The sequence below is a fragment of the Caretta caretta genome, chromosome 4, assembly GCF_965140235.1.
Source record: "Caretta caretta isolate rCarCar2 chromosome 4, rCarCar1.hap1, whole genome shotgun sequence".
Classification (NCBI taxonomy): domain Eukaryota; kingdom Metazoa; phylum Chordata; order Testudines; family Cheloniidae; genus Caretta; species Caretta caretta.
This window is the reverse complement of record NC_134209.1, coordinates 23,465,306-23,751,170: the sequence shown is the minus strand read 5'-3', so window position 1 is coordinate 23,751,170 and position 285,865 is coordinate 23,465,306. Positions and strand designations below refer to the sequence as shown.

The following is a 285,865-nucleotide window of genomic DNA, read 5'->3' as shown; positions in this document are numbered from 1 at the left end:
TTTTCCTGAAACTTTGATTTTCACCAAAGCTGCAGATGGCCGAGACATTACAGAAAGCATCATATGCCTTTATTGGTACTGGAAATGCACAAACTGAACAGATGTCAATAGCTCGATGATAGAATTTTTTTTAATGTTTATAGGTTTGCAAAACAAACATTGAAAATATCAGAGAATAACAACCTATTGACATGAAGGGCCTGATTCTCCACTGTCCTCCTTGTGGAATTATCTACACCTGTGCAAAGTGGGTGTAAAACGCCATCAAATCAGCATGGTATCATTTTGCCCAATTTGCCCTTAGCTTGCACAGCTGTAAATGGCTACACATGGTGCAAAACAAAGGCAAATTGGGCCTTATGTCTCACTGGGGTTTTTTCCAGCTCTCATTGACTTTAACTAGAGCTGTGGGTATGCAGCATTTCTGGAACGCAGACCCTATGAACATAATCCAAGCCTCGATCCTCCAACCACACTCATCCTTAACTTGACTCACACAAGTATAGGGCCTCATGGGCCTGCTTCTGTGCTTAAACTTAAGGACATGGATACGGATGCGTGTGCAGGATCAGAGCCTGAGTTTACACTAGTGTCTGTGCTTGGATCAGGGAAGGAAGGTTGAATGTGGCTATGCCTTAACTTTTTTCCTTCTGACTGCTACCAGCTAAAGAAAGGGTGAGACTTCGGGGGCAGGCGGAAGGTGCAAGGCTGAGTGAGGGGGATGCTGTGTGTTCCCTTTTTTGCCACCTCAAGTATCCACTGAAATGCAATATTGAATAACATCCCTTCCTAGTATCTGAGACTTATCATGACAACGGGTTAGCAAAATGGGATGATCTGAGACTGCAAATGCAGAGAGCAGGCATGATTTACAAGAAATAAAAATGCTTTTATATCATAATCTAAACCAGCTCAGGAATTTTCCTAGGGACTGTGGCGTATTGTAAAATATAGTCCATGGCATTTTGTGACTCTGGACGTGGCTTTGAAAGTCAACAGACGTGATTTCTGGGAAGTAACTCTCTGCTTGCTGGAATTTATCCAAAGCTACAACAATCCAGCCTTCAAATCTCTTAATGACATTCCTGCAAGACAAGTCCATTGGCACTCCCGTGCCCTTTATGAACAGTAACAATTATTCCAATAGTCATCCTATTTTGAATAGAGTCACAGAAAACTAGTGTGTTTCCCACAGCAATGAGTTTAATTGTCAATATGTGTAAAAACACACTTCCAAGGAGAAATTTTAATATCAGCATAATTTAGGGCAAAATTGTGTACCTCTTACTTGAATTGGTGAGCAGTTACTTGCACAAACAATCCCAGTCAAGTCAATGGGACTACTCACGTAATTGCTCACCAATGTGAGTAAAGGGTCTGTCTCAACAATAACGGCTTATACTTAGGGACAGCTTTTGATACCCATACTCCCACTGAGTAGTTATTCTGTAATCAGTGTTGCCAACTCTCATTATTTTTACGGTGAGACTTGTGATATTTGTTGTCTTAAAGTCTTAGCTTCTGGAGTCCTGTGAAAATTCGATGAAAATCTCAGCCTTTGTTGAAAATATGTCTGGCCCTCGTGGTTGAAGAGGAAAACCTGAAAATATGACCTGAATGTACCCTGAAGACTCAGAAACCAGAATGAAAATAAAAACCTGGTGGCTCTTAGATCTCGTGATTTGCAGGCCAATCTTGCGCTGTTTTTTGAGGCCTGACTTGCAATTTCTGAACACTTGAGGATAGCAATGCTGAAATGGTAGCCGTTGCTTTCTCCCCAACCAAAAAATGAAAAAATCTGTCCACTCCTGAGGGAAAGAGGAGAGCTCTACTTGCCTTCTGCCACACTGAAAGCATGGGTCAGTGCTGCTCTTCTCTATCAGCATCAGCAGGCCTGAGCCAGAGGGGGCATGTGAACAGCTCTGGGAAGGGCCACAACTTGGGAGGGGAATGTGAAGAATCTCCACAGCTGCAGAAGGAGCAGAGGTGTACTGGGGACAAGGGGCAGATGAACACTGGGGCTATGCATATAAAGTGAACGTGAGTTTGGGGGCAGGGACAGATACGAGGGCTGGGCACACAAAACTAATTGATTTGGGTCTGGGTGGGCAATGGTCTAGAAAGGAACCAAAGACAAACGCAAGGGCGCCAGGAGGCTGTAACACACCCCTATTAAAATGTAAAAAAAGGGCAAATTAACAACTCTAAAAATAAAACAGGCATCTATCAATGGAAACAAAATAGCTGTAATCAAAACCAGCATAAAAGAACTCCCTAAAAAAACTTAATAAAAAAACAAAATAAAAAAATAAATTTTTTTTAAAAACAAGCATTCATCAAACAATGAATTACAGCATAACGGTGCAAAACTCATTGGTCCCAATAAAAAAAAATCACTATATAAACAGGGTTCTTGCCATAAATCTTTGGGTTCGTCCTGCCAAGACTTCCCCAGAGCATCCTGTCACGACCGACAGAACCCGGCTCCTCCTTACCAGTGATCAATCTAGCTGGCCACTAGGTTGATCCGGACTCTAAACTGGTAACTATAACATCGACTGGCGGGACAGTGTGTGTGTGTGTGGTGTAATTAAATGCATATGCTAATTGTTAAGCATCAGAGGGGTAGCCATGTTAGTCTGGATCTGTAAAAGCGGCAAAGAGTCCTGTGGCACCTTATAGACTAACAGACCTATTAGAGCATGAGCTTTCATGAGTGAATACCCACTTCGTTCATCCTCCCTGACTGAACTAACTTCGTTATCCCTAGCCTGATTCTTGTTTGCATATTTATACCTGCCTCTGGAAATTTCCACTACATGCATCCGACGAAGTGGGTATTCACCCACAAAAGCTCATGCTAATTGTTGTATCTTCAATAAACATGGCGTTTTGCCTTTTCCCCTGAAAAAAATCCCGTGCGCTTCTTATAAGCATAACACTTGGTTGATGCAGGAACATGGGACCCAAAAATGAAAGTTACTTAGCAATACCAGGAGTTCTTGGCGATGAGTCCAGCAGGTGGAGCTGAGGGGCACAGAATTAACTGCCATTTTGGGGTCTGAGGAGAATCCGAGAGCACCCTGAGGCAGCACTTCATACAAATTTGCGACACTTGATACAAATCTGTGTAATTTTATTGACATTAAAGATCTACTGGCTTTGTGTCAGGTCATGTTAGGTCTGGGTTCTGGAGAAACAAAATGAGCTAGAATCCATATGACAAGGACTTAGCTCACTCACGGCTTGCTCAACATCACTCCCCCTTTGGTTGATGGAGTTCAAAAATCAGAAGACAGACCAAACATGACTAATCTTTTTGGCCAAGCTTGTGAGGCCCTACACTCACCACAAGGGCATTGCTCTATCTACAGTGCAATCACTTTTGAAATCTACATCCAACCAATTCCTAAATTTCTGAGAATGTTCTCAGCATCAAAGGGGAGAAAACTGCTTTTGGTGAAAACTGGAAGGGGAAAATGGGGGACATGTGGAACCCCTGATATCTGGTTAGTAGTCTCATCAGCTTCAAACACCTCAAATTGTCTATATATCCCTTAATGGCAGCAATTAACACCTTCCAGCATAATATCCCCATCTCACTTTAGAATGTTGACATTTTGAATGGCCTATTACAGAGACTATGGACATTTCTGTGATAATTTTATGAAGCGATGCATGACTCAGTTTCCCCCTCTCACTTTGTATTGCTACCCACTGGTTGTGAAGGAGTTAATTTTCCCATGTGGCAGGGAAATAAGGGTGTTGGTGTTACTTAGACATGGGTGGGTTGGTGTGAATTAACTGTCAAAGTATCAAAGGAGTTGCCTCAGAGGTATAATGGAATACAAACAACCAGATAACACCTGGAGCCAAGGAAAGCAGAACATGTGAACACAACATGCATGCAACTTGAAAGAAAAGCCTACATGTGGACATACTATAAAGGCCTACAAGGGAATATATGGTTGCTGCTGCTGCTACCTAGGGCAGAGAGACAGATGAAATCCAGGAGGCTTTGGAAGAGAGGGTGGGTAATTTTGCAAACATGGGCTCTCAGTTAAATTTTGCTTTTCCATGGTAACCTGAGGACCCTTAAATATTGTGTTCCAGTTGACTGATAAATGCTGGCTTGTTTTGAAGGGCTGTCCTGCTGGCTGTGTCACTCCTCAAAGCGGTGAAGTCTCTCCCAGGGGTCTAAACTCGCTTGGACTGGCGGAAGAGCCATGCTGAGAAGCCAGAGGTCCCAGTGTTGGGGTAGCGGAGGTGCAGAACTCACCAGTGCGAAAAGTGAAGGTCTAGGGCCTAGAACAAAGGTGATGCTCCCAGAAAGACTGTATGAAAGCTTTCAGAGTAGCAGCCGTGTTAGTCTGTATTCGCAAAAAGAAAAGGAGGACTTGTGGCACCTTAGAGACTAAGGTGCCACAAGTACTCCTTTTCTCTTTCTATGAAAGCTGGAGACACAGAGCACACACCCTGTAAATTGTGACACCTGTCTGATAGAAATAAGAGACTAGGGTACACAGACCCCAGTAGGTGGCCACCCAGAACCTGCAGCATGGGGAGGAATCAGGGAGGGGGCACACAGAACTACTGGTATGTACGAGGAATAGGGAGCAACAGTGTCTGGGGAGGGGGTGGGGCTGTGATAGGACTGAACCCCCATCATCTGCAAGAGTAGCACAGGTACCCAATTAGTCCTGCTCTGCAGCTGGGGAGGTGAGTCACTACCTGACTCCTGGCCAGAGGGAGCAGAGCTAAGCCATAATAAGTAGACTGAAGGTGGTTGGTTTGTAGAGGAGACTGGCTTTTTCAGCTGAGGGGAGTTCAGGGTTAGGATACAGAGACAACAGGGAATATGGGGGTGGTATAGGCTCCTGCAAGGGAAGTCCTGAGGTACAGTTTGTAAGGATTTTGGTAGCCCAGAAGGGTAGGAGAACTATTCAGTTCTGTTTGGACTTGTTTATGATACCTTGGAAGGGGTCTGAACTTAAGTGATATGGCCAAAGGGCTGAGCTGCAGAAGACCTGGGCCTGGAGGCAGGCAGCTGGCAGGAGGTGCTGGAGCCAAAGGTGGCAGCAACATCCTGCACGGATGCAAGGGGTGCTCTGAGGGTGTGTGAGCCCTGCTACAGGGGCAAATGGAGTCCCTGGCATGGGGTGGGGGCTGGTTATAGAGAGTCCTTGAAGTACAGGAGGATGGTACACATGGTGATTGTGGGTGAGAATAGAGGGATAAGGAGCCAGTGGTGTGCACAATGAGTTCAGTTTACTGAAGTAACAAAATGTTATTAGCTTAACTCCCCTAGCTTTATATATATACAAAACCTATTTCTTGTGTGTGGGGGATCCTAACTCATGATTTTTAAACTTTGGGGTTGATAATATTGCTCCCATGAGAACTGTGAGCCCCTGAAGTGCAGGGGTAAGTTGCAGCATGCTCCTGTAGGCGTTCTTTGGGAAGGGCAGGGCTTTGTTATACAGGACGAGTCCCTCAGCCCATGCAAACACGACTGTGTTGAAATCAGTGGTGCTAAGTTGACTTACATCAGCTGAGGGTCTGTGCCAAAATGGGTCCAGTAATATTATTCATAGTGTGTTTGGGGGAGATATGTATTTTTTCCTTAGAAGAAAAAAAAGCAATACTTGTATCCAACAAATCTATTTATTTACAAAACACTTGTACAAATTCAAGATATTATTTCAATGTTTAAAAAAAAAATCTAGTCAGACAAAAAACAAAATGTGCCTTTATGTATTTCAAAGTATGTCTTTTGAAATGATTGTACATCGATACTTACTATTCATGACAAATTATGTCTCAATGTTACAATCAGTATGATACAAACTGATAGAGGATAAAAATCTGAAAATGGAGGGTGACAATCCCTCTTAAACTCCCTTGTGAAACAAACAAACCAGCACTTTGAGTTAAAGCTAGGGTTAAAACTCTGATCTGGAGTTTCCTGGCTTTTGTTAGTTTGTATCAAGCATATTTTTATCTAAATGTGGGTTTCCCTTGCATACTTTTTAAAAAGCAGAATGCTCTTCCTGAATATTCATAGAATATGAATGATTTACCCAAAAGACTCAGCTGGTTTCTTTGGGATAGGGTTCTACAGCATCTCTAAAGTAAATGCATATTTAAGCATATCAGAGAGGACCAACTTTTTTTTCATGTCCTAGCAAATCCTCTTTGGCTGAGGTCAAGTCCCTGATACCAAAAGGCCTGACAAGGCTAACAACAGCAGTTGAAATAACCCAGTGTGAAGAATGCTGACAGATGTTGACACACAGAAAAACAGATGCAGATATTTTATCTTCTGTGGGGCTGATCACACATCATGATGTTCTTGCATGGCTAGAAGCTATGAAATAGCACTCCAGTGAACAGTCAGGCTTGCTGGGTGCTCGCTTCAGATGTGAGCAGGTAAATGGCATGAGCAGTCATGTCCACTAGTAGTTTTGCACAGTCTTCCTTTCTGGTTTCTGCTGTTAGTTATTTCTCTTCAAGAATTTCTGGAAAGGGGAAAAATACTGTCAGTTCTCTGGTCTGGCCTCCTTCAAGTGCAGTGGAAACTATGTTCCATTATTGCATCGCCATGATAGCAAAGTGCATTACAAAGGTAGCAAAGTATCCATGCCCCCACTTTACAGGTGGGGAAACTGAGTCATAGAGGTTGAGCACCTTATACTATGCCACACAGGACCAGATTCTGGTACCCTTACTTATGCTGAATAGCACCTTATTCTATTGAAGTCAATGGGACTACTTCTGGATTAGTGTAATACTTGCTGGGTGTAAATGTGTCAGAATATGGTTTACAGTCACTAGGTAGCAGCACTGGGAATAGAACCCAACAGTCTTGATTCTCAGGACCCCACTGTAACCAACAGAAGACACTGCTTCACTTGAAAACTTTGCGTCAGTGAACTGGAAGCATGATGCACCACAAAACCCACAAATGCTCACAAGAGCAAGCAGCAGGCAGGCAGACAATGCCAAACCAGAAACACACACAACTACACGTGGGCCACATTCATGATCAGATTTCCCTTCCCAGTCAGAAAACTTTCAAGCGCCCAGGACTGAAAGCCTCATATCTGCTATTCGGACTCCATTACAGGAGTCTGTTAAATGGTTAACCTAGTAACCATGTATGTTTCCACAGGCCTGGCTCTTCTATAAAGTTAAATTAGAGTTGAGCTATGCACAGTCCATCTATTCATTTAACAATTCTCGGCTATCAGGTCAACTTCCTATTGGAATTAACTTCAGTGCACCTGACAGTTTGTTTCTGAACAGCTGTTTGGTAAGGTGACCTTTGGAAAGAGCCATCACTGTGTTTCTGCATGTGCTCTAGTTTAGGGCATGCAATTATTATTTAAACAAGCTTATTCCACTACCCCATACTGTATTCCTATACTTGGGCTTCACCATCTCCCAAAGGATTAGTTTCCTACTGGAGTCACTTATCCATCAATATTTTTTCTTCTTCTATGCTTCTGAGCATAATGGAAATCATTTCAGTGCATTTTGTAAAGGGTTACATTGTGCATTTGTTCTACACCAATATTATGGGTCTCTACTAAGGGGTGACAAATTAAACTCTAGGCCCTGATCTTGCTGCCTCTCATGTCAATGATAATACTTCATGTAGGCAGAGAATCCACTTCCTCATTGCGTCTAATATGTAAATACAATGCATGTAAGCTAGGCTTTTTTAAAATTAAGGGCTCATAAGATCTTGACCAGGCATGTACCACAATTCCCCTTCAGAATGAGCATCTTGATATATTTGATTTAAAGACCCAGAAACAAAGCCACACAATGATGACTCCGTGATTTAAGAAAAAGGGGTTTAAACCCAGTGTTTTCAGGACTCCTGTACACTGTGCTGAAAGGGGATCCTCTCATCCAACGGTATCTCCCAATATCAGAATGTCAGTGCTGTCAATCCAAGGGTTTTGAGATCCAGGAAACGCAGCTGCTAAAGATATGTAGTAGACTGATAACAGGTTCTGAGACTTGTCTTTCAAATGTCTAATGTTGGAGTTATAAAGAGTTTAGTACAGACTAAAGTAAAATATTTCCTCAAATCCCAAAGTTGCATTCCCTACAACTTGCATCGAAAAACCTCAAAGTGGAGCATTCTAGAAAAAGCCAGGGCAGAGGAGGCATCCTTATGACTTACCTGTATCATGCGTGATGCTAGCTTGGATGTGCTGTTCAGACATTTTCTTTGCCCGCTCCCTTTCAGTGTGATGCTGTCAGGAGAAAAGATGACTTAGCATGAAATGGGACATGACCGAATAAATACTAAAATACCGTGCGCTGCACAGTATTAATTGTGCACTTACATCACTTCGACTTGCTGACAGCTGCTGCTTTGCCCATATATTTCAACCTTTGCAATATGTTTTGGGTGGATTGCAGGTGCACCAGCTGTCACACAAAGACAGCGTCCTCTGCTGGAGGTTGGCATTCCTACGATGACATAAAGAATACGGACATATAAATACATTTGAGCACAGCATTGTTTATTATGATAAAACTACTGGGCCAAATTCTCCTTTCTCTTACGCTGGTGTAACTCCACCAAAGTCAGTGTAAGTTTAGCAGATGTGAGAGGTGAAATAAAATAATAGATTTTCGGGGAAGGGGGGCTTATTGCCTGTGTCTGAATTGTCTTCTGACAGATCAGGGCGGAGAGAGCCGGTTCTTCAAATGTATTCAGGAAATCAAATAATTGAAATCAGTGGAAGTTAGGAACCTAAATACCTTTGAGAAGCTGAGCCAGAATCACTTGTTAAGCAGTATTTAACCCTTTCATTTCCAGCAGAGGTGGTTCCAAATAACATTTCAACCACTGCCTCAATAAATGAAAGTTCGGCATGATCGTGGCGGCGTCGGAGACATTTGCACAACAGCACCTGCATGGAGCTGGTGGTGTTAATCCTATACTTTCCCTTTCCGTGATCATGGATAATAAAATTATATCTCTGTAGTGAAGAGCATCTATATTACCATAAGCTGAGCATTAATTTACACTTTGCTTGACAAATCAGACCTTTTCTGCTGGGAGAGACCAGTTTCCAGAAGGGGAGGGGAGAAACCACTTTAAGTAACAAAATAAGATTGTACAAAACGAGTGAATTTTTTCCTGTTTGTAGCTTGTTTTGCATTGCCAATTACAAAAAGCCAACAGCTGCCTCTTATTTACTGCCTTAAGTATTTCCTGATACTGTGTCTGAGCAGCTGTTAGCAGGTTTGATCTCTAACATAACACTTGTAAGAGACTGCAAAGCGTTTAACAAGGGGTTTTGTGCTAAGGGTTTGAGATAGTTGATAGTTTTAAGACATTACAGGAAAGAGGAGTGAAGAGCAATGAAAGTTTGCAGGAATAATATAAAGATCAAGCTGTGCCAAGGGAAATGCTACTGTACCTTGCACCAGAACTGCAGCCAGAAGAAGCAGGAGTGAGAGACGAATAAGAGACTTCATGTTCAGCTGCTGCTGCTCCTCTTCCACTTGCTGCTCACTTGGAGGCAAGTAGATGTGGTGTGGGGTTCAGAGGGAGCTTCTGGACTGCTATTTGTAGGGCATTTTCACTTAGTCTATAAGTCTGTAGGTGGGAATTCCCACATCAGAAAACCCCATCTATCTTTCAACAGCCTGGTTTTCTTCCCCGTAGATAAGCAAGTCTGTGCTAGTTTCATTTTCCCAGTTAGAAGAAATCCTTACCTATTCCTCTCAATCCAAGGATCTGATCATTTATGATTTTATTATTTAGTTAGTTTTATATTGGCAGGCCCTGGCTCTATGTGCCGGCTGACTTAGGCATGCTAGTTTCCATCCAAAAACTCTTCCCTCCCCCTGCCCTAGATTTACCATTTTATATGTGGTAAGAATTGCACCTCAGTATTAGAAATTAAAGTATATCATCACCGGGGCTAAATGGGTGCAGATGATCATAGGAATTGCAAGACTGGCTCAGATCCAAGGTCCATCTAGGCCAGTATCTTGTCTCTGGCAGTGGCTGGCCCCAGATGCTTCAGAGGACAAGAAGGTGTAAGAGGCCCCCAGTATGCAGGCGTGAAACAATCATCTCCTCTCCTCCTCCCTCCCCGTCCCCCACACCCCATATTAGGTCTCATCCTGGGATCTAATATTTGGAGAAGGGCTTAAACTCTCAAACACAAGTTTAATATTGCTTCAGCAACATTTTTGTTCGCATTGATTATAACTCTGGATATTCTTGATATCGATATAAATGGCTAATCCCTTTCTGAACCTCGTTATGTTCTTGGCCTCAGTGAAGTCCACAGTCTAATTACATGTGTGAAGAAGTATTTCCTCTTCTAGACTTTTAATTTCCTACGTTTTAACTTCAACTGAACCCTTGCTCTTGTGTTATGAGACAGGGAGGATTTTTGTGTATATGTGGTTCCCTCAAACCTCCTATTCTCTTTCCATTTACCTTCATATCTCCACCACTTCCATTAATTGCTGGAACCCCTCATTGGCAGAGGATAGCTGGATGTGGCTACTGCCAGAATTACAATACTGTTAGCCAGGAGGAGTTGCCCAGTGCCCTATGTTTCCTTTTATGGAACTATTAGTCACTTGGAACCCACATTAAACAAAGTATTAAAATTTTGACTAGTGTTATCAAAAGGCTGATTACTTCCAACAGGACAAAGTCCAAACGAATTAACATTCAGTAAAGCTTAAGACTGAGGACTCAGGTTTCCACCCATGTAATAAACTAAATTATACTTTTTTGCTAGCTGTTAAAAGCAGGTCACAACAGAACACCCTGCAATTCTGTAGTTCATATTAGGTTGTACTGAAAGGCAGATGACAGGTCTCCTTTTCCATTCAGTTAGCAGTGTTCATTGTCAGCTGCAGACACAAAAAGGGTCAACCTAGACAAATGTTTCAATGCCTTATTTAAGTAAGATGTTAAACTTTTAAGTTACTGAACTGTTTGTTCTTCTTTTCTCTTGTAGGCTACAGGAGCTTTCAGATTAGTTTTTGTATTTTAAAGGCTTCTTAGATGGATATGATGATAGAAAGTCCTAGCTATTACTTCACCTAGGCTTTTAATATTAAGTCTCTAGTTCCAGGTACAAGGCAAGACAGCTGGTTGGACGTACAGAACAGGAGCCTCCACTTAAGTCTGGCTTGGTTTGGTTCATCTTCTACTGATTTGGGTTCTCAAAAGATGGCTTTCCTCCTCATGATTTGGTCCTTGATTCTGCAGGAACAGAAGTACCCTTAAATGTCCTAAATAATTCTCTTAAAGTATGGAGATGCCTTTCTCTGACCTTAGTGAGAAACAAAGTTACCCTTAATTACTGAGTTGTCATTCTTCAGGTTCTGCTGAACAAAATCTTAAGAACCTTTAACTTCTAGTCTAGGTTTTAATTCTGAATATGCTTTTGCATCTGCTGCCTAGTACTCTTGGCACTTACTTACGCCTCTGACTTTCAGCTTCAAACTCTGGGCTAGTCTACAGTAGGGCCTTGTCTATAGCACGTCTGAGGAAAATGCTCTATGCCATGGGAAAGAGCTCTCCCGTCGGCATCATAACTCCACCTCTGTGAGAGGTAGTAACTACATTGGCAGGAGAAGCTCTCCTGCCAACATAGGGCTGTCCACACCAATGATTATTCACACCCCCGAGTGACATAAGTTATACTGAAGTAAGTGGTAGTGTAGACAAGGGCTCACTTGCACTCTGCTTCTCTCTCTTTCTCCCCCGCTGCCCGGCCCCAGAAATCCCCTGCCTTCATCCTCTTGGTACTAGTTCATTTCCACTTCCCACAAGACAATTTGTATTCAGAAGTGAATAGGGTCTTTGAACAAGACTTCTTTGTGTGGGTGGGTGAGTGGGTGGGTGGGCTTCTCTTTTTCTGGGTAGGAAAAGGGCAAATTGAGATGGTTTTTATTTATAATTGCCTAGAATGCTCTTACTCCCCCCCCCCCCACCCCCATTGCAGCACAATCTCGTACTCTTTGCCTTTTGTTAAAATTAGTTCAAACTAAACTTTGGGTCGCACCAGTTTCAGCTAACACAGCTAAAAATCACAGAACACGTAAAATCAGATAGCTTCTTGCCAAGACTGGGGAGCATAGAATGGAAAATGCCCAGCCAAGCTCTATTGTGCTGTCTTCTTTTAAAAGAAATATTACTGTCACTTGATGGAAGAAGCACAACATGTGAATAAAATTAAAGGTGATTCCTCAGTGAGTGTTCAGCTAATACAGCAGTATTATAGCTACAGGGATTTGAAAGGCCGAAATCTGCCTTCAGAAATGTGCCCAGGACTTCCTTTGAAGTTAATGGAAACTACACAAATTAATCCAAGGGCAGAATTTGGCTTGTAAGTATGTCACCGTCATCTTCTTTATTTCCATGACGTGTTTATTCCGGATCAACTTTCAAAATGCACCTTGGAAAGTTGCTTAAAGTGTGATTTTTCAGAGGTGCTGAGTACCCAAAACTTCCACCTGAAGTCAGTGGGAGCTGCAGGTGCTGAGTAATTAGGCCCTCATGTCCCTTTTTGAATCTCACCATCTGTGAAACAAGAGTACATAATTAGGCCATGATCAATATCCCACTGAAGTCACCGTGAGCCTTTCCACTGCCTTTGGATCAGGTCCGCAGCTACGTCATGATGGTGTTTGTTCAAACATTGATTGATGAGCGTGAAGCATTTCTAAAGTATGCCACCTGGGAACTTAATAACTGAGGCCCACGTGATAAAAACATGACTCATGTTCTAAAATGGGTCTTGCATCACTGCAACTATTTCAATACTGATTCCTTCAAAAGGTTTGTTTCTTAGATCCGCATTAAAATAACAGATCAAAGGGCTGTTCTTAGAAGATGGCCCCTTCACTCCTGATGCAAGTTTGCCTTTTGAAGCTCATGTCCTCCACCTGCTCTGAATGACTAAGAACTGCTCCGGTGTTAGGGGACCAGACTGAAAGGGAGAGTCTGGCAAAGATATGCCAAAGTTTGTAGGTAGAACTAGGCATCATTTAGCCATAATCTATCCCTATCCAAGGTAAATTCACTACTTTCATTTAGCATCTTCTTCATGAGCATGGACTTAGAACTCATGAACTGCACAGCAAAAACACATGGAAGGGCCTTTTATGGCCCATCAGTTTAGCATTCTGAACTGCACAGGTCTGTAAGGTAGTCTGGGGTAGATCCTCAACTGCTGTAAATTGTTGGAGATGTATTGTTGTCAATGGAGCAAGGACAATCCATATCCACTAAGGGTCTGCCCCTCTGTCTGGAAGAGAACACAGCTCTGGTGGCAGAGACCATCCCAGAGGTGGAAGCAGTATCGTGGAAGTGAGTGAGGTCTGTTTTCTGGTCATCTGCCATAGATTAACAACTGCACTGAGGTTAAGAAATCTGTATATTTACATTCTGAATAATGACTTTCTCAGTACATCAGGTGACAACGTGGTTCCATTAACAACCTGTGTAAATAACAAGGTGCATCCACTTTATCTATAACAGTGTGATTTTCATTATTACCACGTGTTCCAGTGGACAACTGGTGCTCCAAAGGCATTCTCTTGTTTTACCACTGTGCAGAAACTGGAGTCATTCGAAGGGCAACCAAATGGCAAACATTGTCTTTACTAAAAAAGAAAAGGAGTACTTGTGGCACCTTAGAGACTAACCAATTTATTTGAGCATGAGCTTTCGTGAGCTACAGCTCACTTCATCAGATGCATACCGTGGAAACTGCAGCAGACTTTATATACACACAGAGAATATGAAACAATACCTCCTCCCACCCCACTGTCCTGCTGGTAATAGCTTATCTAAAGTGATCAACAGGTGGGCCATTTCCAGCACAAATCCAGGTTTTCTCACCCTCCACCCCCACACACAAATTCACTCTCCTGCTGGTGCTAGCCCATCCAAAGTGACAACTCTTTACATAATCAAGTCGGGCTATTTCCTGCATAGATCCAGGTTTTCTCACATCCCCCCCACCCCCATACACACACAAACTCACTCTCCTGCTGGTAATAGCTCATCTAAACTGACCACTCTCCAAGTTTAAATCCAAGTTAAACCAGAACATCTGGGGAGGGGGGTAGGAAAAAACAAGAGGAAACAGGCTACCTTGCATAATGACGTAGCCACTCCCAGTCTCTATTTAAGCCTAAATTAATAGTATCCAATTTGCAAATGAATTCCAATTCAGCAGTTTCTCGCTGGAGTCTGGATTTGAAGTTTTTTTGTTTTAAGATAGCGACCTTCATGTCTGTGATTGCGTGACCAGAGAGATTGAAGTGTTCTCCGACTGGTTTATGAATGTTATAATTCTTGACATCTGAATTGTGTCCATTTATTCTTTTACGTAGAGACTGTCCAGTTTGACCAATGTACATGGCAGAGGGGCATTGCTGGCACATGATGGCATATATCACATTGGTGGATGTGCAGGTGAACGAGCCTCTGATAGTGTGGCTGATGTTATTAGGCCCTGTGATGGTGTCCCCTGAATAGATATGTGGGCACAATTGGCAACGGGCTTTGTTGCAAGGATAAGTTCCTGGGTTACAGAGGAACAGCCGTGTTAGTCTGTATTCGCAAAAAGAAAAGGAGTACTTGTGGCACCTTAGAGACTAACCAATTTATTTGAGCATGAGCTTTCGTGAGCTACAGCTCACTTCATCAGATGTTTACCGTGGAAACTGCAGCAGACTTTATATACACACAGAGAATATGAAACAATACCTCCTCCCACCCCACTGTCCTGCTGGTAATAGCTTATCTAAAGTGATCAACAGGTGGGCCATTTCCAGCACAAATCCAGGTTTTCTCACCCTCCACCCCCCCACACAAATTCACTCTCCTACGTAAAAGAATAAATGGACACAAATCAGATGTCAAGAATTATAACATTCATAAACCAGTCGGAGAACACTTCAATCTCTCTGGTCACGCAATCACAGACATGAAGGTCGCTATCTTAAAACAAAAAAACTTCAAATCCAGACTCCAGCAAGAAACTGCTGAATTGGAATTCATTTGCAAATTGGATACTATTAATTTAGGCTTAAATAGAGACTGGGAGTGGCTACGTCATTATGCAAGGTAGCCTGTTTCCTCTTGTTTTTTCCTACCCCCCCCCCCCCGATGTTCTGGTTTAACTTGGATTTAAACTTGGAGAGTGGTCAGTTTAGATGAGCTATTACCAGCAGGAGAGTGAGTTTGTGTGTGTATGGGGGTGGGGGGGATGTGAGAAAACCTGGATCTATGCAGGAAATAGCCCGACTTGATTATGTAAAGAGTTATCACTTCGGATGGGCTAGTGGTTCTGTTGTGTGGTATGTGGTTGTTGGTGAGTATTTGCTTCAGGTTGCGGGGCTGTCTGTAGGCAAGGACTGGCCTGTCTCCCAAGACTTGTGAGAGTGTTGGGTCAACCTACTGACCGCTATTCCTACCTGCATGCCTCCAGCTTTCACCCTGACCACACCACACGATCCATCGTCTACAGCCAAGCTCTGCGATACAACCGCATTTGCTCCAACCCCTCAGACAGAGACAAACACCTACAAGATCTCTGTCAAGCTTTCTTACAACTACAATACCCACCTGCAGAAGTAAAGAAACAGATTGATAGAGCCAGAAGAGTTCCCAGAAGTTACCTACTACAGGACAGGCCTAACAAAGAAAATAACAGAACGCCACTAGCGGTCACCTTCAGCCCCCAACTAAAACCCCTCCAACGCATTATTAAGGATCTACAACCTATCCTAAAGGATGACCCAACACTCTCACAAGTCTTGGGAGACAGGCCAGTCCTTGCCTACAGACAGCCCCGCAACCTGAAGCAAATACTCACCAACAACCACATACCACACAACAGAACCACTAACCCAGGAACTTATCCTTGCAACAAAGCCCGTTGCCAATTGTGCCCACATATCTATTCAGGGGACACCATCACAGGGCCTAATAACATCAGCCACACTATCAGAGGCTCGTTCACCTGCACATCCACCAATGTGATATATGCCATCATGTGCCAGCAAGGTGTCACGGAGTCCCTGGGCGATGCTCTGGAACTGCTCCCCATGAAGCCAGTCAGGACTCTGGGGTAGTCGCCTTTCTGTGAGCAGCCTGTCTTCAGGACACACAGCTCACACAGCTTCCACCTTCCTGGGTCTGACCTCGGAGCATTCAGCATCCTCTGCCTCTCCGTGCGCTTCCCACAGCGAGTCCGCTCAGGCGGCGCTCCTGGGGAAGCCAGAGGGTCCTGCACCCCAACTTCGCAGTCAGACGTGACTCTCAGCCAGCCAGTAAAACAGAAGGTTTATTAGACGACAGGAACATGGTCTAAAACAGAGCTTGCAGGTGCAGAGAACGGGACCCCTCAGCTGGGTCCATTCTGGGGGGCAGTGAGCCAGACAACCACGTCTGCACTTCACTCCATGTCCCAGCCAGCCCCAAACTGAAAACCCCCTCCAGCCCCTCCTCCTCAGGGCTTTGTTCCTTTCCCGGGCCAGGTGGTCACCTGATTCCTTTGTTCTCCAACCCTTCAGCTCTCACCTTGCAGGGGGGGAAGGGCCCAGGCCATCAGTTGCCAGGAAACAGGGTGTCAGCCATTCTCTGTGTCCAGGCCCCTGCACACACCTGCCCTCTAGGGCTCTGCAATGATCATACACCCTTACTCCACCCCCTAGATACTTAAGAACTGCCTGGGGGAAACTGAGGCACCCCCACACTATTCAGAGGAAACATTAAGAACAGTCCCACTTCGTCACATCTCTCCCCCCTTCGAGATCGAACTGAGCGGGGTCACTTTAGCCGGTGACCTGGGGAAGTTCGAAGCCACCAACATTCCCATGGATGCCCCAGCATCTCTCCCATTCCTTGGTAGGAGTTACACCAGGCCCTTCCAGTTTCACGCCCTCCCTTAGGTCAGGGGTGGTCGATAGCACTCGCAGGCCGCATGTGGGAAGGTTTATGCAGCCCATGCCCTTTGGCCACCCCAAGAATGTCTCCCCATTGACCATCACCTTCTGCTCCCACTGGAGGTCCGGGGGGCCTGGCCCCAGGAAACTCCACACAGACATATAGGTTGGGGTCAGGAGTGGGAGCCTGTCCACATCCCCAACCACCTGGCTGACGGAGTCTATGGCCTTGGGACCCAGCAAGGGAGCTAGACACCGGGGCTTTTCCGCAGGGTCGCCTTGGTTCAAATCGCCAGCCTGCTCAAAGGCAGTGAGGTGGGCATCCACAGCCCCCCCTCCTTAACCAGGGGCAGCAATTTAGTCTCGAGGTTCCCTGCGGAACTGGCCCCCCGGGGTCTATCCCCACTCACCCCTGAGGGGTCCCCTATGCCTCTCCGCTCCCCCACCGCCAGTTCATGCTGCTGCTGCTTCTGCAGCTCTTTCTCGGGCTCTCGCTGTCTCCCAGGGTCCTCTTGCTCTCTCGGACTCAGCTCCAATCCCGTCCGTCTCCGATCCCCCGAGGGGGAACCCGATCGTGAATACCCCCGTCTGGTCGGGGACAGGAGTCTTGGCGATGCCTGGCTCCCGCTCCAGCTGCTCCCAGATCCTGCTATAGCCCCAGTTGGGGTCAGGAATCTGTTCCTTAGAGCGGTCATCCTCCTCCAGCTGCACGATTAACTCTGCTTTGGTGAACTTTCCAACGCTCAACCCTCTCTGTTTGCACAGGGTTACAATGTCCTTCTTAAGGAGACAGTGACAGGCCGTCACTCCGCTCCTCCCAAGTTGTCGTGGACTCACAGGCCCGTGTGTTCTCAGCTCCCCACGGTTTCCAGGGAGAACCCCTAGTGTGCCAGCCCTTCTCGAGGTCACCACCTCTTTGCCAGGGTCGAGCTGCAGACTCCTCCGCCCCTTGGACTGCTCGCTGCAATCCCCAGGGGAACCCTGCTACTGCACAGTCCTTCTCGCTGGTCACACACTCCCAGGGGTTAACCGCCCCCCGAAACCGCTCCTCTCTGAGCCTTCAGCAGGCCTAGTCCTCAGCAATCCCCCTTCGTGTTACTGCTCCCCAGTCACTTACTGCAGGAAGCACCATCCACGGGGTGCAGTACATCCCACCGCTGCCACCAGTTGTCACGGAGTCCCTGGGCGATGCTCTGGAACTGCTCCCCATGAAGCCAGTCAGGACTCTGGGGTAGTCGCCTTTCTGTGAGCAGCCTGTCTTCAGGACACACAGCTCACACAGCTTCCACCTTCCTGGGTCTGACCTCGGAGCATTCAGCATCCTCTGCCTCTCCGTGCGCTTCCCACAGCGAGTCCGCTCAGGCGGCGCTCCTGGGGAAGCCAGAGGGTCCTGCACCCCAACTTCGCAGTCAGACGTGACTCTCAGCCAGCCAGTAAAACAGAAGGTTTATTAGACGACAGGAACATGGTCTAAAACAGAGCTTGCAGGTGCAGAGAACGGGACCCCTCAGCTGGGTCCATTCTGGGGGGCAGTGAGCCAGACAACCACGTCTGCACTTCACTCCATGTCCCAGCCAGCCCCAAACTGAAAACCCCCTCCAGCCCCTCCTCCTCAGGGCTTTGTTCCTTTCCCGGGCCAGGTGGTCACCTGATTCCTTTGTTCTCCAACCCTTCAGCTCTCACCTTGCAGGGGGGGAAGGGCCCAGGCCATCAGTTGCCAGGAAACAGGGTGTCGGCCATTCTCTGTGTCCAGGCCCCTGCACACACCTGCCCTCTAGGGCTCTGCAATGATCATACACCCTTACTCCACCCCCTAGATACTTAAGAACTGCCTGGGGGAAACTGAGGCACCCCCACACTATTCAGAGGAAACATTAAGAACAGTCCCACTTCGTCACATATGCCATCATGTGCCAGCAATGCCCCTCTGCCATGTACATTGGTCAAACTGGACAGTCTCTACGTAAAAGAATAAATGGACACAAATCAGATGTCAAGAATTCTAACATTTATAAACCAGTCAGAGAACACTTCAATCTCTCTGGTCACGCAATCACAGACATGAAGGTCGCTATCTTAAAACAAAAAAACTTCAAATCCAGACTCCAGCGAGAAACTGCTGAATTGGAATTCATTTGCAAATTGGATACTATTAATTTAGGCTTAAATAGAGACTGGGAGTGGCTACGTCATTATGCAAGGTAGCCTGTTTCCTCTTGTTTTTTCCTACCCCCCCCCCAGATGTTCTGGTTTAACTTGGATTTAAACTTGGAGAGTGGTCAGTTTAGATGAGCTATTACCAGCAGGAGAGTGAGTTTGTGTGTGTATGGGGGTGGGGGGGATGTTAGAAAACCTGGATCTATGCAGGAAATAGCCCGACTTGATTATGTAAAGAGTTGTCACTTTGGATGGGCTAGCACCAGCAGGAGAGTGAATTTGTGTGTGGGGGTGGAGGGTGAGAAAACCTGGATTTGTGCTGGAAATGGCCCACCTGTTGATCACTTTAGATAAGCTATTACCAGCAGGACAGTGGGGTGGGAGGAGGTATTGTTTCATATTCTCTGTGTGTATATAAAGTCTGCTGCAGTTTCCACGGTAAACATCTGATGAAGTGAGCTGTAGCTCACGAAAGCTCATGCTCAAATAAATTGGTTAGTCTCTAAGGTGCCACAAGTACTCCTTTTCTTTTTGCGAATACAGACTAACACGGCTGTTCCTCTGAAACCTGTCATTGTCTTTACTGTAATTAGTTAGCTAATTTAATACATTTGGATGTCTTGTTTTGGTGCACAGATTCTCCCTTCCTCTTACAGGTTTCAAAATGACAAACAGCTCCTGCAAAAATGTATTATACAGCAGAGCAGGAAGCTAAAATGATGAAGAAGCATTAACCACAGCAGGGGGTGGCAGCCTTGGCACATGGCTCATCAGGGTAATCTGCTGGCGGGCCACGAGACATTTTGTTTACGTTGACCGTCTGCAGGCACACTCTCTTCCCCCACCCCACCCCGTAGCTCCCAGTGGTCAGGAATGGGGAGCTGCAGCCACTGGGAGCTGCGGGAGGCCGTGGCTGCGGACAGTCAACATAAACTAAATGTCTCCCGGCCCGCCAGCTGATTACCCTGCTGGGCCACTTGCCAAAGGTTGTAGACCCCAAACTACAGTATATACATGCTTCTACAAAACTAGCATTGTAATTCTGAGCTCTAGATTAGAAACCTGAGCCAAAAAACAATCTCGCTGTATGTGAGGAAATTCTCCAGTCATTTGTCTGTAGGACATAAGCAGCCTCAAGATACAGCTGTGTGACCTGTACCCTTTATTGTCAGACATGACCCTGGTGGCCTCCAGTCTCAAGGAGACACAGAATTGTCTCAGCAATCCTTGAGTCTCTGTGGGGAAATCCCAGTTTTCTTAGCGATTTCAGAGGGATTTCCACAGCCGCTTTCGCTTTCCTTTGTGGCCACGACCTCCCCCCACCCACAGCTACGCTGCATGGAAAATGGACATCTTACGCTCGTCAGTAAAACTTGTGTGCAGGAGACAGAGCTGTTGTGCAGAGGCTTGCTCTCTCAGTTGCCCCAAGTAACAAAAGTTCAACCCAGCCTGTTACAAAAAATTGCTTCTAAAAGTCAGCAAACAGTTAGACGGACTGAATTTGTCCAGATGAAAAGGTCTACTGACGCCACCCAACGACTGTGTTAAGATCATAAGTAGTGAGCAAAGGCGAATGGAATCAGAAATCAGTGGACCAAAATCAGGGTGTCAGAAGTTAGGTGTAAGTGGTCAACAAAATAATGAGGGGATGGACTATTCCATCCATCACCCTCTTCTTTGGAGTCCTTACGAGACTTTGGGGGGAATCATGAAGCTGGGGTAGAGATGGGTGGACTGGAAGGAGCGAGTGTTACCATCATGGTTGCCACCCCCACTTCTCCTGGGTCCCTAAAATCTACCATGATACCATTGGTTCTTTATTGTCCTGATCCTGAAAGGCATCCTGACCAGTTTGGGCCAGAGAGCGAAAACCAATGACAGCGCTACTTCCACTGGCTTTGGCTAAATCCTGAACAACACCTGAAATGTGAGCTGTGGAATCGTGCTGTCGCTCCCTCTCTTCTTTCATTTTTTTTTCTTCTTTTTTTTCCTTACGTTTAATAAGTGCCCAGCTTAGCTGGCCCAGACTGCATCTTTTGCAACACTGCTATAAGCCTGGAACCAGCAAGGCTGCTAAAATCAATGCCTTAAACACCCTAATGCTAGCACAAGTTTGCCAGGTTTCATAGATGCTGGTCAGACCGAGCGTGGAGCCTGTGTTTCTCTAGTAGTGAGGTAGCAAGGAAGAGTTTGCACCAGACATCAGCTTCATTGTTTATGTCTGATTTTGGAAGCAAGTAGTTTTTAAGTAAGGTGAAACTTGGGGGTACAGTAGTCTGGAAAAGTTGAGAGCCACTGATCTAAATGAATGACAAGTCTGTGATTCCTTATTTAAAAACTCTCGACAGCTAAAGCGAATGGACTTTTAAGGGGTATTGTTAAACTAAAACCTCACTTAAAGCAATTAAAAATGTAAAGCATTAACTGTTCTCTTTCTCTCTAACAAAAGGTTATAAAGTTTTAGTTTTGTAATGGTAGCTGTTGCCATTGAACTGAGCAGGCTGAGATCTTTGTACCCAAAACCTCAAACCATGTTTGACTGTTTAGTGTTCTACAGTGACAGGGTCATGTTAACTAACATCTGGCTTTCTGGGCCCACTTATTCCATCATGGCACATGGCCCACAGCTGTGAAACTAGTACCAGAATTGATCAGGATGAGCACAAAGCACAGCACGTGCAGATCAAACTGCATAAGCCTCTCCTTCACTCTAGCTGTGCCTCCTTAGCACCAACAAACCCCAGAACTAACCCCGCTCCTGAGAAGAGTCACTCTGTCAAGATGGTCCCTCAACCTGGCTCTTTGCATTTTGTGGCTGGTGCCTGTCCTGAGGGTGGGGGAAGGTACCTGGAGCAGACACTTTGGGTGGCCTGAATGAGTTGAGAGGGAGGAACTGGAGGCTGTAGCACTAAAGCAAAAGCTTATATTTTTAACAGCTTTTTTTCTTGTCTGCTTTATTTTCTTGTTATATGGCAGCTTCGTTACTGGAAGTTTGCAACCATGGTGGCCCTTCGGTATGATCCTCTGCTAATCTTTGGATGAACAGTCCTTTTGATCCACCCAGAATACCACATCATCCATGTGAGATCTTCTTTTTCTGCTATCAACTTTCCCTTCCACTGCCCGTAAGCATGCATTGCCCGCTGAACTGAGCATGTCCATGGGTTGCAGATAGTGGAACGACCTTCAGATATGGAGGTTCTCTACGATATCAGCAGAGAAACCTCTCAAATAAAGCAGTCTGGACAACATGACGGCATTACTAGCAGGGTGTGGTGGAGCAGCACAAGCCAATGCTGCCCCTATAAAATACCATAAATGTCCAAAGACAGTACTGTGACATGGCGAATGCAGGCCACCATGCGATCAGCTTGCAGCCAAAATTCCTGCTGCTTTTTGGCTAAACGTGAGGTTCCAAACTGAAAAGGTGGCTGCAGTTGATTCTTGGGGCCTTTGTCCAGTGTTAACCCCAAATTTACACAATAATAACCCATTATACCATGCTTTGTTGTTTTCCAACAGATTATCTATGACTATGTAGTCCTGTGGCCTGAAGATCATAGGGAACCAGTCGGAGAACACTTCAATCTCTCTAGTCACTCGATTTCTGATCTCAAAGTGACTATCCTTCAACAAAAAAACTTTGAAAACAGACTCCAACGAGAGACTGCTGAATTGGAATTAATTTGCAAATTGGATACAATTAACTTAGGCTTTAATAGAGACTGGGAGTGGTTGAGTCATTATACTAAGTGAAACTATTTCCCCTTGTTTATTCCCCCCCACCGCACCCCCCAACACCCCCGTTCCTCAGACGTTCTTGTTAACTCCTGGAAATGTGCTGGAAATGGCCCACCTTGATTATCACTTCAAACGGTTTTCTCTCCCCCTACCCCACTCTCCTGCTGGTAATAGCTCATCTTAAGTGATCACTCTCCTTACAATGTATATTTTTTCATGGTCTGTGTGTATATAAAATCTCCTCACTGTACTTTCCACTTTATGCATCCAATGAAGTGAGCTGTAGCTCACGAAAGCTTATGCTCAAATAAATTGGTTAGTCTCTAAGGTGCCACTAGTACTCCTTTTCTTTTTGAGAATACAGACTAACACGGCTGCTACTCCGAAACCTATCATAGGGAAAGGCATTCTCTGCTGCCATCTACCAGTAGTCTAAAGGAAGAGACCGGATGAGCCAGACCTTAGTTGCAGGGTTGACAGCAGAGCTGGGCAGAAAATGGTTTTCATGTCCCAAGTGAGGTCCTTGGCCTAAGAACACAATAATTCAACAGAGATTTGTATGGCACAGTATCCAGGAGTGTAGATGTGGGAGAGGGAGGAAAGCAGGGTATATCTCATGAGCTCCAGTTACTGGTTTGTAGCCTGTTATATTTTCCCGATTCCTCTGCATTTCATGGGCTCCAGGAAAACCTGTGGAAGTTGCCTGAGAGCTGCTTGGTGGGACATCATCATTACCCATATGGAGTAGGCTTCAGTGTCTTCTCTCGGTAACTTTTTGGAAACCGCTAGCTGTTCAGTGTAGTACAATTTTGGTGACGTTTGAGAGGAGATTTAAGTGCGGGCTAGTTAGTCCCTGGACTTTCCCAAACCATTCCTGCTGGGCACCTTCATTCCCAATTAGAAATTGTTTTTAATCCATGGAAGTCACACCTTGTTCTGACACAGGGCACTGCGGGTGTCTCAGAAGACTCTGAATTTGAGCAGTTAGGAAGCTGCACTTTGCTTTGTCTTTTTCTGAAAGAAACCCCCTGTGCAGAGAGTGAGATGTCACTGGAGTCCTAAATCCTAATGTCAAGACACTTTCCCACACTTTTCCATGTTGGCACTGGTATTAGTCTAGATAACTTCTGCTCCATTATTTTCCTCCCACTGGAAAATACAATTGGAGACGACAGATGTGTACTTCTCTAGTGTCCTAAAGATTCCTCCCTTCGACCCCTTTTGAAGGGAGAGAAACATCTGAAGTTGCTATCCTTGTCCAAAGCTATTATGGCATCTTATGCTCTGGCTCCGATTATGCTCTTGCAAAACATGTTGTTATAATGTGCTGGTGCACTGCTAGAGCAGATGAAGAACTGCTTCTTGCTGTAAAACCCCTGATGACTTACCCATGGACTAGTAAAAACAATTCCTCTGGACTGCGGTAATAGTTTGAGTCAGTGAAAACCCCATTTTGAATCAAGCTTGGTAGAAACAGTTGCTACATGACATGGAGCATTTCTTCAGTTGTGGGAATCGGTTCTTGCTTCCAAATTGCAGCTTCATGCACCCGGTGCACGTCAACACAAAAATTGACCTCTGAATTTTAAGGAACTACTAGTCAGTAGTCACCATATGCTCACCCACTGCATTTGAAACCCATCTTTGAATATGAATAGTCTTCCATTTGTAAATGTAAGTAAAGAGAAAATTCTTTCAGTATAAGATCTAGAAACAATTGGTCCTAGGTTATACATAGGGTTGCCAATCCTCCTTGGTTTGCCGGGAGTCTCCCAGAATCAGGCCATATCTCTTGGAGGCTCCTGAAGCCAATATGGGAGATTTTAGTCTAGCAGCACAGTGGTGCTAAAGCAGGCTCTCTGCCTGCCCTAGCCCCACACTGCTCCCGGAAGCAGCTGGCACGTCCCTCGCTGCAGCCCCTGGGGGAGAAAGGGGTCTCTGCATGCTGCCCACGCCACAAGCACCTACTCCACAGCTCCCATTGGCTGGGAACTGCAGCCAAGGGAAGCTGCAGGGACAGTGCTTGCAAGCGCGGGCAGCCCCCTGCTCCCCGCCAGGGGCCGGACATGGCAGCCGGGAGTGGTGCGGGGCCAGGGCAGGCAGGGAGCCTGCCTTAGCCTGCTGCACCGCTAACCTGGAGCCACCCAAGGTAAGCACCTCCCAGCCAGAGACTACATCCTGCACCCCCTCGTGCATGCCAACCCCCTGCCCCAGCTCAGAGCCCCCTCTTGCACCTAAATTCCCTCCCAGAGCCCACACCTCCTCCTGTACCCCAAGCCCCTGACCAAGGCTCAGCCCGGAGCCCCCTCCCACACTCCAAACCCCAGCACCGTGCCCCAGCCTGGTGAAAGTGAGTAAGGGTGGGGGAGAGCGAGTGATGGAGGTAGGGGGGGATGGAGCGGGTGGGCCTTTGAGGAGGGGCCGGGCCTCAGGGCAGGGGTCGGGGCAAGGATTTGGGGTTTGTGTGATTAGCCAACCTAGTGACAGAGGATGTGGAAAAAGCTAATGTACTCAATGCTTTTTTTGCCTCTGTCTTCACTAACAAGGTCAGCTCCCAGACTGCTGCACTGGGCATCACAGCATGGGGAGTAGATGGCCAGCCCTCTGTGGAGAAAGAGGTGGTTAGGACTATTTAGAAAAGCTGGACGTGCACGAGTCCATGGGGCCGGACGAGTTGCATCCAAGAGTGCTAAAGGAATTGGCAGCTGTGATTGCAGAGCCATTGGCTATTATCTTTGAAAACTCGTGGCAAACGGGGGAAGTCCCGGATGACTGGAAAAAGGCTAATGTAGTGCCAATCTTTAAAAAAGGAAAGAAGGAGGATCCTGGGAACTACAGGCCAGTAAGCCACACCTCAGTCCCCGGAAAAATCATGGAGCAGGTCCTCAAAGAATCAATCCTGAAGCACTTACATGAGAGGAAAGTGATCAGGAACAGTCAGCATGGATTCACCAAGGGAAGGTCATGCCTGACTAATCTAATCACCTTCTATGATGAGATTACTGGTTCTGTGGATGAAGGGAAAGTAGTGGATGTATTGTTTCTTGACTTTAGCAAAGGTTTTGACATGGTCTCCCACAGTATTCTTGTCAGCAAGTTAAAGAAGTATGGGCTGGATGAATGCACTATAAGGTGGGTAGAAAGTTGGCTAGACTGTCGGGCTCAACGGGTAGTGATCAATGGCTCCATGTCTAGTTGGCAGCTGGTGTCAAGTGGAGTGCCCCAGGGGTCGGTCCTGGGGCCGGTTTTGTTCAATATCTTCATAAATGATCTGGAGGATGGTGTGGATTGCACTCTCAGCAAATTTGCGGATGATACTAAACTGGGAGGAGTGGTAGATACGCTGGAGGGCAGGGATAGGATACAGAGGGACCTAGACAAATTGGAGGATTGGGCCAAAAGAAATCTGATGAGGTTCAGTAAGGGTGCTGCACTTAGGACGGAAGAACCCAATGCACAGCTACAGACTAGGGACCGAATGGCTAGGCAGCAGTTCTGCGGAAAAGGACCTAGGGGTGACAGTGGACGAGAAGCTGGACATGAGTCAGCAGTGTGCCCTTGTTGCCAAGAAGGCCAATGGCATTTTGGGATGTATAAGTAGGGGCATAGCGAGCAGATCGAGGGACGTGATCGTTCCCCTCTATTCGACATTGGTGAGGCCTCATCTGGAGTACTGTGTCCAGTTTTGGGCCCCACACTACAAGAAGGATGTGGATAAATTGGAGAGAGTCCAGCGAAGGGCAACAAAAATGATTAGAGGTCTGGAACACATCACTTATGAGGAGAGGCTGAGAGAACCGGGATTGTTTAGTCTGCAGAAGAGAAGAATGAGGGGGGATTTGATAGCTGCTTTCAACTACCTGAGAGGTGGTTCCAAAGAGGATGGTTCTAGACTATTCTCAGTGGTAGAAGAGGACAGAACGAGGACTAATGGTCTCAAGTTGCAGTGGGGGAGGTTTAGGTTGGATATTAGGAAAAAAATTTTCACTAAGAGGGTGGTGAAACACTGGAATGCGTTACCTAGGGAGGTGGTAGAATCTCCTTCCTTAGAAGTTTTTAAGGTCAGGCTTGACAAAGCCCTGGCTGGGATGATTTAATTGGGGATTGGTCCTGCTTTGAGCAGGGGGTTGGACTAGATGACCTCCTGAGGTCCCTTCCAACCTTGATATTCTATGATTCTATGATTCTGTGACAGTTGGCAACCCTAGTTATACAGGAAGCATCTTCTTGCAACTTGATACTCTGCCAAAAAGAAAAACTTTGAATAATCTTTCTCCGAAAGAAAACATGGTGTTCATTCTGTAATAGTAATGCAACTCTTGTATGGCAACGGTTGGTGAAACTGCATGACCTTCTAAATAAACAGCTATTTAAAAATGTAGTTCCCTATTTACTGAATATTTGAAATGTAGTGTGTAGTGAGCCACCATGAACAATAGGCCATTGCATTCTTTTAAAAAATATATACAGATATTCCTCCCCCTACAAAGCGTTTTCCTTCCCTTGTCTCTGAAATTGCCTCCCCTTGGTGTATTCAGAAAACGCACTTACTGGCCCTTTTCCCCCAGCAGTGACTTCAGCTCTCTCCTTGCTCTGAAGGCAGGGAGTGCCTCATATACCTAGCCCCTGAGACAACAACTCCAGCCTGCCCTGCTGCCTTGGTCTGGTGAAAGGCTAGGCTAGCTGACAGCACAGTAGCTGTCTGGGAGTAGGGAGAGATGAGAGTTCCTGCTCTCTCAGAAAGCTAGTGTGAGGCCCAAATCCGAGTTACCAGTTTCTGCCACAAAACTCAAAACTACCTACCTGAGACCACTTCCTCTCCAGCAGTGACTGTCCAGCTGCTGTGGCTGCAGAGGTATAACCCGCTCCCTACGATTTACCTTGAGCTGTTTGTCTCCAAGGGCTGATGCCGTTATATATTGGTACTATATTACCATTGGGGATGCAGCAGTAGCATGCAGGTAAGTGACAGCATGGGAAGCAGCTATATGCAGTGGTACACAAATGCAAAATCCCCCCTGCATACGTGTGCAAAACATCTGGCAACACCTTTCATCTGTGTGTTTGTAGTATGCACAGCATTGGATTCCAAAGCTCTGCTGTATACATGTGCACAACAGCTATATAACACCTTTAATCTGTGTATTTGTAATATGCACATAATTATTTTTAATTATTATAGGTCAGATGATTGTCTAATTTCTATATACAAGGGGAGTTGCAGTGGTCAGGAACTAGCTGGATGTGGCCTACTGCCAACTTAATACTCCCTTTGGTCTTGATTCTGACACATTTGCTCACAACATCAGTCCTTACTTACACAAGTAGTTCCATTTAAGTCCATGAGTCAGTGATTGCATTTTCCCTTTAAGTCCTGACCAGATCAGAAATTGTTTGTTTTATTCTTTAAATGAACATTCCCCCACTTGTGCAGAGCAACACTGAAGACAATTTAGCATAATCGTGTGAAGAAAAACATCACTGAAGGAGAACATTATTTCATTTTATAAACATTAGGGACAAATGTCTAGTCAAGTTTTTAATGATAGCGCTTCATGCATGCAAACTCTACTGGTGTGGTGAAATCAAATTTAGCTTTTAATTCTTAAATTGCATTTCACAACAAACTGTTCAAGAATTCTGAGTGTGTGCCAGAGAGAGAGTGAGAGGACTTGTGAGTCTATGGGATTTGGTTTCCACAACAACCAGCTCCAAACATGCCAGCAGTATGCAGGATACACTAGGAGTTTATCACTTGAGCCTGCCTGTCCTGAAGCAACACTGTAAGAGTTTGTATTTTTAAAAACGTAGCTACACACTTATTTGCTCTGTCACAGAATGGGGAGCATTTTATAAATCCAGTCCATGCATCAGTGACCGAGCTAGATGCCACCTTGCATGTGAGAGTTTTACCCTGAGTTGTGCAACACGTAAGGTATGTATTTTGATTTTTGCAGTTTCAGCTCACAATCAGATTGCAAATACCATGGTATCCTAACTAATTATTGTAATATATCTCTGGAATTAAACTGTCTGATGCTCAGAGTAAATTGCATGTTTCCTGGAATCTTTTTTTAAAATTTAGATTATATGCAATCTGTTTGATAGATCATCTGGGCTTTGGCAGACCAGGATCATGCTGTAGAGCTGGTAGTATCTGCTGGAAATAAGAATCCTACTCATTCATGCAGGAAGTCCTCCTGAAGTCAATGACTAGGACTTTCCGTGTAAGTAAGGTGAGCAGCATTTGGGCCACTGCTACCCATGGATAGTTTTGAACTATTTAAAAATTAGAAGAAAAGATCATTCAGGGGCCATAGAAGAGATAAGTGGTGGTAATTCCGAATCAGTGAACATTTTAAGTTCAAGGCACTGGAAGTTTTCAGTGTGACTTTAGTCACATTTCCTCCTTTTCTGAATGTAGCAAAACTAAGATGTGGTGGGCAAACTAAGTGATGGGCAAGTATATCTAGATGCAGGATTTAGTTGTTGGTTACTGATTATAATGTTTGGTCCTGTAAGTCTCTCAAAGTATTTATAGGGCCTCCATAGCATTTGAACACCTCACAATCTTTAATGCTTTTGTCCTCACAACAGCCTGTGAGGTAGGGCAGTGCCATTATCCCCATGGAAGGCCAAGTGACTTGCCTAAGGCCACACCCACAGTCTGTGGTATAGCAGGGAATTGGTCCCAGGTTAACCCCCTAACCACCAGACCATCTTTCATCTCAGTGACATTCCGTACTAAAGCCCTTTAAATGGTGACGCAGGAAAAAGAAGATGTCTGTCTATTTTTTTTTTTAAAGCGGCATCTGTTTTTAAGAATACAATTCTCTTTCTCTCTGTATCCACACATACGGCTCAGCTTGGAAACCCAGTTCTGCACATTTCATTTAAAACAAAAATAAAATGAAAACCGTAGGGTTAGTATTGTAATTCCATAGTAGGGTGACCAGATGTCCCAATTTTATAGGGACAGTCCTGCTTTTTGGGTCTTTTTCTTATATAGGCTCCTATTCCATCTCCCCACCCCCCCAAGTCCCGATTTTTCACATTTCCTGTCTGGTCACCCTATTCCATAGTGTTCAGCAAGTCAGAAAGTTTGCAATATAATTAGACATCGATTTATGATCAAAACAAAATTGAGTACTGGGTTGAACAGGGAAAATGAATCTGCCAGTGCAAATGTGTAGTATAATTATACACAATTCTTTAGCTTGTTTGGTTTTATCAGTCTAACAATACTGTTAGTCCAGTCAATTCCATGTCTGAATTTGCTGAATAAAATTTAACTTTACCATCCAGCCAAATTCAGCTTTTACTTTCTCTCTCTGCACTAATAGGATTTTACATGGTGCATGTATTCTGGGTATTTTAGGAGCTAGATAATGTAATATATTCTATCCTTAATGCTCCCCGTCTATTAAGCCTCAGATTCTCTTAGAATAATTTTTTGTACTCTGTTCACTAGACAAGTTACACAGTGATTTGAAGAGATGCACTTGTACACAGTTCTTCAACCAAATGAACATAGGACTTCCCCTTTCCACAGTTTCAAACAGAGTGGTATTCCTATAAAAAGATATGCCAGTGTGACTTTGGCACAAGGGCTCATTATGCTCACTATATGAAGCAGGATTAGATTTCAGTTGGCACTTCCCTGTCATTAATCCTTTGGTATGTGCTTGCTGTGATTACGTTACATTGCACGCAGCGCCATTATCTGTTTCGAAATTCACTTTTTGTTTCACACATAACAAAATGATGTCTAAAACCTTGCTTTGTAAGTGTATTAAGAGACTGAACAAAGAATAGTTTCTGCATCGTCTTCAGAGTCTTGTCCTCCACCTGTATGTTATGCATGTACAGTATTTCACTTTTGCATTTCTCTAATTTATCCAAGTACCACTCATTTACAAACTGGCTTTTATTGTGTGGATACTATTCCCCTCTCATGTCTCATGGACACCTTTATCTTGTGTTATGATGGCCTCCACAATTATTCCAAACAAATCTGGTCTCTGCTGTTGGCAGTGTTGCCAACTCTCCTGATTTTAGTGTGAGTGTCACACTGCTTGGTATTTCTTAAATCCCCAGCTCTTAGAGTCATGTGACTGCCTTAAAGCCTCAGCTTTCATTACAAAACATCACGTGTTTATCGCCCTCCCAGTTGCAGAGAAAAGCTTAAAAACTTGATGCCAATGGTTCAAAAAACAAAAGGACCCTCAAAGTATTAATTTTAAATGTAACTTTAAGATCTAACATCTGTATATGTTTGTTTCGGAAGAGGGTGGGGTGTAAACAAGATGGTTTGTCCGCCCTTGCATTTGTGCCTCCCTGTTGCACTCTCTAAGGCTGTGTCTCTACACTGCCACTTTCAGCACTAAAACTTTAGTCATTCAGGGGTGCCAAAAAACACCCCCCTGAGCGACAAAAGTTTTAGCGCTGAAAAGCACCAGTATAGACGGCCCTTTATTGCCGGGAGCTGCTCTCCGGGCGATAAAGCTACCACTGCTTGTTTGGGTGTTTTGGCTAGAACCTGACCTGTAATAGCGTCTCGCTGGCGGCAAACCGCGTACGCTATCTCTGCTCCAGAAAACCACTCCACCACCGCATATGTCCAAAGTGAAAGTCAATTAGTTTAGGATCAAGGCAATTCGCAAGAGGAAAACAGAAACCAACCCCGTAGTCCACACCCTTCAGTTGGGTTTTACTTTCCTATTTCTCCCTGGGACTTGGTAAAACATAGTAAAACCCTTTCACTCCATCCCTGCTCCCTGAGATCTTGACACATAGAGGCAGCCATCCCCAGGCCTTCCTCTTGCCTTCTCCCCCAGAACCACACTTTAAACCTGCCCCTAGCTCCACCAAGGGAATGGGAGATGCCCTGCCTTACTGGACCCTGTAGTTTTTATACTTTGAGGCCTTGTGACAGGAAGTTGGGGTGAAACACTGCACATACCCGTAGACTCGACCACTCGACCAGTCAGTGTTCGAGCATAGTAAGTGAGAGAACCCAAGACATTGTAACATTCAGGCTTTATTTCTTCCTCCATATGCTGCCCTCTCATCAAGAGTTCTCCAAGTTCCTAGACATTATCCTCTCTATGAGCACGCTGGCCTACTATAACACCCCCTACTGGGAAGCTATCTGTGATAATATCCATTTGTCAGCTTTGCGAGAGCAAAATTTACATATCACCCTATATACGTTCCTTGCAGAAAGTCTCTGTGTGGGCCTTACTGTCACGCCTCCTGCTCTCACTGACAAACAGCTGTTTTTAACCATTGCCCTGCAATGGGACAGTTAACACTTCCCTAAGTGTATCTGTTGCAGGTAGTGGGATGTGCAGGCCTCACTTCCCTAAGTGCTGTCAACAGCTTTGTAGGCCGTAGGGAAGGGCATGGTCATGTATGATGTAACAATAGCAGCCAGCGAGTAAAAGAAATCCCTTGGCTCACGAACCCTCTTCTAATAGACCAAAGAGAATCTAATCAACTTGTCCCACTTTGCATAAGTGGTAACTGTACTCTGTGGAATTGATAGTATCCAGTGGGTCTCAAACTTCATTGCACCGCGACCCCCTTCTGACAACAAAAATTATTACATGACCCCAGGAGGTGAGACTGAAGCCTGAACCCACCCAAGCCCCACTGCCGTGGGTGGGGGGGCCAAAGCCTGAGGCCCACCACTCCAGGCAGGGGGGCCAAGCTGAAGCTCAAGGGCTTTAGCCCCAGGCAGGGGGCCTGTAACCTGAGTCCTGCCACCCAGGGTGGAAGCCCTTGGGCTTTGGCTTCGGCCCTGGGCAGTGGGGCTCGGGCTTCAGCAAACAATCCATTTCCTTGCAAAGGTTTGTTAGCAATGAAGAGACACACAGTAGCAGGGAGCATCTCCAGACAGGCTGGCCTGTAATAAAACAATATTACACTGGAAGTGGAGAAAGAGCAGAAGAAAGTTCCACTCTAAACCATAGGATTTATTGTATACTGGAAATATCACTGATCTGAAAATGTTCCTGATCTGGTGAACTGGTGTGATCCTCCAACTGCCCTTTCCTTTAAGCAGATTGCCATCAATTTTTCCCCCTTTCCTTCTCTAGCCTTAGGTGACTGGAATATATTTGGTCTTCTGTTTAATAACTTGGTAAAATAACTTTTGCAAACAAAAAGCAACCAAACACACTGACACCTAGCACATAAATAGTGATTTTCTGTGTCTTATAACTTAGCCAAATCTGGTAACACTTCATACCGCAGGACCATCTCCCTGCCAAATTGCAAGTTCTGTTCCAAACCATTGAGGCATTATGGGCAGAAACTGTAAAAGCACTTAAACCTCATTGAAAGTCAATGGCACTTAGATTCCCCATTTTCTAAGTCTGCTTTGAAAATGGGACTTTGGTGCTTTTGAAAAAAATTGCCCTAGAGCTATTAAAAAAAAACAACAACCACATAAATTCTAAATTGGTAAAACTACTGTTGTCCCTGATCTTGTTCTTAGAAATGACTAAATCATTTTCAGTGAAACTTAAAAAAAAATAATTTCAGTTTGAGGCACAGACCATGAGTGACTGATTTCAGCCTGAGTAGTGAAAATTTGCCAACGTCCCGGGCATTGAAGTCACATAGCAATGAGGTGTAATGACAACCTGAATAGCAGCACTGGTCAAATATTTTCCAACCAACAGTTTTCCCATTAAAAAAACATAAATGCACATTTGACAAAATCTAAAAGTGTCATGGGAATGTATCAATTTCCACAAAGCTTTTGCTAGAATTATCACATTTCATTTTGACTTTATCTTTTTGGTTTGACGATCACTTCAATTTTGATAGTACAGTAGACCCTCAGAGTTATGAACATGATGGGAATGGAGGTTATTCGTAACTCTCAAATGTCCATAATTCTGAACAAAATGTTCTGGAGGTTCTTTCAGAAGTTTACAACTGCACATTGACTTCATGCAGCTTTGAAACTTTACTATGAATAAGAAAAATGCTGCTTTCCCTTTATTAGTTTTAGTCGTTTACATTGAGCAGAGTACTACACTGTATTTGCCTCTTTTTTTTTTTTTTTTTTTGGTCTCTGCTGCTGCCTTGCATACTTCCGGTTCCAAATGAGGTGTTTGGTTGACCGGTCAGGTCGTAACTCTGGTGTTTGTAACTCTGAGGTTCTATAGCATATAATATACTATGCATTAAATAAACTGTAACATATAAACCATAATATATCAGTAGAAATGATAAAGTAGAAACAAAATGTTTCAAACTTATCTAAATCAAGGCTTTTGATAAAAATGAAATATGTCAGAATATTTCATTTTGCAAAAAATTCCCAGAATTTGACATTTTTGTCCCAATTTTGGACAAAACCAAATGTCAACATTTCCCCAGGATGGCAATTATGTCATTTGGCCAGCTCTACTTTATAGGGTCAACTACCAGCTTCCCCTAGAGCAGTTCTTCTGGCCAAGCTTTTCTCTGAGGTTGAGTGATGGAAGAGGCTTTCCCCTGGACAATATGTGCCAACATGGTGGAGTTGCATAGCCCTTTGGAATTTGAATGTTTAACAGCACTGCAAATAAGAACACCAGAGAGACTCCAGTGATGTTCATGTGCTTAATTAAAAGCCCCATTACTTTCAGCACCGACCAGAAGTGTTTGCTTTCAGGTACCAGGGGAAAATGCCATCTAAGTACTTTCAGGAACACAACAAACGGAAGTTCTCGGATTCCCTTAACAGCCAGCGCTGGAGATTCTTGAAAAGTGACCTGGATGATTTCAGAAGCGGCTTCCCTCCTCCATCTGACAACATCTTCATCTGTGGCACAAAGGGGCCTGTACCGATTGTTCTGCGTAATCCCGCATCTGATGCTTCACGCATGGCCCAGCAGAAGGGAAGGAGAAAGTGCACCAAAACCCAAGTCAGCCCTTCCAAGCTCAGTCCATTGCAGAAATCTAGGCGGGATCACATTGCACAGACAGAATACTGCCTGATCCAGCACCCCCTAGCACTCTACCCTCATCTGGAAGAAAGCGTCCCTCCAGAGGTAAAGGCCCTGTGATTGCTGCTGTTCTTCTTTCAGACAAGTGTCCTTCTGGCAAGTTTTAAACACAAAAATAACCCAGTTGTCAGCTGTTCCTTATATAGAAAATCTGCAGAATATATGACTCATCATGGCAAGGTGAATGATCTTAATAATAGCGAGAGATCTGAACTGGCAACAGTTTTGAGTTTTGTTACATTATTTGCAGTCAGTGACCCTGTCCCCATTCCTTTGTCAAAATGTAACATGAGAAAGCATTATTTTAAAAGGGCTGCTTTAGAAGTCAAGCACACGGAGCTGTATTTAGGCTGTATTTAGGTAGCCAAAATTAAGTTATTACCAGACATCAGATATCACTGGACATTCCATGACAGTAAGTGTCTCTGCTCAAAATGAAAGAGCTAAGAGTTTGACCAAGACACCAGAGCGAGTCCTGACCTGATCCAACTCCCGTTCTTCCCCAGCTTGTCTCTTGAAGAGCCCCATCTTCCTCCAGCCTCTGTCCCTGCCCATTCCCTGCCTCATGCAAAGAAGCAGCAGAGAGTAGTCAGCACACAGTTCTACCTCGGGTTTGGGGCAGGGAGCTTCTGGTACAGAGCTCAGAGGGACTCTGTACAGGCAAGCTGGGGGAAGACAGTGAAGGTGAGTGGGAGAGTTAACATGGCCATTTGGAGAGGAAGGGACCAGGCAAAGGGCCAGGGTTAGTCTCGTGTTGGGAGAGGGGCATGGGAGAGAGGAGTTCATGGCAAGCATACTCCTCGTCAGGGCAGAATGTTATGGAGGAACGTACTGGGGTAAGGTTAAGAAGCAGTAAGATCATCAGGAGAGTGTATTTAGTGTGTCAGGTGAACTCTTCAAAATTTGAGGGGTAAATGAGGAATCTTGGGTCTGATCAGTGAGACCCCAGGTCACAGCGTAGACTCAACTTCTGTCCTTGGGTTATGAAAAAAAGGGACTTTTGATGAGATTAAAGGCAGTAAATGCAAAACCAATGAAAGAAAAATCTTTCACCCAATATATGAGTAGACTGTGGAACTCACTGCCACAGTATACTGTTCAGGCCAAGAGCTTAGCATGAATCAAAGAAGGACTGGACATTTATATGGATAACTATCCAGAGATACAGTAGTTAATGCTAAACAAGGTTTTGGAAGGGATGTAAAAGCTTATGCTTCAGGTATGACACCAATCTCTAACTAGTGGGGGATTGGATGAGTCCTTCATGGGGGCAGATTATCCCACATCTGCCAACTGAGGGGTTTCTTGCACCTTCCTCTGAGGCATCTGGTGTCTGGGACAGGTGAGTGTACTAAATGGACAATAGGACTGATTCCATGTGGTCATTGCTATGCTGTCCAGGGGCTCTGTTTGTAATGTGCCCCCTTACGCAGTCTCCATAGGAACTGTGCTGGTGTGAATACCATGCTCTGTTCTTGTTTGGCTCTCAGCTTTTCGAAGAGGTTGTGGGCATCCTGGATCCTGAGATGCGCTTGAATAGGGAAGGTGGATATGAGGATTGTGATCAGGAGAGCCGCGCTCCTCAGCAAGTGCTGTATCAGCTGGAGGATGGGAAAAGTAAAGAAGCGTGTCCCAGGCCATCAGCACTGTGAGTACTGGATGGGACAGTGCGTGCAGCACCAGGGCCAACTGAATCCACCTTCTGCTGCTGGGCCTGGGTTCAGTTCAGTCCAATCTCTCTCCTCTGAATGTAGCTGTATTGAAAGAGAGGAGTTGCCTGTTTCTAAGGCTGGGGGTACTCCATACTCTGTGCCAATTCACCTTCAGAGAGTCTTGCCTGTCAGAAAGCATGTTTCACAGCCATGCAGAAGAACTGGGTCAGGGAGTGACTGTGGAAACCCATGTTCCCCAGATAGGTGGAGAACAAACATGGCCGATGCATGACTTTTAAAGTGTCTATTTACACATGTGATATGGTAACGGTGCCAACTAGGGCCAGACACAGGTGAATTCTCTGCTGATGTGCACCCCACGTAACCCTGACAAAGTCAGTGGTGTTTCATGGGACAAAAGTCAGCACAGAGCTTGGCACATAGCGCAAAACAAGTTTCCCCACATTACTCTCTTCTGCAAATACATCTTAATCCTGACACATAGCCCCCAGCTATGTCAATCCTGGTACTTTCCTGTGCAGAGATGGACAGTTGTCACATATCCTTTCCATATTTGTAACCTTTGTACAGTATTTTTTACTGGTGTGTCCAAAAGGAGTTTGGGAGTCATCTAGACGCACATAATATAGCTTGAGGTGGTCAGTGTTCTGAGAAACACCTTGTGTCTTTTCCTGAAAAATATTTCTTGGGTCAACCTTTTTAACAAAATCCGATACCAAAGGGATGGTATTTTTAGTTGAAGTTGGTCCTGCTTTGAGCAGGGGATTGGACTAGATGATCTCCTGAGGTCTCTTCCAGCCCTAATATTCTATGGTTCTATGATCACAAAATACCCTTACTTGCATTCTTCAGATTATACTGGGTATAAACAGATGTCCTAGAATGCATGAGTTAGTCTTGCCCGGAGGCCGATATCAGCAATGTGGTCACATTGTGCCGCGTGCTGCACAAAACCACAAGGAGACAGTCCAACTCCAGAAGAGTTCACAGTCTAAATCAAGACAAGACATTAAGTAGTGATACAACAAGCAGGTAAGGGAGGATGAAGATTACAGTGACAGAATGGGGTAGTAACAGACATATGTCATTTGCCAATTTGAAGGGTTGTTTGTTTTTAGCCAGATTACTTTTTTCCCTCACAAAAATGCAGATCTGAATGCAGGCCTGGCCTTCAAAACATGGGACTTTCTCACTAGGTGTACGATAGGTGGCTTCCCTATGTTTGTGAGACCAATTTGAACCAAGTCCTCCAGAAGTGAAAATTTAATGCATGAAATCACTGTGCTATTTTATTCCCAACTGTGCAAGTCATTTGGACCATCTGTGATCCAAGATAAACACAAGTTTTTTGTGATCCTCTGCAGTAGTTACTGTGTTGTGCCAGTTATTACTGTGTCTTGTTTGTGCTAATCAAAGACATTTAGATGATATTTTATGACATTAATATCTTAAGTAGCAAAGAGTCCAAAGACAAGAATCCACAGTGCACCTACCTGTCCAAGAAAGAAGTAGCAGCAAGGGAAAAGGAGGCCAATCTGAGCTACATTCCTCCCCTGGATGAGAACGTAAGGCGAGTGACTAAGGAGTTTTGTGACTGGGTGGCTTCTTTGGTAAGTAAAAGAACCTGTAAAACCCCACACTCTCATTCCAGAAATGCAGTGATCACGATTGAGGACAATGTTCTCCAGACTTGGGAACCTAAATAGGACTTTGGATGCTTAGCTTCAGGCACCCAAGTCTGGAAATGTTCGTCCTAATGTACAGGAACATTTGGGGCATAACTGAGCTCAACCAGCTGGAAAGCAAGCAAACAACAAATGGCTTATTCTGGAATACTGTCATGTCAATTTGTTTACTCAGAGCATTTTCCTGCAGAGGGGGACGTAGTGTACTTGTCTGATTTCATATAGCTGCGCCATTCTGTAGTCACATCCATTTATTTGATCAACATTAGTTCACCAATTCGTGTATGGTTATTAAATCAACTTTAAATGTGCCTACAGATTACTATGAAGGGCACATTTTAAACATGTAAAAATCAATAGAATCAGCAGAAATCAGTTGTGGCTTGAGAGATTTACCTTGGCTATCCTAAGGAAGATGAGGTCTGGGGATATAAGTGCTGGGCTAACCAAACCAGAATGACAGGGAGAGAAGCCACTTTCTCCCACTCTTACGCTGTGCACTTGGGTTATTACTGCAGGGAGGAGAAAAATACAAAGTGGATGAAGCCACCATTCTGAGCTTGTTTGACACTGGATATGAAAGCAAGCTGGTGCTGTCTGTGCCCATCCATGTTGTGGAACTAAACAATGTGCCAGCAGAGCTGAGAAAGTATGTGAGTGTTTCACCTCCACTGACTGCTGTCAAGAGTCCTCTTCGTACCAGGTGCCATCCATGCCTTGCCAAGGTAAATAGGCCTGGACCTACATTTTCAGATGTTTCTAGTTATTTTAGGAGCCTTAATTTTTGGGTGCCCAGCTTGATATGTTAAAGGGGCCTGGTTTTCCAGAAGTGCTGAGTACCTGCCTTCTGAAAAACAGGTTCCTCTAAGGTGTTTGAAGCTGGGCACCAAAAATTGAGGCACTTAAAAGCGCTGTCTGTTTTGAACATTTGTGGACGCTTATTTTTGCATGGGGCAATACACTAGAAAAAGGGCAGGATGGGAACTGGGAACATCATTTAGGGCCTAACCGTACAGTCCCTTTACCAGCCAAACTGCCACTGATTCTCAGAAGTTTTGCTTGTATAAAGTACCTGATCCATGCCCGCTGATGTTAATTGAAAGACTGTAGTTGAACTCAGTAAGCTTTGGATCAGGTCCAGAATTGCAGGCTCCCAGCCAATGGGCCAAATTCAGCAGTGGTGTGAGATGGTATATTTAGACCTTCTGAAACCTATGCTGGGGTAACTTGCAGACTGAGGACTGGGGAGCAAGTTCAAGTAAAAAGTACAGGATGACCACCTTTTAACTTACAAATTCTAACCCCTCCTGTTCATGGCTTTTCTTGCTACACGCTTTCATCTTAATCACCTAAAACTTGGGCAAAACGTTATCTACTAGCCACAGACCACTTGTGTCAAATCTGAAGAGGAAGTGACATTTCTGACAATTTTAGGGGAGAGGGCAAAGTTGGGGTAGATCTAGGCTTATAACAGAAAGCAAATCACAAATGGAGCTATGGAGAGACTACTGCTTCTCCAAAATTGTAGCTAGTTTTGCTTTAGAGACCATGAGGGAAAGACATTCACTAGGTCAGTGACTCCAGAGCTGTGATTCTCTGAGACATCCCTGATCATCCACAAAATTAACAAGTCTGAGATGAGAACCACGCGGTGGTTGCCTGCCTGGGATGAAGGGAGGGGTTCTGTGAGTGGATTGCTGTCTTGTGTGGATCCTTGCCTGATGCTGTTGCAATACAAAGAAAAATCAATGAGAGCTGGTAATTATTAGAGATAACCAATGAAACATTCACACTTCTAGCAGGGCTAGGACTTATACCTGCTGTAGATACCAATGGAGACATAATCAGCTGTACTGGATCCATCTCACATTCAATGAGTGCCGGATCCCATCCGTTCATGAGGTCTGACATTCCATCCAGACAAAAGCAGTGGTTCACATACACGTGGTAGGAGGAGAGGCAAACACAAACATGACTAGAGAGTATTACCAATTATCTTTTTACAGAATCCATCCCAACCAAAATGGGAGAAGATCAGGTATGGAGCCTGGTACCTTGAACCAAAAACATGGAGAAAACAGAGAGCAAACGAACCTTTAGAGGATCCAAACACAGCAGTTGATGCCTTTCAGAATTTAAGGAACCAGTTTGGTGAAAAGGTACTGCAAGCACCCCTGGAATCTCTGTGGTATAGTTCTCAACCAAGTTAATGGACTTACATTGTTACTGGAATACGCCTGCACATCATATATTGTCTGACACACTCACAGTTGTGGTCCAGACATGGCAGTTAATTTAGCCCACACTAAATGGTGGCACAGCAGTGCCTGTATGTGGGCTGAGATTGTAAAAGACAGGTACACACAAACCAGCATTTATTCTGAAGGATTTTGTTTTAATTCAAGTGATTCTTTAATGCGGGTGAGAGTGATTTGCTTGAGTAAATAAGCAGATTAACCAGATCCTTTCCAATGTGGGAAAAATTCATTTCCTGGGAGGGATCAGGCATGTGACATGTCAGCTCAGAAAGCATTGGGTTTTGGCTGCAATAGCCACCCATATAAACAAGGGCTCAAATTCATCATGGATGTAAACAGACAACTCCCCCCTTACCTACCTTAGGGGATGTGATGAGTCATAAAAAATGCTATGATGAAGTGCTACACAGAAGGTCGAGCATTATTATCAGACTGACGGTGAACAGCAGAGGGACTCATTCTGTGATCACGGCTTTTACGTTTTGTTCTAGCAAACAAGTGTCCAAGTGGTGCTAACCTCCCCCAGACTCCCTAGATTTATGTTTAAGGAACAGTAAAGATAGCCCTAGCCCACTAGAGGGCAGTGCTTCTGAAGTTAAAGTCAAGAGTTTAGCAATTGCTCACTTTGAAAGAGGGGATCAGATTTTTAAAACAATGATTGTCATTCAATCTTGGTTTGTTGAATTACAATGAATAAGTAGCAGTCTCAGTGTTTTCTACTTTAAAGCTGTCAGACAGCATCAGATTCTAGGATCCTTCGTAAAGATGCAAAGGGCTTCTTTTGACTCACTCTGATATCAGACCAGATAGGTTCTGTTAGCTCCAAACCAGGAGTACAAGAAGGTTTGAATGTCTCTGAGAATGAAGGTTAGAGACAGAGGAATCCTGCAAGGAAAAATTGATGGAGACAACCAAGGTCAAGAGAATGCTTAGGCGGAGAATAAGATTTGGGTTTGTTAGTTCTGTTTAAGATAACAATAAAGGCAAAGCCCAGGGAGGTAATTTTGAAACAGATCCTGTGTTAGGAGCAGGATGGGAGGTCTGCTTCATCTGAAAACTTTACAAAATCTGTTGATCCTTGATTTGATAAGGCATTTCTTGAAAAACAAGGTACAGTTCAACCGCAACTTATTGGGCTCGATAGTGTTCACTTACATAGTAAGGAAGAATAATTTCCTCCTCTGCAAGAATTCCTGGGTGAGTTCTATGGCCTGTGTTATACAGGAGGTCAAGCTAGGTGACCATAAATTTGATTCTGATCTATTTTTAAAAAATCACACTTCAGGATTGTGAAGTAACCAGATCTCTATAAAAACAGCAAATCAGAAATCAGTTAAGCTAATTAAAATGCCTAATGGTTAATTGGTGTTTGTTGTAGTGATGAGAATGTCACAGAAATCCCCTTTGTGGTTGACTCAATGAGGGTGTAAATAAAAATAAGTTTCACGGGCTTATTTTAAATTTTCCCTTCATAAGAAGCTGTTCAAGTCTATTTTGGAAATTCCCCTAGGAGGCAGAGCTCATGCAGCTCCATGGAACACACGCTTTTAAGGAATTCCTCGAAAGGAAGGGCTACCGGAAGCCTGAGGTGAGTCAGTGAGAGTGTAACAGCTGGTCGATATGATCACAACGGTATGGGCCGTGGTGCCCTAGGTCTGTGTGTTCAGGAATCAGCTGTAGCTCTGTTCAGGCTCCATTGTTTCTCGCCCACGTGGACAGGGATCTTTAGTCTCAGACCCATATGAGAAGCTGGTCATACAGCCATGCTATGCATGAGCAATGGGTGTAATTTATGGGCCCCATCCACACAACAAGGTGTAACATATCCGGGTACCATGCTATAATGTGGTTTGGTTCTGCTCAAGCAAGCCAGAAACAGTGCTCTTAGCTCGGGGGCCAGATTCAAAACCCTGATGCAAGTTTATGCCACTCCATATAGCCAGACTGCTAATACCAAGCCTGCATTTGTCCCCAGGGCAGTTAACACAGCTTGGATAAATCAGTTCTCCCTAAGAAAACTAAGAAAAAATACGCACTGCTTAGGGAAATAGCTTAAACCCTGCTGTTAATAGCTGTGTTGGAACAGTGCTGCTGCCATTTGGACAGGATTTTTATAAAGGTGTAAGCATAAGGGAAGCTTGCACTTCTGTTGTTACCTGTATGATAACTGTGAGTATACAGAAAATTTCATTATTGTGGGCTATCAGGCACCATTCCATCAGGTCTAAACTGCTTTCATTAAAAAAAAAAATCTATATGTAAACACAAATCACACTGGTTTCTTGATCCCCTGCAATTTCTTTAAAATATTTTTGTATTAAACAATCAGCCATTTAAGTGCATTGCTGGTAATTGTGTGTGTGTGTATATGTGTGTGTGTGTGTGAGTATGTATGTATGTTTTGTTTTAGTTCCTTCTGCGGATGCTGGCTGCCGGGGATGCTAATGGAGCACAAGAGCGGACTTCAAAGGGCTACAAGAAAGAGTCTCTGAAGAGACCCGAGAGGATCAGAGAAGGATCTTCCTCCACAATTGTTAATTAACATAGAGTTCGGACTTTATTCACAAGAAACAGAAGAACTCGTGAAGCTGCTCCTGGAAGCTCCCGTAATAGTCATCTCGAAGATAGGTTGATTGTTTCCTTCTTTAGAAGTTGCTAGTCAAATATAGTTTAAAGAGAACTACTTGGATTAATGAATTCCAGACACATTCCAGCTGTCCTTGCTGCTCAGCCACGGTAAAAGCTGGCTGGGACACCCGGTTACATTCGAGAGATTTCAGCTCGATTCTGCTGCCCTAATTTGGTTAAGAATCATGGTCTGGTTTGTTACTTGCTAAGTACTCATTGCTGTACAGAGCAGAAGGAAGTTGAAGTTGTCCTCTCCTGTAAGGAGCTTGCAATCCAGCAACTAGATTATTTCTTTAGGTGCATAAATGTTACCAATCTAGGTACCCCCAAGAGGCATAGTGTCTCAAACCAAGTCTACGCTAGACAAGCTTTGCCTTCAGAGGAAACCCGCCCAGTGCTCTGGGCAGTGTAGCGTATGACCGTTCCCCAAGTGAAATAAGTTGTACGGCAAAAACACTTTTAGGACACTGTCTATGCTATGGCTTCTACTGGTATAGAAATTCATTTTAAAAGAAAAATCGCTCCCTTTAACCAATGTTGTTGTATCAGCAAGAGTTCTAGTGAAGACCGGGCCTCAGAGGCAGAATTTCTGCCTTGCTTACTGTTTGCACCAGGCATAGGTGTGGGTAATAAGGGTGCGGGGGGTGCTGCAGCACCCCCAGGTTTTGTGCCCGGCCACTGGCCCTGCACCTCTGCTGCCTATCATCCCGGCCGCCGTCCCCTCTGCTGCTCGGGGGCTCCACTGCCAGCCCCGGGTCCCGCTCAGCCACTTGCCCCAGGTCCCGCTCAGCCACTGGCCCCATGCCCAGGGGCTCCACTGCTGGCCCCAAGGTCCCACCTGGCCACCAGCCCTGGATGCAGGGTCCCGGCCGCTGGCCCCAAGGTCCTGTCCCCCGACCCCTGGATCCCGGCCACTGGTCCCTGGGTCCTGGCCGTCAGCCTTGGGATCCTGGCCACTGGCCTTGCATGAGAGGTCCTGGCTGCCGGCCCCATGCCTGGGGCTCCACACCCGCCTCTAGCTGGGGCCTCAGCCTCTGCCGCCTTATCCCTGTCTGCGTCCCCTCTTCCCAGAGCCACAGCCCTGCTCCCGGCCCCAGCTCTATGCGGCAGTGAGGGGCATGGACAGGGGTAAGAGGGGCTCAGCACCCCGACTCCAAAAACTGTTCCGGAGCCACTGGCACCAGAAGGAGGGGGAGGTAGAAATTTGTTGCTGGCCTATATGTCTGCAGCTCCCAGTGGGGTAGTGCAGCTCTGAACTGCCTCCTGTGTTTTACAGGCACCTTAGAGGGAGGCAGAGGAGGGAAAATGAAGGAGGAAGGAATAATTTTGTGAGGGGACAAAAGCTGGAAGAGCAGTGTAACTGGCTGAAGGGAGCTCTGGGGACAGAGCTGAATGCAGAATGTGCATTACATTATAGCCCCTTAATGTGCTTTTTCCTTGCAGATTTTTACTGCCATCTGGCCTGGCCAGCCTTGGTTGATCTCTGTTGTCCACACTTAGTTCGCTGCAGTCTGGCAGCATTTTTGAGGAGCAGGGCCCTGTTCCGTTCATCTGGATGTACATTTCAGTCTTTACCGCAGATTGTCCAGCCAGCCAACCCTGCTTCCAGCTTTGGAATAAACGTAGACTTCCCTTTACTAAAAGGGTCTCTAAAAAGCTAGCAAAAATCTCTTTTTTCATCTCAAACTAGTGGGAGCAGCCCCACGCAGTTACAAATTAAAATGAGGACAACAAACTCACCTCCCTCCCAGTGTCTAGGGACAAAAATAGTTCTTGTCAATACATCCCAATGGGTCCTGACACAGAAATTATTGCAAATGGGAGATGCCCTGGAAAAGAATCATGTCTGATCTGATAGGCCAACGGCAGAGACGTCAGGAGGGGGCACCACCTACCACAGTGGTGGCAGCAGCAGCAGGAAGCCCTGCCTCACCGAAGTGGTTAGATAAAGAACAGAGATGGAATATTTTTTTAATGACAGTTATGTCTATTGCATCAGACACGATTACTCACATATCCCAGTCCTGCAAGCTACATAATGATCTAAAGTCTTTGCCAATTAACGTATCCCTCATCCGTGTTCCAAGATTCGCTAGGCAGCACCTAAGCGCTCTCCTCCTCTGACACGAACAGAGACCTAGGAGAGCCTGTGTTATAAACGGCCTCTTCCCAGCATGTTGTGCTAAGAGGAGATGAACTGTTTCCTCACTCCATCAGTAGAGCGAGCCTGCTCTGTATTACTTCCCTGGGTGAATTCTTCAGCCAGGGAAGGACCAATCTCTCAGCCGGTTTTCTGTTTGGCTGGTTTGTTTGCTTGGTTGGGGCTTTTTGCCTAAACCCAGGCCACCCCGTCTGATAACAGGTAGGGGGAATCTGAGGTCTAGTTACCCCTTCTTCAGTCTCAGGGTCCTGAATAAACAATTTGGAGGGACTCAGTCCTGCTTTCTTAAAAATGTGGCGTGAAATCCTGGTGCTACTGAAGTCAATGGAGCCAGGATTTCACCCATGGTGTTTCCTACCTCCCAGGGATGGCTTGCTCTGTTACAAATGGTTATTAGATGAGGTGGGTTTTAGCCCACGAAAGCTTATGGTCAAATAAATTTGTTGGTCTCTAAGGAGCCACAAGTCCTCCTCGTTCTTTTTGCTAAAACAGAAGAGAGGGTCTGAGCATGTAAACCTGCTAGGAAAAGCCTCCTGTTCCTCTTTGCTTTGCTTTTCCCCCCAGACTAGATTCCTCTGTTGGTGTTACTGCGCGCCCCCAACTGCGCTTCAGTAGGGATTTGGGGACCTAGGCTCCAGTTCTGCTCCCTTGGAAATAAAAGGGAAAACTCCCATGGACTTCACAGAAGCAGTACAGGGCTTCTAGTGAGTGATGTGGAGGTAACCTCATGAGTGTGGGCTTATTGCATGTCTTCTGGGACTGTCTTGTTTATTGAAACCAAATTTGTGCCTTCTTCTAACCCCACTTTATTGGGCATAGTATTCTGGGTGGGTTTTTTACACCCTCTGAGAGCACGCGCCCCGCTCTGGTTGTGTAGAACCAGCTATAGGCACAGTTATTCCTACATTTTCAAAGCACTACCCCAGCTTTTGCCCATGAGACTTCCAGTAAAGTCCACTTGAATCCCCCTGGGCAGGGGGGACCACTCCCTGAGCCCAGGTGGGCAGAGTCAGGCTGTGCCCACCCCTCCCACCGGAAGTTAAGAGGCGGAACCAGAACTATAAAGGGCAGGTGCTGGACCTCAGTTGGGCGGCAGCTGCCAGAGGAGACAGACACCTTCTGCCCATTCCTTAGGCTGGTGACCGAAGAGGAGCCCTGCCGAGCTGAGGGCTGGCCAGAGCTGCCAGTCAACCGAGAAGTCACTGGGACTGCTGCTGGCCATCTACCTCCACGGTCAACACCCACAGATCCAGGTACACCCCGAGGGGAGGAAGTGGCCTAGTGACAGCCAAATCCAATGCTGCCTGAAACCTGGTCGGTGTGTTGCGGCTAGGATCCCTGCTGACCCAGTGCCCTCTGCCACTGTTAGGGCCCTTGTCTGGGACCCAGTGGAACAGGGTGGGCCTGGGTCTCTCTTCTCCCCCACCCCACCCCGCCACTCCACCCCTGGGATGGCAGCCTCCCCCCTTTAGGCAAAGAGGCCTGCATTTATCGACCATCCCACCAGAGCCAGGACACCCGATTATTTGGTGCTCTGCACCTGAGCCCCTGAACCTTTACTGCTCTGCCCTGCCTGAGGGCTGGAGCACACAGACTGCTTACAGCCTAAAAGCCAGAGCCCCTTCAAACTGTGAGTCTGCTCCCCCCGGAGCCTCACACCAGACTTCGCTAATTCCCTGACCGTGAGCAGTGCCCACTGGCTTCCCACTGACACAGAGGAGGTGACCACTGCTAATCCACTACACTCTGGAAGTCTGTGGCAGAGCAGGGAATTGAACTCAAGTGTCTCAAGTCCTAGGCTAGTGCCCTAACCACTGGACTGTCCATCCTCAGTCTCATTCAAGTGTGACTCCCAGGCACACCCAAAACTCCCACTGTCTTAAAGGCCTTACTCTGATATTTTACCACTAGGAATTTGTTGACAGTCAGAAAGGACCACAAGCCCTGCCCTGAGACAAGGAATGTTGAACTTTTGTAACCCTGACCCAACAGGTGACTGAAGTCCGGAAATAAAATTCAGTCTCTTCCCAGTACTCTTGTGTGTCACAAAGCTCCTACATGCTTAATACACTGACATTAGCAAAAGCCCAGAATCTCACAACAAGATGCTCCCACTTCCTGTGTCCACATTTTAGCCCCCAAATAAGTGGTCTGGCTTTCAGAAGTACTGCATACCCAGAAAGTCACTGATGTCAAGAGTGCTTTCTCCTTAACCATGTCAGTACACTATAGAAATATTTTATCTTGAAGGCTTTCTTCCTCCTTTGTGTTTTTATTTCTTAATTAATCTGATGAACTATCTTATTTCATAAGCTGGAAAAAATAAAATTTGACATGTATGCCATTTAATGCCAGGCTCTGATATAAATTGTCTCTAAAGGATATTTTAATCTTCTGTGGCCTCTTATTTTGTTGACCAAATGTGGGTGCTATAAAGATTGTCATCTTGTCGGTAGGGAAGGTGTTTTGGATTTGAATGGACAGCCCTGATGACAAGCACTGTTTGGGTTTCTATTTGAAGGCAATCATGCTGTACAGACCTACTATGCCAGCCACACAGTAAGATCCTGCAATTTACAACATGCGGGTGCACCTCTGTGCCATACATGAACTGCAGGATTAGGGTCTAAACTGGCTCACAGTGGCCCTTTCATACAATGTGTTGAGCACTTTGAACATTCACACTGATGTAGGATGGATCTTGATATGATAAAGCAATGGAGCTTCATTGCATCTTTGAAATTCCTTGATAAAAGTATAAGCATCTAATCAATACATTACGATGAGTTTGCCTGTAACTATAATTAAGGCTACAATTTAGTCATGGGTATTTTTAGTAAAAGTCATGGACAGGTCATGGGCAATAAACAAAAATTCACAGTCAGTGACCTGTCCATGACTTATACTAAAAATACCCCTGACTAAACCCCATGTGGCTGTCCCTGGGGCCACTTGAGCAGCTGGCCCCAGAGCCAGCTGCTTGGGGCGGCCCTGGGATCAGCCTCACTGGCCGCTGCAGAAATCATGGAGGTCATGGAAAGTCAGGGAATCTGTGACTTCTACGACCTCCGTGACAGACATGGAGCCATAACTATAGTCAGTTATTTAGTGCAAATTCTTCTTCTTCACCTTGAAGATTGGAGGAAAACCAGTAGAGACCAGATTCTTCCTTTTAATACCATTTACAATTCACACACAGATAGTTGCAGAAAAATCTATTTAATTATTTCAATCTTGCTAACAAAGCTGAAATCATGGGTACATAGCTCTTGCTCTATTTTGTTACAACACGAAATATGCCAGGGTTTCTCAGAATAGTCTAGGGATGTGCAACCAATTTTTATAATGGGGAGGAATGTATGAGCCTTCTCAGGGGTAATGCTGCACACAGTTTATGGACTTTCATACATGACTGCCTAGTGAAAACACAAGGTATGACGCACTCAAATGTGATGAATGGTGCGACGTAATATCAGCCTCTTTGATAGGTGAGAATTCCTTCTACAAACAAGAGAAAGGAATCTGGTGTAGAGGACTGGAAGGAAGCCCTAACTAGGGCCCCATTCTTGCAATCAGATCGTGTAAGCCCAAAGGCCGCCGGTGCACCTCTGAATGCAGAATCAGGACCTAGACCATTTATTTATTTCTTTAAACTGAAAGAAATAAGTGGTTCTCCACAGTGTTAGATGAATTGGAGACAGCATTAATAATTGTCAGCATGGAAACACAGAGCAGTGAAATATCACTGGGCAGTAGCTCAATCTCAAATATATAGTGAAAGAATAATGTACCATTCCTGTAACACATGATATTTTGGCATCATTTAAAAATACTCAAGAGCAGCATCATCTTCAGTCTTCTCTAAATATGCTGAGATACACTGAGAATGTGATTTTCAAAGCCACATAAGGGATTAATAGAAAGTGGGTTTCCAAATCCCATAGGCATCTTTGAAAGCCCCGTCCTGAATGGCCTCCTTCTCAATAATGGCACTGATTTCTATTATGCTCGCAGGTGGAAGTGTAACAATATGGTCTTGTGTTACTTAAAGTTTGTGCAAAGGATTATTTTAGATAATTTAAGTGGGGGGTTTCCAAAAGAACACAAACAAGGGGCCATCTCAAATTGCACACTGATATTTTATGTGCGGTGGCGTTATCTCTCGGGGCTAAAAGGTATTGTATTAACCAAAAAGACCATGACATTGGAGAAATTGCTTTGGAAAACATAATTGTGGAAATCTGAATCCAAACACTGGCATGGCATTTGGATTTCACTGTTTCTATGTACAGAGAGAAGAACAAATCCTGCCTTTGTTACTAGGGCAAAACTCCCACTGACTGTAATGAAAGTCTTGTCTGAAGGAGGACTGAATGAAAACTGTCCAAGCCAGATCCCCCACTGGGGTAAGTTAGTGTAGCTCCCATGATTTCAAGGCAGTTACATTGATTTATACCAGCTGAGGATCTGCCCCACAATATAGGATTTTTCCCACCAGGCATAATTGGCTTAACTATTCCGTTATATTTATAACCACCATGTGCTATAGAAGGAAGGCATTACTTTTCATGTAGCTAACACATTAACTGTGAGGAGCTGATATTTCAGACACTGTCTTTCTTACCATGCTAACATAAATGTGTTTTGGTCTGTGGGGGCAGATTACAGAATAACCAGGCACTCTAACAGCAGTGGTTTAATCTAATTAGCGTAGCAGGATTCTGGAGTCAGGGCTGCTTGGAGGGTGTTGGTCTCCCCGCCGTAGAAAAACGGGAAGGTCGTGGTGTAGCACTTGTTCCTGTCATAGGTGTAGCAGGTATCAGAAATGCTGCAGTTGTTGCTCTGCTCAGCAGTAACTACCTGGTCACCTACCTCCACTTCTGTGGGATCACATTTTTTGCAGCTGGAAGACAGATAGGATGGAATGCATGTTAGGCAGTGGTCACTGAAAGAGGCCACCGCACAGGAGAGGGCTCAAGTCCTCATTGCTACTTTGGCAGTCACACGTCAGTCGGGCTTTGCTGGAGCAGCCAGGCCCTATCCTGATTTAGGAGCAAATGGCCCAATTGTCTGGCACCAGGGCCAGCCCCCAAACCTTCAAAAATGATGAGTCAGGTCCCCAAAATGATGAGGTTGGTTAACAATAAACGTGGGTTTCTTTTTATTTGCTTTTCAGTTTTTGAGCCTTCAGCGTGCAGTTGGGTCACTTTTTCAAGCTTTTCTCTGCAACCATGAGGGCTAGAAACTCACTTTCATCTTCAATGAAAACTGTGATTCTCCTCTGATCACAGGACTCCAGGAGCTGGAACTTTACTTAAAACACCAAATATTTCAAGACTCAGGATAAAATCCTGAGTTAGAGCAGCAGAGAATTTGACCCAACATCTTACATTTACACTGAATCTCACACACATTGGAGTCAGCCTTAGCCTGAGCAGGCTCTGTGCAGAGGTGAGATCCCTGTCAGCTTCATCACTGTCTATGCTAGAAGTCAAGGTCTTGCTTTTGCCCCATGATCTCACACAGGAATTGGGTTTTAATGTATTGGTGTTCTGTGCATCATGGCACTATTTTAAAAAATGACCTTTTATGAAGGGATTTGTTTAGTTTCTACACCTAAATTCACCATGGTAAATCCTGAATTTCCACTCCATAGGAAGGACAGGCTTATGGTTAAGTCACTGGAGTGGAGGTTGGGGATTCTGTTCCCAAGCTCTGTAGCAGAATTCCCGTGACTTTGGACAAGCCACAAAACTTCTCCCTCAATTCCCATATCTGTCTAATGGGATGTGGTGAGGATTAATTCATTGATGTTTGGACAGAGTGATGGAAGGGCAAAGTGTTCTGAAATTAATGCAGTAAAGACAATTACTCACAGCTCAGATAGCCGGTAGACAAAGGTGGTTCTCACTGGTGAGGTGGGATCAGTGATATTCTGTCTGCTCATCAGGGGGACTCTAAGGGGAAAAAAAAAAAGAACAGGACTATCAAGTGACCACAAATTAATGAATTCTGCAAGCTCCACAATGTGTCGTGATTATTCTGATTCACAGAATCCAAGTTCTTATCTTGTTCTGTGTTCAGATATTTTCATCTCTTCCCCTTCCACTCCCCATGAAGTTTCAGATACTTGATCTGTAGAACAGATATGTGTTATACCTGACTGAGCCTTCAAATACCCTCAAGAGCAACAGGGTCTTTCTTGCATCATTGCCAGACACCACCATGGAAAGACTGGAGAGTGTCAAAGCATTGCACCGTGTTAGGCCACTAGTGAGTAATGGAACAATTTCCACAAGTGCCACTTGCCACAGATTATGCTTTCAGTAATGACATCATGGCACTGATGTTCCTCTTGCCCTCTCTTGAGCTGGTGGAAACTGGGACACAACACATATGAGACTAGCTCACTTTCAGGTGGCTGGGTGGGTGGGTGACTGACTCGCTCCCTTTCTTAAAGTGAGCCCTTCCTGAACTCCCATGGCTCCAGTGCTGCCCTCCTTACTCAGACAAAACGTCCCTTACTCAGTGGGAGTAAAGAGTGCAGAATTAGGCCCTGTGAGCAGACAATTAATTAGCTGATTGCAGCATGGGAGTTTGGCATTCCCTGAGAAATCCGGCATTGGCCTCTCCCAGGGACAAACTCTCAGATTTTTTGGACCAGGAGTCCACTCTGGAATGGCAATCCTATGTTCTGTGCCAGCCAGTGTCCCTCATTATCAGGACAGGAGAAAGGCTACTCTTGTCTCCTTCCGTGTATCTTACAAAGCTACTGTCAACCCTTCAGAAACATTTCTGAGCTGTGTTTTGGACTGATGGAAAAAGCACCATGCAGCTGGAATTCAGCAACATGTACTGTGACTTGGACCATTTTCCACTAGTCTACGGTACTATACACTACAGCCCATTAGAGCACTAGGTGGGTGTCAATGAAATCCTAATTACTTACACTATAACATGAAAACCAGGACATAATGAAACACGATCATGTCCCATAACTAATATGCTGAAGTGAGACAAAGAAAAGGAACCTGGTGGGCCGTGTCACCTCATCTTTACCTACTTCAAATCAAGCATTGTTTGCCACTTACATGACTCGTATGTTTCTCACCAGGACTTCTTCCTCGGGGTTGTCTTTAGAAGGGACAAACCTTGAGGTCACCCTTGCACATTTACACTTGTTATCAACTAGGACGTGCTCTTTCGCCTCCTCATCCTCATAACCTGGGAACACAGGATGGGTTTTAAAAGGAGAGAAAAACAAGAGAAAAGAAAATTCTTGCCAGTTCCTGGAATTGATTTACTGTATTGTTCGGACATCTTATCAACCGCTCAGTAATGTCCAAGGTGGTTCTCATCTAACATCTGTTCAGTCATTTCAGGCCCTCCTGCAAAACTGAATCCCTCACTGCTCAGCCCCAAAGTCAGCGTGGTCTCCTTTCACCACTTACTCGAACAGCTGGGTCTGAAATGGGGAGGCAGTAGGGAAGGAAGCCAGAAATGATGCATAGCTGGAGAGGGTCTGAGAGACGAAAGGTGCAGGTTTCCTGTTAAACAGGAGTGAAGAACCTGTGCCAATACCCCAGCGTTAGCCAAGGAAGATGTTCTGCTGCATGCCTAGCAGCTCAAGGGTTGTCTTTTGCTTCTTACGCAGAATATGAGGGAACCACAATGGATCGAGTATGGTCCAAATACCTGTGTATCCTAAACATAAATAACATGGAAAGCCTAGCCTCATATACACACTGGCTTCTGAAACAGAAGACCACGAGGGCCAATAGAGAGTTCACAAGCTATTTAAAGGGAAACCACTACCCCACTTCTGTACGTTAGGACCAACACAGAGCTCTGCCATCCCAAAGCTGGCTGGAGCATGAGCAGTAACAATCCCACCAGCATTCCAGCCTCTCCTCAGGGTGGTGGGGTCCACCCTACACTGGGCAGCTTCAGCAGCACTGTCAGAATCAGTCCTAACTTCATAGTTACTCCTCCAAAGCAGAGGGAGAACACAATGGTCAGCTGGGAGTTCCCACTGGCAATTCTGAAACCCTTCAGCTAAAGTTTGGGCATTTTTATAGCTCCTAAGTAGTGACTTTGTCTTTACAAGGCCAAATTCACCCATAGCAGAAACAGATCCATAGACTTTGCTCGCGATGTACCTGGTGACGATAGCAGGGTTTGACCCGCCAACACTCAGGGCCAGTTCTCCAAAGGTAGAAACCAACTTCAGTGCAATATAACCCCTTGGGTGCCTGATTGTACATGTGCCACCAGAACTGCAAACCTGTGTGCAGACTGGCGAAATACAGCTGCAAATATCTAACCAGGTCCCAGACGGTATGTGGGGCACCGCTGGAGCATTCACCGGGTTTGAAAGAGGACTCTGGCCGTTGGGGCTGGAGCCACTTGGTAAGAGTCAGCCTCAGGATCCCTTCCCACTCCTAGTTTGTTGGGGATCAGGCAGGAAAAAGAAAAGATTGAGACTGGCTGTGGGGGGAGGGAAAGCCACTCCAAAAACAAGGACCCAGCATTAACTATGGACCAGCTGGGAGGGTTTGAGCCAATGAACAGAGGTGGGTGGCAGAGGGAATAAGAGTCAGACTGAGATGGGGCGAGAGAAAAGAAAGAGCTGAGCAGGAGCAGCAGTACCCTGAGCTGGGGAGAGACTGAACCTGACCTAGGAGCTGCTTGGAGGAGAGCTGCCAGCTGCTGCCGCCGGCCAAAGGGGATCTTACTGACCCGCAGCATGCAGAGCTGAGACCACAGGGCAAGATACTAGACACACCAGTTTGAGCTCACAATCCGTGGCAGCCTCAGAGTGCACAGCAGACAGGCTTGACTAACCCCAGAGGAGAGGTGCAGGGCGGGGGTGGGGCGCCGCTGTGTAACTCCTACCAGAGAACCTGACCTGGGTCTGCTCCTGGGTTAGATACACGTGTTGTTGTGTTGTTAACCTGGTGCTTGCGCCAGGGGTTGACTCCCAGCCTCCTAGGAGGGAGGTTTGTGGCTGTCTGCTGAGGCACATGGCTGGGCCTAGGGACCCCCGCCCCCAACTCTGGGAATCCCCCATCTCACAGAGTGTGCTTCCTAGCTGAAGCAGACAGACATCAGATGTGCTTCCTCAGCTTGCGCTCGCGGGTTAAAAATAGCAGAGTAGTGGCCACAGCAGCACTGCTGGCAGCTTGGGCCAGCCACCCAACTATGTATCCGGGGGGCTGGGCAGGTTTGTACTCAGCTGGCTAGCCCGGGCTACTCCTGGCCACCCTGCTGCTTTGTAGTGTACGAGCTTGAGCAGAACTAGGACACGTCTGTCTGTCTGCTTGAGCTGGGACGTACCCCTTAGGCCCCACTTAAGTTAAGCCCCTACTTTTTCATGGGACTCAAAAGTTTCATAGTCCTGAAGTGGCCCCGTGAAGGCCGGAGAATGGCGTTCTTTGAGTCACCACAGAGCTGGCTTTCTGCGGGGTCTTTTGCACACACCGTTGAACGCTTGAGTGCACCTGCTGCGTGAACATTTTTTTGTGCCCTGTCACGGGCTCCCACAAGTGAAGAATTCTATGGGTGGCACGTGCAGGGGATTGTACTCAGTGTGTGAGTGCAAACTTAGAGGCAGCATCTCATTTCAGATGCTAAGTGTTGCCCAGGATTCAGAGCGTCCCATTCCTGCACATTCCAAAGACTTTCCCTTCTTAACTGCCCTCTGGTGCTATTTTAATTCTGACTGAAGCCTCTGCAAGCCCATTCCTCACGAGAAATAAAGGCACTGTTATCGAGTGGCTAGAGCAGTTCCCTGGGACTCAGGAGTCCTGCGGTTCTGTTCTTGGGTCTGCCACTGACCTGCTGTGTAACCTTGAGAAAGTCACTTCACCTCTATATGCCTCATTTCCCATCCCCACCCCTGTGCAGTCTATTTAAGCAGGAAGCTCTTTGGGGCAGGTATTGTAGAGACACACAGTGAGAGACAGCACCTAGTCCAATGGAGCCCCACCTACTTAGAGACCTGTAGGCACTAATGTAATGCAAAGAATGTAGCTAGAGTATAATTCTGTTTACACTGTACTCTTCTGATGCCATAGTACTTTCATATCCCCTTACTACAGGCCCAAAATACAGAACTCCATAATCGTATTTGACATATAACTATGAGTCAGGTTTCATGGCCCTTATCCTTCTCTGCTCTCTGCCCCCTCCACAATCTAGGTAACTGATGAAACAAGAGTCCTTTCCTCTGAAAGAATCGAGCCTTCCTGTGTCTCTGCCTCAGTGATTCTTGATCTCTTTTCAGATTTCACCTCTATAGCCTTTTCTTCTTCCTCTCCATCTCCCTCTGCCGTTTTGTAACTGTATTATGTATTGCGTCTGTTACTGTTCTCCCCAAGGGTTTGATCTAAAGGCCACTGAAGTCAGTAGACTCCCACTAGCTTAGCCAGGCTTTGGATCAGGCCCTAATTCTGTAACTGTATTATTCAGAGCAAATCATTAGTGAACATTTAGGAAGACATGCTCTAAAGACTGTTACGGTACGCTAAAAATAATGGGCCAGATTCATCCCTGTGGTGTAACTCCATTGACTTCACTTATAATAATAATAATTAATAATTAATAATAAATGTAATTATATGTAATAATAATTGCTCTATAATTTTTGTAAAATTTAATACATCTTATAAATCACAAAAGTGAAAATACACCATCATCCCTGGCACTTCAGCTATATAATAACGTCTGCATGTCCCAGTGGAGCAACAAAGACTCCTTAGGAAAAGCAAAGTTTAGCAAAAAGAAAAGGAGTACTTGTGGCACCTTAGAGACTAACCAATTTATTTGAGCATAAGCTGTAGCGAAAGCTTATGCTCAAATAAATTGGTTAGTCTCTAAAGTGCCACAAGTACTCCTTTGCTTTTTGCGACTACAGACTAACATGGCTGCTACTCTGAAACCTGTCAAAGTTTAGCAGTGGTTAAACAGGGCATCGGGAGAGCTGCTTATGAATGACTGGAGGTTGGATAAATCTATTCTGCATGTGGCTGAGTGTAAAATGGATTTGAGAAATGTCTCTCTTAACATTGGGTTGTCAAGTAAAATGCCATGATATATGGATATGGCATTCAATAAAATCCATAAACAATCATCTGCAGCATATTAAAGAAGCAAAGAAATTGCAAAATGGCTGCTCACGCACTGCTGAATTTTAAACCGTTTCCATTATTAAAGCAAGAATAAATCCAATTAGACCCAAAATGGATTCATTTAAAAACAAATGGGCCAAATTATGCTCCCAGAGAGGCACTTAGCTCACATAGACTTCACTGTGACTTGCACACACATTAGAGGCTGTAATAATTCCAATGAGAAGAAGCAAGTTCAACTCTCGGTTGACCTGGTGCATATTTGACAATCGACCACTGTCACCGATTACTGTACACTCCTGCAGCCAAATTCTGTACTCAGCTACATCTCTATGAAATCAATACTTTTAAAGAAATTATAAATTAATGCAAAATGTAGCCCTTAATGTTATCAAGATTAGAGAAAATGCAGGATGTAATGGACCCTGGGGGTGTACTGTTCCAATTAACAGCGGAATAGAATACAGAGAAGAATTTGACCTAAGTTACACCATTGTGTAAAAAAGTCACATCAAAATAGTCAGTATATACTACCTGTCAACCATTTTTTCTATTCTGTATGGACAAGATTCTTATCTCACTTAGACAAGTGTAACCCAGGAATATCTCCATTTAAATCAGCAGAGTTACGTGCTGTAAAACTACAGTGAGGTCAGAATCCAGCCCCATTGTAACAGGCAGATACACTCAGAAAGAAGTATTTAGAAGCCTTTAATTCTAGTTAGGCAAAGTCAGCCTTGTGAGCTTCCCAAGTGGGAGGAAGAGAAAACACCTGCACTTTCAGCTCATTGATGCAGAACCTCTGATTAAAACAGGGGTTCTCAAACTGGGGGTTCTGACCCCTCAGGGGGTCGTAAGGTTATTACACGGGGGGGGGGGGGTTGTGGGCTGTCAGCCTCCACCCCAATCTCCGCTTCACCGCCAGCATTTATAATAGTGTTAAATATATTTAAAAAGTTTTTAATTTATAAGGGGAATTGCACTCAGAGGCTTGCTGTGTGAAAGGGGTCACCAGTACAAAGGTCTGAGAACCACACAGCTAATACTAAGGCATTACTGAGTAGCTAGCGATCACTCCCTTAGCACTGCAACAGGGATTTTTCAAAACATCACTCTTTGGGTGCAGAGACAGACCAAGGCCCCAAGTCAAGTCCAGTGCAGATTGATTTCAGTGGTGTTGGGTCCGGACCTAGCAGAAAGAGGCTTGTCTTGCCTGCCTATTAAGATCACTGATGACAGGTGACTGTTCAGCACAGCTACCCAAATGCAAGTTTATAGTTAAGCATCATTTATAATGGTCTTCATTTCATTTCACACCTACCTGCCACAAGAGCAGCCCCCAAGAAAACTGCCAGGACTCCCCACAGTAACAAAGAGGTCTTCATCCTGCCTTCCCTTCTTTTGAAGAACTTGAGTTTAGAGGAGTGTCATCTGCCTATAAGGGTGTGTGCAAATGATAGAGCTATTTGTTTCCTAAAATAACAGCCCAGGGTGCTAGCTCTCAAACACCGCTGTAAGATGTGGTTGGGGGTGTTGAAACCAGACACTGCAATTGGTTTAATGCTCAAGGGAAGATTTGGTTCTTTCAAAGATCTACTGATGGGTAGAATTATTGCAGCACTTTTAACTTGGTGTGCTGCCAAGCAAGCAGTAGGACAGCAAAGGATCCCAAAGGGGCACCAAATTATGCTGGCACGAGGGCCAGGATGGATCATGTTCATTCCTAGACCAGTGACATGTTTACAGGCAGTTACGCAGAGGGCTACAAGTGGGGGGTTGGGGAGGAGAGTGATTTCCAGATTGACAGTGGAGCACCACTCTTGCCCCAGAGAGTTTATAATCTAAATAAAGGATGAAGGATAAACAGAAGTGAAGTGACAGAACTGGAAATAGAACTCAGGTTTCCTGAATCCCACCCTGGTGCTTTATCTGCTACAGAGCACTGCCTCTCTGCTTAGGCAAGCTAAGAGATGATTAGGCAGTAGTCATTGTACCTTTCCTTGCCTGTTAATGTCTGCATAGGCAGATTGGGGAACCCTCTTCCCTTCTGACGCCCCCACAGGATACCAATGCACTTCGGTTACGGGGTGTAGATCCCATGATCAACTCAGTGACAGGGGTGTCATTTCAATGGGTGACTTTATCATGACAGTGTCCATCTCCTCTCCAGCACCCCCTTTCCACAGAGAACAGAGGCACAAGGAGACTAAGTGACTTGTCCAACTTCATTTCACCCATAGGTCTCAGAGCATCTTACAAAAGAGGTGGTAAAAATTATTCCCCCACCTCCACTTTACAGAGGGTAAAAATGAGGCACAGCAAAGCAAATTAATAATAGAGCCATGAACAGAACACCATCAAATCTCTTCACTCCCATTTGAGGCTGTACCCACTAGACCTTGCTGCCAGGGAGATCTAGATTTAAAGTGATTGTGCGTGGAATGTGTCTTGGACACATAGTGCCCTTGGTAGGATAACTACTCACATGCTGTCTTCCCTCACTCCACATCTTACTAACTGTGATCCAGATCCTGCACCTATTAGAGTCAATGGGAGTTTTGTCATCGACTGTAAGAGGGGCAGGATTGAACACAGATGCATCTTGGGACATTGGCACAATGCAAAGAGCATTTGTACTGGATTAACAAGTATCTTAATGCAAGGCTTCCCCACCGGGGGGGGACGGGCAGGTGTCAGTCACAACTTCCATCATCATTTCGTTTTGTCGCAATTCTTTTGGCTTAATCCCGCTGTGTCTCAGATCTGTGCAGCCCCCAGTCCAGTCAGTGGGGCTGCCTATCTGTAAAAGCAGAAGTTGCTCTTCTGTCTCTTCTTCCGTATACCAAGATATCTAGACAGCATTTCCAGCTAGATGTTATATGGCGCTTTCTTCTGCTATTGCTGTTGGATTCCTGCTGGGCTCCACCTTTAGCACAGGTTTAAAAATAGGCTTGAGTTAACCATGAGGGAGTTTCTGTTCTCCAACTGCGATTTGTTTCGGTCAGCTGTTCGATAAACCAAAGATAGGTTTAAAGAAAAAAACCCGAAAGCAGCAGAAAGCAGAATATGCAAAGGAGGCTGATTCTGGCCAGTTCTGCCTATGCAGGAGGGTTTAATTAAAAAAAAAAATAAAAAATCAAAGGTCAACATCCATGAATATTTTAGAACTATGTAGTCCCCAAGGGCAAAATTAGGTGCTGATTTACATCCTGGGTGATCCTGCTGAGTTCAGTCGGCAGCACCCCTGGAAATCAGGCCACTTATTTTTAGAAGCCGAAAGATGGATTTAGGACACTAACTTTAGGCACCCTAGCAAATTACGTTCTTGAGAGCCTAATCTTGACTGTGCACATACCCCCTACCCTCCTCCCCTGCACACTCAGATTGGACCCTTATTTTGGGATTAGACTGCTTCAGCTGCATGCCAGGCACTTTACTTTTTATGTATTTACTGGTATCCAAACAGCTTTGCTTCTGAAGTGAGGCATGTGATTATAGGAGATTCTCAGCTTTAATTTTTTTAAAAATTAAAGTTTCCAGCCTTCAGGATTGCAGCAAAAATCTTTAAAATGTGAGCCCTAAAGGATCATGAAGCAAAAAGGCAAAGAAAATGAACCCAAACTTTATTGATTTATTTTTTTAAAAAACCCTCAAGATTTTGGAAGCCTGACTCACGATTTTTGAGTTCCTGGGATTCGCAGCATTGCAGTGTGGACCATATAGCGCCTGATCTTGCTCCCACTAAAGTTAGAGTGTGAAATCCAGGCCCCTGCCCATTGACCCATCCTGATCATGGAAGTCAATAAGAGTTTTGCCATTGACGTCACTGGAGCCAGACTTCACCCCCTGGTTTGCCTCTGACTTCAGTGACAGAAGGCTCACGCTCTCAACTTTTTTTGACTGAAAGCCTATAGGGCCTTGGTTCTATGCAGGCTGTAAGAGGAAGTCCCCAGGTCCACGCACAGCTGCACGGGACCCACACTGATCGTGGCACTGGCATGGGCATGGTGAAAGCAGGGGCTGAGCAGGGGCTGTTCCTCCACCCCACCCTGTGTGTAAGTGGGCAGGAGGGGGTGGGTTGGAGAGAGGTCAGAGCCATGGCTCCATGCCCCTCGATGTGCCAGCCAGTAAGCTGGCCTGGCGCAAGAGAGGAAATAAGCAGTACCTCAGTTCATGGTGCTCTCACCTCCTCCTCACTCCAAGCAAAAGGACTCCGTTACAACTGCATCCCTGGGACGCTTGCCAGCCCTTGCTCGGGAAGGTGAGCATGTGCAAAAAGGACGACAACAGAAACTGTTTTGCAACCTTAACTACTAGCATCCACTATCGTTATTAGATGTAAGATGATGATGGGAACATTTAGCTTGTGGTAAAGTGGGGTGTAAATCTACCCCACTTTAGCCTGCCACGCATTAACTGTCTGTGTGGACCCCGCTGTCACGCACTGCAGCTCCTTAGTGCACGTTGATCTACCTCACTTTGAAGCAGGGCTACATCAAAACCCACTCAGGAAGTGTTCGCGCATGTCAGCCGGGTCCACACAGACAGACAGTCAGTGGCAGCTAGCGTGGGTTAAATTTACACCCCTGTTTACAGTCCATTAAATGTGTGTGTAGACAAGTGCTGAGTGAAGGCTGGAGTGTCAACCTGAATTTTCAGCCTTAAATCTTTATTACTGAATCTTCTTGCCATCTAAGGCAACTTTAATGTTAGTTTGACAGGTCTCCTGTTTTTCCCCCCTGTGGTTAGATATTTATATTAATAAGAAAAGCTGCACCTGTTGCGTGGTTTGGTTTTTAAACAAACTAGCACCTGGACTTGTTTCACATAGAACTGTTGCTGGGTTTGGTATATGTCAGCTTCACTTACCAGATTAGTGTTTCTGAGGGCATCAGACATAATTTACTATGACTCATTCTGCCATGCCTCTCTGCATTTGTCAATGACAGAATTACTTCAGGTTTCAGAGTAGCAGCCGTGTTACTCTGTATTCGCAAAAGGAAAAGGAGGACTTGTGGCTAAGGTGCCACGAGTACTCCTTTTCTTTTTGAGAATTACTTCAGTCAATCTATGTTTGATTTTCTCCCCCTCCCCCTTTAAAAGGGTGGGAGAATAGATTAGGTGCCTCTCGTGACTGAGAGTGGAAACTGTAAAAGGAAACATTCATGTAGACAAGAAGGCAAATAAAGATGGCTTAAAAATTGCACAAGCGAAGGGCCACATCCTTCATTGGTGTTAATCTGCATAGCTGCATAGACTTCACTGGAGCTATGCCAGTTTACACCCACTAAAGATCTGGCCCTGAATAGCCAGTCCCAAAACAGAATTTGTTCAAACAATATAGCTAAAGTACCTACTGAAGGAGTGTGGGCACTACCCCTGGAACGCCACTTTAGGCCCATTGCATTACCCAGTTACGCCAGATTTTAGACACTGTTGTATCTTGTAAATTACATAATACATAACTGCTGAAGTTAATTATTCTACGTATTACTCTTAGCATATGCGCAATGTACTTCAGATGGCTCGTGACCAGGATTCATCATCACTGAATTTGGTCCACTGGTTGGTTCATTAGTTTTCCTGGCATCGGCTGGGTACTGAGAGGGAGTGCGACATGAACGTTGATCCATGCTCCTCATTCTAGGTATTGTTCCAGTACCCCTGTAGGCATACCCTGGCAGGCTATGATCTCACCTGCTCTCACAAGCTGAGCACTGCTGGGTCTGGACAGCACTAGGATGAGACCTCCAGCACCAGAGAGGAAATATCAGCATTGCAGAGGTACAGTACCAGGTGCTGGCAGAACTTGGCCCTTCATAGGGAGGGGGTGCTCTCCTGATGGAGGTGCTTTCTTTCAGATGAGAGGTAAAATGGGGATTCTGATCTCTCATGATAATAAAGGTCCCCTGGCACGTTCACAAAAGTAGAGATTTTTTTGGCCAAAGTCCAGCCCACAGTTGCTCATAGGCATCCTCCTCACCAATCTCTGCCATCTCAACTAGACGCAGTGTGCTTCTCCAGCTCCTGTCCTACACTGCTGTGTAACATTGCTGTGCTGCTCCCCCAAAACATTTTCGTAGGGCATGGAGGGTTAAATTCACCACTGTGCACAGGTAGCACAAGGCCTATGCACCACTTACATCTCCCTTAGGTCCCCAGAATAAGGAGGCTTCTTGAAACAGTCACTAATGAAAGTTGTCAGTCAGTGAAGGTGCTGTAAAAAAGAAGTGAGAGAGCTACAGAGGGATTCCCTTCAGGACACTGCTTCCTGACCTGCACTCGGCCCCTGTCTCCCAACATCAGCTACTCGTAGGATCCTCTCTGCGCCTCCTTTCATGCAGCTTCCTCCCTCCCCCAGCTCATCTACAAGGACCCTACCTTCCTACCTTTAAAGCTCTATGCTGCTTGCAGTGGACTTGAATATACATTCTCTGTTATTCCCCTTCCCCAGCCTCTGTCTCCTTATCTCTGTCCCCTTTTAGATTGTGAGCACCTTGGTGAAGGACTGCCCCTTCGTGAATGTTTGGAAACCACTTAGCATGTAGTGGATGCTACCATAAAAATAAAAGCTTTATATGACTAATATATATATATACTGTATCCTTGTGCAGTGCTGCAGGAAATCCAACATGCAAGATACTTCTCTCGCACAAGTTTTACCATGTCACTCCATTGACTTCCATGGAGGTACTCCTGACTTACATCCATGTGCAGTGAGATGCAAAGCAGGCTTATAATGCATTAAGTCACCTTTGACAATGGCCAGTCCTAACTTCTCCATAGTTTACAGCATTTAGCAAAGAAAAGCAACAAAATGTTAGGTGAGTTACAATTTGAGAAAATAAAAATTCCTAAGAGGTCAACTTTATGTAATAGTTGCTTCTTGTTTTCCAGTAGTACCTACAGCATGCTAGGTGCTGTACAAATATAAATGAAGGCACAATCCCTGCCTCCAAAGAACAAAACCTACTACCCAAGAGAGAGATCTAAGAAGGTGCGTATATATACAGAAAAAAACATAAGAAGGAAAACTTGAATTGCAGGGAGCATTCATCAGGTCTATTTTAAGAGGCATTTACATGTAAATGGAGGGTCTTTGTAAAGGGCAAGAGGTCAGGACGGTTCTTGTTTTGTCCCTCATATTTGTCCAGATAATTTTTCAAGTATTGTCTTGTCCTTCCTCTGTGGTCTTCTAGAGTGTGAGACACTTTGGCAGTCTGGTTACAGGGAATTTGTTAGCGAGCAGTTTCAGTTAACACGCAGTCAGATGCCAGGTGCACTTCAGATCTTCCTCTTTCTGTTAGGCTAAATCCCAGGGAGGTATTGCAATGGTTGTTACCAAAAGGCGTCTAAAAAATGAGCATGTACTTTTAACACCAACAGGGTGGGGAGCTCATTTCCTCTTGAAAAATCTCCCTCCACCTGGCAGCATTCATTACGGATCCCTGTAAGGTCTGAGAAATGCTAGCCTAATAACAGCACAGAGCTGCCAGCTCTAACCACAACTGAGCCTTTTTAGATCATTCTGATTAAAAAGGATTCCTTTTATAATAATGGTGTCATTTACACTCCAGAGCAAGCTGATAATGATTCTGTACCTGATCTACTTACTACTCATCCAGCAGAGCTGAAGTTTAATTTCAAGACATTATAAAACCTTATCTGGAGAATCAGCATTTCACAATGCTTTCTTAGAGTTTGTGTCACTGATTCCGCCCTAAGGAAATGCAGCTTATTGTTTGTATTGTGGTAATGCTTGGGAGCCCCAGTCAGGACCCAGGACCCTGTTGAGCGAGGTGCTGTACAAACAAAGAAGAAAAAGAATGCCCCTGCCCAAAGAGTTTACTATCTACGGAACCTTCTTTAATATGCAACTATAGGGCCATATGTTTAAAATATGGTCTTGAATATTGTGTGTGTAACTTATGGACACATATATGTAGCTGCAGTTACTACACTTGCATTCAATTACTTGATACATGAATGCAAAACTTGCACACTCAGTCAAATTTTAAAGCTGGGCTGAAGCCATCTGAAAATTTGACCCCTTACCCCCTTGTCTGCCAAATGGAGAACATATATAATAGAAAGGATTAACCAGTTAGTAAAGTCCCTGCATGGTGTCTAGTCTTACTGAGGGCCAAATCCTGCTTGTATTACTTAAACACAAAGCATCCTATTAACATCCCTGGATCTACTCATTTGAGTAAGGTGAGCAGGATTTAGCCCTGACTGGGCAACATGCACATTGTCACAGGCAAGACTCAAACCAGGGCCTTCATAGCTTGAAAACATCTTTTATCACATGCCCTTGGGCCAAACTGGACCATTCCTCTGGCCAAGTCAGGAGGTAAATCATGCAAAGTCCTGCTTTCCTTATCTTACAGCAGTATCTGATTTTTAAATGAGCTGTCATCTTCTAACCAATTTTCCACCTGTATTAACTGAGCTGCAAGGTCAATGGGTGGTCCATAGCTGACTGAGGGGAATGGGAAACTCAGCTCAGATTAGAAATCTGAATTCACCATTTACAACTAGGGAGGACAAACCCAGAGAACTCTGACTTCTGTCTTTAACTTTCATTGAAGCCAAACACTAATCAAAATCTTTCCCCTGTGCTCTAAAGATTGGGTTCTAGACCACAGGCCTTTTCTGAATGTGCAGCATGACACAACGATGTTGTATTGCAGTATCACAGTACTAAGTGAGCTGAACCCAAACTTGTCCTCCTGTATGATCGATAGAATGATAACTGCAGCCAATTCATTTTCTCACCCATAAGGTTCATCTAGTGATATTTCCCTCTGTAATTAATGCATACTAGTACTTTTCAGAAGAAAGGAGGGTAAGATAGTGGCAAAAAAACCCAACTATCCAACCATAATGAATAGCTTCATGCAGCTACAAATTGAACTTATATTAGATGTGGCTGACTGCTGTGTATCTGGAATACAGAAAGCATGTGAGTGGTGCTCTGCTGAGAGATTTGAATTTATTCCTTATTCACTTAAGCTGGCAAACACAAGCAGAAGTTACAATAATGTCTTAAATATCACATCTGGAAGTGGCTTGGTTTCACTAGCAAACCAGATGGCAGCTAACACTAAGTACACTCGATTGACTATCACTTGACATGTTGAAAGCAATTTGTGGTGCTATGATGGAGATGCCTGACAAAGCAGCTGCCAATTTCTTCTACGGTGTTCTGCAATGTCATATTGATTCTACATTTCATTGCTTTTTTTTTTTTTTTGGCACCTTCTGTTACAATTACGTCTCATTTTTTGCTTTTCCTTTGGATATTTTAGTCTTGAAGAGGTCTGAATTTACTCTCTCACATAATTTAATTACTCTCTCACATCCACGCACCTTATTGGAGTAGCACAGTGTTAAGAAGGATAGAAATCCCATCCCGGCCAAATTTATCCCCAGGGTAATCTCAATGAAGTCTGTGCTCTCTCCAGCTTTCCTCATTGATTGACCCACCCTGACCAAATCTGGTAATACACAAACTCTGTTTTTAGTATGAGATCTTTGTTATTAATTATACTTAGGACTCCTACTAGGTCTACAGATCTCAAAGCACTACACAAAGGTGTGCAAGTGTTGTGATTTTTATTTTACAGCTGTGGCTAGCTAAGACGTAGAGCGATGGAGTGATTTATCCGACATCCCACGTTGTGGCAGGACTGGGAATAGAGTCCAGGCCTCCTGGCTCCCCCTCCTGTACCCTATCCACTGAACCAGGCTGTCTCCTCTTCATCTGCATTTTGTTAGCAAGCTCTACACGGGCTGGGGAAGGTGACAAATCTTCCCCATTCAACACAGGCAACAAGGGCGCGTTTTCCCCCGGAGTCAGCACAGTCCCTTTGGCTTAACTCGATTGAAAACAGCCCATGACACACTCCCGTTTCAGCTGAGCTGGCTACAGCCTGGGCCAGGCTGAGGGCCTCCCGTGGGGGCCGTGAGCCCTTGGGCCGATGAGAACCCCACCGGCCAGGGCGGCTGGAGTCGCAGGAACCCCTGGGGCTTCGGGGAGGCGGGGCCTGCCGGAGCCGCTCAGGGGCGCCGAGTGTCCGGCGTGTCCAGGCCCGTCTCCCAGGCGACGCTCTCCCGGGGCAATGGGGTCCACACTGTCCGCGGCTGGCTCCTGCGTGGGCACAGCGCAGCGGCCCTCTGCCGCGGGGCCGCTGGGAACCTCTGGGAGGACGCGGGGCAGCCGGAAGTAGGGAAGGAGATCGCGGGGGCACAACACTTAGCGACCGGAAGAGAGGAAGGGCATCACTAGGCACGCGCGGCGCTACCGGAAGTGGCCGGAAGAACGCGAGTGGTGACGACGGTAACCGCTTTGGCAGCCGGAAGTGGGGAGGGGAATGGCGGTCGCGCACGCTGCGCCGGAGCCGGAAGTGGGGAGGGGAACGGCGGTGGCACACGCTCTCCCGGTGCCGGAAGTGGGCCGGAGAAGCGCCGGGCCCGCGCGCACGCACACACTCGCCCGCTGTCCGCACCATGGGTAGGCCGCGCCGGGCCGCGCCGCGCCGGAGGCTGCCGAAGGCGGAGGAGGATGCCGGGGAGGAGCCCGCCGGGCCGGAGCCGGGCCCGCTGGCCTCGCAGAGCTTCACGGACGAGGTGGACGATTTCCACGAGGCGCGGTTCGAGGCGGTGATGGGGGCGCTGGGGAGCGAGGAGGAGGCGGAGGAGGAGAGCGAGGAGGAGGTGCTGGGGCTGGAGCTGCCGGAGGAGAGCGAGGAGGAGGAAGAGGAGGAGGATGGGGAGGAAGATGAAGAGGATGGGGACCTGTCTATGCACAGTGACCTGGAGGAGCCAGTCAGCGGCTCCGGCCTCCCCCACGAGCTCTCCTGGGGGCAGCGCAAGCAGCTCTATTATGACACGGACTACGGGGCCGCGGCCCGCTCGAAGAACAAGCGGAGCCGCGAGGAGGCCGAGGCCGAGGAGCTGGAGGAGGAGCAGGAGGCTCAGGCCATCCAGAAGCGTCTGGCGCAGGCCTTGGGCGAAGACGACTACGGGCTGGACCTGGTGCAGGCCTACGCGGATGAGCAGCGCAGCACCCAGCGGCTGGAGACGGGGCCGAAGATTGCCAAGGATTTGGAGACACTTTCTAGAAAGGAGCAACTGAAGCTGCTGAAGCAAGAGTCACCTGAGCTGCTGCAGCTGATTCAGGACTTTGAAGCCAAGTTAACTGAGCTCAAGGATGAATTGGATCCACTCATGCACATGGTCAGGCATGGGATCATCCCGAAGGGAAAAGGTAGCCGTTACCTGCAGACCAAGTATCATCTCTATTTGAATTATTGCACCAATATCAGCTTCTACTTGGTTCTGAAATCAAAGAGGATTCCAGTTCAGGGCCACCCTGTTATTGAAAGACTGGTTGCTTACAGAAATTTAATCAATGACTTGGGGATTGTGGATGAAAAGTTATCATCAGAAGTCCAGTGGCTCCTTAATGAGCTCCACAATAATGAAAGAAATGATGTAGGAGGAAAGAAGAAACCCACAATGCTTCTTCAGAGAACTGTTAACAAAAATAAACCAAAATCTGCTCCTAAGATTTCTAATGTTGAAGCTGCTGCTAAAGAACCAAGAGATGATTCAGACTTAGATGAAGAGGCTGCCTTGAAATTTTACAGGGAGATGGAGGAGAAGATGAAACTCAAGAGGAAGAGAAGAAAAGATCAGAATGCTATGGAAGAGGAACTGGTTCTCGAAGAAGATCCAAATAAAAAGAGAGGTATAACATATCAGATTGCCAAGAATAAAGGCCTTACACCCAAAAGGAAGAAGATTGATCGTAACCCGAGAGTCAAGCATCGTGAAAAATTCAGGCGTGCTAAGATTCGTAGAAAGGGCCAAGTTCGTGAGGTTCGAAAAGAAGAACAAAGATATGGTGGTGAACTGTCTGGCATTCGTGCTGGAGTTAAGAAAAGCATAAAGCTTAAATGATTTCCTCTGCAATTTGTGGACCTGAAGATAGTGGATGTGAACACAATAAATCATTTCTAAATAGAACATTGTGGGTTTTGAAATACTTATTAATGTAGAAAGTATTCTGGTTTTTTGTTTTTGTTTTTAACAGACTGTTCAACTACCCCTTTAATTGTACACCTCTCTAAAAATAACTCTGAACACTCAGTCCTGTGTACAGGAGCTATTCCCTGTATCACTGTCTTTTACTGTAACTCCCTATACAGTGTTATTCACTGAGAAGCAGAAAGAGTTGTGAAGGAAGGGAGTGAAATACAGATGATGGGGTGGGAATCAGGTTGGGTAGAACTTTACAGAGGGTGCCAAAGGATTTGGCAATTGGGAATAGACTTGGCAGCATCTGCAAAAAGATTCTGTGTGGAGAGGGAGTTGGGGAATAAAACGTGTGTAGCTACCATTGCCATCTCCTTTACCTAGATTGTTGCCTGTTTCTCTGGTCCAGTAACTGTGATGAGCTGTAGAATTAGGTGCTTGCTATGGTAGTTCCTCTAATGGCTGCTATACTTTGCTCCCACCTTTCCTCTGGTTCTTTGGAAAATTGTAGATGAGATAAGAATTAGATAATCTAATTATTCAAAGGAATGAATCACAAAAAAGAAAAAATCTTAGGTCTAGTAAACAATAATTAGCAATTCAGTAGAAAGCTGCAACCTTCACAAGTTTATGTATTTTCTATACTCAGTGGGCCAATTTATTTTTAAAATTATTTAGTGGTTAAACAGTTTAACCCATTGTTACCTTATTTCTTTGGCCTGGTGTGTACTACCATTTTAGTATTTGGTTGTCAGCAATCTTTGTTATTTGCATTGGTGCTGAGCACAGTTGAGGTATAAGCAGAGACAAGGGCAAACTGACCAGCCCCAGTTCATTTAAAATCATTAACTTTTGCTATAACCTCTGCTCTGTTTTGTCCGTGTCTGTACTCACAGCTAAATCATGCTAAGTGCTGAGGCAGCAAAAACAATTAGGAAACAGTACTGTTTCTACAATGTAGATGCCTTTAATTTACAAAAAAAAAAGCCCCCTTTTTTTTTTAAACCTTACAACAACTTTCAAAGTCTCCTATTTTTTCCATGCATTCTAACGTAGTACTGTATTTCCTGTGTTTTAATCTCAGACTGAAAGTCCTGCTGGGAAGTATCAATAAAATGACAGTTTCATTTGAGAGACTGACGGTTCTGGTTATGCTGAAATAGTGACAGGTGTTTATAAACGTCTCTTGAAAATGTGACAGTGTAACTTGCACCACTGTGAGCCATATCCTGAGAGATGCTGAACATATACAAATCTAGTTTTGGGTGCTCATGTCTCAGGATGGCAAGTCTGGCTTGATTTTTGTCATAGGTTAGCAGTGTATGAAAGTCATTATAATCTGTCCAGTGGTTTATGTGAAATGAGTGGATTAGTGGACATATGGCCACATTACAAAACCACTATTGTAATTAGTAGCCTTGTGACAATCTCCGTGGGGAATCCAAGATTTGAAAGTGTATCATAACTAAATCAGTATTCTGCTTTTTAGGCTGTGACAGGTTAACAATAATCTAAATGTATGAGCATTCCATAAATGGTATATACAGCATCACTGAAATGTGTAGTTCCCTCTGGAATGTAGGAAGGCAACCAGCTGCTGTACAGCAATGCTGCACAATGGTAACATGTCAGTGACGCAGTTCTGTTTTTCACACTTGGCATAGTCTTTGGTTATGTAATAATACTGCAGAGATGACACATTCTCTTTATATTAAATTTGTATGTTTGAGTTCAGCTCAGTCTAATTGCTTTTTCCTAGAGGAACAAGTTCAGAAGTTACGTGCCATCTACTTCTAGTGACCAGTCATGTGTCGTCCCCCCAGAGTAATGTACATAAGCTTTTATGAAAGGGAAAAAAATGGGTGGGAAAACAAGCATAGCAGAAATATAGTCAGACGGGAACATATGAAAGGAGATTAATTTCAGCTTGTGTACTAGTCATGTAAATTACTGCCGAAATTGGAGCTATGCAGCGTGATTCTAAAGACAGAATTTATCTCAATATGTGGATACACAGGGACAGATCCTCAGGGTAAATCCATGTAACTTCATTGACTTCAGTGGTGCTGCACCTGTTTGCACCTGCAAATGGTTTGGCTGATTAAATGCAGCACAGGAATACATGTTTACACCATACAAATACCATTCATACCACATAGCAGCATTCTGAATAGAGCCTGTAATTAATTTGACCTTGGTAACAAACTAGTATTTTTGTGTTTTAGTAGTGGGTGTGACAGAGAGAACTTGAGTTCGATCTGGCCACTGAGCAGTGGCACCTTAAAAGCGGGAGGTGAGCCAATGCAGACTACTCCAGAGGGCCAGGGAGCAACAGTGGCTGGCCGCTGTGGGCGCAATTTTCACATCTCCGGCTTCTCCGTGAGATTGGGGTCCATGCTGCAGCAACATCTCAGAGAAAGAGGGAGGACTGAAGGGAGGTGTAGGAATGAAGCAAGGGATCACTCAGGTCCTGGAATGATTATTTGTGAGCCTATGCATGTTTTCTGCCGGTACGATCCACACACAAACAATTTACCTAATTTCCATTGAAAAGAGTCTTGTGTAAAAATCCCAAATAGTAGTGGATTGGTGAGCCAACAGGTTTCTTCAACTCTGGTTTTTATTATGAAAGATGCATTTATTACACGTTTTATAGAATGGGTTTTTTGAAAAGTGCTCAGTGGTGGCCTAACTCTGCTGCAGTTGAAATCACTGGACATTTTACTGTTGGCCATTGACTTCAGTGGAAGAAGAAATGGGCCAAACAGCACTTCTGAAAATCTCACCCTTGAAGGTATTCTGGCTCTGAACTATGCCTTCTGTAATGTGGTTGTACGTTGTAAAACCTGTCTGCATATAAATGGCAAATGCTTGGGCTGTACACTCAGTCCTTGTAGCATCACTGCCAGTGGGATTGAATAAGAAAAGGGTTACTGTCAACAGTAGCAATTTGAAGTCCTTTGCTCTTGTAGCAGACACAAAAATGTGTCTTCCTTATTTAGTGTTGCTCATCTTAAAAACAGGTGTAAATCAGGCTTGTGATGGGAACCCGGGTTTAGCCTTAAACATGGAGGGAGTGTAGTGCTCCTTAATAACTATTACCTTTATTTACTAAGTGTGCCGAGAGCATGATAAAGCCAAAAAATATTATTGTGCATTTCACAGCTGGTATTTTTTCAATACATTAGCTGCACTCCTGGAAAGACCTCAGTTATAGGTGATTTTTTTTAAATAGGCCTATGTGCTTTTGGGGGGAAAGAGTGGGGGTGGGGGATGGGGAAGGGAATATCGAAACCTCAGCCCAACTGGGTGATTATACCAGTGTGTAAAAATTTTGAAAACACAAATTGATCTTATTACTCGGATGGCCACTAACTGAAATGCTCATTTCCTGTAAAGATGATTTTCATATTACCAGTCAGGGTGGATTTGATTTAAATCACTAGTCAGGAAGGTCAATTTAATCATGGTTTTCTACATAAACGTGCATTCTTGTTAGTTGTTATAACAATATATATCTTTCACAACTCAGTGATAGATGTAGGTTTCATTTTTAGAAGGTACACACTATACATTTTTAAACAGTGATTTATTTTGAAAACTTTTCAGATTAGTTTTACAGCTATATCAGAAAATGAATGATTGTTTGGTTATTTCATTTACCAAGGTAATTGAAGCAGATATTTATGAAGTCAGTGGGAGGTGAACTATCTCCAATTCAACAGGTTAATCATTAATATTTGGAGGATTTTCTTGCCATGCTGTATTAGGAGGAGAACATCACCAGACAGACACTTAAATTGCTTTATTTAAGTAAAACAGCGTTAAGTATTCTGGATTTTTTTCTTCAACAGCAAACATATAATATTTTAACAAAACAAGCATATGTCTCTCGCTTCTCACATTTATCTCCAGACTTCTCCTTGTCCAGATCTATTCCACCCCCAACAATCTTCTATTCATTGAACTTTTTTGAAACTTTGCACTTTTAGAGAGAGGTAAGGGATTGACTCTGCATACACAAATTTGCAGAGGGACAATAGAGTTGAGGTCTGTTATTTCTCACCTCTCTATATTATTTCTTTATTTTAAAACATTTTTGCTGTTAACAAGCATGTTACCTCTGGAGACAAATCCACAGTTTGAGAACAAGCATCTCTGATGGTATCTTATAGACTGAGCACTGAGTCCCATTGGGTAGATAGAAAGATTAATCTAAATAATCTATACTGTACAGAAGCCTGTGGAACCCCATAAAATCCCTAATCCATGAACCGTTGGAACTCATTTACAAAACTTAAACATTACATGAATATATTGTCTCATACTATAGAATTAGAATTTATAATCCCTATTCCATGATGAGATATCTTTGAGCTATAATGTATCTTAATTAAAACTCTGTTTTGATAGGTTTTTTCCTCAAAAAAATCCGATTTAAATTAAAAAAATCATTGATTTTTATCCACCCTGATACCATTCACATCCTTAAAGGTGTAGAACATAAAGAGCTAGCAAATTAATGTGCAAAACCGTAGGGCAATCAAAGTATGCAGAATGCTTTGTGTTAATGTATAAAATTGATGGGCCTTTGACAACAAGAAGACTTATGGAAACTGAGGATGCATTTCTCCCTTTTTCAATATCAAAAATTTCCTTGCCTTGTCTCTAGAAATTGTAGACTTATAACTTAAGCCAACATTAATTTAGCATACTGACTTTAGCTTATACCTTTAGTCTTTTAGGAAACATTATATCACAGTCCAGACAGTAGATGGTGCACATAATCTTGTAGACTTGAAAGTAGTGCCAACCTGTTCAACCTGAAAATGAAATCTCTTGGAATCTTATTTACAGTTTGCTAATTCAGAGCCTAGATAATCTTCATTTTTGAAAGATGAAATAATTTTTTAATAGGGGCTTTTAAATATATTGAATAAGGAAGGACTACTGAACACTACAAGGCCAGTAATGTAATTTTGTCTCTAAGTGGAACTAAAAAACACTTTTAACAGGCTACTGATAATACTGATGGTAAATGATTTTAAAGACCTCATAAGAGAGGATGTGTGTGTGACGGATTCAGTCACGGGGACCCCTGTGGGATTGTCACTGGATGTGCTGAAATTACCTCTGAGCCAGGAGGAAAGCTTGGGAAGAAATTAGGGAAACGCTATACAGTGACAAAGAGAGGCAGAGTGGGTTTATGGATAATGTTTTCCTTATTCTAACAAAGTTCCTTGTTCTCAGAAAAAAAATGACACATCTAAATTACCATTGTTACATGTTACAGCTCTGCCACAAAGAACCTCAGCTTAGTGATTGGCAGGGTGCACTGCTTAGGAAGGAGTTGGAGAGGCAGAGAAAAGGTTGATCAAATGGCCATGCTAGAGCTATGAAACACAGCAGGGAACTTCTGTAAACTAACAGCAAATTTTGCAAAGCCCTTGCCTTACTGTCTACTCCCTTCCTGTTCAGCAAACAATATTTTTGATGATGAGGTTCCGGGGGGGGCGGCTTTAATATGTCTTCCCATTCAGCTGTAATTTCTATGAGTAAGCTGGACCAGACCATTTGCAGGTTCTATTCCTCCTTTATGTTCAGGAGTTACACACTTGAAGCTGCATGACTCACCAGAATTTTTTCTTTTTAACCTTTTTACAAAAATATGTATTTGAAAAACACTAAGAAGACCTGTAGATACCATCTTCTAGCAAGAGGGACAGGACACCAAAGATTCTGGTAACTTCAGACACAAAAGAGACCAACACCTATTGTGGTTGGCTTTATTTCTGTATATGTGACCTTGGCTCCTGAGCATACATTCCCCATTGCTGAGACAGAGCGAGCAAGAGAAATATACAGACCGGTCTACCTAGATAGAATTAAATCTCCTTGTAAACATCCACACCCATCACTCATAACATCCAGTCTATTTGCCTGGTAGTCATTCTGTAGTCATCCAGATAGCATCAACATTTGGATGTGTGAACAAACAATAAAATGGAGGGTAGAAACCCAACAGACCATTCTAAATCAAAAGTGTAGGGCAGTAAAAGTAAACCTGCAGGTACCTAAAACCATACAAGTGCATTGCATCTTCTCTCCTTTCTATGGAACTTCTAATAGAAACAAAATATCAGTTACACTGCTTTACTCTTCCTGTCACTGACAAAACCCATTGAAAACTCTACCATACTGGGGTAGCAAATAATTAGTGGCAGCACTAGAAAAAAATTAGTCTCCAGGAATGAGTTGCCACTTCTGCAATTTTGTCCTGTGGGAGAAAATAATATTACACTGCAGTATGACATGATGTTGCGACATGATGCAAAGAAAGATTGTAGACAGGATATTTTTCAGAGCCTGTGAATTAGTCTCGCAAGATTCAAGAAAAATGAATTAAGTTGGTGAAAAGTGGGAACCCTAAAATCAGCACCAAAATTTATTCCACCTCTGAAAACCTTAATAAAATTTTTTCATACCCATCTTTTACAGCTAGAATTCTCTGATTAATATGTGAGCTAGTTACTTGTCTTAAATAATAAAAATAACATAACTTTGCACTTCTATCCAAGGATCTGAAAATGCCAAATAAAGAAAGCCTCACTACGCTCCTGTAATGGAGGAGTATATATAAACATTCCCATTTTGCAGCTAGGAAATTGAAGCACAAAGCAGCTTTGACTTTCCTATAGTTGCATAAGGATGTCTATGACAGAAATAGAATGTAGATCTTCCCATATAAGGTCTGATCCAACAAGGTGCTGAGTGTCTTCCACTCCCATGGAAGTCATTAGGAGTAGACGATACTCAGCACCTTGCAGGATTGAACACTTAATCACAAGATTATCCTTTCCTTCTTATATATGTTAACCTTTGTTTTGGGATGACACACTACGGAACACATGAAATGACAATGTTTTCTTTTAAATTGCTGTTCCGCCAGCAAGCAGTGAGTGTTTGGCCATGTCCTTTTAACAGGAAAAAGGAAAGGGAAGTTGGTATTAATTTTTTTGTCATGTGTTGGTACTGATTAAAATTTGGGCACTGGAGAGAGAAGAAAGTAGGCACCGCAGAAAATCCTTTCTTGAGGAGAGAGATGGGGAACAAGTAGTAGGGAGAAGTTAATGAGAAGCAGGGTAAAATGTATGGGAATGGAAAAATGAATATGATGTGAAAAGGAAAATCTAGAGTGGAAAAAAGAAACTAACAAAACAAGGCAGGGAAAAAAATTCTGTGAACCCCTCTGAAAAGATGTGTGCTCCTTGTTCTTCATTGCTTTGCAAGTGTGTGAAGGGTTTTAAATATAAAAAAACCTTTCCTTTCCCCCCTCATTGAATATATTTTGTCTGTTAGACAGTAATGGCCATACTGTGGTGGGTAAATTGGTTTGGGGGTCAATAATATTTGAGATATTTATGTAGTGAAGCGGTAGTGATTCATGTTCAAAATCACCACTGCTACTAGAACATACAGGAATCTGGGTCATTAATCTTTATTTACAGGCAAATATCCTGAGGTGCAGGCAAATTCTGCAGTGACACTTCACCCCCTGCACTTGTTGATTTCAAAGGGCTTTACAAATATTAGCAAATCTTCAGTTTTCCCCTCTGAAGTAGGGAAGAAATGGAGAAGGTGAAGCAGAGGTTAAATGCCTTGCCCTAGTTGTACAGAAAATCTGTTGTACAGAATAGAGCCTAGATTGCCTCTCAACTGCAAAACCCTTTTGTATTTGTTCTTGTGGTAAGATACGACCTGTGTCTTCTGTAAACATGCAGCATCTGAATCTGCTATAAAACCTGTGAGGTTCAATTACTTTAGTCGGATGGCACAGCATGTAAGCCACTGCAAAATTTTGCATGCCAACTTCCATAAATCTACTTTAACAAAATACTATTTATGTAGCCTGCAACAAACCTATGAAACACTGTAGAATAAAATAGTTTTGTTTGGTTTGGATGTTTTGAAAAATAGAAAATACATCTTGTTAGATTATATTGGAAGCTTCTCCTTCTCAAACAATCCATAATAGTGACCTACAGCTGAAGACTGTTTTGTCTTTTGGAATTGCATGTTTGTATTACTCTGTTTCTGTTCTCATCTTATTTATATTAGGCACTGTTATATTTACTTATATTAGGCACTGTTTGTCTAGTTGATTGAAAATGTAAACAATCAACTAGCTTTTAGTTGGAATAGAGACATTGGAAATTCAAATAACTTAGGCAGCAGTTAAACCTGCAATGTCACTGAAGTTTTGAAAGTAAGTCTTAATATTTATGTAGTATTATAAATGATATTGACAAAGGTAAAAACTTGGTCAACAATACCTCTTGATATTAGTCCTTAAGAGAAACCAGTATTAGTAAATAATGTATGAAAGAAAATAAACTGAGGCCTAAATCTCCACAGTTTACTCATTCCTCACAAAGGGGGAAAAGGCCTCATATGATTAAGGACAACCCGCACAAATAGTAGTTTAGTCCCCTGGTTTGAAAATACAGGCAGTGCAAAAGTTTCCATGTTTATAATTCTACTGTTGTAATTTGAATGTTTGACACTGTTTTAGGAAGGAAATTAGTATTTATAATGTGCTCAGAAAACAAAAAGTGCTATATCAGTGCATTATATATAAAGTATTATTCAATATTATGTATTGGCCAAGAAAAATGGAGAAGCAAAGACAAAATAGCTATCAGACACAGGGTGTCATATACTACAGTGATGTGGGCCATGTAAGGACATTAATGTATTGACAGAGAGAGAGGTACAGCAAACTCTTCTGGAGTCATTTTACAAATGTACATATTTTGGAGGAAAACAAGCACCTGATACATTCTGCTCTAGTAAACTAAAATAACTATGCTGGAAATCATATTTGAAGGAAGAATGGAGAGCTTCTAACTATAAAATAAGATCGATGTATACTTGTTAATTAATACTACTTAGTATGTGCAGTACAACTTTGTTTAATAGAGCAACTTGGACAAATTGCCCTCTTCCCCCCCCAAAAAAACCCCCCAAAACCCCAGACTTACAGTATTAAAACACACAATGAAGACATTGAAGGATAGAAAGGGAAAAGTACAGGCAAGCGAGAAATCTGGATCTTCACAGCACCAAAGGGTGAGGGCGAGACCCTGGACAGGGAGTGAGTGAGTGAGCAAGCGTGCAGAGGCATCAGTGGGGCTGGAACCCCGCAGGAGAGACTTTCTAGCTGTGTGTGGGGTTCAGGGGCTGAATGTGCTGGGGCTATGGGAAGGTGAACCCCCCCCCTTAGAGTTGAACCCCGCAGGGGTTGAGGTGCACAGAGGGCACTGTGTGGGTGTGGGTGTGGGTGTGGGGGGGGGGTTAATAGTTAACAGCCTCAGGCGCTGGGGTGGTTGTGGGCACGGTAGGTATTGGTGAGGGTCCAATCCCGGCTGGGGGGGCAGTGGGGTGCCTAGAGGAGGCAGGGGTGGGGCTGTAAAGGTTTAATTAACCCCTGCACGGGGGAGTGGCAAGGGGCAGATTTAACCCCCTCAGAAGGGGGAGGCTGGGGTTGACCCCCCCCGGGGGTTGGGGGGGGGGTCTCTGGGTACGGGGCGGGGTCTCCAGTCGGACGGTCCCCGCTGGCGGGCGGGGCCGGCCGTTCCGGGGCGGGGCCGGTGTCCATGGCGGAGGCGGGCTGGCGGTGGCGGCCCCAGGTCGGCGGGGAAAGTTGCCCGGACGGAGCCGGCGCGGCGCGGCCCCCGACCATGGAGCAGCGGGCTGGGCGCAGCCCCTCGGTCGGGGGGCTGGAGGCCGCGGACGGGGATGGGGAAGCGGCGCCGGCGCCCCCCGAATCCCCCCCCTATTTCCTGCTCTATCCGGGCCATCGAGGCGCCGCGCCGCCCGGGCTGCTGCCGCCGCAGAGCGTGTGGAGCCCCCCCGGCGGCGGCGGCGGCGGCGGCGGCGGCGGCGCCCTGCCCGTGCTGCTGCTGAGCTCCCCGGGGCCCGCGCCGGGGCAGGACAGAGCCGGCCCCCGTGAGTAGCAACCCCCCGCCCTCAGCACCGCCCCCCACCCCCGCCGGGGCGTCTCCTTCCCTCAGACCCCCCTCCCCCCGCACCGCACCCGGGGGGGCCGGCACCCCCGCCCTCAGACCGCCCCCGTACCGCACCGCACCCGGGGGGGCCGGCACCCCCGCCCTCAGACCGCCCCCGTACCGCACCGCACCGCACCCGGGGGGGCCGGCACCCCCGCCCTCAGACCGCCCCCGTACCGCACCGCACCCGGGGGGGCCGGCACCCCCGCCCCCAGACTCCCCGCACCCGGGGGGGCCGGCACCCCCGCCCTCAGACCGCCCCCGTACCGCACCGCACCCGGGGGGGCCGGCACCCCCGCCCTCAGACCGCCCCCGTACCGCACCGCACCCGGGGGGGCCGGCACCCCCGCCCTCAGACCGCCCCCCGCTAAGCCTGGTGCCCTGCATGGCTCCTTTCTCCTTCCTCGGCTTCCAGACCCCGAGTCTCCTCCCCCCAGTTCAGGAGCTCCAGCTCCCTTACACAGGGATTCCCTGACCCTTTCCCCCTTTCCTCCTCCCCCCCCCCAGTTCACCTGCCCAAAGTCTCTCCTTCTCAGACACCCCTGGACTTGAACTTGGGTCTGGATGGTGGTGGCATCTGCAGAGCCTTCCTTTCCCCTTCTTCCCTTCAGCTTACTGGCACCCTTTCAACAAGGGGGGCGCGCAGGCAGACTCCCCTTGGCCTGTGATAAACCCCTGGGGCATGGGGATGCATGCGTCCGAGAGGGATAAGAGGCAAGGGCGGGTTGGGTTTCCCATTTTAAAAGAAAACTAGTTTCATGGCCGAGGAAGGAGGTAACACATCTGGCCAAGGTAACTTATGTTAAGCTGTGCTCTGGTGGAAATGTTTGTACTCTGTTTCTGAAAAAGATATTGACTATTTAAGATAGCATGGTGGGCTGACTACTTTGTAATTAGAGGAGAGGAGGGCAAAGCTGCACTTCTGTGAATTATTTTTGATTTATCACTTTGATTCATTCCATTCAAATATGTATGAACCCTGGGGATCAGTCATTTCTGGCGGGAAAGAGTTAGTAGTATCCAGAGAGTAACGACACCATTGGGTATGGGTATGGGGAAATCACACCAAAACTCCTTGGAAATTGGTGGCAGAATCTTCAGAAGAAGGGGGCCTATTGCGCTCCCTCCATCCTGTCACTGTCCTCTCCTTAACAGGAGAGTGAATGAAGTGTATGTATCCGAGCTGAAGACGGGAGGCCTTGAACATTGTGGAAGATACATTGAAAGGAGATGCTTCAGTATGCGTGGCTGCATGAAATGCTCATCCACAGACTCAGTTACCATGTTAAAAAATAATCATGAGCCTCGTCTCTCCCCTCCCCTTCCCTCGTTTTGGGGAAGGAGCTCTCAGTCCTTTGAAGTTTAATTGGGTAGCTACATTGCCATGCTTGGAGGAGAGGATGGATATGGGTTCTCAGGAAAAGGCTGGCTTCGACTGCCTGCCTCCTGCCACTGTGTCCTAAAGCAAATCAATATTATACAGGGTCTTTTTCTCCACTTGACAAGGCTAGTAATTGTGTGGGATTATTTTGCAGTCTGTTTGTGACTGGGAATAGGTTATTTGTTGTGTTTTAGCAAAGGCTGGTTATAGGGTGGAAGTGCCTAACCTGCCCTGTTGCAAGCATACAGTGTCTACAAAGAGGAGTTTAGCATACTCCAAGGTTTTCTGGTTAATGTGTCGCATTTTATATAGTGCTTTTAATCTTCAAAGTGTCTTGCGAACATTAATTTTTGCAACACCCTTTTTGAGTGGGTCTCTACTGTGCAAATGGGGAAACTGAGGCAGGGATCTTAATGGGTTTGCCCAAGCCTGAGGGAGTCAAAGCCAGTATAAGAACTCAAGAGTCCCTAGTTCATTACCCTCTTCCCTTCCTAGGTGTTGTTCTGCAACAGCTGTTGGTAATACAGAAGTCTTTGGAAGAAGCCTAGTGACATAGCAGGAAGTAAAGGGAAGAGGAAATATAAATTGTTCCCATGGTGCTGCTTGTCAGCTTCTCCTGGGTCAAACTTGCATGCAGGTCAGCATTCTTCATCCTCGCTCTCATTCTCACTTTCTCCATCACAGGCAGTAGCAAGACTTGCTCATTCGCTGTCTGGGCAGTAGCAGCAAACTTTTCTGCCAAGTCTCACTTCTTTGGTATGAACAATAAAACAGTGTTTACAGTTTTTTCCGGAGGGATTTGCTTTACCTTTCAGTTCAGGGACTAGCCCTACTTCCCTGCAGACTCTGTGGCCTGAGAGGCTTCACAACTTCTTACAGTATCCCTGAGTGGTTATAATTATTATTATAGTAGTAGTACAGTGCTCTGTGAGGTGGGTATGTTTATTGATGGGGTGGTCTATAAAGATGTTGCAGAAATGCCTTGAGTGGTGGGTCTGGCTTTCATAAAACAATTCACAAGTGCTTTCTTACGTCTCTAGAGTGAAATAAAAGTTTTGTTTGTGCTCTCCTGAGCTGGAAAAGGATGTGTGCCAAAACATTTCAAAGGTAAAAGTCCCAAAGCCAACATTCAGGTTCCCCAGCCAGGTTTTTTCCCCCAGTGTGCTGTGTCAGCGTAGGAAGCTTAACTGCCCCAGCCGGTTCAGGAGGCCACCAGTAGTTTGCAATATTTTATTTACACCCTCCCCAAATTTAGGATAGCTGTTTTTATCTGGTCCTGATTAGCCCAGACTCTGCTTTCCTCATCAAGCCTCACCTATGCTTTCAGGATTAAACCAGGGCAATTAATCCCTGTCACTTTCTATCATTTGTTGTTAAGACCACCTAGTTGATTCCCAGGTGTCAGGATCGTCTGGTGCTCATTTGTTTCCCAAAAGAAAGTGAGAAAGGAACTTGAACAGAGAGAGGCTTCAGCATAAATATATATAAAGCAGAGGGAGGAAAGAAAAGAAAAAGATGATCTTCCATAAGCTATTCATATCAAAATTGTACCACATGCAGTATGAGTTTTATAGACTACAGAAATCTCCCCTAACATATCTACCCCACAAAGCAGCAGGCCATTCAATCACAGAAGACCTTGGTGTTGATAATAGGGGAGTCCATATGTGATGGTGAACTCTAGCCTTGTTTCACTGAGACTTTTTAAATATCTCTTATTTGTATTATCATGGCTTGAGGCAGCCCCTGCATCAGACAATATTTTTATTCCTTATGATCCTACACAACCAGCATTGAAACTTTTGCTTGTGTGTGTGGTTCTCCTGGGTTCCCTAATCTTTGCTACTACCATCATTTTAAAAATTAAGGTAAACTAAGGAGTAGTAAGATTACTTCTGTATTTTGCATTTACAGTGCCTTTCAATCAAGAATCTAAAAGCACTGTGTAAACCCTAATCCCTCCAGCACAGCAGTAAAGGGAGAGAAGAGTTTTAAGGACAACTAATGGGAAGGGGCAAAGAGTCCTGTGGCACCTTATAGATGAACAGACGTATTGGAGCATAAGCTTTCGTGGGTGAATACCCACTTTGTTGGATGCAATGGGAAGGGTATTTCCTGGCAATTAATGAATATGGGAGTTGGGGGATTAAGGTATATAAAAGGCCCTTTTCCCAGCAATTAATGATCAGCTGGGCTATGTCTCACATGGAAGTTATGGTTGTTATAAACAAGAAATTAAGTACTTTCTGCTGAAATGTAGTTTGTCATGGATATGGCATTCTGTGTACATTGGAAGGCTCTTACTAGTAAATGGCCAGTACACAAATCATCAGAAAAACTGTACTCCAAAATGCTTTGAAGGCACATTTAATTCTTAAAAAGAAAAGGAGTACTTGTGGCACCTTAGAGACTAGACTAACAAATTTATTTGAGAATAAGCTTTCGTGAGCTACAGCTCACTTCATCGGATGCATGCAGTGGAAAATACAGTGGGGAGATTTTATATACACAGAGAACATGAAATAATGGGTGTTACCATACACCCTATAACGTGATCAGGTAAGGTGAGCTATTACCAGCAGGAGAGAAAAAAAACCTTTTTGTAGTGATAATTAAGGTGGGCCATTTCCAGCAGTTGACGACAAAAACGTGAGGAAGGGCGGGGGGGGGGGGGGGGGGGGCTCAGGGGAATAGTTTTACTTTGTGTAATGACACATCCACTCCCAGTCTTTATTCAAGCCTACTGTAATGGTGTCCAGTTTGCAAATTAATTCCAATTCAGCAGTCTCAGAATTGGAATTAATTTGCAAACTGGACACCATTACATTAGGCTTGAATAAAGACTGGGAGTGGATGTGTCATTACACAAAGTAAAACTATTTCCCCATGTTTATTCGCCCCCCCTCGCCCTCCTCACACGTTCTTGTCAACTGCTGGAAATGGCCCACCTTGATTATCACTACAAAAGGGTTTTTTCTCTCCTGCTGGTTATAGCTCACCTTACCTGATCACTCTCGTTACAGTGTGTATGGTAACACCCATTGTTTCATGTTCTCTGTGTATATAAAATCTCCCCACTGTATTTTCCACTGCATGCATCTGATGAAGTGAGCTGTAGCTCATGAAAGCTTATGCTCAAATAAATTTTAGTCTCTAAGGTGCCACTAGTACTCCTTTTCTTTTTGTGGATACAGACTAACACCACTGCTACTCTGAAACCTGTCATTTAATTCTTGGTGTTCATATTATATTTAACTGTGTTCTTTCATATAGGAGTTTGTTTGTGGGAGAAAATGTTTTTTACTTTATAGTGAGATTTGTACTAATGAAGGGGGAACTTTATATTGGTCTACAGTCAAGCTGGAAATTAAAGTGGCCAGTAGCTTTGTAAATTGCATGAGGGAATGCTGTAATACAGTGGTTTTCAACCTGTGGTCCACGTACCCCTGAGGGTCTGCAGACTATGTCTAAGGGGTCCACGAAAGGTTGTCATTACAATAGAACAGTGTTTTTCAAACAATGTCAAATTTTCAAAGGTGTCTGCACCTCCATTTGAAATTTTTTAGGGGTCTGCAAATGAAAAAAGTTTGAATAGAAGAGGGAAGGATGTAGATACTGTATTTTAGCAACTGAAGAAAGTGAATTATATACATTTGAGACGAAGGGTACTTCTACATTTGAGCTGAGAATTGAGTCGCAGCTCAAGTAGCCTATGCTAGCTCTGCTTGAGCTAGTGCCATGGGCGGCGGGTGAACCCCCGCTTTGGGGAGGCTAGCCCACTGGCTGCAACCCTTCTGCCCAAGGCCCTGCCCACTGAGCCCCGAACACACACACACACACACCCCATAACAGGAAGAGCCCTGAGGGCCTCCCTGTGACTGGAGGAGCCCCGGCCTACCCAGCTCAGCCACGTCTGGCCATCCCCGAGCGCCAGTCTGGTCCCAGACACGCTGGGCTGAGCCACCTCCACACACCCCAGCCACGCCGGGCTGAGTTGCCGACCATGCCGGGTGGCATCGCTGAGCCCTGAGGCGAGCTGCTGGACCCCCCCGCACCTGGCCGGACCCCCACCTCCCTGCCTGACCAGCCCCAGCACATGGCCGAGCCTCCTCACTCCCCCCGCCAGACCCTCCTGCTGGCTTGCTGCGTTCCCTCCTCACTTTCCCACTCCCAAGGAGGAGGGATACTGCAAGCTGCTGCAGATAGGCAGCAGCAGACGGTGAGGGCTACAGGAAAGGGGCAGGGCCACTATGGCCCAGGTGTTAGCCTTCTGTGGCCCAGGTGTTAGCCTTCCCTGGCCTATTATACCTGCCACCCATGGCTAGAACCTAAAAATAGCTGTGTGTCCATGAAAGCACAGATGACCACTTGGGCTAGCTGGTCCGAGTACAATCCTGCCCGACCCCTGAGTACATGCTCGGGTGGATAGCCTGAGCCACCATGGGCACACTGCTATTTTTAGGTGCTAGTCTGAGAAGAGCTAGCATGAGTACATCTACACAAACTGGGAATCACAACTCCCTGCTCAAATGTAGATGACCCTAAGAGTACGAATGGAAAACTTGAGGAGACTGGGGAAAGGGAGGCTTGTAAACTGTAAAGCTACTTAAGTTTAGAGTTGAAAATTCTGAAAATATAAAGTATGTTCATGATTTGTAAATAACTGTAGTCTTGGTCACTATTTGCTAAAGTTTGTTAGATGGCTACAATGTCAATCTTGTACACAATATACACTATGCTGCTAGATTTACAAATAAACTAAACTAAAACATGGGCTATCTAGGCTTGTTAGTTACAGCATAATGTTAGTAATACCAGGGCTGCAGGTCTGAACTCCATGCTTGCCATGACCTGATAACATATTGGGCCTATGGTGACAGGTGTGCTAAGAATAGCATGAAGATATTCAGAGATGCTGAAGAACAGACACCAAGAATTTATCCTACAGTATAACAATTTTATTTTGTGTAGTGACTACTACTTATGTCCTTGTCACAAACTAGATGTTTTTCCAGAACCATGTACAAGTGATGGCTCTTTCCATTGCAGCTGCAAGTTCCTCCTTCATACAGGTCTCCCCAAGGGGCAGGCAAATGAGCAGATGCTCCGTTGTCTGCACTTTACTGTACTCACATATATGTGTAGTTGGTTTTTTGTGTGTTTTTTTTTTAATTCAACAGCAATGTGGTCTAGGATACAATGTGTACAAGTCCAGCATAGTGACTTACACACATTGCATCCCAGACCACATTATGCTGAATTTAAAAAAAAAAAAAGTAGCAGAGGGAGAGAGAAACAGTAAGGGCAAAGAAAGGCCAAGATACTTATGTCTTCAGCTGAAACTTGAACTGAGATGAAGAGTTAAGACAGAGAGATCATGAAAGCTGTTCATGCCAACAGGAGCTGCTGTTGGATGAACGCTAGTCAGACTGTTCCTCCAAGAGGCAAAGATGCAGCCAGTGCTAGACAAGCAGAGAGAACAGGTCGGAGAATAAAATTTATTTAGGTGAGGTGAGCTGCAGTAAATCCATAGAAGGTTTTTAAAACAAAAACTAAGAGCCTGATTGAGCTGCCTTTACTCTGCAGAATTCCTGTTGGCTTCCAGTGGGAGGCCATCTGATCATGATGGCTCTGGTAGCTTCTTCCTTCCCCTTTTTCAGTTTTACTTTTAGTAACATAGGTATTCTAAATTCTGAAACACCTTTGCTGCACAAAGAGAAAAGTCTGTCACTGTATTTATGGAAGTAATGGATTCCATCTCTTTTCTTGAGCCTAGAAAATTCTTCACTCCTGCCCTTTTGTATTTTTAACCTGCTGGACTCAAATTGCAAGAGACGTACTGCACATGTGCCTCGTATGTGGAAGGTGAAAATCCTGGCTCCCTGTCTTACTGCAGCAAAGAAATGAAGGGTTGAATTCCGCGTATGGCCCCATTCAGGGTGGGGGCTGATTATCCTATAGCATGTGACCTATAGAGAGAGTTGGCTGGTGAATATTTTATGCAGAAAAGATAGTTTTGGGGAGTGTATGTGTGTGGAAGATATATTAACTCTTGAACTGGGGGGGTGGGCATGCTGCTATTGTCATTGAGGTACAGCATTGAAAGCAGGAGCGGAGATATGAGGGAAATCGTGCAAAAGGTGATTATTTTGCCACCTGCCTTTCTATATCCTGCCAAGTTAAAAGGTGAAGGAAAAGATATTGGACACCAGGAACAGAATGTCAAGGTTGTAGTTCTGTCTGCAAGTGGCATAGATGGGGAATGGGGAAAACTGATTGATTTTTATCAGGATTTATTTAATTTGGAAACATAGGAGCTGCCAGTTTGGATCAGACTGATGTCCTGTCTAGTCTTATAGCCTGTGCGGCCATATAAATTGATCAGAGGGACACACAAGAAACTCTGTGGTGAAAAGTATGGAGTAACTTGTCTGTAGGGGAAACTTCTTCCTGATTCCTGGCAGTTAGTGGTTGGTTTTCTATTGTGAGGAAACTTGTAGACGTATATGCTGTACAATTTTATCCTGTTTGCAGTGTTGCCTGGATCTTCTTTTGGAGTGGTTACACTTAATTTAGAACCCATTATTATGTATATGAGTACTTTATCTTCATTGAATCTCATCTGTCAGTGTTGTACAATTACCTAGCATTGGTCGGTTGTTTTGTAATTCCTCAGTCTTCTGCCGTCTTGAATAACCAAAATAATGTTGTCATCCCAAAACTTTGCCGTTTTATTCTACACCCCTTCTCCACATCTTTATGGTGAGTTGGTAGGCTCTGTATGGTTAAGGCTGTAACTCAGTTTTTATTGCAAGCCTGGTTTTTGGCTTGTGAACTAAAATTTCACACTAAGTAGAGTGTTGCCGTGAGAAGTAATATGTGAGGTTTGTGCGTAAGTTAGAATTTATTCCCTTACATCTGAAGTGGACAATGGATTCCTGATTTGTCACTTTAAAAGTAGAAGTACTTACTGAAGTTAAAGTTCTTCTTTGTCACATTGTAATAAAGAAAGGAGAGGAAAGAAAAATATTGGCCTGCCCTATTGGACTAATCTAGTTGATATTTAATGCATAGGACCAAAGTTTAAAGTAAGTTCTATTATCCAAAGTTAACATTTTAAATAGTAATGGTAGAATGGATTGGCTTGCTTTCAGATGTTTGATTCATTTAGTAAAACTGAACTTAATTTTTAAATTTTTTTACAGAACTGTAGTGTTTGTCAGTTGCTTAAATCTTTGATCTGGAATTCCTAGCTTTCAAATATTTTGGTAATGCCAGCATTTTTACAATACCTTTAACATATTCTAGCTACTTCCAGCTTAACGAAGTGATACCCACTGTTAGCCTCCTTCACCATTTAGACACTTTTTCTGTCCCTTGACCAGTTTCTGAGCCATGATAAAGTTTTACCTCTTGCCCTGTGATTGATTTGTGTTTTAATATCTCAGTGTTTATGGAAAAACAAAAAATATTTATCATTTTCCCCTATTCTATTAGCTTTTGAGGCACAGTGTTTGTATACAGAAGCCATGTTTGCCCCTATTGTATTGTGTGAACATGGTTGTTTTATAGCTCTGTTTTTAGTTGTTTCAACTGATTTTTCCTGATATTAAATTAAGGTTCTCTGGGTAATGAATTCCAGGATGTCCACCCCTTAGTGCTCTTTTAAAGATAACTACAGTTTTTGCTCTCCAGTATAGTAGCTGATTTTTGTCATACAGTATATTATATACTTTTGTTAGCAACTTTGCCGTGCTGTTCTTTTAGAACTCTTGAATGTTGTCGATATCAATTTACACTTAAAATATATTTACAAAGAAAAGGTCTAAACATTTTTTTTAAATAAAAGGTCAGGACTTCTCTGGAATTGGTATACATGAAAGTTCTGGTGAACACTAAAATAATTCTCAGGGATTCAAAAACGTATCAAATACCTTTAAAAATAACTCGGCCAATCTTTCAGATAAAATACTCAAAGGTTCCATTCTTTGTTGAAGATGATTGGATAAAATAATTAGAGTTTCTAGGCTAGGTGTAGTTGAGATTATTTTTTAAAAAGGTAGGACAGCTTTACGAAGAGGAAAAAAAAATCCATTTTACAAGTGCCATTTAAGGACCACTGTTGGTCAGAATTCAGGTTTTGTATTAAAAGTATCAACAAAGCAAAATTAGGTTTAACAATTTTTTTATATTGATTGATTTTGAGTGGTTTTGTTGTTCAAACATTCTGCTCTAGTACTTAAAGTATAAACATTGAAGTGTTATGATATTGTGTTTGAACTTGAAAACAAGACTGACTAAATAAAGAGACTGGCCCGTCTAGTTTCATTGTCCAGGGTGGTGGTGGTGATAAAATCCCAACATTAAAACTGGAGATATTTGCTGAGTTTTTACTCTTTCGTCAACATGGTAAACTACTGTTAGTGTTTTAAAAAAAGAGTTGCTTTCTCTGAGAAAGCTACCTATAATTTTTGCCATGTGCGCTGTGTATTATATCACTAAAACAATACACAAGAGAACTATTTATTTTACCTTAAAGGGGGCTGCGTACGTATTCTAACTAATTAGTTGCCACACTCCTGGTTAATATTGGCAAGCAACTTCTTTTCATTGCCTGTTGTTATACGCTATTGCTGACTTTTTTTTCCCCCCAGTTCCATAAATATAGTGAAAACTAACTTGGTGACTGTTTTCTGTTCCCTTTTTTGAGTCACATTTATTGGGGAGCTGATTTTTGTAGTGAAATGTCATGTGTTTCTGCATTTCAAACTACTGTACTAACATTTCTATGCATCCAAATACATAATTCAGGTGTTTCTGTTTAAATTTGATTTTGCAGGAGGGAGGGCAGTTTTCTATGTAATACTTTTTTATTCATGTAGTTTTAAATGTAAAATGCCTCTAGGTTGCCATATTGTGTTGATGTGGGGGCAGGTAGTTCATATGTAATACTGCAGTCACTGAGGACTGGAATTAATATAAATCTTATTTAAAATTATTAAAAACCACATAAGGTTATTGTCTGGTGTTATATATATACCCTAAGTGGTGGCTATGTCCTGTCATGTAGATTACCATGGTTAGGCAGTGACCTCGAGATCATGGATTTCTTGAGGTACCGGCTTGGGTAGAAGGTCTCAGGCACAGCGTAGACTGCAATTCCCACCTCACAGGAGGCATGTTAAGGTTGAGGGCACGAGGAGTCAAATTACCTGAAAGGTACCAGACAGGGTTACCATTTTGTTCTTTTAAAAGTATCTTTCAATTTTTACTTCTTGTTCAGTGGTAACAGCTTTTATTTGCACTTACCCAAAGTTGCACCAGTTTTTAATGGAGAATTTTAATTTTTAGTTAGCGATCTGGCCTTTATAATGTGTATTACCACAAAAAAAAGTGAAGGCTAAAATCTGGGTCAATGATGCGCTGCAAACACTTAAAACTAGAAGGTTTGTTCAAATTTGTTTTACTATCTGAGAGTAAATCCACGTAATATTTGTTTAGATGGGAAAGTTCAGTTTAAAAGGTAGTTTTTGAGAAACTTAAACTCACTCAATCGTAATTTGCACACCCATTTGATTTATATAGAAGCACTCCGGCACGTGGAAGGAATACAAATCTCTTTGTAGTCATCAAACAGACGCTCCACTCCTTTGTACTATGAGAGGGACTGATGAGAAATATGTGCATTATGTTGATCGCAGATTGACTAGCATAGTCTGAAAAGAGGCTGTGGACAATGAGAGCAAGATCAGCCTAATTGCTCTCCCTGCATCAGCAGCATCTATAGAGCATCCTGGGAATTGCTTGCCCTACGATCTGAGCAGCTGGTCACATGAGTCTGAATTTTCAGTTCAGTTCATTAGTCAGCCATTTTGGTCAACACCCTGCTTGCTGCGCACAACCAATCCTATTAGCACTCTGTGTCCAGGCTTCTCTGGGGGAGAAAGAGACTAGTAGTGATTCTAGCAATTCTGGATATCTTTTCCTATAGACTTATATTATTTTGGTTTTTCTCTTCTTAGTTTTGGTAACTAGCCAAGGAAGCTTTTTCTTTTATGCAGTGACCAGGTTTTCTGTGGTTGCTTAGGATTAATAGCATCTAGCACAGCTGAAGAGAAAGATAGTTGGGGAAGAGAAAAGAGGAGACTGAAGAGGAGCATCACTTATACTTTGCTGTATATATGAAAAAGCTACTGCAGTTTGTGTGATTTGAGCATATTTGTTCTTACACAGCAAGGTGGTATTTCTTATCTTCCTCAGAAGGCTTTTCCTTTTAGTTCTTTTTTGTTGTGCCAGCTGAGTCATCATGTCTGCCTTGACGCCTCAAAGCGATATGCCAACCCCCACTACAGACAAGATCACACAGGCTGCCATGGAGACCATCTATCTTTGCAAATTCCGAGTATCTATGGATGGAGAATGGCTCTGCCTGCGCGAGCTGGATGACATCTCACTTACCCCCGACCCAGAACCTACCCATGAAGGTATGGTCCAGTTCTCTACATTGGGAGCCCTGCAGCCATCTCATTGTTACAACTACAGACTGTGGGGGGGCGAGGGGGAGAGAGAGGAGGGGTTTCACCATTCAAGGGCTTACATAATCTGGAAAACATGACCAAAATTGTATATGGCTTAGCCAAAATTATATTTATTTTTATATAATATATAAAATTGTGACAAGATTCTGAAGTATCTTTTATGATCAGACTTCTTTCTAGAGGGTCATTGTTATGTTGTTGTTTTTGTTTTATTTAGAAGCCCAAAGTTGCATCATAAGAGATGAGGTTCTGTATTGTCATGTCAGCACATGAAAGAAAATAACCTGAGTATTTTTGTAAATGATGCATTTTATCTTGATGTCCATATTTAAACATTGGTTTTTAAGAAATTTGCAGCTGTCTTGTAAACAGGCAGCGTTCAAAAATGGAGCACATCAACAAAATTCTGATTAATGTGTGATACGAGGAGAATTTTGACAAGCCCCAAGGAATTGTGCAATTATGTCTTGTATCATGTGATGATACTATCAGGAATCTTGTGCCATTATTTAAGATGGCTTTGAAGCCTGCAATATGGATGCATAAAACACATTTCTGTCTTTAATGTTCTAAGGGAACTAATGATTATTTGTGATCTGGCTGTGATGAGAGAAATTTAATGTACAGGACAAGTACAGTGAAGTTGGGAAATAGAACCAATGTAAAGCTTTGCAAGAATAAAAAATAAAACAAAACAAAAAAACCCCACACATTCTCTTCCAAAAAATAATAATGGTAAATAATGCGTGGAAGCATTTTACTCTGTTTACTTGTGATCCAGTAGTCACTTAGCACTGAATCCTGCAAAGTGCTGACCTCCCACTGAAATGACTGACACCAATCAGCAGAAACCTTTCAGTATTAGGCCCCTTGTTCAGTAACTATCATGATGTAAATCCATGCCAAGCCACTTGACATTGCCATTGTCAAATAGTAACATCTTATTTTGATATTTTGCTAGATGGGATTTCTTTTGTATGGAATTGCTCTTGAAATTAATTAAGATTCTCCCAGGTTAAAAAAAAAATATAATTTAAACTTCACCTGTCAAACATTTTCAGGGATAGAAATCCATTAGCTCTGATTTACTCACAAAGGCAAAGTAATTCAGACTGATGGTAGCAAGAGGCTTCAAAATAAGAGGCTGAAACTCCATCTTAAGTGTGTCCCATTGTGCTTAGGTGCTGCAGCACACACGTTTGAGACTCCTATGGTATCTGAAGTCATACAAATATTGGGAGATGTAAGGATGAACAGACGTACTTGACTTAGAATTTCTGTACTGTTGTTTCTCTGTATGTCAGCCTTAACCTTATTCTAATGTTCTTTGAATTTATTTCATTTTTCTCTTACGGTATTTGCTTTTCATAGAACGTTCTTTGGAGTAGTGTGGGTTGGTGTGATAAAACATAGCTACCCTTTTGAGCTGTTACAATACATCATCTTCATGCTGTTTTGGGAAACTTGGTGTACTACTAATAGTGGAGATGGGAAAACAGGAGGTTGTCGTGGCTTTGGAAAACCTATTCAATCAGATCTTGATTCTGTAACCTATGGATTGTTTAGATCCAGGTCCCACTGCATATAAACCCCCAAAGTTAATGATGGAATAGAATTTGAATGATTTCAGTTTTGGCCCTCTTCTTCTTAACAAATTTCATATTGATCAAAAGTACTATTCACAGAAGATGTTGAGAATATATCCTACTTACCTAATATCTCTCTTTACATCCCTTCATTGGCTCCCTCTTATCTATTGCATCAAACATAAGCTACTTGTCTTCACTTACAAGGCCTTTCACATCCTATCCTGACCCTACCCATCATCTCTCATTTACTATTGAAAGGTAGACCTCCATCTCGCAAGGATGCCAGCCTCGCTTACTTGTTAAATATTCAAACAAGCACCTTTGTGGTTTTTCCATGCTGCCCCTCACACTTGGGAGGAGCTCCCCATAAACATCCACAAACTACCTTATTATCCTCTGTCAAGGCTAATCCCCCTCTGTCACTTTGAGTACAGAAGGTGGGGGCCCGCCAGGATTCTAAAAATTAATACTTGCCACTCCAGGCTTGTCTTAAACTCCCAAGGTTACAGCTTTTCTCTGACCTTGGCTTGGTAAACACTGCCATCACCCAAATGCAAAAAAACCCCTTGGACCAAGGAAGGAACACTTGGGAATTCCTCCCTGTGGGGTACCCATAAGCCCTTTCACCCCACCCCACCCCCTCCAGGGAAGAGCTGAGAAAGAAAACAAAGGAAATTAGCTGTGCTACCTGCTAATCAAACATGCATAAACCTCTTAGGACACCAAAATCCAATTCTGTTCTTAAAAAAAGGTAAATTTTCTTAAAAACAAAAAGGAAAAAATACATCTGGAACTTAAGCTTTGCTAGATTTTAAAAGAGCAATTCCAAAAAGTAAGCACCCAAACTAGCTTTCTTGGGGGTTCAGTTTAAAGGTTACAAGCAAACAAAAGCATCAGGGGTTAGCACAGAGGAGTTCCACAAGCCAAAATAAGAAATAAAGCTGATTGTGTCTGTCTAAACATTCCCTATCCAAATAATTTCTTCTAGGTATGGAAGATACTTTTTCATCCCTGTTTCAAACCTTACACAACATTCCTGCTTATAGCATTGCTGCTCTTTGTCCCTGCAGCCCAGAGAACAACAGACAAAGGGAAAGTTTCTTCCCATTTTTAAAAGTTGTAACGTTCCCATTGGCTCCTTTGGTCAGGTGCCCACTTTTATTTGTTTTTTATTTTTTTACCTGGGGGACTTTTTAACCCTTTACAGATAAAGTAGTCAAAGAGCAGCTTCCAAGGGGGATTTTACAGCTAGCTGATTGGCTGAGTGTCCATTAAAGGGAGCTACTCCCCACTTCATTTATCACATTATCCTTCAAATCCTTCCTTTAAACTTTCCTTTGCTGTGATGGCAACAAAAAACTTGACAACGGCTAGGTGGCTGGTGTTCTGAAACCACAGTGACCAATAGTGTTTCTGTTTCCTGTACCTGGACCCATTGGATCCATCTGTTGTCTCTTGTCTTATACTTAATCGCTGCCCCAAAGAGCTTACAGGCTTTTTGTTCTGTTTGTACCATGCCTAGCTGAATGCTGTCCTAGTCTGTGACTGGGTCTCATGTTATCTGAGTACCTAAGAAGTAAATTCCTCCCCCACGTTGATGGTGTCCACATATCACACATGACGATAAACTAGTGGGAGTGGAACTGAGAAACAGGAAGGAGTGTTGTGCTTGCTTATAAAGAAAGGGAAGCTAGGGAATGAAGAGTATTAATTTTCAATGAAAGAGTGAAAAAAGGACAATAAATGAAAGGAGGATGGAGAAGTAGAGAGAATGGAGGACTCAGTGGAGAGAGTTTTTCATTTAATGAATTTTGATTTATTATTTATGTAGACTATATCATATATTTTATTGCCCTCATCTAACTTCCTTTGAGGCTCTGCTGCTGGACCACATTGGAGGCTTTAGTGATTTCCAGATTCTCCTCTCTTGGGCTCCCAATTTTCTCAATAGGTGGGTCCTAGAGCATCTTAATTTTCAAACTTACCTCTGTGTGACTTGCTACAATATTATTTAAATTATTTTTAGAAAGTTCCTGATTCTTTTTAGTTATTCTGAAGTGGAGAGACCAGGATTTCTGGTAAACCAGCAAGTTACAAAAATATTACATCAGTATCTTTTTTCAATGGTCCAGAGAAGCAGTGTAAGTTCATTTTGTTGTCATTTTCTGTCTACTCCTTACTGCAAATTTAATTAGAAAATGTGTATTAAACATAAAGCAGGCCACTGAAGGAAGTTATGAGTTATTCTGATTTTGTATGTCCCACCAAAACATTTCATATTGATAATTTCAGTCAGACAAATATCAGAAGAAGAGTTTAAAAGCAACCCTAAATATCATGTGAATACACAGGATGTTAAGACTTTTTTTGGCTAGATGGAGAATGTGTGTAAAACTGGAACCTTTGTGGATGTAATACTAATTTCTCAAACAGAATGAGGCTCAGCACGGTGGTGCTCACTATTTATGAAGAGAGGCCTTCTGTCATTCCCCTGTTGAGGAGCTGCTGAATTACATTAGAATTCCCTTAAGAAAGCTAGTTTCAAATTGATTTTGTGGTTTTGAGGTGGAGGGGCAAGAAAGGAGGTAATATTTCAGGAATATAAGAACATCGTGGTAATTCAGTAGCTTCAGCCAAACCATTGCTCAGGCATTAATATTTAAAAAACAAAACAACAAAAACCCCAAAACAAAACCACCTTTTCATGCAGTCATATTAGTTTCTATAAAAGCAGGGCCTATTTCTGCTCCCACTTAAGACAAAGGCAAAGCTGTTTTGGGGCCAGATTCTGATCTCAGTTACACCAGTGTAAATCTGGAGTAACTCTATTTGCTTCAGTAGAATTACTCTGGATTTTGCTGATGTAACTGAGAGCAGAATCTGTCCCATTGACTTATACAAGAGTAGGATCACGCTCCAGGTTAGATTTAGCACAACTCTTCAGCCTCTAGAAGTAATTTTTGTCTTAAACATTGTATATAACTAAAACAAAACAAAACCCACTCACAGACCCTCAAAATTATAAATAAATGCTTTTCGTTTCCTTTTTTTTCAGCTCCTGAAGTTATTGGTGGTAGTTAACTTGGTGACCTCGAAAGGCCATAATTTTATCTAGATGTAAAGAATAAAATTCGATTTAGCCATTGTCGTTTTTTATTTTGGCAGAACAGTGGTAGGTCACTGAAAAATTGGAACATTGTTTTTGTTACACAAATAACACAACATGAGAGATGCTGCTAGAGGTTTTTTCTGTTTTGTTTTCAATACAGTCAATCTTTTTATGGGTTAAAAAGTAGAAAACACTTTATTTTTAGGTTTCAGAGTAACAGCCGTGTTAGTCTGTATTCGCAAAAAGAAGAGGAGTACTTTACTCCTTTATTTACTTTATAAATGTCCATGTGGACAGATAGTATTCAAATGGAATTGAGAGTTGAGCTTTTGTGGACAATTGTAAAGTGCAAAATAGTCATGAATTTTCATAGGGATAGCTAACGATGAGTGCATCTGAGGTGGAGTGAAAGTTCTGTTTAATTTCTCCCCTCTCCCTTGAAAGACATGGCTTCACTTTAGCCAGAGTTTCACAGGTTAATAATTTTAGTACTGATGGGATCAGTTTGTAATTGGGAGCATGAGCAGTATGCATCACAGCCTTATTATGAGAGACTTATTTGACATGAAGAATAATTTATTGTATCAAATACACTACTTCACTTATCTTTAAAACGCTATATTTAGAAAGTTGATTTATAGTGACTCAATTACATGGTAAAAGGGTACATCTTTCATGTTAATCTAATTTTTGGTAGTTTAACAACAAATTGGGTTGAATCTTTTTCTTGCTTTTGGCCAGGAGTTTTTAAAGTTTTTATTAATGCATTTTTGTATGAAGAAGAATTTATACAGATACTTCAAAAATAAATGCTTTATTTAAATGTCACCCATATATTATTACTCCATCAACATAATTCACCATGTATTGAGCCAGCTTTTTTAACTGAAAATTGTTTTTCTGCAGTTTCTTTACTGGCATTGTTCCATCTTTTTAAATTCAAAATAAAACCATATCTATTACTTATTTTATCATTACAGAATCTTCAAATCCTTCCCAAGTAGCAGCATAAACATTCATTCATTCATTTATGCAAGTGACATACATTAAGACCCGAGTTGCATGCTTTGGGGCCTACATATGTTAAAATGCTTGTTGAGAGAAACAACTGTAAAACTCACTTTGACTTCAGCTTTCCTCTTGTAATGAGGAATGGGGCAATGAGGAGTGACAGGACAACCTATTTGGAGAGGAAGAGTGAGGATTAAATTGCATAATGGATTATGACTTTATAAGGCACTCTGATATTATGGTGATGAGTGCAGTCTAAACTCCTGGTTGAAACAATAGGAGGCAGCTTTTGTGTTCTTGAAAGAAAATGGGTTGCCTTTTTGCAAGATAAAAATGCCTTGTGAAGAATCTCTTAAATAATATTTACACTTCCTTGGCAATTCACATCCAAGGACTGTGAAGATCTTTACAGACACTAATGAATCAAGCCTCCAAAACCCCTGTAAGGTAGGGAGATACCTTTATATCTAATGGAGACACGGGTGAATTGTGGGATAGAGGTTAAGTGACTTGCCTAAAATCATGCTGTGAGTCATTGATAGGAATAGAACAGAAGCCCAGTTGTACCATCACTTGCCCACAGTGGACAATTCCAATTAACCTTAATGGAAGTTGCAAGTGTGCAGTTGAGGAGATGATGGGGCCCTAGAAGTACTGACTCTTATTCCCTCATAAACAAACTTTTTTCATTCCCTTCCACTTTATTACCGATGTATGACTTTCCTGAATTATACAACTGAATGCAAATCTTTGCTCAATATCAAGTGCACGTCCATGATCATGGCACTACAAAAACGAAAAGATGCATGCTAAATAGCAAGTATATTAACACAAGGGGTGACAACATTGTGAGAAAAACAAAAAACAGTTTGTGACAGTATGTCTTCACTAGAAACGCTGGAATTTAATTGGGAGGTGTGAGTAGAGTGACAAAAGTTAATGCAAATGTAAGACATTGACTCTACCCTGGAATATGTTGTGTTGGTCCCAGGATATTCGAGCAAAGGTGGGTGCGGTATTGGTGAGAGAGACAAGCTTTCGAGCTACACAGAGCTCTTCTTCAGGTCTGGGAAAGGTACGAAGAGTGTCACAGCTAAATACGAGATTGAACAGATAGTTTAGCATCAGTAGTTAGCACATATTCTAAGGGACACATTCATTATTGGTATTTTAAATTAATGTTTCCCAGTCAGGCTTTTCATAGTAGGTAACAACAAGATGGCTTAAAGACCCTCAGATTCACTTTTGCTTAAATCCCGCATCATGTTAATTTCATTTTCTAACATGATGATGGGTTTTTTGTTTTTGTCCTTTTTAAACATAGCATACCTTTCTGGTTCTCCTTAAGTGTTATTAAGGTCATAATAGGTATGTACAAAATATTTTTTTCCATTTAAACCATGTTCAGAGGAATGTGAATCTGATATAACATTTTAAGGCTGTGTAACACTTTTTTGGTGAATTTCCATGAGGACTCCAATTCCACACAAATGCCAGAGCATTGTACGAAATTATGGCAAGCCATTCTCTTACATCTGCATAACACAATGTTAGAAAATATGGCGGGCCTGCTCAGGTGAGCCACGGAAAATAAAAAGCAAAAGTAAATCATTGTGGAAGCCACAGAGCCCAGTGCTCTAACACGTGGGGGCCCAGCTAAAGGTACTGTCACACTGTGTGCTGAGCCCCCTTGATATGTATGAGTAGGAACTCCAGCAGAGAGTGGTTATCCTGTGCCCGTGTTAGTTTTTCAAAACTACAATTTTGAAGTCTGCTTGATTTGAAATATATAGGTATTTGTGTGCAAGACAGTGCTATAAGGTTTTACTCAGCTTTTTATGAGGGGTATATATGGGATATTTAAATGAAGAAACTTAAAGGAACACCTGTCCTGGGCTTTAGGCTCTGTGGCTGACCTTTTCCTCCCACCAATCCTCAATCAGAAAAACGTGTAAATCAAAGCAGATATTTCATTTAACTCTGGTTCTTCCCACTATGTCACAGGCCACGACCCCTCCCCCCCTTCCTTAATTTGTAGTTAAGTCCTTCGTGTAGTGGGGGGTTTTGAGGCTGTGCAGTGCTATGGAATATCACTACTTTTCCCCTTGTGCGGTCTTTTTGACCAGTTTGTCACACAAGATCTTATGTTGTCTCTTCTTCAAAGCACACAGGCCAAGGGAATGAGTGAACTTCTGGGTTTGGGAAAGCATTCTGCTAAAGTGGATAGCCACAATGGTCTTGGGCATGGGCACTGGCATTATAGTTTCCTGGACTTAACATATTTTAAGGGGTTTCTATCTCAACCCAAATCTGTCTTCATCATAATTTCAATTTTTAGAAAACTGTACACAGCTATGTAACATTTCTCATCACTAATTGCTTTTTAAAAATTGGTATGTTAGCAGTCAACAGAGCTGTTAGAAATTTATTGGACACTGAGTCCCTTTTGGGTTTTTTAAATCTTATTTGCTTATGAAAATGCAGCTTTTTTAATGCCTAGTATTTTCTGCTTTTTAAGAATTTTTGCTTAAGGCTGCTTCTCATACAGGAGAACATATGTATGATCAAATTCCATTATTAGCTGCACTACTTATTATGAGTTTTGGTATACGTGGCCTTTTAAGTATTGTGTCTGCTCTGGAATCTTAGAGGAAAAAAATTGCAAATTTGAATGATCACCCCCAAAAAGGCAAAGGTGGGACAAAGGATTGTTTTAATGTAAATCTATGCGGTCCCTTCAGGAGTAGCCACCATTTTATAAGGTTCTTCATAGCAGAAACGAAATGGTGGCACAGAGGACAGCTGCCCTGTCATATACACACTCTTTCTCATTGCTTGTACATTTCCTTACTCATTCAGTCAATGTTTATGAACACTTTTTAAGAAAGGTCGGGTAGATTTATTTAAAATCATCCTTATACACGGGACAAAAGGGTCATTACAAATTGTGTGAAGTAACTAAAGGAAAATTTTAAAAATGCAGAAGATTCTTTGACACTAGTGTGAAGATATTGGGAGGGGGGAAATATTTCTAATGAATGCAGTACTGGGTGCTGCAGAGGAGCCACTTACTGGCTAGTAGGCAAAGTAGATATATTTATCTCTGACAATGTGTGTAAGTTTATCGTTTGTGTCTGGGGGTTGCTTCAGCTCATACAGCCTGTTAGTTTTCTAATTTTTTTTAAGCAACATGCATGTGTGTTCTGTGGCACAGTAACTTTTATCCCACACTTCTTCTGTGTTGTAAAGTAGCAACACCTCTCTGATTTGGAAAATAGATGAAGATAGACTTAGTTACAAATAATTTATTGTATTCATAACACATGTAAAATGTCACCGTATTTTTCTCCTTAAAACACAGGCAGCATTGCTACTTAGGTATATTAGAGGTTTTAATATGAATCTGTCCTTAAAGCTTTTTTCTTCCTGCACTTTTCCAAACAAAAGCTTCACAGTACACTTATTTTTATGTAATATTACAAATCCATAACATTAGACTTTTCAAGATTTTAATTTGACTGTGAAAACTTTTTTTAAATTTTTTTTGCAGTCTTGAACTGAAGTCTTTATCTTTCTGTAACCTGAATTGGGTTGATATACAGTAATTAAGACTTGGAACACTGTGGTGATGTTGGCAAAAGCAGAATCAAAGTTGGAAATGCTGTTAGAGATGCCATGAAGATGAAATACAGTCATTTTAAAAAATGAATTTTAAGTATTTTCACTTACTACAGCTGTCCCAGCATTCACAATTTTGAGTGTTTCCTGTCTCTATTTAAAAAAAATGTCTGTTCCTTTTTGCTGTGTGAGAGACCCACACAAATGGGGGGAAACTGATAACAGAGTTAACATAGAAACTGACCATACACAAAGTGCTGTCAATTGAACAAGAAATAAAGAAGAAACAAAAACATTTTGCTCTACATTTGTTAAACTAATTTTGGGTGTTACTTGTCGTAATAAGATTTTCGACAAAAGTGTAACTTCTAAGTTGATTCAGTTTCTCTTAGTACCAGTTTTCTTTCACTCGCTCACAAACTTTCTCATGAATTTGGTTTTATGCAGCTAATGGTCCCTTTAGCCTCAGCTGTAAGCTCAACTTTATGCAGCTCCTGTGCTGCTCCCAGCTCTGAAAGTGAATAGGATTGATGCCTATGGTGGTGTGTGGAAAAAATTCCCTGGAAATATCTGTGTTTTTGTTTAAAACCCTAGCTCTGGGATGTCAAATATATGGCTTGTGGGCCAGATTTGGCCATGCGATGCCCACCAAAAGGTTTCTTGAACCTTCCTTTGAAGTATCTGGTACAGAATACTAGACTAGTTGGACTTAACTGATCTGACCTGATATCGTGATTCATATGTTAGAAACTGTTGGCCTTCAGGGATATTTTTGTGCGTTAACAGCTAAAGAAAACAGAAATGTCAGAAGATCACTGCAGGAAGGCACACTACAATATCTAACTTTTTAAAAAGTAATAAATTAAATCTGTTGTTTGTGCAGTCATCAGCAGGCATGTAGACCAGACGATCATAATAGTAAAGCCTAGGGTTTGGTGGAAAATATCTTATGATGTCATGGGTTTTAGATGTGGGGATCCATGGGAAGAGATAAGATTGAGGGAAAGAAAGTAAATATAGAATTGGAGATTCACAAGTGTCTTGTACTATGCGTGCATTAGATGTGGAGGATGACAAAAATCAAAGCAGAGGAAAAGGAAAAAGTGTATTAACAATCTGCTGATGCCTAGTGGACATTTTTCTTCATTGTATTTGGAAACTTTTAACATTGTGGGTTTTTTCCTCATTTATTCTTTATTACCATGAACATTTGCACAAAGAAGGAATGAATCTTTGTTTAATCATCTGTTTCTGATGGTGATGTGATTGTGACTTAAAACCTCTGGAATTCCTTTACATGTATGTAAATAAGGATTAGGGAATTATTAGGGGCTGGGGCTGTTCTTTACCAGTGCTTGTAAATCCTATTAATTAACAAGAATGACTAGACCCTTTTATGATTTAAACTACAAAACTGTATCCAATAGATATTAGGCACCTCTTGTCTTAAATAATTTCATTATAGAAAGCGTTTCCCACAAATATTAAATTACTGAATGACACTAGCTTCAATACTTATAAAGATTCTGTCCTGTGAAAATGAAATGCAGTTTCACTCCATTACTCTCAATATATGCAACAGCTTTGCTTTAGAATAAGAAAAACGGAACATCTGGAAAATACAAGAATTCTGGTGTGAAACTAATTTCCAAAAAATAATCAGAATGAGCTGTTTAGTTTTAGAATATGAAGATTGGTCAGTAAGAATATGCTGTGGGAGATTTTTATCTTCTGCTCAATAATTTTAGGATCTCTATCACATTTTCACTTTTATTTTATATGCACAGTATGACTGTCTTTGCTATTCACAAATCAACAGTGTTTCTTTGGAGGAGAAGGTTAGCTGTAGCTTTCCCGGGGGGCGGGGGGAAGCGGCGGGCAGGAAGGAGATCTTAGTGGAATGTGTACTTTGCTCAGTACCTCCTCCTCCCCCCCCCCGCCCCGCCTCCTCACTTCTCTGCTAGGATTTCTACCTCTGCCCCCTTGCCTATCAGCTGTCTACAGAAGTGCATCGCAGAGTAAGAGACATTTTAGTTTCGGAGATGTCAGTGTACCCTCATTTGTGTGAAACAATTTAAACTATGACATGACTGAAGTCATCTTGGACATATCTGCAGCATATTGGAAATCTGAGTTATGGTCCGTTCTAGCCTAATTGATTTTGCTAAAAAAGACTTACAGGGCTTGTTTTTCATTTGTAGGCATGTTTAGGTGGTCATATAGAAAGAGGACTGAGGCAGATGCTGAAGTTGCATAAAGTTAAATATGAGAACGTCAGTACTTAGATTTGTATAGTTCTAAAAAATTAAATACGTCTTTCTAGTTGGATTTTTTTTATTAATAAATGTTTTACAGAAGTGTCAGCCTTAAGGCTTAAACAAACAAAAATCTCCAAACCTAACTGTGCAATAAATGCTTTCTTTTCTCTGATAAAGCTTTGCTATATTGCTTTGTGCAGACTAATAAATCCTTTTGAATTGCAAATCTTACTACTGCAAACTGAGTGTTGTATTACAGAAATCTCCTCTTCTGTTTTCCCTTTCTTATATCTTGATTTTGATTCTTTCCTTTAGATTATGGCTTGCATGACATTTTATCTTTCTTTTCCTTTCTTTTTGCTGTTTGCAAAGACTCTTGGGAGGATTTGACAGATTTGGTGGAGCAATTGCGTGATGATACTGAAGGTGCGTGCCACACCAACATCTTTCAGCTATTATTTCCTCTTTTAATTGGCTTTTAATGTGTTACTTTGATCCTGAGCACCAGCTACGGTATTCTTTTGCAATGACAATAACTGTGGCTCTGCAAATATGCTTGTCTGATTGAACTGGGTTCAAAGCCTAAATATACCAGACTAGTTGCTTTCTGGTATTGATGTGTAGTTACTACTGTTAGGGTTCTAAAGAAAATATCTTCAGTCACTATAAGCATATGTGCATGTATTTTTGAGTTTTACTTATTTACATTTTGAAAGGATATTGTGAAGAGTTTTGGTTCCAAATTTGCTCTAACTTGACGTTGGTCCCATCTGGATAGTCTTGCCTTCTAAATGCTTTGTTAATTTATTCTTTTTAAAATAATGGAAAAACAAAAAGCAATTGATATTCCTTAGTAATAAATTAGCATCTGCCACACCTCTCAACCAGCGACAGTTCCTGTGTGTAAAGACTTAAAATGAAGATGAGACAATTATGGGAACTGTAAAAGATGTGGGATTAACTTCTTTATCTTGATGTATGCTGTCTTTGGCTGTCATCTTCATGAGCCAACAGTTGTATTACCTCTCCCACTTTCTCTCTCTAATGTTTTGGGACCAATGTGGCTACAGCAACACCGTATACAACAGTTATAATGTAAATTTACAGGGTAGAGCAATATAAATCAAAGCAGTTTTAAATAATTGATTAAAATCACTTGAATTTTAATCAATTGTGGATTTACGTCATGTTGAAGTTTTGTAAAACTAACTTGAAAACTTGTGCTATTATATAACCAAATTAATTACAAATTCTTTTTAAAAATATAGTGGTAGGGTATCTTCTTTGAATGTTATAAAACAGCTATAGGCAAAAACCAAAATATTAATATTTTCTTAGTGGATAAAATCTTTGTCACTTAAAACAAAATTGCTTCAGCATTAATTAAATTTTTTTAGACTTTAAATACCTTAGCACAATAATTGTGAACTCTTTTATACGTACAGGCCAAGTTTTCAAAACTAGGAGCCTAAAGTTAGGCTCTTAAGCCCAAATTTAGGCACCTGAGAATGGGATTTTTAAATGTACCTAAATGATTTAGGTGCTCAGGTCCCATTATCTTCAAACTGCAGACCGTTATAGAGAGGTATAGCCTTGTTGAAGCATTTCAACTTTCTTGACTTGTGGAGGCTCAGTATATTGGAAGGTAATGTTGGTTGCAAATATAGGAGAGGCTGATTGCTTATCAATGTTGTGTTTTGATTGAGTTTGTGGTGTTCTCATAATAAGGATGTTAATGAGGTCCTGGATTAGTTTTTTACAGCATAGATGATGATTTTAAGTGTGAAATCTACAATCTGAAGTTCTACTAACAATTAGGAAGCTAATTAAAGAAACATAAAATATCTAGTTTAGCAATTTAAGATTATAAAATGGGAAGAAAGTAAAGAGCTCTTTACATGTAAATAAAATATCTTATTTAAATAAGAAAAAAATATTTTTTATAAACTGCCAAGATTTTTATCTTCTCTGATAATTTATAGTAGTGAAGGCAAGATACCAAGGCAAGCTTGATGAGAGATGGATATACATATTGTACTTACATTTGATATATAGAAGAGCCTCTTAAGTGTGTAACAGTGGGGTTTTTTAATTTCTTTTTTGTTTGCTTTAGGAAAATATTGAATTATTGTAAATGACCCAAAATATCAATAGACATTTTACAATTACATTGACTTGATATGTATAGGTACATATCTTAATACAGAGTTTATAATATTAAGTAACATATATTGATCTATCATTAACATTTCCCTTTTTAAACAAGTTTATTTAAACAAAAACTCAATGTGCACGTGCATATATGTGTATATATTATCAGTGGTTCACCAGGGATATGTGTGTCACTGGGGGTACTTGGAGGTCTTCCGGGGGTACATTAACTCATCTAGATATTTGCCTAGTTTTACAACAGGCTACACAAAAAGCACTAGTGAAGTCCGTACAAACTAAAATTTCATACAGACAATGACTTGTTTATATTGCTCTGTATACCATACACTGAAATGTAAGTAAAGTATTTATATTCCAGTTGATTTATTTTGTAATTTATATGGTAAAATGAGAACGTAAGCATTTTTTCAGTAACAGTGTGCTGTGACACTTTTGTATTTTTATGTCTGATTTTTTAAAAGCAAGTAGTTTTTAAGTGAGGTGAAACTTGGGGGGTACTCAAGATAAATCAGAGTCCTGCAAGAGTACTGTAGTCTGGAAAGTTTGAGAACCACTGTATTATACCATTGATATATGCTTTGGGGGTCGGGGGAAGTTGAACATTTTCCTGAGGAGGGGATGGGGTGAGGAGGAGAAAAGAAAGCTAATGGGGGCAAAGGGGTTAATTCAGTTATCCTTTCTGTATGTCTTCCTTGACAATCCTCTAGGATTACTGTGTCTACATGAGAGTATCTCAGTTATTTCAATATTGCTGTTGTATTGTTTTCCTGTGTAAGGTATACTAAACTCCTTTTTAAAAAAATGTTCATGTAAGGAGTTCCAGATCATGTAAATCCTTTTAGCTGTCCGGGAAAGTCAGTTTGAGGCACAAAAACATTTACAGACTACTTTTAATGATGTTAATAAGGCTTTCTGTTAAAATGTTGTATGCTTTTGCTTCTGACTGCGTTGTGTTCTAAATACAGCTGTGCCTTCTCCTTATTATGGGAAAAGTATCGCACTTTAGCCTTAAAGTTATTTAGATTTTGAATGTATTTCCATGGAGAGGATATTCAAGGTCACCTGCAAAGGGAAAACATTGTTTGTCTGTTTTTTCATCATGATGTAAAAAAGAGAGCCTGTAGTTTGGGGGCTTTCTTTTGCTTGTTTTTTTCCTGAGATGTATTAGAAATATCAAGATTGTCTCTTCTCCTCCCTGCCCCTCCTCTTCTGTTTTTTGGAGGAAAGACTCCTTGGGTGACTCATGTATAGGGAGCTTTCCTGGTCCTTAACAGAAGAGGCTGCTAAATCCTTAAGAAAAAAAACCCAAACATTATTTGTTAAGTGTCCAAATAAAATAGACGTTAACAAAAAAAAAATTAAAAAAAACTTTTTTTTAAAAAAAAAAGTCTGAATAAAAATTACTTCCCCTCTAAAAAAAATTAAAAAAAATAAAAAACCAGGGTTCCTTTCTTTAATATCTGTGTTGTTATCTTGCCAGTTTTCCAATTCTCCTAGTTGTCCAGAGTAGACAAGACTTGAATTTATAATGTAAAAAAAGCAAGAAGGAAGAAAAAACTTTTTGCAGAAACATACTCTGCTTTCAGAGTAGTAGCCGTGTTAGTCTGTATCTGCAAAAAGAGGAGGAGGACTTGTGGCACCTTAGAGACTAACCAATTTATTTGAGCATAAGCTTTCATGAGCTACAGCTCACTTCATCGGATGCATTGAAGTGAGCTGTAGCTCATGAAAGCTTATGCTCAAATAAATTGGTTAGTCTCTAAGGTGCCACAAGTCCTCCTTTTCTTTATACTCTGCTTTGTTACATTGTAAAGAAACAAGTTACAAGCCTTTTTTTTTTTTTCTTTGCAGGTCACCTTTAAGAGAACTGCTTTGCGTGTGTGGTACTCTGAGCATTTATTCCCACTTGTATTCTTTTTCCTTAAAATGGCAGCCAGTGAACTATAACACTTGATGAAAGATTAAAACTGAGAGCATGTCTACATGAGGACCGTCAGGAACGTTAAACTGAATTAACTGAAGTTGTGAAGTGGATGGTCTCATTCAGAAGTAAAGTGGCGGTAGTTCAGTTCAGTTTAATCCTCCTCCAGTAAATTTAAGGCCACTTTACACCCATGTGGACATTCTCATTCATAAGTAATGTGCTTTAACTTCACACCTTTAGTTAATTCCTCTTTATTTTGAGTTGGCTTGTCTATGTGGGGACCTGAGAGACGCTGGATTTTATAACTTTCTTTTAACTCTGTTACAGTTATTACTGATTTTATTTTCCATTCCAGCTACCAGAACTTTGCATAATATTCCTCCGGAGAGATTGTCAGTACAACCTCAATTAGTTGAGATTCCCTGTAATTTAGAAGTGTCATGTCCCTGAGTGTCTCTTAATTACACTGAAAAATTTATTTGTCCAAACTTACCTGATGCCCTTCATTACTTCTGTAAAAATGAGGTTGTACTGTAATTTTCTAATGTAAGCTCATCTTCTAAATTATTTTAGTGCATTTTGAACAAGCCACTGATCACTGCTGTAGAATGTACATTGTTAACTGGCAGAAATTGTATTTGGAGGCAGATACAAGATGTAGAACTGCAAGAAGCTGAGCACATTGAGGGGGGGATAAATGAGCTCCTCAAAAAGAGAGACTGCAAATTTATACTTTCCGTAAATTTTCCCTATCTTGATGATTCACTGTCTCCTATAATGTTTCCAGGGGGCTTTACACACCTTTGGAAATTCTATTTATAAACTAGCAATGGATGTAGTCTCTCTAGATGCACTTGAAATTATACCAGACTTCGAAGTTCAATAGTTTGAGCTGCTAAAATTAATTGGTTGTATACAAATGAGTCTGGATGCTAACTGAGGTTTTGTCTACACTATACAGCTTTTAGTGACACGGCCTTGTTGCAAAAAGTCGGCCAGCGTAAACACTGTTTGTCGTTACTTTTGCTGACAAAATACAGTACTTCCACCCCCTACAAGTGGGATTTGTGTTGTCAACAGGAGAGCCTTCTGTCAATCTAGCACTGTCTATACTGAGGGCTAGGTTGGCTTAACTATGCCGTTCAGGGGTGTGGATTTTTCACACCCCTTAGTGACGTAGTTAAGCTGACTTGATTTTCTAGTGTAGACCAGGCCGAAGACAGAACGTGATATTGTCTGTGGTGTGGGGCTTGTTCACTTGGCAAAAATAGTGCTTTGCAAATATGTAATTGGGATAAACCAATAACACTTCAAAATACTTACGTGATACAGCTTCCATGTCTTTTTGAATACATAGAAATAGTCTTTCCAGTTTTTGGTTAAGATTCACCCTGTACATTTAGAGCCTAGATGAAATTTAAGGGAGCATTTAAAAGTATTCTAATGAATGGGAGTTACCCTAAATAGATTAGATCACATTGGCGGAAACATCCCATGATATTCTGTACTTGATAAAGCTTCTAGTTTAATATTTGTTAATTTTTCAAAATGAATTTAGCTATAGAGAGAAGGGAGAAACGCAGTCTGGGTCAAAAGCACTTAAGTCCCTTTTTCTAAATTGACTTAAGTCCTTGGGAGCCTAAATTACATTGACTTTCTGTGTGACTTAGGTTCCTGAGTGCTTAAATCACATTTGGAAAAACTCATGAGCCCTTTTGGTGCTTTTGAAAATTTTTATCCTCTGCGTCACTTAGCTTCTCCATGGAACAAGATGGAGAGAGGCCTGTGGTGCATCCAGTTACAGATGGAATATGGGTTACCCTTGACATACATTTTACAAGATTAAAAATACAGAGTTTGCAGTCTCAGGAAAGCAGTGTGATTGGCCAGACAGGCTATTTTTGAAGTTACCTGTATTGTGGGATAATCTGTCCGCAACTCCAGTTCATTTATTCTGAGCTTTACTACTGGCACCCAATACTCAAACTTAAATATTGGTACCAGAAAGAGGTCTGTTCTGTGGAAGTTTCCACTTCTAGATTATAAAATCATCTGAAAGTATATTTGAGAAAATTTAAGGTGAAATCCTGGCTGCATTGAAGTCAAAGGCAAAACTTCAGTGAGGCCAGAATTGCATCTTTACTGTTTGCTGCTTCTTATGTATGGTGAAAATCAAACAAACAGCTGCTTACAGTGACAGTGGCAGTAGAGAGAAGTTGCAGAGTACATGGGTGAGATCTAAGATCCTGAAATCTATATGTAGTGATTTTAGCTAAACTATGCTTCTTGTAGCTTAAGCAGTCATTTGTGTTCCAGCATGAACTGTAGGCAGTTCCATAAATCCCTCTGGGTGTTCTAGTTACATGAAAGCTCTCTTTCCTTAAACTACTGACAGGTTTCAGAGTAACAGCCGTGTTAGTCTGTATTCGCAAAAAGAAAAGGAGGACTTGTGGCACCTTAGAGACTAACCAATTTATTTGAGCATAAGCTTGGTTAGTCTCTAAGGTGCCACAAGTCCTCCTTTTCTTTTTCCTTAAACTGCATGCTAAGACTGTAGGTTGGAGTGTTGAACACTGGAACAATGTACAGTATGTTATGTGAATTGAATCTATTCCGGGGTTTAAATAATATAGCAATAGTAGCAACATGTTACCTATGAAGTTGTCCTGTATGGTTTCTTTTATGTTTCCATTAGCAATTTATTTGTGTTGTACAGTCGAACCTCAGAGTTATGATAACCAGACTTATGAACTGACCAGTCAACCCACACCTCATTTGGAACTGGAAGTACGCAATAAGGCAGCAGCAGAGACCCAAAAAACCCACAAATGCAGCACAGTACTGTGTTAAATGTAAACTTATTTTAAAAAAAAAATTTACAGGGTAAGGAAACTGTCTATGCTTGTTTCATTTAAATTAAGATAGTTAAAAGCAGCGTTTTTCTTCTGCAAAGTAAAGTTTCAAAGCTGTATTGAGTCAATGTTCAGTTGTAAACTTTTGAAAGAAAACCATAACGTCTTGTTCAGAGTTACGAACAACCTCCATTCCCAAGCTGTTTGTAACTCTGAGTGTCTACTGTAAATAGAATCTCTTTTGGGTAATTGCCTTGTTATTCCATCCTAATTTGAGCAATGGATTCAACAAATTACTATGACATGACAGTTCAATATTGCAGTAGTGCTTTGGTATCATATTGGGATATCACTGAAAGAACTTCTCTTGTAGAGCAACTGTCTGATTGCAAAGATATAAGCTTCTGTTTACCTACAATAGCTTCGTAATCAGTCATTCCCAGTGATGGGAAAGGAATTTAAAAACTTGTGATGATTTAATGAGATTTAAGTAAAATGTAATGTATTCATTCCATATAGGGGGTGGCTCTTTAAAGGAACTTCACATCTTGTTCCGTAGTGAATCGTAGAATCATAGAACTGGAAGGGACCTTGAGAGGTCATCTAGTCCAGTCCCCTGCACCTGAGGCAGGACTAAATATTATCTAGACCATCCCTGCTGGGTGTTTTTCTAACCTGCTCTTAAAAGTCCCCAGTGATGGAGATTCCACCACCTCCCTAAGCAATTTATTCCAGTGTTTAACCACTCTGACAGGAAGTTTTTCCTAATGTCCAACCTAAACTGCCCTTGCTGCAATTTAAGCCCATTGCTTCTTGTCCTAGCCTCAGAGGTTAAGAACAACAATTTTTCTCACTCCCCCTTGTAACAACCTTTTATGTACTTGAAAACTGTTATCATGTCCCCTCTCAGTCTTCTCTTCTCCAGGCCAAACAAACCCAATTTTTTCAATCTTCCCTCATAGGTCATGTTTTCTAGACCTTTAATCGTGTTCGTTGCTCTTTTCTGGACTTTCGCCAATTTTTCTACATCTTTCCTGAAATATGGCACCTGGAACTGGACACAATACTCCAGTTGAAGCCTAATTAGTGTGGAGTAGAGCAGAAGGATTACTTCTCATGTCTTGCTTACAATACTCCTGCTAATATATCCCAGAATGTTTGCTTTTTTTGCAACAGCGTTACACTGTTGACTCATATTTAGCTTGTGATCCACTATGACCCCAAGGTCCCTTTCCGCATTATTCCTTCCTAGTCAGTCATTCCCATTTTGTATGTGTGCAACTGATTGTTCCTTCGTAAGTGGAGTGCTTTGCATTTGTTCTTATTGAATTTCATCCTATTTACTTAGACCATTTCTCCAGTTTGTCCAGATCATTTTGAATTTTAATCCTATCTTCCAAAGCACTTGCAACCCCTCCCAGCTTGGTATCGTCCACAAACTTTATAAGTGTACTCCCTATGCCATTATCTAAATCATTGATGAAGGTATTGAACAGAACCGGACCCAGAACTGATCTCTGTGGGACCCCACGCGTTATGCCCTTCCAGCATGACTGTGAACCACTGATAACTACTCTTTGGGAATGATTTTCCAACCAGTTATGCACCCACCTTATAGTAGTTCCATCTAAGTTGTCTTTCCCTAGTTTGTTTTTGAGAAGGTCATGCGAGACAGTATTAAAAGCCTTACTAAAGTCAAGATATACCACATCTATTGCTTCCCCCATCCACAAAGCTTGTTACCCTGTCAAAGAAAGCTATCAGGTTGGTTTGACCCGAAGTGTTTTTGACAAATCCATGTTGACTGTTGTTTATCACCTTTTTATCTTCTAGGTGTTTGCAAATTGATTGCTTAATTATTTGCTCTATTATCCTTCCGGGTACAGAAGTTAAGCTGATTGGTCTGTAATTTCTCGGGTTGTCCTTGATTCCCTTTTTATAGATGGGCACTATATTTGCCCTTTTCCAGTGTTCTGGAATGTCTCCCATCTTCCATGACTTTTCAAAGACCATTGCTAATGGCTCATATATCTCCTCAGTCAGCTCCTTGAGTATTCTAGGATGCATTTCATCAAGCCCTGGTGATTTGAAGACATCTAACTTGTCTAAGTAATTTTTGACTTGTTCTTTCCCTATTTTAGACTCTGATCCTACCTCATTTTCACTGGCATTCACTATTTCAGACGTCCCATCACCACCAACCTTCTTGGTGAAAACCGAAACAAAGAAGTCATTAAGCACCTCTGCCATTTCCACATTTTCTGTTATTGTCTTTCCACCCTCATTGAGTCATAATGAGCCGACTCTGTCCTTAGTCTTCCTCTTGCTTCTAATGTCTTTGTATATATATGATGAATATGTATGTATAAAGCAGTACATCATCTGTTAAATTCCCAGGGGAGGCAAACTATAAGAATCCTGTCCATCCTTGATTTCAGAATGGATTTAAATAGTACAAGTCTGTTTCCTGTAATTAAAACATTGTACTTATTTTATGAGTATTTAGAAAATTAATGTAAGGTATTGTTTATTATCATTTCCCAGAAGCTAACAAAAGGAAGTATTCAGAGATATTAACTTTGTTTTAATTGCAGTCACATGCAGTATCTCTTTATAATGAACAACACTATTCTATTTCTGGCTTTTTTTCCTAAACTCCATTTTTAGTATAGGTGATTATCCTCTACCTGCACTGTCAATTTTATGAATTAGCAATCTGCGCAACATACAAACTAGGTGAATTTTTATATTAAAATAATAATAGTTTTGTAAAGGCAATCTGTAAACCTTATTCACTAAAGTAACTCCTTTTATTGAAGTTTGGCCTTCTGTGAGAGTTGAATTCTTAAATTATTACTTTGAAGTTAACTAAAATATATTAAAATAAATTACAAATGGATTTTGTTTGTTGCAAATTCCTTGTTGTCATTCCTTCCATGTTCCAGGATCAAAGCCACGGTATACTTGGAGATTTTACACTTAGTGGAATAACAGAACACTACAAGGAAGATGGGTTATTTTATCAGTCCATCAACTTCTTGGGCAGGGACCCAGAATAAAAACTGACTGATGTAGCTGAATTTGACTTTTACTCTGGAGACTAGAAATAAAAGAACCTATTACAACAATCAATTACTTCCTTAAATGTGTTTTCCAGAGTATAAAATAAACCGTGAATGGGTATTGTCATAAGACTGTTCACATGCATACCAAGGCTTCCTTTTATTCCTTTCCTACCATTCAGAAAAGAAAACAAAAATTTCCTAGGAACTTTCAGCAATGGAATCCTAAACTTTAGGCTTTCTTAATAGTGAGAGTTAACTATTATTTCCTCCTTTAAAATAAATCCAGACTGATTCGTTGTAACTTAAATATTCTTCTCTCAATTCTTCCATGTATAGTAGTAGATTTTCTGAGCTTTGAGTTTTAGAAGAGAGAGGATTTTTTTTATTGTGCACACACAGTTTAACTAGGAAAAGCAGAGCTTCTTTCTCTTTCTTCATCAGTTAAGTTCTGCATTACCTTATCAAATTCCTGATCGAAATAAAAATTCACTCTGTTCTTTGAAAACACTTGTTCCTTCTGGTGTCTCGCTGCTGACCTTACTAAGTTCATGGTCTCCTGAGCTGCTTCTCTGGTCAAACCACCTCATGGGGATTACGTAACACTTTGCAGTACAGAGGAGCATGCTTTATATTCAGTTCCAGATCTTTAGCTGTAGTACTTGTACCTCAGCATCTTGAAGAATCGCAGTTACTGTAGGGTAAGTAACCGTTCTTTATTTCTGACATCACTAACACTTCCCTTCGATTGGGAAGCTCAAGACTGCATCGATCCATCCGAAGTAAGGAAGGCCATAGACTGAAAAATATTTCAGATATGTGGCTTTGTTTTTCGGCATGTTAATGTTCTTCAGAGAGTCTGCGAAATGTTTGTAGACAGTCAGTGCTGGGGTTGTTGTGATAGACTCTTAATGTTCTTAGTTGGCATTTGGATTTTTGGTCCTGGAGCCTGGATTGGAGGCTATCACATGTTTCTACTAAGCTTTGCTCCCTTTTGAAAGTAATTTTGACGGAAGTAACAATCGTGAGGAAAAATAGTGCATGTCTGGTGGTGTGTGAAGTAAATTACTGTATAATAGCTGCTTTTTCCTTTTGTATGTGTGAATTTAGTACTTGTGAAAAGTGTTAGCTATGAAGCCTTCTACCCACAAAACAGGTCCAGTACAGGTAATGGCAGTGCATATGTATCCTCCCCAGTTCATAGGTGTAATTCAGCCCTGACATGAAGAGAACATCTTAGGGTAAAGAGGTAATTTGGTTCCTATGCCCATTCAATTACCGTTGTGCAGTAAGGGTCAGTTAGTACCTATAGCAGTGTAGACATCTGTCCACTGGGAATTGGAGTGAGATCTGCTAATCCTTAATGTGAAGAAAAAAAAATATTTAAAAATGTTCTGAATGAATGGAGTTATTAGGTGCAATGAGGTGTACAAACACCACCCTGGAGAGGAAGGGGACAAGGAGGCTGCTCTGGGCCCACATCACACCTGCAAGGCATGCACTGGGTGGTGGAGGAGCTTGAAAGGTGAGCAGAGTAGCTCACTTGCAGGAAGCCAGTGGAGGTGATCTATGCTCTGAACTCTGCAAAAGGAGCACTGTAGGAGGCCCATCTGCCAGAGCTCCTGTCTGCTGATGGTCTGCCCAACTTGCTGAAGGAAAAGGACTAGATATTTGCAAAGTTTAAGACTTCTTCGATTTATTTTGTTTTACATGTCTTTGCTGTTTCTTGTTGCATGGAACTCCAGAGTGCAGGACTCAGTGACCTACCTTTGGACACTACACTGGAACCCGGAGAAGAGGGCAGGTTCAGGTTCCCCTACCCACCCCCATTGGTCTGGAGACAAAAAGTCTCTCCCCCATACTAGAGACTGAGGACCAGAATACCCCACATTCTAGAGAGTCCCGCCTCTGGGAATTTGGCCATGTGAAGCCCCTTGTTGGTCATCAGAACTAGCGTTTTTTGGATTCTTTACATACCCCGGAAGAGATGGACACAGCTTGTGGCCCAGCTAGTAGAGGTCTGAGTCTCCGAGGGGCCAGATGACTGCAGGGCTGGAGCAACTATCAAGAGTGGGACTCCAAGACAGAAGAGCGCCTGTAGTGCCTGATCGTTAGGCAGCACCTATGGGGGAGCAGAGCCTTTCACACTAGTTAACATGAAAAATACATTTGCTCTTTCATTAACAGGTCTGTTCCATACCAACATTCCTGGAAGTGCATCGATTGCTTTGGTGTGCTATGGTGAATTCAAGTTGAATTTTTGTTCTGTTTTACTTCATGGGCAATTCCAGTTCCCATCGTTATCCACTGGTTAAGGGAAAAATGTGAAATATGGTTTCTCCTCAGATTTCCTCTTCCTTTTGAAGTAGCATGAAATTTGGAATATTAATGATATGCATTATAAGAGAGGAAATAATGTTTTGGATTATGTTACTACTGCTTAGGGTTTTTCTATACAGGTACTTAAATGGTTTCCATCACCATACATAGCTGAGCAGCTGTCAGGTATTTAAGTATCAAAATATATAATCTTGCTTCAGTTTCAAATATTTGTTTTCTTCACTTGCTTGTTGAATATGTGCATGCTTCTGTAGGGCAGAGTACCATTCTGTATAGACACTTAGTGATCCTCAGCCCTGGTCTACACTAGGACTTCAGGTCGAATTTAGCAGCGTTAAGTCAATGTAAACCTGCACCCGTCCACACGATGAAGCCCTTTTTTCCGACTTAAAGGGCTCTTAAAATCGATTTCCTTACTCCATCCCTGACAAGTGGATTAGCGCTTAAATCGGCCTTGCCGGGTCGAATTTGGGGTACTGTGGACACAATTTGACAGTATTGGCCTCCGGGAGCTATCCCAGAGTGCTCCATTGTGACCGCTCTGGACAGCACTCTCAACTCAGATGCACTGGCCAGGTAGACAGGAAAAGAACTGCGAACTTTTGAATCTCATTTCCTGTTTGGCCAGCGTGGCAAGCTGCAGGTGACCATGCAGAGCTCATCAGCAGAGGTGACCATGCAGAGCTCATCAGCAGAGGGAACGGGGGCCTGATGATATGTACCCAGAACCACCCGCGACAATGTTTTAGCCCCATCAGGCATTGGGAACTCAACCCAGAATTCCAATGGGCAGCGGAGACTGCGGAAACTGTGGGATAGCTACCCACAGTGCAACACTCCGGAAGTCGACACTTGCCTCGGTACTGTGGAAGCACTCCGCCGAGTTAATGCACTTAATGCACTTAGAGCATTTTCTGTGGGGGGACACACACTCGAATATATAAAAATGATTTCTAAAAAACCGACTTCTATAAATTCGACCTAATTTCGTAGTGTAGACATACCCTCAGTCATTTCTGCCACTAGGTCTATTAAAACTGCTAACAAATGTGGTGAATGGTCAGTTTGGATGAGCTATTACCAGCAGGAGAGTGAGTTTGTGTGTGTATGGGGGTGGGAGGGATGTGAGAAAACCTGGATTTGTGCAGGAAATAATCAAGTTGGGCTATCATGCACATTGTGTAAAGAGTTGTCACTTTGGATGGGCTATCACCAGCAGGAGAGTGAATTTGTGTGTGGGGGGGTGGAGGGTGAGAAAACCTGGATTTGTGCTGGAAATGGCCCAACCTGATGATCACTTTAGATAAGCTATTACCAGCAGGACAGTGGGGTGGGAGGAGGTATTGTTTCATATTCTCTGTGTATATATAAAGTCTGCTGCAGTTTCCACGGTATGCATCCGATGAAGTGAGCTGTAGCTCACGAAAGCTCATGCTCAAATAAATTGGTTAGTCTCTAAGGTGCCACAAGTACTCCTTTTCTTTTTGCGAATACAGACTAACACGGCTGTTACTCTGAAACCTGTGAATGGGTAGACTGCATACCAAGTGGCAAAGGGTATGTCTACACTGCAATGAAGAACCCTCAGCTGGCCCATGCCAGCTGACTCAGGCTCATGGGGCTGTTTCATTGCACTATAGGCTTCCAGGCTTGGGCTGGAGCCTGGGCTCTAGAACCCTCCCACCTGGTAGGGTCCTCAATCCTGAGCTCCAGCCCGAGACCAGAAGTCTACACAGCAAAGAAACAGCCCTGTAGTCCGTGCCCCATGAGCCCAAATCAACTGGCAGTGCCAGCCACGGATGTCTAGTTTCTGTGTAGACCCACCCCTAGTGCACATAAAGCTTTATAACAGGTAGAATGTTACAAAGAATGGAATCCCTTGCCCTGGGGAGCTTTTAGTCTAAAATCATGAGTGTACAATTCAAATCAGAACAAACACCGTGGTGGTTGATCGTTCTAGCTGGAAAGCTTTGCAGAAAAGATGTATTTCCAGGAACATTTTGAAGCAGGAAAGAAGAGTGCTTAGGGACATGAGTTAGTTGACATGCAGTTCCAAGTGAAAGGAACAGCATGTAAGAAGACAAAGAGACAAAGGAGTAGTTAATGGGTGGAAAGTAGGCAGCTGGAAGGGGGAGTGTAAGAGCTCATCAAGGAAGTGATGTTGGCAGGAAAGGAGTTGTGAAACATGTGATTGCTTTTTCCCCCGATTAAGGCACTATCTGTGCTAAAATATAACAATTGAGGGACCCAGTTACAATAGTGAAAGTAATACCGTAGACAGGACTGAAACCCATACGTGGGGTAACACTTCAGCAATACAGATTTCCTGCGTAGTGGTACGTTGCAACTTTTCATCCTTGTCAGGGCAGGGACAGTCATGTCATACGGAGGCTCCCTGGCCTTTTTTTTTTTTTTATAGTGTGGATGGTGCTATAAAGAGATGGGTAGAGTGACAAAAAACTATACTGTTTGATTGGCATTTTGGATGGGTTGGAAGGAGAAGAGGAAGGTAAGGGGAGGCCTGAAAACAGGAAGTTTTACTAGTTAAGGTGGGAAATAATTTGTCCATACTCTGGTTCTAGCAGTGGGAGGAGAGTCCGACTCATAGACGTTATGGTCAGAAGGGACCACGTGATCATCTAATCTGGCCTCCTGCACATCGCAGGCCACAGAACCTCACCCACTCACTCCTGTAATAGACCCCTAGCCTCTGGCTGAGTTACTGAAGTCCTCAAATCGTGGGTTAAAGACTTCAAGTTACAGAGAATCCACCATTTACACTAGTTTAAACTCGCAAGTGACCCATGCAGCAGAGGAAGGCAAAAAACAAAACAAAACCTCAGGATCTCTGCCAATCTGACCCGGGGATAATTCTTTCCCGACCTCAAATGTAGCGATCACTTAGACCCTGAGCATGTGGGCAAGACCCACCAGGCAGATACCTGGGAAAGAATTTTCTGTAGTAACTCAGAGCCCTCTCCTTCTAGTGTCCCATTGCCAGCAGTTGGGGATTTTTGCTACTGGCTGTCACCAATAGGCCACATGCCATTGTAGACAGTCCCATCATACCATTTCCTCCATAAACTTATCAGGCTCAGTCTTGAAGCCAGTTAGGTTTTTTGTCCCCACTGCTCCCCTTGGAAGGCTGTTCTGGAACTGTCTTTGGTTATAAGATAGAATGAAAGGCCTGAATGCAGTGGGGATGGAAAGGAGGCATCAGAGATTGACAGCAGTTTGACTAGTTGATGGTCACAAGAAGGATGCATGTTAGCAACATTGGTGTGATGGAAAGAGTTTTGAGTGGGAAGCAACTCAGTTTGGGTTGTGTTGCAGTTGAATTAACAAGAAGATGTCAGAGTTGGAGATGTGAGGCAAGACAGAGGATGATAAATTGGTGGATAAATCCTTAAGAGGAAGAGGAGCATGTTTGCAAATATCAGTAGTGCTCAGAGCAAACAGCCTTTTTAAATTTTAAACAATTCTCTTAAGTCTCAACTGTGTGGTGCTTTTGGTTATTCTACGTGGGCTTAAACTGGAGCTTGAAGGATCAGCACAGTACCACCCAGAATCCTTGCTGTTCATATTTTGTTTTCATATGTACAATATTTTGCTTTTTTAAAGAGAGTCATTCTCCTATATGTGTGTCACTTACAGTTTCTGAACTGAATTTAGAGTTCCTTGTCTTTGAGAGAAGAGCAAATTACAAGCAAAGTACTCTTGGCATTTAATTGCCTGCCCTTCTTCTATTCACTCTTTTCTGGATGCAACAAAGGTACAACCTCCTTCCAGATTACGTGAGTCCTTAGAGCAAGTGAGGCTGTCATGACATTTTGTAATGCATTATAAGACATTAAGTAAACTATTAATGAATGTCTTCCAACACTGTTCCTTTGAAGGTTCATTTAACTAATTCAATATCAGGGCAGCATCAGCATGTGCCTGGTTATCTTCCTGTCTGTATATAGTTTTCCAACTTTGCCAATAAATTTTTTTAAAAAGCCTTTGGTCAATTCCGATAGAGAAAATTTTCCTCAACTAAAAGGCCTGAATGGCGTGCCTCAGGTTAAACTGGGCCACTGCCACTTGAAAAATGGAGCCCTTAAATTCCTTAGTTTTGAAGACCAAGGAAATAGAAAGATGATTCACTGTACTTAAAATAACTCTTATTACCAAATACTGTCTTTTGATTTCTTCTAGATCCTAATTATCTCATGGCTAATGAACGCATGAACCTGATGAATATGGCTAAACTGAGTATAAAGGGGTTGATTGAATCAGCACTTAATCTGGGCAGAACACTGGACTCTGACTATGCACCTCTTCAGCAGTTCTTTGTAGTGATGGAACACTGCCTTAAACATGGCTTGAAAGGTAAGAATGTTACTCTAAATGCCTACCTGACTTCTCCTGTGTTGTGTATAGGGGATATGAATGCCAAGGATAGTCATTTTCAAAATCTAACTTTTTAATTGTAGGTACCAAATCAGACTAAATAAGACCGATACTATATTCCTACATTTTTCTTCAGTAAGCTCGTAAAATGATGTACCAGTTTTATAGGTAAATAACAGTACAGTCCCTTTGGAATTATACATTGCATCCTATGTGATAAATTAATCAGTCATGATTGATAATGTTATGGTGAATGCCAAAGGCATTCATTCCCATCAGCTATTTATTCTAGTAATAATAATGAAAAAATTGATCCTTAAGAAGCATAAGGACTGATGTCCTACAAAGACATGGTGTAAATGAAAATGACTTCAGAATATCATGTATTATGGTGTTTTGATATGTATATGGAGTCCTTGTAGTACATAAAATAAAATGGACTGCTTCTCCAGCATACCTGGGATATACTCAGCCACAAGGGGGACAAGGATTCTTAGGTGCCTTTACACTATCTTTTTGCCCCTCTGAACCTGGGTACTGCCAGGGCTGAGCCAATCCCCATTGCAAGTTTGAGTAGCTTCAAGACTGCTCTAACTGATGCCAGTGAATGCCCATTCCCAAGGGACTGTTCTGCCAATCAGGATTGCTCAAGTGCATTGTGCTCCAGACTACCCACCATGCCAGCAGGGCCAGAAACGGCTGATGTTGGACTGGCTACATCATCCCATGGTTAGGAGAATCCTCAGCTGCTGTTGCAAGGCAGCTTTAAAGTCCTCTTGTCCCTGCTGAAGTGCTGAGGATCTGACACAGTAGATTCCAGCACCTGATAAAAGAATACATTTTTTTCCTGCACCAAGCCAAAGAATTTGTGCCGTGCTCCTCAAAGGAACCAACACGGATGTGTTATATTATGTGGTATATGTAGGTCTTTTTTTCTTAACGTTAAGGAAACAGTTGGACTGGTGATGTATTTTTCAAGCCACTGTTTAAATTTACTTTTTCCAAAACCTAAATCCCAAATCTTCGAAGGTGTGTACGCAATTTTGTGTGTGCCAGACTTGCATAGTGGAACAACATTGTGCGTGCATACAAGTATAGATGTGCACAAATCCAAAATTACATGCCCAGTTGGCAGTTTGGCTTTAAAAGCCAACATTATGAACTACCAGCACACTGTGGTGTTCTAAGTGAGCACTTTAAGTACATTACATGAGTTGAATGATCATTTGATTAAAAAAAAACTTAGCTAAAATGACCCCAACAGAAAAGACTTAAGAATTCTGAAAATAGATAGGAGAGGGATTTTGGCTTCCCTTTCATGGAGGGAGTTGCACAGAAAAGACCGTAACACTGGGAGGCCTAGCGTCTGGTCCGGTTTAAATATAATCTTGGAACGATGAACAGAGTCAGTCCATTTGATTTCATTTGACCTGTGATGTCATAAATTGCAAAAAAAAATCTGCTCATGGGCATAATCATGTGTAAGGAGTGTGGAGGGTTGTCTTTCACGGATTCTTGTAATTTTTAAACCGATTTTGTTCAATGTGCAGTTGACTGTTGCTGAATGATTGGTGAGAAAATGACTTCCTCAGGGAACTTATGATTCCCTAACTTTCTGTTCCTCCTCATGCATTAGAAATGTAGTGTTGTTCCTCTTGCTTACTGTAGCACTATGAGCTTTTCTCGTTAGTTTTGTTACATTTGTAAACTTTAGGGGTTGTGTGACTTAAACCTGAAGTGCACTTTTCAAAATGGGCAAGCAGTGTGTATTTGACTTTAATAATCTGTGTACCTAATCAAATGCTAAACAGTCTTCACTGATTTTTTTTACTGCCTTTATGAAATGTTATTACTTTGTTGAAATGAAAATTGCAGTTGCTCTGAAAAATGGACAGGAGGTTGTATAAATACCCTGCAGCTTCTATAAGTACCTCCTGCAAAGCTATTTTAGTGGCTTACAGTAGGTACTTATTGAATTAGTAATTCTTATGCTGGCTATAGTAGCAGTATGCTTGGGGGAATAGTTTTCCTATTTTATAACAGTAGAAGAACATCAGCATTGCAAAGTGCAGGTTTAGAAAAATTAACTTGTCCAATCAGTAGTGAGTGAAAAAAAACATCCATCATGAGTGTGGATGTCTAAGCTATTAACTTCTGCTTTCAAGTTAGAAACGGAAGCAAACTAGTTAGGGTTTTGAAAATAACCATCCAAAAGTAACTTGTGTATAAATCAACACAGTGTTGTCTGCCCATCTCTGCAGAAAGACTGCTTCCTTGCTTCAAGTGCTGTCCATACCTTTGGTGTTAATGAATTTTGGATCAGTTTCAGTGCTGCTGTTCAGAATCCTATGAGTAGTTGTGAAATTGTCAACCAAATCAATTGCATGCTGTTGCTGCTTGAGAAAGCTATGAGCAGGGGTGGAGGCAGGCGTTGGGGAGAGGCTATAGGAGGAGTAGAGCAGTGAAGACCCTACCCTCGTGAAGGAGTGTTGGACCCTGCACAGGAGAGTAAAGAACCCAAGCTTCTCTCCTCCAGTAGCTAGAGGGGATGGAGTTGTTACTTGCTAGCAAGATGCTGATCTGACAGATGACACCACCCCACACCCAGAAGAAAGGCCCGTGACAGCATCCTGGTAGAAATTCTAGCCCAGCAGCTGCTATTGGTGAAGAGGCTAGGGTGCTCACCTGTATGTTGTTCTGGCTCTCGCAGGTGGGCCCCCAGGTACCATATTTGGTATCTGCCTTTGCTTAAGAAGTGTCTGTTTCAAACCCTGAGCAAGTGCAGTGTCCTTAAACATACATACATACATTCATCTCCTATGCTTGAAAACATAAAAAGCAGTCAGTCACACACAGGGCAAGTAGTAAGTATAATTTTCTGGTTCTGAATCGATCCCTGAACCCAGCTGTTTACAGGAAGTTAAATATAAATTGCAGGAGAGCATTGTCAGTAATAATTCTGAAACCAGAACTTTCCAGAGGTCTGGACTAGAGCACCCTTCTGTAGCAGATTGTGGCATGACTGGCACACTTGCCTCAATTCCCCACTAGAGTCCCCAGAAATAGTCCATGGAGTCCTACCAAGAATAAAGATAGCCCTTGTGGGGTTCATTTATTACAAAAGTTCCATGAACATAAATCCATAACCAAGATCCCACAACCATAGTCCAGATTTCCCCAGCATAGTCCAAACGGTACATTCAGTATACAGCTCCAGCATCCTTCCCCAAGCCTCGGCTCTCCAGCTTAGCCCCTCCAGCTGGTGTGCAACCCTGCTCTTCCCAGTGGGAACCCCCACAGCCTCTGTGCTGGGAGCATCTTACTCCCCCAGCCCTGTCATGGTTCCTCTGGGTCCAGGTCTCTGGCCCCAGAGGTGTCAGTGGATAAGCTGCACGGCCCTTCCAGCTGATGTGCACTCCTGCCATCAGCCCTCTCCAGCTTAGAGCCAGCAGGCAACTCCCCCTGCTGCTTGCTTCTGCCTTCAGCCTCTTCCAGTGCTCACTCTCTGGCTTGAGGACACCAGATAGCAAACCCTCTTGCCATTCTCCCACCTTCAGCCTTCTTCCAGGTCCCAAACCTACAGTGTCTCTGAAGACCCTCCCAGGGAAGAGCTTTCTGCAGCTTTCCTGAGAGACCCTCTCCCAAATGACTCTCACCAGGGCTTTCCCTGACCTTACAGCCCCCAGGTGTCACCTTGTGCTCTTAATTTGTCAAATGCAGCCCCTGCACGAGCATAGGAGAGCTGGCCCAGCTTCATTTACCGGGCTAGACACCCTGGGTCAGTCTCACTTCTGCTTTTAGTTTCACTTTGAACAAATTTGAGAATGTATTTAAGACAGTACAGATGTGGGAGAAACTAATAATCTATTTATATCTTTTTGTTCTAGCCAAGAAGACTTTTCTTGGACAAAATAAGTCATTTTGGGGACCTCTGGAGCTGGTAGAGAAGCTTGTTCCTGAAGCTGGAGAGATCACAGCAAGTGTTAAAGATCTGCCGGGGCTTAAGTAAGTGAAATCCTGGGTATGTCTACACTTCTTCAGTAAAACACTCACAGTTGGCCCATGTCAGCTGACTCTTGCTCACAGGGCTCAGGCTGCAGTGTAGATGTTCAGACTGAGGCCTGGGTTCTGGGACCCCCTCAAGCGGGGAGGGTCTCAGGGCCTGGGCTCCAGCCAGACCCCTAAAATCAACACCCCACAGCCTGAGCCCTGCGAGCCTGAGTCAGCTGACATGGGCCAGCTACATGTGTTTTATTGCAGTGTAGACCTGTCCCCTGATCTGTTGCTTTCCAGGCAGAATCATAGGGTTAGAAGGTCTAGTTGAACCCCCTACCAAGATGCAGGATTTGTTGTGTCTAAACTATCCAAGACAGATGGCTATCCATCCTATTTTTGAAAACCTCCAAACGAAACATACCCAGTTCTTTCAGCCTTTGCTCATATGGCTTGCATTCCGTCCCTTTGATCATCTTCATCTTTGTCACTCGCCTCTGGATCTTTTCTGTACATTGGTGACGAGAAGTGAACACAGTACTCCAGCTGAGGCCTAACCAGCGCTCAGTAAAGCAGTACTGTCACCTCCGTGACTTGCATGCTGTGCCTCTGTTAATGCAATCTAAAATTGCATTTGCCCTTTTTTTTTTTTTTTTTTTTGGGCAACAGCATTACATTGTTGACTCAGTACTGTAGGGTTTAATTGTAAGTAAGAGATGAAAGTGAAAGCAATTAATAGGGCTTTTAACCAAAACAAGCAAAGGAATTAGTGGTGGAGAGGATGTTTTCTCATTATAAAAGAGCAAGGAGGCTTCCTGAAAAACTGCACACTTAGTACTGGCAATAAATGAATGATATGTGGAGGGACCAGAAATAGGTCTTATTGAATCTTTCACTCTAGCTCAAGAAAAGTGGCATTAAAGAGGGAGAACATTAGATAGGAATTTTCTGTGATATCTTGGAACACTGGAGATAGAGGTTGATCGACTTTTTAAAAAAAATCCTTTTCTTTTAATTTAAATAAATGGAAGACTTGGTAGTGACCAGAAAGGCAAACAAGATGTTAGATTGCATTCGGAGACAGAATCATTCTGGAAATATAGTACCTTTATATTACTTAGCCACCTGAGATACTGTGTTCAGTTTTGCTTCCCCCTTTCAAAAAGAATCGAGCAGAAATAGAAAATATCTACAGAAGTGCAACAAAAATGAATAGAGGCTTAGGAAAACTTCCCCATGAGGAGGGACTAAGGATTAAGACTTCTCAGTTCAGAGAGGAGATGAATAGGTGACATGAGAGGTACATAAAATAGCAAATAATATAGAGAAGGTGTCTCCTATATTCATAACAGGCTGTAATCCTGAAAGTTGTTCCACGTGAATAGAGTCTCATGCCCCTGGATTTCACTGAAGCTCTATGCAGAGTCTGCCTGCATGGTACAGCTTGTAGGATCAGAGTGCATTATTTACTGTTTCGTTTTATAAAAGACCAAGGGGATAAACAATAAAATTAAAAGGCGACAAAATTAAAACAGATGAACCAAAAACCCCCAACCTTTGTACACATGTAAACTGATGCATTTCATTGCCACAAAATGTCACAAAAGCCCAGAGCACTGTAGCATTAAAAAAGAAAACATACAAGGATAACAAAAATACCTTAGGTTACACTAGCTGGAATAATGAAATGAAGTCCTCCACATGCTTCCTGATACAAGCCAGTTGACTAAGTGCTGGGAGGTGAAAAATAATTTCCCTCTAATCATTCTACTGTTTATATGGGTGGTTTACACCTTCCTTTGAAGCATTGGGCACTGGCTGCTCTACATCATACCAGATTAGGTGAGCCATTACTCTGATCCAGCATGTCAGTTTCTACATTTCTAAAACCATGTACGTTCCACCTGTTGGCCAAAATGGGGGAAGGAAGAAAGTGTGAAAGATTAACTATCAAAACCATAAAACATTCTTGTTTGATATGTTCAGAGCTTCACCTAGCATTGAGAGAACCATATTTAATCAATACTACAAATCCCCTGTTCAGTTCTTCAACAGGCTGAGGATTGGTTACCTGAGAGATATTTGGGCACCCACACTGTGTTAAAGTCCAAAATGAGTGTGGCTGAATTCTTCTGTTAACTTGCCTACTATGACAATTGCATTTGACCCCTTTCTATATCCATGCCCCGTTACTTGATTTCTCTGAATGTTTCTGATAATCTTTGTCTAGATAAGTATTGCTAGCTCTTTGCAGAAACAGCACCCAAGAGGATTAAAAAGGGAAGATAGGAAAAAGACAAATGATTGCAGGGATAAACACTGTATGTGGGCACTTGCAGTTGCATACCCAAATTTCCACCTACAGTAATTGCTGAAAGCTGCAACTTTGAGATAATGTGTAGATTGCAGAGATTTCAAGCAGAGTAAGACATTCAAGGTTTGTGTGAATATATATATTATAACATGTGAGTAATTTCTTTGTTTTGTTTCTGGGCTTTGGTAGGACGCCTGCAGGTAGAGGAAGAGCCTGGCTTCGCCTGGCCTTAATGCAGAAGAAGCTTTCAGAATACATGAAAGCTTTGATTAACAGAAAGGATCTTCTCAGGTGAGCAATTCTTTCTCTCTTGAATCTGAGAGTTTCATTTTATTCTCTGTCCTCAAGTGATGTAGATCCATTGCACTCAAAGGACATTTTATAATGCATTTTTATTACTCTGCAACACTGGAATAACAACTATACTTGTAGTTTTGATTTGGGACAGCGGCACTGGTGAAATCTGGAGCTTGTTTTGAGTGATGGGGAACTGTTCAGCTTTCTGCTTGCGATTCAAAAGCCATTATCTTCCACTGTTGTAGTAACAGCATGCAAAAGATCCAAACATTTCATTTATTACAAAGAGGTGCTGTAACACAGGTAATTGGAGTAAGGGGTCTGTATAGTGGGGAGGCAGTGTTCAGTGGATAGGGCACAGGGCTTTGGGCAAGTCACTTCACTTTTCAGTACCTCCGTTTCCCCATCCATAAAATGGAAATTGTCAGAGTGTGCCACTCACTGCTAGTCTGGCGCCACCTCCTGGTCCCTCTGGGGATTAGCTCTCGAGATCGATGCCCTTTCTGTGGTTTGGACATAATCGCTCCGTCTGTCTCTGGTCTGCAGCTCCTCTCTCGCTCCAGAAACCTCAGTGTTGTTCTCTTCTTGACTCAGCCCTCCAGCTAGGTCACTCAGCGTTTCCCCCCCTTCTGGGGTACAGTCCTGCAATTCTCTGTCAGTCCCACAGTGACCCAGGCAGTCTTCCCATTCCCTGGCTCTCTAATGCCACTTCCCCAGCAGCGGGTAGGACAGCCCGGGCCCACCCTCTATTCCAGCTTCCAGCCCAGTGACCCTACAACACGCAGCCAAAGTTGGCTCAGTTCCCAACATTGCTGTGTATTCCCTGGGCTGATTCCTACTCTTCTGGCTTGCCCTTCCTTCTCCCAGGGTCTGCCAGTTTCACACTCCCTCCTTTCAGGGAGCAACTGCTGGCTGTACACCTCTGCAGCCTCCCAACCCTCTTCCCAGGGAGTGACTGCCCTTTCCCAGCAGCCCAGCCCCTGTCTGTTGCCAGCTTCCTGGCTTTGTAGACCCTGCCTCTTCCTTCCCAGCTGAGCCTGTTTACAATCGATCCGTGCTCCCTGGCTCTTCCTCCAGGTGTAGGCTATGGAGTTATTAGGCCTATGTGGCCACCTTACCTCTTTCCAGTCCTATATGTGGTGGACACTCCATCACAGCAATAATGATACTTTGTAAACTGCTTTGAGATCTATGGATGAAAAGTGCTAAGTAGTATTGCATAATTGCCTGCATATTTTTCTTTGTTATGAGTTTTTAGTATTTTTGGCTTTATGAATATTCATTTTTTAATTCCTTCAATTATCTTGAGTGTGGGTGGAGAAGCTTGAAATTAACCTTAGGAATATGTAGGGTGGCCTAGTGTCAGATGGGAGGTTTATAACAGAGAAAAATTAGGGTATGTAACTTTTTTAAAGTTTAATATTCGCTTAGCATTCATGACTCTTTTGCTTTTAAATTGAAAAATAATTGAGTGCTACATTACCTCAGTCAAAGCTGGAAACCTGAGAGCTGTCTGCAGTAACTTACCTTGTGCAGGATATACCTACAGAGCTATCAAGCCTCCCTTACGTTGGGCCTTTGTCTCACATTCATGGCTTAGCAAGTTAAGAGGTTCCCCTTTCTAGATCTCTCTCAGGTCAGAGCAGCAGTATATTGATAGAGCCATGTCGGCTGTACGGCTGATGTATAGACTGTCCGCTAGCGGCCAGCCGTCTGACCAGATACGAGGGGAGGGTGTTAACACTTTATTGTTGTCTTAGAAGGTCACAGGGCAGGAGTGTAGTGGGTAATAGAGCTCATGCCAGTTTATCTGTAAGTGTCTCTTCAAACTCCAACTTGTTTTTTAAAGGTTTGAGTGATGTAATACTACTGTCTCTTTTGGTGCATCTTGCAGTGAATTTTATGAGCCTAATGCTCTCATAATGGAAGAAGAAGGTCACATAATTGCTGGCCTCCTAGTAGGGTTGAATGTCATTGATGCAAACTTCTGTATGAAAGGAGAAGACTTGGATTCACAGGTATTGGATATTAATAATCGGAATAATCCCTAGAAGTTGTAAGTATTTCTGGGATGAATTGCGCTTACTAGAATTATGCTGGTTTTTGATTGTATGTTTTCGATTATACCAATTAGTTAAACAAGGGGAATACTGTAAGTATTAGCTACAAACTGGGTTTTGCAGGCTAGCAAGTGTGTGTGTCTTATTTGCTGCTGTTTTTTATTCTACCTTCCTCCTCAATATATGCCATTGGAGGTGACCCTTTTGTACTTGGTTTAGTCATTTAGATGTAACATCTCGTACACAGAAGTGCTGTCAAGACACTTTCCACCGCTACCTACTGGGCCGCGATAGTCTGTCTCGCACTCTGGCGGAGTGCCACTGCCCTCTGTTCCCTTTGTTCGTTTTTTTTAAAATGACCGGCCTGAGAGACCATCCCTTCTGTTTCTCTTTTCTGCTGCTCCTCATTGTGACCTGCATACAGGTCACACACAGCAGAGTGAAACTTAGTACCAGGCCAAGGAGGAGGAAGTGAAAACTGAGAAATGAAGCTGGGGAAGAGAACTGAAAAGAAGGGGAATGCTGCTCTGACCGGGGTCAGGAGTATTAGTTTGTCTAAAAGCGTGTGTCAGGAAATCGTTTATAGCCGTTAACAAGAGGGAAGTAAGTTAACATGCACGCCTGATTCAGCTTACGTAGCTGGTGTGTATAGGAGTGTGTTGATCAAGATCTGCTGTCCTTCCCTCCTTCCAGTACTCCACTTGCATTACAAAGGGTAGCAACTTGACCTTCTACTTGAGCTCATCCTTATTTTTATCAGTCTGGGTAGATTGTTGGTATAGTGGATTTATCCTAGATTATAATTCAATGCATTGATTTTATAAACAAACCAATGATGCTGAAATTGTGTAGGTAAAAAGAATAATATTTAGGTAGAGTGTTAGAGCCATATGTAAAATACTAAAATCTTCCTTTGTAGGTTGGAGTTATTGATTTTTCAATGTACTTGAAGGATGGGAACAGCAGTAAGGGCAATGAAGGGTAAGTACAAAGGGAAACTTGTGTCCTTTTTTGAAGAGGGGTTATTTGTTTGGTTTTTGAGTAGTATTGCAAGTTGACCCATAATCCTGTAGTTTTAATTAAAACACTGCAGTCATGCTGAATTCCATTTTTGTTCTAATTATAGTTCTGGGATGGAATTCAGAAGGTTAACAAAGGAAAGAACAGGAAAGTATCCAGAATCTCAGGGGCAAGGGGTTGCATTTATTGACTTAACCAGCAATTAAATCAGAGAGCATTTTACAAAGCAAAAAAAGGCTCAGCGATCAAACTTGTGGTAGGCCATTTTCTAGAGCTCTTTCAATTTAAGAGCTGCGTGGTTTGGAATTTTCTTTTTCCAAACAATTATATGACCAGTAAGAGAGTCTTCAATCTCTAGCATCAAAGGGGGATGCATAAGAAATAAATCTCCCATTGTGTACATGAACCAGATTATGCTTATCGGATTAGTTTGAGTTCTTATACCTGCATATGTGCACGTAGATGTATAACACTGTATAGGAACAGGAAATGGAAAAATACAGGAATATACAATACATACAAATATGACTTTCTGTACTTCTGAAATTCATTAAATCCTCTTCTTCATTGATCAGAAGTTCTATCATTTTCTATTCATTTGGTGTTACCTTGATTCTTCAGAGTGAAAGTTTGCACTTTCCTCTTGTATTTGTCATTTTTGAAAAATAATTTGTTTTTATTTAACTTTTCATGCTGGAAATGCATGAAACAAAGTCTGTTTTCAGCTTTTGTTGAGTGGATCGTAGGGGGATGACTTTGTTTTGTAAGCTTGAAGGCAGTACGCAGAACAATACTGGTACTTGTTTGTTTGAATTTTCTCTTGCTAATCAAAATGTCTTCCTTGATTGATTGGGCATTCAATTGTGCAAATTATACAAACTTTGTCCTGCTAAAGGTTGCACTGACAACTTGTCCGAATTCCAAGGACTGTAAGTAATTTATATACAGACACAGATCACAACTGCTCTCATCTTTCAATATACGGATGTGTCACATAGAGGAATTCACTCTCAGTCCTGTAGACTCCATCACAATCCAAATAGCTGTTTTCTCAGGTACAGATAGGTCTTAGATAGCAATGTTGTCTGCACAGACCTGTGTGCTCTGAGAACTTTAAAGATGAATATCTTTGACCATAGTATCTGAAGTTGAGAGATGGGAGCAAAGAGAATTTTTTTTTCTCTCTCTTCTCCCCTTCGTCTGCTGAATAATCCCACTCTATATTCTTCTTTTGGCCCCATATAAGCATTTTGAAGTGACAGCATGCCTGTGTTACCTCTGCCTCAGACAGCCCCTTCATCATGGAACCACTTTAGGGTCCATGCTAGGAATCCATTCCCCCCCCACCCCCACCGACGACCTAAACAGGTCAAGATGGAGGGGACATTCTTGGTAGGGAAGGTTGGATCAGGTAGAATGAGCTCTGCCTGGTAGTCCTGGCCTTTCTTCCCAGTGGTAACAGGCCTTCCCTTCTGTAAAGAACAATTGTCCCCTAGAGGCCTCAGGAAACACCACAGAACTGACCAGTATCTGAAGGATTAAAGATGAGCTGGCCATAGGAATGGCTAAAGCACAGCCCGTAGTCCCATGAGACAATCGTTGCTTGTAGGTTGGGAGAGAACTGTATATCAGGAAACACTGACTATTCACTGTGTCTGTTTTTCAGAGATGGTCAAATAACTGCTATTCTGGACCAGAAAAATTATGTAGAAGAACTCAATAGACACTTAAGGTAACAAGTTCTTTTCTATTATGGTATGATCTAAGAGACATAAAGTGGTGGTTATATTTATTTTTAAAGTAACCAGTAGCTTTTTCTTTTTGATTTGACAGTGCCACTGTAAACAATCTGCAGGCAAAGGTGGATGCTTTAGAAAAATCCAACACTAAACTTACTGAGGAGGTAGGTGTAACAGAAAAGGGTGCATCTTTATTGCCTGTGAAATCCCGAATTAGGCAGAAGTGATATCTGATTCCTGAATTAAGTTGTAATGACTGATGTCTGTTAAAGGTGAACTGGAAAGCTGAAATGAAAACTGAGTTAAGCACAGGATTGTGTTGTTTGTTGCCACTAACTAGGCATGAAGGACCCTCAGCAAAAGAATGCTTTTTAAAATTAACTATTTAAAAAACAAACAAACATTTTCTCCTCTGAAATCTGATTGATACTTTCTGCTTATGGAAGGCATCAGAATGTGTCCCAGAATGCATTGTATGAGACATCTTGGCTTGCTGCCACACAACATTTTGATTAAAAAAACAAAACAGAATGATGCAAAATTATCATGGTACGCATGGATTAAATGGATTAAAAACTGGCTAACTGATAGGTCTCAAAATGTAAATGGAGAATCATCAAGCAGGTGTGTTTCTAATTGGGTCTCACATGGATCAGTTGTAGGCCTTTAGCTATTTACCTTTTTCTTCTTTTTCTTTTTTTTTAATGACCTGGAAAATAAATCACAAAATCATAGCTGATAACGTTTGTAGATGACTCCAAAATTGGGGGAGTAGTAGATAATGAAGAGGACAGGTCACTGATAAAGAGTGATCTGAATCACTTGGTAAACTGGGCACAAGCAAACAATGTGTTTTAATGTGGTCAAATACAAAAGTATATATCTAGGAACAAAGAACGTAGACCATGCTTACAAGTCAGAGGACTCTATTTTTGGAAGCAGAGACTCTGAACAAGTTGTGAGGGTCATAGTGGATAATCAGATAAACAAGAGTTGCCAGTGTGACACTGTGGCCAAAAGGGTTAATCTGATCCTTGCATGTGTAAACAGGAGAATCTCGAGTAGAGAGGCTATTTTACTTCTCTGTATTTGCACTGGTGTAACCGCTGCTGGAATAAAACGACCAGTATGGGTGTTCACAATTAAAGAAGAACGTTGTTAAATGAGTGAGAGTTCAAAGAAGGAGCCACAAGAATGATTAAAGGATTAGAAAACCTGACTTAGACTTGAGGAGCTCAAACTGTCACCTTATTTAGCTTAATGAAGAGAAGGTTAAAGAGTGACTTGATCAGAGTGTCTCAGTACCTAGGTGAAGTACAAATTGTGGATAATGGGCTATTCAGTGTAACAGACAAAAAGGCTTGACAAGATCCAAGGGTTGGAAGTCAAAACTAGACCCATTCAGACTGGAAATAAGATATAATTTTTTTAAGGTGAGGGTAATTTCATCACTGGATCAGTTTATCAAAGATTGTGGTAGACTCTCCATCACTAGCAACTTATAAATCAAGATTGGATCTTTTTCTGAAAGATACTCTCTTGTTCAAACAGGAATTATTTGGGGGAAGTTCTGTGGCCTGTGTTATACACGAGGTCAGCCTAGGTGCTCTCAGTGGTCCATTCTGGCCTTGGAACCTGTGAATCTATGAATATCTTCAGTGAACTGGGAATTTATGAAGAAATTTTCAGAGGATGTTTTGTTTAAAAATGTATTTCTTTGGTAAATATCTGCTTCTGTAATCAGCTCTTACTCGGTGTTGTCATAGTGTATGTTGAAATGTAATGATGTCTTTTCCTATATCTGCTCAAAATTTGCTGAATATAAATAAAAATGTGTCACTCTGCAGAAAACCCCCACAGACTGGTCACTTAGGTCAGTCAATACACAAATCTAGGTATAATTTTTTTTCTTTCCTTTTCCATTTTTTCTTTGTAGTTCATGCATTCTAATCTTCCCCATTCTTCTACAGGCCTCCTGTATGACTTTGGACAAGTCAGTTAATCACTTTCCCTCCGTTTCCCATGTGAAATGGGGAATAATGAGTTTGGACTCTTGTCTTTTGTCTGTTTAGATTGCGTGCTCTTTGGGATGTAGCCTCTCTTAGCACAAAGGGATCCTGATATCAATTAGGATCTCTAGGTGCTATGATAATACAAATTAAAATACTCTCTGAAAAAGGACAATAATGGCCTTACATTTTCATGTTTTGCTTACTCCAGATAGCTTTATACATCCGGTTAGTGAACAGTTCCAAATATACATATTCAGATGGTCCTGTTACAAATGTAAAAAGTTTTGCAGTCTTCTCCTCTGGCATCCAGTTTCACTAATGGAGATGACTGTATCTACTCATGTGGGGAAGGAAGAAAAGTTATGTTATATTGTGCAATTAAAAACTGAGTACTTTAAAAGGCAGCATGATTGTGCTGCTGTTTTTGGTTATACTGTAATAAATGGCCTTTTGTTTAAAGCCTGCAAAATTCACATGCTCTGCCAATCAAATGTATTCATATCTCCTACCAAATTAATTGCAAATCAAAGTATTTGTTGATAAACAGTTTATTTTCTGGTCACTCAGTGGAGTCTCCATACTGGTTAAAATGATAACTGACATTGTAACAGCTCTGCCCACCAAAACTATCTGTAGCACACCGCTAATTCATTGTGTTGCTTATCATATCAATTCATGCGTTTCGCATGAACTGTACAAAAGAATCATGGTCTTGTCAGGATCCTCTGTATTAAAATAAGTAATCTATTGGTCATGGATGTCTTTCTCCCAGGAATTCCAACAGGGAATAGGACAAAGAGCCACTGCCCCAAGTAGGCCAGTGAAGATCTTTCTACTATTAAGATTCTCATATCGCACCCATCACTGTCTTATCTGAGTGACTGAGCACCTTGGTATCCAAGTGATGTAAATAGCTGTCCATCTAGCCAAGTGAAACATCAGTGTCTAAGTTACAATTCTCTGGTTTTGTTTACAGCTTGCAGTTGCAAACAACAGGATTATAACTCTGCAAGAAGAGATGGAACGAGTTAAAGAAGAAAGTTCTTACCTCTTGGAAAGTAATCGTAAGGTCAGTGTGTGTATGTTATGAATCTTTTTTCTTTTAAGTGAGAATTTCACTTACTTATGCCATTGACACACTCATTACTCAAGCCCATCTTTTTTTCTAAATTCAAGGGGAACTCCATAGAACTGTTTCAAAGTTTTTACTTAACCAGATAAAATATGTTGGTATCCACTATGGAATCTATTTCTACCTTTGGAAATTATAAAGATATTTTATCCGACTTTATAAATTGTTCCTACTTAAAATCCTATTCTCTACATCCTGCAAATGGCTAGACTGATTATACATTATTGCATTAAATAACACGTATTGGCGGAGGGAAATAGTAATGTCACAAGGATGTTACTTGCTGCATTAACTTAGTGAAGACTATCAATGTTTGAAAATGGCAGAAGCAAATTGACAAATATGATGATTCTGATAGTTTGATTTCCATCTGATTTGTTCTCTTAACTCTAGGTGACTAAGCAAGACAGAACTGCAGATGGATTTGCACTGAATGAAGCACGAAAACAGTTAAAGGAGGAGACTCAGCTACGGCTGGTAAGCTTGGTCTAAACTCAGAATTCGGTAAAGTATTAATATTTTATGTACTCATTCGTTGTCTAACAATTACCTTTTGCAAAGGGTGTGTGTTATGGTCCAAGATGCAAGTAAAGGTGATAGTATTCCAAAATGCCTTGCTTAATAACCGTTAATAACCTTGCCTAATAACTTCATTTTGTTTTAAAACAAAAATCTACCAGAAGTAAATTTCCTGCTTCACAGCAGAATACTTACCAGATTTGGGTCAACATCACACAAAACATGCATTGAGCTTCTATTTTTGTATTTAAGAAATGTAAATGATATACTTGAGCCTACAGCATGGACACCTGTCAACTATTGTTATACAGCACATGAGATAAGGGTGTGGAAAATGGTTGAAAGGGGTATTCTTGTGAAATAAGAGGTCTGCAAACATTTCCCTAATGACAAATATAAATTTGGCCCAACTTGAGCTTTCTGATTGGTTGCCAGTGAAGTCAGATACATAGCCGTAATACTTAGCTGTAATGGCATCTGTTTTCCTTAATTTAATTTCTAAATTCTATTTATAATGGCAATAAGATATTCGTAATGCAACATGATTAATAGTATGTGTTGATGGGGTGAAGGGCAGGGTGGATTATCACACATTAGTTCAGTCATGTTCTAGTCAGAAGACTGGTTATGAAACATAATGTGTGTGTTTCAGGATGTGGAAAAAGAACTAGAGGTGCAGATTGGAATGAGACAGGAGATGGAGCTGGCCATGAAGATGCTGGAAAAAGATGTTTGTGAGAAGCAGGATGCACTAGTGGCACTCAGGCAGCAACTAGATGATCTCAGGGCACTAAAGCATGAACTCTCCTTCAAGCTGCAGGTAGGGAAGGAAGCTAATGAAATGGTCCCTTTGTAGATATGGCATGTAGGAACCAACTAGACTTTCTTTCTTATCAGAAAGTCATTCATGAGGGAAGAAGAGGGTCACTTGTATACCTTTTCTTTTCGTCCTTGCTCCATCCTTCCCCATCTCTTAATCTCACTATGGATTCCATTTGATTCCTTCCACGCTCAGCCTGCCTTGAGGCTGACCTTTCTAACTGAGGAAAGCTGAACGTGACTTGGTCTGGAAGCAGTGGAGGCTGTAGAAAGTCAGTCTGTTCTTGGATCCTTCATGTCATCGTGTGGTTTGCCAGCACTACAAGGCTGGCTCAGACCTTTAAAAAATAAAAATAAAAAAAAAAGCTCACCAGATGTAGGGTCTTATGAGGAAAAAGCATCCCATGATATCTAAATACTTATCTGTTGAATAGTAAGACAATAATTTTCCCCTAATACATGGCTGTTTTGAGAGTTGTTTGGTAGCATGCTGCTGAGGCATCCTTACCCATCACCTGATATTGTTTTTGGAGCAGCTTGCATAGCTGCTCAGGGTTCAGTAGTTCCACTTGTGTTCCCTTGTTAACGTGCTAGAGACTGAGGAGATGGATCTTTTCCAACACTTATGGGAGATGGTGTGTGGGCAAGCTCCTTTTCTGCTGTATTTCACTTTTATTAGTGCAAATAACTATACAACAGTGTGTAATCTCCTTTCTCTAGACTGGAGCACATGTTTTAAGTAACTGTAGAAACAAGGAGGTCACAGCAACATTTTCAGAATCTGTAGCCTGTGGTTTTACTTCCTAATTTCATTTGCCAGTTTAGACTTGGGCTGCCCTCAGTCACGTCCTATATGAGGTTTCCTTTTGTGTTCTGTACTGTAACACACAGAGTATCACTTGCTATGGTATAATGATAAAATGAAATTATTTGTATGGGTTACCATGGACAGAGACTTTCAACATCATAGTCCTTATAACTTCTGCTTCTAGAGGACCGCCTGCAGCATAACCAAAGTCAGTTCTAAAGAAAAGCTTTAATGACCAAAACTAAAAGTAAACATATCACTGTAAAACCATTGTATTTATAAAAACAAAACCATGATAGTGTCTATCTAGTAAAATCTATTATTTTAATATATACAGTTCCACTTATCACTGAGATCCACTAGAACAGACTACTAAGACAAAACCAGACAGCTAATGCCCAGAGAAATAAGTATTCAACTTAATTTCAAAACCATAAACAGAATTAGCTGCCAGACGGTTGACAGTTCAGGCAACTGGCACTCTTGTGCCACACAATTGATGGTGTAATATTGATAGATACTACATCAATCCATACCATGTGGTTCAGGTATAATACTTTAATACATAAAATAAAATTGTTTGTTTACTTAGTCACTTACCAGGACATGGGGAAATGCTTGTCCACACTATTCATCTTTGCTTCCAATCTTTGCCCTTTGGATCACTCCTTCTTACATGTTTTAGCATCACCGATTCCATTTCATTTTCCAATGTAGTTTATTTCATATTTACCACTGCTTACTGAAGACATTAAGTAACTTTCCTTTCCAGAGTTCAGACCTGGGAGTGAAACAGAAGAGTGAATTAAACAGCCGTTTGGAGGAGAAGACAAATCAGATGGCTGCTACTATTAAACAGCTTGAACAAAGGTAAAAATGAAACTTTGTTGTTACAAAATATAAATGTGTCCCTGTGGTATGTGGTATACTTTTGAAGGTGCTAAAATTGCATATTTTTATATAAACTTGTTACATAGAGCTAAACAAATATGCCAGATAAGCTAAGTGCTATTCCTAAGAGTCCTTTATAGATATTTTTTTTGAAACGTTAATATTACCCAAGTTGCATTTAGTGGCCTAGGCCTGCTTTTAGCGAAGTCCATGGCAAAATTCCCACTGAATAGCATGGGAGCAGAACTGGGCATTACAACAAAGGGTCAAATCCTACTGCTCTTATTCACCTGAACAGTCCCATGGAAGTAAGTGGAACTATTCAGATGAATAAGGAGAGCAGGACTTGGCCCTAAAGCAGTAATTCCGTGATAGACTGGTAGCAAGGACATGTTTTGTGTGCTCAGGAAAATCCTCCATAAATGAGAACATCCTGCTAAAATATCAATTATTGTAGAAGCTTGTTTTATACACACAAACCGAGCATACACAGTGTATATATAAAAGCTAATTATGGGTGTCCTTGTCCGCACTGTTGAATGTGAAGATGTAACACTGGGTAATTAATTGCCTATTGCTAATTTAAATAGGCCTGTACAGCACCACTAACACTGTACAAATGGATGACTCTCAGAAGCATACAGTCTATATTAGACACAACATGGCAGGGATGGCAATACGGTAGTGGGGGGCATGAAGGACAAGGATTACAACAGTCACATCTGAAATATGCTTATGGGTACGTAAGACTCGAGTTCTGGTTTTGAAACTATTCTATATTAAAATTGGAACGTCCATCTCCATGAAAACTGAGACCCATGTTTGTTTCTGGGAGGTCTGAAGTGCAAGAAAGCACAGTTAAAGTACCTTGGTGGGTGGGAGTGGAGAGGACTGTTTCTGGCACTAGGAGCTGGCAGAGGTGGCGGATGGGAACCATATCCATTAGCGCCATGAGGACACATTCTCAAACACCTATCCTAGTGAGACAGTGCTGACAGCCCACTACCAACTCTCACATAATTGGGATGGATTCTGAGGTCAGACATAAAACCACTCCCAGAGGAGGGCCTCAGGGGATTGCATCCTTTTTCTTTAACATCTTTGGAGCTGAGCTTCTTATAGTTGCTTTCACAGAGGGTTCAGCTGGTGTGAACTGACTTCAAATGGAACTGTACTTATTTAGTCCAAAGTGTCTCCACCTATGCATCCATTCCCCTGTTATGATCCTGAATGATACGAGCGGGCACGAGAGGTGCATTTCCTAAAGATAAATGCTGTTTCATTTGGAAATAAAGTCAGAAGTAAGGGGAATAGTTAAGGTTTTTTTTATAATTATTACCTTATTCAGTTAAAGGATGATTATTGTAGAATGTGTAACTTTCATCAAACTCTTCTGAGGTGTTTTCTGTAGTCTTCTGAGTGGCTCTGAGCAATGTTTGCCTTTTCATAATGTATACAGACATATATTGAATGTACTACAATATCTGTTCAGTTAACTGATTTGAACTTCTTTTACTGTTTTTATTTTTTTTCCATTTCCCACACATCATCATTCTGACATTTTTCATATAGTGAAAAGGATTTGGTGAAACAGGCAAAAACCTTAAATAGTGCAGCAAACAAACTGATCCAGAAGCACCATTAGGCATTTTTGCAACTGGTCACCTCACAACTCTGACATCGAAACTTAGTTATGAGGGGAAAAACCTTAAGAATAGTTAAAAGCAACTGTTAAAATGTTAATTGTCATTTAAAGTTAATTAGGAATTTGCTGAATTTTTAAAACCTTTGGGCTTTTTTTTTTCAGAGATAGAAAATTGGTAGAAGCGCCCTAATTTGCCACATAAACTTTGTTAAACTACAGATGAGTTGGCCAATAAATACAGAAGGAAAGCTTAAGGAATGAGAGATTTGTGGCTCTGTACATACCTTTGATACGTACTGTATACAACACAAGTCTTCAACATGAATGGGTACTAGATGTGTGGTTCTGTGCCAATATCCGATTGGCCAGTTCTGGGGAAGCCAAACTAGTTTTCTCTAGTTATGAAGTAGACAAAGAAAATGTGTCCCTGGAAGTAGTTGAAAGTAGTTACGTGCATATTCCCAACCATTACCCTTTCACTTTTGTTCTTTGGGTTTAACAAATGGGCATTACATCTTAATATCTCATCACTATGAAGATCCAGTCCTCGTTAACCAAGACTGCTTGCAACAATTTTGTCTTAGTGACTTGGGGTGGGGAGGTAAATCAACCATAGATTCCTTTAAACTTCATGAAGACAGAATTGGTAACTAGACGTCTTAGAGTAACGTTACAGTAGAACCTCCTTATCTTTTCATTGCCTTCTACCTCTGCCATAATTCCCTCTAGAAATATACTGCAGTTCTTCCTAACTGAAGGAAGCTGAGGAGAGACCGTTGTTTTGTTGGTCTCTCCTCTTCCTAGAAAAGGAATAATTACACATTTTACAAAAATATTCTGCTCTTTATACGTTAGGATTAAAAAAAATGTGAGAGAGGAAGGAGTGGAACAAGTAGTTTTTTGCTGGCCAGTCCTTGTCTCGGAGTAACTAGCCTATAACAAATAAAACAAAATAGCAGACTTTCACTGTTACATTTGTTACCTTTGCTTCTAAGTTTCTGTTGCTTGGTACAAATAGGGAATTTGCTGAGAGTTCTGGCAAAATAATGAAAGACTAACTAAAGCTTAGAAATGGCTCTGAATAGGAAAAATAATCATAAGCTTAACGTCTCACTTCAAATTTTTTTAAAACTGTAGATTGGAATATTCTAAGTTAGTGTCCTCTTCCCTATGGTTGCAAGAGGTCACCATGCTGGTCCCATACAGGCTTTAGGGTGTAAATAATTCTATAAATACTTTGCTTCAAGAAATCAAGTTCGGGTTTTTTCTATGTTTAATAGTTTTTTGTCCTTGTGAATTGCCTGCAAAAATTCTGTCTCATGTAAATTTCCCACTCTGTCATGTAGAATAGGACTCCTTGACACATAGTGGGAGACTTATATGACTATCATGCAGCTGGAAAAATTTAATTCACACTGGACACACTTAAAAATCTGTGAGGCTTAATCTTGCCCTCCAGTACACAGGTGGGTATCGCCCCTTAGCTTGTAAAATTGATGACTGCACAATGGCAGACTTTATAAGACTCCCTGGAAAATAGCAACTAAGTATTTGAGGGTCGCTATTGAGTCACATGTCTGAAAACACAAAATTAACCTGTGACCTTTTATTCTGAACTTATTTGAATCATCTGCAGAATAAAAGCTTTCATTAGGGTACCCAAATGGCTAGTTAGGATTGTTACAACCCCCTTACCCCCACCAAATTCTTCTTGTGGACAATAAACTTTCTCCTATCACAGTAATGCTATAGTAGGATTGAAGACTTAAATATCTGGCAACTTGTCTAATATTTGATCCAGAGTATAGGTTGCTGTGATGTAAATGCATATGTGCTTAATCTGATGTGATGGTTGTGGAAGAGACCAGGAAAATGCACTAATTCTAAATATAGTAGATAACCTATGTTGCAAGTTCCAGTTACATATGTAAAGCTGAAATGTAACGTACATTAAAATAAAATTTGACTTAAAATTCTGTGTACTTGAGGTTTGCTTTGAATATGGATAAAATGTTTTATGTTTATCATCTAATAGCTGTAAACTGTAGTAATAGAATAAAAAACCTTGAAAATCAGAGTTTCTACTGCCTGGTTCACCTACATTTTGTCTTTCTTTAGAATATTTTCATCCTTCCCATTGTTTTACCATACAATTTGTTTTCCTTTTTTTGGGTTTATTTTTGTTTGTTTAAATTCAGTCTTCCTCCCCACCATGGCTTTTGTTTTTTATCACAAGTTCATGTGGCTCAAATCCAGATTGCGACAGGCAGAGAGAGAACGTCAGTCTGCCAAGGAGGACAACCGGCTCTTCAAGCTGGAATTTGGTGACAAGATCAACAGTCTTCAGATGGAAGTGGAACAGCTCACCAAACAGCGGTGAAGAGACCGTTTTCTAATGTATTTATTGGGTGTGCTTTCTCTGCCAGGTCAGAAATGTCTGGGAAAACCCATAGTAAATGGGGGAGTGTGTTTATTCTAGACAGGCGCAGAGTAACCTTAGAATGGGGAAGTGCTTCGATACGTTGTGGACCAAATTTTCAAATGTGGATATCTGAATTGCAAGTGCATTTTTGTTAAAACTTACCCCTTTTTTAAAGAAAATTACAAAATATGTAATCCGGAAACATGACAAGAATAATACAAGTCCCGTGCACCATCGAACGCTAAAAGAAGAAAAATCTTGTTACAAAAGCTGTCTGAGGAACACCCTGGGTGGAAATTAAATATAAAAAAGTTCTCCAGGCATTTAAAAGCTCATAAAGAGAGGCTGGCAGTGTGCAGTTCTGCTCTAATAATGTAATTTGTATTATAGAATATAAACTTTAGAGAGAGAATAGACAGCAAACAATGTGATTATTCATAATCAGGAATGCTAGAGCTATTGTATCATCTACAGTTTCCTCTTTTTCACCAGTAAGTAAATCTTCTGTTTTAGGAGACTGTGACAATAAATATCCTTGGGCACCAACCTAATAAATAAACCTGTATTTTTTTTTTAAATCCACAAACAGCCTTAGTTTTGTTGGGAACCAAAAAAAGACCTGAAAGTCCAGGACAGAAAACTCAGCATGAAAAACTGTCACATTCCTCTTCCAGAGTTGTCAGTTTACTAATATCAGGAAAATACAAACCCTTTTACCATGAAATAGAAGATGGCCTCTCATTTTGCATACACGATACATTCTCTGGCCCATGACAAGGTCACTATGAATCATCATTGGATAAAATATATTGTCTCCTAGTGCCTTCTGTGACCTCTTTCTCTTTAGCAGACACCTTAAGGCAAAAAGAAGTGTGAGGGACCTCAATAAAGTAAAGTGATACAAAACAAAATGTTTACAGTGGGGAGGAGGGTGTGAGGACTGATGGGGCTTTTATTAACGAATATATATAAGGTCTCATTTGTGCACACAAAGGACATCGCTATTCCCACAAGCACATCATTTTATGTGCCCACATTTGAAAATTTTGCCAATAGTATAATTAGACTGCATCCAACAGGATGAAAAATGCTAGTCTTTATGTCTTTACTGCTAACAATATTATCAGATGTAAAAGGGGTTTTAGGTTGTGTCTACGCACAGATGTCACACTGATTTAACTAAATTGGTTTAGAAATTAATTCAGCTAAATCAGTGCAAGCACCTTGTGTGGATACTCTTTTATCACTGTATTTATATTTATTTAGTTTTGATTTCTAAGTCAGTTTAGTTAATTTAAGTTCAAATTCTGTTGGTAGACAAGGCCCTTGAGATAGCTATATTGGTAGTAAACTGCTTCCTTGAACTGGATTGCCATATTAGGAAACTGTTTTTTGTTCTGATGAGTTTTCATACAATTTTACGAGTAAGACCACTCTGACTTGTATGGTATTGAGTGCATCAGTGGGCACCGATCCATGTCTCAAGTGTTTTTTCACCCAGTTCTATTCCCTGAGGTCCTGGATGTGGTCTGGAAGCTTTAGGCTGTTATGTGCTAGCTACACCTGTATTTGTAAAAACAACTGGAGAGGTATGGGCACTGTTGGTGGAAATAGGGCATGCTTTTTTTAAGGAGGACAGGATGCTGGTGTCTCTTCAGAGCGGTTGTTAGCCTCTTTCTCTAAAAATAATCCCTTGACATTGATTTCGTTACCTATTGCCCTTCACTTACCTTGACTTTTGGAGCCAGGTTTGTTCCCTACGGTATATTTTCCTGTTCTGCCCAGTGTATTTCTAAAAGTCCTGAGAGCGAGGATTTCCATCACTTACATTGAGTTCTTACCGATCTGCTCCGAGGGCTCTCTTGCAGTGTTCTGTAGTCTTCAGTTATCATTCCTCCTGTTCAATGAGGAGGTGAAGCTGCTGGGGAAGAAAGTGGGTGGGCTATGCTGCCATCAGTATGCTGACAACATGCAGCTCTACATCTCCTTTTATTGGTCCTAGACACCATGTTGTCACAGCTTTTCTAGTGCTTGGCCAAGACAGATTGGAATGAGAGCAAGATGAGATAAGACCAACCTGATTCTGATTGCTTGAGGAGGCAACCTGAGCGTATGGGAGGATCCCCATTTTTGAGGGTCTGCGGTTGTTCACTTCTGACTTCTCAGCTGGTGTCAGTGACCTAAAATGATCTCTTCCACCTGTGCTTCGGCTGCTGATTACAATTTATTTCTCCCCAATATGAACTCACTGCTATCACCCATATTTTTGTCACCTCCGCCTTGGTTTACAGCAATGCTGGAGGGCTAACCTTGGAACCCTCCGCAGCAGCTGGTGTGCAAATCAGTGGCCTGACCGCTGAGTGGGCTAGAAGGAGTGTATTACGGTAGATTTCAAGGTGCTGATACCTATCTATGGAACAGTATATTATCTCTGCTTCAGCGACCTGAGCTCACACCTCACCCCATTTAGTACCATGGCACTATGATCAGCTGATGTGCTCTTGCTTAACAGTCCCTAGACTCAAACACTCGGGATTTGCTGACAGGGTACTCAGCAGAGAACCCTCTGCTTGAGAACTCAGTTGCTCCGACACAATCTAATTTTAATCTTCAGCCATGGTGGAAAGCACCCCAGTTACAAAGGCTTTGTGTGAGGGGCAGGAGGGGAAGCTTCTTTAAGGATGTCCCTGGAAATTGGTTGAAGATGTTGCTTCTGATTTCATGCTGTTTTTATTGTGGCAGTTTGTATACTGTTGTTGGCAGTAGCATGTTAAAAATATGACACTATTTTAATTAAGGACCTGTAGATTTAATGAACAGGTGCATATTCCATACATCTAAACAAAATTAAGTTAGACTGTATTAGATCCAGAATTTAGATTCAGACTCTATGCATTGTGGGCTTGTTAAACATGCATTGGGATAATTTGTTCAGAGGTGTACGGTTCTGAAAATTCTGGTAATGGCAATTTCTTTGCTAAAAACATAAATCACCTTTTTAGTAGCTGTACATATTGCGTGCTGTAAAATCAGTTCATTTATCCACGATTCCCTCTTGTTATACTGTAGGGGCCAACTTGAACAAGAACTGAAACGGGAAAGAGACCGATGGTCACCAATCCACCAGGGCATCCAAGAAAACAAAATCACAGTAGCCCAAGGCAAGGGCTGCCAGAAGATGCAATTAAAAATGGTAATGTCACTGTTCACGTTTACATATGGTTTAATTTTAGCTACTGTCTCACCCTGAGCTTTGTGTGACTGCACATATGTGTTGCTGTTGTGCAGCAGTAGTAAAGGTATGAGGGTAGAAGTCAGGATACAAAAAGTTCATATAAATTTGTATTTAATTCACACACCATGAAATTGAAATTTTTCTTGATTATCAGCCTGAGATAGGTCTTTTTAAGAGCAACAAATTTAGCTGTACTATAAGAGTGTATCCCTCCCTCCCAGGTGTTGGACAGAATCTTGAAATTGATTGTGTTCATCAGCACTATTTACTAAAGAAAAATGCAGTATAAAAGATACTCTAATCACTACATCTCATTAAGAGTAAATCACTTTAAAATAATTTCACATTATCATAAGCAGGAAGTTACCATGCTGATTGAGAGAGAGTACAACTCAAGAAATGAAGCTGGCTTTTTAATGCATAAGAGCAGTATTTCAAAGTTGCAAGTTCTATTCTTGAAGAAAAAATTGGTTTTCATGTTAACTAAACTTGTCTTAAAACAACTTTGAAAATCTGATCTCTCGCTGTCTTGTTGTACATCATTAGACTTGGCTGTCTTCTGGGAAGTGTCAGGGAAAGAGCAGCTTTTCCTGAGACACAGCATAACTCTCAAGTATGAAGACAGTGAAATAGTACAGGGTATTTCTGTACTCTGCTAGATTTTTAAAAAAAGTGTTTTCAATGCTACTGGTTTAAAAAGAAAAAATTACTGAAGAACTAAAGAAGCCCTCCATGGAGAGAGCAGTACTACTGAAGTCTTGTGGGGAAACCCAGGGAAGATTAGCCACCTGAAAGAACAGGTGCTGCAATGTACATACAATGTGTCTTGATAACTTAATTGTCAAAAGTATTGTGTATATCAACAGCCGTTACGCTACGATAACAAAAGGTGTCAATGAAAATTTTATTGCAGCTGGCTCTCAAAACCTGCTGCTGTTTGATCTTTCCAAACAAAAGCAAGCTATTCAGCTGCAAGGCAAAAATAATTATTTTCTCTCGTTGTACATGTTTCGTTGCTTCAGGGTTTGATTTTCTTTTTCTGATGTGCCTTTTTCTTCATGGGATCACCCTCCTCCATTTATGTGTTGTTGTGGAACACTGACTAGGATGGGACATTCATGTCTTTGTTTTAGGAATAAATGGGATTAATTTACAGAAGTATCTATTTATGTAACCGATCTGCTCCTTTAATTGTGTCTCGTGGTCTATGGACGGTTTACTTTTATACAGGTATATTATTTTAACAGCAGTTTAATGCCCTGTCTAAGCTGTAGTTCAGATTTCTAGCAACTATCATAGGCATGGATAGTGCTGAGAAAGTTCTAACATGCTCCTACCCTCACTAATACAGATAGCAGTTTATTTTCTTAGTCGTGTTGAAAAGTAATGCTGCGTTTGGTTGGGGATTTGCCTTTGTCTCATTTATAGATTTATTTTGACAAATATCAAGTGATATTTACCCTCCCTGCTTCTGCTATATCAGTCCAGGTGGCTGGGTTATGCTTCCTCCTTCCCAGTTCAAAGAAGAAAAAAAAAAGTTAGATTACCTCTCTAAAAATCTGAAGCCAGCTTGGACATCTTTCAGGTTTTTTTTCTGCCCAGCAAGAGGAAGGCAAACAGCTAGTGTGCTTAGATTGGTGCTTGTGTACCACACTGGTGTGAGAGGTCAAAGGGTAGATTTTCAAAAGCACCCATGTGGTTTAGATACAGATCCCATTGGAAGTCAGTGGGACTTGTGTTCACTAAGTCATTTAAGCGGCCTTGGAAATCCCAGTCTAAATGCGTAAGAGTGCAGTTAGTAAAATACTCAAAAGACTCGTAAATATGTTTTCTTTTGACAGGATGGGAAGCAGAAAATCCAGGAAGAAAATGCCAGACTGGGAGAGCCTGGAAGAGGGGAAAATGCTGTTCTTCCAAACAAGTATGGAAAGATATCCCCTTTTTCTCACTTTCACAGTTCCTCCTCCTGTCTCTGTTCTTCTCTGCAATGTGAAAAGCAGTTTGTTATGCTCTCAGCTAAAGGTATCAATTACTGTGTTGGTGAGAATTTAGTTTTGTTGTGGGCTTACCCTTTTCTTTCGCTTAAAAAAAAAAAAAAAACAAAAACAAAAAATCCAACCCTCACTGAGAAACTTAGTCATTTTCTCTTGTCCTAAATAAAACAATATGCTAAAATCTTCTAAGTGAAGTTTAAACGTTTCTGATTGAAGTGAAGACACTTGTAATTTGAGATTTTAAAGTTCCAGGGTGGTATGATCTGCTCTTCTCAATTACACAGTAACCTGGAAGAGAAACAGGGATTCGCTTTTAAGTGTGGGAAGTTGGCATTTCAGGATTTTAGGAGAGGTTCTGGGGTTGGTGCACACAGGAGTTGGTGTACTTGAAGTTTCCTGTTTTAGAGGTTGTTTTGGGCTTCTTCAATTGTAGTCTGCCTCATACAAGGAGGTCACAATATGGTTTATTTCTCAAACTGTTGGAAAAGACTCCAGCATTGTCTTTCCCACTGTGCTTTTTGTGGGGTTCAGAGGTTTGTTAGGGGTGTGTAACACACTCAGGGACTTGTCGAGTACTGCAGTTCTACCAAACAAAGGTTTGCAACTGTCTTTGTGCCCACGGTTTGAGGTTCTCCACTGTGCCTACTTCACAGCACTGAGTCGGGACACAGATTCCATTGCCAGGCATCAGGTTTTCTTGCTCTGGAATGGGGGAGGTGATGAAGAGATTCCTGTTCCTCTCCCAGCTACCTCTGAGCCACCTGATCTATGGCTGTAATTCTTCATTTGGAGAACATTATCCCTTAGGCTGACTTTTAGGCCTTGGCAGGGTAGGAGCTCTGCGTTCACAAATCTGAAATTGCAGGGACATGCCCCTTTGGTACTAGTGCGTCAGGAAAAAAGCCCTGTTCTTGTATTCAACTTTGGTATAGTATAATGTTGAGGACCAAGAACAAGATGTATTGGAGCCTAAAGATTGTGTTTTTTAGAGGGGGGTGGCTGGGTGCGGGTTCTAGAGAGAAATGGCTTCTATAATAAAAATAAAATCCTTACAAACATACTAATGTAAAAATCTCATTCAGGTAAGAGTTTAGTTTTTTTAAATGTGCTAAAGTGAATTGAACATAACAGCAGAAAATAAGCCTATGTTGTTTTGGCTGGGTTTTTGTTTATCGGGAAGATTATTTTTAAAAAAACCTGGAGATGAGGTAAAGACTCGTGTTCAAATGGGTAGACATTTTAAATTCATATTTCTTGTAGTCGGGAACCAGGTCTATAATCTGGATTTTGTTCAAAGCATAGCAAAAGACACTTTTATATAATCCCTTCAAATATCACTTTTGAAAATAAATGCTGTGTGAGAGACAGGTTATTATAAACTACAGGGGACCTGAAAAGGATCTTTTTTTATTAATTGGGCTTTTGTGCCCTTTTTAGCTGCTTTATAGTATATAAAATAGCCTGGAAGGTTTTAAGATTTTTTTCCCCCCTCCTTATTTTTACTTGGAATATATCAGAAATATGAACTCCTGTCTTCCCTGGTTTTGCAGGAGGATTTATGGGGAGAATGTAAGAGGAAGAATATTGTAAGCTTTCATGTTAGTTGAAGTTGTGGGGATGTTGAACCTTTAACAAAGACTTCTTTTTTTCCAAAACGTTAATTAGTTATTGAAGCTAAAGAGATATTACCAAAAGCCATTTAACACAGTCTAACTAAACATCCCTTCCCCTCTCATTTCTTTGTTTTTGTTCTAGGCTCTTGTGGTGATGTTTCACTTGTTCTCATCATAGTCTTCCCAGATAGACACGATCTACATTTCTTATATAAAAATAATGCAGAGAAGAAAACATTTTTGGGGAGGGGAAAAAACTTTTTGGGTCTCCTTCATATGTCATAAAGGAGGGAAACAGCATGAGCCTAAGTGTGTATTTTTCTTATGCAGATCATCATTAATGTATATTAAATGCATGATGGTGTGGTTAAAGGTTATATTAGCATGAGTTTGGGATGGGCACCTGTCAAGGCTGAATCCCCACTCGGTCACTTTGAGTGCAGAAGGTGGGGGCCCGCAAGGATTATAAAAATTAATACGTGCTACTCCAGGCTTGTCTTAAACTCCCAAGGTTACAGCTTCTCTCTGACCTTGGCTTGGTAAATGCTGCCACCACCCAAATGCAAAACCCCTTTGAAACCAGAAAGGCGCACTTGGGAATTTCTTCCTGTGGGGTACCCTCAAGCCCTTTCACTGCCCCCCTCCAGAAAGAGCTGAGAAAGAGAAAAACAAAGGAAATCAGCTGTTGCCACCAGCTAATTCAGTGGTGGGCAAACTTTTTGGCCCGAGGGCCACATCGGGGTTGCAAAACTGTATGGAGGGCCGGGTAGGGAAGGCTGTGCCTCCCCAAAGAGCCTGGCCCCGGCCCCCTCCCACTTCCTGCCCCCTGGCTGCCCCCTTCAGAACTCCTGACCCATCCAACCCCCCTGCTCATTGTCCCGACTGCCACCTCCTGGGACGCCCCACCCCAAACCGCCCCCCCAGTACCCCAACCCAAGCCCCCCTGCTCCCTGTCCCCTGACTGCCCCCCCAACCCTTATCCACACCCCTGCCCCCCGGGACTCCCAAGCCTATCCAACACTCCCTGTCCCCGGACTGCCTAGACCCCTATCCACACCCCTGACTGGCCCCCCAGGACCCCAACCCCCCCGTCCCCTGACTGCCCCCTCCCCAAACCTCCGCCCCCTGCTCCCTACCCCCTGACTGCCCCTCGGGAGCCCCTGCCCCCCCCCGCCTTCCTGCCCCCTTACCATGCCATTCAGAGCAGCAGGAGCTTGCAGCCCTGCTGGAGCCAGCTGCGCTGCCCACATGGTGGCATGGCTGCGGGGCAGGGGGGACAGCAGGGGAGGCACCAGGGGCTAGCCTCCCCGGCCAGGAGCTCAAGGGCTGGGCAGGATGGTCCTGCGGGCTAGATGTGGCCTGCGAGCCGCAGTTTGCCCACCTCTGAGATAATTGAACAACATATGCACAAACCTCTTAGGGACACAAAAATCCAATCCTGTTCTTAAAAAAGGTAAATTTTATTTAAAAACAAAAAGAAAGAAAATACATCTGGAACTTAGGCTTTTGCTAGATTCTAAAAGAGGAATTCCAAAAAGTAAGCACCCAAACTAGCTTCCTTGGGGGTTTAGCTTAAAGGTTATAAGCAAACAAAAGCATCTGGGGTTAGCACAGAGGAGATCCACACGCCAAAATAAAGAAATAAACCTGATCACGTCTATCTAAACATTCCCTGTCCCAATAATTCCTTCTAGGTATGGAAGATAATTTTTCATACCTGGTTCAAACCTTACACAGCATTGCTGCTCCATGTCCCTGCAGCCCAGAGAGCACAACAGACAAAAAGGGAGAGTTTCTTTCCCAATTTTAAAAAGTTCTACCTTCCCATTGGCTCTTTTGGTCAGGTCCCACTTCCTTTTCTTTACCTGGGGGACTTTTTAACCCTTTACAGGTAAAGCAAGCAGAGAACAGCTACCAAGAGTGATTTTTCAACTAACTGTCTGGCTGGGTGTCCATAAAAGGGAGGTATTCCCTCCCCCCTTCATTTATCACAGTACCTGATGCTCAGGTTGCAAAGTGTAATTAACAACTTTGCCACTAATGTGTAAGGGGACCATCACACATTCATGCTGATAGGCTTTGACACCACAGCACCTAATTATGTATTCCCTAATACGTATTTGTTTATGAATGGTTTTACAGTTTGCAAGCATATGGAGTTCAAAATAGGTGTTTTTTATAAACCTCAAGAAATAACAAAAATGTGTAATAGTGTATTAAAAAAAAACCCACAAAAAAACAAGGAACGACTTCAGTGAGAATGGATCTGAGGCTCAAGCTATTTCCTTCTGGGAGATGTGGATAAAACGATACCTCTAACTTACCGTTTTCTTTTTTTATTGTAGGATACAGTCTGTCATACAAGAAGAGCAGGTTAGTATTTTTTCTGCTTATGTTGAAACATTAAAGTACAAATGTGATTGAAAAGTGTTATGTATTCACAATTTCTTCTTTAATCCATGCAACCTTAAAATCATAGAATCATAGATTAGGGTTGGAAGAGACCTCAAGAGGTCATCTAGGCCAACCCCCGCTCAAAGCAGGACCAACCCCAACTAAATCATCCCAGCCAGGGCTTTGTCAAGATATTCTGTATCAAAGTTGAGTCTTTTTCTACCCTCATGTAAATTGTGTGCCTGGTAAAGCACAGTTAGGATCAGAAAATTGATTATGAAAATGACATTAAAGTTTCATATTCTGTCTGCATCAGTGTCTTCAGTGTCCGTCAGGACCTGTTTACAATTAGAAAGATGGTTTGGTTTGAAACGCATGCGCACCGACAGCTCCCAGGCTTGCAGACTCGTTCGTTCTGGGCTCTGAATGTCAAGCTGTGTTCTTCCTGGTTCATGCATCATTGCCAGGGCTAAAGATTCTACAACTGGAATTCAGTTGGCAATGGTGTTTGTGCATTGTTGCCTGAAGCCAACTCACTCGTCCATGCAGTTTCCACTCTGCAAGGTTTAAGTATTTTCTTCTGGGACAGTAAAATACGATCTGTTAACACGCTCGGAGCAGAAATCTTGAATAAGAGAGTGCCATTTTATAGTCACTTTTCTGATCATAAACATGCCTTAAAGCTAATAGAACAGTAGAAGTCACTGCAAATACTTCAGCCCTGTAATGGTAGCCTTAGATGTTATGAATGAGGGACTTCTAAAAATGTTTGAACTGACAGGAAAAAAGTTAATTAAAAATGTGAAATAAATGCCACAAGGTAGCTCGGTTGTAGGATAAGCATCAGTTATAGAGATCTAGTACAAGTGTGTGTGTCATGTGCATATGGATAAGTGGAAAGCAAAAGAAAGTGAAGCAAAACAAATACGACTAGGATGCCCAGTATCAGAGGGGTAGCCCTGTTCGTCTGGATCTGTAAAAGCGGCAAAGAGTTCTATGGCACCTGATAGACTAACAGACGTATTGGAGCATAAGCTTTCGTGGGTGAATACCCACTTTGTAGGATGCAAAGCTTATGCTCCAATAGGTCTGTTAGTCTATCAGGTGCCACAGGACTCTTTACTACTAGGATGTGTAACTGTCAACTGAATTGAGCTGGTAAGGATTTCCATGTTGGGAACCAGATCCTCCCACAGCCCTGGCATTCTCCGAGTGCAGAGAAACAGTCAGCGCAAAGGTTGGGCAGAGAGGCTGCAGCCTGAGCACCAGCGAACTAGACTAGACAGAAGAATGGCTTCTTTACACTTTGCATTAATTTGTGGAAAGCGCTCCGACATCTTTGCAATGAGTGTGGTGCAAATGCAGAGAGTGACTGAGTGTGTGTGTGTCTCCCCGACCCATCTGCACAAGTGCTCAATGACCTGTCTTCAGGTTAGGAGGAAGGATCAGTCTCCCCCCAGCAGCCTTGTTGACTTGATAAATGTAGCCCTTTTACTCTGGCTTTGGGCACTCCAGGACTCAGTGGATGAAGCCAACATTCAGGGAGTCAGTCACACTCAGTGATGTGGATTCTGGAAGTTGATTGGCCAGAGTTAAGTACTTCTTCCCAGAAGAACAGTTTGTCCTGTGATTTTTCTGAATGGTTTGCGGTCCTGTTTGTGTATGTGCACAAATCAACGCTTCCTGCAGGCTGCCCGCTTTCTGAGCAATCCGACTGTGCCTCAAATTGACTAGGAAAAGGGAAAACTGCGCTGAGGGTGGAGGGTAGCAGACACAAGCAATAATATTGAAATGGAGGGTGCAGGAAGAGTAATGCTGAGCAATTGTTTGTTTTTGTTAATGATTTAGGAGCTGCCATCTGGACCTGGAAAATCACAGCTATGCCAGCTGTGCCAAGAGGAAGGCAGTCTCACCAAAACAAAGGTAACTTCAGTTAAGGGGAGGCTTGTGTGTCTTGGCCAGCCTGGTAGCACATGTTCCCTTTAAGTTAATTTTCTAAAAGCTGATAAATACAAGTAGATTTCCCTTTAATTACCTGGGTACCAGGCAGGGGTGAAAGTAAGTCTAGGGACTTACCAGTACAGGGCTGGGCTGGGGCTGGCTCTGGCCTCCAGAAGGGGCGGGGCCTTGGGGGGAAGGGGCAGGGCTGGGGGTCAGAGCAGGCCCCAGCCTACCCTGTACTGGCAAGTGCCTTCTTCCCCCCTCCCCAGGGTAACAGCGGCAGCCGGGGGCTGTGGCAGCGGTTTAAAGGGCCCTGGACAGTAGCAGTGGCTGGAGCCCTGGGTTCTTTAAATGGTCCCCGGAGCCCCGCCACTGCTTCCCCAGGGCTCTGGGGATGGGGCTCCAGCCACTCCTACCACCCTTGGCCCTGTAGATCTCTGCCCCAGCCCTGCTGCCGCTACCCCCAGGGCTCTGGCAGCAGGACTCTGGCAGCAATTTAAAGGGCTGGGGGTTTCAGCTGCTGCTGGGAGCCGCAGGCTCTTTAAATTGTGGCTGGGGAAGCTGATCCACCCCTGGTACAGCGCACCGGCTTACTTTCACCTCTGGCACCAGGAAATACATGTTTGTCCACCTTCCCATTAGGACAAAGCTGTTAAACGAGAGGGCTTCAGGATCCTCCATGCCACCTGCTGTTGACACTTGCAAATGATAAATGCTGGTATGCTTCCATCCCCTGAAGAGCTGCTTTTAATTCACGCCCCATCCACACCTGGGAGCACAATCAGCCCTCTCCCTAGTGTCTGCCAGTAGTGAGCATGTCAACACATAGTTTTCATTATTTTATTTTTCCACTTCCTTTCCTGCCACCTCCCCCTTATCTTCACTCTTTTCTCTCCTCTCACTCTCTTTTTAAAAGGTCACTCTTCTTCTCTTGCCCTTCCTCCTTTCCAGAATCACAGAAATGGTGCCATACAATAGGCCTCATCTCAGACAGAGAAAACGAAGCCCTAATTAAATTAACTTCCCTTTCGCATCCCTGCTGCTAAGGTTGCTAGGTCCTCTCTCATATGTGGAGCTACTGAACTCTTCCCAATAGCACTGAGAGAGCTACATAGGAAAACCCCTATGTGAGGTGTGTCCTATTTCCTCTGGCAAGCTGGTAACATCACTGGGAGACCCACCTAATCCCTCCTGCATAATTGGCATTTTTTCCTGAGATTTGCTTGTGTTCCATAAAGATTTGTCCCATGTTATATAGGGCACTAGCTTTAACGCTCTAAAAATTACTGCTATTAGAAGGCAGCCTGGGTCACATTTCCATTATGGATACTTTCATGGAGAACTTGAAAGCCTTTTTAGTATATCTGCCAAGGCCTGAACTGAGGGGTTCTGTGTTTCCTCTGGAACTACTGACAGTGTCACTGACAAGGAATTGAGCAAGGAGCTGCTTTCTTGACAGTATTAGGTGTCAAGGACACCAGCCCTTATGGCAAGAGAGAGACAGATCCCTGAATTCCCATCTCGCAGGTACGTAAAGCAGCGACTTAAACAATTGGTGTAAACCATGTCCTTTTTATTTTTGAATACATGCTGCTGATAGTATGGAGTCTCAAATATGGTTTCTGTAGAAGCTTTTCAGCTTGCCTTTAGGAAGCACACCAGTTAAAAGGACTGCAAATTCCAGCATGTCTTATACCAGCTTTTTTTATAAATCCCCAAATATGAGAGTAGTGTTTGGTTGTAGATAGATATCAGTATAACTTATGCACATACATCCATACACACCCCACATATACGTGTATATTAGGGCCGTCAAATGATTAAAAAAATTAATTATGATTAATCAGTTTCCATGGCACTGTTAATAATAGAATACTAATTTAAATGTATTATAAATATTTTGGATGTTTTTCTACATTTTCAAATATATTGATTTCAACTACAACACTGAATATAAAGTGTAGAGTGCCCACTTTATATTATTTTTGAATACAAATATCTGCAATTTAACAAAGATGAAACAAAAGAGCGTAGTTTGCAAGTTGAAGCATGAAGGGGCATACGAATGTTTAGCATATTTAGCATGTAAATACTTCGCAACACAGGCTACAACAGTGCCATGTGGATGCCTGGTCTCACTTTCAGGAGATCTTGTAAATAAGAAACAGGCAGCAGTATCTCCTGTAAATGTAAACAAACTTGTCTGAGTGATTGGCTACACAAGATATAGGATTGAATGGACTTGTAGGCTCTAAAGTTTTACATTTTGTTTGAGTGCAGTTATGCAACAAAAAATTCTTCATTTGTAAGTTGCACTTTCATGATAGAGATTGCACTGCAGTACTTGTATAGGGTGAACGGAAAAATTGTTTTGTTTTTTTACAGTGCAAATATTTGTAATAAAAAATAAAGTGACCACTGTACACTTTGTACTCTGCGTTGTAACGGAAATAAATATATTTGAAATAGGGCTGTCAAGTGATTAAAAAAGTTACTGATTAATTGCACTGTTAAACAATAGAATATCATTTATTTAAATATTTTTGATTTCTACATTTTCAAATATATTGATTTCAATTACAACACAGAATACAAAGTGTACAGTGCTCATTTTATATTTATTTTTATTACAAGTATTTGCACTGTAAAAAAAAATAGTATTTTTCAGTTCCCCCATTACAAGTACGGTAGTGCAGTCTCTTTATCATGAAAGTTGAACTTACAAATGTAGAATTATGTACCAAAAAACCTGCATTCAATGTAAAATGTTAGAGTCCACTCAGTCCTACTTCAGCCAATCGCTCAGACAAACAAGTTTGGTTACAATTTGAAGGAGATAATGCTGCCCACTTCTTGTTTACAATGTCACCTGAAAGTGAGAACTAGCCTTCACATGGCACTGTTGTAATGGGTGTCACAAGATATTTATGCGCCAGGTGTGTTAAGGATTCATATGTCCCTTCATGCTTCAACCACCATTCCAGGGGACATGCGTCCATGCTGATGACGGGTTCTGCTCGATAATGATCCAAAGCAGCGTGGACTGACGCATGTTGATTTTCATCATCTGAATCAGATGCCACCAGCAGAAGGTTGATTTTCTTTTTTGGTGGTTTGGGTTCTGTAGTTTCTGCATCTGAGTGTTGCTCTTTTAAGACTTCTGAAAGCGTGCTTCACACCTCATCCCTCTCAGATTTTGGATGGCACTTCAGATTCTTAAACCTTGGGTCGAGTGCTGTAGCTATTTTTAGAAACCTCACATTGGTACCTTCTTGCATTTTGTCAAATCTGCTGTGAAAGTGTTCTTAAACGAACATGTGCTGGGTCATCATCCGAGACTGCTATGACATGAAATATCTGGCAGAATGCGGGTAAAACAGAACAGGAGACTTACAATTCTCCCCCAAGGATATAATTAACACATTTTTTAACGAGTATCATCAGCATGGAAGCATGTCCTCTGGAATGGTGGCCCAAGAATAAATGCAATGCAGGCTATAAAAGTGCCATGCGAACACCTGTTGTCACTTTCAAGTGACATTGTAAACAAGAAGCAGGCAGCATTATCTCCTGCAAATTGTAACCATGCTTGTTTGTCTGAGCAATTGGTTGAAGTAGGGTTGAATGGACTTGCAGGTTCTAAAGTTTTACACTGTTTTATTTTTGAACGCAGTTCTTTTTTTGTACATAATTCTACATTTGCACATTCAACTTTCATGATAGAGATTGCACTAGTATTAGGGTGAATTGAAAAATACTATTTCTTTTGTTTTACAGTGCAAATATTTGTAATAAAAATAAAGTGAGCACTGTACACTTTGTATTGTGTTGTAATTGAAATCAATATATTTGAAAATGTAGAAAACATCCAAAAATATTTAATAAATTTCAATTGGTATTGTATTAACAGTGCAATTAATTTTTTAAATCATATTTTTTAATCATGTGAGTTAACTGCGATTGACAACCCTAATTTGAAAATGAAGACATCTAAAAATATAATTTAAATTGGATGCTGTTAAGTGTGATTAAAACTGATTAATTTTTTTAATTGAGTTAATCGCTTGAGTTAACTGTGACTGACAGCCCTAATGTGTATGAAATTAAAAATACACATGTAGCTCTGGTGGATAAGACTTTTACTACTAGGGTTTCATATATAGTTGTGTGTTCTGATTAACTAGCATTTGAATTTTAAAGTATTGATTGCTTAAATTGATTCTTGCCAAATCACATCTGAGTACAGTTTGGGAAATTTGCTCCAGCCTGTTCTTGAGATTGTGATCTGAAGTCCTGATTTTGATTTTTACTCTCTGGGTTTAGGAACTCTGCTGAAGTAACGTTCTCATCCTTTGGGAAAGAACCTTCTGTTCCTCAAAGGTTGGAGGAGGGGTCAATAGGTAATCTTTAGTGATGGGTGAGGGACAGAAGCTTTAGGTGCCCTTTGCAAGGACAAAGTAGTCTTTTGGCCAACTGAACATTAGGGAGAAAACGTGATTACTTCACATGGTGTTGTTGAGCCCCTTGTGATTGGCTGGTGTGGTCTCATCTCATTAACAGTAGTTTCCACTTTTCGTTCCTCTTTCCCTTTTTTAGAACATTTGCAAGAACTGTGACGGAATCTTCTGCAAGGCCTGTTCAGCTAATGAACTGCCCCTTCCATCCAGCATTAATCCAGAGTGTGTTTGCAACACATGTCACAAACAGCTGATACAGCAATATTCAACAAGCCCATTGTAGGACTCCGCATGGGGGACAGTGATGGCCAATCAAGGTTTTTGGCCCAGCTACAAAATCTTGTACTTTAGGCTTGGCTCTGAAGCTGTTCAGGCGAGTTTCTAGAGAAGAATCTCTCTTCCCTCTGCTCTTGCAAGGTCAAAGAGAGGAAGTACATTCTTGTGTTCACATTCTCTCTCAACTGTCTATTTAAAATGCTGGTCTGAGCCCTCCTTTAGGAAAACACCCCCCCTTTCAGGCATGAGCTGCTGTGTGAAGAACTTGTCAGAGTAGCCTTAATACATGTACCATGGCAACTGCAAGAAGAGGTAAAAACACACGTACAAAGGTTTACTTAAGTGTTTTGTTTGAAGGCAAAATGGAAGAAAACGGATGATAATTGAAACAAAGAACAGAGTTATTGTTCACCAGCATGTGTAGCTCTGCTTGAAATAACACTTTCCCTTTTCCATTCTGTCCTTGGCAGTTCTACTGAACGGTGATGCTCCAGTTCAAAGAGAGAAATCCCACAAAAGAACTGGGAATTAAACATGTGTGTGGCACATTGTTACTCAATTCAGTCCCCTCTTGGGCCCCAGTCTGGTTGTGTGGCATAACATCAACAGTTGAGGGGAAAGATTTAAAAGATTTTGGGGTTATTTTTTTGAGGCGTGAGAGAGAGAGGAGAACTGAATAGCAGCCATTTCGCTCAGCACAGTACGCTTGAAAGTTCTCATAGCACAATCCTCAAACATTATTTAAATACAGGTTTGTTTTTTGGTAAAAACAGGTACCTCTGAACTTTTATAGTGGAGGTTCTCGTTGTGACTTATGATAGCTGTGAATTTTAGACTCTAAATCTGTTTTATCTTGACCTGATGATTAGAGGATGGATTTAGATTCCAGAATATTTAAATGGAGGGGAAAAAAACTGGTCTTTCTTTAAACAGACCATTTAGGGGCATGTTTGTACATTCTGTCCAACATACTGCTCCTACTAATTTTGTGCACATTAATCAGCTGTTCAAGCAGCAAATGTGGTGGTCTTTATTTAAATATAGTCATAAGACTGATCAATTTTTAGCCACAAGAAACAGTGGCTGTTAGCAGGAGGCTCAAATGTGCTAATCTGAAATTCACTTTCAGATAGGTTTTATGGTTCATACAAAGATAATCTGACATAAGATGTCATATTTAAGGCTTCTGTACTCCACCAAAAGGCGCCACTTGTACTTCTCTTAGGGCTCCAGCCTCCCCCTGTGCCAAAACGGCAAAATTACAAATGCTGGTATGCATCCCTCCCCAAAGAGAGGGGTTTAGTTTATTTGGCCTATTTTGTATTAGAAACTGAACTAAACCATTAAGACCACAGAATGTATTATAATCTTTAGAAAACTGATTTATGTATATTTGTGTATTCAGGGGTGTTGCATTAATTTTACTACAAATCTATATTTAGGGAAACCTAGTTTTTCTCCAAAGGTGATTATATGCAAATTAAATCTGTTAGAACTACACTGAATGCATGTAGTTCTATCTTCCTGCAATTGTCTATAACTTAACTTTTCAGGAGGAATTAAAAAATGAAGTAGCTTTGTGTTTGGAATCTAAGTGGAAATATAGGGTGCTTTCATACATTCACTTTCTAGTTTCCAGGAAGAGATGTTTGTTTTTTTTAATTAGGGTCACCAGTGCAAAGTCAGGGACAGCACTTTGAATGACTGGAAAAGATACTTTACTAATGACTCTTTTGCCTGAAGGTGAGGTTGATTGCTTTTGCAGGGAGGATAAATATTCAATATGCATATACTGTACAAATCTACACAATTTTAAATAGGCTAGTTGAGTTGGTTTTGTTTTTCTGCTAGTCTGATGGAGTAGAAACTGAAATTTAAGCAATTCTGATAGCATTTGGATATCAAACTGGAAATAGTACTTAATTTTAATGTGTAAATGCTGACATGTCCACATTACCTTGTGAGTGTGATCAGAAGTTCTGAGATGGTAGCTGATTCCTTGGTTGCCTTTGTACCTTTAGATAGTCACAAAAAGGAAGATGGCTGCTACTACCTTTAGATATTAATACTGCAACTCTAAAGTCTCCATTTTAAAAAGCACGATAGTCATTTATATAAAGAAGTTATCCAAGTTACATAAAACCCACTGTGCTCAACTTAACAAGTTTACTTCAGCCATGATGAGTTAGTAACATATCTGTGTACAGCTTAGATTGAGGAAGAGAGCTAAAATTAAATGTCAGAATTACAAGGTGAGCTCCAAGATGGCTCCTACCTATGTCCTTTGATGTCATCTTAGAGACTTGTAAATGCAGTGTTGGATACCACTTGCTAAGGGAAATTCTTCAAGCATGTTTGTAGGTGTAGCTCTGAAAACTGAGGGGGAGAGGGAAGGTATTTTCTGGCACTGTTCCATGCAAAATAAAACTATTTGAGAAAGTATTTTTAATCAGTTGCTTCTCATTTCTGCTTGTGTATTGTTATGCACTAGGCTGAGTTGTAACCTTAAATACATCACTATCTGGAAGGTGGCCCTTGTATTAAAAAGCACTGTTTGCTAGCTCTGAATGTTACCATTTACACAAGTGGCACCTTCTTCATCCGTTTTGCTGGTTGTGTGGCCTTCGTTTAATCACCTGTTTTTAGTGGCACTGCAATAGTGTGCACCTGAGAGTGAACAGCAGATGTTTCTTAAACTCCAAGGTATGAAAGACAATGTGGATTACACAGCTGTTAGTGTAAGGCTATTTTGGCCTCCTCTACCACTTATTACAAAATGTAATCGCTGAGGGAACTCAGCTTGGCTCTTAAACCTAGGATGAGGTGGTAGAGCTTTGTCAGACTGGAGCACTGTTGAGCCAGGAAACACTGAAATGTAAACAGAGCCCCTCAATTTCCCCCAAACACTTTGTTTAGGGACTGAGTGGGTTATGGTGGTATAATGTAATCCTTTCTTTCCCAGCTGTTTAAAGCTGTGCTTGATTTTGTCTTGTGGGGGACTGGAAAAATAAGGATGTATACGTTAGATACATCTAAACTATAGTGTTTCCCATTGATATCACAAGCTATGCCTCCCTGTGAACTTCAGCATGCACTCACTGAGTGTGTGGAGCTGGGACAATAAAATGGAACTGTGAGGAAGGCTGTGGTCCAGATGAACAACTGCCAAACCTTACCCTTGCACCCTGTTAAACTAAGCAGCAGCACCTACAAGTGATGCTGTATGCCTTCATGGGTGATAAATTTAGTACCATAATCAGGCCTAAACTCTACTACTAAAATCTCATGTGGTTTTACAGTATCCTGATCATTGACTTGCAAGTGCCAGTGTCCATTTTAAAACATGTTAGCCAACCTCAAAGGCAAATATAGTGATAAGTCTCAGACTCCCGTATACCTCTCCCCCAAATCACATTTGAGGACCAGGCCCATTTACATCTCTGTAACTTCTAGTGCATGGGGGTCTATACTACTGCTTAAGTCCATCTAACTTACATCCCTTGGGTGTGACAGACACCCCACTGAGCAAGACACATTACAGCAACTTAAGTACTGTCCATATCAGCACTGTCAGCCGGACACACACTTCCACCTGTCATGGAGGTGGAATAGTTGTGCTGATGCAGCGCTTCTAGTGTAGAGCTGCCCTCTGTCAGAACACAATATAGTGAATATTGTACCCTTAAGCAGTCTGTCCATTGGGAAAAATTGATGCTTTGAAAGATGAGATTTTAAAGAGGCATTAATGCTCTTATCTACTGTAAATTCAGTAACAGTTTAACCAAGGGAAAGTGGAGAAAGCCTTACTCAGAATATGGGAAGAGTACAGAACTTGCGCCACCATAGTATAAGAAAAAAGTGAAATGAAATTAATTTCACCATCACAATAAAAGCTTGTCATTTTGAGTAACTGTAAAATCTTAAGCATTTTCCAACTGTGTACTGAGTCTAGCTTCATATAGCTACTGCAGTCTCCCAGCCAAGTACATGGGGAAAAAGCAGTGCTATTATACAATACGCAGTTTAGAAACGATCCAGTAAAAGCAAATATGAAACATCTTTGATTAAATTTTTGGGTAGGTGCCTTTAAGCACTAAGAGAACAGTTACCTTTCACCTCACAGACTGTACGTAAATTTGTAGAAGTTTAATAAGCTCAGGCAATTTCAAAGTGTTAACTCCATCCTTAAGCACAATGGGATGAGGGATGCCTGTTTTAGATGACAAAGGAAAGCACCTGTTAAAACAATAGGTAAGAGTTGTGGAACCATTACAAAATCTATATTAGAAACACATTCTGTGTTTTAGACTCTCTCTCTACCATGCTTTTGCATTTCCAAGCATTTTCTAGGATATTTAAATTATACAAAGCTATGAGGTAGTTGGGCTCTCGTTAAGTTGACAGCATTGTTCAGAGGGTGCTCAACTATTGCTGGAATCTTTAAACAAAGGGTTCTTACCTACTAAGAACTGTTAAGCAGCTTAGGTCAAAAATAAGCTGTTGAACAGTAATGCAACAAGTAGGTGATATTTCAGTCACAGCAACAACCTAGATCAGAACTTACCCCTGCCTGTACTGTAACAATTACTATAATACAAGGACAGTTTATGGAATCAACCTTAATTTTGTTTTTACAGACAATTTCCACAGTGTGAAAACCATTTATTGTGCGCTTTACTACACAAACCCATGCTGAATAGTTTTAGATACAGATTGAATTGCCTTTGGAAAAACAAGATGTCCTCTGTGGTTTATCTTTGCTACCGAACAGGAGCACCTCCTTCTAGCTCCAAGAATGATGAGCAAACGAAACAGTTCTTGCTTCATTCTGAAAAGAAAGGAAAAAATGTTAGAGATTGGGTATCAGAAGCTCTCATTTGGCAAATGCTAACTTTTTCTTCCACCCCAACACCCTTCCCCTAGTGGTGTTTGAGAGTTCTCTACTCTCAACAACTCTTAAGTTGTCAGGAACACTCAAAAGCTTACCTAAATTAAGCCACCACTGAAACAAGCAGCTCTTTAAAATGGTATAAGCAGGTCCTCTGACAAGTCTGCTGAACTGGAGGAGATCCAAGCCCAGAGCTAAACCAAATCATGCTCTGCAAATTAACCCATTTTCAATAAGACTGCTCACCAGCATGCCCATTAAAGAGGTCATAGATAGTGCTAAATACTCCTATCAGACTTTGCAGCAGACGTGTAGTGCAAGGGTAGAACAGTTACTGCTTCCTCAAGTAACAAAAAGCAGTGTTGGAGATGGTCTTCAAGTTATGCATGGGATAAGTGTCTGCTACACCTGGCAAAGAAGATCAAAGCCTTGAAACTCAACTAGTCTCTTACCTCTAACCTAATCAATGTAGCACTTGAGCAGGTTCCATCTTCCACTGCATTTGCTACAGAGATCAGACTAGGAAAGTGAAGGGGGAGAGATGGGAACACTCTTCTATGCAAGGAATATATTCTAAAGTTCTACTCAATCAAAAAAAGTTAATTTAAAAAAATAAAGCCAACATTTATATTTTGCACAAAACACTTAAGGGAAGAATCTACAATTGTGTCTCAGAGCCCTATAGCCTGAGGACAATCTCCCTGCAGCAGGACAGCAGCCCCAGGTGTTCACTGCAGGCAACTACATATCAGGTTAAATAGGCTTCAATCAGCAACAACTTCAACTGCATGTGTTTAATCTCCACCCCTTTTTCTTGGCTCAGCTGATCCAAGTATTATGCTCCTGTGGAGCATCTTGCTTTCTTCCACCTCAGTGCTTGAACAAAGCTCATGATGGTTCTCTATCAGGTGGACTTCATGTAGCAGGCTCACAGTCCAAGCACAGCCACAACATGGGCTTTTTAAGAATGACTGAAAGCCAGCGGTTATCATGAAAAGCCTTAAAAGACGTTTGCTTAAGTGAACAAATTTTGACACTGGCCAGTGGCAACAACACTTGACTCAGAGGAGGCTGGATCAAAAAAGTCAAGATTGCTCTCTCACATACATTCTCTCATTTGCCCAGTTCCATCACCCATGATGTAGGCAACGTATCTCCCATGTCACCAAGAAAGAATGTTGAACAAGTCAGCTATTTCAAATGCTATCAAGGGTTACAAGTTTTGCTTCTCATGGCACTCCACTGCTGTAGAAATGGTCAATACATTTTTCAGGTACACAACTCACAAAAATTAGTTCCACAACTGAGAAACTCATGAGCCTAGGCTTTCATTTCACCTTCCACAGTAACCAGAGAATCAGTGGATTTGGGTTGGGGGTGGAGTGGGGGGATGACACTTTAAAATCTGAATTCCAGCACAAGTTCACTGCTTAACTGAGAGTCCTATCAATTTCTGTCCAGCAAAAAAGAGTCTGACGTGCCACAGCATCCCACTCAGTTCTGTCATGCTTCACTGAGTATTGTCTAAATGAGGGCCTCATCCAACTCCATTAAGGAAAAGAATATTTTAAACAGGAGTTGGATGGGGTCCTTAGGTCAAAATGTTCAAATTTGGGTGCCTGAAATAAGACCTCTGAGAAATTCATTATAAATTTAGATGCTTAACTTTAGGTATGGTTGTTTGAACAGTCTAGACTTAGATTTTGACTTTAAGCTACTTGTCTTAAATAGCTGAAGTACTGCATACAGGCAGTGTGCTATATGAGTACGCCTATGAAATAAGGGTCAAATTGTCCATCTTTGGAAACAGCATGCATTTCAAGTGGGGGAAGGAGTTAATACACTTACCTAGTCTGAGATTGTGCCACTGTCACTAGCAATCTTGTTTTCTTTTTGGAGATGAATTCAGAAATAATTCAATATATCTATGCTCTGGGGAATAATTACAAAATGGTTTATAACGTTTCTGAACAACAACAAAAAAGTAAGCCTGTATAGTGCATACAACAGACACACTGAGCAGAGTTAAACATTTCAGGCCTGAACAATTCAAGGCCTAGACATTGAAAGGTACTCTGTACTACGCGATCAGTAGACAGCTCAAGGCCTGACAAGATGTTCCAGATGACTGGCACTACCGGGCTCCACAGCAAGACTGCACAGCAGAAAGACATGCAAGCACTACTTACGCACGTGTGACCTGTCCTTAGCCATAGCAGCAACTGCATCTTCATGAGTCTCAAAATGTACATCTGCTTCTCCTGTAGCTTTCCCACTGGAATTATATTCCATGGTGATTTTTGCAGGTTTCAGTGGAGCAAAAAACTAAAGAAAACAAAACCTAAGTATATATGGCTAGCAGGTAAGAGTCAAACTGAAAGGCAAGATGGAGCAATGGGGAGGAGGTAAGCTATGCAGTTTAATTCTACAAGTTTATTGCAGTGTTAATATTTCAAACCTTGGGAACTCCTATTTGATAGAATTAAAATGTTTTACAGTTAGTTACCATTTTTCTTCCGCTTATATACAAGATTCCTTCCAGCATCCAAGTTAGCTGACCATTTTGTTACAACTTGGTTTCTCACTATAAAGGGAATACCCAAGTTGAAGTAAAATGGTCAGTTAAATTTGCTGCTGCTTAGATAAGCACAATCATATTTATCTGAACCCTTTTTATTCGACAAACCCTTTTGACTAAATTTGCTCATGTGCCCTGACATTCACCACCTTGCATGGAAAAGTGTCCTGTTTGTCAGAACAAACACCATGTCTCCTACCTCTATTTAGATTAACTATTTCCCCTCCCCCCACCAGAAAATAAAAAACCCTCAGCTGTATCGATTGCATAGCCATGCTTACAGCTAAACATGGGGACAAATGCTGGTTATATTGGACAAATCTTATCAAACCCATTCAGTTTTAAAACAAGATTTTTTTGATTGATCTGCAGAGAAGTTTATTTAAAAGATCTGGCATGAACACGTACACAAGAGCAGTCACCCACAGTGGTATGCCTTAGGCTATTGAAAAAATCTGTTCTTATCGTTCTCTTTTAACAAGACACACATGCAAGACAGAATGGGGAGAAGAAAGCAGGACAGTCTATTTTGTTTAACATCTTTACCCAAAAATATTCTCCTAGTGAAGCTTCACGCTCTGCTGTTCTTGTTACTCTTTGACTTCACCTTAGTTTTACCTTTTCCCCCAGGCTCTGCTATTAGCAGTACTAGCTCAGATACTTTAGCACAAAACCGAGGCCTGGCAGCACTTTAGAACAGACCATTTGAACAGTGCCTACCACAATGACACAGCAACTTAGTTGAGGCCTCTAGGCTCTACTGAACCATAAAATGTTAAATAAAATAAGCAAGACGGAGGACTCGGCTATGGAATAATGACCTCTATTACAGCCTCAGATACCACAAGCCAAGTGACTTGTAACAGAGCTAGGAGGATTTTTTTAGGCCTGAGAATTTTCACACTCCGAGGCAGAAATTGTATGTGCATCTACCAAAAGTTAAATTTACAGTAGTAAGTGGGGAACTTTAACTATAAGGATTTAATTAGCTATTGAACCTGTTCTACCCACCCATCCCTTGACTTCTGCTCCCACCCACCATCCCCCACAATGTGTCTGAATCTTGTCCTTTCAACTCTTTAAAACATCCTGAGTTTCCGCATGCAATCCATCTGGAAATTAGGCAGCATTAAAATATTTATAGTGCAAAAGGTTGATACTCTTCAAAGTGTAATCAGGGTTTAAATGGTCACCAATGCTGTATATTCAAGTGATCATACTGTAACGTACATTTACAATGTCTTGGGCACTAGCTTGGAAAGGCAGACCTCTCAGATGGACAAAATGCAGCGGTGATGAGGTACTCCCGAATTCTGAAGCATCCCGAGGCTTTTCAATCACTTCTCTATAAGATTCTTCACAGGTGAACAAAAGTAGCGTTAGTACTTGCAACATTACACTCTTCCATAAAAATGGTTTGTATGCATGTGTACACAGTGCAGACAAAAGCAAGAGTGACAAAATGCAAAGGAGCTTCAAAGAACAAACGCAACAACTCACCGTTTTCTTTTTCACTTTCACAAGCTGCTGTTGGTCCTAGGGTCTGACTCAATTCATTTTCTTCAAAGACTGATTCGGATTCTTTTATCAGTTTAGCAGTTGGATAAGTATTCTTCATCATCATCTTCCCCCTGTACGAACCGCTATGGGTTCGAACTTCACTCCTCCTACTTGGAAATATTTCTATATATCTAGATTTAAAAGGTAAAAGGTAAAAGGATTACATGGTATGCCTACACACCCATCGAAAGAATACTGAATTTTCAAAAATGTTCAATTACTTTCAAGTGTCGTGCTATCAGAGTTCCTACTGGATGCTGCTTTGTGGGAGCTGAAAATCACGTATCACAACTTGCAGCTAGCATGAGATTCATTAAGAAGCAGAGAATTCTGGACAGTCATTTTAAAGCTAAGTTTTCAACTGCACCAAATAAGCCTACCTCTGCAACTTAAAATTAATCTTTTAAAGCTTTAGAAAACTACTTGCTGCTTCTCCGGAGTAAATCCAAAATGGTCACAGTGATTTCAAGTGTTAATGGGATTCTAAAACCCTGCAGTTTGTTCAACACTTATGTGACTATGTAGCCACTTGAAGGGTGGCTACATTTGCAGCACTCCTACAGACCAATTCAGTACTAAAAATAGCAGAATAAGTTAGGAAAGCATGTAGAAGAAAATAATGTTCTGATCCATACATAAGCACAGTTCCAAAGAGCATGAGATGAAACAATTGTATCAGATGAAGAAAGTGGAAGTGTGGTGCTCTAATGGCATGCACTGACTTCATACAGCTACATTTCATTAAAGCTTTCAGTACAGTCCTGTCTAGAGTTGAGTTAAAGTTTACCTAGAAATACTGAGGTTTTGATACAAAACTGGTTGGGCCATAAACAGTGTAATTGCAAAGGATCCAGAATCAAATTAATCAGGGTAAAAGATGCAAGCATAAGAGGGACAAGTGTCTTATCCTAACTGAAATCCACTGTAAAATTACAGCCCTCATCCTTCAAGGAACAAATGCACCAACACCTCTGTGTTCCTCCTTCCATAATTCTCTACCTCAATAAAATCATCAAAAGGACCGAAGCAAGCCTGTAGCCATTCTGGGTCTTTAAATCTTACAAGCTATTAGGTATCATGCAATCCACGGTACTAAATCCCAGAGCACTTAACCGGGAGTGCTGAAATTATGAAAATGGCAATCAAAAGTGCTGAGCCCCTTCAGAAGGGCTCCTAAAAGACAAGAATGAATATTCAGGAAGATGGGGAACCCAGATATGGTGCCCAGGGACATTAGGAGCCACCAGAAAAGAGAAAAACCACATTTCTGTGCAACAGTCATGATAATAAAAGCCACACAGAACATCAATTTGGTATGGACAAGATCTTTAGTCTACAGTGTAGCTGAAGTCGACGTATCTTTGATAGACTTAGAATCACTTACTTCGCATCCTCGCAGTGCGGGATTGATGGACTCCACTTCCACCTCTCACCCTGGTGGGGTTCCAGAGTCAACAGCAAGCGATCGGGGATCTATTTATCACATTTACACTAGACGCGATAAATTGATCCCCGATAAATCAATCACTACCCGCTGATCCGGCGGGTAGTGTAGATGTGGCCTCTTAAATGGAGTCTACTTCAGTGTTTGAAAGGATGCTATCAACTTAATTCAGAACCAAAATTTACATTTTGTTGCATAAATAATAATTTTTATTTTAAAAAAAATGCTATTTTTAAACTTCTCCTGTAGCAGTATGAATTCCGGTGGATCAGCACTGTACTAGTGCTGAAAAATAAACCATCTATTCTATTTTCAGTGGCTAAACAGATGCAAGCTGCATGGACAGTGGAAAGTCACTTAGAATGTCCTTTCTCTTTTAATAATTTAAGGTGCTATTAGATGTAACACAAGGAAATATTAATAAGGAAGTACAGTTAATAACAAACTTAGATTATACAAAATTAGTCAGGAATCAAGAAAAGAGTGGAAGATGATTGCCAAGGGGCCCAATTTTTAAAGAATGGAGTGAAAATCAATGGGATAACACACAATTTAGATAAACAGAAAGTTCCAGAAAAACAGACCAAGATGAACTGCAATATCAAGGAATATTAATAGGACCCCATTCATATGAGAGAGGGGAAGTTATCACAAAATAGCCAAGGCCTCTTTCTAGGTTATCCTTTTATTAAGAACCTAATGAAATCATGATTTGGTCCTGTTCACACAGGCTGGACCAAACAGCGTTAGAGTAAAGTTGGCCTCAATAGTGTTTAACCACAATTGCTAAATTAGTCTGTTCCTAGTTACAGCTGGGGCCATAGAAAGCAATAATGTGAAAAAAAATCTAGGGGAGAGAAAGGATGAGGGATGTCAGATTAGAGGCTCGCAGTATGCTGAAACTACAAGAAACAAAAAGCAAAAGCAGCTTTCCTGGGATGTGTTAATAAGGATTTTATATGTAATGACTGAGGTAACAATCCCACTTTGGTGAAGCCATGGTTAGTATTGTATACAACTAAGATCTCTTCATTACAGATAACACTGATACGGTGCAGGCAATGCAAAGGAGACCAAAGATGCTAGAGATTTTAGCAAGTATGATTTACAGGTGAAAATAGGTTAACAAAACACCCAGAGAAAAAGGTAGCTATGGCAACCATCTACAAATACTAAACAGAAGGAAAAATATTTAAACATTAAGAAAGAATTTTAATAGATGGAATATACTTGTCAAGCCATGTTCTAATTAAAGGGGAAGCAGACACAACCCAGTTTGTTACTCCTCCCTCTAGATACTGTCTGGATAACCTCTGAGAGGAATGACTCAGACCTCTTTAAAATACATTTCAGAAGAACAATTTTTTTTCAATTTGGCATGCACCAGATTCCACCCAATTGCAGGCATCAAAAAAATGGCCTTGGAAAGACTATCCCAGCCCATCAGATGCTTTACCTATTCTCCTGCAAAATTATTCCATAATGTTCCCATTTAAATTAGATGGGTACTGTTAAAGCCAGAATCCCGGATTAGGCCAGAGTAACGGACTACATCTCCCAGAAACTTTTTAACCTTCACTGTCTAATGAAAGGCATCCAGTTCCCTTAAGAATCCTAAATATTAGATCAAAACATCTCACCAAGTCTTCACGCTGCACAAAATGTTTCAAACGACACTCATGCTAGCATGTATGGCTGGGGTAATACACACATCACTTAGTGAAAAGCAAGGTAATCAAGGCAAGGAGGGGGAGTGAAAGAGCATACTGTCAATGAACAATTTGGAACAAAAAGGTGAACACAGTTATGTTTGTTCACTGTTTATATCCACAAGCTTTAAATTATTCTGTATCTTTAGATTAAAGTCCTAATGTAAAACACTTAGTTAACCACACTGAAACACATACCGATTCCCAATTTCCTCCTTATGCTTTAACAAGGCTTGATTTGCCATTTCTGGTGCTGCAAACTGCACAAAAGCTTCTCCTGTTTTCCTTCTTCCTCTCTGATCCATGACAAAAGTCATCTCAACTATATCCAAACCTTTGGGGGGGGGAAAAACATTTTTTTATATGAGCTGTAGCATATGCATTTTTCCTTCTCTTGTTTTAAAAAGATGAAAACTTACCTACTTCTGAACTAACAAGCTGCCCTGAATAGAACTGATCAAGTACTGAACGTTTTGGATTTTTTTAAAACTTATTCCTTTTCTACCTTTTCCTTGATTTGTACATAAAGTTTACTTTTATATGAGCTTTACTCTCTGAAATGTTTGTCTGCCTGAGTTTTCAAAGGGAAAATAAGTGATTACTACAAGATTTCAGTTCTCTACATTCTTCTATTGGGGGTTGTTTTTTTGTTTAAGGACAGAGGACCTAAAGCACATGAACAAGTTCTCCCTACTCAACAGCTGGCAGGTGCTCATTTTGTCAGACTTATTCTCAATTTCTACCAGCCCACACAGAAGTCAGGGGAAGTATTCAACCATACTTAAATGATTAATTATTTTTCCCCTGTGCAATCCTTCCTGCCACACTTTAGAGAAGCCAGAGATATAATCATGATGTTTGATATACCCTAGAGCTTCTAAACCTCTATGCTAACTCTAAACCAAGGCTTGAAATGGACCAGGCTGGGCTGAGTTGTTCAACTGATTTTTTCCTGGAGGGCTGTCATCTTGTTCTCCATCATATTTGTTAGTAAGTACCTATCTAGCTGTTATGACTTTAAACACAGTCTGTTCACGTTTTGAAGGCGACACAGCAACATCTGCCTGAGTTTGCAGACAGCCTGAAACAGTGGCTTTGATGAATTTGACAGTTCACATTTCTCTCAGTCATGTGTTAACTAGTGAGGATCATTTAAATATCAACATTGTTAACTATTTCAATGCTCAAACTACATAGGAAAGGAGTGATCACATTATGAAGAGGTGCACAATATACCGTCGGTGATATTTCATTTTGACACCATTTTATCTATTATGTGCCTTAACTTTTTCATCTTATTTTCATCCTAATCTTGGCTACACAAAGTGGAAGCCAATCCTGCAGAGCCCAGAAGGGAAGCAAACTCTCTCCCCAATCAGCGTGGGCCACCCCTCAGCAACAGGATTCTGTTCTGCTTTGATGGTGCGCATGCATCCCAAGTCTTAATGGGTGCTGCTCCTCCCTCTTCTAGGAGCTGTCGGCAGAATTTGTAATTGCTGCACTATTGCCTTCTGAGGATGCCAGAGCAGCAGATGTGGAGTTGCTGTGTATGTGTGTGTTAATATTGTAGGTGACCTAGTGACCGAGAGACTGTGTAAATATAGTAGGGCTAGTGAAAGGTTTATTATACACCTATATTGGTTTAATTCAGCGAGGGCACATCCCAGCAGACACTGGAAAGACAGTAGCAAAGATATTGACTTCAAGGATACTTTATTTTGTTTCCTACAGAGCTGCAAGGCTTGTTTTACCAGGGCTGGGCGCTAAAAGATCAAAGGGTTAAAAACTGTTAAAAATGACTTACCAGCTGTGAAGAAGGGTGATCAAAAGACTGAGCAGGATGACACACTGCCTGAAGTAAAGGGGGGAACTGGTTTGTGAGTTAAGGGCAGAGAGTGTCATGTAGGGGTGTTATGCAGGAAGCTTAGACCTGCCAGTGTTCCCATGCAGAAGGCTGACAGACAAGTGTACAGTCAGTTTATTGTTTTAAGATCTTTTTCTCTGAAATGCTTCTGATTTCCTATTCTCTGCCTGCGGCACACAGTGGTGTAGTCTCTTGTGGGATATAACATTTTGGTCTAATTTTGGTTGCTGGGTTTAGCATGTGGATGCTGGTGGCCTGTGATATACAGGAGATCAGATTAGATCATCTAATAATCTCCTCTGGCCTTAAACTCCATGAACCAGTTTGCTTTAAGAAGGCTGCCTAGTCACTGGATACCACTGGTCACAGCCCTTGGAGGGAAGAGGGCAGCAGGTTCTGAATTTAAATTGGACCTGCTCAGTTAATCATGGTTAGTACCAGGGGACTGCAGCCAAAGGCTCGGTGTGAGAGTGGGAAAACTGCGTGATGCCACCACACCTGAGAATGTGTGCAGTCAGACCAGAAGGGGTCAGAGGTGCAGTTAGCCCAGTAATTGTGAGAGCCATAAGTATCAACATGTCCTGCAGACAGCAGGAGAAGACGACATCACCATATTGCACTTGAGAATTTCTACAACTCAAATTTACATCAGCTAAGCAGAAGATATTATTTAGAAGATATTAGCTGAAAAGAAAAAAGTCTTAAGTCACCTGCAAAGAACTCTGAAATGTCTGCTTCAGTACAACTGTAAGGAAGGCCTCTGAGGCGTACAACTCCATCATTAACTGCAGGGGATGAACTGGACTGCAGACTCTTCAATATGGCATCTACATCTTCATTATGTATTTCAAAAACTGCAAAGAATACAAGACAAGACTAGACTGTATATTTTCCTTTGCACCCCAACCTCTGCAAAGTCACCCTGAAGAAAGAAAGAGTCTCTTCTTGGTTTTGGGCTGAAGCAATAGGATTCTTTCAACTTTAACTGTAGTTTTCACTTGGGTTTCCCGAGAAGTTTAAAAAACTTTTACAATGGGGGGAGGGATAGCTCAGTGGTTTGAGCATTGGCCTGCTAAACCCAGGGTTGCGAGTTCAATCCTTGAGGGGGCCATTTAGGGGGTTCTGGGGCAAAATTGGGGATTGGTCCTGCTTTGAGCAGGGGGTTGGACTAGATGATCTCCTGAGGTCCCTTCCAACTCTGATATTTTATGAATCTATGAAACTTATGTAACGGGGAAAGGAATCCCCTTCAAACCTGCAAGCCACACAGCAACCGACAGATCCTGTAGTGTGGGAATGGGGGTGGCTGAATCGGGGCACAGGGACAGATGAAGACAGGAGCAGCTATACCTGGCTGAGTGAAGGTGCAGGGCTACATGAGAACGTGTGCAGATATGCCTGGTTGAATGGGGAGTGGCGATGCAGGGACACATGGGGTGGGGGCAGATGTGCCTGGCTGAATGGGAGAAGCGGAGGGTCAGCATGGGGGAGGTTCACCAACTCCTTAACAATCCCTCCTCTGCTCTAAAAAACCCAAAACCCAGTTCCATACTTCTCCCACCCACACTTCAGGTTCATTCCCAAGCTTCTTCCCAGCAATTACTTCCATCTCCTTTGGCTCCCCTGTCACCCCGACTCCCCCAAGCCTTTGCATTGTTTCTGAGGGGTGCAGGAAATATGTTTCTGTATGCTAGTTTAAATGAATTACTCAGCATTCTGTATTAATATGCCTAGTAACAAATCTATTGGTCAGAAAACATTTCCTGAGTCTTTTTTTTGTAGTCTATTGTTACAGACATGCTTGCTGACAGGTATTTTGAAATAAATTACCAAAATAATTGAAACTGGCGTGATTATAGTGGGTTTTTTTGACAAATAAAATATGTAGAATTTTGCAGTGTTTTAAAATATTGTGCGCAGAACTGTTGGTGCAGAATTCCCTGGGAATACATAATGCCCTGCAGCCGTATGAATGTCGTGATGCACAGCCTCCCTTATCAAGAGGGGAGACTGTGATGCATCATGAAAGATGGAGTCCAACCAGGAATCCCAGCCTATAGCGGAAGATGGGAGCATGAGATACCCAGGTTGTGGAGGCATTTCAAAAATGAAATGTTTTTATTTTTGGACAAAGTATCTCAGGTTTTGATTTTTTGTGGACAATTTTGATAAAAACAAAGTGTTCTTTGTTGATATTTTCAATGGGAAAAGAATACATTTTCCAAACAGCTCTATTGGAAGAACGACAGGAGGAGAAAAGGTTGAAGTATGTAAATCCATTTCAGAGAAATGACAAGCAAAAAAAGGTAAGGAAATTCTTGGAGACTAAACCATGACTTTTCAATCCCCTTCTCTCCAAAGCTCTTTGTATTATTTGCCTAACCTTCTTCATAAAATGGAATCATGGGATAAGACATGGTATTTGAGCTTTTGAAGGGATTCATTTGGTTTTGGTGAAGTTTGGGAGCAGAGAGGGAAAGCATATATGAAAATAAAGTTCAAAACAGGAAGCTAGCTTTAACTCTAGTTACCCTCCAGGCCCTCTTTAGAATTAAGAGTTGTTAAAAAAAAACAACAACAACACTGAACAATGCCTAAAGGTTTTTGCTTATAGGTACTAAATAGTAAAACTGTGTATGCTGACACTGATTGATATACAACAATCTTCACAACCACAATCACATTTCTTGTAGTTACTGTTTCAGTCCTTTTAACTTCTACAACACTTTTCCCTCTGTTTCCCACACAGTATATAACTTCAGTTTTGTTCCGAAATATTCTGCGCTTGTTTTAATATATGTAGGTTATCTTCAAAACAGATGGATTACACGTACCTTCCACGTACCGCTGACCCATATATTCCCGGTGCTTTTCTAAGGCATTTTGCACATCCTGTTCTGACTCTAGTTCAATCAAAGCATCTCCTCTGCGTTTGCCATCCCTGTTTAAAAGGAAGTGTATCCCACGCTCTCCATTTCGAATCCTGCAGTCTAGAAAGTTACACACAAAAGACATGGTTAAAGAAACAACACAGTATTGATTTATTGTGTTTCTTCCTTACCATAATCTGCTGGTCCAATCGAAACTGAACATTCTGATCCTATATAAAATTTCACCCAAGCAGCACACTACAGTATATCAAACACAGGACAGTAAATGCCATACAGATGCCATTATCTATCTATAGATAGAGATATCTCCATATACACACAACTAGGATCATACATTGCCTTAATTTCGACTGGTTATCAATTTAAGGCCTTGATCATACAATCTGTTCTAAACAGGTGGATATTTATACCCACATGGAGGGCCACAGAAGTCAGCAGAGCTCTGCACGGATGCAAGGATCTACCCACTTGGATCAGATTGTAGCATCAAGGCCTTACCTGCTTGGCAAATTTTTATTTTTTGAGTTTGTAATTCAAATAATGAGTATTTTAAAATATAACTTTAAAAATAAAGTTAAATGATTTATTTGTACAAGAGCTGTCAATTAAGCAGAGTTTTACAGTGTTTTATTTATGAGTGCAGGGTTCTTTTGTACATAATTCTACATTTGTAAGTTCAACTTTCATGATAAAGAGATTGCACTACAGTACTTGTATTAGGTGAATTGAAAAATACTATTTGTTTTTTTACAGTGCAAATATTTGTAATAAAAAAATAAAGTGAGCACTGTACACTTTGTATTCTGTTAAAATTGAAATCAATATTTGAAAAATGTAAAAAATCCAAAAATATTTAAATAAATGGTATTCTATTATTGTTAAACAGTGTAATTAATCAGGATTAATTTTTTTAATCACAATTAATTATTTTAATCGCTTAACAGCCCTAATTTGTACCCTTATGAGACAGAGAGAGACTGAACACAGAATAAATAGCTCCACCATATCAAATACTTATAAAAATGGAACTGAACGGTAAACATAGGATTTAAGTTTTAGGTTCAATCATTAATATTTAAAAACACATTCAACCACATCACATCTCTGTATAAGACCAGATATTATACCAGCGAAAAAACTAAGCACATCTTCAACAGTGCAAGAGTATGGCAATCCTTGGGCTCGGATAAGAAACACATCATCTTCCTCTCCAGTCTTGGATGGAATTGGTTCATACTCTGAGAGTGGAGGATACTCATCTTGAAATGAGGAACTCAAGTCCTTTGAAAAAGGAAAACAGTATTATTTTTAACAACAGCTGCTCAACTACTTGTTTCAGTGATCATTCCCTTCTGTGTTACAACTATTAAATGAATATTGTGCAGGCTCTCACCAGCAGTTCAGAGAAGTAAACAGAGATAAAAACAGTCTATTAGATTACCCAGTCAAACTGTAGGATTGCTCCTTATACAGATTTTTTCAGTCCCAGGAGTAGTAAATGACTTAAACAAAAAGAACTATTTCTTAAAAAGTCTGCTTTTCAGGGTCTCCACCACAGATAATGCCTAATGACTGAGAGGTGCCTGAAATCTTTGGAAGAAAAGGGAAAACTACTCAGATTATTTTGTTACAAACTCAAACACAGACCCAGTTTCTGTGAAAAATTCACCATGTTTTACTTTTTCTAAAGCTGAAACATAGGATTGAAAAGTCCACACACTCCTCACCGAGAGCATGGAAGGAACAGTGAAATAAATGAGCTGAGCAAGTAATGAGAAACTTAATTTTAGGGACCCTGAGCCAGTTGCCTAATGGCAACAGGATACACAAGACCTTCCTCTGAAAACTATTTTATGCTATGCTACAAGTCTAGCAGATTTGGGCAATTAATCATTTTTAAAAAAAGTTTCTTACACAAATCTCAGCATTCAAGAAATTAGACACAATACAGGGGAAAAAAACCCTGTATACAATAGTTCACAGTCATTTTACAGAATGATAGCATTCTTAGAGAAGTTACTTATACAAAAAAGTCTGTGGCTTCTAATTTGCTATCTTGACAAGAGACTGGGTATTTAACATCTCAGATAATGTCCTCCCCTCCTAGGCACGATGGAGAAGGCAACAGAGGTGACCTTCAACGCTGGGTAAGGGAGTTCTCCCAAGGGTGACAAGAATTTCTTCTTAACCCTGTAAGGGCTCCAATAAATGGCTTTTCCACTGACCTCCTAGGTATAAACAGACACAGTGGCCAATAAAGATTGGGTGCTACCCACAGGAACATGAGGAGGAAAAAACAGCCCCTCTCCCCCCTGGAAAGTCTTATATCACTCAGAGTGGGTGCCAGGGAGGAGATAGCGAGCCCAGGTAGTGACCCTAGGAAAGGGGGAGTTGATGGAAAAGGGAGTGACCCCCCCCCCAGAGGCTAGAGATGGGCGCCCCCCTACAGACTGAAGAAAAGGGAGCAGATTTCGGGGGACAGGGGCAGAGAATTCCTGCAGAAATCTGGGGGGGGGGGCAGGGGTAGTCAGGGGAGGATGAAGCAACACCCACAAGATCCCCCAGAGATCGAGGGGGGAGTTACGCCCCCCTTCAGGGTCCCCCAGAAAGTTGAAGGCGGGATGTCAACCAGGGGGCCCTTTGGGAACCCCCCCAAGAAACGGGGAGCAGCGACCCCTAGGGTGGGGTGGAGGTTCCCCAGGGAAGGGGGTGCGGGCCGAGGGCCTACGCCCCCCATACGGCCGGCGGGGGGGATGGTACCTGGCCGTAGCTCCGCCCCGGGTGGGCCGGGTGCAGCAGCGGGCCCCGCAAGGCCCCGAACCCGGGCCCGGCCGGGCTGGGCAGGCTGCCGGCGGCCACCGCCACTTGCAGGCCCCGGCTCTGCGCGGCCGCCGCCCCCAGCAGCAGCAGGAGCCGGCGGCGGCCGGAGAGGCCGGACAGGCCGGCGGCGGCGGAGGCAGCGGGGCGCAGGGGCAGGCAGGCCGCCCCGGTGCGCTGGCAGCTGCTGCAGCTACAGCCGCAGCCCCGGAGCAGCGCGCCCAGCACCCAGCGCGTCCCGGCCATGGGCGGCGGCGGCAGCGAGGCGAGGCGGCGGCGGGGGCGGAGCGGGCCCGGCACATGCGCTGCGGCGGGGACACCAGGTGGCCCGGGGCGGGCGGCTCCGCCTCCCCTTCCCAGGAGGCCCTGGCGCGGTGGTGGGGCTGGCCCCGAGCTGGTTGCCATGGCGAGTGGGGGCCCGGCCCAGCCTGGACTGGGCGCTTCGCGCCTCCCGCCGCCCCCTCCCGCGGGCGGGCTAGGTTTAGCCCCTGCGGTGGTACCGGGGTGAGCCCTGGGCTACACGGGGGGTGTCGTGTCCGGTGACTCCCTGTGTGGACGCTCCGAGCCCGGAAGAAGAGAGACTCTTCCCCCCTCCCCCAGGTCGCTGAAACCCCTGGCGAAAAGACCTCGGCTAGACCGAACCTAGACAGGGGTTAGGGCTTGTCTGCACCTAGTCCGGAGCAGCGGCTCCCCGTGACCGTGTGGATGCTCCACCCCGAATAAGGGAGCCTGGTCGCCCTTTAGCTTAGTGCGCTTTGATCCAGGGAGGCCGTGTTGCCTCGTGGCTGGAGCACTGGGCGAGACTCAGGACACCTGGGTGCTGTCCCCGGATAATCCACGGACCTGCCGGGTGACCTTGGGCAAGGGGCTTCACCTCTCTGTGGCTCAGTGTAACAACAGTCACCTCCTTTGTAAAGCACATTGAAGTCGACTGATGAAAAGTGCTACATAAGAGCGAGGTGGTGTTGTAATAACTAATATATCCATCTTGCGGGTGAGTAAACTGAGGCTCGGTGTGCTTGGCAAACTTTTCAAGGCTCAAACAGTGAGTCTAGCGGAGGTGGGAAAAGAACCCATGAATCTGGACTCCCACGTCCCTGCCTTAATCATTTAACCATGTTGTCATCTCCCATTTTCCCTTCTAAACATGTTTCTCATTTTGAAAAGCTTGGTCACTAAGGAGAAAGAAATTATGTAACTAACAGACTGAAGGCTGCAGGAAAAAGATGAATTGTCTCAAATGAATAAGGCCTGACTAGGAAATTAGTCAGAGGTGTGAAAAATCGACACTCCTGGCAACGCGGTTAAACAGACCGAACCCCCCGGTGTAGACAGCAATAGGTCGACAGGAGAATTCTCCTCCTCTCAGAGAGGTAGAATACCTATGCTGACAGGAAGAGCCCTTTCATCAGTGCGGGTAGTGTCTTCAATGAAGTGTAACAGTAGTGCAGCTACAGTGCTGTAGCATTATAAGTGTTACTCCTGAGGGCATTCTGTGCCAAAAAATTATAAATTCTGCACACAGTATTTTAAAATTCTGCACATTTTATTTGTCATATAAATGTGGAGGCTCCAGCATGGCACTGCGGAGCACAGGCCGCTGGCTGCCCAGAGGTGGGAGATCATTGTGCAGCTCCCCCGTGGGACATGGACTCAGTGGTGAGGCTGCACCCAACCCGGACACAGCGCAAGGATTGGGCCTGCCCCAGAAACACCCACCGCCTTGCCCCTTCATGCCAGCTGTACCAGGTGTGGGCAGGCAGGCTCAGTAATGCAGGATCCAAGTGTGGAGGGGCTTAGCGTGGGGGGATCCAGGTGTGGTTTCAGAGGGTTCTGTATGGGGCAATCTGGGTGCGGGTGGCTCAGTGGGGGATCTGGGTGTGGGGGGGATCTGGATGCACAGGGGCTTGTTGGGGGGGTCTGGGTGCAGTGGTAATGGGACTCTGCAGGGGGGTCCAGATGAAGGTGGTTGGGGCTCAGTGGGGGAAGTCTGGGTTTGGGGGGGATAGAGCTCTGCAGGGGGGTCTGGGTGTGGGGAGTTTAGTGGAGGGTCCAGATGCAGGGGGAGTGGGGCTCAGTGGGATGGGGATCCAGGTGCAGCTGGTTGGGGCTTGGTAGGGTGGGAATCCGGGTATGGTGGCTTGTTGGGGTGGTCCAGGTGCAGGGGGAGTGAGGCTTGTCAGGGGGGTTCTGGGTGCAGAGGGAGTGGGGCTCGGCGGGATGGTCTGCTTATGAAGGGTCTGGATGCATGGGGGTTGGGCAGATAGGGGAGCAGCAACCTGTATAGTGATCTCTCACAGCTGAAGTGTGCGGGGGAGAAATCTGGGGGTGGGTCTGACACAGCCCCAGCTGCCATGCAGGGGAAGAGGAAGTCCCATCCTTCCCAGCCCAGCCGGGTTTTCCCCAGTCCTGCCCCCGCCCCACAGTGATTTACCTCTCTGTCGGCTGCCCTGGGCACACAAAACATATTGCTGGGGAGGGTCTTATGACCACTCTCGTGACTTCCCTTTGCTTCCCCATCAAAAAGCCATTTTTCTGCAAGGAAGCAAAGAAATCTGTGAGGGACATAAATTCTGTGCATGTGCAGTGGCACAGAATTCCCCCAGGAGTAAAGTGTAAACAAGCTCTAAGATACATGTGTCCTGTATCCCATGTGTTCCATTGGGTTGATAAATGGGTATCTCAGGGCCCATTACGGTTAAGATGTAAACAAAGGCTTCTTCGGTTACAATATTAAACAGTGAAGTGGGGTTCAGGGGTTCATGTTGAGTTATTGTAGGCTTACTCCCATTGTAATAACCACCATTGCAATCTTTTCAACTTTTTATTAAAAAAAACAGCGAAGAAGAAGGATAAACAGTTAAAGTATTTGAAATGTTAAGGTTTTTTTTAATTTTATTTATTCCTTATGCCCTTTCTCTTAAAGGAGTACATAGGGAAACCCACCACCACCACTATGCTTGAGAAGTACTAGTGGCACCTTAGAGACTAACCAATTTATTTGAGCATAAGCTTTCGTGAGCTACAGCTCACTTCATCGGATGCATTCAGTGGAAAAGTGAGCTGTAGCTCTTGAAAGCTTATGCTTAAATAAATTGGTTAGTCTCTATGGTGCCACTAGTACGGCTTTTCTTTTTGCGAATACAGACTAACACGGCTGCTACTCTGAAACCTGTCACTATGCTTGAGAGTCTTTTACAGGGTATTAATTGGTATTAAAGACAGTCCTAACTGTCCTGACTTTTTTTGGGGGGGGAGGGAAGGGGGGTTACTTTAGATGGCATAGAACTGCTGTTGTTCCTTTAAGACAAGACAAGCATACAATGTCTCTGGTACTGACTTTCACTTACATCCTCACTGCTGGAGTAATACAGGCCCAGCATGCTGTCTGATCAGCCACTGTGTGACCTGGCACTGTGCTATTCAAGGCATTGCCGGCCTTTCTGGTCACAGACTCATAGCAGTGTTGAAAAAGGTGGAGTTATCTTGGCCAAATAAGTCAAATTCTTATCAGTCAGAGGCAAAAAGAAATAATGCAGAAAAGAAAAAAGGTAGGAAAGGAAAATGACACATGAGGGAGGACGTGACAGCAGGAGCCTAAGGCTCACATGCAAGATTGTCAGGATTTAGCCAAAGCTGGTGATGTTCTCTGGTTTTCCATCTCTCTGACCTGCTCCGGTAAGGATTCTTTCAGAATTGGAACAGTGAAGACCCACCCTGTCATGGTGGATCCCAGGCTTCCGGGAGATGGTGGGGATATTGGCAGCCATGATGGTGAAGCTCACTCCTTTCAGTCTCACATTCCACTGGTCCTATCTAGTGCAACCCCAGATAAAAGCAATGTCAAAGAAGGGGAGGTGACCTCTCCCATTAAAATTAACCAATCAAAACATTTTGGTGATTTAAACTGTAAACACATTCTCCCATTTCTAGAATCAGCTTGTTCTGCCAATGCATGACTTTACCAGGAGCCTTGAAGGCCTCTTATCGCCATTCTTTGAAAATAAACAACCCATTTTGTACCAATCTATTTCTCTCCTAATTTTTACTCATATTTATAAACAATTTTATGTAATAGGATGAGTTGGACTTTTGTTACCTTGGACAATTTAGAGCACAAGCCTTTGCACAACAGTCCTCTCCAATTTATTGGATTTTGGACACAATAAGTCACATATGTGGATTTGCAAAGGGGCTTCAGCCCAGCTTTTAAAGCTGAGCCTGTTGTTTTTAATGTTCAAGTTTTTTGCATATGCCAAACCTGAGATTTGCATTCATAACATGTATTTCAATATGCAGACCCAAGATTTGCATATACAAAAACTTGAGTGCAGAAACTTTGCAGGTACAATTTTAGAAGCTGCTTTTGACAGTTTGGCCTATAACATAAATCAGCTTCCAGGCCAAACAGCTTTTCACTGCGTAACCAGATCATTGAGCCTCACTGACTATGGCAGTGCTACATAGATCTTATTTTCATATAGATAAATTGTTCCTGAATATTTCTCAACTGAGCAGAGCACAAGCAGGATTCCTGTCAACAATAGATGCATGCACATCTGTTTTCACTTATCTTGCCTTCAACGTATCTGTTCCTCCACTGATGGGAAGAATATCTATGTGGGTAGTATCCCATTCCAGAACCCGTCTTGCAGTTTTCAGAGTGTCTGCAAGATTACCTTTAGGAGGCAACAGTTTGTTGGCAAAACAGCCTATAAGCAATATATGACAATGATTGCACATGTATTATGGCTTAATATGACACTGATATCTTCCAGGCATCACTGTGACTCCTGTAAGAAAACATTTATATGTAAACATGAATGTATTTATGAAACAAAGACCCTACACCCAGGATAAGAAAAAGGTTCATTACATATGTCAAATTTACCTTGTATTTATTATTCTTCTTATTATTATAATTTTAAGAACATTTTTGTGCTCTGAGCACCAAATGAATTCATCTTTATCAGTGACTAGAACCCGGAAACTTTCATTTGGAACCAAAGCATTTTGTCAAGTGTTAGGTTTAGGGCCCTTTCAAAGTAAATTTTTATGCTTTGTGGTATAGTAGATAATCCCCAAAAACAGATGTGAGGCCGTTGCTATCAGGGACTGGGACATGGGCAGTCTGAGCTAGTGGTCAGAGCAGGAGACAGGAAATGGAACCAAGGGTCAGAACCAGTCAGAGACAAGGGTCAGACCCAGGATCAAAGTCAAAGAGTCCAACTCAGGAAAAAGGAGTAGGGACCAGGAACAGAAAAGGGAAGGGCAGGATAGGACTGAAGTTGGACAAAGCTGGGAGTGAAGTAGTTGACAGCACAGTATGTTGTAGGTGGAAACAAAGATCAATCTTGTTGCACAGATGACTTTCTGTGTCTCTTTCTGGCTTAAATAGTGTACCCGCTCCAATCAGGGGCTCCAGAGCTCCTCCAATCAGGTTCCTGTAAGCAGTACTTTTAGTGGAGCATAAGGACCTCTGGCTCTTAACTCTCCAAGCACTAAGGTTGGTGTTGTGGATGTGGCTGCAGCTCAAGAACCTATTAGTGCTGGTCCTTTGTCTCCTCCTATCTGTTAGATTCAACATGTCTTTACTTGCTCAGCTGAGCAGGTCTATGCTTATGTAACACTGCAGTCTGCTGCTGATTCCTCATATCCCCAATGTCTGGAATAAGCATATCTCCTGCCCTTAGGAATAGAAAAATGCTACAAGGCATAAAGTATACAGGTAATGTAATCTCCCATGACAGTTACCAAGGTAAAGCGTCTCTTATAGTATACTGCAGTAAGACTTTGAAATTTAGCTTGCTAGTAAAATACAACATTCTGGAGGCAGAAGAGTGCATTTGGGTGGGAGGAGGGAATGCAGATTATTCAGGTCCAAACCAGAATACATCTGCATTTGAGTTTTTCCCCCCAATATTTTTTGAGGCATAGGGCCTGATCTACCTGGCCAACAAATTCAGAAATACCCTCTAGATACAGATTGTTAAAAAATATATTGAAAAAAGTGCAATGTCATCTTAAATGCATCCTAATTACACCCCAAATCCCCCAATAAACCATTTTTTTAAAAAAAGCTTCTTTAATACAGAGTATTAAAATATAATTATGAATAGAGCAGGGAGACACCAACCTGACATTCTGACTTAGTTTGGAATACAGAAAAAGCCATTCAACTTTTAAATGCATGAGTAAGGCAGGAGACTTTCAAACCCTAGAACTTATCCTATAAAAATTTTAAAACTCTTTGTTAAGCTCTGACATCTTTTGGCAAAATCCAACTTGCCTTACAGCAACCCTGAAGGTCTCCTGCCTTTCTTATGCATTTAAATGCTAAAGTGAATTTTTCTGTTTGTCTCAACTATGGCCCTGATCCTACAAGTTGTTCCATGTGGACAGACTCTTCACCCACTGACGCAGAACTCAGGGATCCCACAGCAGGCATCTGCTTGCACCCAGCAACTTGTGAAATAAAGAAGTGAAATTCTGGCCCTTCTAAAGTCATAAGAGTTTTGCCATTGACTTCAATAGGGCTAAGATTTCACCAACAGCCTATATCCTTGGATTGCACTTTTTATTTTTGTTTAGACTAGAATACTGGGTAGGAGACCCCCAAGAAAAGTAAGAGTCTCTTGCTTGATCTAGGAGTTGTCTTGTACGGTAGGGACACCCAAAGCACAGTCCAAACTGCCCAGAAATGTGGCTTGCAGCTGTTCTCCAATACTTTGATTCTGATTTTATCAATTCCTGAGCCACGTGAAATAGGGAACTATTGTCTTTGCAGCAGATGGGAAACTGAGGCACAGAATTACTATGCGATTTACCCAAGGACACAAATGAAATCTGTGAGTCAGTTGGGAAATGGACCCAGGTTTTCAGAGTCCCAGTCCAGTGCCTTGTCCACTAGACTAATCTCGTTACTGGGAGATGTTAGTGCAGAATAGTGGGTGTTGGGAATGGGGTGTAGTGGCGGGGGGGTCTTCAGTTTAGAGAAATGCTAATGGGGAGGTGTTGCGGGTATGTTATGAGGAAAATACTGGTAGGAGCTTTGGATGGGGCAAGCACTAATGAAGGTTTAGGGGAAGGTCTGGAATGCTGATAGGCTTGTTGTGAGGGAAATGCTATTGGGGCTTTCGTGAAGACAGTTGTCCTGTTGAAGGTGGATTCTTGGAGGTTAGGGAGTAGGCAATGCGGGAGAGGTGGGAGGTATTTGGAGGAACAGTGCTGGTACCAGGGTGCCGTGATTGGGGAGAGGGTGTTGCGAGAAGTAGCCGGAGAAGTAGCGTTAGGTAAGTGAGGTACTAAGAGGGTGGCAGTAGTGGGAGGTTTGGGGGCGTGAGGTGCTGCAGAAATGGGGTGTAGTGTTTGGATGGGAGGCAGTGGGGTGCTATGGGCAGTGTTTGGAGAGGGGGTGCAGCATACAGGGGAGGCTGTGGGCATGTTTGGGGAGGAGGTGTTGGGGCAGGGTTAGTGCTGGGGGTGGTATGTGGGGTTTGGCGGAGGCAGGGGTGGGTGGTTTTGGTGGGCAGTGGGGGAAGAGTTGGGAGGGAGCGTGGGGGAGGCTGTGGGAGGTGGTTTTGGGGGGTGGCAGGGATGCTGGGGGCGGTGTTTGAGGAGGGGGTGTTTGGGGGCAATGTCACGGTGTGTGTGTGTGTGTGGGGGGGGTCCTGAAGCAGCGGGGACGGAGGAACTCTACGGGCAGCGGCGGCGGGAGGCCCCGGCTCTCCGCGCCCCGCCCCGCGCTCTCCTCCGCCCCCCCCGCGCCGGCCGCTGCCGTTGGGAGCCGAGAGCGGAGCCACTCGCTGGTCCCGCGCCGCCGCCGCCGCCTGCGCCATGAGCTTCTTGTTGTGAGTAGCGCCGGGCTCGTGCTGCCCCCACCCCCGGCCGCTGGCCCTTGGGACGGAGACCCCCCCCCCCCCCGCCGACCCCCGTCTCTGCTTCTTTCCCCTGGAGCCCCCCCCCCCTCCCCTTTCTCCCATGCAGACCCGGCTCGTGTCCGCTGCGGTACCGGCCCCGTTCTGCTGGCGTGTGCGTTAGGAAGCAGCTCAGAGGCTCCCTCCCTAGTGGTTCCTCACAGCCACCATGAGCCCGCTCGCTGAGCGGGTCCCTCTGGCAGCACAGGGGCTGTGCTCACCCGCTTCCCCCGGCTCTTCGCTCCCCTCTCCCGCTCCCCCAAAGCCCTGCCCGGCGGCGGAGAGCCGTGGCGCGCTCTCTGCCCGTGGGGGTGCTCTTGATGCAAGTAGGCAGAGGACGGTCGCCCCTGGTTTTGGCTGAGGCCAGCCGTGCGTGCCGCCGCTGCTGCGGAGAAATAGACATCTTGGACAATAACACTGAGAAATCCCCATCCGCCCTCCCTGGGCTGGCCCTGAACCCGCCGTGCAAGTGTTGGTGTAACATGGTGTTCTGTTGTTCCTGTTCCATGCCTCCTAACGTCAGCCCGAGGGTTTGGGGCAGTGGGGAGGAGTGGTTCTTGTGAGTCCTGGTTTTTTTTTTTTTTTTAACAACATTTTTTAAAAAGGGTAGATTTCTGAAAGGAGAAGTTCATGATTACATGGGACTGGGACCACCGGACAGCCTTGTAAATATCTCTCGGGCATGTAGAGGGCACAGTTTGTTTTCATAGAGGGAAACATGTTGGCATATTTCGTTCCTGGAGCTTGTAAATAAAAAAATGAAAAGGGAGGGCGGGGAAGGTTTAAAGGAAAAAAGGTACAGGAAATAAATCACTGCACTCCATTAATATAGAGAAGTGAGACTTTCTCAAATGTTACTCTGCAAAGACTATTCTGAATTTGCTCAACTGGGTAATATGGAAGTAGGCCAATGTTCATAAAAAATCTGCAGAGGGAAACACAAGGTAGGTACTAAGTTAGACTTTTTCTTTTCAAACTAACTAAAAATATGTGCAGCAAAAACCTTTTAACATGAGGTATTTTGGCTGATGTGTTAATGTAGTCTATTCAGCCTAATGAAACATTAGGAATTAAAAGTTAATTAAGGATTCAGATATTCCTTGTGCAGATGACTACCTTTCATCTGCTATAAATATAGCAAGCCAGGTAGGTAAGAAGGTGCTGACTGGATGGATGATAATGAAAAGGCAATTGTTTACTGCAAGGATACAAAGATCCTATAGGAATTAGTGACAAATCAGACACATGTAATACCTATGTTTTGCTATTCAGCTTCATAGACTAGAGTGGAACTGAATGATCCTTGTTTCTCCCCTTGGGAGTGGAAAGAAGGTACTTAAGACAATTAATGTAAACCAGTTCAGTGACCTATTAACTAAACTGAGATGCACTCCAAAGGAGGAGGGGGTGGAATTACACAGCTGAAAAAGATACCATTTAATAGTTAAACTGGGGCCTAAATGGAGTTTACAAAACCTACTGGTGCTTAAAATTAAGCACATACATAAGTCTTTGCTGGACTAGTGGTGTGGTATCTGAAAGGTGGTGAAGGCTTATATTGATAACTGTTAGATGCCTGTATGGTTGGCCTGATTCTAAAGAGCACTGGAGGAGATGCTTTCCTCTTGGGAACTGGAGTAGTAGTGACTCTCATCATGGAGAGACACTATTCTCTCTGTAATTAAGATTGTTATTAGCTTCTTTTTATAAACCTAGTAATTACATTGGTTAAGTTTGCCAAAACCAACCCAATTCATCTGAAATTGCAGATGCAGTATCTTAGTCCAGGGTAGAATTGGTAGATACCTACCAGCTGAATGACCAAGGTTGCTAGTCAGTGGTAGATACAAAAGATTATTGGGTGGCAGGGGCGCTGTCCTGGTTCGAAGCTTAGCTGTTCCCCTCCTCCACCATCCCAAGCTGCTGTGAAAGAGGGTGGGTGACACCAGAATGCTGTCCTTGGATTCTGGTGTGTGTCTGAGAGTGAGGGGTTGGTTTCATAATCCATGGCCCCAGGCTAATTGGTGTCAGAAAAATGTGAAGCTCTACTTTCTCTGGCTGCTGAAAGAGAAAGATAAACTTTCTGTCTCTTCTCCTTTTCCAGAGCCTCCTGGCTTTTGGAATGGGGTGAAGCAGGTCTCTGCTACTCTGTCATTTCCTCCTAGCCTCCATTGGTCAGGGTCAACTTCCTGTATGAATAACTTCAGTGCCTGTTTCTGTTGCTGCTCAGCAAAGCCAGGAACAGCAGCAAAGGTACTGGAGCTGTCTGCCGACTCAGGAGGACAGACTGCATTTGCTTATAATTGAAAGAGTTTCTTTTAGATCTTAAGGTCTAGACATTTAAATGTTTTTTTAAAGTTTAAATTCAGCAGAAATGGATGCCCTGTTTTCTTCCCCGCCTAGCTTTCAGCTTCCTACTGGCAAGTAGATATTTCAAGCATTTTTGATATTTCAAGCATCTTCATAAAAAGAGTTAATGTTATGTCTCCTCAATTTCTTCCCTCCCCCAAATTATCTTTTATTATCCTGATTACACCCATCAAAAACAAAATCTTATGTAACACATGAACATGTTTACATATTCAATATCTCATTCACTTTTTAGGCTGCAAAATAAACACACTTTTTTAGACATAGCTTCAGGAGAAGACTTAATTGCTGCTGCAGGAAACAAAGTGTTTTTCCCTCCTTCCCCCCCTTTCTCCAGTCCAATCATACAGTGCTCTCTTCTTATTTTCCAACTGGGTACACATTTTTATATTTATCTGGTGCAGTTTCATTATGAAGGTTTTATAAAGATGCTTCTGTTCGGTGTACCATATGGTGATGTACCAATCCTCTATACAAGTGCAGGTTATATCTTCATTAAATGCTATAATTCTCCAGTTTGCCACGGAAGCACAAGATAAAATCACACGTTCTCCTTGTCAACTGAGTTTCCAAATAACACAGCAGTTGTGTTCTTATGGGGCCCAATCATGCTGGGTGCTGAGCGCCTCCTGAAATGTGGAGAATATTCTCAATTTCCATTTATCATACCATGATTATTCCATTCTTTTGATAGGGTTAGTTAGTGGTCAGCATGGATTGCATTTGCTCAGTTTTATCTACCTATGTGCGAAGAATTCAAGGGGACATTTTCAACTTGAAAATAGCATTTCTTTTAAAATAAAAGTGTACCTACTATTATCAAAATAATATCTAATGTTATCATTGAGAGAAGTTAATGAATTTTAAAAAATGTTTTATTTACTGCTTGTATTTAACAGAAATGTTGTAGGTTGTCACTTTCACTGTTTTCTCTGTATAATCAATATTTCCCACATTGAAAAGATCCTTGCAAACATCTGTAGGGGAGCAAAAAAAAAAAGATATGGAATATACTCTTTAACAGGTCGTGCTATCAAAAGCTGGGTAAAAAATAAAAAAGTTAAGTTCCAAAAAATTCAGTTTGACAGATTCCTTTCAAAAGGAAATTACAGCAGAGTTGCAGAAATCATAGTCTGCATCTCCAAGGAAGAAATTAAAGATAGTTCTGTAGGCGTACCATCTGGCAACTTGCTACTGCTATCCTGAATTACTAAAACTGCCCTAGCAAAGAAGCTACATCAAAAAATGATTTTTAATAAAAATCCCTGACATAATTCAGGATCCTAAATTTTTTATTATCTAACAGTTGTGTACCTTTAAGATTATGTAATCCCCCATCCTTAAGGCCAATATAGAGTTTCATATTTTTTAATTTTTTATTAAAATGAGCAGTCAGAATTGTCACATGCAGATTTCTGGCGAAAAAGAGCTGTAGGAAACAATTTCTGTGAGTTTATATTTGTTGGGATATATGCATTATTTACTGGTAAAATTTACATAAGCAGTCTCCCAATAAACATCAGTGTGAAGGTGACCTGTAAACAAAGGGAAAAATGTGCTTTTTTCAATATCGTTTTTTGTTTCTTCGTGATGTTAAAATAAGACCTGACATTTTTGTTTTTAAATCTACAAAAGTCAGGCCTTCTTTATACATATGAAGGCCAGAAAAGAAATGTGTGCCTACTCTTTTCCCACCTTCCTCCCTTCACTACTTCTTGCAGGTCCACTTCAAAATCAGAACTATAAAAATCATAAACACATTTCATAGCAGATAAATTACAGAATAGATATACTTTAGATAATTTTCTTGACTGACAAGAACTGTCTTTTGTGCCTCCTCTAGCCCACTCAATGCTCTTGAAGAACTGTCTGGCTATTCTCTACTTTTCTCAGCTTTGCCAGAAGTCAAGCCAGTCTGTTGTTTTGCTCCCTACAATAATCTCTCTCTCTCTTTCCTCTTCCCACTCTAGTGTCCTGGCTGCTGCAATTGGGGGGGAGAGGGAGGAGTTTCCACTACTTTATCTGTCCCTAACCTCTATTGTTGGGGGATCCTTCCCAGTGATGCTTCTTGTAGGATTCCTAAGGTACTGCAGAATGAAACTGTCCTGATTCTGGTCAGTTTCATAGGTGCTCATCCCCTTTCCAATAACAGTTGTGAAAACCCACCATCTGTTCAGTTTACACTCTGCTACAGTTTGGGAGACCTCAGAGCTACAGTAAAGGCATTGGACTGTGTGCAGACTCTGAAGGACACCCATGTTGATTACATTCTGTGTGTATTTCGAAGGTTTTCTTTGCAACTGTAAGGTGCTAGAAACTTCCTTTTTTTAAAAACTGAAACTCCTGAGAGTTTAGATTTTGCTGAAGCTAATGAAACTTAGCTGGGACAGCGTCCTACTCACCATATGCAAGGGAATTTTCCAAGCCCTGGTGGCAGCAGTGCCAGGTCTCAAGTAAACCTTACTTACTGTGAAAGTAAAGTGTCACAACTGGTTCCATATGCCACAATGTCATCCAAAGAGTCCTAATAATAATCCCTCTTGAGGCTATGGTTTATGGAACCAGTTTGTGACACTTAATTTCACAACAAGGATTTTTAGTAATTATAAAGATAATTGGCTGTTTAAATGTATAGTCTTAGCAAAAATCTGTTTAACATTATTTAAACAAAGTATTTTCAAATGGTGTAGCTAAAGTACTCATCACTTCTGTTCAGCTCCTATTTTCAAAGGGTCAGAGTCCAAGGATTTGCTCCCATGCTGGCAGCTCGGGTCTTTCACTTTATATCTCTTTGTGATCCCTTCTTTGAAAGCTGTCGGAAACCCAAATACTGAACACAGTACTAAAGCCTAAATGAAAACCCCCATTTTCCTAGTTGCCCCATCTTTAATATAATTTATTTTGCAATTATCAGACTGTCTTGACAATGTCTTTTAAAATGCTTGGTTTCAGAGTAACAGCCGTGTGTCAAGGTTCCTCCCCCACTCTGAACTCTAGGGTACAGATGTGGGGACCTGCATGAAAACCTCCTAAGCTTACTTTTACCAGCTTAGGTTAAACTTCCCCAAGGTACAAATTAATTTTATCTTTTGTCCTTGGAATAACCACTGCCACCACCAAACTCTAACTGGGTTTACTGGGAAACGTAGTTTGGACACGTCTTTCCCCCCAAAATCCTCCCAACCTTTGCACCCCACTTCCTGGGAAAGGTTTGGTAAAAATCCTCACCAATTTGCATAGGTGACCACAGACCCAAACCCTTGGATCTGAGAACAATGAAAAAGCATTCAGTTTTCTTACAAGAAGACTTTTAATAGAAATAGAAGTAAATAGGAGTAAAGGAATCAGCCCTGTAAAATCAGGATGGTAGGTACCTTACAGGGTAATTTAGATTCAAAACATAGAGAATCCCTCTAGGCAAAACCTTAAGTTACAAAAAAGACACACAAACAGAAATAGTCATTCTGTTCAGCACAATTCTTTTCTCAGCCATTTAAGGAAATCATAATCTAACGCATACCTAGCTAGATCACTTACTAAAAGTTCTAAGACTCCATTCCTGTTCTATCCCCGGCAAAGCAGCATACCAACAGACACAGACCCTTTGTTTCTCTCCCTCCTCCCAGCTTTTGAAAGTATCTTGTCTCCTCATTGGTCATTTTGGTCAGGTGCCAGCGAGGTTACCTTTAGCTTCTTAACCCTTTACAGGTGAGAGGATTTTTCCTCTGGCCAGGAGGGATTTTAAAGGGGTTTACCCTTCCCTTTACATTTATGACCCCCCCCCCCCCCAATAACATCAGCCACACTATCAGAGGCTCGTTCACCTGCACATCCACCAATGTGATATATGCCATCATGTGCCAGCAATGCCCCTCTGCCATGTACATTGGTCAAACTGGACAGTCTCTACGTAAAAGAATAAATGGACACAAATCAGATGTCAAGAATTATAACATTCATAAACCAGTCGGAGAACACTTCAATCTCTCTGGTCACGCGATTACAGACATGAAAGTTGCGATATTACAACAAAAAAACTTCAAATCCAGACTCCAGGGAGAAACTGTTGAATTGGAATTCATTTGCAAATTTGATACTATTAACTTAGGCTTGAATAGAGACTGGGAGTGGCTAAGTCATTGTGCAAGGTAACCTATTTCCCCTTGTTTTTTCCTACCCCCCCCCCCCCAGACGTTCTTGTTAAACCCTGGATTTGTGCTGGAAATGGCCCACCTTGATTAACATACACATTGTAAGGAGAGTGGTCACTTTAGATAAGCTATTACCAGCAGGAGAGTGGGTTTGTGTGTGTGTGTTGGGGGTGTGTGTGTGAGAAAACCTGGATTTGTGTTGGAAATGGCCCAACTTGATTATCATACACATTGTAAGGAGAGTGATCACTTTAGATAAGCTATTAGCAGCAGGAGAGTGGGGTGGGAGGAGGTATTTTTTCATGCTTTGTGTGTATATAAAAAGATCTACACTTTCCACAGTGTGCATCTGATGAAGTGAGCTGTAGCTCACGAAAGCTTATGCTCAAATAAATTGGTTAGTCTCTAAGGTGCCACAAGTACTCCTTTTCTTTTTTTAAAATGCTTGTTGCTTTATTTTTCCCTTTATGATCCCTTGGGAACTCAGAAAAGTTCTAGAAAACTTTTCTTCAGTATTACACATATACTGCCTTATCACAGGGTTGCTCCCAAGCTCTGGGCTACTGGGACAGACTTTCTCCTTCATCAGTGCCACTACTCCTACCCCATTTGTTGAACCAAAATAAGAACTGAAATACCTCCTGATGCAGGGAACCCCATATGCTCTTACAAAGAACTGTAGGGTCTTTTCCCACCCCCAAATAGGTGTGTGCCTACCATGCTTGAGCTATTGCTTCTTCTCCCTCAGATTATTAGAGCCAAATCATGTGTGGTATGCTCATTTGAGCTCCCAGCTACGAGATGAAATAGTACTACCCTGGGAGTGGTAGAATTATGGGGATGACTTTAAAACTCCATGATACTAGTGATGTTACAATGAATTTTAAAGTCCAGAGATCACATCTGAAAGACTTCTGTACATAACATTTTATCTTCTGAGATACATAAATAAAGGACTGAATGGATACTGCGGTTGGACATTTTTTTATTTATTTATGCCGGGTGCGGTGTGTAAAAGAAGCATTAGTTTAAAAAACAAACAAAGACATTGACAAAGAAATAACATAGTTCATTGTGGAGATTTCTTACATGTTCACCACCACAATAACTACTGCATCTTAATTACTTCCAAAATGTGTCCTTTTATGCCAAAATTGTTTCATACTTCTAATTTCCCCTTGATGTTTATTTTTCTTAGCCTATACTACTAGTTATTATAGTTGTAAAATGAAAATAAGAACAGAACCCTGACCACTTTCAGTGGCAAGATTTCTGTGTTCAACGTTGTTTATTTTGATCCTTTAATAATATTTCTTTTGAAAGTACATCATACATGTTTTTGATAAGACTGTACTGAGTCCTTGAACTTAGAACTGTACCATCCTACAGGAGATTGTGGTAACAAGACACCAGAGGTACAATTTTTTGTCCCCTGTTTGCAAAAGGATGAAGATGGGTATTGGAAAGTGATTATATATTAACTGTTGTTGCAAATGTTACTTTTTTAAAGCTTCATAAACATGGTGATATCCTGATACATTGACAGAAATCAGATATGTTCATGAAACTGCTTGTCTATATTAGCAAATCTCGGCAATTTTATCCATTACATGATTAGACCTTCTACTTATCCTCCCTTGGCACTAGATTATTGTTGTTTCCATTAGTATTTAACTTGCAGCCTCAGTACTCAACTTTACGCAAAAGTAAATAAATGAAACTTAACTAGGGAAATAAAACCTCTCTTGATTTTATTTTAAAAAGGAAAAACTAGAAGGCTATTTTTATTAGTCTATCTTAGCTCTGCAGTAGTATACAATAGGAAATACTGTGGTACTGTAGATATTAATAGGAAATTTTACTGGCAAATTAAATAAACTGCAACATATGCTTTGGCATGTCTTATTGCTTAATTAACCAAAACGTTCCTACTAAGTCTGGGAAACAGTGACCTTGCTGAAAAAATGAGATGTAACTGTATGACAAAATTTACTGTCAGAGGATTAGAGCAAGGAAGGTCATCAGTCACATTGACTCAGTTGTTGCAGAATCCCTTTATGACAATGAGGAATATTCCTTTGTCACATTCTACAGACCATCTTTTATTTTCTTCCCATTAAATTTAAATTGAGTGGGATTGCATGAATCCAGTGTTTAGCTTTGCTTTCTCATGTTTTTTTTTTTTACATAGCCATCTAGAAACATCTTGTAGAATCATCGTTTGGCTTGACATTGCGTGCTCTGTACCTGGTTTTGCTTTTGTGGCAATAACACATAACTGGTTAGAGTTGCTCTAGGTCATCTGTTTCATGACACTGCTAGTACCGTTGGAGGAGGACTACTAGAATGCATTTGTATCATCATGCTGAGTATTATCCTCTGCTCTAAGTCAGCAGAGACTGAGCTATCAAAAGGTAGCTGAAAAAATCTAAAAACTCCTTTGAAAGTGTGGATGAGAGTTCTTTTGGTCCTTCTTACTTTTCTCACTGACTCCAGTGGGAGCTCTTCCTGAGTAAACCCTTTGTATGACTCATCTTTTCACAAAGAAATACAGTGAACGTTAAAAATGAGATTACTCCTATAGAGATATACTCTGAAGTATTATAGTAACATCCAGTGATTCTGACTGAATTTTCTCAAACTGTGTGTGTCCAGGCATTTTGAGTACGAACCAGTTTAGATATAACTGATTACAAGATGGATCTTCTGTTCATTTCACTTTTCTACAGGAGGTGCTTTTCATATGACCTGCTTTTTCATTAATAGATTCCAACACCAAAAGGGACCATTGTGATCACTTAGTCTGACTTCCTGTAAAAACAGACCATGGAACTTGCACCAAAATAATTCCTAGAGCACATCTTCTAGAGAAACATTCAATCTTGATTTAAAAATCGTCAGTGATGTAGAATCCACCATGACCCTTGATAAGTTGTTCCAATGATTAATTACTCTCAGTTAAAAATCTATCCCTTATTTCCGGTCTGAATTTGTCTAGCTTCAACTTCCAGTAATTGGCTCATGTTATACCTTTCTCTGCTAGACTGACGAGCCCATTTTTCAGCATAACTGTCTTGCTGCATTCACTTTCCCAAGGCTGGCCGAGCAGCACTCCCATGTTGACATATCAGGTGCATCCAGAACACATTAAGGTCTATGCAGGGACTCTGGAAGTGGGAACAGAGGTGTGGTAGAAGGGAAGGAAGAGCTAGAGGGTGAGGATCTAGAGACACGTGGTGGATGCTTCAAACCCCACTTCAGAGAAACTTGACCTTACTTCTCCCTTTCCCCCCACTCCATTTAGATATTTTTTTCTGAATTCCCCACCTCTGTCTACAAAGTAGCACTGCAGTCTCTTAGTACCACAGAGCTGCTATTAGTTTTGCTGGAGGGGCAGGAGTAGCTCCTGTTGCTAAAGCGTTCAGAACATCATCCTGATAGAATCATAGAATATCAGGGTTGGAAGGGACCTCAGGAGGTCATCTAGTCCAACCCCCTGCTCAAAGCAGGAACAATCCCCAACTAAATCATTCCAGCCAGGGCTTTGTCAAGCCTGACCTTAAAAACTTCTAAGGAAGGAGATTCCACCATGGATTGCAGCTGAGCACTCCCGCTCATCAGTACTTAGCCACACAGCAGCCACGCCATCAGGTGCAGCAGGTTGCTGTGGTTCTGGGACAGCAGATCTAGCCTGAGAGGTAACTGCAGCGGGTCGGCCACCGAAAGACTCAGCAGCATGCCAAACCAGTGCTGGCAAGGCCACGCCAGGGCTATGAGGATGAGAGATACTTTGTCTTGCTTTGCCTTGAGTAGGACCCTGTGGACAAATGGCACCGGCGGAAAGGCGTATATCAGCGCTCCCGACCATGGAATCAGGAAGGTGTCCACTAGGAATTACTTGTCTCTGCTGTGCAAGGAACAGTATATGTGGCACTTCCTGTTCCATCTGGACGCAAATAGGTCCACCTGGGGAGTCCCCCGCCTTTGGAAGATAAGACTGACCATCTTTGGATGGAGGGACCAGTCGTGGTGAGATGAGAAGATGCTGATGAGGTGATCTGCCAGGACATTCTTGGTTCCGGGAAGGTGGGCGACCACCAGGTGGATGGCATGCCGCATAGCATGCAGAAGTCCCAGAGGCTGAGTGCCTCCCGACACAGGGCTGACGACCTGGCACCACCCTGCCTGTTGATGTAATAAATTGCCGCTGTATTGTCCATGAGGACCTGCACCACCTTGCCTTTCAGGTGGGGCAAGAACACCTCAGAGGCCCGGCACACTGCCTTGAGCTCCCTGATGTTGATATGGAAGGCAAGATTGTGCTGCAGCCAATGGCCCTGGGTGTTGAGCTCACCCAGGTGGGGCCCTCAGCTCAGGTCCGACATGTTCGAGACCAGGATGAGCGATGGTGATGGCGACAGAAAGGGAACTCCCTGCAGCACTGACTTGGATACTAGTATATCATTCTGTTCTTGTGAATATAATAGTTAACTTACGGATTAGAATTCTCCTAAATTGTTAGCAGTCTCACAGTTCCACTCTCACATGTTACATCATCTCTACCAGAAATTATATTTTAAATGACTGGAAGTATTGCTTCCAGTAGTGGGTTGAGTCTCTAATTCTATGCCATGTTCTGTAGCTCTCAGCTTTATGTTACACATTTCAGTGGTGCTCTGTTCACGTGGTGGCTTTTCTTTCCATCTAAATGTGTGAATTGACTGAGCAGTTCATCATTTTTTCATGGTTCAAAATCATTGTCTCAAATGCACAAAGACAAAACCCCCATTCTTTTGTAATTAATTAATGTAAAAGTATTTTTCCCCCTGAGACTGTCTCTCTAAATGTTTAGAAGCAGTGAATTTTTTGTGATTCAGAAGTGAATGGCTTCCACGCTCTTCTCCCATTCCCTCTCCACTTGGAGGAAAAAATGTGGCCATTAAGAGCCTTTTGGTCTATTAAGTCTTGACCTTAAATACATTGACTTATATCACTTCAATATAACTTCAAATATCTAGAAGGCTGTAGGCATTCTTCCCTTCCCCCACAAAAAAAGTCTCTTGTTTCCTCTTGAACTGTTTCTGGTTCCAAATTTCTGTCTGTCTTTTGTGCGAAGACATTTCTGCCTCACTTGTTTATCCTCTGGTTAGTCTCTCTCTCCCCCTTTCTTACAGTCCACAGCTGCCATTTAGCATCTGTCCATTTATATACTTACTGTGATCCCATCCCGTCTTGGTTCTCTTTACTCTAAACATTATAGCTTTGTCCCATCTCTCTGAGTTATTTTGGTTGCCCTTCATCACACCTGCATCACAGGGTGTTGGGACAGGGCCCAGATTGCCCCTCTGCCCCCTTCCCACAAGCCACAGCACCAGAATGGGAAGAGGTGCTCTGTGGGATAGCTGCCCATAATGCACCGCTCCCAATGCTGCTGCAAGTGCCGCAAATGTGGCCACGCCAGTGCGCTGTCAGCTGTCAATTTGGACAGACTGCAGCGCTTTCCCTACTGCGCTGTCCGAAGGCGGGTTTAACTCACAGCGCTCTACATCTGCAAGTGTAGCCATGCTCTTAGTCTCTTTTCTGTTGTCTTGTGAGTTGTAACGATAATAGGTAACACCTGTTCAGGCATCTGTATTTTCGTTTTAGCTATATATGATACTTCTTTGCAGGAGTCAAGCAATTTTAGCTGACATTAGTTATATCATGATATGAAATCTGGTACATATTGCATTGAATATTGAGGATTATGTAATGAAGCCCCCTCCTTCCCCCGCACCTCCCGATCAGCTGTTTCGTGGCATGCAGGAGGCTCGGGAGGGGGAGGAGGAGGAGCGAGGGCACGGCAGGCTCAGGGGAAGAGGCGGGAAGGGGTGGAGTGGGGGCAGGGCCTGGGGCAGAGCAGGGGGTTGAGCAGTGAGCACCCCCCAGCACATTGGAAAGTTGGCACCTGTAGCTCCAGCCCCGGAATCGATGCCTATACAAGGAGCCGCATATTAACTTCTGAAGAGCTGCATGCGGCTCCGGAGCCACAGGTTGGCCACCCCTGGCCTATGCAATGTAGTTAGGTCAACCTAACCCCCTACTGTAGACACAGCTAGGTTGACAGAAGAATTTGTCCATTGACCTACCTACTACTTTTCGGAGAGATGGATTTTCTACATTGCTGGAAAGTTTTTTTTCTGTCAATGTAGGATGCATCTACACCATAGTCCTACCGAAGCATAGCTGTGCTGCTGTAGTGTAGATATACCTAAGTGTATACCTTCAGGTTTCTACACGATGTTTGGACTACTTTTTCTGGTTTTCCACGTTTGTATCATCAGCCAGTTTTATTTACCTTATAGAAAGAGGTAGAATTACAAACATGTATTTAATAGTGTGACCCTTTGTGAAATGCATCTCTTTTTTGCAAATCGCTTAACTATTTCTTATTGATATCTTTAAAAAAATAAAGCTTTGAACCCCATTTCTAAACTATCTAGATAGCATGGGAACAAAAGAAACTCTGCCCCTGCAGGTCAGCCATCTCTGTCTCTGGTTGGATTTACCTTAGCCATTCACAAAGTGTTTTTCAAAAAAGTGCTGATCAGTTACAGTTGTTTTTTGTGCACTCACAATATAAAATCAGTTCCTTAAATCCAGTTTTGTTTGCTGTTTCTAATTTGCTCTTTAATTAATTAACTTCAAGAATTTGTGTACAGTTTGGGTTCTGAAAATCCATGCTTCTTGCCCTCCATTATGTTGTATCTAAATAGAATTGAAGGATAATATCATCACAAAGAGATTAGTTAGGCTGCAAAGGGATATAACTAGAAATAATGAAGTGACATTAAGAATAGTTTGGCTTGAATACCAGGAAATTTCTTATTGATGAGATCTGTGTAATTATAGAATAGTCTCTCAATGGAAGAGATAGAAAGAAGCCTGTTGTATGAAACATTTTCACCTTGACTGGATAAAGAATGGGGAGAAAAGTATTGTAGTGAACACTGCAGCACTGAGAAATCAAAAATGGGAAAGTCTTGTTAATCATCTAGTCTAGACCGATATGAGTCTGTATATGACATGCAAACTTTATTCCTTTCTTAATGTTTCTCATATCTATTGTGTAGTTGTAGTCAGACTTGGTATCAAAAGTGGGCTTGGTGTTTTGGGTTTTGGTTTTTTTTTTTAATTTCTTTTGGAATCTACATAACTTTATCATCAGTAAAGGTGATTTATAATCTTCATGTCTGATTTCTTGTGGTCCCTGGTATATCACAATGTGTGTTGTCCTGTCTGTCGTATCTGTACCCATTTGTCCTTCATCCCATGGCCCCACCAAATTACTGCCTTCTTTGTAACGCTCCACTGTCTCATGCTTACCATTGCATTAAGTGCAAGTTCCTCATCCTCTCAGATCCCTACATGTCTGTGCACATGCTCGTATCTCTCCATCTTCCTGATTGCCTGTCCCTCTTGTTACTTCACCCATGCTACTCTTGCATGGAATGCCTTTCCAAACTTTTGCCAAGTGTCCTCCCTCTCTACACTTTAATCTCTTCAGAACTAACTTCTTCTACAGGACCTTCCTATGTCAAGATTTCTGAAAGCATATTGACATTATAATCCCCCAAGCAGCCTAGACTTTCTTTCTATACTTTCTGTTCTGTGTGTTTAACTTGTATGTGACAAATCTAACAGACTGTTGTCTAATATTTAGACCAGGGGTCTCAAACACACGGCCCGTGGAGTATTTCCTGCAGCCCGCCATAGGCGCCAACTCTACCGGCAGCCAAGCTCCCCTCCCCATCTGCCTTCCCCCTTCCCTCCCCCAGTGCACCGCGTCCCCGCCCCTCCGCCTACCTCCTAGCACTTAGGACTTTCCAGGAGGGAGGAGGAGGAGCGGGGACGTGGCATGCTCAGGGGAGGATGTGGAGAAGAGACAGGGCTGAGGCAGGGATTTGGGGAAGGGGTTGGAATAGGGGCAGGGAAGGGGCCTCATGGATAGGGGTGGAGTCGGGGCAGGGCTGGGGGCAGAGTCCTAGAATCATAGAATATCAGGGTTGGAAGGGACCTAGGAGGTCATCTAGTCCAACCCCCTGCTCAGAGTGTGGGGGTGGCTTTTGTATCTTTGAATGAAAAGGTTTCAGTGATGCGGCCCTCTGGCCAATGTACTAGTCCTCATGTGGCCCTCATGTTGATTTGAGTTTAGATCCCTGATTTAGATGGCATAATCTGCAGAGCTGAGACTGTTTTCTTCCATATTGTACACAGTACTGAGCGTGTTTTTGGCATTTGTTAACATTATAAAAATACTGTTCTGTTGAAGGGCTCTACTTTTCCTTAGTCTGCTATTGCGTAAATTGCAAGGTGTACGGCCTTAGTTTTCATTCTTGCTGCAGGGTGCACTTGGAATCTTTCTCAGTGGCATATGGAGCTTTTCTGATGGTGTGATATTTACAACTATATTGTGCTCCGCTTCTGTAAAGGGGAATGTACTTTACATTCAAGTACAGTAGAAATATTAAAGTATTCCAATTTCTTTTCTAAGGCCAGATTTTATGTTTAGGGAAAGATGGGCTTCACAGAAATCTGAATGATTTATTGCTTAACCGTCCTTGGCTGATTTGTTTAGCATATTCAGACATTACTGAGTGGTTCCCAGAGTCCTCTGCCATGTTTGCGTACCCAGATGCTTGTGGTGGAAAAACTTAACTGTGTTTTAACTTTTAATTTTTGGAACCTTTCCAGTGAAATGAGGGAGGGACCTGGTTCTGACTATTTTAGTACCTACAAGTTGTCAAGGAAGCAAATATCATCAAACTCTTTCCCTCTAAGTAATTTTGAAAATAAAACTCGGTGACAATTTAACTCTTGTTTTGAGTTTGCCCTGTGACTTTTTTAAAAGCACGTTAATGCTAGTGAAAAGAACTATGGACCTGTGCAAACATAGTAAGTGGAAAAAGTAATACTAGGGAGAAAGTAGCCCCATTAAGTATAAGTAGAATTAAATTAGTGAGTCAGATCGTTGAGATGTTGAACTCCTTCTTTACATCTGTCCAAGAAAAATATCAGTTTGAACAGTAGACTAGGAAGGCAAACTCTGTTCATATATTTAAAAATAAAAAAGTTACTATCAATTTTAGAATAGGTAAATGAATACTTGAAAAATATGAGCTTAACCAAGTGGTCCAATGTATCTTATACATCCTAGGATATTAAGGAAATTGTCCAACAAATTTATTGGACCACTGACCATTCTATTTGAAAAATCATGGAAATCTTCAAGAAAGCAAAGTATTGATTTTTAAAATTTGTTTTCAGATAAGTAAAGATCGATTCTGGCAATTTAACTTCTTAGAAGTCTAATTTCTATTAGTAAATTGAGTAAAAATACCAATAGTAAAATGAGGAAAAATACCAAGTGAAAAGTCACTGGACATCTAGAGAGTAGTGAAATGAATAACAAGAAACATGGAGTTTGTAATTAAGAAATTATGCCCGACAAACTTGATTTGCTTTTTATAATAGACTTAGTGGCAGGGACTGCAATAGATATATTTAGATTCTAGAAAGAATTTGGAACTGTCTCTCAGATTTAATTGAAAAATTAATTTAAACTATCTTTGAAAAAGTTATTCCAGGTCATTTTTAAAACTGTCTGAAAGTCTCTAAAGAAAAAGTAGTGGCAAACAGAAGTTCTTTGAGTTGGGGCAAGAGGTGTCTAGTGAGCTAGAGAAGGGTCAGTGGTAGGAGTAGTCTTACTTAACACTTTCTAGTGTTCCCCCTCTTCCAGAGCATACATGATTTTCATCAACATGCTTGTAGACTGGGAGGAATTGCACATATCAATAAGTATAGAGGAGTAATAAAAAGGGACTTAGAAGTAAGTGTGCTAGATAAAATTGAATTAGAAAGATGTGTAGTAAAGTTTCCTGAATAGCTTCTTGTGAGGGACTTTGTGAAAGACTTTTTGAAAGGCCAAATAAACTGTCAGTTGATTCTCCCATATTTGCTATTTCTGTACCTGTAATAATGAATTCAGTGGTGGACATTGTTACCAGAAAGATATGGACAAACTGAAGGGAATTCAGAGAATAGGCTGGAGATGTTGACTTATGAGGAAAGTGTAAAAGAGTAAGATACCTATAGCCTGGAAAACAACTACAGGGATGTAGGAAATATTGCATCTTTTATAATTGTGTAGACTTAAACATCAAAGATGCTTAGAGACTCAGTGTGATATATATAAGGTTATAACTAAGAGTAAGAGTCTGCAGCTAAGAGAGAAACTTCCTGACAGTGAGATTTAATTAGCTGTGGAATAACACAGCTAGGGAAACTGGAATCCTCATCACTTGGAACTTCTCAGTTTGGCTCAGACTAGACAAAACCCTAGGAAATTTACTGTAAGGAACAATCCTGTCCTAGCAGGGAGAGGGACTCGGTGACAGGTTTCTTCTTTTTCCAACTACTCTGAATCTATAAGATATTGGTAATAGAAGTACTGTAAGAAATTTGTTTCCTGTAACCAGTTAAAAGTATTCTCCTCCCCCCCCCCCTTACTCTGGATGATTAAACTTGTACTTCTGCAACCAGTTATTTGCTTCCACCTAGAGCACTTGTTGCTCAACACAGATTATTTTTCTCTTCTTCCCTTCCTTCAGAATACAGGGAAATATGTTTGTTTATTTGTATATGATATTTTGAATTGTAGATGAGTTTGTTGTGGGTGAGAAGGGCAGCATAAACCCTACCTTCTGTACCTGCAAGAGCTAAAGTCTGTGGGAGGCTTGAATCGCTTTGGCTGCTAGAGCAGTTTCAGGGGCCCCTTGCTCTCTTCCTGATATGGCACCCAGCCAACTCTTTGACTTCTTGGTCTATTGTAGTTCTTCAGTGTGTGTTGTGCCAAAAGGAAACTTCATCTCCGCATTGTGATTGATCTATCTCCTGTCTCTCTTTTTAATCTGTGACAACAGGAGCACCAGGAAGCCATTTACAAAGTGCTCTGCTGCTGCAATATTTGCTGTGTAGAGACCTGCACTGTTTAAAGGCTTTATTCACTACTGACTGCTGTTGTTGAAGGCTGCTTGTGGCACACAGGCTGTCCCTTGGCTGTTAGGCTTTGTATAGTTTGTGTTAATTAATGAACAGGCTATTGCTGGTTTCATTGTAAAGCTGTAGCATAGTCTGTTGTTATCAAGTAATAAATGAATCATCCTGTCAGCTACACTTTCTCTTCACTCCCCCTTTTTCAGTGCTGCTGTTTGTGCTACTATGGACAAAGCTTTATAAAGTTAAGCCACTTTCACAACCAGTAGGCTCTTCTGGGAGTCAGTTCAGCTGTGTTTTACAGTGTGTGGAACTTGGTACAGTAGTATCCAGTGATTCCAGCTCTGACTTGCATTGCTCTCTGAAGGTTCCCCATAGGTCAAAAGTGCATTCAGTGATCACATGTAAAAACTTGGGTGCATTTATTTCAGGGTGTAAGCATATCAAACTTTTGCCTATTTCCTGGTTTAGAAGCCACACTTTGTTTGCATTGCACTGTGGAGAAATGCTGCAGCAAACCCTATAAATTCCTATTCATACCACAACTGTGACTAGGTACTTGTGACCTCCCATCACCATAGTAACTGTGAACATCACAAATATTGATGACAATATTCTGAGAAGTAGGGGAAGTATAATCCTCCTTATGCAGGTTAGAAAACGGGCACAGAGACTAAGGCTACATCTTACACTACAACCTAGGGAGTCTGAGTCCCCTGCTTATACATGTTCACACTAACTCTCCATGAGCAAGCACAAACATAAATAGCAGTGTAGCCATGGTAGCAGCATTATGAGCAGTGTCAAGTACATACCTTGTCAGGTATGTACTTGTCTGTTGCTGCTGCCCATGCTAGCATGGATGCACTGCTGTTGGACTAGCTCATTGAGAGCTAGCGTGGGTATATGTACATGAGCAAGGGAAATCACACCCCTAGCTTGTAGTATAGATATAGCCTAAGTGACTTGCTGCCTAGGAAGCATATGGCCAAGCCAGGAGTTGAACCTAGATCTCCTAAATCCCAGTACAGTTCCTTAACCACAAAGCCATCCTTCTTCCCTGGTTTAAGATAAACTGTTCAGTAACACAATATTAAAGACAACACCTGTGCCTTTTTCTGTCTAACACAGGAATGCTTTTTCTGACATTTGTATGTTCATTAAATTTCTGCTAGATGAATTCTAGACTTGGGGTTTGCTTTACATCAAAAAATTTAAGAAGAGCTTCCATAACAAATAACATCTGTTACTTTGCCAGTGTTGCCAACCCCAAGTGTTCAAAAAATCATAATTGGCTCAAAAATTATAAATGTGGGGTTCTTTTTATTTGCCTCATAATTTTTGAGGCTTTAGAGTTAACATATTCAAGTTTTTCTTAGCAATCATGATGGCTAGAAACTAACGTCTCTCTCATTGAATCACTCTCATTGAAATTGGTGGTTTTCAGAATCACATGACTTTGAGGAGTTGGGACTTGAAGAAAAACACCGGAGACTTTCAATAAAATTGCAAGCGTTGGCAGCATTTTGGCTCACTTCAAAGTGTACGCAGGAGTTGAACAGGCTGGAACTGGGAAGTAGGAATTGCTAAATACACACACACTCTCTCATTATCCTGACCCGCCTTTTTTCAGGTTGCTTACTGTAACATTCCTCCTTGACCTAGGTCTTGGGCACCAAGCCAGAAAGGAAGGTGTGGTCGTGCATTGTCTTCAGTTTAAAGTGGGCAAGAGCGGGTGCTTGAACCGGGAAATGAAGCTCCCTTCCTGGTACAGTAGGGTCAAACAGCAGATTCTCCAGGAAGCATTTCAAATGAAAATTTGGAAAGCTGTCTTATTTTGAAGTGTGCAGGAGCTGTGAATGAAATACAGTGTGGATGAGTTTGTCTGAAAATGTTTGGAAGCCAAATCAGTATTTTCACTGAGTATCACACAGTTATTCTTGAGGATTAGCCAGAAGGCTCACTGAATAACACTACTACAACAGGGTGGACCTATCTATGGGGAAAATATTGAATCTCGTTGCGTGGGTTGTAAAATTTAACAAGTCCTAGGGAAATAATTGGGAATGAGGAAGAGGTGCAAGCTGATGCAAGTCTTCGGTAACCTCAACAACTGGTTGAAGCCTTGGTGTACAGTAGGTGTGCACCTCACATGAAAGGGTAAAAGGCATTCCTGAATGAAGAGATTGTTGAAAACTCTGGTTGCTGCTGTCTCTAGTTAAGAATACTATGTTATTAGCCTTGAGGAGAGGAACAGCACATCTTCCATCCTCCAAACAAATTATTGTTTGAAGTCTAGAGCTCCGTATTTTACTTTAGGTACAATGGTTACATTTATACCAGATATTAGCAGCTAAGGGAGTTGGACTAGATGACCTCCTGAGGTCCCTTCCAACCCTGATATTCTATGATTCTATGAAATGGCAGCTTTTCAAGACATTTATCAAAGGGCTTGCAGTTGCCATTTTATTTTATGGCAGGTGAAACAATAAATAACAAATAGACTGTATCCAGAGGTGTGTGTAATAGGAAGGATGCTGGATACAAGGGATTAAAAATTAATACCAGATTTTTGCCAGTTGCAGTTTAGAATAAAAAAGCATTTACTCTTGAATTACATTAATCTAAAAACAACAAACAGTGGTGAATGGAAGGGATGTCTAGGTGAACTTGTCCGTAACTTGCATAGTATGGCATTCTGTTAGCTTCCACAGATGTTCCCCTTCTCAAGCCCCTTCTCCAAAATATTGGGATGTGTTTTTGACAGCTTTATGTCATAAATCAAAAGTTTCCATTGGCTTTTTTTTCTTGGCATGTATCTTATATCTGTATGCCTCATCAGTTTAATGCCACTGCTTGATGGGAAACAGAAGGAAGTAAAACTGACATTTAGTACTGAGACTGGAAGCAGAATAAAATGGCCATGCATATGCTCTGTTTTTTCTAAATAATTTAGGAGAGTAGTAAGAGAGTACAGTAGGCTATTAATTTGTCATCTTTGAAGACCTGGATTCAAATTCTGATTGGGTTACAGATGAAAATGACTTGGGATTTTGCAACCCAGGCCCAAATGTATATTGCTACTCTGAAAACTACTGTACAGCTTGATGCAACTGGGAGTGTCTCTTCATTAGAAAGTCCAGGCCTGGAATATCATAGGAGCTATCCCAGAGTCTATTCTAGTGATCCAAATATGGGAGTTTGGAAATCTGAGTTATTTTCCAGGCTTTGCTACTTTAATCTGTGTGATATTGGTAGGATCACTTAACCTCTCTGTACTTCAGTGTCCTGTGAAATGGGACTGATATATACTTTCCTCATTGTGTGGTATAAAATTCTCTGCTTTTGGTAGAAATGTGCTGTGTTAGCAAGCAGCGTTTATTAATATTGCTCAGGATGGAGATATAGTGGCAGATGTCTGAGGAACCCCACATGTTGTCCAGGTAGGAAGGTTTTCCAAGTGAGAGCTATCAGTTTACACAGAATCTAAGCATTTACTACACCCATCTCTTTTTCATGGTCACCACACAAAATAGGATTTTCTGTCCCTGATAGTTGTGGTGAAAACCTTCCAAACATGAACTGAGTGTAAACCAGTACTGTGCTAACTTCACGGGTCTACAAACAAACAGTTTTTAGTGCCTTAAAAAACAGAGGCTGGGTAGATTAGCACAGGCCCAACTCCTCTCTGAGCAGCCTGGAAAATCCTAGGTTAGGAAACAGGAACACAGAGAGAGAGAGAGAGAGAATACCCCTTCTGCAGTGTTGTTGATACTTGCAATTTTTCCGTGTCTTGCAATATTTGATGTTTTACATAAAAACCCAGCACATATAGAGAGGAGATTATAGAAGAATCCCATCTTTCATTTTTTAAAATAAAACACATTTCTAGACTTCATGGTTGTAGAGAAAAGCTTGAAAATGTGATCTGAGTGTACCCTGAAGGAACAAACAGCAAATTAGGAACCCAAAATGTATTATATTTGTAAAATCTCATGGGGTCTTGTAACCTGACTCATCCATTTTGAATGCTTGGGTTGGCAATAGTGCTTCCAGCAGCCAAAACGGATGGAGGATAGGCTTCAAATTAGTCAGACACTGTGTATTTAGAGACTAATACGAAAGATGGAGCCTCTGGCTATTCTTTGTTCAGCCATTTTTCATGTCTTGCACATTGTTCATTTGGTCTGTGCATGTATTCAACCAGTCTTATCAGTTCTTAATTTTCAAGGATGGTTCTTCAGCAAAGTAGTCACAAACGACTTTTTTTTTAAATCCTTTGGATTATATCGGGAACTTCTTTCCAGCAACAGACAGACCTTACCCTTGAAACTGTGATAATTCAGAAACAAATGAAATAACAAAACTGCTGTTGCCTTTGCCATAGTATGCTCACTGAGTGGTCTGCTTCCCGCTGTCCAGTTTGTCTGTTTGGTAAAACTGTGGGCAGATTTTACACTGAATATTCATCTTGACATCTGAGACTTGTAGTAGACTGTCTTCATTGCCTTCAGTCAGTGTACTGACCCAGGACATTGAGAACAGACTGAGTGGCTGTGGAGCTGTTACAGTTTATAGTAAAGGCTGACGTATGGCGGTGCTGCTGTGGGGGTTGAATGAAAGAGACTTGTGCAAGGACTATGTCATGTTACTCATGTGGCTTTGTCCTCACGAAATATTACATGAATCTTCTTTTTAATCCACATCATTTACATTGCTGACTTAATATGTGGTGAGATCGTTGCATGCAGAATCTGTGAATCAAGCAGCACTTGCTGCCAAACTTGCCATTGCAATAAAAATAATTTCTTTGGGATCTGGATCCACAAGCAGTGTAATAAACATAGTACAGGTGTCATGCTTTCATCAGTCTCACTTTTTGCCCAGAAGGTAGACAGCATCATTTTATCCCAGCTGGAGTTTGAGTGACTCACACAGCCAGTCCCAACTCGTGTGTGGTACTACAAATCTAGAGGGGGCAAAAATGTGCGTTACTGTCCATGTCTGAGGTGATCAGGTGCTCTCTCTCTCTCTCTGGCCTCGCCAAGGATTGAGGAAGTCATTCCTCAATAGCAGTGCTGTATGGTCCTTTACGAGCACAGTGAGTCTAAGAAGGCTTTGAGACTCAGCGAGAGGTCCAATTTCCAGAAACTCTAAATCCTTCCCCGTCTGCTCTTTTCCCAGTCAGACAGTAACAGAACTAGAGCCCTGCTTTTGGTCAGGAGCTACATGCTGAATTAAAAATAATACTAGCCTACAGAAAGATTTGGGGTGAAATAGTTGCTCTTCTCACACTTGTTTCATTGAAATGAAATGTAAGTATCACACTCATTTTTTATGGCTTAATTTTCTCGGCTATTTATAAATAATAGTTTTACCCAAAAAGGAAAACCTACAACATGTTACAATTCATGTCTTTGTGTGTGTGTGTGTTAGCCCCATCATGTGGGTGGGTTATTAGGTGTGCACAGGTGGCCCTGTCTGACTCCCAGTTGTCCCCCCAGTCTTTGGGGGGGTGGGATTCCCCCCCCCCCATTTCCCAGAGTTGCCCCAGATTCTTAGAGGGGTTGGGGAGACAGCTGATTCGCCTTCCACTCTCCTGTGATGTTTGTTAAAGGCTGCTGCCTCTTCAGATCCTGCTGCTCCCACTGGCCTCTTCCCATTGCGCTGTAGGAATCTACCTGAACAGGGGGCGGGGCTTCAGCATGCAGAGAGGAAGTGAAAGAAGATCAGAGGCTTGCTATGTGAAAGTTTGAGAACCATATTAGAGTGAGCCTCTTTATATCATCCAGGATGTGTTGTTTCTGTGGATTTTATCAAATTGAGTGAAACTACTGATTCTACTTGCATTGTCTATGTAATGTTAATATTCAAGAAAATTGGACAGGGTGCTGTGTTTCTGCAGACAGATATACTTTGAATATTGAATAAATGGTGACCAAATATCTAACCATCTGTTTGGCCTCTGTTTTGCTGGGTATGTAACTGATGTGTTAATTTTTCCATAAAACAACATCCTCCCATAGTTTTTGGAACCATTTCTGTAGTTTTGGACTATTTCTGTTTCCAGTGAGAGGCTACTTCTAGTCCGGTGGCTACTAGCTGATCAGAGATTAAGTCTTCATTTCTTTGAATGTAATTCTTTCTGCTAGGAAACTGTAGGAGGTTTGCCAGAGGATCTTTTAGTAACAGAGATCCAACAATTTGTAATATTTGGTTGTGAATTGCTTCCTGATACTCTCTAATGACTATAGACATGGGTAGGAGGAAGGGCAGTGTAGATACAAGTCTAATAGGTTATACTGGTAGTAAAATGACCGTGCCTAATAGGGTACAGAATGCGAGTGAGGCCAAACAGCAAAAATTAAGATGTTTGTACACTAATGCGAGGAGCCTAGGTAACAAAATGGAGGAACTAGAGCTACTGGTGCAGGAAGTGAAACCAGATATTATAGGGATAACAGAAACATGGTGGAATAGTAGTCATGAAGGATGTGGATAAATTGGAAAAAGTCCAGCGAAGGGCAACAAAAATGATTAGGGGTCTGGAACACATGACTTATGAGGAGAGGCTGAGGGAACTGGGATTGTTTAGTCTGCGGAAGAGAAGAATGAGGGGGGATTTGATAGCTGCTTTCAACTACCTGAGAGGTGGTTCCAGAGAGGATGGTTCTAGACTATTCTCAGTGGTGGAAGAGGACAGGACAAGGAGTAATGGTCTCAAGTTGCAGTGGGGGAGGTTTAGGTTGGATATTAGGAAAAACTTTTTCACTAGGAGGGTGGTGAAACACTGGAATGCGTTGCCTAGGGAGGTGGTGGAATCTCCTTCCTTAGAAGTTTTTAAGGTCAGGCTTGACAAAGCCCTGGCTGGGATGATTTAATTGGGGATGGGTCCTGCTTTTGAGCAGGGGGTTGGACTAGATGACCTCCTGAGGTCCCTTCCAACCCTGATATTCTATGATTCTATGACTGGACTACAGGTATTGAAGGGTATGTGCTGTTTAGGAAAGACTGAAATAAAGGTAAAGGTGGTGGAGTAGCACTGTATATCAATGATGAGATAGAATGTAAAGAAATAAGAAGCGATGAAATGGATATGACTGAGTCCATTTGGGCAAAAATTAAATTGGGGAAGAAAACTATTAGAGCCTCCCCTGGGATAGTGCTTGGGGTGTGCTATAGACTGCCAGCATCTAATTTGGATATGGATAGAGCCCTTTTTAATGTTTTTAATAAAGTAAATACTAATGGAAACTGTGTGATCATGGGAGACTTTAACTTCCCAGATATAGACTGGTGGACGAGTGCTAGTAATAATAAAAGGGCTCAGATTTTCATAGATGCGATAGCTGATGGATTCCTTCAGCAAGTAGTTGCTGAACCGACTAGAGGGGATGCCATTTTAGATTTGGTTTTGGTGAGTAGTGAGGACCTCATAGAAGAAATGGTTGTAGGGGATAATCTTGGCTCAAGTGATCATGAACTAATTCAGTTCAAACTGAACAGAAGGATTAATAAAAATAAATCTGCAGCTAGGGTTTTTGATTTCAAAAGGGCTGACTTTCAAAAATTAAGGAAATTAGTTAGGGAAGTGGATTGGACTGAAGAATTTATGGATCTAAAGGTAGAGGAGGCCTGGGATTATTTTAAATCAAAGCTGCAGAAGCTATCGGAAGCCTGCATCCCAAATAAGGGGAAAAAATTCATAGGCAGGAGTTTTAGACCAAGCTGGATAAGCAAGCATCTCAGAGAGGTGATTAAGAAAAAGCAGAAAGCATATAGGGAGGAATCAGCAAGGAAAGCTACCTTATTGAGGTCAGAACATGTAGGGATAAAGTGAGACAGGCTAAAAGTCAAGTAGAGTTGGACCTTGCAAAGGGAATTAAAACCAATAGTCAAAGATTCTTTAGTCATGTAAATAAGAAGAAAACAAAGAAAGAAGAAGTGGGACTGCTAAACACTGAGGATGGAGTGGAGGTCAAGGATAATCTAGGCATGGCCCAATATCTAAACAAATACTTTGCCTCAGTCTTTAATAAGACTAAAGAGGATCTTAGAGATAATGGTAGCATGACAAATGGGAATGAGGATATGGAGCTAGACATTACCATACTTGAGGTAGAAGCGGAACTCAAACAGCTTAATGGGACTAAATCGGGGGGCCCAGATAATCTTCATCCAAGAATATTAAAGGAATTGGCACAAGAAATTGCAAGCCCATTAGCAAGAATTTTTAATGCATCTGTAAACTCAGGCGTTGTACCGTATGACTGGAGAATTGCTAACATAGTTCCTATTTTTAAGAAAGGGAAAAAAAGTGATCTGGGTAATTATAGGCCTGTTAGTTTGATATCTGTAGTATGCAAGGTCTTGGAAAAAATTTTAAAGGAGAAGGTAGTTAAGGACATTGAAGTCAATGGTAAATGGGACAAAATACAACATGGTTTTACAAAAGGTAGATCGTGCCAAACCAACCTTATCTCCTTCTTTGAGAAAGTAACAGATTTTTTAGACAAAGGAAATGCAGTGGATCTAATTTACTTAGATTTTAGTAAGGCATTTGATACCGTGCCACATGGGGAATTATTAGTTAAATTGGATAAGATGGGGATCAATAGGAAAATTGAAAGGTGGATAAGGAATTGGTTAAAGGGGAGATTACAACTGGTCCTACTGAAAGTTGAACTGTCAGGCTGGAGGGAGGTTACCAGTGGAATTCGTCAAGAATCGGTTTTGGGATCAATCTTATTTAATCTTTTTATTACTGACCTTGGCACAAAAAGTGGGAGTGTGCTAATAAAGTTTGCAGGTGATACAAAGCTGGGAGGTACTGCCAATTTAGAGAAGGACAGGGATACCCTACAGGAGGATCTGGATGACCTTGTAAACTGGAGTAATAGTAATAGGATGAAATTTAATAGTGAGAAGTGTAAGGTCATGCATTTAGGGATTAATAACAAGAATTTTAGTTATAAGCTAGGGACGCATCAATTAGAAGTAACAGAGGAGGAAAAGGACCTTGGAGCATTGGTTGATCATAGGATGACTATGAGCTGCCAATGTGATATGGCTGTGAAAAAAGCTAATGAGGTCTTGAGATGCATCAGGAGAGGTATTTCCAGTAGGGATAAGGAGGTTTTAGTACCGTTATACAAGGCACTGGTGAGACCTCACCTGGAATACTGTGTGCAGTTCTGGTCTCCCATGTTTAAGAAGGATGAATTCAAACTGGAACAGGTACAGAGAAGGGCTACAAGGATGATCCGAGGAATGGAAAACTTGCCTTATGAAAGGAGACTCAGGGAGCTTGGCTTGTTTAGCCTAACTAAAAGAAGGTTGAGGGGAGATATGATTGCTATCTATAAATACATCAGAGGGATAAATACCAGAGAGGGAGAGGAATTATTTAAGCTCAGTACCAATGTGGACACAAGAACAAATAGATATAAACTGGCCACTAGGAAATTTAGACTAGAAATTAGACGAAGGTTTCTAACCATCAGAGGAGTGAAGTTCTGGAACAGCCTTCCAAGGGAAGCAGTGGGGGCAAAAGATCTATCTGGCTTTAAGATTAAACTCGATAAGTTTATGGAAGAGATGGTATGATGGGATAACATGGTTTTGGTAATTAAATATTCATGGTAAATAGGCCCAATGGCCTGTGATGGGCTATTAGATGGGGTGAGATCCGGTTACCCAGGAAAGAATTTTCTGTAGTATCTGGCTGATGAATCTTGCCCATATGCTCAGGGTTTAGCTGATCGCCATATTTGGGGTCGGCAAGGAATTTTCCTCCAGGGCAGATTGGAAGAGGCCCTGGAGGTTTTTCGCCTTCCTCTGTAGCATGGGGCATAGGTCACTTGCTGGAGGATTCTCTGCTTCTTGAAGTCTTTAAACTACGATTTGAGGATTTCAGTAGCACAGATATAGGTGTGAGGTTTTTTTGTAGGAGTAGTGGGTGAAATTCTGTGGCCTGCGTTGTACAGGAGGTCAGACTAGATGATCATAGTGGTCCCTTCTGACCTAAATATCTATGAATCTATGTCTACCATATATGCATAAAATCACCTCTGTCACCACAGCATCTCCAATACTTACCTCTATTAACTCTCTCTATTTTTAACCTTACCGCCATGAGATGCCATTGAAACAGTATCTTTAAAGAAATTTTATTTTATCATGCTACAGACTCAGGTTGCTGGTCCTCTTTTTCATGTCGAAGCTCATTTCTTTGGGGTAATTTCTCTGTCCATAATCTTTTCCCACTGTGTTATATATGGACATTTCTTTTTGGAAAGTTGCCTCCAAAGATTGATATAAATTAGTTATACTTTTTTTGTTTCCTCATCAACTAGAAACCATTGCTTCTATTAAAGTTTGCATTCTGTATGAAACAAGTTTTCTAGGAAGCTGAGAAAAATAATGCCTAACTTGAAGGTATTGGTACCATAGGAGAAGTGGGCCAGTTAAGGTTAGCTTGGATTTCTAAATAAATTAGAAAAGCTTCTTTAGTGAACAACTGGTCAACCATATGTATTCCATGGCTCTCCCAATCTTTAAAATCTCTGATTCCAGATTTGGATAAAAATCTGGTTATTTGCAATGGTTGTTACTGGGGAGGGAAAGTAATTTATCTCTAGGTCTATTCCAGACCCACAGAGTAGTCTTTGCTAGAGGATATATACACATTTCTGGAGGGTGTGATTTTTTTTTAAATATATTTATTTTTAATCTGTAGTAACCTAGCAATAATTACACTGCCACAATTTTTTGTTCAATAAAGATTTAGTGTTTGACTAGATTAGAGCACCCACAATCTACTATTGCTTTTAGTTGGCTATCTTGGTACTACTATAATATTTGGAACAGCTTAGTCCACCCTGTTTTCTGTTCCTGATGTTCACTTTTATTAAGGGTTATTGGTAAGTAAACCCACATATCAAATATTATCTGTGTAACTTAAGTACATCTGGATTATTGGGTACCTAGTCATACTGAACATAGCTGGAGAACTTTTTTTGATCCATTGTTGGGGACAGCATGTCAGAAACATGCAACTTAGGACTTTGTGATAGCTAGCTCCATGGTGACCACCATAAGGAGCAAGTGATTCCTGCTTCACCATGTCCTTTTTTCTTTTTTAAAATTTGTCTCAAGAGATGCTGCGTGGTGGCTAACCAAAGGAATGGATGATTTGTAAAGTTAGGCCAGTGATTCCCAAACTTGTTCCGCCGCTTGTGCAGGGAAAGCCCCAGCCAGGCTGAGCGGTTTGTTTACCTGCCGCGTCCGCAGGTTCAGCTGATCGCGGCTCCCAGTGGCCGCAGTTCGCTGCTCCAGGCCAATGGGAGCTGCTGGAAGCGGCGCGGGCTGAGGGACTTACTGACCTCCGCTTCCAGCGGTCCCCATTGGCCTGGAGCAGCGAACCGCGGCCACTGGGAGCCGCAATCGGCCAAACCTGCAGAAGTGGCAGGTAAACAAACCAGCCTGCCAGGGGCTTTCCCCGCACAAGCGGCGGAACAAGTTTGGGAACCACTGAGTTAGGCAATTGTTCTAACTTCTTGCATCCAGATTAAAATGGCCGGATGGAACACATTTAATTTAGCATGTAGGAGCACATTTAAAAAGATTAAGATTTCTGTCTTTGTGAGCAGACTAAAGTGGTTTATAATGGACTAAATGGAAGGTGGAAACACCTGGCTCACTTACCTTTTCTCTTCAGAGTAGAAATGATGTGACACTTCAGTGCTATGAATAAAAATGTTTAAGTTAAATTCCTAAGTATAGATTTGAGCATTTAAAGTTTTTCTTTCCTTCTGTCCTCCAAATATACCTTCATTGTCATGGCGAGAATACATCCAAATGCCAAACCTATTGATTTCTTTTTTTAAAGATATTAAAATATTTACCCCATGCTGATATGTTAGTTATTGGGAGATGGCATATTGGAACATAAACAGGCTAACATAAGTTGTTTTCGCAAAAAGAACAGGAGTACTTGTGGCACCTTAGAGACTAACAAATTTATTTGAGCATAAGCTTTCGTGAGTTGTTTTGGTGCCACTGGAAATAAATGACATCACTGTCACAGCTAATCACCATGGCAGATGAAATCTCCAGCTCTTCTACAACAGGTAGAAAGAGGTACTCTACCTTCAAAACCTCTGTATAGATTAGTAAAATAGATGGAGTTTTAAAACATGTTAGTTAGCCCATTATGATTAACAGGTTTTTGAATGCCACATAGAAGCTCATGTAGAAAGGGTTTAACAACACATTAAGTAAAGCATGTTGGCTAGTATGTGTTAAAACGTCACTTATTTACCTTCTCTAGACAGGGCCTAACGTTTTCTCCAATATTGAAGTGTTTGTTTGGCTATTTTTGGCAAAACTGTATAAGTTGAAGCCCAGCATGCTTCAAGTTTGATGGTCTAAAATGGTTAATTATCTGGAGTTTAATTCTGCCTGTCTAGTGTTTTTGTGCATCACTTTAAAAAGAAGCACAGTATGAGTAATGGGAGTGGGAGCCTGGAACTTGAGTTCTAATGTTGTATTTAGCATAAATTTCCTCTTTGGAGTTGGGCAAGTCACTTAGGGTATGTGTATCCTGCAGTAAAACACCCAGAGCTGGCCCGGGTCAGTTGACTTGGGCTCACGGGGCTCCAGCTGTGGGGCTATAAAATTGGAGTGTAAATGTTTGGGCTGGAGCCGGGGCTCTGAGACCCTGTGAGCGGGGGGTGACCCAGATGTCTACATTGCAATTTTGTAGCCCTGCAGCTTGAGTCCTGTGAGCCTGAGTCAGCTGACCTGGGCCAGGCGCAGGTGTTTTATTGTAGTGTAGACATACCCTTAATCTCACTACTTCAGTTTTTCCATCTGTAAAATGGAGGTAATGATGATTACTTCAAAGGTATGTTATAAAGATTAATGAATGTTTATAAAGTCCTTTGAAGATGAGAAGCAGAAGTTCTAAGTATTATTTCAAAACCAAGCTGTCCAAGCCCCAAGTACATGTTCTGTGAACTGTCTCAATTATGCTTATTCAGACTGTGCCAAACTGTCACAAATTTTTGCTTAGAAAGCTATTTTGAGGGACTCAGTTTAATTGTACTGCAGTAATCTCTCTTGAGAGTTTTTTCCTGAGTCCTGCAGCTGGCCGTATTGAAGTTGGTATGTCTGACATTGCATCTCTGGGAAGAAAAATAAAGATTACGTCCTCCTCACAGCAAATCGTATGCAGAAATCAAAAACACACAAGTACCCAGAGTGACGCCAGAGAAAGTGATATTAAACACTTAGTCCATGGGCTAGATCTGGCCTGCTTAAAGTATGCCGATGGGTCCTAAAATAGAATCAGATTCTGCAGATTTTAAAAAGAAAATTTAGAGTAAGTTTCTGGTCCTTATGATTTCAAAGAAAACTTTCTGAAGATGAAGCTCCTTGAGGATTAAAGGACAGTGAACTACAGCTACTTTATTCCAGAGACTAAGCACACTCGTAGGCATTTAACATGCTTTAATTTCTGTGCATTGACTTTACACCTTTAGTTGGTTCGCCTTAACTTCCTTGAGGCTCTGCCATGTAAATGTACGCTAAGGATTCGTCTTTACTACAGAGTTAACCCCAGTGATGAGAACCCAGGCTGGAGCATGCTGGTTAGACTACATTGGGTGTGAGCCATACTTGAGTTACAAGGCCCACTCTGGTGCTGTACTCATTCATGAGTGGCACAAGTACTTCTGGGACTTCGGGATGTATTCCGTGGTTCTTCTTTGAGTGCTTGCTCACGTCCATGTGTGTGCTCACCACATGCACCGTTGCCAGAAGTTTTTCCCTCAGCGGTATCTGTAGGGGAGTGGCTCTGGCGCCCTTTGGAGTGGCGCCCGCACGGCACGGTATAAGGGGCGCTGCTGGCTGCCCCCACCCTCAGTTCCTTCTTGCCTCCAGTGATGGTGCACAGAACATTCACTGCTCTTACTAGCGTTGCTTAGGCTTCATTCGTACGAACCAGAGTTCTTGTAAAGTTAGTGTACATAGTTAGTAGTTGAGTTAGAGTTTTGTTAGTCATGTCGGGGACTTAGCCAGGGGACAGGGCATGCCCTGCTCCCCCAGCTTTAAGCCCTGTGATCGCTGCAAACGGCCCATGCCCATGAGCTGTCTCAGGTGCCTCGGTGAAGGGCACATAAGTGGCGTGTTGTATCTGCAAGTCCTCTAAACCTAGGACTAAGAGCACGAGGTCAGAGTTCAAAGTGCTCCTGATGCAGTCGGCACTCACTTCGGCCTCGGAGCAGAGGTCTGACTCAGCACCCAGCACCACAGCATTGGTGTGTAGTGCCCTGGGACGACGAGCCAGCACCAATCCCCGGCCAAGACATCGAAGAAGGCCAGTAGGAGACGGTTTCCCACTCCCTGGAAGGGGAAGGACAGGGCTGGGGGCAAGCTAAGACCTGCGCCGGGCAGCTCATCTCCCCCGTCAGGAAGTTAGGCTTCAGCTCATGTCGAGCGATGCAGCCCACCCTGTTCCTTGCCTGGAATCCTGGACACAGAGGCGGGCCTTCAAGAGCTTCAGGTGCCATCGACGCCTGAAGCGCTGCAGTCTGCTCAAGAGCTCCAGCCCCAGCAGTGCCCAGACCTTGGGGTAAGCCTGCCTTGGGACCTTTCCATCCGCCCTCATCCCAACAGCACCGCTCCCCATTGTGGGAGACGACCCACCACTGTTCAGCTGCTCGAAGCCGTCACACCTCAGAGTTAGGGAGACAGACGCACTGGAGCCCTCTACAGTCACCCGACCCTGGGCACCAACAGCAGGATTTGAGGTGGACCTCACCAGTTAGCTGGCGCAGACCCACGGAAGCATGTGCTCCCCAGCAGGAACGTCGGGACCAGCCCTTCACTTTGCCAGAACAACATTACAGATCCCGAGAGTGACCGGAAGACCTGAGCCGCGGGCCCCGCCAACAATCCCCTAGATGGGCATCACCATATTCTGGGAGATGCACCTGGCTCGCAATACCTCCAGGTCCTGCTCCTCGTGTCTGTACTGGTCTTGAAGCATGAGGTGTGGATCGCTGGTCTTCCGTCGCAGATCTGCCGAGCGCCACCAGTCACTGAGGTCCCCACGGAGGTGCACGTCCCACTTGGACCAGTCCTCTTCTAGGTGTGACCACAATTATTGCCAGGCATGGAGTTGCTGCTGCAGCAAATCCTGGTCACTGGGTAGCAATTGCTCCGGATCTGGCTTCGGTACGGAGCAAGGTTCCACATTGGTGGGGAAGCCTTCCAGACCGTCGGTGTCACCTGCATCGTTGGTACCGAAATCTGCCCCGTGGCTCCAGGCCCAGTGGCCGGCCCAGTTGTACCCTTGGAACCCATGGGGTTCACCCAGTCCTCCCAGCCTGCCCACTTGGTGTCGGGAGCCTCAGACAGGCCAATGGCCTCGACAACCAAACTCCCTCCGATGCTTGAGGCCCTAGGGGATAAGACCCTGCAAGTCCATGTGGACCAAGGGGAATAGCCTGCTGGACCACCAGTGGGTGCCATGGAACCTGCAGTACGGGACGAGGCCATCACGGAGCCCTCTCACGAGGTTCCTCAGAATGATGCTAAGGCACCTCAGGAGCTGTTGAAGAGGGTCACGTCCAAGCTTGGCCTGCAGGCGGAGGAGTTGGAGGAGCAAGTGGACTCCCTGTTCAACGTCCTCCACTCCACAGCCCCTGCTAAGGCGGCTTTTCCCCTTCACAAAGGGGTATTGAAGATATCCAGCGCCTGATTTCAAACCCTCTCCTCTCTGTCCTCCATTTCCAAGCAGAGCGTAAGTACTTTGTTCCTACTAAGGGGCATGAATACCTTTACTCCCATCCTGCCCCAAATCCCCTGGTGGTCAAGACAGTTAACCACAGGGAACGTCAGGGGCAACCCAGAGACTCCAGAAGACTGGATTTGTTCGGATGGAAAATTTATTCCTAGTCTAGCTTATAGTTGAGGGTGGCCAACCACCAGGCCTGCCTTGGCCGCTGTGACTTTAATATGTGGCAAGCCGCTGCCAAGTTCGAGAATGCCCTCCCAGAAGGTTCCCGTAAAGAATTCTGTGCAATCCTTGATGAGGGCACGGCCGCTGCCAGGGCGGCCCTTCAAGTGATGTTTAATGCGGCAGATTCCGCCACCCACACCATGGCATCCTCCGTCTCCATGCGGCAAGGGTCCTGTCTGCTCCTCTCTTGGTTGTCCTCCAAGGCTTAGCAGTCGATTCAGGACCTCCCCTTCAATGGCCAGGCCCTGTTTGTGGAGCATTTCTCCCTCGTGTTCTTCAGTGCAGTCCATCTTGGACTACTTACTGCAGCTCAGGAACCAGGGTCTGGCACATTCTTCCATCAGAGTGCACCTTGCAGCCATCTTTGCGTTCCACCAGCCGATCCAAGGTCAGACGGTCTTTTCTCATGACATGACTGTCAGGTTCCTGAGGGGCCTTGAGAGGCTTTACCCACAGGTACAGGTCCTTGTCCCACAGTGGGACCTTAACCTGGTCTTCTCCAGGCTCACCGGCCCGCCTTTCCAGCTGCTGGGCTCCTGCTCCCTTTCCTACGTGTCCTGTAAGGTCGCTTTCCTGGTCGCGATGACGTTGGCGAGACGAGTCTTAGAGATAAAGGCTTTGACCTCGGTGGTATCTTCCTTCCACATGAGCCAGGACATATTCCTGTCAGTGTTCTGTCCCAAGCCACACAAAACTGCTGAGGAGAGACACCTGCACGTGCTGGACGTCCGGAGGGCCTTGGCTTTTTACTTGGAGCGTACAAAGCCTTTCTGTAAATTGACCCAGCTCTTCATTGCTACAGCAGATAGGATGAAGGGCCTTCCGGTTTCTTCACAGAGGATTTCCAACTGGATCACTTCTTGCATAAAGACGTGTTATGAACTAGCAAAAGTCCCACTGCCGCGGATCATCAGGGCCCATTCAACTAGAGCGCAAGCGTCTTCAGTGGCCTTCCTGGCGCATCCCGATCCAGGACATCTGTAGAGCTGTGTCGTGGTCCTCAGTCCACACATTCACTTCTCATTATGCCATCGCTCAGCAGGCCAGAGACGACGCTGCATTTGTCAGAGCTGTACTACAATCTGTGTAGCCATGAACTCCTACCCGCCTCCACTGGAACTGCTTGGAGTCACCTAATGTGGAACGGACATGAGCAAGCACTCGAAGAAGAAAAGACAGTTACCTGTTCCGTAACTGGTGTTCTTCAAGATGCAGTGTTCATATCCATTCCACGACCCGCCCTCCTTCCCCACTGTCGGAGTTTCCGGCAAGAAGGAACTGAGGGTGGGGAGAGCTGGCAGCGCCCCTTATACCGCACCATGTGAGTGCCACTCTAGAGGGCGCCAGAGCCGGTCCCTTACAGATATTGTTGAGGGAAAAACTTCCAGCACCAGTGCATGTGGTGAGCACACACACTTAACGTGGAATGGACGCGAGCAACACATCTCAACGAACACCAATTACAGAACAGGTAACTGTCTTTTCTTAATGCTGCAGTAAGCTGAGCTGCTCTTATTCTTTCCAGAGAATTGTGGGAGAACTTATCTCCCTTTTGGGCACATATGAGGAATTGTGGGAAGGCACTGGAGGACTGCCAGCACTTAAGTGGTTTAGTGTGTGTCCTCACTGCAAAGTGAGCAAATTACCACCCTGAGTGTAAGCGGCACTTGGGCTTCAGCCTATGCCCCAGGATGGACCAGACAGGACTGTATGTTCCTTCTGCCATTTTCTTCATATGTCACTTTTTTCACCTTTTTTCAGTAGGTAAGAGTGAGACACTAAGGACTGTCACTTATACCTATATGATGCACATGTATGATAGTTCAGAGGCAAAGCAGTTAAAGAAAGCTGGTTGAGGAGAGAAAATAGGAAATCTTCACCACACTCAGGTCAGAGGGCTGTGTGTGTGTGTGAATGGGAATCGGGTAGAGCCAACACCCAAGCAAGAGCATGAGTTAACTCTGCGATGAAAATGCCATCAAAGTTTTAATTATTGCATAAGGGCCATAGATTATCCTCAATCTCTGTGCAAACCTCCCTGGATTTACTGCAAATAATGAATAGATGGCCTAGACTCTGAAGACCCAACCCATGGAACATAATTAAAATATAATTGGTTGTTTTCACTGAATGAGTCTGACAATCCTTTCCTGGAGTTTTCCCTTAGGAGTGAGATGTTTTAGGTAGGCATTCTTTTTCGTAGTCCCTTTTCAGTGTTAATTGAAGGATAGCAAGAATTTAAGTAAAATACTTAGTACTTGGATCTTGATAGCTTTACCTCCATCAGATGCTGAACCTAGATTACCACGGTAGGATATCCAAGTGGTTTAATGGATTATGGCATTTGATGTTTGCAAGATATCCTGAGAATATTGCTTTTCAGATATGTAGAATCATATTTCTAGGAGAAAAGGGGTGTCGGCTCTAACACTCAGACTTTCTCATCAACAGATGACTTGGTAGAATTGCAACTTCGGAAGAAGTTAGCTCTTGACCGCAGGAATGTTGTGATGATTTTGCCAAGGTAATAAAGTGGGTGAGACTCTTAGACAATGGGAAGAACTTGTTTGGTTGAGGGTTGTGGGCTGCCTGGTGACTTTTTAGGCTAGTGAGTCAGTTTCCTAACATTCCACTAGACGTGTTACCTGTCTCAGTCGTAGATAAATCTGCATCTGGATGCTGAATCTCTGCAGTTATTTCCAAAAATAGAACTGTTTGAGAAATGTTTCGAGAAATGTTTTGAGGTGAGAATCAGGTGAACTAAATGTACTTAAAACCTCAAGAATTTTTAGAAACTTAGATCAACTGAGAAGAAACTAATTAAGTTGACCATGACAGATATTGGGGACGATGTGATACTTTGATTTGTTCCTCATACTTTGTTTGATGCATTTAGTGCGGTTACTGAACAATTATCAGTCTATTTAATTTAAAAGAAAAATGGAAGTTTTAGCATTACATTTGCATGAGAAATTTCTTTTCCTTTTATTTCCCTTTTGTCCATGAGTAAATGTAATGTACCTGAGTTTGACAGTTGAGGGAATGGAACAGGCAAGGGGGAGTTTCACATACTGGCTCACAATGAAATAAGCTTAAATCTTAAATTGGGACACAGAAGAAACTGGCTTTATTTTTATATAATACTTGGATAGCACAATGATAGGGTGACCAGATGTCCCGATTTTATAGGGACAGTCCTGATTTTTGGGTGTTTTTCTTATATGGACTCCTATTACGCCCCACGCCCTGTCCCGATTTTTCACATTTGCTGTCTGGTCACGCCACACAATGATGATAATAAATCTATCATTTCGGTGGCCACCAAACAAAACACTCTGTAGTCATATACTTGGTTATTTGTGTCTGAGGATTTAGGGAAGCTGACATGAGACAATAAGAGTTTTTATAATCTCATTTCACACAAACCAATTTATAACAAATAGAAGGGGTGAAGTGGATTTTTAGTTGCCTCCTGTTGCTCAGTTTTGGAAAGCATATATACTGTGGGCAAGCAAAGACTTAGGTGGTGGATTTTACGGTCTATTTTGAGACTGCTTAATTTCATAGAGGAAGAGAAGTTACTAAGCGTGGCAAACAGGTGTGGGGGTATAACTGAGTAATGCGATGAAATTAAGAAAAGGATGTCTTAGTGTAAGTAGGAGAACATCGGGACAGTTAAGTAGTCAAAACCGTATCAGTAGTGACATTTTAAAACCAGACTGGACAAAGCACAAGAAAATGTTTACCATGGAACAAACTTGCCCTGGAAGGGAGTTGGCGTAGAGATGCTGTACTAGGTTCTTGCAGCTCTAAACTCTACTGTATGTACAGTACGTGACCTCAAGAATGCAATTGGAAGACTTCTTGTGTGCTTAATCTCCCAATTGCATGGGAATGATAAACCAGCCTCAACGTTACAAATATTTCTGTAGCATTTTGTGATCACTGTCCTGGATTTTCCTTCCTTTATATACCTCGTGGCTTTGAATCTTTACCTCCCCCCAAATATTACATTATGCCATCTCTTGCTGTCTGGAAATGATTGGATTGTGTAGTGGCACAGAGATTGTGGGTTGGAATAGGAGAATGGCAGCGTGGGGGTCTGTAACTCAGGGAATTGATTGTATTTAGCCACATGGGCATATGGACCATGTTTATCAGTGTGGTTTTTGACCAGCTTGGTAGGCATGGGAAGAAACCAAGTTGTGATTGTATGTATTTGGAGGTTGAGGGTGCATATTTGGGGCTAATGTGGGGCTTGGTTAATCTTTTATTTTTTCAAGTCTACAATTCTGTACCTTTTTCATTTAAAAAGAGACACCCCACCAACAGCAGTTTACTGACTCAACCTGCTACCTACTGAATTGCCAAAATGTCCTACTTTTCCTTTTTTTAAGGAAGGTCTCCCACCCAGGTATTGAACAGGCCTGAGCCTGTGTAACTTAGCTGATGAGCTCACAGCCTGAACTATGTATGGCTGCAGTCCCTTTTTAGGATTCCCGCCCCCCCCCCCCCCCGACACACACACACATCCCATCTTTTCTCTACACTTGGACGTTCCTTATCCCAGAAGCCTCACCTATACTTTGTACTTATTCTATGATTATGTAAAAGCATACAGTTCATCTGTCCTCTTTATCAGATATTGAATTTCTTCGCTTCTTTGTCTGTTCCCATTCTCCCCAGCACAAAGATGAAGTCTTTTGAGTGGGACACTGAAGAATTTTATATACCTTTTGGACAGCTAGCTTCTTTGCTTCTAAATCTGCCTGCCAAGTTCCACTCGTTGTAACTTAAATTACAAGACATAGTTGTTTACAGCCCACAGAGATCCATCTGTCGCATAGTCTATAACGAGTGTGTACATTCTGCCTCAAGCACCAGATTAGTCACAGCAGTTATGGTTTTTCAGTATTAATCATTTATATTGGTAAAACGTTGGCTAGGGTTGCAGACCAAGGTGGGTGAAGGCACCCTGCAAAGAGTGGATAGGTATTCTTGCTCTCCCCACCCTTTTTCGTTGTTGTTTGTTGATGCTTTATGATGCAGAAAGAAGACCTGAAAGGATGGTTTTGTTGTTTGTTTTTCAAAAGGCATTGGTTTGGTTTACATTAGAAATATCAGAAGTTGGCTTCCTTGTCCATACTGGAGAAATAGTGGGATGATTGGCGGCATGTGCCTGAAACCTGAGTGACTGAGAGAGGAAATGATGTTTGGTCACTGTTTAACACTTAACACCTATTTTAATAATCTCTTGTATTTTCGTCCATCACTGTGGCAATTACTATCAGGTTATCTTGTCCATTTGAGCTCCTACAGAGGCAATTTCCAGGAGCTTTTTGAGCTGCTTTGCTTTCCACTCCCCCTGTTGGCATGTTAACTGTACAGCTTGTGAGAGATCCACGTACTGTAGGGAGCATCAGCTTCCTCTTCTTTTCTGAGAGCACTCCAGAGGTCAAAAAGGCCTGATAATGTTGCATTAGTTTGAACCCAGTTTGGTGGGCAATAAATGAGGGTGGAGGGCTGCTCCAGCAATGGTTTCTCCACCTCTTCTCCGCCCATGAACAGCAGTTATCTTATTTGAGATGCGATACTCGAAACGCAGATATTATTGAATGCATTTTAGAAGTGCTCTACATCGGAGCCACCTGTTTCCTGTTCCTACTCAGTGACTCTTAATTGCAGTAGCAGCCAGCTGCTACTACAAAAGTGTCCAATACCTGCTGCAGTTTGAGACTCCCCTGACAAGTCTGTTTATCCCTCCAGAACCTACCACAGTGCTTCCCAAGCTAGCAAATAAGGTCATTAGCGGGGTAAGGAAATGTGGTAGCTCTGGGATTCCAGAGAGCGCCACATTAACAGGCTCCTGTTGCCCTTCATGCCCAAGGGATGGCTCTGGCACCAGTGCTTGATCCTCTTCACAATCTCCTTCTATACATCCCTAACTACCCTATACCCTCTGAACTTTGGATTGCTCAGTTCAGGAGTGCCCCAGGGATTTAGCTTCCCTCACCAGTTTTGTACCCTGATCCTCTCAAACAAGATGTTCATGTACCTCAACAGCCTCTTTGATTGAATGACTTGGGTGTTCTCATCTTTCCTCTTGATCCAATCACATTTGGGGTTATTCCATATTTTCCATTTCCTGTTTACAGGTTCCCATCAATACTACTTCACTCTCCTTTGGAGAAAGTTCTTGCCTCATCGGAGAATTCTCCCCCTCCTCTGAGACCCAGTCATCTATTTTCATCATTTCACAGGAAACAGGGTTCCTCATTTTTCTCTTTTGAGCCTAATGTTAAGAAAAAGAAAGCCAGACATAAAAAATACAAGCCCAATATCCCCTCTTACAAATCTAGGCACCAGTGGAACTCCTGCAAGCTAGCACTAAAACCTCCATCCAAAGAGGGTGAGCCCTCAAAACATTCTGATTCAGATGAAACAAGCAACCTCTGCAGTGATAATGACTGAATACTTTGGTCAAGTTGATCCACTCCATGCTGGCCATCACAGAGCCATCCATGTCTCTCCTGAATCCAGACAAGAAAAATTTAATTAGTAGGGCCTTTCTGTGGTGATACAAAGTACCTCATTACAAAGGCCATAAGTTTTTCTTGGTACCAAAGATGGATTCCTCCTTTCTGCACTGAAGCCAGGGCTACTCCCTATCCAGAAAGTTTGTTTCCAACGGATGGAGCAGATGTCCTTAAGTATTTATTTTAAACTATTAAAACTGAAAGTTCTTGCAGACTTGGTTTTGGATACTCCTCCATGGGATTGAGAATTGCTGTGGTATGCGTGCTTACTGTGTGCACATTTCTTTTATAACCTTCTATAGCCTTATAACCTTATAAAAGTCTGGCTGACTCAAGTGCAAACCTGGATCCCCCCTTCTCCTCCCAGAATACATTTAAAATGCATTCATCTCACAAATGTGTTGAGTTGGCCAGCATGGTTATATTGTGCCCAAATACAGTTCCAAGGTAATGTATATATTTTTAATATACAGAATTTTGTTATTAAAAATGGGCTTTTCCAGAAAAAAAGACACACATGCCCCATGTGCTATCCCTATCCTTTACAATTCACTTCTTGTCCTGATGAAGGTCCAGATAAAATCTTTCTAGTGGACCTTCAGACAATAAGGATAATAATGATTCCATTCCGTTTGGGAGTTGCAAAAAGGCTGGTAATCTCCAGCAGATCTGGAGAAACTACCTGTTCCAGAATCTCATTTTCAGCTTGCTAAAGTTAAAAGTCATCAGGAAACTTTATTGTAATATTGCTCCACCAATAATACCAAGAGAAGAAGAACATAAGAATGGCTGTTGTGGATCAGAGCAATGGTCCATCTAGCCCACTATCCTGTCTTCTGACAGTGGCCAATGCTCTTCAGAGGGAATAAACAGAACAGGGCAATTATCAAGTGATCCCCTGTCGTCCAGATTCAGTTACTGGCAGTCAGAGGTTAGGAACCCCCAGAGCATCGGGTTGCATCCCTGATCATCTTGGCTAATAGCCATTGGTGGACCTATCCTCCATGAATTTATATAATTATTTTCTGAACCTAGCTCAAAGGAAGAACTTTAAGCAGTTACTTCCAAACTAGGAACTTGGGTGGGGACAACCCAACAGTCAACAGCAAAAAGCTAACACTTTACTGTGAGAAACCAGAATTATAGGAAAGGAAACTGCTTTTACCTTCAGGCTTTCTTTATTAATCATAAAGCAGCAAGAAAGGGTAATAATACATTTTTTGCAAGCCACCTTTAATGCCAAAAGTTGGAGAGTGACAAATATTTAAATGTCTTAGTTTTATGAATCTTAGATTATTTTTAAAAAGTTGTCACTTGTGGAGATTTTAAGGAAGAAAACTGTAGCTTTACAGAAAGGAAAAGCAGAGAGGTGCAACACCATATAGAGTTTAGAAGTCCAAGTCACGTTCAGTGTAAATGTTCAAATATCCAAGAGTTCTTCTCTTATTTTAAGAGGCTTCCCATTCAACAGAATTTAAGCAACTAATTAGTAAACTCCAATTTCAGTAATTTGCTTTTTCCCCTTCCCTTGTTCAGATTTAGCTGCTAAAAGACCTAATGACACAGTTAGCAAACATATGACAAACTGCCACATGACAACATTAAGTCCCTGTAATTCCCCACTCATCAGACTCTTTAAAAATGTATCTTCATTGCATTCTTTCATGTGCATGTCTCTTCTTCTTAATAGATTTGTAGAAACAAACATGTGATCTTTCATGTTTGTTTGTTTTTCTGTTATGCTGCGGAGTGGGTAAGTGGGGAAAATACAAAGGAAAAGAGAGAATTTATTTACAATGCTTTTTGGCGAAAATGTAGCTAAACAAACATTGTTCCAAGCATCAGCCCTGCCTCGGAAGTGAGCAGTCTCATCTTTTTGTGACTCCTGTAACATGCAAACACCTGCATAACAATAGTTTGTATTATTTGAAAATTTTGAAAGCCATACCCCTGAACAGAAGATACATTGAAAAATTAGAAGGGCTTTTGTTACAAGAGAAGAATATTGGGTGGTGTTTGCTTTGGATGCTCCATAGTGTCTGGATTTAACTTATTCCCCCCCGCAATCTGGTCACTAGAAACAAAAAGAACTCTATCTTCTCTTTCCAACAGAAATCTGCTCTAAATTCACTTAGAAATCATTTATGGCTCCACATGTTGGCTGTTCTTATGAAATCCACTTCTGCAAATACTTGGAGCATCACACTTTGGTGCATTTTTCGAACATTTTCTAAATTAAAATGCTATGCTGGCTCATTACCCTTCTTTAAAGCTGAAGTAACTAAATTTCCTCTAATTCTATCCAGATTTTCTTTCTGAGGCTCTGTTTGTTCAGCAGCACATGCATACCAAGTTTAAAGTTTTTAAGAAGCCATTTTTTAGCTATCCAAGCACAAACTTTAAATAATCTGGATTGGTATAAAACAGAAAAAGCAAGAATTTTCCACCTAGAAATTTTTTCCAACTGTTATAAAAATTTCCAACCAAATATAATTTCTAGTCTGAAAGGTGTGAAAACCCTTCACAAAATCCATAAAGAAATGGCCTGAGAAATATATGGAAATAGGGGTTGGAAGTGGAAGTGTCAGCTCAGCTATAACTATAGCACTGCAGTAGCAATTCTGTGGCTAAGTATATTTTAATACTTTAATAGTGATCCAAACAATAGTAATTATTTATAAAGTGTATTTGGAGCTGCTGTGTGAGATTTACCATCTGTGACCGGGGTCCCAGGGGGTGCCAGCTGAGGTCACTCAATTAGGGTGAACTGCAAAGAATGGGGCAGACAATCCCCCATAAAACTGGTGGATATTCCAATACTTAGATTTACCAAACCAGTATAAAACAGCTTCTTTATTACTTCACTGGTTACTCACAAGTCCAAACAACACAGTTCCCTTAAAGTGATCCAGCCTCAGGCCTCCATCCAGATACCTAAGTCACATATGATGATTTCTGAAAATCTTATTTCATGACATAAAAGAAAAGGCAATTTGCTTGTTTCTCCACTATTCACAGATTATTTGCAATACATTTCAAAGAGAGATGAATAGAGAGATATCCCGTGTTTACAATTCATTTAAATGATAGGATGTTCTTTTGACCTCTGAATTACCAGAATACAACATAGACAGGGATTGTTGATTACATTGTCGGAGGACCCTACTCATACATATGTAAATACACAAAAACACAAACATTATCTCCCCACATGTCTTTTGAGGGTTGTTTATTTTGCAGGATGTTTTACCCTTTCTAGCCATGTGTCACACCATCTTTTTAGGGAAGGTAAATATTTGCATGTAAATAGGTTGACCGCAGATTAATATGACCACTGCACTGTTTTTAATCATCTGAGAACCCTGAGGGTTATACCTTCATAAATAACAGCCACTTCAGTGTGGTGTACTATATTTTCAGTGAGCCCTATACAGTGAAACTACAGCTGGTCTGGAACATGCTGATTTTAGTTTTTAAATGTATTTTTCTCAGAGTTATTCAATGTTACCCTTTTTCCACAGTGAAAGAAAGTATTTTAAATGTAATGGTTTTGCCTTCTCTCCATTCTTCCTTGTCACTCCCAAGCGGTCTCCTCAGTAGAGTGAGGCAAAAAAATTTCAGCAAAAAATGCATTTTTCAGGGTCTGAAACTATTAGCTTAATTGGGGGAATAGTGCAGGTAAAGGAAAAAAATTTCAAAGGGTCAAAACATTTCAGTTTAACTTTTTACTTTGAAATGACATTTCAATTTTGAATCTGGCCAGTTTAAAACTAAACATACACAAAAGGTGAAAAGCACCCCAAAAGACCAAAATCAAAACAAAAAACTTTAAAAAAAAATTGATTGGACTGAAACCTTTTGGTTGATTCGAAATGAATATAAAAACTGAAAAAATTTCCTTTTGGGTCAACTCAAAACATTTCAGTTTTTTCAAAATCAAATTTTTACAAGTCTTCTGATTCAATGAAAAAAATTGTTGGTTCAGATCAAACTGGAATTTTTTTCAGTTTTTATTGTTTGGCTCCTAAACCGAAAAATCTAGTATTTGCTCAGCTCTACTCATTGAATCTTTGGGAGGCGGGAGAGAATTTCTTTTTTGTGGCTTTAAAATGTGGTCATCTTGATTCTAGTAAGGTGCTTTTTAATGTTTTGACTTTGACCCAGTTTGCAATGAGATGGGTGGTAGGATGGGTATCCCCTTTTTCCAGCTGGCTCTGAAATAATATTAATAGTTGAGAATACAGTGAAATAGGAAGTAATCTGAGTTCCGAGCAATTGTTTAACAAATGTAAGTCAGTTCTGTAATTTGTAGCTCTTTATTTTTGTAAACATCCTGCTTTATCTAGATAAAAATCTGGAGGGAAAAAGGTGTTCACACTAGTGCTACACTGATTCTTAACTTCTCTGCTCCTCTCTCCTTCCCCTCAATTCCTACATGTTCTTTTATATCTTTTTTTCTTCTCCCCTTTGCAGTGGTAGTCGCTCTTCTAAAACCTTTAAACCAAAGAAAAACATTCCGGAGGGGTCTCACCAGTATGAGCTGTTAAAACATGCAGAAGCCACACTTGGAAGCGGTAATCTCCGGATGGCTGTTATGCTGCCAGAGGGTGAAGATTTAAATGAATGGGTCGCAGTTAATAGTAAGTTGACTGACCTTTTTTTACATGAGATGGGCAGTGATGTGGGCTGATAATGGATAAGGACAACTGCATAACTGTCTCTTGTGCAGTGTGTGGTTCTTAATGCACTGGTCAGTCTGTGTTGTACTGTAATTGAAAGAGCAGAACCATGGTGTCTATTAGAATTCACAGCAGCTAAGTGGCTCAAGCTAAAAACCCCTCTGTTCCATGTGGTGAAATTATGGGTTTTTCCAAAACAAATTTCTTCTCTTTGTGGTTAAAATCTAAATGCTCATTCATGAATTAGATGAGTAGTGAAGGGGAAACACCAACACTGTTTTTAGCAAATAACTAAGTATCATCCTATGGTGTTTTACTCCTTCAGATTCCAGCTAGAGCTGTGTTTCACAACTGTACATGCTTCTCCACATTGAGTTTCAAACATTTGCTTAGATGAATACTACTCAGGGTCAAGTCTAAAAGAAATGTGAAGATTATAAACATATATGTAGAATGTCTTTTGTCCGCCCTCACCAAATTCTAAGATTTTTGTTTACATTTCAAAAGCTAATCTCTTCCTTTTGTTCCTGCCAAGGTGTTAGCCTATGTTCTGCTAACTTCCTGACTTGGTTACTATAACTTCGTCCTTGCGGTTTTTCCTATCTCTTTCTTCCCATCCAGTCTATGCAAAAGAGATGCCCAAATTATCATCCTTTCTGCCTGCTGTGACCATGTTTCCCCTTCTTCTTTCCCCACCCTCTGAATATTTACACAGGCTTCCCCTCTTCTGTAGTAAGTTCAAGGTTCTCCTCACTTACAAAGTTCTCTTGAATACCATCCCTGCCTACAACTCCCATCCTTTATATTTTGCACATGCCTCTCCTTTTTGTCTCCTTTGTACTGCCTTTCCTGGTGCCCCATCATCTTGGAACAGACACTCAGGGAGCCAGCCCCCTCCATCAAAAGTTCCTACAGCCCTACATTTCATGGAGAGTTTTGGCTGTAATAACCGTAAGCCCCATGTAATTTTGATATTCTACCTGTTGTGCGTTTAGACTGTAGACTCTTCAGGGCAGGAACTTGGTGGTTTGGTGTGCTTCCCCTGTTGTACAATGTTGTATGCATTGGTGTGCAGTCAGGGGTGAAAGTAACTCAGGAGACTTACTGGTACGGAGTCAGGGTGGCTCTGTTCCCCGGAAGGGGCGGGGCCTCGGGTGGAAGGGGCGGCAGCGTCCTTTGCTGCGGCAGCGCTTTAATGTCCCTGCCCCTTTTGCCTCCCCTGTAGGCGACCCTTCTGGCAGAGTCCGTACGGGCAGGGCCGCCAACGGGGAAGGGGCAGCGACATTGAAGAGCTGCCGCGGCAGCGCTTTAAGGATGGTCCTTTGCCGCGGCAGCACTTTGAGGATCCTTAAAGCGCTGCTGGAGCAAAGGACCGTCCTTATGGTATGACTCTCCAACATTACAGGGGGATATTTAAATCATCGAAATAGGTCTTGTACAGAATTTAGCATGAACAGATTTTTTTTTAACTGTCTAAAAAGCAAAACTAATTTTGGTGACTAAACCATTACCAAGGATGCTTCATATATCAATTATACTACTCCTGCTTTCAGTTGCTCTCCAGTTTGCCACCATCAAAGCCCATTAAAAGTGGCCTGTAAAGGACAAACATTGGGTTTGTTACCTTTTTAGGATATATAAAGAAGGCCTAATGTTTGGTGCCCTCCCTAGTAGAAGGGTATGTGCTCCTCATGCTGCAGGCACACTTGTACAGAGTAAAGCAGTGTGCCTCGGTCTGAGGGAGCAGAGAGGGCAACGTTTCAAAACTGCTGGGCGAAGAACAATGGAGTAGAAAAATGGAACCTAGGAATTGCCCTGCCAGATCAGACTGGTGCTGTGTCTCATCTGATGTCATGTCTCGTGACAGTGGGCAATATTTGGTAATTCAGAGGTGGTATTCATGGTAAAATCCCTGAATTGGGTAATTGTGGAGTTAATTGCCCATATAAGTTTCTTCCTTATCCTGAACAGTGGGTGGGGTGGTTGGCTGATGCATGAGGGTTTATGTATCACTTAACATAATTGTGGATGTTCTTCTTATCCATATAAATGCCTAACCCTTTCTGAATCTTGCCAGACCTTGACCTTGACCTCTATGATGTTTTGTGGCAGTGGGTTACATACGTGTGTTAAATAGTTGATCCATTTTACAAAATAGTTTTATTGTGGGAACTTTCAATGAAGTTGAAAGGCAAAAAAATTAAAATATTTTTAAATTATTGGGTTAAAGGTCCTACATGTGCAATAAACATATGAGCTTCAGAACCCCCTTATGAGAAGCCTGCTATTCTCCGTTTTTCAGAGAAGAAAGAAGTTGAGGTACAAAATTTTAAATGTGTTCCCCCAGGACACAGTGACAGCTGTGGAAATAAAACCCACAAACCTTGGTTCTTTACTTGTTTTAATCACCAGATAACACACTCTTCAATAACTGGAGAAACTGCTTTTAAAAAAAACTCTACAACCTTCATCTCTGTGACTGAAAAGGGGAAATTAAAAGCCTAAGGCACTGCATTACATGTGTCAAAAACAGGTGGCCCACATTGTGCTTGTTTGTCACACGCTGATGAATTTGGAGGTTGGGAGATATGCTTCATGCCCTTTTGAAACTCAGAATGTGGGCTTCAAAGCAATAACAGTCATACTTTCAAAGCCCGTGTGGTTTTGGGCATGTCTGCATTTAAGGAAACATCAGGGTTTGTGGGGTTTTGGGGGGATGCAGATTGGAAACCTAATTAACAGCTCTCGAAGACCGGAAAGTTCAAATGGGCTGCAATATACAAAATCTGCTTGCAGTTCTTTTGATATTAAAATTTCCTATTAAGATTTTAATAATTTAAGGTGTTGGTTTTTTCCCAACAAGTGTTAACAACCCTCCCTTTCTATGACTACCTCCCTCTTCCCCTCCCTGAATGATGTCTTGCCATTTGCTGCTTCTGCTTCTCCAAAGAATGTGCACTAAACACGTGATCCACCAGTCTTGAGCTGATTTGCTCCTTGGTGATTGCGCTTGCAAAATGCAGTTTATAGCCTGTGTTTACTACATCCGCTGAAAAGTCGGATGAACTAAAATAATTGGCAGGAATTTGTTGGGCGTGCTCTGCATATAGTCTATGAAGTAACTTTCCTTAAGTGTCATTTATGGAGCCTAAAGAACCTCTTCTGTCCTCTCCCCTACCTCAGGTACTTACCTTGACAATCCTTGAGTTCTGAGGGTGGATCCCTTTTCCATGAGGGGATTGCCTGAAAGAACTCCTTTTAGAATAAGTTAAAGCCTTTCACTGGGGGTTTGTTACTGAGCAGTGCAAGTTATTTTCTTACTGCCCTGCCCCAAGCTCAACCCCAGCCTTGGATAACAGGTTCAGTGAGACTGAAATGGCTAAGCATGATGTTTCATGTAAACACTGCAAAACCCACAGTGCTCCCTAGCGTTCTGCAGATTGTACTTGTGGGAGTGCCGCATTTTGTAACCGATAGCTCTGTAAATGTCACCTTCCAATTAAGGCTATCAGGACAAAAATGTCTATCTGAATGCTCCTGTCATAAATATAAAGGGAAGGCTAACCACCTTTAAATCCCTCCTGGCCAGAGGAAAAACTCTTTCACCTGTAAAGGGTTAAGAAGCTAAAGATAACCTCGCTGGCACCTGACCAAAATTACGAAATGAGGAGACAAGATACTTTTAAAGCTGGAGGTGGTGGGGAGAACAAAGGGTTCTCTCTGTCTGTGTGTTTTTTCTTTTGCCGGGACCAGAGCAGGAATGCAGGTCAGAACCCCTGTAAAGGGTTATAAGCAATCTAGTTAGATATGCGTTAGATTCTGTTTTGTTTAAATGGCTGATAAAATAAGTTGTGCTGAATGGAATGTATATTCCTGGTTTTGTGTCTTTTTGTAACTTAAGGTTTTGCCTAGAGGGATTCTCTATGTTTTGAATCTGATTACCCTGTAAGGTATTTACCATCCTGATTTTACAGAGGTGATTCTTTTACTTTTTCTCCGAGTAAAATTCTTCTTTTAAGAACCTGATTGCTTTTTCATTGTTCTTAAGATCCAAGGGTTTGGGTCTGTGTTCACCTATGCAAATTGGTGAGGATTTTTATCAAGCCTTCCCCAGGAAAGGGGGTGTAGGGTTTGGGAGGATTTTGGGGGAGGGGAAAAGACGTTTCCAAGCGGGCTCTTTCCCTGTTATATTTGTTAGACGCTTGGTGGTGGCAGCAATAAAGTCTAGGGACAAAAGGTAAAATAGTTTGTACCTTGGGGAAATTTTAACCTAAGCTCGTAAAAATAAGCTTAGGGGGTTTTTCATGCAGGTTCCCTCATCCCTAGAGTTCAGAGTGGGGAAGGAACCTTGACAGCTCCAAAGATGAGTCAATAGAATATTCAGCTACTTGTGCATTGGGAGGGAAGAGCCTTATTCTTAGCTGAACACTCATTCAAATGACATTCAAGGATGTGATTTGTTTGTCAAGCTGACTGAACGAGGGCATTAATTGAATATTTTTGGGATCCATCTCAACATGACACAGGCATAGAAGTGGCCCTAATTTGGTTTCACACACCTTGCCCAATGAAGATAAATAGTAGAAGGTCTTAAGTCTCTTCGGGCTTGTCTACACTGCCACTTACAGCGCAGAAACTTTCCTCACTCAGGGGTGCACTGAGCAATGCAATTTCAGTGCTATAAACTGGCAGTGTAGACAGTGCTACAGTGCTGGGAGCCCTTCCCCTCACGGAGGTGGGGGTTTTTTTGTTTTTTTTACAGCGCCGGGAGAGCTCTCTCCCAGTGCTGGAGCCTCAGCAGGGCTTTAACGTCAGCTGTGTAGACTTACCCAAAGGGTACATCTACACAGCAAGCAGCAACCAAGAGCCCAGGTCTACAGACTCAGGCTTGTACTAAAGCTCTTAAAAATAGCTGCACAGATGTTTGGGCTTGGGCTCTGAGGCCCGCCCCCATACCTAGGCATCAGTGCCTGAGCTCCAGCCATAGCTGGAAGGTCTACATCGCTCTTTTTAGTGCCAAAGTGCAAGCCCCACGAGGCTGAGTCTGTAGACCCAGACTCTGAGTCATGCTGCCACGGGCTGCTGTTTGCTGTGTAGAAGTACCCTTAGTGCTTTGGTTGAGTCTGCAGACAGACGGAAACAAAACTAATTGTGCATCTGTTCACGTTGTCAAATCTAGCCATGCAGCCAAAAAATGAAATAATTTAGCAGTGACAAAATGCAATAATAGATTTTGGAAATTGCAGCTGAATCTGTCTAAATTTCACATCAAAATTATTTTGTTAAAAATATCATAGATCATCTTTTCTTGTGGATTTGTATTATGTCAGCTCGCCAGCAGAGACTATTACAGTAGCTGGATTCTTCCTGGGTGGAAGGCAGATGGGAATAATTGCAGGATGACAGGTGGAACCTTTATCCCCATGAAGTGTTATTCATAGAACCGGAAGTATTTAACTGTTACCAGTCACAGAGTTGTTCTATGAAATACAGCTTTTGATTGATTCTCCTTTGCTTTAATTTTGCCTGTAATTTACATTGAACTGAGAGAAAATATGCTCCTAAAGCATTCCTTTGGGTGGCATTGGAGCAACATGGAGAGTGCCAACTGCAATCAGGATAGTCAATGGGGGGAAAAGTAGGCTTATTTTTATAAATTGCTTACAGGGACCAAGACTTTCAAAAACAAGAGCTTAAAGTTAAGCGCCTAAATAAGAGGCCTGATTTTTAAAAAGCACTGAGCACCCAGCACCCCCCAAATTAAAATGGGAGGTGCTGGGTGCCCAGCAACTTTGAAAAAAAATGTTTAGGCTCTTTTTAAAAAATTGTTGGCCAAGATAGATTATATATGGTTACTGTTTTCCTTCATTGCGAAAGGTGCAATATTATTAAATATTTCAGAGCGCTCTCTCCCAGAATGTGTAATAAGCATGCCCCCAAAATAAACAAATGCTAAATGAAATGCACTGCTAAATGAAGTGCAATGTTTTTAAGTACATTAAAAGGCTAAACATAAATTCTTAATAGTTGGCTTATAACCAGCAGGACAGAAATCATCGTATGGAAATGGATTTTAATATAACGTTTCCACTCAACTGTCTGTTTTGTCTGTGCCCCACATTTCCTTTGTAATAATTAAAAAGCAATTAACAATGAGGAAGCTTCATTACAAAACTCTGTACACCTGTTCAGCAGTGGGTATTTTGTAATTAGAACTGCATGAAGTTTGCATTGTTGGTAGACTGTTACCAGACTGCTAACTGACTGTTTAAATTCTTCACAGCTGTGGACTTCTTCAACCAGATAAATATGCTTTATGGTACTATTACAGACTTCTGTACAGAAGAGAGCTGCCCAGTGATGTCAGCTGGCCCAAAGTAAGAATGCTCAGTTCCTCTTGCATTAAAGGTGACTTACAAAGCCTGAGAAAATGTTGTGCCCTCTCTTGTTGCTTTATGACATAAAAAGAAGGCCTGACACAGGGGCGGGGAGGGCCTGAGGTTCAAACCCCCCCCCCCATCTTAGAAATATCATGAATGTCCAATTTGATCTTTCCCAGTGAGTTCTCCAACAAAAACAAAGTCTCTGGAAGGCAGACTGATCTCCATTTAACCCCCTAAATGAAGGGTTGGGGATACTGAAAGCTTTTCTTTCATGTGTTTTCGTTAACTAGATGTTACAAAAATAATCAACCACAGTTTTAAACAGTCTGAACAGAAATCCCTCCCCCTCTCAATTGCTGAAGTTTAACTTACTTGATACATGTCATCTTGTACTTCTATTAGTTCTGCAGTTCTCCAATGTCTTCCAGAGTGGAAAATACTTGAAATTCTAATGTAAAATAAACAGGGAAACAAACCTTCTGTATATTGAAAAGAACTTGATATTACACATAAATATTTTATAAAAAAGTGTGCGTGTGTATCTTCCCCATCTCTCTGTTTTACTTCCATATGCAACATGAACTTTTTGATTTGTAGTAGTTAAGGAATACAGTGAAACTATTCATCTGCAATACTGTTTATCTGATTGGAAGCAAGCATGCTGTCTTTACTTGGTGGACTTAAGTTAGTGATAAAGATTCAGAAGAGTGCTTGTCTACCCACGCAACCAGCCTAATGTGGTGCAGTTAGACCAGTATAAAAGTGCCTTCTACTAGCAGAGTTTATTCCTCTTTCCATACGAAAATAAGGCCTGGTCTAGACAACAAAGTTAGGTTGACGCAAGCTGCCTTGCATTGATCTAGTTGCACATGTGTCTACGCTTAAATTTGTTTCCCACTGATATAAGTGCTCTGTTACAGCGAGGCAATATCAGCACCTCCCCGTGTGGCGTTGAGCCATCATTGTACTGAGGTTGACAGTGCGAGTGTAGGCACTGCATTACCTGTGTCAACCCAAACAGTCCTCCCGCAGCTGTCCCACAATGCTTGACACTGACAGCTCTGCTCACAGTTGTGAACTTCACTGCCCAGGGTTCACTGAGACTGGAAGGCCACCCTCTCCTTTAAAGCCCTGTACATTTTTGAAACGCCTTTTCTTGATTGTCCAGTTTGGTGAGCATGCCTAGCAGCTCTCCATTGTTGTGTGCAACTGCCCAGCTGACCATGCCGGCTACACGCTCCGGACATGCTCCGGCCTGGAGATAATTGTCTCTCCTGGGCCTGTGGGGGGGAGAAGAGGCTGTGCAGGCAGAGCTACAGACCAGCTGTAGAAATGTGGGCATCTACAAGCAGATTGCACCAGGGGTGCAAGAGAAAGGGTATGACAGGGATGAGCAGCCGGGCTGTGTGAAAGCGAAGGAGCTGTGGCAGGCATATCAGAAAGCCAGGGAGGCCAACAGTCGATCCAGTGCCGAGCTGCAGACCTGCCACTTTTACAAAGAGCTGCATGCCATTCTTGATGGAGACCCCACTACTACCCTGTAGACTACTCTGGATACCTCAGAGGAGCTCAAGTCACAGGCCCCTGCCGTGAACTGTGTGGAAGAGGAGGAGAAGGAAGAGCAGGAGGATGGGGGACATTCAACCTGGGGGTCCAGTTACAACATGAGCCAGGACCTGTTTGAGGCTCCACTATAGTCCAGTCAGTCCTGGCAGCTGAGTACGGGCAAGCCTGATGCAGCGAAGGAACCTTGGGTAAGGGTTTAAAAATATTTCCCACTAAAATGATGTGCCCCCAGCTTAGCAAGACACACCTATTGACTTTTCACTAATTTACTCATACTAAGCGGTACAACAACAAGAGGTAGAGTTATCTGCTTTTCATTCCACTGTAGAATTATGCAGAGCAGTTTGTTTGTGTATACCAGGATGTCTCCTTAATCCTCCTGAGATCTTGATAAAACTTCCATGGTGGTATTCTGCAATCCTCTCCTGAAGATTTCTAGGGATGGCACCTTATTTCTTCCTCTGGGTAGGACTTTCCCACGCCAGTCAGCAATAACTTTGGTAGGCATCATTGCAGCAAACAGGCTAGTGGCATACTGGCCTGGGTGGCTTCCGGACACGATTAGCTGCTGTGCTCTCCATGCCTTTGTTACCCTGAGGAGTGAGATATCAGCTAAAATCACCACCACCTCTGGAAAACAGTGCCAGTATTCAATACTGTTGCCCTTTACTCATAGTTCCATGCAACTGAGCAATCCCTCGTCATTTCTCTTCTCCCTGGTGGGCCGTACTCACCATGCCTGGTGCTGTGAGTGGTGCCGTGCATAAGCATTCCGAAACAGACGTGTCAATAAGCATTTTAAAACTTATTTAAAAAAACTTATTTAAAAAACTTATCTTATCTTAAAAATCTTATTTAAAACTCTAGGGGAGCGACAGAAGGGAGTTCTGAATCTTAACTTTTGCTTTCCATTGTCACTATATTGACAGTGACAACAAGGAGTCCGGTGGCACCTTAAAGACTAACAGATTTATTTGAGCATAAGCTTTTGTGGGTAAAAACCCCACTTCTTCAGGTGCATGGAGTGAAAGTTACAGGTGCAGACATAAATATACTGACACATGAAGAGAAGGGAGTTACCTCACAAGTGGAGAACCAGTATTGACAGGGCCAATTCGATCAGGGTGGATGTAGTCCACTCCCAACAATAGATGAGGAGGTGTCAATTCCAGGAGAGGCAAAGCTGCTTCTGTAATGATCCACCCACTCCCAGTCCCTATTCAAGCCCAAATTAATGGTGTTAATTGACAATGGTATCTCTGAATGTTTTTCTATAGCTGCTGCTGTTGCAGCCTTGAGGGATTCCCCCTTCACACCCGCAGAACTCCTGAGCCAGAGAAGGAGGAGAAAGAAGAGGACTTGAGATGACATGTTCAGTGAAATCTGGGGGTAGCCAGTGCTGCATCAGACCACGAGCATAGGGCCTGGAGGGTGAATGCAGACTGTATGGAGAAGGAAAGACCTGACAGGAGAGAGGCACAGGAGTCCCACCAGGAAAAGGAAAGGGAGGGAGACATACCAGGATGTAATGGGGCTTCTCTGGCAGCAAACACAGATGTTGCAGACTCTTGTGGACCTGCAGGTTCAACAATCACGGACTTGCCTCCCTTTGCAGTCTCTGGAAAACTCCATTACAGCACCTCCCTAATCCCCCTCTATGTTCCACATGGCATCAGAGGCCTACCCTACCATGGCATCCCTAACCCTACCACTCCTCCCTAGAGGGATGTTAAGGAGAACCACAGCTTCATATCTACTGACCTGTGAAAGCCATGGTGGTTGTGTGTAGCTAAAATGAACCTGAATGTTTTTTCCACTTCTTAAGTTCTGTTCCATAAATTTATTAAGGCTTTAATGCATTTGCTTTTAATTTGCACAGAATTTTTTTTACAATATTTGCCTTACTCAATAAAATGTTATTGTTTAGAAAATAATATTTTACTTCCCAGCATATGCTGCAGAATGCCTAATGGTAGTGAAAGCACCCACTTGCTGTACGGTCTGACACAACTCACAGGATCAGTGACAAACAGTGCAATAGTCATAAATGTACAGCAAGCACCACAAAATAAATAGGTGCATTGACACTGTTATATTCATAAATATACACTGAGTACAGAACTCCATAATTCCTAACAAGCCCCAAGACAGCAAGGCGCAGGTAGAGCACAATACATCACAACCCATTACTGTGGTTTCACTGTCAGTGTTTTTTCAAAGCCTCCTTGAGCCATATAGCTCCATGTTGAGCTCTTCTAATAGCCTTTGTGTCTGGCTGTTCAAACTCAGCAGACAGCCGCTCCACTTCTGTTCTTCATCCAGGCAGCAACTTTTCCCCCTTTTCTTCAGAGATATTGTGCAGGACACAGGAGGCAGCTATAACCATTGGGATATTTTTCTCACTAAGATCCAATCTTGTGAGTAAACAACGCCAGCTTCCCTTCAGTCTGCCAAAAGTACATTCAACTGTCATTCTGCACCTGCTGAGCTAGTAGTTGAATCTTCCTTTAGTGCCGTCAAGATGGCTGGTGTATGGCTTTATGAGCCAGGAGAGCAAAGGGTAGGCTAGTCCCTCCAGATCACTGTTGGCATTTCAACATCGCCTGTCATGATCCATTGGTCGGAAAAGTAGGTCCCAGCTTGTAGTTTTCTGAACATTCCTGTGTTCTTAAGATGCGAGTGTCGTGCAGCTTCCCTGACCAGCCCACTTTGATGTTGGTAAAGCATTGCTGGTGATCCAGCAGTACTTGCATAACCATAGAAAAGTAGCCCTTTCTGTAGCTGTATGCTGTGGCAAGCTGGTCAGGTGCCAAAATAGGGATATACTTGACTGCAGTTGTGGAACCCTGCTGCTGCAAATCCATCCACTAAGTCCTGCACATTGCCAAGAGTCACAGTCCTGCAGGAGGCGATTAATGGCCCTGCTCACTTACATGACATCAGCCCCCAGAGGGGATTTTCCAACTCCAAAATGATTTCCCATTGACCGGTAACAGTCAGGCATTGTAAGTTTCCACAGTGTGATCGCCACTCACTTCTCCATTGTCAGTGCAGCTCTCATTCTGGTGTCCCTGTGCTCGAGGGCTGGGGCAAGCTCAGCACACAGATCCAGGAATGGGGCATTGCACATCCAAAAGTTCTGCAGCCACTGTTCATCATCGCAAACCTGCATTACGATGCAATCCCACCAATCAGGTCTCATTTCTCTGGCTCAGAAGCAGTGCTGCACCGTCTGCAGCTGCTCCTTGAACACCACCAACAATCTTGAATTGGTTCTCACTGTGTCCCACAGCATTGGCCCTCTATGAAATCATCATGTTCTGTGCTGATTTGGTTCTTCTTGCAGCTCTGCAAATGCCAGAGGATCATGCATCCTGTGCTTGCAATGCTCAATACAATAGTGCAGAGCTATGCAGACTTCATGCTTCTGTCAGAGATGTCAGACAGCAAGGAGGGCCATGCAGGTTTGTGGGATTTTTTTAAAAGGTAGGAAAATTATGGGATGTAGATGACCTTATGGGATGGAGAAAGTTGCTTGCCTGTAAGGTGACCCCTTGCTCCCAGATCACCCCTGCATGACTCATTTCTGCCTGACAATGCATTGCCAGATCTTCCCAAAAGGCAGTGGGACCAAGCACCTACATCCCACCACAATGGGAAACCCGTGGTGCACTGCACAGAGCATCAACACACGCACTCCTGAGTCCATGCAGTGCCGATACAAGGAACTAAGTATGCTTGCACACAAGTGGTATACTAACTGCATCAGCTTTATGCCGATGTAACTTGTTTGCAAAAGTTTGCTGTGTAGACATGACCTAAGTTATACCAGTATAAGGCACCTTTATTCAAGTATAATTGCATCCACACTAGGACTTTTACCAATAAAGTATTGAGGTTAAAAATCCCACCTCTAATCAAAAGTGGTATCAGTACAAAAACTATGTAGGCCATATCTTGAATTTTTTTTCCTTCAGGTGGGTCATGGTCAGAGCTACTATTTCTAATAAATAAAATGTGAAGGATTGTTAAGGTGTTGCTTGTCATGTTTCCAAAGGGTGGAGAATGTACTCTAGCATGTTGGAATTATTAATAATATTACAAATTATTAATATTAATGTGGGAGACCACCAGACACTAATATAACCATAAATTCCTTTATTAAGGCCAAATGGCTATACAATTACTCTATACGTGCCTTACGGCCTAAAAATAAGCAGTCACTACACCCAACAGCGTAACAAAGGGCTGCTCTACGCTACACAGTAAGGTCAACATAAGGCAGCTTATTGACCTAATTATGTCAGTGTCTACACTTCAGCCTTCCTCCTGCCGACGTAAGTGCCCTACTACACCAGCATAATAACTGCACCTCCACGAGAGGCATAAGGCTTATGTCGGTGTAGTTAGGGCGAAGCAGTGTGTGTGTAGACACTGCCTTACTTACATCAGCTGTTGGTTCTCATGTCTATTTCATGGCAGGAGCCAGGCAGTTAGAGCCCAGCTGCCTCCCACCACCAGTTCCCAGAAATGGGGTTGTCACATCAGCTAGGCCTACCCACGCTTTAGGTAAGACAATTACGCATGTAGGCTCTTGTGTTAAGAGCCCTTTGCTTTTGTTATGCTTTGTTCCTATTGATGAGAATAAGTAATACTTTGTTTTGGGAAGGCTGTTTTATGTCCCTGTATTCACACACTGGTCACGGCTCATGAAAGGAAAAATAGTGGGACTCGCTGCGGAATCACAGTTGGTATATAGGACCCAATCTGAGAGTGGGAAAATCGCAGGATTCCATCTTGGGACAGGTGAATTGAAGAAGTCTTAACACTTAAGAGGGTTGCACTCAGGAAGGCAGACAGTAGTCAAAGGTACAATTAACTCTGAGCCGTGACAATGAAAACAGGGAGTATTGACAAAAATAAATAAAGCAGAAGTAGATCTTCTTGGACCATGAGTCTCATAAACTGAAGTGAGCTAATTTGAGAAACCTTTGCCAGGCACCTTTTTGTGGGGCGGGTGGGGGGGGAGGGGGGAGGAGAAAGAGAGAGAATGTGTATGTGAGAGTGAGAGAGAGAGAGAGAGAGAGAGAAAGGAAGAAGAGTTCTTAACAACTTAAAATGAGGATGATACTTACCCATACTGTAAAGCACTCTGAGATCATCAGATGAGAAGCACAATATATGCTAACTATGTATTACTATTGCTACTGATATTTACTATTTAATTTAGTTTATAAGCAACCCTCTAGTTAATCACTACAAAAATACATATGTTAACTTCCAGTGTCCTGCTCTCTGGTTGCAACATCCTTCTACAAAAACTGAAAAGTGCAGGATATGTAGATTTTTTCCATACTTTTTTGACAAGATGTGTGTAGCACTATTTAGTTATATTAAAAGGGAAACAATATCTGATTAGTAACATGTAGCATATAAATGGTTCACTGTTGCAAATCACTGAGACATCCTTGTAGTTTTCAAAGCAAAACTGGAAGGTTTGTTTTCAGAAGCTTATGAAATATGTAACCAAACTGAAGATCCACTGATGGGTGAAAATAATCTTCCCACTGGCATGGGCGTGGAGTCTTGTGCATCTGCTGCACATTATTAGTGTTTAGTCTTTGCAAATACCAAGATAAATATTTGAGGTAACTCCCTGGAATTGGACAGATTGGGCTAAAGAACTTTTTGACATGGGGAATCCTACCTTGTGTTCTGGGCAAGTCTTAAATGCAAGCAGCTTCTGGGTGTCTGTGTCTGGGGTCTCTGCAGCTCACACTCACTACGTCTTTCCAGCAGCTATCTTAGGAAGGGACCTTTAAGTACAGGAAGTTATTTCCTAGGGTTCTTTGCATACCTCCCTGACCTGAGATCTTGCTTGGAGATGGGGAACTGCTTGCTGGTATAAGACTGGAATGATTTCTCTTATTAGCCAAGGGTCAATTTATGTTCTTCACATATACATAGTCATGCACTATGGGCTCAGTCCTGTTCCTGTGGCTCTGGGTCTTCACTGGAGATTTTACCAGACCAGCCCTTTACAAGCATATTTGGTACCTTGAGCAACTAGCAATCGATTAACTCGGGTAAAAATTCTAGCGTAGACGTGCCCATTGAGGTCAGTAGCAACAGCACGAAGAGTCCTTATTGTTCTGCCTTCCACTACCCAGTCGTCCATTGTAAGATTAATTGTCAGAAAAATAAAAATAGGGAAAGAAAATAGTAAGTTTCACTTACTCATGTCTTAAAACAATGTCTCCTATTCATACCCATATTCTTTCCTCAACCCAACCAAAACAAGCTGCACCTGCTTTCCATCATCAGTCCTCATTACTATATTTGCCACATCAACTGCCATGTAACCATAAGCAGATCAAGCACATTGAAAAATTATTAGTCTGTATAAAATATATTGTTAAAGTAATATGTTTACAAGGTTCTAGGAAGGAGGGGAAATTGAGTATTGCTTCATTTCCCCCTTTTCTCATTGTGTTTCATGTCTGCCAATAGGTACACACCAGAAAAAACATGAAGGCCAAAATTTTCACATCTGGATGTCTAGGGTTAGACTTGCAAGTCCAAATTTAGGGTTAGACTTGCAAGTCCAAATTTAGGTATCTTCATAAAAGTGGCCTTTCCCCCCCCCCCCCCCCGAAGTGAGCACTTGAAAGATCCCTTTGACTTCAGTTAGATTTGTGGGTGCTCAGCACTTCTGTATTCAGGCACCTAAACAAAAGAGGCCTGACTTTTAGAAGTGAAGAGTATCCACAAATCTCAATTTTGGCCGAAGCTAATAACTTAATTAAATAGGAAATTGCTGTTCCTCTGCCTTACATGTCTGCTGTGAGAACAGTTATATATCCTCATTTGAATCTGCCTCTTTAAATAGCTCCTCGCTCTCAGCAGTGTGCCAACCCACTTACCTTATTCATTTTCTCCACACCATTCATGATACTTTAGATCTCTATCATATCTCCCCATAGTCACCTGTTTTCCAAGCTGAAAAATCTGACTTTTTAATCTCTCCTTGTATGGAAGCTATTCCATACCCTTAATAATTTTTGTTGCCCTTCTCTGTACCTTTTCCAATTCTAATATATCTTTTTTTGAGATGGGGAGACAAGAATAGCACACAGTATTGAAAGTGTGGGCGTACCATGGATTTATTTAGTGGCATTATGATATTGCTGTCTTCTTATCTGTCCTTTTCCTAATGGTTCCTAACATTGTTTGCTTTTTTGACTGCTGTTGTACATTGACTAGATGTTTTCAAAGAACTATCCATGATTTGATAAACCAAGAGAGATGTGTAAATAAACGTTAGTCTTGTTTATTGCCGTAACTGATCTCTCTTCTAAAAATTATTATGAAAAGGTTCTCCTAGTTGCTGATTTAACTGACAAAACACTTTAAATTGTTTAAAACAAGCACTGTCTGATTAAATTGTCCACAATTTTGCTCTTGTGTAAAACAAATATATTTTTACAAAGATGTATGACAAATAAAATTGTTCTCATAATTTTAATTCTGGAGGAAACATTTTTAAACAAACATTCCCCTGCTGTTTGCCAGTGAAACATCACAGCATTCTGCTATTGTGTTAAGAATAGAAAATGAAAGTGACTAGGCTATTTTCAGTCCAAGCTGAAAAAAATGAAGAGTAAATTTAAGCTGTTTAAAAGTTAAGATTTATTTAAATTCTTTCAGTTCTAATAATTTAAGATCAGATTTGTAGGATAGGTAACAATGTTTTCTCTGAAAGCACATGGATTTAAACTGGCAGTATCATTCTGTTTTGTATTTAGAGGAATATCTATTTTTATATCTATATATATAGATAGATAGATCATTGGTTCCTTTGGGAGGACTTCAGCACTGCAGCACTCAGCAGTCCTTTTCATTTCTGAGTTGGTGGTAGGGAAGGACCTGGAGTGAGTGACTCTAAAAGAAGTATAAAAATCAAGTTCAATCTTTAAACAGAAATGAAAAACCTTTCCAAGGCTTTTGTATGAATGACTCAGTTGTGTGTTCAAGAGATGTCTTTCCTTTCTTGTTCCAACCCAGATACGAGTATCACTGGGCAGATGGGACAAACATAAAGAAACCAATCAAGTGCTCAGCACCAAAGTACATTGATTACCTGATGACTTGGGTCCAGGATCAGCTGGATGACGAAACACTATTTCCATCCAAAATAGGTAAAAATGAACAGTGAAATCAGCATCCAGTTGTACAGGACTATTAAGATCTCTTAGCATTGAAAAAAGCATGTGTAGCTTTGTGTCTGAATTTACAGGATGGAAAAAATATTGATTCAACCCCAAAGGGAACTCAGCAATAAACAGAAATAGTGAGCTGTTGAATATTGAGTTGTTTCTTAAATTATTAGTGACTGCTGTAGGACAGTTAAAGAACAATGTATTAATACACTGAAAGGTACTTGCATGTGTTTAAGCAGGTACAATTTGTGTGCCTGGCTATCGGACATGATACATAATAGAGCAATCCTTAATAAAAACCTGTTAAAATTCAGGATGTAGAAAAAGGGTGTTTCTGTTTAAATAAGCAACTGTATTTTCATTGATTCTTCAGCTTTCTCCTTTTAAAAAGCAGAGTGTTTCTCCTAGAGAAATAGGAGAGGAGGAAAAGTAATTCCAACCCCTGTACCTTATCCTCAGTATCTTTTTGCAGAATATAGTGTTTTCCCAACTACCAAAATAAGCATAGCCCCAAGGAGGTATTCCCCGACTGGATCAGCATTGCATCCTTGATTGTGAATACAGAACTTACTGTTTACAAATAAATTGGGAAATGTTTTATGTTTTGAGGAGGCTTCTTTAAATGCATGGCACTATTCAGGAAGCAATTAATGACAGCCCATTTTAGAAAATGGACCATCTGTCAAAATCAAATGGCTTTTGCTTTTACTTGTTCATGGTTTTAGTCGGGTGCAATGAACCTATAATAGGTTTGGTTTTTTAAGTCATCCCTCTTCCCAACTATCCCCTGCTCAGTAGGTGGCAATGTAGAACCTGTTAGCAGAATGGCATTTGCTTTAGTGCTTCAGTTCAGAGCTGTTGGGGGAGAGGAAAACTGCTTTTATTATTATTAACAGTAATGTTTATTGTGTTTTTAATTATTTAATATTTATCTTAGTGTAGTGCACAGAGGGCTTGGATCTCCATTTTGTTTGGCCCTGTTCAAGTGTGTGTGTGTGTGTGTGTGTGTATATATATATATGAAGACCTTTTTTAATAGGATGGGGGATGGGTCACTTTTTTAATAGGATGGGTCATTATAAGCAGTGACTCAGAAAATGACCAACAGGGTCATAGTGGATAACCAAGTGAGCATGCACTGCCAATGTGATGCAGTAGCTTAAGAGAGCAAATGCAATCCTTAGATGTATAAGCAAGGAAATATTGAGTAGGAGTAAGGAGGTTTTATTACCCCAGTGTAAGGGATAAGTGAGACCACTACTCACATATTCCATCTGATTCTGGTGTCCACAGAGTAAAAAGTATGTTGATAAATTGGAAAGGATTCAGGAAAGAGCTACAGGAATGATTTGAAATCTGTCGTACGGTGAGACACAAAAGAAGCTCAATCTATTTAGTTTATCCAAGAGAAGGTTGAGAGGTAACTTGATCATAGTTATGTACCTACATGGGGAGAAGATTTCTGATAGTAGAGGACACTTTAATCTAACAGACTAAGGCATAACAAGTGGTTGGAAGCTGAAGCTAGACAAATTCAAACTAGAAATTAGGTGCAATTTTTTTTTTGACAGCAAGGGTAACCACTGGAACAATTTACGCAGAGGGGGATTTTCCATCATTTGAAGTCTTTAAAGCAAGAATGGGATGTCTTTCTGCAACATAGGCTCTAACTCAGATAGGCATTATAGGCTTGATATAGGAATCACTGGGTGAAATCATGGCCTGTGTTATGTGCTAAGTGATCATAATAGTCCCTCTGGTTTTAAAATCTATGAAGACATGGTCTTTGCCCCCAAAGAGCTTACAATACATTTATTTCTTTTTAGGTGTTCCTTTCCCAAAGAACTTCATGTCAGTGGCAAAGACCATTCTAAAGCGTCTCTTTAGAGTTTATGCTCACATTTACCACCAGCACTTTGATCCAGTGATCCAGCTGCAAGAAGAGGCACATCTTAATACATCCTTCAAGCACTTTATTTTTTTTGTTCAGGTAAATTAGCATAAGAATGCTATGGTAATGGTTGCCTTTTACTCTGAAGACAGGATATATTAAAATGTTGATATATAAAAATACCATTCTTTGAGTTTTCTAGCAGCTGGTATAGAAGCAGGTGTTGTTACATAATTGGGAAGCTCTAAGCCCAAGATGCTACCTTACTTGTATTCCAGTGTATAATTATTGCTATAAGTATTAACAGATTGCAACAATGGATTATGACATGTTTCCACAAAACAGACAAGTACCAAAGAAAACCTTAATTCACAGCCAGTAGAAGAAGAAAACTCTGAAATCAAGCTGCAAAGAGTGCATTTACTGGCTTCTACTGTTTTTCCACCAAGGAAGTGGCCCTTTAGAAGTTATAAAAGGGGAACAACTGTCTGAGCTGCATTGTTGAATGGCCTTAATACAGAACAGGATCTGAGAAGGGAGTTTACTGAGTGTGAAGTAAAATCTTTTTTTGGAATATAGATCTACCAGGCACTTTATTGAACACACTAATTCATTTCACATAGACTGCTGAATAGCCTTCTGTTGATGGTAACCATATTTAATCATTAGTGACCTAGATTGGATTTGAACCAGCTACCTAGATGTTGAAAATGGCTAACAGGTAAGCCTGGACGATTGCAAACTGCAGGGTAACTTTATAATTAAATGTAAAGCTGGTACTAACATGACATTGTCTGTGCAAGTAAAATGTTGTTCTCTCCCCCGCCCCCGCCCCCCTTCTACAGGAATTCAACCTTATTGACAGAAGAGAACTGGCTCCACTTCAAGAACTGATTGAAAAACTGACCTCTAAGGATAGATAAAAGGAAGTGGATTTGTGGAAATAGCAAGCGTGTGGTATTTCTGGGGTTTTTGTTTGTTTTATTCTGTTTTGAAAACAAAACAAAACCTTGTTCTGTTTTTACAGGCAGCCAAGATCCACTCTTTGTGCTTTTATTAGGGGAAATCTTTGTCTTTTAGGGACATGCAGTAAATGGCTTTTTTTTCTCATTGTGGATTTTTAGTAGATTTTGAGTATTTATAAAGGAAGTATGCTTGTTGGGGGATTTGACACTGCTGATGGATGGGTTCTCTTTTGTGTCAATTGTAGCCCATTCTCACTAAGTCCCTAAAAAACTTACATTCTCTAAGTGCCTTGGCAGACTCACTTCTGAGGTGCAAAGCACACACAATACTGAACATTGCTGGAAACAGAAAATATAACCTACCCAGGACACTTACTGATGCTTGGTTTAGAATATATATGCTTAAAGTACAAAAGCCATAACTTACTTAAATCAGTGATCTCCAGCTTTTAATACAAAGTATCACCATTAAAAAAGATTAATATAAAGCTTCTCAAAACTAGGTATTTCTAAAAAAACAAAAAAAGTAAAAATGAAAAATTATAGCGATGGTGACACTTTAGATCATGTCCTAGTCACCACACCTAAATGATAAAGATTTTAAAATCATGGACAACCCAGGATAGCAGAGGGCTGGCTCTCCATTCCACTGTAGTTTTGCTTTCCTTATTACTTATATTTATTTTGTTAATATAAATATCAACTCAGGCCAGCCTAATGTACTGTAAGGTACATTACTTCCTTTAATAAAGTTTCCTAGCATTTCCCAAATGAGCCAACCAATTTGCAAAAGTATCTTCAGTGGGAAGGAAGGATCTATTTATTCATCATCAAAAATGACACGTAAGTAATATTAAGAAAAATCTTGTTTTAAATCCACTGGAGTGATGCCATTTAAACATGAACAGTAAAAAGCTAACTCGAGATTAGAGCTCAGATTCTCAAGCTTTTCCAGAAGAGAACATCTCTTTGTAGAAAGATTGTCTTGTGGACCACTTTCCATTTGCAGTCAGAAGGCCCACAGCCCGTCTTGTTCATAATTGTATGAGGTCTCTGTGGCAACTACAGCAATTGTTTACTTGGGGAAAGTTATATTAAGTAATATTTGTATATTTTTAGCTGTTTTTAGTGCGGCAAGTGCTTTTGTTCTTTTTGAGAAAACAATTACACAGTCTCCTTTTTCTTTTATTTCATATCTCCCTCCCTTTCTGGTCCAGTTTCTCTCAAACTGGAAACTGGGAGAACCAGTACCATGTGGCAAGACATTTCCATTGACCACCCGCCAGTGGTCCACAGACTACTATTTGGACATATAGCTATGCTATAGTTATGTGAAACTCAGGGGGTTCCGTCTCAGAAATTCATATGGAACGTGTCTTTGCTTTCATTCTGTGTATCTTTGTATCTGTCAAATTTTGATTTCAAATACATTTGTCTTACACATTTGTAATGTGCCATCCCCATAGTATCATCGGTATCTAGGTGCCAAGTCTCAAAATGAAAAAGTAGCCAGTTTTCACTTGCTCTTGCATCATAACTTAGCAGAACCACAGATTTTACATGATTTTGATGCAAAGATGTAAATTGATCCATGATAGTGACCTCCTTTGTAAAGCACTTTGAGAGCTAAAGATGAAAAGCACTATAAAAGAACTAGCTATTATTATTACACACTAGCATGGCTCTTGAACCTTGGTGATATTTAGATTTTTACAGTTTGTGACAGAACAATAGAAGTATTGCAGGATATCCTGAAACCATACAAACATTTCACACACCTCTGCTTGACACACATTTTTGACTTTGATAGTTAGGAGTGGGTAATTATGTATGGAAAAACACAATTACACATGCAAAGAGCCTGCAAAATTTGTAACTGGCCATTTGTGCATGCAGATGCAAGTGGTATTTGCATATACAGATTACATACACACTTAATTTTGGAAGTCAGGCCCACATTCTTGAAATAGGAAACTCCATTGCTTTACTATTACTTACTTACTGAGCCAAATCATCTGAAGCTTGAAAACAATCTTGTACCTAAACAAATATCCTCCAATTGGGCAAAAGATTTCTAGTGTAGCAAAAGCTGATATTAGCTGACTTTTTGTTTGCTTAACTGATTACTGATATTGTAACCTTATTTGTTACTTGAACTAAGCATAGCTCTGGGAATCCAGCTATGGACTAGCAAACTGCCCTGATACTCTGTTCATTGCTTCTCCTGTATAGAAAGACCACGTTTTAGATAGCTGTTACAAATTAGTAAGGGAAGCTCAGGTAAGTCATGCTCACGTTGTATCTTACAATTGATTACACTAGTATGGCGGCAATTGATAGCAGCAGAAAAGTTAAAATTATAATTTAACATTCAGACATTCCCTCAGCTTCATCAGAACGTTTCTTTAAGATATACAAATCCCTTGGGTGTATGTTAGCTGATCTATATCTTGGATTTACAGGTCAAATTACAGCACAGGGTTTTATTGGCCTTAAAGACAAGCTGCCAAGGGGTGGGGGAAGCAATTGGGTTTGTGTCTTTTTTTCCTTCTTTGTGATATATCTAGGTCTGAAAGATGTTCCCAAAAAATGGGGTGAAAAGGAGAAGCAGCTGCCATTCTTTTGCTCTCTTATATTAGAAATATTAGGTCGTGGCTTCCTGTTTTTTCTGGAAGCCTCCTTGAAAAACCGGAGTGGGAGCTTTCTGAGCCCACAGTTGAAGGGTCAAGGTGTTTGAATCTTTCACACAGATTGATTTTCTTTCACATATTTGAACAAAAAACAGGTTTAAAAAGTCAGACTAAAATCTCCTCCTCTCTCAATTGCTGATGTTCCAGTCTCTCCCTTATATGAAAAAAACAAAATCTTACCTGGTCTTGGGAAGAAGATCTTTGAGCTCTTCCTACATCAGAAAGAAGTAAAAAGGGTATGAACACAATTTATTTTCCGACAACTGAAATATTCACACCTGACGTTTTACTAACTCACTGTTCCTAGAGTTTATAGGCTCTGGGCCAGTATTAGGAAGAGCTTAGCAATGTGTAATTTACTGCAGGAGTCCACAGCAAGGGCAGCTTGGATGTGCTTCAGCCAGCAGTGCATGCAGTAGCTGGCTGTACGTCTGAATGCACTCCCTAGTGTCAGAACATGCCCACTCTGAGGCTGTGGTATACTGGCTTGTGCAAGAACCAGTCCCCCCATGTCTCATTCAAGTGTTGGAGAAAGAGGTTCCCTATGCCTCCCCCTCCTAGTAAACTGTGCTGTGCACATAAAAGGGGCTGCTCTTGGTCTTCCGTGTTAAGCAAGATCATAGGGAACTCAATACTTATCTAGGCTGAGTTGCACAAGTCGATGCCTGAGTATTGGTCTCAATATTTTATTTCCTTGCATTTGGGGGCTCCTTGGAGGCTATTCACGTGTATGGGATGGGGTAGACAACTGATCCAAATACTAAATCCAGTTTCAGAACTCTAGCTATAATTAACTGTAGATCTGTTATGGTCCGAGGGTCTTTTTAGTTCCTGGATAATTAACTCAACAGACTAAATGGCTCTGAAGCCTTTTTATTTTGAGTTACCGGGGCACATAAAGGCATCCATCTGACTATTCATATGGCAGAGTCATCCCCTAAAACTTAAACTGAACAAACTGTTCTAATGCATTTCAGACATGAAGAAAACTAAATTTTTTAATTGCTCTTGGGTCTGTGGCCTTTTATGCTTCGCTTCAGTCTGAAGAATGTTTTATAGCTGAAAACTGGGGGCTTGTAATGGAAATACACTGACAGGCTTTTAATTGTATGGAGGCGTAAGTGGTGCTGCTTTTAATAGCTAACGGCATCTGCGTCATTAATTTTCATTTCCACTGAAAACTGCTTTGCTGAGCTTATTGTAATCAGTATTGGTTTACTGGTCAGTGTGGATGTTCAGTGTGCAGATTATGCTTCTGGCAAGAGGAAAAATATTTTGACCATTGGTAATCTTCTTGCATCTCTAGAAGGCACTAGACTTTGGCCTGGTCTACACTACAAAGTTATGTTGACAAAAGGCACCATACGTTGACCTCCTTGTGCAAATGTCTTCACTTAAATGTGGCTCCTGATGACATAAGTTCCCTGCTATGCCAGCTTAATAACACCACCTCCCCGAGTGGTGTAGAGCTATGGTTGATAGGATTAGGTCGACACACTGTGAGTGTAGACACTGTGTTATTTATGTGACTGTTATTGTCCTCCAGCAGCTGCCCCACACTGATCACCCTTGTGAATTCCGCTGCTCAGGTGGCACAGAGGCCAGAAGCGTCTCTCCCCAACTCGCACCTTTTAAAGCCCCATTAATTTTTGACATTCATTTTTCTGGCTTGGCGAGCACACCTAGCAGCTCTCCATTGTTCAGCGGAACTGCCCAGCTGATGCTGCTGCCTACATGCTCCGGATGTGCTCCTGCCTGGAGTACACAGGAGGTATTGGATCTCCTGGGCCTTCAGGGACACGAGGCTGTGCAGGCACAGCTCCGAATTAGCGGTAGAAATGTGGACATCTATGAGCAGATTGCTCAGGGGATGCATGAGAAGGGGTATAGCAGGGACCAGCAGCAGTGCCACAGGAAAGCCAAGGAGCTGTGGCAGGCATACCAGAAGGCCATCAACAATCAATCCATTGCCAAGCCACAGACCTGCCGCATTTACAAATTGCTGCATGCTGTATTTGGTGGAGAAATCACCCCCCTCTCTGAAAGCGCCATGGATACGTCTGAGGAGCCTGAGTCACAGACCCACGCCATGAACAGTGAGGAGGAGGTGGTGGACAAGGAAGAGGAGGAGAAGTTTGGGGGACAGACAACAGGGGGGATCCAGCTGCACAGCGAGCCAGGACCTGTTTTTGACTGCAGCGCAGTCCAGCCAGTTCCGCACAGGAGAGCCCAATGTAGGGGAAGAAAGCTCAGATAAATGTTTAGTTTAATTTTCAATAACAGAGATGCCCCCCACCTCAAAGTAGCAGGGCACATCTTTTGAGTTATCATTAATTTACGTGTGCTAGAAGAGGGAGTGGTACAACCAAGAGAGGCAGTGTTGCTATCTGCTTTTCCGTCCCCTCTAGAGTTGTGAGGGGGGGTGGCATACAGAGCAGTTTATTTGTGTGCGCAGGGATGTCCTTGAATCCTGTGGAGATCTCAATGAAACTTTCATGGAGGAACTCTGCAATCCTGTGCCAAAGGTTTCTAGGGATGGCAGCCTTATTTCTACTGCCACAGTAGGACACTTACCCACGCCAATCAGTGATAACTTTAGCAGGTACCATTGCAGTATGCAGGCTAGCAGCATACGGGCCTGGGCAGCTTCTGGACACCAGCAGCAGCTGTGCTCTCTCTGCCTCTGTTACCCTCAGGAGTGAGATACTAAGTAAAGTCATCACCGCCTGTGGAAAATGGTGCCAGTATTCATTGCCATTGGCCTGTACTACTAGAATCATGCAGTTGAGCAATTCCCTCCTCGTTTCCCCAGGCTCAGCAGGTCAGGTGCTGTGACAAGCACCATGCTCAAACAATCCAAGCAGAAGTGAGAATGTAGTGCTTAAAACTTTTGGGGAGCAAAGGGAGTGAGTTCAGCATGTTAAGTTTCACTTTCCGTAGCGAATACATGGCAATGATACCTCTGTGTTTTATCTGCATCTGCTGCCATTGTGGCCTTCAGGGTCTCCCTCCACACCTGTGGAACGCCTGAGCCAGATAAGGAAGAGAAAGAAGAGGACTTAGGACGACGTGTTCAGTGAGATCCTATAAGCCAGTGACGAAGCGGACTGTGAGCACAGGCACTGGAGGATGAACATTGCAGACAGTCTAGAGCGGAGAGGAGAAAAGCCCAGGAAAAGAAGAGGAAGATGCACCGGGGCATAATGGGGCTTCGCAGGCAACAAACAGAGCTGCTGAAGACTCTGGTGTACTTGCAGGTGCACCAACAATCCTGGGCTCACCTACCTTTGCAGCCCATTGAGACCTCACTATCGGAACCTTCCTCTACCACCCCCCCGCACCACATTCCACGTGGCAGCATGGGTTGCTGCACTACCCCTAGCACTCCACCCTGGATGACATTAAGGACCATCACAACGTCACATGTGCTGACGTGTGAAAGCCACGGTTTGTGTATGTGTAGCTGAAATGGACATGAATGTTCTTTCCCCTTCATAAGTTCTGTTCTCTTAATTTATTGAGTTTTTATTAAGTTTTAAATGTATTTGGTTTTGAAATGCCGGAATTTTTGTTTTTTTAGTCCAGATTTTGTTACAGAATAAAATTCTATTAGTTGGAACATAATTGATCTTTATTAGTTCACAGTGTGTACTGGCTGATGTTCACAGTTCTGAAAGCGACCAGTTACGTGTTACTGCACAGTATCACACAACTCATAAGATCATTCACAAACAAAATTAATAGGGGCATTAACAATGTTAAATTCCTGCATATACTGCAATCACCTCACAATTCTTCTGGACTGCAAAAGAATAGGGCTAGACAGACTACATTATTACAACACACATTACCCTGGCTCACTATTAAAATGGTCTTTCAAACCCTCCTTGAGCCATATAGCGCCACATTGAGCTTTTCTAACAGTCCATGTATATAGCTGCTCAAATTCAATAGACACCTGCTCCACCTCCACCCTGGCAGAAACTTTTCTTCCTTTGCTTCACAGATATTATGCAGGACACAGGAGGCAGCTATAACCATTGGGATATTTTTCTCACTGAGATCCAATCTTGTGAGTAAACAACGCCAGCGTCCCTTCAAATATCCAAAGGCACATTCAACTGTCATGCCACACCTGCTGAGCTGGTAGTTGAAGCATTCCTTGGTGCTGTCAAGATGGCTGGCATACAGCTTCATAAGCCCAGGGAGCAAGGATTAGGCTGGGTTGCCCAGGTCACTGTTGGCATTTCAACATTCCCAATGGTAATCCACCAGTCAAGAAAGTAAGTCCCTGCTTGCAGCTTTCTGAACAGTTCTGTGTTCTTAAAGATGCAAGTATCATGCGCCTTCCCTGACCAGCCCACACTGATGGTGAAGCATCGCTGGTGATCCACCAGTACTTGCATAACCATAGAAAAGTAGCCTTTCTGTTGATGTACTCTGTAGCAAGGTAGTCTGGTCCCAAAACAGGGATATGCGTGCCATCTGTCGCTTGACGGCGCTTTGGGAACCCCATTGCTGTAAAACCATCCACTATGTTCTCCACATTGTAGAGTGTCACAGCCCTGCTTAGCAGGAGGTGATTAATGGCCTTGCATGCTTATATCACAACTGCCCACTTGGTGGATTTCCTGACTCCAAATTAATTCCCAGCTGACCAGTAGCAATCTGGCATTGCAAGTTACTACAGTGCAGTCGCCATTCACTTCTCCACTGTCAGTGCAGCTTTCATTCTGGTGTCCCTGCACTGGAGGGCTTGGGTGAGCTCAGCACACAGATCTAGGAATGTGGCCTTGCACATCTGAAATTTGGCAGCCACTGCTTGTCATCCCAGACCTGCATTATGATGCAATCCCATCAGTCAGTGTTTGTTTCTTGGGCCTTGAAGCAGTGCTCCACCATTTGCAGCTGCTCCGTGAATGCCAACAAGAACCTTGAATTGCTTCTCGCTGTGTCCCACAGCAATCTGTCGGCCAAGGAATCATCATTTTCCCTGCATCTCTTCTTGTGGTTCTGCACTTACTGCAGGATCGTGCACCCTGTGCTTGCAATACTCATTAAAATAGTGCAGAGGTGTTCAGGATCCATGCTTTTGTCAGAGATGGCAGACAGCAAGGAGAGCCACACGGGTTTGTGGGATTTTGAAAAAAAAGTCTTCAAAATTATGGGATACAGGTGGTGCTATGGGATGGAGACCGTTGCAAATTGGAAAGTTGACCCCATGCTTCCAGTTACCCTGTACAACTCATTTCTGCCCCATCAAACATTGTCAAAACTGCCTAAAAGTGCACCGGATGGTGGCGAATTGCACAGTGGGATACTTATGCATCAATACAAGTGTTCCTGGTGACTACACGCTCTGCTAACACAACGAGCCCCATATGCGCTCACACAAGCGATGTACTAACTGCAGCAGCTGTATGCTGATGTAAGTTTGTAATGTAGACATGGCCGTAGTCAATGCTTTGCTGTATATCTAAATGAGAACAGTGTTAACCGGAAAGCCCCTTCAAAAAACAATTTACTTGTGATTATTTGGATTAGCATTCTCTATTGAGAGCTTGCAGGCACGGTAAATAATTTTTTAAAAATGCATGGAGCAGTAAAAGGTGTTTTTATATGGTCTAATCAGAAATAGAGTAGAAAGCTTAATCTACTGAAGAATCCAAAACTTAAAAGCAGGGATTTGCAGACCGTAGCTGAGCAGTAGCTGTATTTATTTTGGCAGTCTGCCTTCTCACTTTGGATATTTGATCTCAATTTTAAAACAGCAGCTATGAAAATTCAGGACACTCTTCTGCAGTTCACACTCTCATATATTAGAATTAATATGTAGAATATTAGTCTTACATGGGCATCTTATTCTTCTGCTGTGTTTGTTACTTGGCATCTAGAAAGCCATTAATTCTGTCACTGTTCATATAGATAGTTTTGGCTCTTAAAACTACATCTTCTTTGAACAGGGAAGACAAACCTTTTGAAGTTGAGACTTGAGTAGCATATGGGAAGTATGAAATGTGGATTGTGAAAAAAAGTTGGTGGAAACCTTTTTTTAGCACTACTTCTAGATATGTAATAAAAGCTTGGAGATCACTGTCTGAAAGAAAGCTGTTGGAATATACTTTAATTATACTAATCTTGAAGATAACAGCATCTAAGATACTAATGCAGTGCATAGGATAGAGTATCCCTTTTTGTATTATACTTTAAGATTTTAATTTTCAAATATTTTTGCAAAAGACTTGGGACCAGAATTGAGTGTGTTTACACTTGTAGAGCATGGGCACATCAAAATATTAAGCAAAATTCATCTTGGTTTTTAAACTCAGCTGGACTCTAGTAAACTTGGTAACAGAACAGTATCTTTTAAAAAACAGAACAAACCACAACACTAGTCTAGATCCATGTTATAAAGGGATACTCTGTTAGATATTTCATTGTTTTGATATTAAACATTGGAGCGTTAGGCCTTGTTGACACCGGGAGCAGAACCATGCAAGCCACAACTGACCTGGTTATGCTCCCAGTATAGGTTAAGGCCTTACAGTTTAATAAGATTTTAAACAGGTTTTGCTATTTTTCAGCTACCAGCGTGTTTGATTATATCGGTGATTTGCGTGGTAACTTCAGGAAGTAATCTACCTTGAGATGAGATCACTGCTGGCATACTCTATTAGTTGTGTTCTGCTATCTTATGCCAGAGGTGAATTTGGTCCAGAGAATTTACGCAATTAGGATGGTAGATAAATTCTAATCACAGACATTTTTAAGTCTTTCATAGTCAAGTCAGGGATTCAAGTTAACTGCACAAGTGGAGAAGATGTGCCACATCCGACTGTTGCTGGTAGCTGATTTGATGTCCAACATGGTAGAGGGGGAGAAAGAAAACAATTTTTAAAGGGGGCAAATAGCCTGTTTGCAAGTGTCTCTAGTTTATTTTACTGCTTACTATGCAATGTAGAACTTTGAACTTTTGCATTTACCTTGATAGAAAACAGAGGGGTACTGTTGTCTATTTAATATTTTGGAACGGAACACTCTCTGAAACTCACTTCACAGGTATAAGACGCCTATTTGCTGCTATTGACTTTCTTTACCTTCCAGATTCCTCCTTTTTCTTTCTTAGCCCCCTTTCCCTGAATCACCATACATAGTTTTATTAAAAATATTTCATTTAGAGGTGTTTTTTGTGCGAGCCAACACTGGTGATTTTTTTTTTTTTGGAGTGCTATGTTATTGTATGCAAAACAACAGTTTTCAGCTGAACTGTTAAAGGTGCAGCATGAATATAGACCTGCCTGTTTCTTCCACTAGAAAACTCCCACCATTATTTAGAGCCTTGTTTTCTTGATTGGTAACTTCATTTGAGTTTTCCAAACTGAATCACTAGCACCTCTAATGTTGAGGTTTTAAAACTGTGTAAAAGTGTTGATGTTTTATCTTTTTAGTAGATAACTAACATGGACATTGAGAGTATTACGCACATTTTTTCTCCTTTTTAAGTATAATTTCCTCTTAACAACTGAAGACTGCAAAACGACTATAATTTCAAAAACCTCATTTTTGTTTTAAGAACTCTCCTTAAATTGTTCTTCATAGATTACTGTATTTTTAGGGGAAACTAATTTTGATAGCCATTAAACTGTACTCATTATTTTTGTACATGTGCAACAAAGGACATTTTGGGACACAAGTCTTGGAGGGAACACTTAATTCTTTGCTGTTTTGATTCTTCCTATATGCTGGAGTTGTATTGCTAAATACTACCACTGGAAGCAATACCTTGATGTGCAATGGAGGTGAGAGATGAATGCAATAAAAGTGAATAAGGTTTGAATAAAAATTAATTGCTGGAGGCAAAAGGATATTGCAAAAGCAACACTGTAACCTTCATATTCACTTCTTTATACATCTTAAAGCAGCTGGAAGAAAAATAGGTGTAAAATATTAAATGCAACATGGGAATCCGTACTGTAAGCTAACCGTGCCAATATTGCTTCAGTTTGTAGTCTTTATTGATTGGTATTTTAGTTTTAGATCAAAACAGCTTTTGATTAGAAAAGAAGTTGAATGTCTGAAAATCTGCAACATGTTTATTTGAGAGATGTAAATAATGTATACAGATTGCTGTATGTGATGGGATGAAAAAATATTTAAATTCTAGGTTTTTTCAATAAGAAATTGAATGCTGTTTATAAGGAAAAAAAATAAATAGCTATGTTTGACCATGATTGTCTTTTTTCTTCCCAGACATGTTTAACTTATATTTCTGATTTGTAGATAGAACTCAGTTAGTTATATAGCTGTATATTGTACACACATGAACGTTCCACCTACAAATTAGATTTTTGTAATTACCCTACTTGAATTTGTGAATATTTGTGTTACAGGCAGACCCAATAGCAATAAAAGAACCTGATGTCCTCTCCTTTCCTTATTGCATGGTTTGAAATGGTAACTTAGAAAAAGTGGGAGAAACCCGAAATGCAATTTGAACTCTGCCCTGTACCACTTGATAAGACTTAATGGCCCATTATCTGAAATGTTGGCATCTCTACTGGGGTCATTTTGAAAGCTGTGTTACATAGATTATTTTATACAGATTGTCATTTAAATCATAGCCATGCATTTTATAAAATTAGAACAATGCACATTCCCAAAATGTATTCAGTTTGTGCACTAATCTGAGATTTAAGATTTTACTTTTCATAACGCTTCTACTCCATGCAAGCCACATCACCTTCCCTTTGCCCACGGCTAAGCATGACAGCAGCCATATGTCTTGGGTTCCAAAGCCTTGTGGCATCCTACCCCTTGCAGTACTCCAACTTCCTGACCACTCCCCTCTTCCCTACCCACCCATGTAATCCTAGCTAACAAGAATGCTTCCCTTCCTCCACCCTGTGTATTGTCTATTTACATTGTAAACTCTTTGAGGCAGGGATTGCCTCTTACTATGTATGTATGTTGTCTAGCACAATGAAGCCCCCATCTCCTCTAGGCACTACCATACTACAGATGTCATAAAAATAAAGGGAAGGGTAAACCCCTTTGAAATCCCTCCTGGCCAGGGGAAAGCTCCTCTCACCTGTAAAGGGTTAAGAAGCTAAAGGTAACCTCGCTGGCACCTGACCAAAATGACCAATGAGGAGACAAGATACTTTCAAAAGCTGGGAGGAGGGAGAGGAACAAAGGGTCTGTGTGCTGCCCTTGCCAGGGACAGAACAGGAATGGAGTCTTAGAACTTTTAGTAAGTAATCTAGCTAGGTATGTGTTAGATTATGATTTCTTTAAATGGCTGAGAAAAGAATTGTGCTGAATAGAATAACTATTTCTGTCTGTGTACTTTTTTTGTAACTTAAGGTTTTGCCTAGAGGGGTTCTCTATGTTTTGAATCTAATTACCCTGTAAGATATCTACCATCCTGATTTTATAGGGGGGATTTCTTTATTTCTATTTACTGCTATTTTTTATTAAAAGTCTTCTTTTAAAAAACTGAATGCTTTTTCATTGTTCTCAGATCCAAGGGTTTGGGTCTGTGGTCACGTATGCAAATTGGTGAGGCTTTTTATCCAACATTTCCCAGGAGAGGGGGGGGTGCAAGTGTTGGGAGGATTGTTCATTGTTCTTAAGATCCAAGGGTCTGGGTCTGTAGTCACCTAGGCAAATTGGTGAGGCTTTTTACCAAACCTTGTCCAGGAAGTGGGGTGCAAGGTTTTGGGGAAGTATTTTGGGGGGAAAGACGCGTCCAAACAGCTCTTCCCCAGTAACCAGTATTAGTTTGGTGGTGGTAGCGGCCATTCCAAGGATAACGGGTGTAATATTTTGTACCTTGGGGAAGTTTTGACCTAAGCTGGTAAAGATAAGCTTAGGGGGTTTTTTCATGCAGGTCCCCACATCTGTACCCTAGAGTTCAGAGTGGGGGAGGAACCTTGACAACAGATAATAAATATTTGTCAAATTAATTAATTTTACAAGAATAAGAATAACAAATCACGGACACTAAAAAATAAACAGAAAATGACAAATCATAGCCCATATATTAACTAGTACTGGAATTGCACAAGGAAGTTGGTCATCTTAAGTGGCTAGCCAGATATATTGTCTTATGTATTTCCTTTTGTACACCTGGGTTTATATAATGTTCTCAAATTTTGTGCCTTCAGAAAGAGTTGATTATTTTCACAACTAACCACCTACATGTGACTCATGGATTCTAGGATTTGTCTTGATGAATCTTAAGTGGTAACTACATGACTGCCGCTTGGAGACATCCTTTATCATCCCATGCTTTGATGTCATTTTCACGCTGTCTAGAGTGGCTCACAATCATGAGTGCCTACCTCTGGGCAGACTGTCAAAAGCAGGGCAGACACCCCAAACTGGTGGTATGTTCTATAATTAGTTTTCCCCAAGACACTAACAAATATGAACTCCTAAAGTCTTACAATAATTTTATATTGGAGTCACAGACAGTCCCCTTAGAAACTCTAGTGTGTCTTGCCACCCAGGCAAGATGGACTATATGATAAATGGTCATTTACACACACAAAAATTCCAGGTTACTCCCACGAGACCAGTTACACACCCAGATTGAGTTGCATTCTAGATCTTACACCCAAAACAATGCTGGTAGCCAATTCTGTAGTAAACTAACTAAAGTTTTATGACCTAAGAAAAAGAAATGAAAGTTATTGAGTGGTTAAAGCAGGTAAAAATATGTACAGGTGAGTCACAGTCTCTAATCCCAGATGGTAGCAGAGATACAGTAATCTGCCAATTTCCCAAAAGTCTCTCAGGGCTACCCAGAATCATTCTGGGGAATCTCCATCTTCTCATTCAGTTATTCTGCCCTGTTAGAATTCAAACAGTCCAGAGATGAAGGATTTTCCTTTATATCCATATTTATAGCTATCATATGTTTTTTTTTTCTTTGATGGTGGTGAGAAACAGTTGCTTTTAGAGTCTTTGAACTCTGAATGCTCCACACTGACCACTCACTTTGAAGTGATCTTTCTGATAAAAGTACTTAATTTGCATTACACAAGGTTTCTTTCACGTTTGGAGGGTTATTTTAGATATTGAGGGTCATATACCATCCAAAATATTAACAAGATACAGAAAAGTGAAAATAATGCATGAAAAATCTCATTAATTTTATGAAATTTAAACGCCAAACATTCACATACATTTGACAGCCTCTTTTGATCTTCTGCTAACACACAAGTGGATTGGCCTGACTTCCAGCTGTGAGTTTGTCAGTTTTCAGCTGAGCCAACAGTTTTGATCAGAATTGACGCCAGCATCACAGCCATTCATTAGGAAACAAATTTTTTAGGACAAAGTCTGCAGTGTTAGGGATTTTAATGTTTTCTGCAATGACATTCTAAACAAATGTTCTTAATCTCATTTTGTTTGAATCCAAATTGTGTTAGATGCTCAATTTAAATTGTTGTATACGCTTAAGAACCCTAACCTGTAAGCTTTAAACTAAAGGCTGTGTGGAGCTTTCCAAAAGGAGCCAATATGCAACCATTTAAACAGCTTTCATAGGAAGTATACAAGAGAGCTACTTAAAACCATAATGCTATTTTAATCCATCTGTCCTTTTGTAATCCCTTCAGTAAAACTTCCTTCTGTAGGAATCAATTGCACATAAGATTTTAGCATTTAATTTACAGACTTCAGCATCTGGATGCATCTCTCAACAAATCCAACTATTGGGGTCAGCAAAAAAACTGCAAAAATAAGTACCTTCCTGAAAAACTGCATGTACAGGAGGCCAAGTATTTTATTCCATTTTTAGATGCTGTATCTTCATGCAAGATGTATCCAAGTTAACAGACAGAATAATGTTACAAAATTTTGAAATAAAATCTGCAACATTTCTTTCCTAAGAATTAAAAGACTCACTGATAACATCTCAACTTTTGACATTGATTTCAAAACAGGTCACACGTGTATTTTAAGTGGCCTATCTAGGAGCATTTTGAGGCTAAGAAGATCAAATGAGGTAAAGTAATCTGTGTCCTGAATGAATCTAAGCACTCAAGATTTACTGTATTCCAAATGCTCAAGGATGATACCTCAACCATAAAGCCATATTTACATTATCATTAAAAAAAAATTGTCTGATACACGACCCACCCCCTGAATATTGGAGATAGATCATGTTGTCTGTGTCAAGAACTTTAACTCCAGCTGCTAGATTTGTACACAGAGAACTTTCACACTTGAACAAATTTTGAAAAAGAAAACGTGACCAGTGTCTGTAATGGTTTCCTAAGGAAGCAGGAGTCACTTCTATTTAATCACCTGAGCACTTGGCCAAATCTCAGTTTGATCAGGCTTCTGGAAACATTTAGTTCACAGTGGGCAAGTTTGGAGGTTTAATATAAGCAAAGTCACTTCTGGCCTAGTGTAGTTGCTGTTGTTTATTATTTCTATTGCCATAGCGCCGCAGAGTTCAAATCATGGACCAGGAGTCTATTGTTCTAGGTTCAATATTGCAGCCCTTAAGTTATGTTTCCCTCTTATTGGAGCTACTCTACATTCTGTTGTTTAAGGCAACACTCTAACTTTGAAATAATATTAAATAATTTAGAAGTGGAAGTGCCATTGACTTTCAAAAGTACTTACATCACTTTGGAAAATGTGATCTAGGCTCCTAAATCACTAGGTGTTTTTGAAAATTATGCCCTTAATAACAATGTATGCATACATTGATGGGTTTTTGAAGACACAGTTGTTAACCTGAGTCATTCTAGGCTGCTTATATCATTACTGACCTCAGCCAGGTACAGTTTTGATGGCTTTGGTACACATGAAGGTTCTGTGATCACTAATACAAATTCTTTCAGTCCCTCAGCATCCTTTGAAGAATTTAGTTTTTCCTTTTTTTTTTTTTCGTTTCATCAACTAGTATTTGTTATGTCTACAGTATTTCAAATAAATCTTGATTATTTTCCCATTACCTCTGATAGTCTGTTTCTTGCTGACTGCCAGCTGTTATTTTCAGTTCTCATAGTGACTGGTTGCCTGGATGCCAGTCTGGACAGTGAATTACTATGTTTGCCATAATAACATTTTGTTTTTCCTTCCTTTCTTTCAGCTGTGTTTGCTAAGGTTTGAGTAACTGAAATCTTGTGGGATTTGAAGTGTGTCCATTAGCATCTGTGCTGACTAGGTAACCCAATCCTGTTAGTGCATCTCTAAGAGTCAACAGAATTTACTATGAGTTAGCTTTTGCTATTTGAATAGCTCTCTTAAGCCATGCTTACACACAAGTTGTCCCTATTTAATTATATCAGTATATGTATACTTAGGAGATATTCAAAGGACTTAAGGAATTCCTAAAATTCAAAACTTCAGAACTGAGGTTGTGGGCAGTAATAGGAAGGAATCACAGAATCAGGACTGCTGCATTTGGTGATTTAATGTAAGAACATAAGAACTGCCATACTAGGTCAGACCAAAGGTCCATCAAGCCCAGTATCTGTTTTCTGACAGTGGCCAATGGCAGGTGCCCCAAAGGGAATGAACAGACAGGTTATCATCAAGTGATCCATGCCCTGTCACCCAATCCCAGCTTCTGGCAAACAGAGGCTAGGGACACCATTCCTGCCCATCCTGGCTAATAGCTATTGATGGACCTTCTTCCATGAATCTATCTAGCTCCCTTTTGAACCCTGTTATAGTATTGACCTTCACAACACCCTCTGGCAAGCAGTTCGAGGTTGACGGTGTGTTGCGTGAAAAAATACTTTCTTGTGTTTGTTTTAAACCTGCTACCTATTAATTAGTATTTAGTACTTAGTATAGATAATTAGTGTTCTGCATATTTGGAAGTTTCTAAATCTCTATGAATTTAAAGTAGTAAGATACAGTAATTTTTTGTCAGATTTAGAGAGAGAGAATTTTAGCTTTTCACAATGGTCTCTATATGGAATTTAGGTTTCAGAGTAGCAGCCGTGTTAGTCTGTATTCGCAAAAAGAAAAGGAGTACTTTTGGCACCTTAGAGACTAACCAATTTATTTGAGCATAAGCTTTCGTGAGCTACAGCTCACTTCAAACAAAACACCCATTGTTTCATGTTCTCTGTGTATATAAATCTCCCCACTGTATTTTCCACTGAATGCATCCGATGAAGTGAGCTGTAGCTCACAAAAGCTTATGCTCAAATAAATTTGTTAGTCTCTAAGGTGCCACAAGTACTCCCTTTCTTTATGTGGAATTTAATTACCCTACTTGGTGGTTTAGCTAAAGCTCTTCAGAAGAGATTATGGTATCCCAGTACATACTACAGAATGAGTCTTTGCATAGGCCTTAAATTTAGCTGGTAGTACATAACTGTTGCTCTTATTTCATGCCTTACCTCATGTCTGTCCTGATGTCAGGCATTTAATTTTGTTGTGACCTATTCAGTTAGTCCAGCAGTTTTATTTGGAAGGTTTGGGGTTGGAGTAGGGTTACCATATGTCCAGATTTTCCTGGACATGACCTCTTTTGGGCTCTTCCAATCTCTGTCTGGGAAGATTTTTGAAATATGAACAAAAATGTCCATGATTTTTCCTTGCTCCAACATTGACTCTGGTAGAACTGCAATTTCTGGCATGTCCTAATAGCAGCATGCACTTTTACTGGTTTGCTATCCTTACTTCTGTGCCGCTGCTGGTGGCACTGCTTTCAGAGCTGGGCAGACGGAGAACGGCAACTGCTGGCTGGCTGCCCGGCTCTTAACGTAGTGCCGCTGCCAGCAGCAGTAAGGATGACATGGTATTGATTGTTTAGTCGCTGAAAGGGATCCTGCTTGTACAGCGCACAACTGCAGGCATACATCTGGTAAACACTTTCATGGCTATTTGATGTGCAATCAACCACTCTGAGAAAGATATGCTCCACAGAGAAATATGCATGGGCACAACAGGAAGAAGCACAGTAAGAAAGGACTGACTGTAAGAAAGTACATTTAAATTTGATTTACGTTTATATTTGACAGGTTTCAGAGGAACAGCCGTGTTAGTCTGTATTCGCAAAAAGAAAAGGAGTACTTGTGGCACCTTAGAGACTAACCAATTTATTTGAGCATGAGCTTTCGTGAGCTACAGCTCACTTCATCAGATGCATACCGTTGAGGCCATTACACTTGTTTATAAATGTTAGATATTCAAAGTAGAAACTGTCTAGCAGAAGCACTGGAACAAAGTATGTAGGGAGACTGTGGAATCTCTGGCATTGAGATTTTTAAGAACAGGTTGGACAAACACCTGTCAGGGATACTCTAGATAGGACTGCACCCAAACTATAACTCATCCAAACACCCAGTGCTGGCTCTTTCTAGGCACAGTATTAGAGCCCAAGAAGTATCATGTAACTTTGTCACAAGTAAAGATCAAAACACTGCTATAGCTTCAAAGGACGCTTTAGCCAATTCTCTCACTGTTTTTGGCAGTTCAAGATTTTTCACCATCAGAGGTTAAGAAGTTAAACGTGGTCTTCACCTGGTGCCCCCAGATAACTTTTTCTTCACTATCTTTTCTTTCTGTCTTTTCTATTTGCTGTAGGGAAATAAAGGATACTTATCTTCTTTCTCTGGTTGCTGCTGTTTGGCAACTAACCGAGTGAAAGTCACATTGTTCTGGAATGGAAATTTGTAAATGCTTCATGGAAAGACTTAAATTAAACTTTCATTGTAACCCTCTGTTTTCAGTCTGAAAAATTCCCTTTCAGGACTAAACTTTTCCATCGTGGATCTCAGCCCACAGGGGAATTATTCTGGAAAGAGGGAAGGAAATCTGATCAATGGTTTCTGAGTCATGGGTGTGTGAAAACAAACACCCTTTTAAGGTAATTTTGCTCACCAAAACTCAAAGTGGTGAATGCCCCACCCCCAGCACTGGCAAGGGCGTGCGCCCTCAGGAAAACTACAGGAAAACTGGACTGAGTTGAAAAACAGGTGCGTGGGTCACGTTGCCCCTGGAGCGCCCATTCAGTGATTGACACGCTCGGCGCTCAGCAGCTTCCCTGCCTCCGTCGCTCTGTAATCGATTGATTTTCGCTCGCGTGCTGTCCGGGGCTGGAGGAGGGAGGAAGCCGTTTACCTGCCCCTCCTCCGCCAAACAGCCCACGAGCCAAGGCAGAGGCGGGGCCGTTTCACTCGCTGACAGGCCTTGGCCCTGGCGGGCACCCATACGGCCTGTCGCGGGAACAGCGGGCCGACCTTTTGTCCCGCGGAGGGAGCGATGCGAGACGTGCTAGTGACGTCACCGCAGTCGCTGACTACCGCCCGAGCCCCGCGCGCCAAATTCGAACGCGGCAACCGGCGAGCGCGCGAGAGCACCCGCTGAGGGCCAGCAGCATCCACCCGGCTCGCGCGGCGGCGGCAGCAGCAGCAGCGTCTCCATGGCCACCCCCCCCAAGCGCGGCCGGGCCCAGAGCGGCATCAAGAAGATCGCCATAGAGGGCAACATCGGTGAGATCCCGCCGCGCGGCCCTGGCCCCTCCGGGACCAGCGCTGAGGCGCCGCCGTTCCTCACCTCTCCCGCCCTCCCCTGAGGTGACCTACCGCCATCCCTTGGCGGGAAGCGCCGGGACCTGCCGGGCCAGCCTCCTGTCCCGGCTGCTGGGCCAGCCGCTGCCGCCCTGGGATCACCTGCCCAGGGAGCCTCCTTCCGAGCCCGCCCGGCAGCTGGTTGTGCCCTAGGTCGCCACTGCCCTCCGAGCCCGGAGCGTGCCCTTTCCCTGTCCGCAAACCCGAGCGCTGCCTGCCAACGGCCCTCAGCCATGGGGAGAAGGCAACTCTGCCCGTGGCTGTGAAGCCCTGGTGGGGACTGGCCTGGACGGGGACTTCTGCCGCACTTCCCCGCTTTGCCTCGGCTGTTCCTACCGGGCATGCTGAAAACACACCCATGCCACGGCAGTGGTTTCCGTTGTGTGTCTTCACAGCGCTTTACAAAGATTGACCCTTTCGACATCCCTGGGGAGCTGGCTACGTTTGGGAAATTGTCTGGACCAGCTCCCCGTGTCCACGCAACTGCTCTGAATTAAAGCGATTTTCAGTCTGCAATAGAGTGGCCACACGGGGAGCTCAGCTTATTCCACAGTAGCTGGTCCTATTGTGGTGTGGTAGCCCTGTTGGTCCCAAGAGATTCAGAGAAGCAAGGCGGGTGAGATAATATTTTTATTGGACCAACTTCAGCTGGTGAGAGAAAAAAGCTTTCAAGCTCACACAGAGCTTCATGTCAGCTATTCCTGTCAGTTTCCCTGCTGAAGCAAGCCCTTAGGTTAGGAAATCTGATCTAACAAGAATATACATCAGGAAAACAAAGCAGGAAGTAACTTGGGAAGTTGCTAGTAGTGTTACAAGTACTGGATTGCAATACTGAAGATGTTATCCTTTACTCTATTCAAGTTCCTGGTTTGAACAAATGTATTTCTTTCTGTAGTATTCTTGCCAGATTTTTGTTTTATGAGTTAGGGCATCAGAAATGTTTGTGCAAGCAGACATGATCAGCTCAAGTCCCTTTAGTTCCTTTTTAATCCTGGTAAATAATTATCACTATCTCCTTCTCCAAACTAGTCTCCTGACTTTTATTGTTTCTCAGGATATTCTATGCTATTTTATTTTATACTAGTGAAGAGAAACCAGTTTAACTTGCTCTGAAGGCCAGGGAGTGCCTCAGGTTGTTCAGTCACAGGATGAGCTAAACGTTTTTGGCCCCAGAGTGCCATGTAGGAATTGAGATCAGAATTTCCCATGGTTCGTACCACTTCACTGATCTATTGCTCCTCCAGCTCTTGGTAGCTTTATTTATTCTCATTTTAATGTACTTTTTTTTGTTTGTTTTGAAGCACTCCATTCTTTTGCTTTGTGGCAGACTAATCTACTGGCTTTGTAACTGACGCTCCTTGTGGGGAGACAAATGACAGGATGGTGCCTTTGTAACTTTACCAGGGAGATCACCAGTTGCCTTTAAATTTCTTAATTAAAAGCTTTCTTTCTTGCCTGAAAATAAGTTAGAAGAAAAATTATGTGGTACACTCTGAGAAGTTAAATTTACTTTTAAAAGTTAACTAAACAAAAAGATGAAGTAGGATGTGTCAGTAGTACCTAAATGTCACTTCACCTAGAATACTAACATAGACCAAGATTGTCTTTACTAGGGAAAAGGTGTATTTTTAACCCATGTTAAACTAACCCATGTTAAAATAATGAAAACAAGACGGTTATAGTTTTTTTAACCCATATTAGTTGCTGGAAGTAAACTGTAGGGGGAGCCCTTGATTTAAATTTTTTTCTCAAGTAGAAGACAAGGTCGAAGCATCTTGAGGCACATGGGTGTATTGATAGAAAACATTGTCACACTGACAAATGCACAAAAAACATTTTCACACAGAAAATGCACACAGTTAAACTTCTGCATTTTCTGATTTATATTTTAAAGTCTACAGCCACAATAGTTTGTCTATGTTGCCATACCTAGTATTGTATAGGATATGAACTTAAGCTGCTAATAACTTACATTACATGGGCACTTACAAAAGAACTCACTTAGCAGTTCATTCCTAGATTCAAGCATTCAGACTTAAAATTTTCTGCAGTGCATGCACAATTGCCTGTTTCCATTCATTAATAACTTAATGTCCAGTTTTTCAGACTTGCTTAGTGAGGATAATTCATGTACTAAGTTTAATGTTCATCCATTCTTTGGGAGGGGGGGGGAAGTTTGACAATAGCGAGAAGTTTTTTCACCCATATAGAAAAATGGTGAAAATTTTTTTCTGAAACGATTATCTTTGCTTAGCAATCATTAATTTTTCCAGAAAGTTATGAATAATTCAAAAGTTATTAGTGAAAATTGTTCTGTGGCATTAAGTATAGCACTTCATTCCAGGTGACTAATATAGTGAAGTATTTAATGTCAACTTTTTTCCCTTGTTTTAGCTCCACAATAAACATCCCATAATCATTAGGTTCCCTGTTTAATATGTTCTAGCATGCTTCTGCTACTCTGCTATAGAATATAGTCTGCACACGAGGTCAGGGTCAGATTATATTTTCAGAAATTTTACAGAAAATATTATATTTACAGAAAATATTATACAACTGATGGTTGTTACGGGCAAGGGAAAAAGATTCAATTGATCTCATTGGCCTTGTTCCAAGACCTAATCTACGTATGGATGCTGTAATACTGCAGGAGGAGAATGTACTGGGGAGGTCTTCTCATGAAGCCAGTGATGCATGGGAAGTGGAGGTTGCATTTGATGGAACCTGGAAAACGGAGTATCTAGTGGCTAACAATTAACCACTTCCATTACTTTCTGACAGATGTATTTATTGTTCTCTTTTCCAACAGCTGCAGGAAAATCAACATTTGTGAATATTCTCAAACAAGTTACCCAGGAATGGGAAGTTGTTCCTGAGCCTGTAGAAAGATGGTGCAATGTTCAAAGCTGCCAAGAGGATTATGAGGTATGATGATAGCCTTTGACTTTTATTGAGATTAGTATTTCATATTATTTGCCCATTATTGAGCAAGGAGAAACTGCATCTTTGGGATCAAGGCCTCTTCTAATCTAATAAAACAATAATAAAAATATGATCTGTGTGTATATATATACCTGGAATAGTAACAGTTTAATCAACTCTCATCATATTCATTTGGATTCTTTTCACCTTTGTAGGCTTTGACCCTTATTAAACAACCTTGTGATGCTCAAATGGAATGTGTGTTTACACTCGTGCATGTTTAAGACAAAGTAGGTATGGGGAGTGTAGTAATCCTTTCGGCCAGACTTACAAGTGTATTGCAGAGTAAACACCATTTACACCTAATCGGCACAAATATTGGAAAAATGCCAGTCCTTGCTTGCATGGCCTCTCCCACTTGAGCACCACTGGCTTTGTCTATACTGGCACTTCATCAGCAAAACTTTTGCATGGCCTCTCCCACTTGAGCACCACTGGCTTTGTCTATACTGGCACTTCATCAGCAAAACTTTTGTCGTTCAGAGTTGTTAAAAAAAACACACACCCCCGAACAACAAAAGTTTTACAGACAAAAAGCACTGGTGTGAACAGCGCTTTGTCGGCAGGAGAACTGTCGCTCTTGGGGGTGGAAGTTTTTTGTCAAGCAGGAGAGCTCTCTCCTGCTGACAAACAGCAGCACAGCCATGTCACTAAAAGTTGTGTACTGTAGCCATAGCCTAAAACATGACAAGGAAGTATTGGAAAGACATAGCTCAGATTTGATAATATATCTCTGTGAAGAAAACATAGAATAGTTCAGATGTCCTAGGAGATACCTTCTGAAACCTTTGGCAAAAGAATGTGAGCTGCTGATTAAATTGTTTATATAATCTGGTTTCGATTTTGATATTTGTATTCTAAACCTGGATCTATAACTATTTCAGCTTGCTTCATGGCTGCCACCTAAGGGCACAAGTCATGATGTCTGTGCACAGTAGTGCTATCACTGAGCCATAAAGGAACTTTTTTAAATGTAAAAAATAGTACAATGTATTTTGACACACTAAACCAGAGGTGGGCAAACCACAGCCCCCGGCCCCTGAGCTCCTGGCCTGGGAGGCTCGCCCCCAGCCCTCCCCAGCTGTTCCCCCTTCCCCGCAGCCTCAGCTCACTGCACTGCCAGTGCCGTGCTCTGGGCGGCGGAGCAGCGAGCTCCTGGGGCAGCGCAGCTGCAGAGCCTGGCCTGACCTGGGGCTCTGTGCTGTGCAGCGTGGCTGCCTGTCCTGGTGCAGCCGCACCACCAGCGCTCCAGGCAGCGGGATAAGGAGGCGGGGAGTGGGGGGATTGAATAGAGAGCAGGGGAGTTCAGGGGTGTGGATAGGGGTCTGGGCTGTCAGAGGGCGGGGAACAGGGTGGTTGAATGGAGATGGGGTCCTAGGGGGGCAGTCAGAAAGGAGGGGGGGATTGGATGGGGGGGCAGTCAGGGGCAGGCGTTCTGGGGGAAGTCAGGGGACAGAGAGAAGGGGTGGTTGGATGTGGCAGGGGTCCCGGGGTGCTGTCAGGAAGGGGGGGGTTAAATGGGGTGGGGGGAGTAGGACAGGGAGTCCGGGGACGGTCAAGGAGAAGGGGGGAGTGGATGGGGGCAGGGGTCGCAGGGGGGCAGTCAGAAAGGAGAGGGGGGAGTTGGATGGGGCGGCAGGGGGCAGTTGGGGCAGGAGGTCAGGGGACAGAGAGCGGGGGGTGGATGGGTCAGGGGTCCGGGGGGAGGGGGGTGAGAAGCAGGAGGGGTCAGATACGGGGCCGGGGTTGGGCCATGCCTGGCTGTTTGGGGAGGCACAACATCCCCTAACTGGCCTTCCATACAATTTCAGAAACCCGATGCGGCCCTCTGGCCAAAAAGTTTGCCCACCCCTGCACTAAACAAAAGTTTTAAACAGTGAAGGCATTTGCCTCATCTACCATTTATTGGTCAAAAAGTGTGTGCTTGTACTAGGTCATCCAAACCAAGCAACTTTTCACAGCCCTTTTGGGTTGCAATGAAGAAGTTTTTGGAGATCCTGGCAATTACAGATTGGTAAGTCTAATGTTTGTACCGGACAAATTAGTTGAAACAATAGTAAAGAATAAAATTGTCAGACACATAGAAGAACATAAATTGTTGCGCGAAAGTCAACATGGTTTCTGTAAAGGGAGACCATGTCTTACTAATCTATTAGAGTTCTTTGAGGGGGTCAACAAACATGTGGACAAGGGGGATCCAGTGGACATAGTGTACTTAGATTTCCAGAAAGCCTTTGACAAGGTCCTTCACCAAAGGCTCATACGTAAATTAAGTTGTCATGGGATAAGAGGGAAGATCCTTTTATGGATTGAGAACTGGTTAAAAGACAGGGAGCAAAGGGTAGGAATAAATGGTAAATTTTCAGAATGGAGAGGGGTAACTAGTGGTGTTCCCCAAGGATCAGTCCTAGGACCAATCCTGTTCAACTTATTCATAAATGATCTGGAGAAAGGGGTAAACAGTGAGGTGACAAAGTTTGCAGATGATACTAAACTGCTCAAGATAGTTAAGACCAAAGTAGACTGTGAAGAACTTCAAAAAGATTTCACAAAACTAAGTGATTGGGCAACAAAATGGCAAATGAAATTTAATGTGGATAAATGTAAAGTAATGCACACTGGAAAGAATAACCCCAACTATACATATGATATGATGGGGGGCTAATTTAGCTACAACTAATCAGGAGAAAGATCGTGGAGTCCTCGTGGATAGTTCTCTGAAGACGTCCACGCAGTGTGCAGCAGCAGTCAAAAAAGCAAACGGGATGTTAGGAATCATTAAAAAAGGGATAGAGAATAAGATGGAAAATATCTTATTGCCTTATATAAACCCAATGTACGCCCACATCTTGAATACTGCATACAGATGTGGTCCCCTCATCTCAAAAAAGATATACTGGCATTAGAAAAGGTTCAGAAAAGGGCAACTAAAATGATTAGGGGTTTGGAACGGGTCCCATATGAGGAGAGATTAAAGAGGCTAGACTTTTCAGCTTGGAAAAGAGGAGACTAAGGGGAGAATATGATAGAGGTCTATAAAATCATGAGTGGTGTGGAGAAAGTGAATAAGGAAAAGTTATTTACTTGTTCCCATAATATAAGAACTAGGGGCCACCCAAATGAAATTAATGGGTAACAGGTTTAAAACAAATAAAAGGAAGTTCTTCTTCACTCAGTGCACAGTCAACCTGTGGAACTCCTTGCCTGAGGTGGTTGTGAAGGCTAGGACTATAACAGGGTTTAAAAGAGAACTGGATAAATTCATGGCGGTTAAGTCTATTATTGGCTGTTAGCCAGGATGGGCAAGGAATGGTGTCCCTAGCCTCTGTTTGTCAGAGGATGGAAATGGATGGTAGGAGAGAGATCACTAGATCATTACCTGTTAGGTTCACTCCCTCTGGGGCACCTGGCATTGGCCACTGCCGATAGACAGGATACTGGGCTGGATGGACCTTTGGTCTGACCCAGTATGGTCATTCTTATCTTCTTATGAGATGAATGCTCATAATGGTTGAGATCCTCTAATTGCCCATTTCAAGTCAAGGATTGGTATCTGTGGCCATCGATGTGGTAACGTTACTTAATTGTAGCCAAAAACCAGCTGCGTATAATAAAATTATCCTGTGCAGTTTAGCTTTGACATATAGCATTTTTGCCTGAGAAATTTACAACTGAAATGTCAACAATCTAACAATAGTTTTACAACTAATTAATAATGAAAGTTTAAAAGGAAAAGTTAATATTGCTTAATTGTGTAACTTAAGCAGATATATTTCTGTTTATAATAGAAATGTAGCCCTGGAAGGAATCTCAAGAAGTCACTAGTTCATCCCCCTGTGCTGAGACAGAATTAAGTATGCCTTCTGGGATAGTGTAGGTTATTGGTGAGCATACATGCACATTAAATATATTTATATGCTCACCTTAAGACCAATGGGAGCTGTGTGTTCTAGTGGTTAGAATACAGGCATGGGAGTCAGTTACCCAAGGCCACACAACAGGTCAGTGGCAGAGTTGGGAAGTGTCTGCTCCTCAGTTTCTCTGTTTATAAAAATTGCCCATGTACTCATTTTATAAAAGTCCTTAGAGGCAAGCGATTACAGAAGTGCAAAATAGTAATTATTATCATTAGTAAGTTTTCTGATGTCCACATTACGTAGTCTATTTTCAATTGTACCTTTGTTAAATCAAAGCCACTTTTTTCATAAACAAAACAAAGGCACTCCTTTCCGCTCTACCCCCACTTCCTACACACAGTACAAAGATTATGACCAGACAAAATTTGTAATTTTCTTTATATAGGCCTGTGCCAAAACAGAACACTATTTGTCCAAAACACATAATTGGTTGCTGAATTTAACTCAAGTTTTGCGGCATTTGACCTTTGGTGTCTCACGCCTTGCAATGTGCCTGATGTGAATATGACTTGCAAACCCGTGCATGAAATCTTCTCCATAGGTGAATAAAGGTAAAATGCTGCACAGTTCATAACTGTGTTTTCCCAAACAAAAAACAGTTGGGTTGTGCTCTCACACACTATGCCCCAATGTTGCAGGGGGTCTCAGAGAAGTGCAGGATGCAATTCTCAGCACAACGAAGGGAGTTAAGATGTGTGCAAATGACACTCACACTTATAAATGGAGATTAAGAGTAGTTGGAGACAATTCTAGGCCTGAAAAAAGAGACTACACCATTTTGTCATGATAAGCAATTTTGGGCATTTTAGAGGTAACTTAGATAAGTTGGACCCCATAATCATTGGGTGACTTACTTTGTTAAAAATAGGAGCTGACGACATCACAGAAGAGTGGAGGGAATGTGCTTCAGATGATGTATGAGAAACCGGACCGGTGGTCTTTCACCTTCCAGACGTATGCCTGCCTGAGTAGAATCCGGGCTCAGCTCAAATCCCTTAATGGGAAAATCAGGGAGGTGGAGAACCCTGTGGTCTTCTTTGAGCGATCTGTGTATAGCGACAGGTATGTTTAATATGTGGACACTTGGCTGAGTATTAGAATCCTTGTATGACTAGAAAGCAGATGAGCTTTCATAAGCACTTAAGGACCAGTGGTTTGTGACTGGCTCTGGTGAGTTTACGATATTATCAGTGGATCCATTGTTCACTTTCTCTCCATATTATTGTACAATGAGGTCATTTTACCAATTCAAACAATAACTTTGTTGTATTAATGAAATTATATTAAATATATGTAATTTTCTGTCCTCTTAAAAAAAAAGGGAGGGGGGCAGAGTTGAAGGGAGAAAGAAGAGCAAATTCTCTATCTCTCCCTAACTTTTGTTATTCCCATGTTCTTTGAGAGCTGCTCTATATTTGCTCCTAAGTGTCTTACCTTTCAGTCTCTGGCTGCAGGGGGTTGAACTTCACTATTGAGCCCCATGTCTGCAGTTTGGGGGTTAATAGTGCCCGAGGATAGTCCTAGCCAACTACCATGGTGCTTCAGTGGAGGAGCTAGGTGTACTGTCCTAAATGCTCTTGTTGCAGTCTCCAAAAGGTGGTGAACCTGTCAGAGAGGTAATAGAACATATGTCCGAACCCTGAACATGGCAGCTATGCATGACTCTGTGGGAAACTGCAACTGAAATAGCATGGGGTAGGGGACCAGATGTGTGGCAAGACTGCAGCCATCTAGAAAGAGAGCAAAGGGTTAAATACAATCTAGTAATAAGATCACCTGACTCCTTCAGGTGAGCCAGTGGAACAAAACTGTTAGGTTTTAGCGACACTATTCATGGATAATTGAGTTTCTTGCAATCTAAACATCGACCAGGCTACAAAAGTAGCTCATCCATTTTTTCCTAGATATGGCAGAGCATATTGAACTGGATATTTAAATAACATGAATTACATTTCCTCATTGTTTGATAAATCTTTTGGGTTTTAGGTATATTTTTGCATCTAACTTATATGAATCTGATTGCATGGATGAAACCGAATGGACGATTTACCAAGATTGGCATGAATGGATGAATAAGCAGTTTGGTCAAAGCCTTCAACTAGATGGAATCATTTATCTCAGAGCCACTCCTGAGGTGAGAAATAAAACTTTATGAATTTAGCAAGAATGAGAGTGCAATCAGATTGACCAATCTGAGCCTTGCCTATAAATCTTTGCCTACATGAGTTTAGAACTATTTTGCCAGGTTGCACTCTTCAATACTCCATAGAAAGTGGTGTATTTTTAAGGTGTCCACAAAACTACTGTTTTCTTGAGAAATCTCAGTTACGTTCAAACAAATCTTCAGCCCAAGCTGTCTGTATCAGAATCTTTATAAACTTGTGACTGCTCATGTTAAAACACCAACACCAGGCATGTTACCTAGTGGCAACACAGCTGTCTGGGAAATAAAGTTGGGGCAGAGAAAGTGGACTTCTGTCCAAGAAAATGCCTAGAAATAATATTTTGCCCATTTATATCAAGGATCTCAAAGTGCTTTATGTACATTAGTAAAGCCTCACATGTTCCTGTGAGATGATATTCTTTACAGATAAAGAAAACTGAAGCATAAAGAGATAAAGGAGACAATATAGCTGTTCTGCCTGAGAAGGTAAGATGACTTGGATTCAGAGCTCAGCCACTTTGCCCAAAAGAACACAGGACTAGTGGGCAGGGAGCAATGTACTAAAATCCACACACTGGATGGAGATTACAATGGAAAAACAGTGGAAATTCCATGGATTTTTGGGTCACAGATGAGTATCAGAAGTGCCTCTTTCTGGCTCTCAATCATTCTGAAGCCCATACCAATGCAAGCCTTGCTGCCTCGGTTTGCCTTGTTTGCCATAGGTTCTCTGGTATTCAGGTTCTTGTCCTTTCTGATGTGGTTCATGTGATATGTAGGTGTAGCTGTTGCTGATATAGTCAAAGTTAAAAGCTGTTTGGAAAACCTGGGTTCAGGGAGGGATGGGTTTCAAATTTTCCTATTTTCTGTCAGTATAGTTTTGACACTTTTTATTACCAGCCCTCGTCAGTAATAATTTCCAATGCAAATATCTTTACTGCTGCCTTGAGAAAGGACATTCACTGTGCAAGGTGGCCTGTTCCTGACTCCTTTTCTTTTGCCTGGATGCGTACTGTATTCAGTGATTGTCACTGGCATGGAGAGAATGGTTAAGGCTGCTTGCTCCCATATGATGCCATGTAGCTGTTTACCTTTTTGACTTTGATTATAGGCCCATCTGTTCTGTGACAAGGGGAAAGTATGGCCATAAGCAACTTGTCTAAGGTCAAAGTCAGAGGCAAAGCCAGGAATAGTACCCAGGTGTCCTAATTTCCAGTCCTTTGCTATAAACACTTAACCATAGTTAAGTCCGTTGGGCTGCTCTTTCCTTATTGCACTTTTCCGCTATTGCTGTAACTATTCCTTGGGGGAAGAATTCTTGGAATCCTATGCCAGTCCGGGACATATTTCTTGATAAGGGTAGATAGGAGCATTGTCAAAGTATTTGCATGAATGGAGGGGTACTCTCACTGTATAGAGTATTTGGTAGAAATATAAGGTATGGTGTAGATTTGGCTTGATCACTTTCTGTGGGCCTTAGCAAAGCCCACAGAAGAACTTGGAGCTATTGTGTGACTAACTGGTCACCTGTACAGGCAGAATTTAACGTGTCTAATGTTCCTGGAAAGCTTAGGGACTGCTCTTCACATCTTTGCAAGTCTTCCTGCATCTGTGTGTTTAAAGATTGCTCTAGGTGGTGCTGATGTGTCAGGGGATGCTTCAATTTTCCTGACTCTTATTTTTTGACAAGGCAAACACCTTACATTTACTCCCTTCCTAAGATCAAGTAATGCTAGATTGGGGCAAGGGGCGGGGTATAAGGCTACACTAGCATTGAGGAGCATGAAAATTCCAGTGTTTAAACTTCAGTTTAAATTATAATATCCTCATAAATAGTATAATACCTGTAAAAATAAAGAATATTATAGTATGTACAAAAAGATTATAAGTTTACAGTAGACATCTTTCTTGCAAATATTGCACCCTGTGTAATTGTAAAGGAATACATAAGTGCCCTTCCCTTTGTGCACGTTGTATCAAAGGTACTTAGCTTTTGGCATCTAGTGTTATGACATCGCAGAGCCCTGTGTTCATTCTTTTGAATCCCACACACCCTGTTATGTTTTCATCTTTGGCCTTGAATTTTATTTGTTCCTTTAAAGTATGACTAATTTGTGTGTTTACATCTTGTGAAAAGATAAAAAAAAAAAGGTCTTCAGACTGTCATTCCTGATCATAATTACGGAGTTTGCAGTGAGTACACAACCAAGTGAAAAATATATAAGAATGTGAAAGGAACACTGTAACCTAAAGACAGACACATGTTTAAATCCTTACAGATAATACTTTAGATTATTAAAACCAAAAGAACTTTAAAAATCCAATATACTTTACATTATTTATGCTGTTGACTTTTTGCATTTCATTCAGCTAGGACAATGTATGTAGACCAATGTATGTATGTAGTCAAGTGCACTTCTTGTACTGAACATACTAGCATAATGCTGTGGTGTTTGAGTTTCTATTACTATAGGGTAATATCTAAATAAAAAGTTTGAATTGCCCCATCACCACCACCAAAAATCAAGCCACTGACACTTTCTCTTCTGAGTTTTTCAATCTTAGCATTTTAAGAAAATTTCAAGTTTTGGCCTGAATTATTTGAACATGTTACTTTAAACCTGTAGATACTTAGATAAGCTATAGACAAGCTTCACAGTAGGAGTGATAGGCAAACTACTTGACCAAGTACTTGACCAAGAGTAAAGAATTCTTGGTTCTATTACTGGCTCTCCCACAAAGCTGGTTTGTAAATTTGACTTCTCTGTGCCTGGCTCTCAATTCATAAAGGGTATTTTTTTTAAATTGAGTTTTTGCCCCTTATATTCTGTTTTATGATTTATAAAGAGAGCTAAAAGGGGTGTGTGTTGAAAAATAAGAATATTTTTATTTTACAAAAATCAGGAATTTCAAGTTTGGTCTTCCCCTGTTTTGCCAAAGGACTTCTTGGTGGGCTCCAGAGACATTTTCTGAACTCTCACCTTCATTGGAGTGTTTGGGGTTGCTGAGACACCATTTCTCCCAAGGGCTCATGAACCTTTGGAATTAAGTAGATGTCAGCAAAACAAACAAGTTTTAAACAGGCTGCTTAAAAATTCCTTTTCTTCCAGGCTCTTAGCATGTCTGATGTCAGAATCCTCGTTCTCCAGAAACTAGACAAGACATGAGTTTCTAATGCTATAGAGACCATTTTCTTCTCCCTTTTATTTTAACTGTTCAGGCCCTCTTCGTACACCATAGTAAAGCAATAAAGGGCACAAACCCATCTCTTTTGCACATTACCATAAAAGATTATAAAAATAATCTCAGGGCATTGTGAACTTTAACATTTTCAATACTCTTTGTTATCTTCTGATAAAAGGTGCCATAAGTGCAAAGTAATATATGTAAATACCTTTTTTTAATAAAAGTCAGCAATAAAACTTTTCTACATATCACAAAGTCTGAAAAATGAAAAAAATGTTGTTGGAACTTTTAATTGAACCTGCCCCTTTACGCATCACATCCTTATTGTATGGAATACAGAAAAATAAACTTTTTTATTAGTGTACTGGAGTTTTAGGATGAACTTGAACTTTTGTTTTTTATATTGTCTTTAAGTGAAAGATTTACCTTTTGAATTTTTGAGTCCACAAAGGCAACAATAATTCTCAAGAATAGTTGTTCAGATTTCCCAATAAAAGGACATAATTGACTGGGAACTGGGAACATGGCTCCACAACAAAGCTTTTTATGTTGTTTTCAATAATCAAGTGAACCTTTAAGTGCCAATGTTGAAGAACTGATGCAAAGTTTCTCTTGTATTGTTTTTTTACCATTTTTTTGCCAGTTAACCAACAACACGTCATTGGCCTCCATTAGCTAAACGTGGAAGAATCTTTCTGTACTCCCAAAACTCACTCACTAGTGAAAGGGTGGCAATCTTTGCTAAGAGTGTAGGGTATTGGGCTTTTTTTTTTTTTTTTTTTTTTTAAAGCTTCAGGGAGTTGAAAATAAATTGGACTTTAATTCTTCTCTTGTAAATTGGTCTACTTTTTTTCTTTCTGCTTTTAGAAATGCTTAAATAGGATTTACTTGCGTGGAAGAGATGAAGAACAAGAAATTCCTATTGAATATCTGGAGAAACTTCACTACAAACATGAAAGCTGGCTTCAGCATAGAACATTACGGTAGGCTTATTTTTTATTTATTTATTTATTTATTTTTGGTGACTAACGCATACCTGGAAACATCTGATAGTGAAGGTGTTTGCCGGTGTCTTCCCCACGGTTTCAAATAAGACTTCAGTTGTCCTTGAAAATGTCAAACCATGATGGCTTTTAAAAATCAAGTATCTTATGTATTTGGGTCTCTTATAACTATATCTGAAAATGTCTTATTGGGCTCAGTTTCACAGGGTGTTGAACATTATTTGGGGGTCCAGGATGCCCTTCAATTCATGTTCAACTCAGCTAGAGCTGAGAGCATTTAGCAGTTTGCAGAACTGAGCTCAATGGGATACATAGCCTGGACATTACTGAAGTCACTTGGAGATGCTGGTCACTCAGCACACTGTAAATTCGAGGTTATTTATTTAGGACCCTAACCAAGGAATCTAGCTTTAGGGTCCTGTATTTAAAAATTAAGGATATAATTTATTAAGCGCTGCAGTTCTCCCAATCTGGGAGATTTTCATTGTTAAGATTGCTGTGATGAAAACTTGATTTATGACAGGTTTCAGAGGAACAGCCGTGTTAGTCTGTATTCGCAAAAAGAAAAGGAGTACTTGTGGCACCTTAGAGACTAACCAATTTATTTGAGCATGAGCTTTCGTGAGCTACAGCTCACTTCATCAGATGCATACCGTGGAAACTGCAGCAGACTTTATATATACACAGAGAATATGAATTATATGATTTATATTTACTTTGCAATTAATATAATTTCTCTCCTTTTCCTATTCCTACACCCCTATTTCTATATAGAACGGATTTTGAATACTTGGAAGAAGTACCCATCTTAACACTGGATGTTAATGAAGATTTCAAAGGCAACAAAGACCAGTATGAAAATATGATTGAAAAGGTAAAACTTAACAAGAAATACCAACTTTTTGCTATTTAAACATGTTGATAAACATTCAATACAAGATCACATTTATGTTCAAAGAAAACTATGTACTTTGGAACAGCAGTCTGTAACTTCAAAACCATCTCTCACCATAACTTTTCTGTGCAATATTTAACCTAAAGCTTTTTTTAAGGCACATTTGAGACCACCACTGGAACTGCCTCTGTGTGTGGGTGAGTGCATGTACGTGCACAAATATATGCACCTAGAGTCTCTGAGCAATACGAATCACTCCTCCATTCAACCCACTACTATCACCACTTTGAGTCAGTAACTAACATGTCAGAGTTCTGACCCAAAGCAGCAAGCAGAGAGAAGACCCACTGTAGGCTCTGTGGATTTCACTATTTGGAGAAAGGAAAAATTTGAGTAAATATATAAATCTTATTTGTGACACTGGCAGTATACAAGCCCATTGAAAGACTGTAATTAAAAAATAAAACTACTAATGCAGGGAGGAGATATATAAAATCATAAAACATACTTCACTGTTTACACATTAAGCATGTTTCTTAAACATTAAACAATCCAGTTTTCTTCTTGTGTAAATGATTTTCCAGCTTGATGTTACACTGGTTAAATAATCTTGTGTGTTCTTGACAGAGAGAAACTGTTCTTATGTTGCTGCCGTTCTACTCCAGTCATACACAACTACAAAATGTTTGTTAAAGAAGCAGACAAAAATGCCTCTGAAAAGCAGTTAGTAGGTGTGCAAACACAGTGGCTGCTTTTCAAATTTAGTTTCTCAATTTATTTGGGAAATGATGCGGAATATAAAATGGAGCTATTGCATTTTTGGATCAAATATATTTCTTTGAGTAGTTTTAAGGGAGAAATTAAACTAAGGGTTTTGTTACATCAATCTGGTCTATTTCTTAGCTAATGCTAAAGGGATAATTTTTCTACTCTAGGCCAACAAGTTGAACTTTCACTTGGATATTAATTGTTCTTGTGTGGTGTTGGCCAGTTAGTTCATAGCCATTTCAGTAAATGTTCAGTACTGAACATAGCTCAGATACTTTTATATTGTCTTTAAATTTTGCTAGTAATATTTATTTCACACTGCAGTAAAGCTTGTCCAGTTTCTCTGAGAAATAATTTGTTTACCTCACAAGGTGACTTACCCTTTGGTCTTGGTTTATCCATTAGGAAATAAGGTCATTTACCTGTTAAAATAGCCTGCATGGTCTCTGATGACTTTAGAGCAGGGTTGGGCAAATTCTTTGGCCCGAGGGTCACATCTGGGTTGCAAAACTGTATGGAGGGCCGGGTAGGGAAGGCTGTGCCTCCCCAAACAGCCTGGCCCCCACCCTCTATCCACACACACACACACCGGCCCAGCAGGAGCAGTGGGCCAGAGCGCTGGCGGTGAGGCAAGCTGAGGCTGCGGGGTAGGGTCTGGGGGCTAGCCTCCCCGGCCGGGAGCCTCAGGGGCCCTGGCCCACAAGCCGTAGTTTGCCCGCCTCTGGTTTAGAGCTTGTTACATGACCGAGCAACCTAAAACACCCTGACTGTAGTGATTGAATATGCTTCCTCACCAGCCCAGGGGGAAAGAGACTAGGAACTGGAATTCAACCTTTCCTGCATAGCACTGAGACTCTGCTGCAGAGTCAAGCCATTGGACACACATCTTAAAGTGTCCTAAGCTTTTGCTAGGGATCTTCTTAGTTGTTTTTGCATACAGTAGAGCCTCAGATTTATGAACACCTCGGGAATGTGTTGTTCGTAACTTTGAACAAAATGTTATGGTTGTTCTGTCAAAAGTTTACAACTGAACATTGACTTAATACAGCTCTGAAGCTTTACTTTCTTTCTTTGTCTGGCTTGTCCTCGTCTGTCCCTCCACGAACGCAAGTTGACGCTCCACCATTCCATTTTGTTGCAAGCACATTCTTTCTATTTCTGGCCAAACAGTTTTGTCATGGGATCAGCCCAGCGCGTTTTTGGTCTGCCCAGCGGTCGTTTGTGATCTCTGGGGATCCAGTCACTAATGTGGGTTGTCCACCTATTGTCTTGCCTGCGGACTACATGACCCGCCCATCACCTGCACTACATCGGTCACCTCTGTACGCCTTCTCTAATGCTTGTATCTAATGGATGATGAGCTGCCCATGAAGAAAATGAAAGAACTGTTTAATTCCACTGTTCTGCCAGCAGCGCTGTATGGAGCGGAAAACTGGTCAACGATGAAAGTGAGGGAAGAAAAAATTCGCTGTCACCCAGAGAGCAATGGAAAGGCGAATGTGTAAGATATTGCTCCATGATCACATACGGAATGAGGAGATCAGAAGGCGTACAGAGGTGACTGATGTAGTGCAGGTGATGTACGAAACTTTACTATACAGAAGAAAAATGCTGCTTTCCCTTTATTTTTTAGTAGTTCACTGTATTGTATTTGTGCTCTTTTGGGGGGGGTTGAAGGGGAGTGTCTCTGCTGCTGCCTGATTATGTACTTCCAGTTCAAATGAGGTGTGTGGTTGATTGGTTATTTCGTAACTCTGGTGTTCATAAATCTCAGGTTCTACTGTGTCTCTAATGCTGAAGAGCAAATTCTCAAATAGCTGCATGGGAGCTCATTTGTGTTCATATATTTGGAATGTTTATTTTCTGAACTTTTATATACATGTTGAAACTGCTCACCTTCCGTAACAACTTTAGATGTAATCTTAAAGAATCTTGTTGCAGTTTAGGACAGTTTTCACATGTCTTAGAAGCACTGAAGAATTCCACATCAGTACAATGTGTGGCTACCTAGGGTTCTTCACCTACTGAACTTCAGGAATCGTGGCTTTCTGCAACTCTGGCCACAAAATCACATGCTTTGTCATGGGATTTTATTTCACCCAGTAATTACACCTTGTACGGTATAAGGCAGTAGAGAGGTGAAAAGTCACTTCTCATAGATCTGTTTCATAAATACACTTCATTTGATTCAAAATATTTGCTTCTTTTGCAGGTCAAGAAATTTTTGAGCACTTTATAATCCTTTTGAAGAGCAAACAGAATCAAACTGTTCCAAACATCTGTGAGATCAGAGCTTGGGTTCAAATTTGGCTTTCTTATAAGGTGTCTGAAGAGGAGGGGTTCAGTGTCGTTGCTTTAACAAATTGTGAGGAACAAACACACTTTGTGATATTTGTTTTACAAAATTTATGTATAGATTATTTTCATAAACCAGTGGGCCTGTTCAGTGTTATAGAGAACAATTTACAAGTTACCCAACGCTACAAAGAGTCCCAGGAGCCCTTAATTACTACTCCTGTTTCTGATTAGAGTAATAAATTCCCATAGAGCACTCTTCCTATTTTGTCCCTAATTTGTATTTAATTCCCATGTAGTTAGGGGTTTTATCAGAACTGGTCTCCTGTATTTTTCAGTGGAATTTGAGAGTCTGCAAGGGAAGTTGTACATTCTGTAGCAGGTTCTTCCCAATTACGGGAAGAGGATATTGAGGGGAAGGGATTTCTGCTGATGAGGGAATTAATTTACATAAAGTCCCATACATCAAAATACAAAAATGTGTTTTGATAATTCCAGGAGATTGGTGGGGCTTTGCCCAGAATGAGTTGGATCAAAAACCAAACCTTAAGTACAATGCTCCTTCAACAAACTTCGGTGTCTGCCATTTTTGTGTCATTTTGTAAACTAAGGTATTTGAGAGTTTCCATCTGTTAGCGCTTGTTCTTTTTGTTTTATAACTTTTCCTATACAAAGTTATAAGATCTGTATAAATTATTTTTCATATTGGATAATTTCCATCTGAAATTTAGGAATCTGTTTTTGGTAGCCAGTAAATCCTTTTTTTTTTCTGTGGAGGCCAGCATCCACTTGTTGAATGCTGAAATAGAAGGTAAAACTATGTAAGCTGTCTTTAGGTTTTAAATTGTGTTTTTAAATGTGATGTGAATAGACTTTTAAATGTTGTCATGGTGGGAGTTACATTGTTCTTACCTAGCAATCTCCTGCTGTTTTAATTTCTTCTCTGGTTAACTGTTGGTTTTTCTGCAATGAAAAAGGGAGAACTTTGTGGAGCAACCACTATTTTAATGCACTGATCTTTGTAATGGTGATTTTTCTTTCAAATTCTGAAAAAATCATCAACCATTTAGTGTACACATCTTGAAATATGTACTGTATTTTGTGCTGTATTGTTTTGCATTCAATACTTTTTCTCAATATGTAATTATACACTTGGCTTTTGAATGCAAATATTCTGTTGTCACAGGATTTTATTATAATGGTGCTCATGTTCCCTGTCAATTTGGAGATAGAATCTCATACTGTGTGACTAGAATGATGTTTGAAAAATAAAAATGGATAGAAACTTTTTTGCACTTATTAAAATTGTTGGCTTTCAGTATCGTGTAACAGTTGTGCGTAGATTGGCGATATGTAATATTCATACAAGAGCTGAACTGATGTCAATATATGTCAAATTCTTGGAGGATATAAATTCACTACATTTTTTTAAATATTGTGTTACTGAGTCTAGATTTCCCACACATGGAAAATATGGAAAATGAATTACTAATTCCATATTTTTTCCAGACTTGTCCAGGACTGCAGAGGCAAAAGGAAAGACATTCTAAGATCTTAGCTCCAGAAACTGAGTTTATATAAAGCCAGTGTC

The 285,865-nt window shown here is 42.1% G+C and overlaps 8 protein-coding genes and 2 long non-coding RNA genes across 24 annotated transcripts; 6 read left to right on the top strand and 4 right to left on the bottom strand.

Moving 5' to 3' along the window:
• Positions 1–5,743: 5,743 nt before the first annotated feature.
• Positions 5,744–9,666, bottom strand: LOC125636084 (C-X-C motif chemokine 11-like). Its single transcript, XM_048848654.2, has 4 exons — positions 9,447–9,666; positions 8,361–8,487; positions 8,195–8,267; positions 5,744–6,518 (listed from the first exon to the last, which is right to left on the bottom strand). The coding sequence occupies exons 1-4, from the start codon at positions 9,502–9,504 to the stop codon at positions 6,495–6,497; spliced, it is 282 nt and encodes a 93-aa protein (XP_048704611.1). The 5' UTR covers positions 9,505–9,666; the 3' UTR covers positions 5,744–6,494.
• LOC142071736 (uncharacterized) lies at positions 9,302–23,187 on the top strand. The gene is made up of 3 exons (XR_012667926.1): positions 9,302–9,548; positions 22,096–22,244; positions 22,642–23,187. It is a non-coding gene; the product is annotated as an uncharacterized LOC142071736 (long non-coding RNA).
• A 5,386-nt stretch (positions 23,188–28,573) lies between these two features.
• On the top strand, positions 28,574–45,727 carry LOC125635579 (protein FAM47E-like). 5 transcript variants are annotated; one of them, XM_048847430.2, is made up of 9 exons: positions 28,574–28,795; positions 28,969–29,087; positions 34,532–34,910; positions 36,356–36,513; positions 37,992–38,148; positions 38,742–38,948; positions 40,230–40,382; positions 41,992–42,069; positions 42,892–45,727. In XM_048847430.2, exons 3-9 carry the CDS (start codon positions 34,545–34,547, stop codon positions 43,021–43,023), a joined length of 1,251 nt encoding a protein of 416 aa, XP_048703387.2. In that variant the 5' UTR covers positions 28,574–28,795; positions 28,969–29,087; positions 34,532–34,544; the 3' UTR covers positions 43,024–45,727. The 5 variants fall into 5 exon arrangements, with proteins under 5 accessions (XP_048703387.2, XP_048703390.2, XP_048703391.2 ...); XM_048847433.2 differs by having other exon boundaries at positions 28,969–29,096; XM_048847434.2 differs by lacking the exon at positions 28,969–29,087 and having other exon boundaries at positions 34,604–34,910.
• A 2,743-nt stretch (positions 45,728–48,470) lies between these two features.
• Positions 48,471–57,850, bottom strand: JCHAIN (joining chain of multimeric IgA and IgM). The gene is made up of 4 exons (XM_048846944.2): positions 57,721–57,850; positions 52,362–52,494; positions 51,147–51,227; positions 48,471–50,173 (listed from the first exon to the last, which is right to left on the bottom strand). The coding sequence occupies exons 1-4, from the start codon at positions 57,782–57,784 to the stop codon at positions 49,972–49,974; spliced, it is 480 nt and encodes a 159-aa protein (XP_048702901.2). The 5' UTR covers positions 57,785–57,850; the 3' UTR covers positions 48,471–49,971.
• An 8,963-nt stretch (positions 57,851–66,813) lies between these two features.
• UTP3 (UTP3 small subunit processome component) lies at positions 66,814–70,175 on the top strand. Its single transcript, XM_048847468.2, has one exon. It carries the CDS (start codon positions 66,912–66,914, stop codon positions 68,364–68,366), a length of 1,455 nt encoding a protein of 484 aa, XP_048703425.2. The 5' UTR covers positions 66,814–66,911; the 3' UTR covers positions 68,367–70,175.
• A 7,909-nt stretch (positions 70,176–78,084) lies between these two features.
• On the top strand, positions 78,085–158,777 carry RUFY3 (RUN and FYVE domain containing 3). 9 transcript variants are annotated; one of them, XM_048848996.2, is made up of 19 exons: positions 78,085–78,449; positions 102,385–102,438; positions 118,560–118,733; positions 122,642–122,759; positions 125,251–125,352; positions 127,253–127,376; positions 128,338–128,399; positions 130,105–130,170; positions 130,272–130,341; positions 133,166–133,258; positions 133,715–133,798; positions 134,493–134,660; positions 136,240–136,337; positions 140,260–140,379; positions 143,495–143,618; positions 145,502–145,581; positions 149,613–149,640; positions 151,510–151,584; positions 156,199–158,777. In XM_048848996.2, the coding sequence occupies exons 1-19, from the start codon at positions 78,098–78,100 to the stop codon at positions 156,340–156,342; spliced, it is 2,136 nt and encodes a 711-aa protein (XP_048704953.2). In that variant the 5' UTR covers positions 78,085–78,097; the 3' UTR covers positions 156,343–158,777. The 9 variants fall into 9 exon arrangements, 8 of the variants coding, with proteins under 8 accessions (XP_048704953.2, XP_048704954.2, XP_048704956.2 ...); XM_048848998.2 differs by lacking the exon at positions 78,085–78,449 and adding an exon at positions 89,684–90,373; XM_048848997.2 differs by lacking the exon at positions 102,385–102,438.
• LOC142071831 (uncharacterized) lies at positions 153,155–160,438 on the bottom strand. The gene is made up of 2 exons (XR_012668013.1): positions 158,293–160,438; positions 153,155–156,635 (listed from the first exon to the last, which is right to left on the bottom strand). It is a non-coding gene; the product is annotated as an uncharacterized LOC142071831 (long non-coding RNA).
• A 538-nt stretch (positions 160,439–160,976) lies between these two features.
• GRSF1 (G-rich RNA sequence binding factor 1) lies at positions 160,977–176,347 on the bottom strand. The gene is made up of 10 exons (XM_048849005.2): positions 176,030–176,347; positions 174,397–174,550; positions 173,213–173,368; positions 171,089–171,232; positions 168,713–168,848; positions 165,302–165,492; positions 165,032–165,156; positions 163,413–163,548; positions 163,072–163,155; positions 160,977–161,163 (listed from the first exon to the last, which is right to left on the bottom strand). The coding sequence occupies exons 1-9, from the start codon at positions 176,330–176,332 to the stop codon at positions 163,097–163,099; spliced, it is 1,404 nt and encodes a 467-aa protein (XP_048704962.1). The 5' UTR covers positions 176,333–176,347; the 3' UTR covers positions 160,977–161,163; positions 163,072–163,096.
• Positions 176,348–183,778: 7,431 nt separating this feature from the next.
• Positions 183,779–258,941, top strand: MOB1B (MOB kinase activator 1B). Of its 3 annotated transcripts, XM_075127454.1 has the most exons (7): positions 183,861–183,936; positions 220,036–220,108; positions 228,594–228,760; positions 235,083–235,176; positions 244,813–244,946; positions 246,794–246,957; positions 247,704–258,941. In XM_075127454.1, exons 2-7 carry the CDS (start codon positions 220,095–220,097, stop codon positions 247,779–247,781), a joined length of 651 nt encoding a protein of 216 aa, XP_074983555.1. In that variant the 5' UTR covers positions 183,861–183,936; positions 220,036–220,094; the 3' UTR covers positions 247,782–258,941. The 3 variants fall into 3 exon arrangements, with proteins under 3 accessions (XP_048702964.1, XP_074983556.1, XP_074983555.1); XM_048847007.2 differs by lacking the exon at positions 220,036–220,108 and having other exon boundaries at positions 183,779–183,936; XM_075127455.1 differs by lacking the exons at positions 220,036–220,108; positions 247,704–258,941 and adding an exon at positions 247,528–247,696 and having other exon boundaries at positions 183,779–183,936.
• Positions 258,942–266,571: 7,630 nt separating this feature from the next.
• On the top strand, positions 266,572–285,579 carry DCK (deoxycytidine kinase). The gene is made up of 7 exons (XM_048847497.2): positions 266,572–266,985; positions 269,873–269,988; positions 274,831–275,024; positions 275,949–276,096; positions 280,180–280,295; positions 281,091–281,190; positions 284,192–285,579. Exons 1-7 carry the CDS (start codon positions 266,916–266,918, stop codon positions 284,216–284,218), a joined length of 771 nt encoding a protein of 256 aa, XP_048703454.1. The 5' UTR covers positions 266,572–266,915; the 3' UTR covers positions 284,219–285,579.
• The last annotated feature ends 286 nt before the right edge of the window (positions 285,580–285,865 follow it).

Bases quoted from the DNA above. Each gene is read 5' to 3' on its own strand.
- LOC125636084 (XM_048848654.2), bottom strand. From the start codon at position 9,504: ATGAAGTCTCTTATTCGTCTCTCACTCCTGCTTCTTCTGGCTGCAGTT. The intron at 8,488-9,446 runs GTACAGTAGCAT...ATGTCATCGTAG, and splicing joins GGCTGCAGTTCTGGTGCAAG to GAATGCCAACCTCCAGCAGA. The intron at 6,519-8,194 runs GTAAGTCATAAG...TCCCCTTTCCAG, and splicing joins TAGCATCACGCATGATACAG to AAATTCTTGAAGAGAAATAA.
- LOC125635579 (XM_048847432.2), top strand. From the start codon at position 34,545: ATGCCATCTAAGTACTTTCAGGAACACAACAAACGGAAGTTCTCGGAT. The intron at 36,514-37,991 runs GTGAGTACTGGA...TAATATCTTAAG, and splicing joins TGTCCCAGGCCATCAGCACT to TAGCAAAGAGTCCAAAGACA. The intron at 38,949-40,229 runs GTAAATAGGCCT...ATCTTTTTACAG, and splicing joins GCCATCCATGCCTTGCCAAG to AATCCATCCCAACCAAAATG.
- JCHAIN (XM_048846944.2), bottom strand. From the start codon at position 57,784: ATGAAGACCTCTTTGTTACTGTGGGGAGTCCTGGCAGTTTTCTTGGGG. The intron at 52,495-57,720 runs GTAGGTGTGAAA...CTGTGTTCCCAG, and splicing joins GGGGGCTGCTCTTGTGGCAG to GTTATGAGGATGAGGAGGCG. The intron at 50,174-51,146 runs GTGAGTAATTGT...TCTGTCTTCCAG, and splicing joins GTCTACCGGCTATCTGAGCT to CTGCAAAAAATGTGATCCCA.
- UTP3 (XM_048847468.2), top strand. From the start codon at position 66,912: ATGGGTAGGCCGCGCCGGGCCGCGCCGCGCCGGAGGCTGCCGAAGGCG.
- RUFY3 (XM_048848996.2), top strand. From the start codon at position 78,098: ATGGCGGAGGCGGGCTGGCGGTGGCGGCCCCAGGTCGGCGGGGAAAGT. The intron at 78,450-102,384 runs GTGAGTAGCAAC...CTGTTTGCAAAG, and splicing joins GCAGGACAGAGCCGGCCCCC to ACTCTTGGGAGGATTTGACA. The intron at 151,585-156,198 runs GTAACTTCAGTT...TCCCTTTTTTAG, and splicing joins GCAGTCTCACCAAAACAAAG to AACATTTGCAAGAACTGTGA.
- GRSF1 (XM_048849005.2), bottom strand. From the start codon at position 176,332: ATGGCCGGGACGCGCTGGGTGCTGGGCGCGCTGCTCCGGGGCTGCGGC. The intron at 171,233-173,212 runs GTACGTGTAATC...TATTCTTTGCAG, and splicing joins GGGTCAGCGGTACGTGGAAG to TTTTTGAAATACATAATGAA. The intron at 165,493-168,712 runs GTATGTGTTTCA...TTTTAAATCTAG, and splicing joins AAGGAGGAAATTGGGAATCG to ATATATAGAAATATTTCCAA.
- MOB1B (XM_048847007.2), top strand. The intron at 235,177-244,812 runs GTAAGAATGCTC...GTTCCAACCCAG, and splicing joins GTGATGTCAGCTGGCCCAAA to ATACGAGTATCACTGGGCAG. The intron at 244,947-246,793 runs GTAAAAATGAAC...ATTTCTTTTTAG, and splicing joins ACTATTTCCATCCAAAATAG to GTGTTCCTTTCCCAAAGAAC.
- DCK (XM_048847497.2), top strand. From the start codon at position 266,916: ATGGCCACCCCCCCCAAGCGCGGCCGGGCCCAGAGCGGCATCAAGAAG. The intron at 266,986-269,872 runs GTGAGATCCCGC...CTTTTCCAACAG, and splicing joins CGCCATAGAGGGCAACATCG to CTGCAGGAAAATCAACATTT. The intron at 280,296-281,090 runs GTAGGCTTATTT...ATTTCTATATAG, and splicing joins CTTCAGCATAGAACATTACG to AACGGATTTTGAATACTTGG.